General features: G+C 47.4%; 3 protein-coding genes and 1 long non-coding RNA gene across 9 annotated transcripts; 1 reads left to right on the top strand and 3 right to left on the bottom strand.

Annotated features, from left to right (window-relative positions):
* Nucleotides 1-5,560: 5,560 nt before the first annotated feature.
* Nucleotides 5,561-16,675, bottom strand: LOC143828845 (uncharacterized). The gene is made up of 3 exons (XR_013227932.1): nucleotides 16,520-16,675; nucleotides 15,856-16,000; nucleotides 5,561-5,786 (listed from the first exon to the last, which is right to left on the bottom strand). It is a non-coding gene; the product is annotated as an uncharacterized LOC143828845 (long non-coding RNA).
* Nucleotides 16,676-38,997: 22,322 nt separating this feature from the next.
* Nucleotides 38,998-86,739, bottom strand: TRMT61A (tRNA methyltransferase 61A). The gene is made up of 4 exons (XM_077323773.1): nucleotides 86,498-86,739; nucleotides 83,259-83,623; nucleotides 67,114-67,380; nucleotides 38,998-41,309 (listed from the first exon to the last, which is right to left on the bottom strand). The coding sequence occupies exons 2-4, from the start codon at nucleotides 83,587-83,589 to the stop codon at nucleotides 40,981-40,983; spliced, it is 927 nt and encodes a 308-aa protein (XP_077179888.1). The 5' UTR covers nucleotides 83,590-83,623; nucleotides 86,498-86,739; the 3' UTR covers nucleotides 38,998-40,980.
* Nucleotides 86,740-104,662: 17,923 nt separating this feature from the next.
* Nucleotides 104,663-126,517, top strand: CKB (creatine kinase B). 2 transcript variants are annotated; one of them, XM_077323767.1, is made up of 8 exons: nucleotides 104,663-104,817; nucleotides 106,838-107,025; nucleotides 110,472-110,626; nucleotides 113,545-113,677; nucleotides 114,708-114,879; nucleotides 118,258-118,381; nucleotides 120,355-120,544; nucleotides 126,081-126,517. In XM_077323767.1, exons 2-8 carry the CDS (start codon nucleotides 106,848-106,850, stop codon nucleotides 126,257-126,259), a joined length of 1,131 nt encoding a protein of 376 aa, XP_077179882.1. In that variant the 5' UTR covers nucleotides 104,663-104,817; nucleotides 106,838-106,847; the 3' UTR covers nucleotides 126,260-126,517. The 2 variants fall into 2 exon arrangements, with proteins under 2 accessions (XP_077179882.1, XP_077179881.1); XM_077323766.1 differs by lacking the exon at nucleotides 106,838-107,025 and adding an exon at nucleotides 106,106-106,323.
* A 21,554-nt stretch (nucleotides 126,518-148,071) lies between these two features.
* MARK3 (microtubule affinity regulating kinase 3) lies at nucleotides 148,072-245,808 on the bottom strand. Of its 5 annotated transcripts, XM_077323760.1 has the most exons (19): nucleotides 245,058-245,808; nucleotides 229,273-229,311; nucleotides 225,939-226,130; nucleotides 213,201-213,254; nucleotides 207,320-207,368; nucleotides 198,298-198,363; nucleotides 192,098-192,168; nucleotides 189,105-189,161; nucleotides 186,355-186,591; nucleotides 186,143-186,262; nucleotides 182,624-182,723; nucleotides 181,979-182,091; nucleotides 179,924-180,077; nucleotides 175,642-175,847; nucleotides 168,063-168,166; nucleotides 162,760-163,017; nucleotides 157,944-157,970; nucleotides 151,118-151,162; nucleotides 148,072-148,693 (listed from the first exon to the last, which is right to left on the bottom strand). In XM_077323760.1, the coding sequence occupies exons 1-19, from the start codon at nucleotides 245,112-245,114 to the stop codon at nucleotides 148,348-148,350; spliced, it is 2,295 nt and encodes a 764-aa protein (XP_077179875.1). In that variant the 5' UTR covers nucleotides 245,115-245,808; the 3' UTR covers nucleotides 148,072-148,347. The 5 variants fall into 5 exon arrangements, with proteins under 5 accessions (XP_077179875.1, XP_077179879.1, XP_077179877.1 ...); XM_077323764.1 differs by lacking the exon at nucleotides 151,118-151,162 and having other exon boundaries at nucleotides 245,058-245,807; XM_077323762.1 differs by lacking the exon at nucleotides 157,944-157,970 and having other exon boundaries at nucleotides 245,058-245,807.
* Between the last annotated feature and the right edge of the window lie 42,550 nt (nucleotides 245,809-288,358).

Below are 288,358 nucleotides of genomic sequence, written 5' to 3'. Positions count from 1 at the left end.
GATTCCTAGCCCGACTTTGTCCAGCTGCCTAGAGTTGTTATGTCTGATGCTAAAACTGGACCTTCATAAATCACAAATATTCAGGGGATGTGTATTCCGCTGTTTGGCCTAATGACAACCATCACCACGTAATTTAGGACTGGATTCAGAATCTGATAGACTGAGAATCCCAGGTTTCATTCTCCTGCCACCCTTTCAAGGGATGCCATCCTCCAGGTGGGCCCTGGGGATCCCCTGGAATTGCAGCTCATTTCCAGTTCTCCTGCAGGATGGATGCTACGGAGGATCAACTCTCTCTGACATTGTACCCCACTGAGGTCCCTGTCCTCCCCAGGCTTCGTCCCTAAATCCAGCAAGAAGGACCCACAGTAAGATCCCAATAGACCATTCCACATCTTCCTATGAGCTCCTGTTTATGATTTGAGGGATGGGGCTTGGATTTTGGTTCTTCCTGAGTGGGTCCACAGAAACCTGAGGTAGGGCCTTCTCTGTGTTGGCCCTCATCCTGTGGAACCAACTACAGTGTGAGAGAACGAGATGACAGAATCCTGATGCTTTGGCTTACTGGTGGGAATCACAATTTTTCAGTGTTCCCTCACAGGAAAACAAAATAACCCTGTGGCACAACGGTGTCCAGAGAGGCACAGGCACAGAGAGGCACAGGCACAAGGGGAAGGTGAGGTAGGCACTAGCAGGCCCATACCTACCAACTTTAAAACACTGATTTGAAAACGCTAAAAGTAGAATAAACTGTTTTTATTGAACAACCATTGTTGGTTCTTCTCTTGCCTCGCAACTTCCAGGTGGGGCCCACAGATCTCTTGATATTACGATCATCTCCAGATAACAGAGTCCAGTTCCCCTGGAGAAAAAGGCTGCTTTGCAGGGTGGACTTTAGGGCATTGTACCCTGCTGAGGTCCCTCCCCTCCCCAAACCCCAACCTTCTCAGTCTTCACTCCCAAAATCTGCACCCAAAGCTGGCAACCCTACCCGTAGCCTAGGTCTGGCCAGAAGGGCATTGCTTAGGCCAAGGCTGGAAGTTAGGTGCGGCAGCTGCCTTGTCAGGAGAGGATGGAGGACACATCAAGGAAGGCAAGACTCCCACAACTCCCAGGTGGTCAGCAGCTATTTGGGGTGGACTTAAAAATGGCCATGGTGAGGAGCTGGAGAGGGTTCTCTGGACACTGAAGAGAAGAGGGGAGCAGACAATCCTGAAAGGCTCACGGGAAGGTAAGGGAAACTAGGCCACTGGGCTCTGAGGAGTGAGGAGATTAGCCTGTGTGGGATTGTGCCTGTGAGTTGGATAGAACAATAAAGTGTTTGCCCCCTGGGCTGATTATTACTGAGGGAGTGGGGGTGGGAGAGAGCTGTGAATTATCTATCTGCATTGTGCAGATTTCAAAAGAATTTCAAAAGAAATTCTGTCTAAACAGAATTTTTAGAAGTTCCTGACAATTACAGTGGTTCCTTAGTGGAATAGGCTTCCTCGGGAGGTGGTGGGTTCTCCATCTTTGGAAATTTTTAAACAGAGGCTGGATACCCATCTGACGGAGAGGCTGTATATCTGTATCTATATCTGTATGTCAGTGACTGTTATTCTGTAAGAAAGAATAGTTTCCACACGTTTCTTCTTTGAGATATAACTAACAATGTTTCCCCAACATCCCTATGATGACTGTTCTATTCCATGACAGATGACCTGGTTGTGAGAAATATTTTTCCTATTGTATCTTTTACCCAACACGCTTCAATTTTCCATAATCAGCGTCTACTTCTGCATCCTTATTATCTTTATTTGTGCCTGTCTGGCTTGAAAAACATCTCCCAGGTTTCTACTTTTTGCCCCCTCCCTGCAACATTTAACTTTGGCCCATGTGAATTGGCAATTTTAGCAACATTGCTTGCATGAAATCCTTGCCATGTTGAAATGGATTGTTCGAGCTCAGTGGTTCTCAACCTGGGAGTCAGGACCCCTTTGGGGGTCGAACGACCCTTTCACAAGAGTCCCGGCAGGGCAAGCAGCTTGGCTGGGGGGGGGGAAAGTTGCCATCCACACAACAGCCTTGTGGGGTAGATAAAGATGGAGCATTCGTCTGTCTGGAGAAGTGGAAAAGAGCGAGATCGGCATGGTGGGACAAGAGGCAGAATGGAACTGAGAAACCCCGGGGAAAAAACAATTTATATACAATCATGAACAATGGATCTTCACGCCATTGGTCAGTTTTGGTTTAATTTCTGTGAAAGAACCCTTGCATAATTTTATGGTTGGGGGTCACCACAACATGAGGAACTGTATTAAAGGGTCGCGGCATTAGGAAGGCTGAGAACCACTGTTCTAGCTGAACGAGTATTTTTAGTCCAGGGGCAACTTTAATACCTTTTTTCGAGGTATAAACTTTTGTGTGCAATAGAACCTAATGATCATTAGGGCATGGAACAAGGGTGTCCAAACTGTGGCTCATGGAATTTGCACACCATGGACATCTGAAGAGCCACGGTTTGCCCACCTCTGGCATGGAGTAACTTGTCAGCTATGCTGGAGCTGTCCAGGGTCCTGTTTCCAAATGACTTGAGCAACAGGAGCTAAAATTCATTTTATTCTCATTTTAGTACTGGCTTCTGTGATGTGGGCCTTGAGCACACAATAAAAAGTTAGCGGAGAGACTCTATAAATAACTTACAAGAATCTGCCCCTTCTGCCTCTCCCCCCTCTCTCTGAGCCTGTCCCACAACCATCTGTTACCTGCCCTTGCTACTAACATCTGGTCGCTGTCAAATGCCATCTGGAGCCTCTCTTTATCCTCCCAGGGGATTCCATACAATGGAAGGATCTCATTAGGTCTCTGCGGAGCTCAGCAAGTGACAAGGGGACACTGGAATCTTGTTCTGAGTAGGTCCTCTGTAGAAAATTTCTTGGAAACTTCAGCTGGTTCAAAATGTCACAGCCCCTTAGTAGCCAAGGCTCCCTACAAAGAAAATGTTATATGTTTGAAAGGCCTATCTTGGATTCCAGTTAATTTCCAAGTGCAATTCAGTGTATTGGCTTTAATCTTTAACGTCCTAATAAAGACTCTGGCTCCGAAATCTCTTAGGGACTGCTTATTCCATATGTTCTTCAGAGAGCCCTCCAATGCTTTGTCCGCGGCATCTGTTTACCCTCTCCTTAGGGAGAAGATATTTTAGGAATAGCAGAGATCCGTACCAATAAACTGGAGGGGGGAAAGAAAGAAAGATGCTGTATACTGGAGACACAAGTTGTGTTTTTATTTAAAGGTTTCTTTAAAGGTCAGGCCTATCAAGCTGTCTTTTGCGAACACGGCTAGACATATCAGCAGCCACATCCACAAAGGTGCTGCTTCACAAAGGTTAGGGACAGGAGAAAATCTCACACACGTGCTAAATACTATAAGAAATCTGATAGCCAAGCTGATTCAGAAGAGGATGTTAAAAACTAGGTGTGGATTTTACTATTGTGCAAATGAGTAGCGTGGTGTAATGGTTAAGAGCGGCAGCTTCTAATCTGGCGAACTGGGTTTGATTCCACACTCCTCCACATACAGCCATCTGGGTGACTCTGGGCTCCTCAGAGCCCTGCTAGAGCTGTTCTCACAGAGCAGTCCTGCCAGAACTCTCTCAGCCTCACCTCCCTCACAGGGTGTCTGTTGTGGGGAGAGGAAAGGGAAGGCGAATGTAAGCTGCTTTGAGACTCCTTTGGGTAGAGAAAAGCAGCATATAAGAACCAACTCTTCTTCTTCTTCAGTAATATCAGGGCTCTCTCAGCCTCACCCACTCCACAGGGTGTCTGTTGTGGGGAGAGGAAAGGGAAGGCGAATGTAAGCCGCTTTGAGACTCCTCCTGGTAGAGAAAAGCGGCATGTAGTAACCAACTCTTCTTCTTCTTCAGTAATATCAGGGCTCTCTCAGCCTCACCTCCCTCACAGGGTGTCTGTTGTGGGGAGAGGAAAGGGAAAGTGATGGTAAGCCGCTTTGAGACTCCTTCAGGCAGTGAAAAGCAGAATATAAATTGAACTTTCTTCCTCCTCCTCCTCCTCCTCCTCCTCCTCCTCCTCTTTTGTCCCCGTCTCCCATGCACCATTTTCAAGGTATCAGGGTGGGTTTGATGACATAGCCGACAACCCAGACTCTTCTATCCTGAGGGAAGGGGTGGATGGAATATTAGGGAATTCAGAGTTGGCTGATGGTAACCTACAGAAGCAATCCTTAAGAGCCATTGTGGTTTAGTAGTGGGTTGAGTACTGGTTTAGAATCTGGGATACCCAAGTTCAAATCCCCCCCCTGCCAAGAAGAAGAACAGCTGGTTTTTGAACCCCACTATTCATTACCCAGAGGAAACCCAAAACCTTTCCCACCATCTCCCTTTGAGGTAGTTGAGGCTCGAAGAGAACTGCTCTGCAAAAACAGTCCTAAGAGAACTGTGACTAGACCAAGGTCACCCAGTTGGCCGCATGTGGAGGAGGAGGGTATCCCACCCAGATGTCCAGCTTAGAAGCCTCCACTCTTTAACCATTCCACCACACTGGCTCTCCTGAAGCTTGTGGGGGTGACCTTGGGCCCGTCCCTTTCTCTCAGTCTCACCTCACAGGGTAGTTGTGAGAATAAAATGAGAAAACTGGAAATTTGCATGCCTCCCCAAACCATCAAAATATGAAAGGATTTTCTGCCTTCAGTTAAAGAAGCTCAAGCCGGCTGCTCTTCCCCACCCCGAGACCTTTCTTTGACTTTGGTCAGGCACTCTGTCTTGACCCTCCTGGCCCAAGCAAGACTGAAACTATGGAAAAGGGCACCAGGAAGTATTTGAGTTCCCCCAAAGCAGAGCCTTCGGGCTGCAAAACGCTTGTGAAGGTTCACAAGGGACCTTGCTTACAGTACACAGGCCTGCTCTGGGCAAACTGGCTCTTTTGATAAAGGAAGGGCATCCCTCCAAGTATGGAGGTCGCCCAGGCTGATGCAGAAGAAGAAGAAGAGTTGGTTCTTATATACCGCTTTTCTCTACCTGAAGGAGGCTCAAAGCAGCTTACATTCGCCTTCCTTTTCCTCTCCCCACCACAGACACCCTGGGAGGGAGGTGAGGCTGAGAGAGCCCTGATATTACTGAAGAAGAAGAAGAGTTGGTTCTTATATGCCACTTTTCCCTACCCGAAGGAGTCTCAAAGCGGCTTACAGTCGCCTTCCCTTTCCTCTCCCCACAACAGACACCCTGTGGGGTGGGTGAGGCTGAGGGAGCCCTGATATCACTGCTCGGTCAGAACACTTTTATCAGTGCTGTGCCCAGCTGGCTGCATGTGGGGGAGTGGGGAATCACACTCTCCTAACCACTGCATCAAGCTGGCTATTCCAGCTGCTTCTTTAGAACTCCTCTGCCCCACAGGGTACATTTCTTCGCGCCTTTCTTGTCGGGGCTCCTTGCTATTGATTTGTTACGATGACAGTAATAGCACCGCCGTGGCAGCACAGGGCTCTGTGGTTGATTCATATTCCCTCCCTCCCCCCCCCCCCAGTTATGAGTGAGGAAGAAAATAGGAGAAATGAAACAGTAAATCTTCTGCCCCTGCCGGGGAGTTGTAAAGTACGTGCCGATGAATCAGTTTCGGGCAGGGGGGAACATGCTGCAGCAGAACAGGCGTCATTTATTAGATTGGTTTTTTTCCAATTCAAGGAGGCCTTTCCGTTTGCCTGCTTTCTTGCTGCCGGAATCAAATCCCTGGATGTACCGATTTATTTGCTCAGAGGAGTGGTCCTGCAGGATCTCAGCGTGTGTACAGGCCCTTTAAAACAGATTGTAAAAGATTGGCATCTAAAAACACCGACGGAGGCATAAATTGACGATTCCTTTCTCCTGTCTTTCTCCATCCCCTTTTGAATCTGTCTCATTTATACGGCGCAGGGTTTGGTGTCTCCTTGAGCCTTGCAAAGCATTTTGTGTATTGATTGTCGATGCTTTGAGGAATCATAAAAGGAGCAGCAGCCGCAAATCACAGGGAATGGTGAGGGAGAATTATGCCTTTATTTCCATGCAGGACGCTTGCACAAGAAGCAGGTCCAGCATAACTCCAGAACAGACAAAAAAAATGTTGTTGTTAGTTCACACACACACACAGTACCTTTATTGGCATAAAGTTGTTGTTAGTTGTGAAGTAATGTCCGACCCATCGCGACCCCATAGACAATGATCCTCCAGGCCTTCCTGTCCTCTACCATTCCCCGGAGTCCATTTAAGCTTGCACCTACTGCTTCAGTTACTCCATCCAGCCACCTCATTCTCTGTCGTCCCCTTCTTCTTTTGCCCTCGATCGCTCCCAGCATTAGGCTCTTCTCCAGGGAGTCCTTCCTTCTCATGAGGTGGCCAAAGTATTTGAGTTTCATCCTCAGGATCTGGCCTTCTCAGGAGCAGTCAGGGCTGATCTCCTCTAGGACTGACCGGTTTGTTCGCCTTGCAGTCCAAGGGACTCGCAAGAGTCTTCTCCAGCACCAGAGTTCAAAAGCCTCAATTCTTTGACGCTCGGCCTTCCTTATGGTCCAACTTTCACAGCCATACATTACAACTGGGAAGACCATAGCCTTGACTAGTACTAACCAGGGTTGGCCCTAAAGAAGAGCTGCTCTTTGTACCCTGCCTTTCACTACCCACAGGAGTCTCAGAGTGGCTTACAATTGCCTTCCCATCCTCTCCCCACAACAGGCACCTCATGAGATAGCTGGGGCTGAGAGAGCTCTGAGAGAACTGATCTGCAAGAACGGCTCTAACAACACTGTGACTGGCCCAAGGTCTCCCAGCTGGCTGCATGTGGAGGAGTGGGGGATGAAACCTGGTTTGCCAGATTCGTGGCCACCACTCAACTGCTACACCAAGCTGGCTTTCTTACTTATTAGCGTCTAAGACCTGATGAGGCAGAAGAAGCCAGGCCCATTCAGGTCAGTATAGTCACAAGTCTAGTGGGCTTCAAAAGGGTGATGAACAAATCTATGGATTCCTTGATAGCTATCAATCATGATGGCTAAATGGAACCTCAGGGTTCGGAAGTGGGGTGCCTCTGTATATTGGTTCCTTGGGAAGCAGCAACAGGAGACGCCTCATGGAGTTTTCCACAACACCCTCACTCCCCCATTTCCGTGGGGTTTGCGCACCAAAAGGCATTCCCACGGAAAGGCAGTGTTACCTGAGCTGCAAAGTGAAACCATTCTTCAAATGTCTTAGCACCCTGTCCGAAGAGCCAGGCAAGGTCGTTTGCATTCCTTACAACACTAAAAATTACCATTCGTGAAAGATAATAGGAGCAACATTAGAGGGCAGAAAGAACAAGGGATGGGGAAGGGAGGCTGGGAGATCTCCACTGGGAACACAGACCCCCTCAACTGAAGACATGTACCCCAGCTGTGGGTACATGACAGCTATCTGTACCTGAAGAAGTGAGCAGTGACTCACAAAAGTTCCCAAATTTTGTTAGCCTTCAATGTGCCATTGGACTCTGGCTCTTTTCTACACCTTGAGTTGTAAATGCGTCAAATGCAATGTGAGAATTACTCATTGCATGTGTAAAGAAAAATCAAGTATACACTGTACACAGATTGTACATGTGTTTATTGTGAACAGGTTGAAACAGGCCACTGGTCTATTAGTGCAGCTCTCCAGGACCATGGCCTGAGGTCTTACAGATGACCTCCTACCTAGTCCTTTTAGGTGGAGATGATGGGGGTTGAACCTGGGCACATTTTAAAAACATGATTTGTCTATCATGGGTCATAATTGTCTATCATGGGTCAATATTTCTGCTTTTGACTGGCAGCTGCTCTCCAGATCACAGTTGGAGATCTTTTGCATCATCTGCTAATACAGTGGTTCTCAACCTTCCTAATGCCACGACCCTTTAATACAGTTCCTCATGTTATGTTGACCCCCCAACCATAAAACTATGCAAGTGTTCTTTCACAGAAATTAAACCAAAACTGACCAATGCCGTGAAGATCCATTGTTCATGACTGTGTATAAATTGATTTCCCCCCGGAGTTTCTCAGTTCTGCCTCTTGTCCCACCATGCCAATCTCGCTCTTTTCCGCTGCTCCAGACAGGCAAACGCTCTATCTTGATCTACCCCACAAGGCTGTTGTGTGGATGGCACCCTCCCCGGCCAAGCTGCTTGCCCTACCACAACCCCTGTGAAAGGGTCATTCGATCTCCAAAGGGGTCCTGACCCCCAGGTTGAGAACCACTGTGCTAATAGATCCTTTTAGCTGTTGGGCATTGAACCTGGGACCTTCAGGATGTAATGCACACCTTCTACCACTGACCCAGTAGGGTTGCCTGCTCTGGGTTGGGAAATACCTGGAAATTTCTGGGGGTGGAGTCTGAGGAGGGTGGGATTTGGGGAGTGGAGGGGCTTCAATGGAACACGATCCATACAGTTCACCTTCCAAAGTGGCCATTTTCTCCAGGTGAACTGATCTCTGTCTCCTGGAGATAATTCCAGGAGATCTCCAGGCACCACCTGGAAGCTAGCTGAAGAAAAGGAACGAAGAACTGGGGTCCCCATCTTAGCTCAGCTCCAAGAGGTTGATTATTTCAAAGAATTTGACTGGTTAAACATTTACTCTTTGATGATGATGTCGTCCATTCAGTTGTGTCGGACCCTCTGCAATTCTATAGGAAAGCCTTCGCCACACGTCTCTGTCAATGACCGCCTCTTTTAGTTGGTTCATGGTCATCCCTGTGTCGGCTTTGATCGTGTCGAGCCAGCGGATCCTTTGGCGACCATGTTTCCTTTTGCTGCTGACCATGCCGAGCATTAACGCTTTTTCTAGCGAGTCTGATTGCATGATGTGTCCAAAATAAGTGAGGATTTATTGCACGGCCAGCCCTTAGGTTTTCTGACTTCATAGGATCAACTGGTCTTCGTTTTTGGACCCCCTGGAAGCTGGCAGCCCTGCTGACCTATGGCCCCTCAAAAATTTGCTCGTGCTACCAACCAGTTGTTATGCAAATGGCAGCAGCAAAGAATTGGGAGTAGGCATACACTAAATTCCTCCTGGAGAGTGTCATAGAATCATAGAATCATAGAGTTGGAAGGGACCTCCAGGGTCATTATTATTATTATTGTTGTTGTTGTTGTTGTTGTTGTTGTTGTTATTATTATTATTATTATTATTTAATTTTTAGACCGCCCTTCTCCCAATAGGTCTCAGGGCGGTTTACAACATAAATAGTTAAAAAGACAATAAAATCCCCATAAAAACCCCAATTAACATCAGCAAAAGTTACATATAACATATAGCGACGGTGGTCACAATTCTGATCTTAGTTAAGCCTGGTGGAGAGAATAATATTCAGAAGAGGGTGGCACCAATACAATAGATCTAACAATGATCTCGATGTTAGAGATCTCAATATTGGGTCTAGTCCAACCCCCTGCAGAATGCAGGAAATCCACAACTACCTGCCCACACAGTGACCCCAATTCCATGCCCAAATAACAAAAGCCAGAATCCCTGGCCAGTTTTTAAGATTTGATGGGATGCGGGAAATAACAACCAAAGAGCTCAGCTTTTTCATTGACCCATTTCCAGCCCCACGCCTGCACAGGGAAAGCCATGCTGGCCAGGCATTGTAATATATTTCATGAATGAATCAACTAAGGATGCTTAAATATCATCATCTGACAAAACATTCCCCAAATAGATGGGAAGCTGCCAAGCTGGGACGCTTGTTAAGGGTACCTCTAAATGTGCATCAGCTGGATCAAAGAGCTGCAATTCTGGCACCTCCTGAGCTTGGCCCGTGTACCCCGGATCTGCAGCAAGGACACTTCAAGACATTCAGCATGGAAAAGGCCATTCTTTCAAGGATTAGGAGTAGACAAGAAAAAGTAGTTTTCATGCTGGCAATGGCAAAAAGCTTTATTCCAGCAATATAAACTGTTATAAGCAGAAAGAGTTCCTAGGTACAACAGCCTCGTTTTCGTTTGAACTTCATCACTGAACTTTTTCAATACAATGTAGTATTTCTTTAAATTGGTTTTTACTAACGTTATCTTGAGTCTACTAATATCCAAGGTCCAACAAGGTAACAATCCTCTAGGGAATCTTATAAGTGGTTTATAAGATTCCTTAGAGGAGGGTTACCTGGTTGGACCTTGGATAATAGCAGACCCAAGATATATGTCTTAAAATATAAGGTTGCGTGTTGTAGACTAACTTCGCGAGTATCATTGTAAAAACCAATTTAAAGAAATACTACACTATATTGATAAGTTCACCGATGAAGTTCAAACGAAAACAAGGCTGTTGTCCGTAGGAACTTGTCCATAGGAACAATTTATATCAGGGGTAGTCAAACTGCGGCCCTCCAGATGTCCATGGACTACAATTCCCAGGAGCCCCCTGCCAGCAAACGCTGGCAGGGGGCTCCTGGGAATTGTAGTCCATGGACATCTGGAGGGCCACAGTTTGACTACCCCTGGTTTATATTGTTCAAATGATGTTTTTGCCATCGCCTGCTTGGAAACTACCTTTTCTTGTCTACTCATCTTCGGCTGACCGGTCGTCTCTGCTTCAAGGATTAGGAGGTAGAGGCAAGTTCCCTTTAAAATCCAAAGCATATGCCCAGCCAGAGCTTTGCATTTTTTCCCCATGAGGATTAGACTTTCCACTCTGGACAGGCTGTTCCCACATGCCTGGCATTTTTTGCCCTTTTTCTGATACTGCATTTCGCGTTTTCCATAGATCTAACTTGGAAGCAGCAACAAACTATTCCTCTGGTAGTGCAAACTCCCTGGCCACGATCCAGGCAAAGTCAAGTGCCTTCCAGCCTAGTTAATTTTGGTGAGAAAGTTATGCCTGGCGCTTCAGTCTTTCACATTGAAATCAACGTGCTTAATCATGTTGCTCTCCCCAGAGTGCTTTCAAACAAAATAACATCACACTGTTCTTGCTCAAAGACATAAACATGTTCAAAAGCATGCAGAGCATACCCCATCCTGCAGCAACGAAACGTTCTTAGTAAACAGCAGCCCAATCCTGTGAGATCTTGGAAGCTGAGCAGGGTCATAGAATCATAGAAACATAGAATCAGAGAATCATAGAGTTGGAAGGGACCTCCTGGGTCATCTAGTCCAACCCCCTGCACTATGCAGGACACTCACAACCCCATCGCTCATCCACTGTCACCTGCCACCCCCTTGAGCCTTCACAGAATCAGCCTCTCTGTCAGATGGTTCTCCAGCCTCGGTTTAAAAATCTCCAAAGATGGAGAAATTACCACCACCCAAGGAAGCCTGTTCCACTGATAAAGCCGCTCTATCTGTCAGGATTCTTCTGGATGTTTAGTTGGAATTTAGAATCATAGAATCCTAGAGTTGGAAGGGACCTCCTGGGTCATCTAGTCCAACCCCCTGCACTAGGCAGGCCACTCACAACCCTCTCGCTCATCCACTGTCACCTGCCACCCCCTTGAGCCTTCACAGAATCAGCCTCTCCATCAGATGGCTCTCCAGCCTCTGCTTAAACATCTCCAAAGACCGTAAGCTCATTCCTTTGTTGGTCTTATAGGTGCCGCTAAGGTCAACCCATGTGTTACTGATCCACCACCTAGCCAGCACGGGGATACAGAGCACAGCCTTGCGCTGGATATGCTCCTTTCTCCAGAACCGGACCCAAAGGGTTGCAGTGGGGAGGAGTTCGCGCGACCCTATAGACTCCCTTGTGGGGTCCCTCAGGATGCGGTCCTCTCCCCCACATTGTTCAACATCTTCATGCGCTCTCTGGCCCAACTGGTACGGAGCTTTGGGCTGGGTTGTCACCAGTATGCTGATGACACCCAGCTCTATCTCCTTATGGACAGCCACCCGGACTCTCCCCTGGATCCATTTGCCAGATGTTTGGAAGCGGTGACTGAATGGTTTGAGCAGACTCCCCTGAAACTCAACCCCTCCAAGACGGAGATCCTGTGGCTGGGAGGAAGGGGGTGGGAACAGGAAGCATGTTTACCCACCCTGGCAGGGGAGCATCTTACCATCGCGTCCCAGGCCAAAAACTTGGGTGTGACCATTGATGCCTCCCTGACTACGGAGGCGCAGGTCAGGAAAGTAGCCGGCCAGGTGTTTTTCCATCTCCGCCAGGCCCGACTACTAGCACCCTACCTGTCCCCTGATCACTTGGCCATGGTGATCCATGCGACAGTCACCTCCAGAATAGATGTCTGTAATTTGCTCTACGCGGGCCGACCCTTGTCCTTGATCCGGAAACTTCAGCTAGTACAAGATGCAGCTGCTAGGGTCCTCACTAACACACCTTGGAGGGCCCATATCCAGCCTGTGCTGAGGCAGCTGCATTGGTTGCCAATTGCTGCTTGGATCCGATTCAAGGTTTTGGTTTTAACCTTTAAGGCCTTACGCAAGTTGGGACCCACATACCTGAGGGACCGCCTGTCGCCCTATGTCCCCCACAGGGCCTTATGCTCTGCGGGTGAGAACTTACTGGTCGTTCCCGGCCCTAAGGAAGCGCGTCTAGCCTCAACCAGGGCTAGGGCCTTTTCGGTGGAATAAGCTCCTGGGTGAGCTGCGGGCCCTGCGGGATTTGTCAGCTTTCCGCAGGGCCTGTAAAATGAAGCTCTTCCGCCAAGCTTTCGGTTGAGGCTGGGGTCAGCGTATGAGAGCCATCGCCCCTGCCCTGGGACTAGAAGTTACACCACTCCATCCTTTCTTCCTGCTGCTCTGATAGTGGGGGTTGGGAATAAGAATGTTTTTCCACCTTGTTGTGATTTTTTAGGTCTTTTAATGGGTATTTTAACTGGGTTAAGACTATTGTTACCCGCCACGAGCCTACAGGAAGTGGCCGGGAATATGATGATGACGATGATGATGATGATGATGATGATGATGGTGATGATGATAATAATGATAATAATGATAATAATGATAATAATGATAATAATGATAATAATGATAATAATAATAATAATGATAATAATAATAATAATAATAATAATAATAATAATAATAATAATAATAATAATAATAATAATAATAATAATAATAATTGGATGGGAGACCAGCAAGGAAGTCCGGGGTCATGGCACAGAGGCAGGCATTGGCAAGCCTCCTCTGAACTTCTCTTGCTTTGAAAATCCCACAGGATCACCGTAAATCAGGTGGGACGTTCCATCACGAATACTTTCTTAATGAGTAAGTACATAGAGAGATGGAGGGTGGGAGTGGGCAATCTCATAGGTTGCCCCCTGGTTGCTTAGATCCAATGATTCTTACTTTCTTTCGGAGCATAAAAGGACAATGCAGAACCTGAGCTGCTTTATCCCAGAACAGGTCCTTGCAAGACCACAGCCATTGTTCAGTGAAATAAGCACGTGCTCTTCGATGCACGAGTTGCTGAGATCTATCACCTTGTACGCAGACCTTGCTGCCGAAACTTTTTCCTCAAAGGTATAGCTTGAAGGCAGGGATCCCCAACCTGATGCCAATCAGTAGCTGTCTGGTGCCTGTCCAGCATTTTAAGAAAGAAGATGGGCGCAGCTGGAGCTTTTCCCCAGCAAGGCGTCTGACTGGCCATTGGAGATTTGACTGAGTGTGCTGATTATTAAAAACCTTGCTTTGAACCAACTGCCAGCGCAACACAAGGATCTTTACTGGGTGACTGAAGGCAAGCTACAGCAGCCATTTTGTGGCTAGCTCCCCCTCCTGTGCCAGCCATTTTGTGGCTCTGCCTATCACACATTAGTTAGCGTTCCAAAAGTGCCTCCAGGCTCAAAGAGGTTGGGCTACCCTTGCTTTAAGTCATAAAGTACAGCTTCCTTCCTTCCTTCCTTCCTTCCTTCCTTCCTTCCTTCCTTCCTTCCTTCCTTCCTTCCTTCCTGTCCAGTCACTGTGTAACTTGTGACTTGCCTCTTGGATTTATTTCCCCCTGTGAGGCTGCTGTCTCCAGTTCTCTCTCTCTCTCCCCATCTCGTTCAAGAAAAGAAAGAGACTCCTGCTGCATTTGGCTCCCTTCCCCACTCTAAGCTTCCCCAATCAAGTGTAGAATGCTTTCTGTTTCAATTGGGGGGAGGATAGAGGAAGACCCGAGTTCAAATTGATCTGAATTCAGCAGGATCCACAACGGAAAAACAAAGTATGGGCAGAATCAGCCCAGATTTGATGGATCTAACTAACTCTACTTAGCATAAAGAGTAATGAGTCCATGAAGCTGCCTTATAGCAAATCAAGCCACTGGTCTGTGAAGTACTCCCTGTTCTGGCTGTAGCTCTCCAGGGTCTCAAACGGAAGTCATTCACATCACCTACTAGCAGATCCTTTAAGCTGGGATGGCACAGACTGAGCTGGGCACCTTCTGCAGACAAAGCAGATGCTCTGCAACTGGGCCACAATCCCTCCCTTTTGACGTCTCCCTTTTGATGTCTGGATGCTTGTGGCTGATCCTGCATTAAGCAGGGGGCTGGACTAGATGGCCTGTGTGGCCCCTTCCAACTCTATGGTTCCAGGATTCTATGATTCCCTTTGGACTTCACCGACCTTGGGAATGGCAAACATTGTAAGTTTTCAACCTCTGCTGGTGTAGCTTACATCATTATGATTTGCCAAAAATGGCCAAAGATGGGTGATTGAATGTGACGGATGAACAAGAATGAAAGCAAATGCTTTCCCCCATGACATGGTTGTTTTTCAATGTTTTCTACTGAGTATGAAATTGTATGTCTGCTTGGAGACGTAAGTGGATATCTGTTTGGAGACTCTTTGGCTCCCATCCATAATTTGTCATCAAAATGAGTGACGTGCATGGAGATGCTGCTGGTGGGCAAAAATTGAACAGTTCTGGAGGGGCTTCCGCTCTTCCTAAAGGTGCAGGTTTATAGCTTGGGGAGGGGGAAGTGCTGGACTACAATCTCCTGCTGGAAAAGCAAGTGGTTTCAGTGGCCAGGGGTCCCTTTGAGCAGCTTGGACCAGTGAGCCAGCTGCAGGCTTTCTTGGCCAAAACAGATCTTGCTACTGTGGTGCATGTCCTGGTAACAATTAGATTAGAATATTGCAATGCGGTTTATGTGGGGCTGCCCTTGGAGACTGTCCAGCTGTTCTGACCGAGCAGTAATATAAGGGCTCTCTCAGCCTTACCTCCTTCACCTGGTGTCTGTTGGGGGGAGAGGAAACGGAAGGAGACCATTTTGAGACTCCTTCTGATAGTGAAAAGCGGCATAAAAGAACCAACTCTTCTTCTCCTTCAGTAATATCAGGGCTCTCTCAGCCTCACCTCCCTCACAGGGTGCCTGTTGTGGGGAGAGGAAAGGGGAAGGCGATTGTAAGCCACTTTGAGACTCCTTCAGGTAGAAAAAAGCAGCATATAAGAAGAAACTCTTCTTCTTTTTTATTGTTCTTTGCCCTTGGGGATTGTAAACTGGGCAGAAAGGCAGCATAAAAATCTTTTCCAATAAATATATAATAGGGACTCTTGGGAACTGGAGTGTAAGGAGATGATGGAGGACAGGAAGGGCGTCCAGCTCAATTAAAGAACAACCAGGTTCTCTTCTTGCCGATGGAGCCATCTGGTTTGTGTCAAGGTCATCGCTGGGGCAGAAGTGCCTGAACCTTTTCTGCAGAAGTTTCTGCAATGGGTGGAATGTTTCGATAAGGACTGGGGTGGGGCTGCGACCAAGAGGGAACCAGACAGCCAATAAAGGGGGAGGCGGGAATCTGTGGGTCAGGCCAGCCATCAAAAGACCTTTTCAAATCACTGTTTGCTATCGAGGAGCTTAACAGCTTGGAGCTCCTCGTGTTTAATCTCCCAAATGCCCCTTTAGATTATGGAGTTTCCCGTGTGTATTATTTAAAATTCTCTTACCAGATGCACAGGCACAACTCTGGGATGCTGGAAGGGATCTGGCTTAGCAGGAGCTGCGTGGAGCTTTCCTCAATCCCACTGAATATCACTGTGCCCCATAAAAACCGCCTAGGGAGGAAGGGGCATCAGGGTACTCCAGGAACAGCTGGGGAATGAATTGGTGGTCTGCAGTCAGAAGGGGGAAATGACAGCAGTTCATCCTCAAAAGCATGCACATTTCTGCTAGTGGAAAACGTAGTTAGGACCCAGGCCGGTGAACTGTGGCAAGGGCCTCCAACTTGTCAAGGTGTTTTCTGTATGGACTAGCAACTTGGAAATGACTCATGAAAATTTGCACAAAGCAACTGAAGACTGGAAGACAGATTTTGAACTGTGGCATGCATCAGACTTAAAATGTCTGCCTGTCTGTCCCCTTTCTCTTTCTTTCTTTCTTTCTTTCTTTCTTTCTTTCTTTCTTTCTTTCTTTCTTTCTTTCTTTCTTTCTTTCTTTCTTTCTTTCTTTCTTTCTTTCCATTCACGGTGTAACCATGGCTACAGTCCAGAGAAGGCCATCCTGGGAGTAAGCGCTATTGAACAAAATGAGATTGACTTCTTTCTAGACCAGCTAAGATTTGCTTCCTGCGAAACCCATATTGATCTGAACGCTAATTTACATTCCACGCACCTCTCCTGAAGCCTCAAGAAGACAAAAGTAATGACCGCTGGGGAACTGCACAACTTTAAGGCTGATGATGATGGAATTGAAATTGTTCAAGATTTTCTGTTCCTCGGCTCCATCATCAACCAAAAGGCAGGCTGCAAAGAAGAAATCAGAAGATTCACGTAGGTTGCCATGTTGGTCTGAAGCAGTAGAACAAAACTGAAGTCCAGCACCACCTTTAAGACCAATAAAGTTTTATTTAAGGTACTAGGGGCCAAGCCCGTTGCATTCAGGAATACAGAGGGCTCTGGGGTAGGAGAACTCTGTGGAGGGCCTCCCCCTCCCCCAGGACCTGGAAAGGCTGCAGGCAGCTGTTAGGGAAATCGCCAGCAGGGGCAGCTCTCATGGGGCAGGATGTGCAGCCTCCAAGCCTCAGAGGGAAGTGGAAGGAGGAGGGGTTGGAGGACGGAAGGTGATTGGCTGGCGAGCTGGTTGGAGGAGGTGGCACTCAAGGGTGGGACAGTGGGTGTTAAGTGTTGAGTGGCACTTAAGCCATGAGACACACTCATCCTTCAAAGGCCTTACCAGAAATATATCATGTGTAACAGATGGGCTTTTGTGTGCAAGCACACTTCTTCAGATATAATGAAACAGAATTTCTTCAACCATACATATAGGTAGAAAGGGGGGAGGTTTAATTGCCAGGAAGTTTTAGCTAGACTTCAGATGCAGAATTAATTGGGAGGATTGAGGCTGCTGCATTTGCCCGGTTAATTATGCACCTGATCTCTAGCTAAACCTTCCTGGCCAATTCACCCTTTCTCTCCCTGCTGAGGAAACTGTTTCATTATATCTCTGTTTGCACACGAAAGCTTATGCCTCGAATAAAACTTTGTGGGGTCTTAACAGGGCCACTGGACTCAAACTCTGTTCTCAAGAAATCAGAAGGAGATTGAGACTGGGCAGGACAGCCATGAAGGAGCTAGTAAACATCCTTAAGTGTAGGGCTATGTCAGGGGCTCATGGGTATTGTAGTCCATGGACATCTGGAGAGCCAGAGTTTGGCTACCCAGCCCTAGAATCTGAAATGGCTAAGCTGAGGCTATTGAACTTTGGTCACATTATGAAAAGACAGATCTCATTGGAGGGAAAAAACAATGCCAGGAAAATTTGAAGGCCGCAGGAAAAGAGGAAGACCCAAATGAGATGGAAGGAAGCCACGCCCCTCACTTGGCCCGACCCAATTAAAGCTGTTAACAATAGAGTGTTTGGGAGGAAATTAATTCCGAGATTTGCCATCACTTGGAAGAGACTGAACGGCAGGCACCGAATGCCCAACCTGCAAAACAGACCTCCTCCCCCACCCCCAAATCCAAAGCCACACATGCAATCTGTTCTCGCTCCTCACTGCCGTATCAAGACGCCATGAATCAGGTTCTGAATCAATACTTCCCACTCGAGTCAGGAGGAAAGAAATTCAATTTGGCCCAACGGGGAGTCCTGAGTCATGCAGTGATGCAGGTCTTCTTCCATCTCTAGGAGGGAAGAACTGAATTAACGGGAAAGCAAGCCTGTCAGATGCTATCGGGTGCCCCGGCAAGAGAAATAGGGATGGTTCTCCTCGTCGTGCATCAATTTCCCATAGCTCCAGTACAGATGAAGCAAAACCTATGCATGTCTTTTGCAAATTTCCAGCTCCTGCTGGATATCTATTTGTTTGGAAATGTTTAGGCCAAAGGAGCAGAACCTGCAAAAGATCCCAGGCCCCAAGGATATCAAACTGGCCTTGGTCCTCGGTCTGGTGGAACATTGAACTTTGGTCACATTATGAAAAGACAGATCTCATTGGAGGGAAAAAACAATGCCAGGAAAATTTGAAGGCCGCAGGAAAAGAGGAAGACCCAAATGAGATGGAAGGAAGCCACGCCCCTCACTTGGCCCGACCCAATTAAAGAGATCAGGGCCCTGTGGGACCTGGGACAGTTCCGCTGGGCCTGGGAAACAGAGCTGTTCCGCCAGGCTTATGGTTGAGGTCAGAAATGACACCAAAATTTGGGCCGGCCCCCCCCAAAACTTCAGCCAAACTCTCACTATAGATACCTGCACCACACCACTGGGAAATTAAGGCGGTTTTAATTTAATCCAATTATAGAAGAAGAGTTGGTTCTGATAACCTGCTTTTCACTCCCTGAAGGAGTCTCAAAGTGGCTTACAATCGCCTCCCCTTCCTCTCCCCACAGCAGGCACCCTGTGAGGGAGGTGGGGCTGAGAGAGCTCTGAGAGAACAGTGTAAGCCCCAGTTGGCTGGAATGGGGAATCAACCCTGGTTCATGAGATTAGAGGCCACCACTCATAACCGCCTCAAGCCTTTTTGAGAGGGGTAGTATAAAAATTGAAAATAAAATAAAATAAAAAACCACAACACCAAACTGGCTTTTTTGTTGCTCTCAAAAGAGCCCTCCTGGATCACAGCAGTAGTCTATCCAGCCCTGTCTCACACTGTGGTCAACCAGCAGAAAAGAGCAAGAGTCCAGTAGCACCTTGAAGACTTAACAAAATTTGTGGCAATGTGAGCATCCATGAGTCACTGCTCATTTCTTCAGATACTCACTTCTGAAGATGTGTGAGGTTACTCACTTGGTAGTGACTCACTGGGAAATTTCCCTGTAAGCTAAATGGCTAATCTGCTCCTCTTAACTGCTTTTAACTGGAGATGGTGGGGATTGAACCCGGGACCTTCCTCATGCAAAGCAGATGCTCTCCCATCGAAGTATAGTCCTGCTCTCCTCCTTCTCTATCATGATACGGGTCACACAGGGCATGATAATAATGGCTGGACGTCTCCAATGAATGATTCACTCCGTCTTCTGTAGGATAGTTGGCCATTGATGGAATCAGAGGAAGAAGGGTTGTGAGAGTCGGCCGTAAATATCCCTCCATCCATCCATCCATCCATCCATCCATCCATCCATCCATCCATCCATCCATCCATCCATCCATCCATCCATCCATCCATCCATTAATCCAGTCCAGGGGTAGTCAAACTGCAGGCCTCCAGATGTCCATGGACTACAATTCCCATGAGTCCCATGTAGTCCCATGGACTACAATTCCCTGCCAGTGAATGATGGCAGGGGCTCATGGGAATTGTAGTCCATGGACATCTGGAGGGCCGCAGTTTGACTACCCCTGATCTAGTCCAACATCCTGTCTGACACAATGGCCAACCAGGGCATAGACCTTCATATGGACATTGGTGCATGTCCAGAGGAGGGCAACAAAGATGGTGAGGGGTTTGGAGACCAAGTCACATGAGGAAAGGTCAAGGGAGCTTGGTCTGTTTAGCCTGGAGAGAAGGCAACTAAGAGGTGATATGATAACCACCTTCAAATTATTGAAGGGCGGTCATAGAGGAGATGGAGCAGAGTTGTTTCCTGTTGCCCCAGAGGTTTGGACCAGAACCAATGGTTTTAAATTAATTCAGAAGAATTTTCAGCTAAACATTCAGAAGTTTCTGACAGAGCAGTTCCTTAGTGGAACAAGGCTTCCTCGGGAGGTTCTCCTACTTTGGAAGTTTTTAAGCAGAGGATAGATAATCATCTGACAGAAATGCTGATCTTATGAACTTAGGCAGATTGTGAGTGGGTGGGCAGGAACGGATGGGCCAGTGTTTGTCTCTTGTGGTCCTTCCTTGCATACCCAGGGAATGGCTGATCACTGCTGTGGGATGGTAGATGAATTTTCTCCAGGCCAGGCTGGACTCTGGAGATTTTTGGTGGGGGGAGCACTGGGACATGAAATTGGGATCACCGTGGGTGGCCAGGTAATTGTGAGTTCCTGCATTGTGTAGATGGTTGGACTAGAAGACCCCGGAGGTCTCTTCCAACTCTATGATTCTATAAACATAACCAGAGCCCTGCTGGGTCAGACCAGGGTCCATCTAGTCCTGCCTCCTGTCTCACACAGTGGCCAACCAGTTCCTCTTGAGGATCAGCCGCAAGGCCTAGGTCTTCCCTTGTTGTTGCCTCCTGACTGTCTCTGATTGTGGAAGTTCTCCTTGGTCACCATGGCTAGCAGTCATTGATGGACTTATCTTCCAGGGATCTGCCTAATCTTCTTGGAAAGCTGTTTATTCCTGTGGTCATCATTCTAGTAGTGAACTCTACATTTTAATCACGCCCTCTGTAAATCTGTAAATCGCTCTCTCTCTCTCTCTTGTTTATTCTAAACCTATCAGCTTCATTGGATGCCCTCGAGTTCTCGAATTTTGTCAGAGGGAGAAAAAAGTTCTCTTTGTCAGCTCTCTCCACCCCATGCTTAATTTCCTAAACTGTTATTACGCCCTCCCTTCCAGTCATCTCTATTCTAAACCGAAAAGTCCCTGACTCTTTAGCCATTCCTCCTACGGAATTGACTCCATTTTTCCTGCTTCAGCCTCTCCTAGCTCCTTCCTCATTTTCCTTGGAAAATTAACACCCTTTATCTTAACAGTTTATCTCCGAGATTCTCCACCAAACTCCAAAGATTGACTTCCTCTCCCACTCTTTGTGCAAAGATCTGAATTGCCAGAGGAGGTAATTTGCGGTTGGCTGTTGTCATTGGAAAAAAGACTCCATCCCAGAATGTGCCAAGAGAGATAATTTCATTCTGGAGTTCCCCCCTTAACGTTATGAAATAAGAATGGCGACTGGGTTTCAGAGGATTAGACACAAACCCCATCTGCATCCTATTAGCCCGGCTAGAAATGACAATGGTTATTGATCCGCAGGCTTCTGGGGGAAATAGATCCCTCTCGCCAGCTGGAGCCAGGAAAGCCATCCGACTTGCCAGAGACATGACACGACACAATTTTTACATACTCCTGGGAACGAAAATCTTCCTTGGGCGCATCTGCTGGTGAGATGATGCCCAGGCTGTGCGATGCACCATTGAGCCACCCGAAAAGACAAATTACAGAGCATTCAGGTCGCAGCTGCAGGTACCATCTGGTTTGGCCTTCCGGTGAAAACTCAGGTCTGCTGCAACCAACGGGAATGGGCAGACTTCATGCGTGAAGGATTAGCATGTGGGGGGGGGGAGAAGAAAGCTGATTCTGTGAAGGCAAAGGAGTGGCAGGTGACAGTAGATGAGCAATTGGGATGTGAGTGTCCTGCATAGTGCAGTGGGTTGGACTAGATGACCCAGGAGATCCCTTCCAACTCTATTATTCTATGATTCTAAGTCTTTTTCGTTCCCAGCACTGAACTGCTGGCTCTAACTCAAACCAGGGCTCACCAGACTAGCATAGAATCATAGAGCTGGAAGGGGTCATAGGGACCACCTAGTCCATCCTCCCTGCTCAGTGTACCCCAAGTACCACAAGATCTCATTCACACACACCCTGCTGCCCAGAAGTGTATCTCCCTTCCAGTCTGCATGATTCTCATTTTTGTGACCCAGATGTAGAACTCTGCACTTCTCCTTATTGAATTGCATCTTTCCCAGCCTGGCCTGGAGAATCCAGAATCCAGCCTGGCCTGGAGGAAATTCACCCACCATCCCACAGTGGCGATCAGCCATTCCCTGGGTATGCAAGGAAGGGCCCCAAGAGACAAACACTGGCACATCCCTTCCTGCCCACCCACTTACAATCTGCCTAAATTCACAAGGTTGTTACATGGGTAAAGGGGGAGAGCAACATATGCTACTGTAAGTTCTTGCAGGAAGAGCCGAATAATTATATAGCAGATCAATAGTTTCCTGTTTCAAACCTGTCTCCGACACATCATTTCCACTCACTTCCACTCACTGGTAAGTTTTTGTGGGAGAAAAATTTGCTGCAGCTGCCAGGGGAATTGTGGAGCTATTCCATCTGATTCCAGATTAAGATGCCATCTATCAGCCCAGTGTGGATGGGGAACTCTTTGATTTACGTTTATTCACGGTGTGCCCAGACTTAATTTTCGCGTGTTAAAATTTCATGAAGCAGAAATACCAAATCCATTTAGGAGATGAAGGAAAGGAGAGAGAGAAATCACATCAATTAATGGCTTGCCAACAGCGTCTTATTTTGTGTTCAGCCATTCATATGGGATATAGACAAACAGGGATCAGTCTTTGCCTCTGCTTGAAATTAAATCAGATTATAGGGTTGCCAACTCTTGGTTGGGATGTTTCTGGAGATTTGAGAGTGGCTCCTGGAGAAGATAGAGTTTGGGAAGGGACCTCGCTGGGATATAATGCTGTAGAATCCACCCTCCAAAGCAGGGGTAGCCAAACTGCGGCCCTCCAGATGTCCATGGACTACAATTCCCATGAGCCCCTGCCAGCAAATGCTCCAAAGCAGCCATTTTCCTCACAGATCTTCCTCACCTATCCCAATAGTCTGGCATTCCAAGAGATCTCTAGACCCTACCTGGCAACCCTAGTTCAGAAGCAGCTTATGGGAAGTCATTCATTTCATTCATTCATCATTATATTATTAATAGTATGAATTACATTTATAGTCCACCCTTCCCTGACTCAAGGTGCAAAAAGTTAGGGAGCCTCAGGGAATTCTGCCCCACAATGCTTTGCAACGAAGTGGAAGCTGATGCCGTATATTACAAAATGGAAGCCTGTTGGACCACAAACGTTTGCCATCTCTTGGAAGGCACGAATCGCCCACAGGGCGGGAACATAAGGGTGGAACCTAGAAGTGATGGTGGTCACTCTGGAAATCACCAGAGACTCTATGGTTTTTCCAAGGGGGCTAGGCAGGCCTTGCCGGAAACCACTCCTCATATAGTTAAAGGTAAAGGTATCCCCTGTGCAAGCACCGAGTCATGTCTGACCTTTGGGGTGACGCCCTCTAGCGTTTTCATGGCAGACTCAATACGGGGTGGTTTGCCATTCCCTTCCCCAGTCATTACCGTTTACCCCCCAGCAGCAAGCTGGGTACTCATTTTACCAACCTCGGAAGGATGGAAGGCTGAGTCAACCTTGAGCCGGCTGCTGGGATTGAACTCCCAGCCTCATGGGCAGACAGCTTCAGACTGCATTTCTGCTGCCTTACCACCCTGTGCCACAAGAGGCTCTCCTCATATAGTTACTGGGAGAAAAAAACTAGGCCAAGGGCAATGGGAGATAGAGAGGCTGGGAGAAAGCAAAGCGGCAGCAAGGCTGAAGATCTATGTCCTTCACTATCCAAATAACTTGCATGCATTCAGATGAGATCAGAAGAAACTCTCTGATCTCACCCAAAGTCATCCGCCTTGTTCCTATCACGGGGGACGCAATAAATAATAAATAAATCATGACTTGAAACCTGTTCCTTTAATGATGAGGAATAAATAAATAAAACCTGCATCTAGAAGCCAGTCGGATGGGGAAATATCTGGTCATGCTGGTGAGGAACTGTTAACCCTGTACGGCATGATTGCCAAGGCCTGGACTTGCAATCTCCCAACATCACCTATCTGGCTGGCAGACACAGAGGGATGAAACCACTGGAGCAGCCAGACCAGCAAAGCACCGTGGCTGATTGCACTTAAAGCTGTGGAGAAATCCAGGGGAATCAAGAAGATTCCTGTTCCTGTTTTGTGCAGGGGGTTGGAGTAGATGACCTTGAAGATCCCTTCCAACTCTATGATTCTATGATCCTCCACTTTTCCCTGCCTGAAGGAGTCTCAGAGCAGCTTACAATCGCCTTCCCTTCCTCTACCCACAACAGACACCCTGTGAGACAGGTGGGGCTGAGAGATCCCTGATGTGTGAGAGCAGCACTATCAGGGCTATGACTGGCTCAAGGTCACCCAGCTGGCTGCATGTGGGGGAGTGCAGAATCAAACCCAGCTTGCCAGATTAGAAGCTGCCGCTCTTTGAGACTCCTTTGGGCGGTGAAAAGCAGGGTATAAAACCCAACTTCTTCTATTATTTGGGACTGCATATGATTGGTTTTGTTTTTAATTTAATTTATTATCAGTCCTGATTGTAATTTTTAAATTGCATGCTTTTGTAATTGTGTGCTTTTATAATTGTTGTCTTGTTTATATTGGGGTTTTTTATAACTTCCGTGAGCTGCAAGGGAGGGCAGTATTTAAATGTAATAAAATAAAAAAATATAAATAACATGGTTTTGAACTGCCTTCCATTTTGCAAGGGTGAAAGGTGACTAATGAATGTTTTAGACAGACAGACAGACAGACAGACAGACAGACAGACAGACAGACAGAAGACTGATTGATTAGTGCTATGGATTACTAACATCCTTTCCATTAAATGGAATGACACTTATTTCTTAATTGCAGTGATCGGAGAGAATCTGATCCCTCAATAATACCTGGGGATGTGTGCCTTTTGTTGCTTTGATCCCCTGGTTGCCATAGTTACCTTAATTCCACAGCAGTTTGGCTGAAGGGTTATGGCAGAGGAAAACTCTCCCCTATAAATGGAACCCCTGAGGCAAACCGACTGAGCGCGCTCACTTGCTAACGCCTGTGCCTTGTTCTACAATCTCTACAGGAAAACGTCCTCAGGGGATCACCTTGCGGAAGGATGGCAGCCGCTTGCATCCTCAGATTGTGTTCCTTGGATTCCCTGCAGGGCAAAATGGTGGAAGAAGACGTGTCTTCGGGGCTGACAGACCTGTTAGCAGCAGATATATTAGAACACAATAGTGGGGCTTCCAGCTTCAGCCTGATGACAATAGCAGAGTATGACAGAAGGGGGTGGGCATGCAGAGTAATCAGAATACAAGCCCAGAGGAGTCCAAAAGGGTCAACGGTTCTGTTTCCAAGAGGCGATCTGAAATGAAACTTAAAAAAACAGAAAAGCATACAATCTAAGAAAACCTCCGTGTATCCGTACATTTATTGACCCTGTTTATTTTCTGCAAAAAATCTCCTTAATGCAATAGTGTGCAATACATATTTTTATTTAGGCGAGCAAGAAATGAGCCCTGTTTCTGTTAGCTGAGGTTGCCAACATCCAGGTGAGGTCTGGAGATCTCTCCGCATCACCAGTGATCTTTGGACTAAAGACCAGTTCCTGGGGTGGGGGGATGGCTGCCTTGGAGGGTTGGCTGTATAAAGCTTTATATCCCACTTTGATCCCTTCCCCACTTCAATCCCGCTCTCCCCAGGTTGACCCCACAAATCTCTAGGCATTTTGCTGTGGTGAACTGCCTCTTTGAGAGGTATTCCTGTAGACCAGCCTTCCTCAACTTTTTTACCACTGAGAAACCCTGAAACATTCTTCAGACTTTGAGAAATTAATTGACTCCTATCCATTCAGGAAATAATAATAATAATAATAATAATAATAATAATAATAATAATAATAATAATAATAATAATAATAATAAGAAGAAGAAGAAGAAGAAGAAGAAGAAGAAGAAGAAGAAGAAGAAGAAGAAGAATTTTTCTTACCCACCACTCTCGTAAAACGTCTCGCGACGGGTTACAGAAATAAAACTCCACATCAATTAAGACATTTAAAACATTAACATGAAATATAAACAACAAGCTCTGTCAGTGAATAAATCAATTATTTTGGCCTTCCAGGGCCATCAAGAAACCCTGGAGTTTCACAAAATCCTGGTGGAGAAAGCCTGGTTTAATGGTATTTGGATAAAGGGCTGATTCGGCTAACAGAACTCAAATCTCCCTGCAGAGAACCCTTGAGTTACCCAGGAGAGGCTTAATTCTATTTCATTGGCTCTTGGAGAATATGAAATGTCACAATTTGACTTGCCTGCACTGTGAAAACAGCTTTATTCCGATTTAGGTAATTTATTGTCCCAATTAGGCTTGAGATTTACAATCCATCCCTTTTGAGATTGTGATCATGGCCTTACTCCCCCCCCCCTTCTTAAATTTCCATCATGGTTGGGTAGACTGTTTCCAGCTCAGGGCCACAATGGAAATTTATCATGACCTACAAAGGTCCTGCAGAAAAGGTTGCATTCATATTAATGTAACTGACAAGCGTGACTATTAGCATTTCGGGAACTGTGACAAATCCATCTTAGAACTTTGACACACACACCCGCCTCCAGATAGCTGGAAAGATCACCAGTCATGGTACCCGAAATGTTGAGATTTCCATTATTTCGTCTTCATTCAGGGCTACAAGAAGACATCGACGACATAGCAGCAGTTAAGTTGACAGTTAGCGGTTCGCCTGGTTTTGATTTTGATACTGATATTGGTATTGATAGTAACAGTTTTATTAAGGGGAATTATGGGGTTTTATTGTATTTTATCTTTTAATCTTGTAAACCGCCGTGAGCCCAGTCGAGAACAGCGGTATATAAGTGTAATAATAAATAAAATAAATAAATTAGCATGATTTCCCCACACCCCACACAGAAACATCAATAGTACAATCCCCCCCCCCATCCAAATCTATACCTCTCACACAGCTAAGGGGGGGTAACTTATGGCTAAACTAACTGAGGTGCCATCACCATCATTTATCAACATGCCCCCACCGGATTTATTTCAGGTCATTAAAAAACAATGCCTAAAGTATGTACCACTGAATAGGGCTGCCAGCTCTTGGGTGGGAGAGTTGGGAGAGTTTTTGGAGATTAGGGGGGTGGGGCTTGGAGAGGGCTTGGAGAGGGCCTGGCTGGTGGGGGACCTTAGTATTGTACAATGGCACAGAGCAGGGATGGCCAAACTGTGGTTCTTCAGATGTCTGTGTCCAGATGTCAATGGAGAACAGTAGAGGCTCATGGGAATTGTAGTCTTTCTGTATTTTTCATCCGACCATCCCTCATCTGTGCTTCATTGAAGAAGAAGAGTTGGTTCTTATATGTCCGAGGCAGGACTGGAGCAGGCAATGTAATTGACCAATGTGTAGCTAGGTCCCTTCTGAGGATCCAGTCAGTTTCAACTGAAATTGACCAATAACGTATCTTGGCGGGAAGATCCTTTGTTTGCTATTGCCTATAAGTTGGGTTTTTCAGGGGCTTCTCAGTTCAGTTCTGCCTCTTGTAACATCATGCTGACTGAACTCCCAGTGGCCCATAGCACCCAATAAATGATTAATAAAATTTAAAAATCTATTAAAAATTAATTAACTCCCACCTGTACGGGAAACCCTTCCAGGGCCGTCGAGAAACCTCCCGGTTTCACGAACCCTGTTTGAGGAAGCCTACAGTGATCACAACAGACTTCTAGAGGTGGAGGTCATGTCAGCGCCTAGCTCTTACCTGCAGAACTCATATCTTGGGCAAATAAGGGGTCAAGCCAGTGAGCCCAGGGCTTTGCCAGCTGGAATCTTTTCCACTTCCTTTCCTTCCTGCCTGGGCTAGGCATGCAGCAGGTGACACCATGCCATTGTACCACGGGGCTGATAAGATCTGCTGCAAAGTCCACTTTGCTTCTATGGTAACATTATCCAGGTGAGCTCTTTTATTTGCATGCGCTCCTTTGTACAGTGTTTTGCATCGAAAACAAATAAATTGACCTTCAGTCGTCCGCTGAGGGTATATCCCAGCCGTGGCAAGACAAACGCACCACTCTTAAATGCCCTTCTTGTATTTACCTTGGAATACAACACCCTTGAAGCTGTAACCTTCAAGTGCTTGCTCCTATGGTCTTTTCTGTCTTTTTTTGGATGCCTGATTCCTTGGGTTTTCTGGAGGGAAGCGCTGTCAAGTTGCAAGTGACCCCATAGGGCTTTCAAGGAAAGAGAGGAACAGAGGTGGTTTCTCAGAGCCAACGTGTTGTAGTGGTTAAGGGCAGTGGCATCTATCCTGGGCTTAGTCTGCACACAATAGATAATGCACTTTCAATGCTCTTTAGAAGTAGCTTTTCCTGTTCCGCACAGGAAAATTCAGCTGCCGAAGCACATTGAAAGTGCATTATCCTATGTGTGCGGAATGGGCCCTGGTAAGCTGGATTTGATTCCTGGCCCCTCCACATGCAGTCAGCTGGGTGACCTTGGGATCCTTACAGCCCTGATAGAGCTGTTCTGACTGAGCAGTCCTGTCAGAGCTCTCTCATCCTCATCTCCCTCCCAGGGTGTCTGTTGTGGGGAAAGGAAGGGGAAAGTGATTGTAAGCTGCTTTGAGACTTCTTAGGGCAGTGAAAAGCGGGGTATAAAAACCAGTTCTTCTTCTACTTCTGCGCAGCAATCCTGGCCTTCCTTAGTAGTCACCCCTGGAAGTATTAACTGGGCCCTGCTCTGCTTAGCTTTTGAGATATGATGAATTCACACTAGCCTGGAGCATTTCGTTCTGGGTTTTCTGACCTGGCTTATTTTACCCTGGCACTCTTCAGCAAGTTGTAGTACTTCTGAGATGAGTAGAAGCAGAGTTGGGCAGCCTGGGGTTTACCTTTAAAAAGAAATTGCCAAAATATTTGTTTCCCATCCTTGTCATTACATTTAGTATTCAATCCTATTTCCCAGTCCTTCTTAATGGCCTGCAGTCGATCCCTGATTTAATAATATCCTGTATATTTCAGTAATTAATTTCCCGTCCTCCTTATCTATATTTTGAAGTGGTTCTTCAAATTCAGTTGATGTTCTGTTGGTTTTATCTTTCATTTCCTTCTTTCGACGGAAACTTAAAATTTGACATTCCACTTTACAATGGCACCAGTCACCACGGATCGGGCCCAAGGTTGTCATCATGGCTCCGTCCCTGAATTCATGGCTATCAGAAGCTCCTGCAGCAATAGCTGATGATGCACTGCATGAAGAAGAACAACTTCCAGTTGGCTGTCTTGAAATAGAAACATAGATTGCTGTCTAATTATCTGAAAGGTTGCCACTTGGAGGAGGGCAGGGAGAGGTTCCTGTTGGCAGCACAGGAGAGGACCTGCAGGAATGGCTTTAAACTATGTGGAGAACAGCACCAGCAAGATATCAGGAAAAACAATTTTACAGCAGTTCAGCAGTGGAAGGGGCTGCCTAAGGAGGTGGTGAGCTCCCTCTCACTGGCAGTCTTCAAGCAGCGGCTGGACAGATCCTTCTCCTGGATGCCTGAGGCTGATCCTGCATTGAGAAGGGGGTGGGACTAGATGTACCAACAAGTAATAACAAGGGATACAAAAACCCAACCTGAAATACAGGCGAGAACCAAAAAGTTTAGGGATAAATTCAATTTTAGAAAAATATATACTGGTCGTTATAGGAGCTCAAATGTTTAAAAACCATAAAAGAATGTCTGTTGGGTACACAGAAAACATCTAAGTGCATACACCAATAATGTCTAATAATTTTTGACCTTAACGCATTTTGATCAAGTAGGTCATTATTAGAGGTTATTGTACAAATGCACATGAAAAATTATTTGGCATTATTGGTGTATGCACTTAGATGTTTTATGCCAAATAGACATTCTTTTATGGTTTTTAAACATTTGAGCTCCCAGAATAAACAGTATATATTTTTCTAAAATTGGACTAGATGGCCCAGATTGATCCTTCCAACTCTATGATTCTATACTTTGCTGTAGGCAAACCTTTCATTTTAGATGTGCAGCAAAACATGCTCTATCTGTACCTCAGGGCCCTGCACATAAGTTATAATGATTTTTTTCAGATATTGAGATCCAGCTTTCTCCCCGCACTGACTTCCAACATTGTTCTCTGCCATTTTATCCCCACAACAACCCTGTGAGGTAGGTTAAGGCTGGAAGAGAGCAACCAACCCTGAGTCATCCTATGGCAGAATGGTGATTTGAACTCTGGTTTCCTGGACACTTGGGAGCAAAGCCTAGGGAACCTGAGGTTTGGGAACCTGAGCAGGGTATAATGCCATATGGGAACTGATCTCTGTAATCTGGAGGTACACCACAATTCTGGGAGATTTCCAGGCTCCATCTAGAGATTGACAGCCCAATAATTGAACCTGGATCTCCTAGATCTTAGTCCAGCGCTCTAATGAATACTTCATACTGGGTCTCATGAATGTCTTGTAGAATCAACCCTTGTTTGACAAGGAGTTAAATCTCTCTGCCCAATGTGACTTTGCTCTGGGTTTCCATGACGTTGTGTAGCCGCTATCCTGCACATTCAACAAAGGCCAAAGGTGCCAGCTTGACTCTGATAGAAATCTTTCAGAAATGACTTCATACCGTCCGACAGAGTGGTTACCTACTTCCAGGTGAGAAGGGAAGAAGGACTGGGGTTTTTGTACCCCGTTTTTCACTGCCGGAAGGAGTCTGAAAGCGGCTTACAATCACCTTTCCTCTCCCCACAACAGACACCCCGTGAGGGAGGTGAGGCTGAGAGAACCCTGATATTACTGAAGAAGAAGAGTTGGTTCTTATATGCCGCTTTTCTCTAACAGAAGGAGTCTGAAAGCGGCTTACAATCACCTTCCCTTCCTCTCCCCACAACAGACACCCTGTGAGGGAGGCTAGTCATTGGAAGGGGTTCATTCCAATAAATTCATTCCATGTGGGCAAAGAAGAGGGGGGGAAAAGATGTGAAGCAGGCCTTAATTTGGGCAGGAAACACTAGCAAAATGACTTGATGGTTCCTCATTTTCGAGCTGGCTTCGTGTAGTGGTTAGGAATGTGGATTTCTAATCTGGAGAGCCGGGTTTGATTCTGTGCTTCCCCACATGCAACCAGCTGGGTGACCTTGGGCCCGCCACAGCACTGATAAAGCTGTTCTGACCAAGCAGGAATATCAGGACTCTTTCAGCCTCACCTACCTCACAAGGGTGTCCATTGTGTGAAGAGGAAAGGGAAGGCGATAAGCCCCTTTAAGACTCCTTGTGGTAGAGAAAAGTGGCATATAAGAACCAACTCTTCTTCTTCAGTAATCTCAGGGCTCTCTCAGCCTTCCCAACCTCACAGGGTGTCTATGTGGGGAGAGGAAAGGGAAGGCGAATGTAAGCCGCTTTAAGACTCCTTTGAGTAGAGAAAAGCGGCATATAAGAACCAACTCTTCTTCTTCTTCACTAATATCAGGGATCTCTCAGCCTCACCTCCCTCACAGGGTGTCTGTTGTGGGGAGAGGAAAGATACTTTGAGCCTCCTTCAGGTAGAGAAAAGTGGCATATAAGAACCAACTCCTCTTCCTCCTCCTCCTCCTCCTCCTCCTTCTCCTCCTCCTCCTCCTCCTCCTCCTCCTCCTCCTTCTTCTTCTTCTTCTTCTTCTTCTTCTTCTTCTTCTTCTTCTTCTTCTTCTCCTTCTCCTTCTTCTTCACATAATATTAAACTAGACCACAGATTTGGAACAAGACAGGTCAGCAATGAAGCATTATTTGCCCACATTCCAGTTGCTGGAGTCTGAAGGGCATTCCTGCATATCGCACTGACATTCCCTCCCTCTTAAAAAGTCCAAGCAAGAAATGGCTTTCACAGGCCAACTTGCACAAGTCTAGACCTGCTGGGCTGGCTGAGGTAAGATGGCCATCACTCATCCTCAGCATTCGCTGTCTGACCTGCGCCACAGAGACGGGTTCAACAGTCACTTAGCAAATGCCAGCTTCTTTCCAGAAGCGCTGAGGGAGACTTTGCCGGGCGTGTTGGAGCTTGTATGTCAAAGGACAGCCCGGCTTGGATAGCAATAAAAGGAAGAAAAGAGCCAGAAAAGCTGGGAAATAGACTGGATTGCAGCCTTGACTGTGAAACCAAGAGCTATAAAACAGTCTAATTATTGTTTCCATGTTGGTTTAGCATTAGCATCTACCCACCTGCAGGTAGATTCGTCTCCACACAAAAGATAATCTCCCCTGGAGAGAATGGCAGCTTTAGAAGCAGGACTCTATGGGGTTACAACTTTGTGGAGGTCTCTCGCTAAACTCCACCCTCCGAAATCATGCCTCTAGGCCAGTGGTTTTCAGCTTGGGGGTCGGGACCCCTTTGGGGACCGAATGACCCTTTCTTAGGAATTAAGGCAGGGCAGGCTGCTTGGCTGGGGGGGATGTGCCATCCACACAACAGCCTTGCGGGGTAGATCAAGATAGAGCGTTCGTCTGTCTGGAGCAGCGGAAAAGAGCGAGATCGGCATGGTGGGACAAGAGGCAGAGCTGAACTGAGAAACCCCGGAAGAAAACCAATTTATATACAATCATGAACAATGGATCTTCACACCCTTGGTCAATTTTGGTTTAATTTCTGTGAAGGAACACCTGCACAATTTTATGGCGGGGGGACACCACAACATGAGGAACTGTATTAAAGAGTTGCAGCAAAGCGTGAGAGTAAATTAACATACAGCGTAAGGAAAATGGTTAACAGGTTCCAGAGGGAAATGGGAAAAACCAGGAATCTGGGACCTTCAGCTAATTGCTGCCAGCCATTGATTAAACATTTTCTCATTACTCTCCTATGTAGACACCTTTATCGAACCCAAGATGTTTCCCATGCAATTCACTCTCAGGCGAATACAAACCAATCTGATTTTTTGGGTTCTTCCTGTTTATTTGAATAAAACCTTGTTGGCCTTAAAGGTGGCCCTGGACCCCAACTTTGTTCTGCTGCTTCAAACCAACATGGCGACTCACTTGGGAAGAATTCTCACGTTGCAGTCAATTTATGGGCAGATGAACATATGACTGAAGCCCCCTGTTTAGCTAGAGAGGATTCCTGGTTGCATTTGCAAAATGAATATGGGTTGGCTTTTTAAAAAAGTGACAGGTATCCAAGCCGGATGTATGTGCATTGGGTGAGACTTATGAACAGGGCTCATGAAAAGGACCTCCAAGGTCACTTTTGATTTTGGCATCGATCCACGCCTTCTTTATCAGCCCTAGGTGCAAGTGGATCACCCAGGTAAGCCTGGGCTCACGAGATCTCGGAAGCTAAACCGGGTTGACCTGGATTAGTTTTTGGATGGGAGACCACCAAAGAAGTCTAGGATTATGAAGCAGAAGAAAGCAATGGCAAACTAACTTTCTTTCTTTCTTTCTTTCTTTCTTTCTTTCTTTCTTTCTTTCTTTCTTTCTTTCTTTCTTTCTTTCTTTCTTTCTTTCTTTCTTTCTTTCTTTCTTTCTTTCTTTCTTTCTTTCTTTCTTTCTTTCCCTCCCTCCCTCCCTCCCTCCCTCCCTCCCTTCTTTCTCTCTCCCTCCCTTCTTTCTCTCTCTCTCCCTCCCTCCCTCCCTCCCTCCTTCCTTCCTTCCTTCCTTCCTTCCTTCCTTCCTTCCTTCCTTCCTTCCTTCCTTCCTTCCTTCCTTCCTTCCTTGATTTTTAGCCTGTCCTTCCCAGGGGGCTCGAGGCAGGTTACAATAGAAATAATCTACATCTTGAATAAATCTTGGTTGGTCTTAGACGTGCCCCTGGACTCAAACTTTGTCCTGATGCTTCAGGCCAGCAACGGCGACCCTCCTGAATCTGTGTTCGATGTGTTGAATCTCAAGTTGCACATAAGTGACATGATTCTTTTGTGGCCAGTTTCTTTTGGCTACGTCGAAAGGCTGTTGTCAGATTGGCTCTTTGGGGATGGCTAGAATTCACTCGGCACATGGACTTTGCGGGACCAATTCCAATCTAAATCTAAATCTTACTTCCAGGGGAGCGACTTCCATGAAGAAATACAGGTGGAAAAACATGATCTCAGATATGAAACTGTAGCTGGGTTTTCCCCACAGGGACTTGTGCAAAGGCAAGCAGGGGGCTTAATTGGAATGGATTTACAGAAGATCATTTAGAAAACAGTCCAAGATCATTAGAGGGGGGGGGGGGGGAGAGGTTCAAGTTGAATTTGGAACAGCAAATAAACACAAACAGAGGAGACCTATGATGACTTTTCTCATCAGTCTGCTGGGGGTCTGAGTGTGCCAAACAGGGAAGAGTTACTTAGGCAGCAATCCGTAGCAATCACTGTTGCCACATTTAGACGTTTATCAATTAAATTAAGAAAAATAATTGTTGAGGGAAATGTTGAGGGAATTTAAAACAGAACATTTGTTGTTATTGTATTTTTATATATATTGAATTTTTATGGTTTGGACTTTTATGGGTTTTGTATTTATTGCGTGTATTTATAATTTTGTACATTCTTTATGAAGTTTATTGTTGTGATCTTCATCCATCCATCCATCCTTCCATCCATCCATCCATCCATCCATCCATCCATCCATCCATCCATCCATCCATCCATCCATCCATCCATCCATCCATCCATCCATTCATATACTGCCCTCCCTGAAGGCTCAGGGCGGTTTATATCGAACAGGAACATTACAAATAACTCAGTTTATAATAGTACAATAACAACAACAACATTATGAACAATAGAACATTGGGGAGAACAATAAGTGAACGCTTACCGATGACCCAGTGGGGTGGGTGAGTCTGCAATGATAGTTATAGGAGGGAGGCTGGACTAGATGGACCACTGGGTCTGATCCATCAGGGCTCTTCTGATGTTCTAATGAAGACCTCGGCCTCTACGCCCTGTTGCTGATCCTCCAGATGAACTGGTTGGCCATTGTGTGAGACAGGATGCTGGACTAGATATACCACTGGTCTGATCCAACAGAGCTCTTCTGATGTTCTCAACTAAAGCATTGTTTGATGCTGGTGCACCACATGGAGGGCTGCATTGTGCATAATGGTCTGTTTTGCACTCTCTACATGAAGCACCTACATCACACATGCCTTTGGTGGGGAAGGAAGAGATGGAGGCTGGACTAGCATCATGAGTCCTTGGGAGGACCCACCACCAACTACGGTTGCCAACACTGGGTTGGGAAATACCTAGTGATTTGGGAAGGAGAGGGACTTCAGTGGAGTATAATGAGCAATAGCCTTAGAACACATAAATGGAAGTCCTTGACCCAAAGAGCAATTGACCCTTGGAATACCCTGCTACAGGAAATGGCGGCTGCTACAAACACAGTCAGCTTCAGGAGGGGACTGGATTACCGTATGGAGCACAGGTCCATCAACGGCTATTAGCCACGTTATAGATAAATAAAACAATCTTTATTTTTATAACCTGCCCTTCCTGCATAGCTCAGGGCAGGTGACAACATGGTTACACAAGTTTGAGATAAAATCATAAAACAGTTAATAATTTCAGTTACCCCCAGATAATTTTGACAGGGGGTTGTTCTCATAGCATGTCTCCCCTGCGTTTTGAGCACTTCTTGATGGTCTCTCAGGGCCCTGAGTGTAGGCCTCGCAGAAAAGCTCTGTCTTGGAGACCCTACGGAGTGGCTTAAGGTCTTTTGGCCAAGTGTTCCACTAAGCCAGGATGAAGGCTGAAAAGTCCCTTGCCTTGGATGAGGTAAATCTCACCCACCCCCAGTGTTTTTATAGTGGTTGAGACAGACGGCTTAATAATCTGGCAAGGTGGGTTTGATTCCCCTCTCCTCCCCATGCAGCCAGCTGGGTGACCTTGGGCTCACCACAGCCCTGACAGTGCTGTTCTCACAGGTCAGAGCTCTCTCAGCCCCCCCCCCCCCCACCTCACAGGATGTCTATTGTGGGGAGAGGAAAGCGATTGTAAGCCACTTTGGACTCCTTTGGGCAGTGAAAAGTGGGTATAAAAGCCAACTCTTCTTCTTTTGAGACGGGGATCCTGAGCAGATTTTGGTCTGATAATCGTTAATGTTCTTTGGAGATGTTTGGGAAGAGGCAGTCCGATAGATACGCATCACTGCCGCAGACATTATGCATGGGACAGTGATGCTCTGTCTTCTTGGCGTATGTGTGTGTGGGGGGGGCGGCGGCGCAGTGGGAGGGCTTCTGGCGTTCTAGCCCCATTGGTGGACCTCCTGATGGCACCTGGGTTTGGGTCATTGTGTGACACAGAGTGCTGGACTGGATGGGCCATTGGCCTGATTCAACATGGCTTCCTTTATGTCTTTATGCCAGTTCTCAGTCCTCCTGCTCCTCTTTTACATCCCCCACTAGCTCAGAAAGCTCCCCCTGCTGGTGCTCACAGCCGCCTGCATCTCAAGATGGCCGCCATGAGAATGGCACTGAATCACAAACTTCTACATCAGTCATCCTCCCTTGAGAGGCAGCTTTTGATGAATGGGTGTTGCCAGGGACACAAAAGTGATTTCTCCTGGGTTTCCCGGAAGCCCCTTGTGGTGTAGAAGTGAAGAAAAGCCAGGACCGGCTCTTTACTTTGGGGAAGGAGCAGGCACCATCAAGACATCAGGAAATGGGGGACCACAGTCCCCACACATGCTGTAGAGATCTCACTTCACGCCTTTTCCCTCCTACGAACTGAGGAAGAAGAGGTGGGTTTCTTGTACCCCACTCTGTACTACCCAAAGGAGCTTCAAATCCACTTATAATCGCCTTCCCTTCCTCTCCCCACAACACATACCCTGTGAGGTGAGTGAGCCTGAGAGAGCTCTGAGAGGACTGTGAGTGTCCCAGTCATCCAGCTATCTGCATGTGGAGAAGAGCTGGTTTTTATATCCTGCTTTTCACTTCCCGAAGGAGTGGCTCACAATCGCCTTCACTTCCTCTCCCTACAGCAGACACCCTGTGGGGTAGGTGAGGCTGAGAAAGCCCTGACAAGACAGCTCTGTGAGAACAGTATTATCAGGACTGTGATGAGCCCAAGGTTACACAGCCGGCTGCTTGTGGAGAAGCAGGGAATCAGACTTGCCAGGTTAGAAGCTGCCACTCTTCACCACTGCACCAAGCTGCTTTGGGCAATATCCTGAGCTTTTGGGATCTCTTTCTTTGTCAAAGCAGCCGCCATTCCACCAATCCGCACCCTCCCCTCAGCTCTAGTTGCACGTCTGTCAACCAACACACTTTAGATCAAGGAACGGAGGGCTGCCAATGTTCACAGGCCTGGGACTAGACAAAAGCAGAGACCTGAGCCATCTCCTGGGCTGCTGCATGCACCAGCACGTGTCCATTCAACTACGAGCAGCCGCGGCCCCTCCCTTTCCGGGCTGCAGATGTGATCTAAAGCAGTGGTCCCCAACCCGCGGGCCACGAAGGCTATGGCGCCGGGCCGCGGCTTCCTCTCCCCGCCACCCCCCGCAGTAAAAAACTTCCCAGGCTGCAAGCTTGCGGCCCGGGAAGCTTGTTAATGTGGGAGGGGGGGAGAGGGAATCAGGGCCGGGCTGCACATGCGCCATGCGTGGCCGAAATTGAGCATGTGCGATTTCGGCCGCGCATGGCGCGTGTGCGCATTTGCGGCCCAGCGCGTATGCACAATGCGCATGCACGGCATGCGCGGGCAGGCAGTTGCCCTGCCTCAAAAATGTTGGGGACCACTGATCTAAAGCATCTGGTTCCACGTCCCAGTTTGCACTGTGCGCCAAACTCTTCTAGCACTTCTCCCAGCGTGTCAGATGCAGCGCAAGGTGCCTTAAGGACAGCCAGGTGGCATTCTCTCAGCATTTCCTCACCCTTCGCAGGTCGGAGCCAGCTTCTCCTGCCAACCTCTAATTCAGCAGATCTCTTATTTGCATATGGACAGGCTCTCTCCTCCCTCCCCGGCATGCACTTGATTCGTAATGCAGCGGCCGCTGTCCGACTTTCCCTTACAGGGCGCTTCCCAGCGGTGGTTAAAGGAGGCCTTTTGCATCCTTCCCAGGAGGAACAACACCGCAGCCTGGCCAATGTCTTATGCAACAGAGTCCGCTCAACCAATTTGTTCCCGTTTATTAATCTGCTTAGCCGGCCGGCCTTTGCCATCTCCTGTTCTTTTGGCCAAACTTTGATAGATTAAACGCTCAGACGGCAACCCGCTGAAAGCGTGGTCAAGCGAAGGGTGAGATCGGGTGTGCAGTTCCACGATGTACGAAACTACCTGTGTCCCGGAGTGGGTAAAAGTAGGATCTCGTGGGCTGCGTTTTATCCAAGCGCAGGGCAGATAAGAGAGCCAAGTGCCCCGTGGAGAAATACCGGAGAGAATTGATTCCTTAGAAATATTTACAGCATTTGATATCTCTAGGCACAAGTTCAGTCTCACTTGTAAGAAAGAACAAGGAAACCTGTTTTATTGGAAAGGACTTTGCACAGTTAGCCAGAAAAAAAAAAGGGGGGGGGAACCTGCTTGGCTTCTTTTCTTCCTTTAACAGAAGTTTATTGTGCAGAGAGTTGAAAAGCAATCGCCTGCTTGTTTATTGCAGTTGGAACTGCCAGGGAGAGAGAAGGGGGCACGAGTCCAGGGGTGGCCAAACTGTGGCTCTCCGGATGTCCGTGGACTACAATTACCATGAGTCCCTGCCGGCAGCCCCCTCAACCTGACCTTAAATGAAGACTGTGTTGGAAGGGAAGAGACGACAAAGAAACACACAACCTGGGATTTGTTTCTTACAGCTGTCAGCTAATTGGAATTTGTCACACCCAGTAAAAGGTAAAGGTAAAGGTATCCCCTGTGCAAACACCGGGTCGTGTCTGACCCTTGGGGTGACAACCTCTAGCGTTTTCATGGCAGACACAATACGGGGTGGTTTGCCAGTGCCTTCCCCAGTCATTACCGCTTACCCCCCAGCAAGCTGGGCACTCATTTTACCGACCTTGAGCCGGTTTCTGGGATCGAACCCCCAGCCTCATGGGCAGAGCTTTCAGACTGCATGTCTGCTGCCTTACCACTCTGTGCCACAAGAGGCTCAACTACGGTTTAATGCAAAATACCCAACTACGGTTTAATGCAAAACACGGTTTATTTGTTGGGATGTTTAGATGCTTGGGGGAGGAGTTTTTGTTTTGCTTTCTCAATAGATACAGGAAAGTTATTATTAAAGGTCCATTCGGTCACAGTCTTACACTTAAAGCTTCAAGTCAAACTGTCCATCAACTATTTTGAGTTGGTTTGTTGGGTCCCCCTAAAAACAGAGAAAATCCCAGCTGCTGTGGTCCTCAGATGCCCTGCTCAAAACATTAACTCTGCCGATTTTGGTTTGGCTGTTCAAAATCTGTGAAGACACGGGGTGATGAATTCCAATCTTCACATCAATTTACTTTGGAACAAGTGCCAGGAAATCAGTGAGATTACTCAGGACTGTGTAGCTGGAGAGTCGCCACCTAAGGACACAGCGCTCAGAACGACTTGACTCTGAGGATAAATGGACAGGAATGGGCTTCCTCTGAGAACTGCAGACAGATTACTCAATGCAGTGAACGCTCACAGACGCAGGGACCCAATCCAGGCACATTATAAGCACTCCTCCATCTATTCCAATGAAGGGAACCAAAATGCAAGCACAACAAGGGGTGGCGCGCAACAATCAGGCCTCTCCAATTAAACAAGCAGGGAGCTCTGCATCTACAAGAAATTCTGCAGACACCGGAATGTAATAGAATGAACCCTAAATCCCATTTGGGGGAGGGCACTGAGAAATCCCCCATGATTTTAATGGCACCTGAAGTTGTCCACTATGCAGCACACTGCACTCTCGAGGGACGCACCTCTTTGAGAAAAATACTTTATTGATCAGCCACGGTTGGTTCGGCTTCCGCTCTTTCCCACGGGGGAGCAGAGGCACGCGAGGGAGGGCATGAACGCGGCCCATTTGGGCTGGCTGCGTCTCGCTTTATGGGGAACCGGAAAAACCAAACCGGTCCGGGAATCTGGTGCGAGGAAGTGAAATAAAAACAGGTCTGGCCTGGACACTCAAGGGCCTTCCTGCTGAGTCATTGCTCAGCCAAGCGAGCCACCTTGGCGTCAGAGCTGTGCCTTCACAAGAATCCAGTCTGAATCCAGCCGTTAGGAGGATAGTTTTAGGATGGGCAGTCGCATTGGTCTGCAGTAGACGAGCAAGATTCGAATCCAGTAACACCTTAAAGACTAGAGAGAGCGAGAGAGAACAAGATTCCCTGTGTATGCAGGCTTTTATGAGTCAAACCTTCGTCTACTCTATGCTGATCTATAATAGGCATTGGGCTTTTGCATCTTTCACAACACCCCTCCCATCTTCTGACTAGGGATGGCTCTCCAGGTGTCCGGGGACTACAATCCCCATCAGCCCCTGCTGTCACCATTCTGGCAGGGGATCATGGGAATTGTAGTCCATGGACATCTGGAGAGCCATAGTTTGGCCACCCCTGGACTCAGAGATCTCCAATCCTCTTTCGAGTGTGACAAAGGGAGCTCGGGTTCTCAAAAGCTTCTACCTGGGAACTTGTGCGGGAATTAAGGTACTGCTGGATTCGAATCTTGTCTGATACAACCACGGTCACTCCTCAGATCTTCTTTCCAAAGGCACATGTGAAATAAACGCCTATTAAAAATGCAGACACACACACACACCACTCAGAGGGAAAGAACCCAAACAGGGTTCCAGAAAGCTAAGGAAACCCACAGGCATCACATTAAAAAAAAAAAAGGCCACCTTGCCCAGTGGCCTGTTCATCTTCAGCTGCATCCCAACTCCTATTAGCTGGTAATCCATCTGCCTCGCTGGCAGCCAGCCAAGGCTGCTCCAAAATCTCCTGCCAAGGCCGATATGGTTAGGGCTCCCGTGTGCGCTATTTAAACAGAGCATAATCTTTACTCAATCTGACTATATATGGAATTGCCTGCCGTCTGGAGAGCTTGGATGCGGGATGGACCGGAGGGGAGGGGAGGGGAAGGGAGGGGGTGGCGAAGGGAGGGAAGGCTGCGGAGGCCCTTTCTCCACGCCTGTAACTAAAATAGGCTTTTGGTGGCAAAGGTTAAGTATCCCGTGTGAGCCACCATTTCGCGGGGAGGGACGCCGCTTTTAAACTGCGCAGTCCCCGGTTGGAGATTAGCGTGGGAGGCATCTGGGTCCGGCCGGTCGCCTCCGTCCCAGTCTGCGCCGGGGTTATCCCCGGCGGCTTGGCCAAGGTCGGGGATTTGCAAGCTAATTGTCCTGACGCTGTACACTCTGAGCAGGATCTCCAAAGTATTAATTTCAGTAAAGTCATGTTCTTCCAGAGCCACGCAGGTCCTTTGAACTTGTTCGATGCAAGGAGAAAAGGAACAGATGCGTCCACCTAAAAAGAGAGGGAGAAAAGGGGAATGAGAATCGGGCAGCCTGCACAATCTCAGCCAAGCTCAGTTCCCTATCACTGAAAAGGTTTTTATTCTCCCAAGTTGTCGATTCTCCTACCCCAACTTCTTTAGTTCACTTGGAGTGGGATGTAGACAAACCGGAGCATGTCCAGAGGAGGGCAGCAAAGGTGATGAGGGGTTTGGAGACCAAGACGTATGAGGAAAGGTTGAGGGAACTTGGTCTGTTCAGTCGTCAGAGGAGACGACTAAGAGGTGGTAATGATAGCCATCTTTCAAATATTTGAGGGGCTGTCATTATAGAAGATGCAGTAGACTTGTTTTCTGTTGTCCCTGAGGTTCGGGACCAGAACCGGCGGGATGAAATTAATTCAAAAGAATTTTCGGCTAAACATCCGGAAGAAGTTCCTGGCAGTTAGAGTGGTTCCTCAGTGGAACAGGCTTCCTCGGGAGGTGGTGGGTTCTCCTTCTTTGGAAATTTTTAAGCAGGGGCTAGTCAGTCATCTGATAGAAATACTGATTCTGTGAACTTAGGCAGATTGTGAGTGGGTGGGCAGAAGGGACTGTGTCCATGCTTGGCTCTTGTGGACCTTTCTTGCATGCCCAGAGAAATGCCAATCGCCGATTTGGGATCAGAAGGCAAATTTCTTCCAGGTCAGATTGGACAAGGATTTTTTTTGGGGGGGGGGCATCACCTGAGCATAGAATTAGGGTCAATGTGGGTGGGCAGGTAGTTGTGAATTTCCTGCATTCTGCAGGAGGTTGGACAAGATGACCCCAGAGGTTCCTTCCAACTTTATGATTCTATGATGATTCCAAGTTCGATTTCAATCCCCTGCCTCCTTCTATTTTATTGCTGTTGGCTTTGTGATAAACCATGCCAATAAAATGGATGGTTTTATAGACGGAGAGCTTAGGGACAGGTATACAAAGTGTGCGGGGACAGAAGGCTTATATATTTTAAATAAAAAATGGCTATACTGCCATTCGATTTCCGTGAATCAACTTTGCTGCAGTCAAAGGGGCGGCTACTTTAAAAGTAAATTTCTGTATTTTCGTTTTAATGCCTGGCTTATGCAAGGGGGGGGGGGGGCAGGAGGGAGACTGATCCAACACATGATTCACAAGATTTTTTAAAAAACCAACTTTCAGCTACTAGTCCCAAAGCAGTATACAATAAATCACATAAAGCGTTATTTAAAAAGACACACAGACATGCTAAAAATATCCAAAATAAAAAGACTATAAACACACTAATGGGATAATTTCCGAAAGCAGGGCAAAGCAGAGCTGTCTTTCATGAAGGCAAAGAATACATATGGGGATATCTCTGCTCCATTATTCCAAGTGTGCAGAATTCTGTGCAGGACCTCAACCATGCATAATGCCAATAGGAAACTTCACATTCTCCATTCATGTACTTTGAACATGCTGCATTTTATTATTTCTCTAAATCATTTCTCTGCCGCCTTTCCACCTCAAGCAGCCCCCCCCCCAGATGTGGCAAACATCAAAACAGTTAAATACCGAATCAGTATTTAAAATAATACATAAAATAACTCAGTGGAAAGATACACCTACAAGACCACAACTAAGGAGGGCCAACAACAGTTCTTGAGGGTTCAAGTGTGTAGCCATATTGGGCCTGAAGTAGCAGAACAAAATTTGAGTCCAATGACACTTTTAAGACTAACCATGTTTTTGTCTAGGTGTGAGCTTTTGTGTGCACACTTCCTCAGACAATGAAACAGGATTCATCAGAGTGCAAATAAAAGAAGAGCGTAAATTAGTAGTAAATTATTAAACAGCCTCACGAAGTTCTTCAGGGTGTATGCCAAACAGTAACACAGAATTCTTCGCCAACTGGTAGAAAACACACACACACACACACACACACACACACAGATATATATATATATATATATATATATATATATATATATATATATATATATATATATATATATATATATATATATATATATATATATATATATATATATATATATATTGATTGATTGATTGATTGATTGATTGATTGATTACTGGGGAGGAAGGATCAATGTTCTGGTGCCACAACCAAAAGGGCCCTTCCTCAGGCAGGCTGCCCCACCGATGGCAGGGTCACCTGGAGCAGGGACTCCAAAGATGACTGGAGTGGATGGGTATGTGGTCCTTAAGGTAGAAGAAGAGAAGAAGAAGAGTTGGTTCTTATATGCCGCTTTCCCTACCCGAAGGAGGCTCAAAGCGGCTTACAGTCGCCTTCACATTCCTCTCCTGCTAGATCTAAGCCATACAAAGCTTTCAACCTCAATCTCAGCACACTGAATTATGCCTGGAAGCAAACTGAGAGCCAGTGTAGATGGAACAGAGATGCAGCTGGAAGAAGGAACAGATGTGATGGTGCGTACCTATACCTATGTACCTATCACAGACGGCTTCCAGTTAATACCCCACTTCTTAATTCCTTCATGGAAAAGTCAGTGCCTTGAGAATCAGGTCCTCACTTTCCCACAATGCTCTTCACTGTTTTTCCGGGCAAACCTAGCTCTTAATGTGAGGTTTGAGCAAACAGTGACTAATATTTTAACAAAGATTCAGGTGGGTAACTGTGTTGGTCTGAAGCAGCAGAACAAAGATTGAGTCCAGAGTCACCTTTAAAGTCAACAAAGTTTTATTCAGCAATTTAACAATATTCTTTTGATGTCCACCTTCCTGCCAAAGGAAAACATGGGAGTTTTCTTTGTACAGCACCCAGGAATCTCCCTTCTTCCAGGCAATTTCCCACAGTTCTGAAAGAAGAAGAGGAGGAGCTATTTTTTGTACCCTACTTTTTACTTCCTGAAGGAGTCTCAAAGCTGCTTACAATCACCTTCTGTAGCAGTCAACAGATTAGAAGCTGCCACTCTTAACCAGTACAGAGAGAGACAGCTAAGCAGTAGTGGTTAAGAGTGGGTTTGATTCCCCGCTCCTCCACATGCAGCCAGCTGGGTGACCATGGGCTTGTCACAGTCCTGATAGTGCTGCTCTCCAAAAGCTCTCTCAGCTTCACCTACCTCACAGGGTATCTGTTGTGTGGAGAGGAAGGGAAGGAGATTGTAAGCTGCTTTGAGATTCCTTTGGGCAGTGAAAAGCGGGGTATAAAAAATCTCTTCTTCATCTACACCAAGCTGGCTCTCAATAGCTCTCCCCATTTTAAAAGCCAAATCTGAAACCAAAAATTCCTGTGTAGGGAAAAAACTTAAATGCACAAGCTGTCCAACTTTGCACAGGGCCACCAATTCTATCGGCATAGTGTCATAGCTCAAGCGCTGGACTAGATCTGGAAAACCCAACTCTGAATCCCCACTCTGTCCTGATAGTTGCTGGTTGACCTGGGGCCAGTCACATGCCCTCAGCCTATCCTACCTCACAGGACTGTTGTGTGGGCAAAACAAAGGAAAGAACAAAGCAAGCTTCTTTGGTTCCCCATTAGGGAGTCAGGTAGGACAGGGGTAGTCAACCTGTGGTCCTCCAGATGTCCATGGACTACACTTCCCATGAGCCCCTGCCAGCATTTGCCAGCATTTGCCGGCAGGGGCTCATGGGAATTGTAGTCCATGGACATCTGGAGGACCACAGGTTGACTACCCCAGAAGTAGGATATAAATAAAGCAATTTTATCAGGTGGATGCCTCAAAGTGGGCTTCTCTTCACGTCTGGGGCTGCTTGTCTTCATTATCAAACTCAAACAAGAGCCCACAATCCCAAGGGAAGGAAGCACATTTTTATAAGAAGTCTAAAAATATTGTTTCTTAGGCAACAAGGACCAAACGGAAACACGGGAGGGGGGGTTGCCTTGCGGACTGCAGAGATATCACAGCTTCCGCCGCTGTTTAATTTTCATACCATACACTGTTTTCACCCCGGGTCCACACATGCAGACAGACTCAGGGCATTCGTGTGTCCCTTCTGGCCAGCATGAAGCCGGGACTGTGCATGACTGGCTCTCCCTCTTTGTGTACAAAATCCCATTTAGGAATGACCTCCAGTTATCCACAAGACACGGATGCCGATTAATCGGAGTTCACGGGGGGGGGGGAGGTACCCGACGAAGTTGATCTGCAGTGGATTCAGGACTGGTAAAAGGAAACACGTCTTTACCCAGTGAATAATTAAATTTTAGATGTGGCGGCCAGTAGACATGTGATAGCATAGGAGGGGGGGGGGGGTTAAGCAGACTTAAGGAAAATAGAGCATCAATTCCACTAGGTTGAGGACAGAGGATTTAGCCCCTCCTCCGGTGTCTCCGACCGGTAATATCATCATCCCTAGAGATCTGGCAGATTGGGGAAAGTAGGGTGGTGGAGGGGGGGGGGGGGTTGGTTTATGGCTAGCTTGCTGGGGTTGAGGAATTGTGTGTGCTTTTTGGTATTTTACTTGTGTCGCCGGATCGGAAACAATTCCGCAGGGCCTGCAAAATGGAGCTCTTCCACCAGGCTTTCGGTCAAGGCCAACGAACCGGCCGCCAACCAGAGCCCGAGGCCCCTCCTACCCTCTAGCGCAGGGGTAGTCAAACTGCGGCCTTCCAGATGTCCATGGACTGCAATTCCCAGGAATTCCCAGGGGCTCATGGGAATTGCAGTCCATGGACATCTGGAGGGCCGCAGTTTGACCACCCCTGCTCTAGCGTCACCCTCCGAAGAAGGACCAAACCCACAATGCAGCAAAACCGGATCAAGTATTCAACGTGGAATGCCAAACTAGAGTAGCGATATTGAGATCCTATATGACACCGTGTTACGAGTTCTTACCGTTAACTGTTCTTACCATAAACAAAATGTTCTGTATTCAAATCAGATCTCTATAACGTACCACATTGTGATAGTTTCAATGCAAACCCCTTGAGCCACAAGGGAGGGCGGTATATAAACATAACTAAAATAAAATAAATTTGTTGTTAGCTACTGTGAGCTGGCAATGCTAGGAGTGGCGGGCCGAAAGTATAATTAATACATTAAAAATAATCGATGAATAAATCAATGCCGTTACCTGCAGTCAACCATGGTGAATAAAGAGAGCCTCCATATACAAAGGCAGCAAACCTCTGAATCCGAGAGCCAGGAGGCAACATCAAGGGAAGGCCTTGTTCTGCGTGTTCCATTGCTGGCCCTCCGGGGCAACTGTGTGAACCAGGATGCTGGACTAAATGGTTCACTGTGTGAACCAGGATGCTGGACCACTGTCTGACCCAGAAAGGCCCTTCTTACCTGAGCGGTCTGACTTCGTCTAAAGCAGCTTCATGTTTTTGGCCTGCAGAAGGTCCCAGGTTCAGTCCTCATCATCTTGCTTAGGGCTGATCCTGCGTTGAGCAGGGGGTTGGACTAGATGGCCTGGATGGCCCCTTCCAACTCTAGGATTCTATGATCTCCAGAAAAGTATGATAAGGAAAGCTTCTGCCATGATCATTCCGTTCTCCCAAGGAATTCTGGGAACTGTAGTTTGGAAGAAGGGGCTACAGATCGCTTGCACCTTGCCCAATTCTCGGCACCCTGCCCAAACTACCGCCCCCAGGATTCTTTTGGACAGTCCCATTCAAACTGAAAAAGCGTAAAGTGCGGAATTTTGACCATGCACCAAAAAAAAACCCCAAACCTTGCTGGGCTGCAGTCTGGCTGCAGGCTTCCAGGTCTGAGCTGCCGGCATTGAATGCACAGAGAGAGAGAGAGAAAGAACGGGCCGTATTTATTTAAAAGGGATGGTATGTGTACACAGAACAATTCTTCAGCCCCTAAATGGAGAGCTCTGAAGACTTCATCCTTGGAGCCAAGAAGGCTTCACGTCTCCTGAATGCATCAACTTGACAGGAGAGACAGGGAGAGGAAAATCACCCGAAGGGGAACTGATTAGTCTAACAAAACTGTTCCAACGGTGCAGACACCAAAAACTGTTGAGACGACGAAGGTTAAACTCTCTCCTTCACACCGCTAAAAAAACAGCTCATGGCATTTCAGAGAGCCACCCGGCATCTTTCAGGGTGTCTCCGGCATCTTACGGGGTGTCTCGTCTCTCCGTCTGTTACGGCGGCACTTGTCCTGCCGGGGACTGAAGAAGGGTTCAGAGAGACGCAGCCGAAATTGAGCAATGGATTTTTTTTAAAAAAAGAAAAGGACATTGCCCGACTGCTAGAAATCCAGGGATCATGTGGTCAAGGATATGATGTAATGTCCCCCACAAAGGATGCTTGCCAGGCACAAACATGGGTTCGAAGGGGTGGGAAATGGGTACCAAGGCCACAGTTTTTGCAGCGTGAGTTATCTGGAGAGGACGAAAACATTTCTGCTGATCTGATCCAGATTTTAAGAAAATGTTTTGCCTCTCTCTCTCTCTCTCCAGCGTGTTGCTGAGGCTACAAAAGGCTCTTACGTAAGCCGTGCGACTGACAATGAGGCAACCTGCCTGCCAAAGGCAGAAAAGCAACGGGGACAACGGAGAGGCTAATTTCATGCCCAATCCCATTAAGACAAAATGATTTTTGTTAGGCTCTGTATCCAAGGAAAGTGGAGTGTCCAGCTTGATGTGGAAGAAGCCCTGACTTGGATGGCCCGCTCTTATTAGTTTTCGGAAGATAAGCAGGGTCAGCCCTGGTTAGTCCTTGGAAGAGACCAGCAAGGAAATCTGGGGTTGATATGCAGAGGCCAACTGCCTTGGTAGCCAAACTGTGGCTCTCCAGACGTCCATGGACTACATGTCCCATGAGCTCCTGCCAATACAGCCAATTGGCAAGGGCTTGTGGGAATTGTAGTCCATGGAGAGCCACAGTTTTGCAATAAGGTCAATGCTGTAGGTTACCTGCAGCTTGACGGCACTTTTTACCATACAGAAGAAAGAACCTCACATTTTCCACAGGTGATCTCCCCCATAAAAACAATCTGCACGTAGAATAGGAGAACCACATCCAACTTTTCACATGAGAATTGTATAATGCCTAGGTCTGTGGTAATTGGGAGATGAATGACAGCAGGCGAATGAAAGGAATTTCAAAGGGAGATGAGAGAGACTGCTGAATTGCAACTGATAAAATAGCTCAAGACAATGCATCCTCCTGGAATGAATCAAGACCTAGGTTTCCTGTCTCATTACCAATGCGGATTTCTCCACGTCTATTGCTCCTCTCAATGTCACAATCCAATCACACCTGCTACTATTATCCAGCATCTGAAATCATACCATTTTCCAAAATATAAGGAGAGTTGGACTCACATTCTAGTTGTATCTGAAGAAGGGACACACGAAAGCTCCTACACCACTGCAAATTTTATTAGTCTCTAAGTTGCTACTGGACTCTTGCTCTTTTCTGCTGCTACAGATAGACTAACACAGCTGCCCAAAGCTGCCCATCCTGATCTATCTCCATAGGAGTGGCTAAATTTGCATTCTAAAAAACAGAATTGCCCTATAATACAGTTCAAAATGAATCTCAGCAGGTATAGCATGCAAAAGAATAGGCAGTTCTACACACTGTATTTCGCTGTCCTTGTACACACATATACATGCATGTGTCAAGGTACCAACAGCCCTCCAACGATCAGAAATTAATTTATAGGAACTTGCAATGCTATTTTGAAAAAGGTAACCTACAAAGATAAGAACCACACTGTGGATTAGGACAACCTGGGTTCGGATCCCTACGTAACCAAGAAAACTGTTGATGGGGCAGTCTCTATCTTTATCTTCACATAACCTACCATATAGGGTTGTTGTGAGTGGAAAATGTGGAGGGAGATCTACATATGCTGCCCCAAGCATTTTGGAAGAAGGGCAGGATTAGGGTCAGGGAACAGGCAGAAATAGTGATTTGCTAGGGGGGCAGGTGCCAGAAGATGGTTGTGGAATGGTTTGCTACAGCCCAATCTCATCAGAACTCGGAATCTTAGCAGGGTCACTACTTTGATGGGAGACCACCAAGGAAGACTCTGCAGAGGAAGGTGATAGCAAATCACCGCTCACTTGTCTTGAAAACCCCACTTGACCACAAATACACCACATAGAGGGGCCAGAAAAAAGAATTGGTTATTATACCCTGCTTTTCACTACCCAAAGGAGTCTCAAAGTGGCTTTCCCTTCCTCTCCCTATAACAACAACCTGTGAGGTAGGTGGCACTGAGAGAGCTCTGTGAGAACAGCTCTAACAGGACTGTGACTAGCGCAAGGTCACCCAGTGGGGAATCAAACCAGATTCTGCAGATTAGAGGCCGCCCCTCTTAACCCCTGGAACATACCATCACCAAATAATTAATCCCACGTCTGCTAATCCTGTTACAAGACAGTTTTCCAGGCCGGAGCCTTAGCGCAACCCGAAAAATCACAGCGGCTTTGGTCCTGAGCAGCCTTTCTCTGAAATCAAAGATGCCTTTTTCTACAAGCATTTTTCCCCAACAGAGGACAGAAACTCGTCACCCGCAATTCCTGCTCTGATACTCTGCATGAAGCCACTGCTTAAAATCCAAACATCCAGGGAGCAAGAGACAGTCACCAGAATCACTGGACATCTGGACCAGAGATTTCTCCCCCAACCTCAAACTGTTTGCGTTTCTGCCGTGCCAAGTACATTTTGCAAAAAAAAAAAAAAAAAATGGCACAGAAGGAAAACCTGGAGGGCAAACGAATTAGTAAATCACAGCTAACACGAAAGTCCAGAACTGTGCCATGAATGGGAGGGCTTTAAAAAATAAAGGGGCGGGGGGAGGGGAGGAGGAGGCCAGAGGCTGTTACAAAAAGAGCGGAGACATTTTAATTCCAAGTGTTCAGGGAGGAAATCGCATCTCGTCCCAGGGAAAGGTCACCTCACAATAATTGCTTTGTGTTTGGAGGGAGGCCGAGGGAGACTGAGAGCGGCTTGCCTTTTGAGAGGCTGGGTCTGACAGGTTTCTAGGCCGGGGATGGTAAAAAGGAAGGAGCAGCGTGGTGCTGACAGTAAACAGGGATAAAAATGAGGGTCTGGAGACATGAAAACAAAGGCCCAAGGTGGCCGAAATGACGTCCTCGCGAACACGGAACAAAACCGCCAGGGACTGCTGAGGGACTCGCCCAAGGCTGGTTCTGGCAGTCAGTCCTCAAGAACCCTGCGGTTTTGTACCTGTTCGGGCATAAATCAATGCTAGGGACCGAAAAAGGTTTTGTTATGAAGATGTAAGATAGCAGTTAGATATGGATCTGGGAGAGCTACATTCGAATCCGCGCTCCCTCATGGACATTGGCAGGGGTGACCTTGGGCCGGCCATGCCTGTTTTCAAGTCTAACTCATGTTCACTAAGTAGCCCAGGGAACTTGCTGTGAGGGCAGGGGAAGGGGCTGCCTCAGGAGGTGGGGAGCTCCCTCTCACTGGCGGTCTTCAAGCAGCAGCTGGACAGATCCTTCTCCTGGATGCTTGAGGCTGATCCTGCACTGAGCAGGGGGTGGGACTAGATGGCCTGGATGGCCCCTTCCCACTCTAGGATTCTAGGAGTCTAGTTCAGCAGTGGAAGGGGCTGCCTAAGGAGGTGGGGAGCTCCCCCTCACTGGCCGTCTTCAAGCAGCGGCTGGACAGATCCTTCTCCTGGATGCTTGAGGCTGATCCTGCTTTGAGCAGGGGGTGGGACTAGATGGCCTGGATGGCCCCTTCCCACTCTAGGATTCTAGGAGTCTAGTTCAGCAGTGGGAGGGGCTGCCTAAGGAGGTGGGGAGCTCCCCCTCACTGGCGGTCTTCAAGCAGCGGCTGGACAGATCCTTCTCCTGGGTGCTTGAGGCTGATCCTGCACTGAGCAGGGGGTGGACTAGATGGCCTGGATGGCCCCTTCCCACTCTAGGATGCTATGAGTCTAGTGCAGCAGTGGGAGGGGCTGCCTAAGGAGGTGGGGAGCTCCCCCTCACTGGCCGTCTTCAAGCAGCGGCTGGACAGATCCTTCTCCTGGATGCTTGAGGCTGATCCTGCCCTGAGCAGGGGGCTGGACTAGATGGCCTGTATGGCCCCTTCCCACTCTAGGATGCTATGAGTCTAGTGCAGCAGTGGGAGGGGCTGCCTAAGGAGGTGGGGAGCTCCCCCTCACTGGCCGTCTTCAAGCAGCGGCTGGACAGATCCTTCTCCTGGATGCTTGAGGCTGATCCTGCCCTGAGCAGGGGGCTGGACTAGATGGCCTGGATGGCCCCTTCCCACTCTAGGATGCTATGAGTCTAGTTCAGCAGTGGGAGGGGCTGCCTAAGGAGGTGGGGAGCTCCCCCTCACTGGCCGTCTTCAAGCAGCGGCTGGACAGATCCTTCTCCTGGATGCTTGAGGCTGATCCTGCCCTGAGCAGGGGGCTGGACTAGATGGCCTGGATGGCCCCTTCCCACTCTAGGATGCTATGAGTCTAGTGCAGCAGTGGGAGGGGCTGCCTAAGGAGGTGGGGAGCTCCCCCTCACTGGCGGTCATCAAGCAGCGGCTGGACAGATCCTTCTCCTGGGTGCTTGAGGCTGATCCTGCACTGAGCAGGGGGTGGGACTAGATGGCCTGGATGGCCCCTTCATACTTACAGTCGCCTTCCCTTTCTTCTCCCCACAACAGACACCCTGTGGGGTGGGTGAGGCTGAGAGAGCTCTGATATTACTGCCCGGTCAGAGCAGTTTTATCAGTGCCGTGGCGAGCCCAAGGTCACCCAGCTGGTTGCATGTGGGGGAGCGCAGAATCGAACCTGGCATGCCAGATTAGAAGTTTGCACTCCTAACCACTACACCAAAGAGCAGAGCTGGGTGACCTTCGGCTAGTCCTGGTCCCGTCAGAGCTCTCTCAGCCCCACCTACCTCAGAGGGTGTCTGCTGTGGGGAGAGGATCGCAAGTTGCTTTGAGACTCCTTCAGGTAGTGAAAAACAGGGTATAAAAACCAGCTCTTCTTCTTCTTGTCCAGCGCAGGGGCTCAAAGCCACAGTCAGCCAGATGGACCGGTAGCTGATAAGTTATTTGTATTGCCTACCTTACAGGGGTGTTGTAAGGATAGTGCCAAACAAGCTCTGTAAACCCCAAGCGTTCTTCTCGGCTTCCTGGAACATCCAATTTCCATCAAAGTATTTCTCCCAAGAGAATCCCAGCACAGGAACAATGTCTCTCCCCACTTTGAGAAAGGTTTGTCTGAAACAGCCCCCCTCTCTGTGCACCCCGGGTGGCTCCTTCCAAGTGCTTTCACCAAAAAGCTACAGCAGTGCAATTTGTTTAATGAGAGCTGTGTGCTGCTCAGAAGCTGATACAGTAATTATCCCAGATTAATCTTGCTCACGCCGGGGAAGCCGAGCGAGCTTTTTTTGATCAGGGAAGCTGTCTCAAAAAATTAGTGCATGCATGTATAATTCATCTGAAACGGTGGAGGAGGAGGAGGAGGAGGGCGATGACGGCGACGAAGGGCAGGAGAACAAAGACGGGGGTCTGTAGGAACTCGCCTACCCTTCCAGCCATTCAAGGCAGGGGGCAAGTGGGTTTGTCATAACCAAAGATGTCAGCTCTTCCTGCTCTGTAGGAGGTGGCGGGGGGGGGGTAGTTTGGCTGGATCTGCTCTTGCAGCCAGTGGATCAAGAGTTTATTCGGGTCAGAGCACAGGCGGAGGTAGATTTTTTAAAAAAGTGAAATGTGGGGGGGGAGAGGGGGGTTGGAGAGGGAAAGGAGCAAGAGAAAGAACAAAAAATGCAGAACTTTGTAGACTTTCAGGTTTTTTTGCAGTTGAGGCTCACTGTACGGTGAAATCTCTCAAGAGCCAAAAGGAGCACAGTTCAGCTGCAGATTCCTGAGATGTTAATGTTGCTTTTGCAAACATGAATGCCGGCATCGTAGCTCCTTAGGCCCATCTATCCTTATTCCACTCCCAAAATAGGCAGCATCCGGTGGGCACAGCAGGCCAGTCTGCTTGGCACCCATGGCCAGCGTGGTGTGGTGGTTAAGAACGGAGGCCTCTAATCTGGAGAAACGGGTTTGATTCCCCACTCCTTCCCATGCAGTCAGCTGGGTGACCTTGGGCCAGTCACAGTTCAGTTAGAGCTGTTCTTGCAGAGCAGTTCTGTCAGGGATCTCTCTACCTCACCTACTTCACAGGGTGTCTGTTGTGGGGAGGGGAAGGGAAGGCAATGGAAAGCTGCTTTGAGACTCCTTTGGGTAGCAAAAAGCTGGATATAAAAACCAACTCTTCTTCAATGAATTGAGCCATTGGCCACACGTTTCTGTCACGTTTCTTCTCAACCTTCTTCCAAGGAGTTGGGGGTAGTAAACACGGTTTCCCCTCCCTGCACTTCAGTCTCCCGCCAACCACGGCGAGATTGGACTGCAGGCATCTCAAAAGCTTCATGGCCAAGGGAAGATCTGAACCCAGGTCTCTACAGACCAGACCAGCATCGTGCTTCATCGTGTTGCCACAAACACCACCGGATGATGAGCATTACTTCCTGATTCTCAATATAGTCTACAGTACACCACAAATGCTCGGAGTTCCTTAGAGGATGCAAAGGTTAAAAATATGATAGGTTCTGAAGTTACTTACCTGAAAGCATCAGAATTATGCATTGGGACGTGGACGATTCTTGCCATTTAGAAATCACAAGAGCTGAAGGACATAAAGACTTTAGCCTCTTTTTTTGTGCATGGCTTTATTGCTGACCTTGATTTCCTCCTGGCCTGCCTTGTCCAACCTTGGAAGCTAAGCAGGGTCAGATCTGATTAGTATTTTGGATGGGAGACCACCAAGGAAGTCTGAGACAGGCAACAGCAAATCACCCCATCTCTTGGCTTAAAAACCCTATAGCGGGGGTAGTCAACCTGTGGTCCTCCAGATGTCCCTGGACTACAATTCCCATGAGCCCAGCAAATTCTGGCAGGGGCTCATGGGAATTGTAGTCCGTGGACATCTGGAGGGCTGCAGTTTGACTACCCCTGGTCTAGATGGACATACCCTCTCATTCCAAATGGGCCTTTCGTGAAACCATCTTATTAATCCTTCACAGCTTTGTGGGGTAGGGGCTGGGGCTCAGCAACAGAGCACTTGCTCTACACGCAGAAGGTCCCAGGTTCAATCCCCGGCTACCCCAAACCAAGGATCTCAGAGAGCAGCTGGTGGGAAAGACTTTTCCCTCCCTCTGACAGAGTAAATGAAATAAAGAGCTAATGGACCAATTTTCAGATTTGGTATGAAGCAACTACTATGAGTTTCCCCACAAGAATTGAGTGCAAGGAACCAGACCTAAATTTCAGAAGCAAAGAATTCTATATGACTTTATATATTGCTAGAGGGTTGTTTGTGTGTTGTGCGTTGGTACAACTCTTTGGGAAGACACATGTGAAGTTGCCCGATACCGAACTACACCGTTGGCCCATCAATATTTCTGGGTTTCAGCCCTTCACATCACCTACTGACAGATTCTTTAACTGGAAATGCCAGGGATTGAACCTGGGACCTTCTGCAATCCAAGCGGATGCTCAGCCAGCCAGCCGCGGCCCCCTCCCTCCATGCTCTGCCACGGCAGCATTTCAACAGAGGCAGTAAATTACCGGGATCTTGACTGGGGAGGCACACCCCTGATTTGTGGGGGCGAGGCAGCCACATCCCGGAACAGCATCTTCCCTGGCATTTACTCTTTGCTTAATTCGCTCGCTAAAAATATTGCCGGTGGAAAGGGACAAGGGAGACACAGAATGCCCTTCAAGCCTAGGAGCACGTGGGCATGCTGTCATTTTGCTGACAAGGAAAACGGGGGGGGGGAGGGGGGAGGAGGTTGGCTCTCGGAGGAAGCCAGGAAAAAAAAATATAAAGGCTCTTGGTTCATTGCCAGCAGGTTACAGTGACAGACAATTTCTCATGCTGTACCACCGCAGAGAGCAGAGAGCTTGCTGTTCCTTTTTCACAGAAGGGTGCCTGGGTCGGAAGGAAAGAACGCAGCATTCCATGCAAGTCGGTCGCGGAACCTGATGGGCACAGAATCTGCCTTTCCGATAACGGCAACCTGGAGAATCCGGTGTGGCGCAGTGGTTAGAATTAGACTGGAATCTCCACCACGGAGGCTTGCTGGGTGACTGTGGGGCCAGTGACGTGTCGTCCGCCTAACCTACCTCGCAGAGTTGTCGTGAGGAGCAAAATGGAGGAAGGGAGAATGATGTAAGGTGCTTTTGAGTCCCCCGTCCCCAGGAAGAAAGGTGGGGCGGTTTGGTGTAGTGGTTAGGAATGCGGACTTGTAATCTGGTGAACCAGGTTTGATTCCCCATTCCTCCCCTACATGCAGCCAGCTGGGTGACCTTGGGCTCGCCACGGCACTGATAAAGCTGTTCTGACTGAGCAGGAATATCAGGGCTCTCTCAGCCTCACCTCCCTCACAGGGTGTCTGCTGTGGGGAGAGGAAGGGAAGGCAAATGTAAGCCACTTTGAGACTCCTTGGGGTAGAGAAAAGAGGCATATAAGAACCAACTCTTCTTCTTCTTCTTCTTCTTCTTCTTCTTCTTCATTGAAGTCAATAAATCAATAAGATACCCAGTAGAAGGTGGGTATCATTGGCACCCAGCTCATTTCTTCCAACTGTTACCCCTACAGTCAATTATTGCTGTCCTTTTTCCGCACATGGACATATGAAGCTGCCTCATACTGAATCCAGCGACAGGGCCTTCAAAGTCAGCACTGTCCTCTAAGACCGGCAGTGGTCACCCAGATTCTCAGACAGAGGTCTTCCCATCACATCATCCTTTAAACTCGAGATGCCGGGGATCGAACCGGGGACCTTCTACATCCAAAGCATTGGCTCTACCCCTGAACCACGGAGGCCCCGTCCAATGTTCCGACTGTTCTGACAAGCTATATAAACCTCCTTAAGGCCCCGTGAGACTATAAATGCAGGGAATAAAATAAATGAAGCAAAAATCATGGAAGTGGCTTTGGAACCTCCAGCATGCTGTCGGAAGTCCCCCATGCATTTTATTATATTAGATTATCTGTGTTATTACCTGCCCGGAGCCTTTTGAGAAGAGTGAGTCATAAATAAACATCACCATCATCATTATTAATAACGATAACAACAATATATATCCCAAGTTCAAAGCACCAGGCTATTTAGCCTTGCTGAAGTTTTTCCTCCTCCCCTCCCCAGGCTTTGGACCGCAGTCTTCCCCCTTCCCCCCCCCCCCGTTTGCTCCCTACCTTAACCACCCTGCAAAGCTATTCCTAATTATTCATGAGTCTAAAGACTGCAGTCTGCCTGTTATGCAAATTAAAGTTTGCATAATTCATTCCCGGCATAGCAGCTGGGCTTCTCCGGCACTGAATTTAAGGGGGAATTGTATGAGGTGCCTGATGTTCACAACTTTTCTTTTCTTTAAAGGAACCTCTCTGCAAAACTCGGTCGGCTTCCTGGCCTAAGGAGGCTCATTATGAAAGTGGGGGGGGGGGGGGGGAGTTCTGTGGTCTTCACAGCAGCAGAAGCTGGTTTACCGCTGGTGAGAAAATCTCAAGGTGGTGGAAGGGATTAGCAAAGCCTGCCTGCGACGTAGCAGGAGAGACAGATGGCTTCCAACATGCACAACTGTGGAGAGTTCGGTAAGAACCAACGTGCAAAATTGCCCAGTGGACTCTGTTTAGTTATTTATTTATTTATAGTTATTTATTTATTGGATTTGCTACCCACCGCTCCCAGACACGCTGGCTCGCGGCAGGTTACAGAGTAAAATCCCCCAATAAAACCCCAATTTAAAAGCAATTAATTTACAGTCATAAAACCAGCCCTAGGCAGCAAAAAAAGTACCATACAGCTATGCCTCTGAAGTCAATATTGTTGTCAAGCGACTGACAGGCCTCCTGGAAGAGGGATTCTACCTTCTTGCCAAAGTTGCAAAACAGAGTTATTTTGGAAGAGTTCGAGACTCCTTTTTTTTTTTTAAGGTCTAAGTTATTCACCTGCTTTTGTTCTATAAGTGATTTTTCTTTAAAGGTAACGTGATACTTATTTAATATATATATATACTGTTGTTGGCTGTCCCTCATCTTGGATGCACTTCCAAAGGGGGTTAGACAAGATGCACCGGGAGAGGTCCATCAGTGGCTGTTAGCCACGGTGACTAAAGAGCACCTCCATCCCTAAAAGCAACAGGCCTGTGAATACCAGTTCAAGGAGGAATCACTGGGGAGAGGCATTGGCCTCTCTAACCCTGTTTGCCAGCCTTCCAGGCCAACTGGGTGGCTGCTGTGTGAAGCAGGGGGTCAGCTTATTGGCATGATCCGGCAGGGACTTCTTATTTTTATTCCCCGAGAAGCCCATGCAATGTTCAGCAGATGGGCAGAGGTTCCCCAGTAGGGAAATACATGTGGGAAGTGGTAGAAGAAGAAGAAAGAAGAAAGAAAAAGAAGGAAGGAAGGAAGGAAGGAGGGAAGGAAGGAAGGAAGGAAGGAAGGAAGGAAGGAAGGAAGGAAGGAAGGAAGGAAGGAAGGAAGGAAGGAAGGAAGGAAGGAAGGAAGGAAGGAAGGAGTGAGTGAGTGAGTGAGTGAGTGAGTGAGGGAGGGAGGGAGGGAGGGAGGGAGGGAGGGAAGGAAGGAAGGAAGGAAGGAAGGAAGGAAGGAAGGAAGGAAGGAAGGAAGGAAGGAAGGAAGGAAGGAAGGAAGGAAGGAAGGAAGGAAGGAAGGAAGGAAGGAAGGAAGGAAGGAAGGAGAAGAGGAAGAGTTGGTTATTATATGCCACTTTTCTCTACCCGAAGGAGTCTCAAAGCAGCTTCCATTCGCCTTCCCTTTCCTCTCCCCACAACAGACACCCTGTGAGGTGGGTGAGGCTGAGAGAGCCCTGATGTTACTGAAGAAGAAGAGTCGGTTCTTATATGCCACTTTTCTCTACCCGAAGGAGTCTCAAAGCAGCTTCCATTCACCTTCCCTTTCCTCTCCCCACAACAGACACCCTGTGAGGGGAGTGAGGCTAAGAGAGCCCTGATCTCACTGCCCGATAAGAACAGCTCCATCAGTGCCGTGGCGAGCCCAAGGTCACCCAGCTGGCTGCATGTGGGGGAGTGCAGAATCGAACCCGGCTCGCCAGATTAGAAGTCCGCACTCCTAACCACGACACCAAACTGGCTCTCTTCCAGGGTACCCTGGAAGGAAGGCTTGGAACCACGGGCTCAATGACAGAAGTGCTTGTTCTCTTCTAGCTGGAAGAGCCTTAAAAGAAGGCCGAGGGGGAAGCAGGTCGCTTCTGCCATCAGGGACTCCCACGGCTTCCTGCTCTGAGCAGCGGTGAGGCCTGATTCATAATGCAAGAAGCCTAAATGGGGGGAGTCATCGCTCCCATCAATTTCCTCGCCTCCCATCATGAAAATTTAAAACCTTTCACAAATGCAATTATAAGCAGCATGGCTCAGCCTAGCATTGAGGACACTGACCGCAAAGGGAGAATGTGGATGAGTTGAACACCCGAAATCTGCCCCAAAAGGGGCACTCCGTTTGTTTGAAAACAGTCCGCCAATTATCCACTCACCCAACACCCACCCCAAGTCTGCATCGACCAGTGTAGACCTCCCAACCAAAACTGCAGTCCGTAAAAGCACTCAGAATAGCCCTCTCCCCATCTAATTCAGATTGCAGCAATATAGGAACATTCTCCCACTCTCCCTGCAATAGAAACTTAGCATTTCAGGGTACAGACTGAGCTACAAACCCTGACATACTAGCTTTCACAGATAAGAGAGGGCGTTTTTCTGGAAGGGGGCAAGGGAAACACTCAATCATGCATCCTCCCCTTCCCTGAAGGCATCTCGCCCTTTGACAAAGGTCATCCACGTTCTAGCCAATGGAATTCCAAAGGGGATAATAGTGCTGATCTACTCTGGTGGACTGTTGTGAACGTTACCAGAGGAAATGTACACAAAGGGCTATAACCAAAATAGCTCCGTTGAGGTTCAAGCAGAACAGAACACATGCATGGACCCAAAGTTTACACTGCTCACGATACAAAATCACAGGGTGATCTTACTGTGGAATGCCTAGGGGTTTTCAGCTCTGGATGGGGAAATGCCTGGAGATTTGGGATAGACTTCAACCCATCCTGCAAAGCAACCATTTTCTCCAGGGGAACTGATCTCTGCTGTCTGATCAGTTGTCAATCAGGGAGGTCTCTAGGTCCCATGAGGAGCTTGGCAACCTCAGAAATGCCATTTATGGTCACACAAAGATGCCAAGGCAAACCTCAGTTTGTATGAGAGGGACATGAACCTTCCCCCACCCGCTGCTCACTCCATGCACTTAGTGCAACCAAAGGGTTCCTAATTTCTGAAACCATAAATCAAATTCTCACATGCTGTCGTGTGGCCAGGCAGACATCCGAGCAATTTGGAATGGGTTTTGAACCCACTTTGGAATCCTGATTTGCAAGGAGCAAACCCAACTCTGAAAATGCCAGTTTCTTTATTTCCTTTCTTCATTTATACCTTCAACCTAATTCCGCAACGGGGCCCCCAAAGTGGCTTGTGACATTCTCCCCTTCTTCATTCGATCACAGTCATTGCATCCTCGGTGCCCGCACACTGCACTGTGGGAAACAGGATCCCGACGGAACGGGGAGCATTCCCTTGCACCCCATGCGCAAGAGGAGAGACACAGGGGGTGTTTGCGAGCACTGAGGTCCTATTCTTGCCCGCCAGGGATCAAGAGTTCATTGCGACCTCAGTATTCGTCATGGACTTTCAGTTTCATGCAATTTTGGGGAGGGAGGAAAGGGGAGATAAATTAAATTCAGACAGCTGTCTCCCCGGGCCTGATGGAACAGACCCCGCAGCCAGAAAAACAGCAACACGCAATTTGTGTTTCCATCCTTTTAAAAAAGCATATACAGCCGAGCCCAACCACAGGGAGAAATCGCTCTCCGTCTCTTTAAAAAACGCAGCCTAAAGGACTCGAATAAGATATCCAGTCAAATAAACAACCGCCCCCCAAGGTCAGACGCTGGGGTATAGCAACCTCTGCATCAAAATGTATTTATCAGCAGATGCTGGGAAGAGAAGAAGGGAGGGGGGCAGGAGGATGGGGAGTCAGTGCAGGTTTAGGAGATGGACCAAGCTCTGCACTGCAGTAGACCTTCCACGGGCAAGCAAGGTCTGTGGCTGCCAGAGCAGGCAATGATGTTAGCAGAGAAGCCCAGCTGCCCTCCAAAGGTACCCGGCCAGCAATACCTCCCCCCCCCCACATGCCAAGAGCAACAAAACAAGCCTGTCCACTCCAGCTGCAAACTCTAAAGCCCTCCGGTTTTCCTTACCAAATTTTCGCAGCTCTCTGCGGGACCTGACAGGTCATCAGAAAGAAGGGGGGGGGGTCAAAGAAATCTGGGGCTGGACAGCGCAATGGATGTAGGTGTAACAGATCATTAACCTTCTGCCTGTTAAAATAATGAACAGCAGCTATTCTGAGTGCATTGGGGGGGGGGAGAACCCTCTCTGGTCTTGTTAAGGATTTATGGAATGTGCAAATTAGAAATTAACACCCACTTTCAAATAATTGCACTGCCATCTCTTGGGGGAGGGGGTGGTGACAGATTGAGGAGGAGGAGATGTGCAGCCGGAGATGAGATGGTACCTTAAGTCTACTGGGAGGAGCACCGTTACTAATCTTCCCCCGCTGACGGCTCACCTAGGCCAGGATTCCAAACAGGAGCTTTCATAGCATTGCCTGATACATCCTTTTTGGCCCTTCTGTCTCCCTTTCAGAGTGGCCAGCCTCCAGATGATGGCTGGTTAAAGGTAAAGGTATCCCCTGTGCAAGCACCGGGTCATGTCTGACCCTTGGGGTGACGCCCTCTAGCGTTTTCTTGGCAGACTCAATACGGGGTGGTTTGCCAGTGCCTTCCCCAGTCATTACCATTTACCTCCCAGCAAGCTGGGTACTCATATTACAGACCTCGGAAGGAGGGAAGGCTGAGTCAACCTTGAGCCGGCTGCTGGGATCGAACTCCCAGCCTCATGGGCAGAGCTTTCAGACTGCATGTCTGCTGCCTTACCACCCTGTGCCACAAGAGGCTCTTAGAGATTATTTTTAGAGGACATTAATTCACAGGAACAGAGTGGCATCTTTAAGAGTCCAGTGGCATCTTTGACCCACCACGTTTTATTCCAGGTATAAGCATTTGTGTGCATGTATGCTTCTTCAGATACACTGAAACCGAAAAAGCATGCATGCATACAAAGGCTTATAACTAGAATAAAACTTGGTGGGTCTTAAAGATGCCACTGGGCTCCAACTTTCTTCCATTGCTTCAGAACGACACAGCTACTCACCTGAATTCATTCATAGGGTTGCCGTAAAAGTCAGATGTTATCTGACAGCACCAGGCACACAAGATTGCATGATGGTTAATATTTAGTCTGGTCTCTCCACATAGGAAGTACCACCACGGCAGTTGCTTGCCACCTTCTCCAGGTGAGAGTTTTTACCACGGTTCAAGTGGAGGAGAAGGGGTATTAATCAGCCTGTTGCTGAAATGAAACAGCCGTGTGTTTGTGCGCGTAAGAAAGGAAGGAAGAAGGGAACAGGTGGGCGTGCCAAAGTTCTAATATATGTTCCTAGCGTATTTCAGCTACCAATAACGACGTACAACAATCCTAGATCAAAATACAGATACGAGAGAGAACATCTAGTGATTTCTTTACAGGTACGGCTAAGCCATGCAAAGCTGGAACATTTGAGATGGGCGGGGAGGGGTATGCTCTGCGAATCAAAGCCATAAAGCTGACGTCTGCAACTGATTTTTTTCTGCTAGGGATGCAATGCGCAGTCATGTCTCTAGTTATTCTGAGCAAACCTGGTACCTCGCAAGGAGCCATTAAAGCAGACCCTAACCTGGCTGGCCAGGCTGGCCTGAACTTGTCGGATCCTGGAAACTAAGCAGGGTCAGCTCCGGTTACTATTTGGGTGAGAGACTACTAAGGAGGTCGAGGCAGGTGCTACATATAGGCAGGCAATGACATGCCATCTGTATTTTTGAACTCGAAAAACATCTATGGTTGGGCCCCCCCATGTCAAGCAGTGTCAAGCTTTGCATCATCTGTGCTCCCGCTTCCCACTTCCTCTTTCAGATGTTATTGGGGGGGTTAGGAGGCTGAATTTACTCCCGTGTTTCTTGGGATATTTTATTCTTGCTGTATGGTTTCATGTCCTAGTATGTTTTATTGTGGACAAATTGTACTCTGCCATGAGCCAGTCCTGGTAGTGGCGGGAAATAAGTCATAGTAGTAGTAATAATAGTAATAATAGTAATAATAATACATAGTAGTAGTAGTAGTAATAATAATAATAATAATCTATTATTTACTTACTTTATTTCTATCCTGCCTTCCTCCCCAATGGGGACTCAAAGCATCTTACATCATTTCATTCTTCTTTCCTACATTTTATCCTCACGGTTGCTCTGTAAGGAAGGGTAGGCTGAGAGGACATGACTGGCCCAGGTCACTCAGCAAGCTTCCATGACAGAGTGGAGATTTGAACACAAATCTTACTCTGACACTTTAACCACTACACCAGGTCATTCTCAACCATGGTTATTAGTAACCTCAGGAAAACACAATGCTTTCTGCTCATATGTCTGGTCTGTGGTAGCCTTGTTGAATTCACGCACAATGGAAAAGAAGCAGGAGGGAGATCTCCCAAAGTTAGTGGTGATCTCCAAATCACTCAGATAATTTCCCCGGAGGAGAATTGCTCCTTTGCATGCTGGGCTTTATGATAGCTGGGATGAATGCTTCCTTGTTTTGCTCAGGCAAAGTACTGTACACTCAAAAATGAAACTAACTTCTTATTTAACACAAGCATTTCATTTTATTAGTGATCCCATGCACACTGTAAACATGTGACTTCTGGGGGCGTGGCCTGGAGGTGTGGTCAGCTGGCATGACTTCTGAGATTATTCAAAGCATTTCAGGGGTTACTCCATGGTCCAAAGGCTGAGAAAGGCTGTTCTATACCATGCTGGAACGTCATTTGCCTTGAAAACCTTACAACATAAATTGGTGGAGACTTAACAGTGCTGTCCGACAATTAAATCGGGCTGTTCAAGCCACGGAAGCCATCTGCCTTCACACTAGGTCAAGTGGAGAGCACAGGGGCTATTCTACTTGGAATGTGGGGATCCAGGCAGAAGCTTCTCAAGCAGATTCAGAATTTTCACGATTCAGAATAAAAACACAGAAGAATAAGCACGGAACGTTCACCAACAGCAACTCTGGCATCTTACGTGATTAAAAAGAAAACACAAGACAGTATGCATATTATGTGAATTAAATATGTGAAACCTCCTGCCTTCTAGCCCAGGATGTAGTTGCCGTTCAGTCCTCCTGGCTGAACACACTGCCGATGGCCATGCTGTGTGTCGCAAGGACCCTAAACGACAGGGTTTTTTCAAGAGAAGCAGCAGATGCGTCCTGTCATGGAAATGTTCCGCTAGACCTGCTAAATTATTCAGCCCCTAATAATTAAACACAGCGCAGGGAAGTCACAAGAGCATTATGCCTATCAGGCTGGAGCATATGAATAAGGGAAGGGTGCGACACCACGTGAATTAGTGGTTTGCGCAGGCTGCACGAGGAAAGAGACGGCACACAAAGCCACCGGGACATTCTTTGCATTTGCTCCCTGCGGCATTGATGTTATGTCCACAATGCATGATGGCTTATGCGGAGGGGGAGAGCATTGCTCAGTGGTAGTGCAGCTACTTTGCATATATTAGGTCTCAGGTTCAATTCCTGGCAATTCTGGTTGTAAGGGCCAGAAAGGAGGTGAAGTGAAATGCCTCCCACCAGAGCAGCCAGAGTAGAGAAGAAGAAGAGTTGGTTTTTATACCCCGCTTTTCACTGCCTGAAGGAGTCTCAAAGCGGCTTACAACTGGATGCCCTCCCTCTCCCCACAACAGACACCCTGCGAGGTAGGTGGGCCTCAGAGAGCTCTGACAGGACTGCTCTGTGAGAACAGCACTATCAGGGCTGTGACTGGCCCAAGGTCACCCAGCTGGCCACAAGTAGAGGAGCGGGGAATTAAACCCAGCTTGCTAGATTAGAAGCCGCCACCACTCTTAACTACGATACCACTGAGGTTTACAGACCAATGGTCTGACTGGGAGACAGCAAGGCTCTCCAAACTTTTGGAGCCTACCTGCACATAACATGGCAGGTGCAGCTACAAAATGATTGCTTCAGGAGGCGGAGCAAGCCACAAAATGACCCCCCCAGTTTAACTTCAATAACACAGTGTAGATTTTTGTGCTGGGTTAGCAGCTGCTGCCAAGGCAACATTTTTTTTAAAAACCTGTGCAGCCAATCAAATCTCCCAACGGCCAATCAGTAGCCTTGCCGGACAAAAGCCCTACTTGGCCCACCCACTTTCTAAAAGGGGTCATATAGGCCTCTAGACCAGTATGCTACTGGCAAGGACTCATGGGAATTGTAGTCCGTGGACCACCCCTGATCTAGTCCAACCCCCTGCTCAATGCAGGATCAGCCTGGAGCATCCATGGTGTGTCCAGCCGCTGCTTGAAGACTGCCCCTGATTCGCAGAAGATGAAAAATTCTACGTATCTTGTCATGGCCACTTTTCTTATAGGAAACCCATCCATCGGACAAGTGCCTGGTGCGTTTGTGGCTCTGCCCACTGGACAATTCCCCTGTGAATTAAACGGCCAATCCGCTCCTGATGGCGCAACTCCGGCCCCAAACATTTATCCTGCAGAGACCGAGGTCCCTATGGCTGAGTAACCGTTTATCTAGCATGCCGCTCCAGCTCCAGCCATTAGCACGAAAGATTTCTCAAAATTGCAACTCTCCACACAACCATCCTCTCTTGACAAAAATGTCAGAGAGTGCGCATTCTCCTCCCTCCCCCAGCCGGTTATGTTACTATGCCTTCCCCCACACTCAGCTATAATATGCTTGACAGAAAGTTCACAAAGCTGTTTTTATATTCTGCACATGCCAACAACGGCGGCCATCAAAGGAGAAACCTGTGGGAGAAAGATGTTTTTTCTGCTTGCAGATCTCTCCCTCTCTCTCCTGCCTTTCTTTTACTGGAATCCTGAAGCTATTCTCCCCCCCCCCCCAGCTGCCTTTTTTAAAACCCTTAAGGGATCTTAGCAACAACAGGCATTGCGTTTTAGTACGAGAATGACGTGACTCAAAAAGATAAGAACCCAGTACAAGTCACAGCAGTACTGCATACAAAGGAAACTAGCAGGTTTGAAATTTATTTGCTTTAACTTCTCCACTGTCTGCCCTATGCACAATCTGACAATATTTTCTTTTTTCTATGATTGTAACTGCAGCTTTTGTTTATCCCAAGAAAAACTGCACTATTGTTAAGGCATGAACGAAACAGGTCACTTTGCATCGCCCCACGGCTGCTCCACATGCAGCCAGCTGGGTGACCATGGGTCAGTTCTCCGAGAGCTCACAGCGCAGTTCCCTGAGAGCTCTCTCAGCCCTCTCTACCTCACAAGCTGTCTGCTGTGGAGAGAGGAAGGAAATGGTGATTATAAGCCACTTTGGGACTCTTCTGGGCAGTGAAAAGCAGGGTGCAAATAACAGCTCTTTGTCTTCTCTCTCAATTACCTGATCTTTTAACCGGGAGTTGCTGGGGATTAAACCCGAGACTTTCTGCATACCCAGTTCTCTATCAGTGAGCCACAGCCCCCTTGGTTCAGTCCTGCTTGCTAATCCGTACGCAGCATCTCCGAAAACAATGCAAATATATGTGACGCACAAGAATGCCAACATGGGTAGAAACACAAGAGAACCAAGTATGCCCACACACAAAGGAAGGCATTTGCTCTCGTGTACACACAGACACAAGAATGGAGCAAGACAGGCTCCAGTCTCTCTCCCCACCCCCAGCCAGAAAAGAACAGCATTTAAAATGAGACGGAGAGCTTCCATTCTGTTTTCTCCACTGGAAAGTTCCAATCAGTAAAGCTTCCGCTAGTTACTGTAGGCTGCTACGTATTCCACAGAAATGCGCGTGTGCTCCTAATGTGGAATTTACTATGTCACGGAAAATTCATAAAAATTGGAATGAAGGGAATTATCATTTTAGAAGGAAAAGTCAAGATGCTAGTCCTCAAGACGGCAAGCAAACATGGACAGTGATAATTGAAATCTTAGCAGACTGTGTCTACTTCCAGCAGCCGGGAGATGGAATTTCACTGCCTTGCACAGACCCTCCCTCTTCTCTGTTAAGTGGAATTATGCAAATATTCATAATCTGCATGGTTTATGCCAGGGGTAGTCAAACTGCGGCCATCCAGATGTCCATGGACTACAATTCCCAGAAGCCCCTGCCAGCATTCGCTGGCAGGGGCTTCTGGGAATTGTAGTCCATGGACATCTGGAGGGCCGCAGTTTGACTACCCCTGTTAACACATTCTGCTTTTAACATTGCAATGTGTGTGTGTGTGTGTGTGTGTGCCAGGCGGCAACATTATTATGTCATTTCAGTGCCAGAGTCCACACACACCCTTTTACAAGAAGCAGCTTCTTTCTCACACACTTTTCAAAACTGTTTTGACAACTGACCTCTAACTATGCACATTTTAACAAATTAGCATCTCATATTTCCACCGCACAGTCTGGGTTTCCCAGTGGAAGAATACCCAGGGTTTACTTGATGCCACGGTCTCTCCCGCTTGGCCTAAAGCGTTACCTGTACTATTCCGTACTAAATGTTACCTGTACTATTTCGTTGTTTTATGGAAACCGCCCTGAGCCTTCGGGGAGGGCGGTATGTAAATACAACAAACAAACAAACAAATAAACAAAAACGCGACAAATACCTTCCTGTTTGAGAGCCGATTTGGCGTGCCCGATCGCTTCCCACGGCGACGGAATATCCAGAAACACTGCATCGGCAACGTCGGAGACTCCAAACCCCATTTTGCACACATCTTGGTTCTTCACCGTCACCAAGTGGTCCACCCGATGTTCCCGAAACTCCTCGAGGGCTTTCTCCGCTCTCTGCTGATGAAACTCCACGGTGTACAGGTGGCCCGTCGGAGAGATGGTCCGGATTATCGCGTGAGAGAGGGAACCACTTCCAGTACCTGAAAAGAAGAATGCGAGCTTCTTAAAAGAAAAAGGGGCAAGCAGAAGGGTGATATTTGCAGGAAGCAACAGACTCACCGTCTTCTCTCATATGTTCCTGCCCGGGGGGGAGAGGCCCTCTCAACCCTCCCATGACCCAAAGAAGCTTAGCTGCTGGATACACAAAGGGGAGGGTCTTTTCAGGGTCATCCCCACAATTTTGGAACATCCTCCACAGGTGTGCCCAGCCCCCTCACTCTTGGGTTTATTAATTATGCTGTTGATTTAGCTGCCTGCCTACCAGTGTGGTGATGTGGTGAAGTAGGGCAGATTCTAAGCTGGTGAGCCGGGTTTGATTCCCCACTCCTCCACATGCAGCCAGCTGGCTGACCTTTGGGTAGTCACAGTCCTGTTTTCACAGAACAGTCCTGTTAGAGCTCTCTCAGCCCCACCCACCTCCCAGGGTGTCTGTCGTGGGAAGAGGAAGGGAAGGCGATTGTAAGCTGCTTCGAGGCTCCTTCGGGCAGTGAAAAGCAGGATATAAAAAACAACTCTTCTTCTAGCAGTTTTAAATTATTGATTTTGACTTGGGTTTTTAAAATGCATTTTATTATGACTTGCATTGTAAGCTGCCCTGGGCTCCGTTAAGTAACAAGGCAGCTAATAAATGATTCTAAAGAAAGAAAAACAAGCACAGGTTGTATCTTGGCCATCCTATGGCACAACTGCTGCCACGATTTCCGATCTTGCACTGTTTCTTCTAGTTATGTAATGTCCTGACCGGTGTCAGATCACGTTTTGATCACATCTAACCACCACATATTTATGTTGGCCTGTTTTCTTTTTCCCTACTGATCAATTGCTTTCTCCAGTTAGTTGGTTATCGCACGATGTGGCCAAAGCAAGTGAACTGGAGTTTCACAATTTTATTATTTGTTATTATTTATTATTTAAATTTAAATTTAAAACAATAAAAACCATAAAAATCCATAATTACAATTACTAAAGGCGGCAAGGGGCAAGCGAAGAAAATCACCCTCTCGGCCAGCCAAGGCCAGCCTTCTGACTGTCTTACCAAATTTTGCCCACCAATGATATATCAGATTTTATGTGCTGTCGCATTATTTCCTTGTTTGTGACTTTTGCTGTCCACGGAACCTGCAGAAGCATCCTCCAACACTAGAGTTCAAACGAATCGATTATTTTCCTGTCTGATTTTTTCATCATCCAACTTTCATAGCCATAAGTAACTACTGGAAATACGACAGATCGAACCAATTTACATTTGATAGTCAGGCTTACAACCTTGCTTGATCTCGTCATCGCTGGGTGACCCAGAGCGATCCATTATTTCATTTCCATACTGCAATCCTCAGTCTCATCAATTTGTGATCCAAGAAAAATGAATTACTGAACGTATTCGATCTCTTCACCATCAATTGTTATTGTGACGTGTCTCGTTTTTTTGGAGTGGTCGTTATTTTTGTCTTTTTAGGGTTTAAGATATATAGATATACACGCACACCATCTAAAACAATTAAACAAATATGCGCAGCTCCTTTGCGTGCTCTGTTCATACCAGATACGTGAAACCACTTGTGCGGCTGTCTGAAAGTTAAGTCCCCAAAGGAAGTCAAACTAGGATATGAAACTTTGTTGTTGTTGTTAGGTGCGAAGTCATGTCTGACCCATCGCGACCCCATGGACCATGATCCTCCAGGCCTTCCTGTCCTCTACCATATGAATCATAGAATCAAAGAGTTGGAAGGAGCCATACAGGCCATCTAGTCCAACCCCCTGCTCAACGCAGGATCAGCTCTAAGCATCCTAAAGCATCCAAGAAAAGTGTGTATCCAGCCTTTGCTTGAAGACTGCCCGTGAGGGGGAGCTCACCACCTCCTTAGGCAGCCTATTCCACTGCTGAACTACTCTGACTGTGAAAAAGTTTTTCCTGATATCTAGCCTATATCGTTTTACTTGAAGTTTAAACCCATTACTGCGTGTCCTCTCCTCTGCAGCCAACAGAAACAGCATCCTGCCCTCCTCCAAGTGACAACCTTTCAAATACTTAAAGAGGGCTATCATGTCCCCTCTGAACCTCCTTTTCTCCAGGCTGAACATTCCCAAGTCCCTCAACCTATCTTCATAGGGCTTGGTCCCTTGGCCCCAGATCATCCTCGTCGCTCTCCTCTGTACCCTTTCAATTTTATCTACGTCCTTCTTGAAGTGAGGCCTCCAGAAATGCACACAGTACTCCAGGTTGCACACAGTACTCCAGGTTACACACAGTATTCCATGAAACTACAGTCTGGTTTATTAGCCCCAGTGAGTGAAGTTCCGCTGCGGGTGTGTGTCCGTGTACAGTGCTGTCACTTCTTAGCTAACTTCTGGCAAAGAAGAAGAGTTGGCTTTTATACCCCACTTTTCACTGCCCGAAGGAGTCTCAAGGAGGCTTCCAAGCGCCTTTCCTTCCTCTCCCCACAACAGACACCCTGCGAGGTGGGTGGGGCTGAGAGAGCTCTGACAGGACTGCTCGGTAAGAAGAACACCATCAGGTCTGTGAGTAGCCCAAGATCACCCAACTGGCTGCATGTGGAGGAGCGGGTAATCAAACGCAGGCCTCCAGATTAGAGGCCACCCCTCTCCACCAATATACCATGCTGATGAGCATGGCCCCTTCAGGAGTTGAAGGCAGCTACAAAAGGGGTGACGTATCTCCCCTTCATTAACTCAGGGAAGATCCTTGTGCTGTGGGGATGTTTGTAAAAATCTGCACAGCCAATCAAATCTCACCCGGCCCTTAAAAACACTTGGCGGGTACCGGAAAAAGGATCCAAGCAACATGGTGTGCATAGGTATCACACTGGATACCCGAGCTCATGAGCATTATTGTAGGGTCTTCTAGGCAAGAGACGAGCAAAGGTGGTTTTCCATTGCCTGCCTCTGCAATGCAGCCCTAGACTCACTTGGTGGTCTCCCATCCAACTCAGTCATTATTATGGCCCATGCGCCATAGAGAAGCAGGAAAAAAGACCACACTGTTATTGACTTAATTACCCACATAAACTCTCTGTGTACCTCATTCATCCTGGTCTGTCTAACAGTTTAAAGGTTAGAATTTGAGTAAATTAAACACAGGATGTAATCTCGGCTGGTATTTTCATTTCAGAGGACAAAATCGTATAGAAGCCCTGCCAATAAAACTGGCCACTAAAACCCCATTCAAGTACTAACCCGGGCCAACCCTACATAGCTTCTGAACTCTGAGAAGATCTGGCTAGCCTGGGCCATCCAGGGCAGGACGCTGATGTAGGTTGCCAAATTTAACCCTGTTTAGTTCCCCCCTCCCCATTTCCGGAGGCTCCCTCATTCAACCTATGCAGGATGGATGGCCCCAAGGAACGTGATGAAGCCACCATCTGCTGAGTCACCAGTGCCGGATTAGAGCAAGTGGAAACACGGGGTCCAGCTCAGTGACAAACCGGCACAGCAAAACCAAACCGGCACTTTATGTACCGCTCGAGCCAGAAAGTACGAGAGGGAGCCACCATCTTGACTTAGCAGGGCAACCGATGAAGAGGTTCATTGTCCAGCTTTCCCACCCATCCATAGTAATGGGGAATACTCTGGAATGAATTGCCAGTCTTGATCACTGGACATATCCTTACACTTAAGGATCTTTTCTTGCTCCGTTATGACTGCCCTGTCTAATGTCACATTCTTACATAAAATTTTTATTTATTTTCAACGACACACTTTATGCAGGTAAAATGTCGTCGTAAAAAGCAGTGTAATTTATTCCGAGGAGAAAATCTGCTACACACACACACACACACACCAGGGCTCCATGTCCCCCATCCCCAGGAGTCCACCCACTGGGAGGGGCTGTGGCTCAGTGGAAGAGTCTTTGCTTGAAGTGCAGAGGTTTCCAGGTTCGATTCCCGGCACCTCCATATAAAGGACCAAGGGGTTTCTTGATGGCCCTGGGTTCCCTGAATGGGTGGGAGTTCATTTATTGTTATAAATTTCTTGAATTTGTTAAACATTCATCGGGCGAAACGACCATGTATGGCCATGTTGACCCACCTCCCCCCCAAAATGGCCAATGCTGGGCCTGGAGGGGGAGGAACCCCAGGTGGGTCTCTGTACACAGCTCTGCTTCCCAACCATATTCTGCAAGATGGCACCACTTCTGGGGTTTCCCAAAGCCCGAAGAATGTTTCAGGGTTTTCTCAATGGTAAAAGGTTCAGAAAGGCTGTAGTAGGTCATGTGAAAGACCTCTGAGACCCTGGAGAGCTGCTGGCAGTCTAAGTAGACAATACTCGCCTTGAAGGACCAAGAGTCTGATTTTATAAGGCAGCTCAGTGTGACAATACCGTTGGGGACACAGAATTCACACGCACGTAAATTCTCACCTTTTCCTCCCAGCTCCCCTGACGTAACAATGAGGCCTCTGTACTTCCGCTGCCACACTGCCCCCTCGTCCCTATTGACCGCCATCCAGGCCAACACCAGCACGGTGCCAGCAGCTCACAGGTCAAGCAGAATGCGCTAAAAAGTCCCTCTCCAGCAAGCAGAATCTCATGGCTGGGGACTTCCACCGTCCCGGAGAGCGTCATGGTTTTGCTTCCCGGAGGGGTTAGCGTTACTTTAGGTGGCTTCCCATCTATCCCCAGCAGCAGACAGAAGGGATGTCAAAACAGCAGGAGCGGAGAGAAAAACTAAAGGCAACAGCCTGACGGAGGGATCTCGTTTCCCACTCGATATTCTTGTACATATTTAATCGTCTTCCTTTTGAAAACCTGCTCCTAAGCCACCAGGGAAGATACTGTTCTCCTTCCCTTTCGAGGAACCCCCCCGTGGAGATAGGCTTTGGCTCCCTGCCCGGCTCTGGGAATTAATCAAAATGGCTGTGGATGCCAAGTCCAGAATCGAGTGTTAGGGACTGGGTTTTTTTGTTCCAATGGCAGGCACTTGCAGTTCTTTGGAACAGGACAATTCCCTTTGGCAGCAGAAGGCAACTGGCTAAATCACCCCTACAAACAAAAGATCCTTTTCTGAAAAATAAACTAAAAAATGGGAAGACTTTTGCCAGAGAGCCGTCTGCCCTTTGTGGTCTATTGCAGCCATTCCCAAACCTTTTTCAAGCCTGCAGACACCTTTCGAATTCCGACACAGGGTGGTTGATGCAGCTACAAAATGGCTGCCGCAGGAAGTGGAACCGACCACAAAATGTCGGAGAGTGAGGCCATGGATAACTTCAGCATTTCAGGCAGAAGCTTATGGCTCTCAAATTGAACACACAGTGGCATAGCGAAGATCCTGGTGTTGTGGCGGGAGCCATCGCTGAGTTGACACAATCAGATTTTCTCAGTTGAAGTCCCAGGAGATCTCAAGGAGATCTCACCTGAAGACCGGCAACCACAGAAAACCACTTTTGTTTGCCTCTTGCCTTGAAATGACCATGGGCTTACCATGAGCCAGTTGTGATGTCACCGCATTTTCTACCACCTGCGGAAAATCTCAAGATTCACGTGGAGTGGAAGGAACTGGTGAGCATCCTTCTGGCCCAGATTTCCTACCTGGAGGTACTATGTGTAGAGTATAGACCTTTTGAGTGTGGAGGAGCACCTGAAATAATTTTTCAGGTTTCGAGGTGCCCCAAAGTGATGTCAGCTGGCCAAGCCTCCCTGCCATGCCCCGGAAGTGACATCACCACCCACATTAACAGGCAGGCTTGAGGACGACTGGAGGAGGGAGAGAGAAGAGGAGGTTTAAGGAGGGAGTAGGCATGCAGGTTCCACCTCCTCCCAGAAGCAGAATCCACGAGATAACTCACAGTCGGGGAAATGCCGCAGACACCATCTGGAGCTCCTGCAAACCCCGGGGGATCTGTGGACCCCTGGTTGGCAATCCCTTTTGTAGAGAGAATACCCTGCAGGAGTTCTGCCTCGATCATTAACATACTTTTCTTTTGACAGACATCTCCTTCATGTGCTGCCACTGCTCTTGCTAATGTTCCCGTTGATATGAAAACAAAACGTTTGAACTACACAACCTCGTAGGAATTAGTGGTCTCCCAGGACTCTGGAGATAACGGGAGAGTGCCTAAGTGCTTACAGCAGGCCTCCCTTTAACTGACACACACACAAGCACATACCCAGAGGCTATCAGCAAACCATATTTTTTTCTGCGTATGCGACTGAAGTAGGGTGCTTTATGCAATTCCGTTGGCTCGCGATCCATCATCTTGTTTGGACCTAATTCGTTTACATCAGGGGTAGTGAAACTGCGGCCCTCCAGATGTCCATGGACTACAATTCCCAGGAGCCCCTGCCAGCGAATGCTGGCATTCGCTGGGAATTGTAGTCCATGGACATCTGGAGGGCCGCAGTTTCACTACCCCTGGTTTACATGCTCAGGGTCCAAGACAGAGGCTAGAAAGGGGTTGAAAGAGTTAAGGGGGACAATAATCTTAAAATTGCCCGCGGCGCCGCGGGCGCCATGGACTAAATAATGCGGTAAGGGCTAAGGGGGAGGAGTTGGGGCGGGCTCTGTCCGTGATGAGGAAGGGTGCTGATTGGCCCCTTCCTCCGGACTGACAATCGTAGGGCCCAATCGGCAGGCGCGAACCGCGAGCTGCGTTGCTCCCTTGTAGGCGGCCTGGCGCCTCAGGCCGCCGCCACGCCAGCCATTGCAAGCCACACGCAGCATGGCTCTCCGTCGCTCCCTGGCCGCCGCCCTGCCTGCTCGGGGGCCACGCACTGCCCCGCTAGCGCCCGCTGTATTGCAGCTACAGCGGGCTTAATTACTAGTATTATAATAAATTATTTTATTATATATCCTACTACTGTGTGTTCTGTTTATTTGTCTGGATCGACTTAACAATGGCAGGAACGTTACTTCATACATGCAGGAATCACAGCCAGCAAGGCCTACAACACTTTATCTGTGCAAACAGGGGGATGATCTGGGGAGAAGGGAACCTCTGGATTCTGGATTGCATAAACAAGTCTTCCATCAAGCAACCAGCATGGTCATAAGAACATAAGAGAAGCCATGTTGGTTCAGACCAATGGCCCACCCAGTCCAACAAACACGCAGTGGCCCAAACCCAGATGCCATCAGGAGGTCCATTAGTGGGGCCAGGATGCCAGAAGCCCTCCCATTCTTGCCCCCCAAGCTACAAGAAGACAGAACATCACTGCCTCAGACAGAGTATTCCCTCTATACCTTTTGGCTAACTAGCCACAGATGCCCCTCTGTTCCTTCTACTTTCATCTGGTCAAGGCTGAAGGAAATGTTCATTAGAAAACCCCAATTCTATGATTACAGCTCATCAACAGAAAGTACATTGCTCTGCATTTGGAGAGTAAAAAGGACCCAAATTTGAGACCCCCCCCCATCAAGGAGAAGGGCAACACACACCGCATAAACCGAGCAAAACAATGCAGTGCCTCAACTCCGTCCCATGACCTCTTGTTTTATAATCCCAGATATCCCCGGGACATGCAAATCCACCCAACGCGAAAATAAAAAGGCAGAGGGTGAGATGCTGCTAATTTGGTGCAAGCCAGCCGCCAAAACCGAGTTCCTTCTCTCTCTTTTAAGGAGTTTCTAGGACGAGCGAGAAGAGAATCCAGCGGCTTGGCTTGGTTTTAAAATCTCAAAAAGTAAACCTGCTCGGCAGCTTAACTGGAACACATTAATCATGGATGTGTTCCTTGCGCCGAACAAGAACAAAAAACTAGGTTACTTTACACTGTTATTATTAAGGCGCATCCCTGGCTGCCTCCCCTGTGACTCCGAGAGTCGGCTACGCATACAAGCGCCATCTGTGAACTGCACCGCCTCAAAGCCTAAAAGCAGCCTTCCTTGTTAACAAGCCACTGCCTCCGAGGGAAGCGGGATAACGCGTCCTCCCCCTTTGCGAAGCAGTTTGGTACATGAAGCTTAGTGCATTCCCGTGTCTAAAGGCCAGAGCTGGCTCTGGAGCTCCTGCATCCAGTCAGATCCACCCACGCAGCCCTGCTTTAGAGATGTTCTACCTTTCACAGCTCAAAAATATCTCCCCAAAGCCAGGGGTTTTGTTGCTTCCGTTTCTTTTCTGCCTTCTAGTGCCATCCCTCATTAGCACAACATTTCTATCCCATCTGTTTGCGTTGTGCTCGTTCAGTTGGGTGAACGTATTCCCCCTCCTATATATTTATATACATTCTTTAAAATATAATTGGGTTTTTTCCATCTCCTGCCTTCCTTTTGCTTTCTAGTTCGTTCTAATTCTATTACTGGCAACTGGGAATATTCCCCTCTGTGCTGGATTCTGCAGTTCTCCTTCCACATCTCAACCCCCCCCCCCCAGCCCTCTGCACTGCTAGCTTCTCTTGGTTAGCTTTTAGGGCAGGGTTTCTCAACCATGGTTTCATGGAACCCTGGGGTTTCTTGATCCCCCTAGGTGGATTTCCCAAATGGGTGGGTTAATGAATCTATACTGTTGTTGTGGTTAGGTGCAAAGTTGTGTCCGACCCATTGTGGCCCCATGCACCATGATCCTCCAGGCCTTCCTGTCCTCTACCATTCCCCGGAGTCCATTTAAGTTTGCACCGACTGTTTCAGTGACTCCATCCAGCCACCTAATTCTCTGTCGTCCCCTTCTTCTTTTGCCCTCGATCGCTCCCGGCATTAGGCTCTTCTTCAGGGAGTCCTTCCTTCTCATGAGGTGGCCAAAGTACTTGAGTTTCATCTTCAGGATCTGGCCTTCTAAGGAGCAGTCAGGGCTGATCTCCTCTAGGACTGACCGGTTTGTTCGCCTTGCAGTCCAAGGGACTCGCAAGAGTCTTCTCCAGCATCAGAGTTCAAAAGCCTCAATTCTATATATATAGTAAACATTTATCTGGTGATATGACCATATATGGTTGTGTTGAAATTAACTCCCACCCCACACAAAATGGGCCTGGAGGGGGTGGGAAGGGGCCCTGGGGGAGCATGTATTCGTAGCAGCCACATTCTGCACCATTGGGCCACTATTGGGATTTCTGGAAGTCTGAAGAATGTTTCAGGGGTTTATCCATGGTAAAGAAGTTGAGAAAGGAGGTCTTAGGGTGTGGCTCAGCGGCAGAGCTTCCACTTTGCATGCTGAAGTCCCCAGGTTCAATCCTCAGCATTTCCAGTTACAAGGATCAGATAGTAGGTGATTGGAAAAACAAGACCCTGAGCAGACAAGACTGACCTTGATAGCCAGCTAGGTATATTGATAAGAGCAGCCCTTTTCCACCTTTTGACCTTTCAGGCTTTGAGGAATCCCTGGTTCAGAGAAGTGGACACGGATGTAAGATGTGGGAGTCAGCCAATCAATTAATCAATCCATCATTTTTTCCATTGTTGAAGAGGAGGAGGAGAAGGAAGAAGAGGAAGAGGAGAGGAAGAACAAGAAGAAGAGTAAGAAGAAGAGTTGGTTCTTATATGCCTCTTTTCTGTGCCTGAAGGAGGCTCAAAGTAGCTTACATTCATCTTCCCTTTCCTCTCCCCACAACAGACACCCTGTGAGGTGGGTGAGGCTGCTCGGTCAGAACAGCTTTATCAGTGCTGTGGCAAGCCCAAGTTCATCTGACTGGCTGCATGTGGGGAAGTGCAGAATCAAACCCAGCTCACCAGATTAGAAGTCTACACTCATAACCACTACACCAAGCTGGGGGCACTACACCCATCAGTAGAGCAGGGGTAGTCAACCTGTGGTCCCCCAGATGTTCATGGACTACAATTCCCATGAGCCCCTGCCAGCATTTGCTGGCAGGGGCTCATGGGAATTGTAGTTCATGGACATCTGGAGGACCACAGGTTGACTACCCCTGCTGTAGAGCAACGAGAAGGGGGCTCCAGTAACGTCTGGTGATGTCAATGGTCATCCGAACTTCTGGAAAAGGCCACGTAATCACTGGGGAGACACCCCCAGTCTGATTGGTCCCCAGATTCTCTCATCTCATTGAGATGAGAGGGGCTTTTTTGTTCAGAAGGATCCCTCAATATCCTCTTGTGGAGGATAATATTGGACTGCTCGGGTAACGGGACAGTGGGGGAAATCTCCCTGCGCTCTCGATCCCTAGGAGCTGGCTTCATGTGGAAAACATTTAAAAGAACTCTGTAAGTAAGATTTAGGGCAGGGAGAATATAAACAAAGCTGTCTCTGGCAGCCTTCAAGAAGCGGCTGAACGCACAACTGTCAGGGATGCTTGAGGCTGATCCTACATTGAGCAGGGGATTGGACTAGGTGGCCTGTGTGGCCCCTTCCAACTCTATGGTTCTATACCCGGCCAAAGATACAGGTCTTTTAGAACACGGAGAACAGAGGAAGGATGTAGTTAACCTTGTGGTAACACTGCCAGAGATTAATTTTAGCTGACGCACAAGGCCCAGATTAGAAGCACACGACTTTTGCTACCTTTTCAAGATTCTGGGGGTGGGGGGAGAGGGGCTGACTTAAAATCCCGGTGCTTCAGGAGTTGTTGATTTCTGCTGGCATGGCCTAAGAGCAGCCCGTCCATCGGTCATGCCTTGCCGTGTGCCACACATGCAAAATAAAATGCTATGCTCATTACACGACGGCCTACTGAAAATGTGCAAATGAGCTCTTTTCCACTGGGCATGTGTGTATTCCCGATGTGGTTCTTTTCACTGAGCAAGCTGACGGCCTCCGCTTGACAATATGTACCTCGGAGTGATTTGAAACATAAAAGCAGACACGTAACCTTGTTGGAGCAACACGTTCGGATCGATTGCCAGTAAAACCAAACCCCAAAGGAAAAACGAAGGCTGTCATGGCTCAGTAGCAAAAGATTAGAAGAAGTCCTGGCCATTCTGTCGGTAACGCGATATGGGATTTTCCAGGAATGAGCGTTCGGCCAAATGCAGTGTCCTCATTCCCTACCACAAGAACACAATAATTCATTTAAAGTATTGATTAATTCCACCCGACAAAACGTCGTTTCCTTGCCATTGGTTGCACACCCAGTAATTGATTTTTTTTTTGTCTGGAGGCTTCAGGGTAGTTAGGCAAGGTCCCAACCTCCATTTCCAAAAACTGCCAAGCACAACGATATAGGCTAGATATTAAGAAAAAAAAATCACAGTCAGAGTAGTTCAGCAGTGGAGTAGGCTGCCTAAGGAGGTGGTGAGCTCCCCCTCACTGGCAGTCTTCAAGCAAAGGTTGGATACACACTTTTCTTGGATGCTTTAGGATGCTTAGGGCTGATCCTGCGTTGAGCAGGGGGTTGGACTAGATGGCCTGTATGGCCCCTTCCAACTCTATGATTCTATGGTTCTCTGTGCTCCTGCAGCAAACGCCTCCTTCCGTCCATTCACATCATGCCATCCCTCCAAGGAGTTCAGGGCTGTAAACACAGCCTATACACACCCACACGCATGTATACATACAGAAACCCTGTAAGGTAGATGAGGCTGATGAACTGGCCCAATGGCCTCCAGTAAACAGTTAAAAGCCTAGCTGCAAAGAAATGCTTTGACCTGGCACCTAGAAAAAAGTAAGGCAGGCAATCGGTGGGCCTTGGGAGGGAGTTTTCCCAAAGGAGAGGTGCCACCGCTGAAAAAGTCCTGCCTCTGGCCATCACCCACCTTTCTGCGGAAAATAGGAGCAAATTTTCTCCAGTTCTTCTTCAGGACGTTCAGTTTTGCTCCCTCCTTGCTGGCATCTTCTCCCATTCTTGTTCTCTTCAAGAGCATTACTCGTTATGAAGCTGTTGGTTTTAGGAACTGTGCTAAAAATCCTTTACTGTGATGGCCTGAGCATCTTGTAGTAACTTGAACGCAGACACACTAGGCTGTCTTATCCCGAGGCAGATGGTTGATCTGTCAAGGTCAGTTTTATCTACTTCAGGGATCCCCAAACTCTTTGAGCCTGTGGGCCCATCTGGAACTCTCACACAGAGTGGTGGACGCAGTCATAAAACAGTCACCACAAAATGGCTGCCGAAGCAGGCGAAGCCAGCCACAAAATGGCTGCCACAGCTTAATTTCACATTGTGAAGACCCTTCTGCTGTGGTGGCAGCTGCTGCCAAAGCCACATATTAAAGAATCTACACAGCCAATTAACTCTCCAATGGCCAATTAGAAGGTCTTTTACCACTAGGGTTACCAGCTCAGGGTTGGGAAAAACATGGGAGATTTTGAGGGTGGAGCCTGAAGAAGGCGGGGTTTGAGAGGGGAGGGCCTTCCATGGCATATACAGCCCAACTTCTAAGCAGCCATTTTCTCCTGGGGAACTGATCCCCGTTGCCTGGAGATGAGCTGTAATTCCAGGGGATCCACAGCTCCCACCTGGAGGCTGGCATCCCTATTCACAACATCTATTACCCGATCCTCTTTAACTGGAGATGCAAGAGGCTGAACAGGACACTTTCTGCAAGGGCAAAGCAGACGCTCTGCCCTTGAGCCACAGCTGCCGTTTTGTGTGCTCTCACTGTACATCAAGTTTTTTTTATAACACAGCCAAGTTACTGTAACCCGCCTTAGAGGGGATGCGGTTTTTGATGGGGGAGGTCTGCTCCAAAAGCTTATAACGAACAAAATAGGGAGAAACGCCCCTCCTCCCCTCCCCTGGGGCATTTAGCCCCTCTACCAGCAGTGCAAATTTTCCCAGACTCACAGGAAAACACTTCTGATCTGCGAATAAGGAAACAGGATGACAGATGGCACTTGAGCAGTCCAAGAAAGACACGGTCACGCTCCTGAAGCCTGCCAAGACTTACACAAAACAGATTGGGAGGAAAGGAATCAAAACAACGGCACTTTGCTTGAGAACATGAACTCAGGAATGTAGGAAGCTCGGCTCCCGTGGAATCAGATCGTATCGCCTGGGTTGTATCCCTCCAGTTATGTTTCTTGGCCCCAAAACACAGGATCCTTTCGGTAAAATCCACCCCTCTACAGTAAGCCAAGATGTTTGACATACACCGCCCTGAGCCAGTTTTGGGAGGGCGGTATAGAAATTTAATAATTTATAATAAATAAATATGTGCTTAAGACAGGGTACCAGCACACCAAATCCCATAGGTGTGGAGAGGGATGGCTGCTCCTCCTTATGAAACTAACACTACTTGTAGGCATCTTTTGGGATTGCTCCAAGCAGGGTTACCAACCTCCAGTTGTTTGGCTTGAGATGTCGCGCGACAGAGATCAGCTTCCCTGGAGAAAATGGCTGCTTTGGGAGATGGACTTTATTGTGTTATATCCCACAGAAGCCCCGCCCCTCCCCAAACTCCGCCTTTTCTAGGCTCCACCCCTGAAATCTCTAAGTATTTCCCACGTCGGACTCTAGTTATAAGACTCATCGATCTGGCCCGGCTTTTGGAACTAGGCATTAACGGAGGTACTGAGGGTGAAAGTTGAAGCAAATGTGATTTAAATTTTACAGTCTTTGGGTGTGCAAGCACCACAAGCCTCCAACATGAAGCAAGTGATAAAACTACACCAATAGCCAGCCAAAGGGGGCTACTTACTCCACAAATCAATCTTGTGACCTTGTCCCCCACACACTTATTTAATAGGCGTAGAAACGTACTCCCCTCCTTTTCCATTTCAGCACATCCAGTCCTCGGACTTGAGCTTGAATCCCCACTAGGTGCCAGACTTATTGAATTTTAGGGCGCATGCGAAAAGATCATTATTTCCCGAAATGTCTGGCTCATCACTGTAATCGTGCTGTGTTGCTGAGCATCTTTTATCAAAAATCTGAGATATATTGCTGCCAGAGATCAGTTCCCCTGAGCAAAACATTGCTGCTCTGGGAGGTAGGACTCTATGGTCCCCTCCTCAAATCCCACCCTCCTCCAGCTCCACCCCCAAATATAATGGGGTTTTAATGGGATTTTATGGGGATATATTATTGTTGTATGATTTATATGACGATATTGTAAACCACTGCGAGCCTGTTCTTGGGAGCGGCAGTAATATAAATGAATGAATGAATGAATGAATGAATGAATGAATGAAGGAAGGAAGGAAGGAAGGAAGGAAGGAAGGAAGGAAGGAAGAAAGAAAGAAAGAAAGAAAGAAAGAAAGAAAGAAAGAAAGAAAGAAAGAAAGAAAGAAAGAAAGAAAGAAAGAAAATCTCCAGGTATCCTCACCCCCACCTGGCAACCCTTCCTTTTAGTGACTATTTCTTCTTTCTAGAACTTTGGGTTGTTTTTTTATTCCTTTAGTCTTGGATCCGGCATGAGATGAGCTCTGCTGAATAAGCCGTGCCCTTCAGGCCACCCTCCCAGTTGTCTATCCCCCCCCCCCAATTATTCTCCCTGTGGGTCATCAGGAAATTACCAAAAGTGAAGAAGAAGATGACAGTGAGAGGCAGGAATCAGTTAAAAAAATTACCCTTCCAATTTTGGTGTGTTGAAAGACAACTCAGGATCCAAGGTTCTTTATTTCATACCTGCTGCAGGCCACCTTGGAGGTCTTCAAAAGAGACCATGACATGAAGATTACCAGCAAGGGGGGGGGGGGGTTATAGGGGTTGGACAGGGAGACTATTCATTCCTATAGGACACATCCCACAGTTGCAGCTATGTACCACGACACTGAATCAGGGGTGAGAGAATGCAGGAAATTCAGAACTACCTGCCCACCCACAGTGACTCCAATTCCATGCCCAGATGATGCCCCCCCAAACCACCCCCCCCCCAGAACACCTGGCCAGTCCGGCCTGGAGGAAATTTGTCTCCCGACCCCAAAATGGCGAATGGCATTTCCAGGGCATGCAAGAAAGGTCCACAAGAGCCAAGCATGGACACAATCCCTTCTGCCCACCCACTCACAATCTGCCTAAGTTCACAGAATCAGCATTTCTGTTAAATGGCTAACTAACCTCTGCTTTAAAACCTCGAAAGGAGAACCCGCCACCTCCCGAGGAAGCCTGTTCCACTGAGGAACTACACTAACTGCCAGAAATATCTTCCGGAAGTTTAGCTGAAAATTGTTTTGAATTCATTTCAACCCACTGGTTCTAGTCCGGCCCTCTGGGACAACAGAAAACTACTCTGCTCCATCCTCTCTATGACAGCCCTTCAAGTATTTGAAGATGGTTATCATATCACCTCTTAGTCAGTCAGTCAGTAACCTTTTATTGGCATAAAATATGTATAATATAAAAATAGGGTTTAAAATTTCAACAAAATAATAAAATAGGCCATGAGGTTACATAACCAAACAGATCTTAAAATGATTAAATAAACTATACAAGATAAAATGCAAGGTAGGCAGCATATTATAAAAGCATCTTAGTTAAAACTCTGGCAACTAAAATGGTTACCTCTGGGTCTTTGTCAGAGAGCAGAAATTGCAAGGTCATAGATTTACTTACAGAAGGCTTGTTTCCCAGCAAAGCAACCTCTTAGTCACTTTCTCTCCAGGCTAAACGGACCAAGCTCCCTCAACCTTTCCACATACGTCTTAGTCTCCAAACTCCTCACACACCTTCACACTTTTTTATAAAGCTGTTGCTGTATAAACATAAAAGGCTAAGGGGTAAGTGGGCGGAGTGGACGGCTTCCGATTGGCCCCTCACCAGGACAGACAACAGTTCTAGCCAGTCGGGTGAGGGCCCAATTGGAAGGTGCAAGCTCTATCCAGAAGCCACGCTGACCTGAGCACCGTGAGTAAACGGTCACTCCGCCAGGTGGGCTTCCCTGTGGCCGCCCAGCAGACCTGACGCCTTGATGGGCCGCCGTGGAGAGGGGGGCCTTTCAAAGCCCTTTCTAACGAACGGGCTTTGAATCTAGTTAAGGCATATGACGCCAACTATTAGAAGCATGAATGAAACCAGCTTGTGCATGGCTCCCAGCCGTACTTTATCTCACGATGCAGCTCCCCAGTAAGACAAGGAATGTTACCTGATTCACACACCACCGATCCGGGCTTCAGCTCCAGCATCATGGTGATTAAAGAGATGTCGGTCGAATACAGGATCTGAGTTCGGTGGGGGAGGTTCAGAGTCCACAGCTCCGGGGTTGGATGAAGAATATACACCCAGCCTCCTTTGCTACAGGTCACCTTGGAGCCATACCGTTTCCCGATCAGGTCGGTGGAGTGTCTGATCACGCCATATTTGGTCTGAGTTTTACCACCGTGTTGCACCTTCACCGGGAACATCGACTCGTGGCCCAGGAAGACAATGGCCGTGTCCCCTTCTTTGATGGTTTCGCCATATTCAGTAAAGCTCATGGTGGCAATCTTCCAACTGGCCAGGTAATTAGGGCTAAGGAAGAAGGAAGTGCATTTGAGAACCCTTTTTATTTCCCTTTATGCCTCTGACTCCTTCCAAGGATATTTCGCTTCTTCGTTTACGTCGTTTACATCCCATCGTTGTCCCCAGTGGGAACCCCAAAGCAGCTTATGTTTTTCATTCCTCCATTTTATCCTCACAACGACCCTGTGAGGTAGGTGAGGCTGAGAGTGGGCAATTCGTCCAAAATCACCCAGCAATTTCCCATGGCAGGGTGGGGATTGGAACTGGGCCCTCTTGGCAGCAGAGAGGACTCACAATAATGGGCTTAAATTATGGGTAGAAAGATACTGGCTAGAATGGACAATTCTTTTTAAAGTAAGAATAGTTCAGCACTGGAATTGACTGCCTAAGGAGGTGGTGAGCTCCTCCTCACTGATGGTCTTCAAGCAGCGGCTGGGCAGATACTTATCCTGGATGCTTGAGGCTGATCCTGCACTGAGCTGGGGATGGGGGGTTGGACAAGATGACCTGTTTGGCCCCTTCCCACTCTATCATTCTGTGATTCTTATCCTGGATGCTTGAGGCTGATCCTGCATTGAGCATCCAGGATGGGTCTACATGGCCTGTTTGGCCCCTTCCCACTCTATCATTCCGTGATTCTTATCCTGGATGCTTGAGGCTGATCCTGTATTGAGCATCCAGGATGGGTCTACATGGCCTGTTTGGCCCCTTCCCACTCTATCATTCCGTGATTCTTATCCTGGATGCTTGAGGCTGATCCTGTATTGAGCATCCAGGATGGGTCTACATGGCCTGTTTGGCCCCTTCCCACTCTATCATTCCGTGATTCTTATCCTGGATGCTTGAGGCCCAGAAACAATACAGTGGCTCTACAAACCAAATGAGCCCAAGGATCCAACCAGACAACATAAAGCCAATCATTGCTTCAGAAGCCCCTAAAGCTCCCTAGAATGTCCAACACATGCTCTATTAGAGAGCAATTAAGAGCCAAGCACAGTTAATTTCTGTGCAGCTAATAACCGTTGTGAGCATTCAGTTCAAATTAATTAACTTCCATTATCTGTTTACAGCGCAATAGGAATTAAAGAACAAATGACAGGGGAGGCAGGAAAATACAAATGAACCAAAAGAGGAGTTCAGCTTGTCACTACCCAAAGGAGTCTCAAAGTCGCTTACAGTCGCCTTCCCTCTCTCTCCCCACAACACTCATCCTGTGAGGTAGGTGGGGCTGAGAGAGCTCTGAGAGAACTGCATTGGTGATGCATCTTCTTTTCAAGGAGAATGTGCCATTACATCATAACCAACCCACAGGGACCCCAACTAGGGGGCATTCCAGGCCTCTGCCTTCTTCACCAGGGCCTTCTTGAGGGTCTCCCATTCCAGTATTAAGCAGGGTTGACCTGACTTGGGGGGGGGGGGTTGCCTCTAGAGCAGGTGTGGCCAAAGTCTCCGGACTACAATTCCCATGAGCCCCTTGCAATTCCCATGAGCCCCTGCTCTGAAGAATAAGGAAGACAGGTTCAGAGCCTATAGGGCTAGCAGAGTGCAGTGGTTCAAAACAGCCTGGACAGAATCATTTCACAAAGGAAGCCATGTTAGCAAAAATCAGATGGACTAATAACATTTATTCAAGCATCAACTTCAGCGCTCATTTAATCAGTTGCATGAAATGTACATCTTTTTCTTTTGTCCATTAAGCCACAGCTGACTTACGGCAACTCCACATGCTGGATGACTGTAGGCTAGTCACAGTCCTGACAGAGCTGTTCTCACACAGTTGCCCTGGCAGAACTCTCTCAGCCCCACCCCCCATCTCACAGGGTGTTGTGGGGAGAGGAAGCTGTCTTGAGACTCCTTCAGGAAGCAAAAAGTGGGGTATAAAAACCAGAGAGGGATGAATATTCCATATAGTGAAATCGAACAGAATTTTAGTGCTGGGGGAGGGAGACCCCTGCTTTAAGGCGACACTAAACATCTGTTTAGCTTCAAAGCAAGGGCCTTTCAGATCAGGGCATATATTTTATTGAATTTTAATAATTATTATTGTCAGCTACCCAGATGCTGCTGCCAGAGGGGCAGCCTAAAATATAATAATAATAATAATAATAATAATAATAATAATAATAATAATAATAATAATAATAATAATAATAGCTGTTGTTGTTGTGGTGGTGGTGGTTATAAGGGCAGCAGCACCCTAGAGACCAATAATATTGCGGGGGGAGGATAAGGTTTTGGGAATCAAAGCTGCTTTCACCACTGATGAGAGCTCTGACCCATGCCCCCAAATCCTTCTTGGTCTCTACCGGCGTCCAAGACAGATCTTCTTCCGCAGAGCAACAGGGCTACCCTCCTCTTGAAACTACCTTCACAGAGGAGAGGCCAAGATCCCTGGCAGAGCGGCAGAGCCCCTGCTTGCCAAGCGCAGAAGGTCGCAGGTTCAGCCCCAGGCATCCCCAGTCAGCAGGATCAGGCCCACAGGTGGGTTGCCACTAGCTCTGAGTGAGGAAACACCTAGAAATGTTGGGGGGGGGGTGAAGCCTGGGGAGGGAGGGGCTCGGAGAGAGACCCTAACCATGTCCCAAACCACAGAGATCACCCTCCAAAGTAGGAATTACAGGCCAGGAATTACAGGCCAGGAGACAGGGATGCAGGAAATGGCTGCTCTGGAGGGCGGCCTCCGTGGAGGTCCCACCCCGCCCACTCCTGGCCCCACCCCCAAAGTCTCCAGGTGGGTCCCGACCCAGATCTGGCAACCGTGTCCCAAAGCGGCCATTTCCTCCCGGGGGGCTGGCCTGTGTCGCCTGGGAGGCGGCGAGGGGCTTCCCTCCCTCCCTGCCTCGAGCCTGCAGAGCCGCGGCGGGGTCCCCGGGCCGCCCTTACCTGTGGCCGCGGCCGCGGCTGCTCGGGGGAAGCGCTCCGGGCCGGGTTCCCACGTGCTGTGTGGCCGTCGCAGGCTGCTGACGCTCCGCTTGGACTCCCCGCCCAACTCCCGGCTCGGAGCCGGCGTCAGTGCGGAGCTTCCCCCCTCCCTCGCTCGCTCGCTCAGAGGCACGGCCGGCTCCCTCGGAAGCGTGGATCGTTTCAGACGACCCGGGCGGACCCGCGTCGCCTTCTTGACCCCAGGCTCGGATTCTGCCTCTTTGCAGCCTGGCGAACCCGCTCCCCCCAAACGGATCGGCGCTGTGGCTGCACGCCGCAAGGGTGCCCGCGATGCAGAGGGATTCAGATGTGCAGTTCGCTGCCCGAGGAGGAGGGGGTGGCCGCGGGGATAAGCCGCTTTCGAAGGGGATTAGGGGTAGACGACCTGTGGTCCTCCAGATGTTCATGGACTACAATTCCCATGAGCCCCTGCCAGCAAATGCTGGCAGGGGACTCATGGGAATTGTAGTCCATGAACATCTGGAGGACCACAGGTTGACTACCCCTGGATTAGAGGGATTCCTGGAAGATCAGCGCCTAGCCCAGGGAGGGAGGGAGGAGGGATGGGGACCTCCACATTTAGGGCCCTGGGACATCTTTTGAGACCAGCCAAGTTGGATTCAAGGTATGAGCTTTCGTGTGCAGGTACCCTTCCTCAGATACAGTGTCAGTGTTGAATCAAACGTGGCTGGTCTTCAAGGTGCCCCTGGACTCTCAGTTTGTTCAGACCAGCACTGGGACCTTCTGGAATCCATCCACAGGGCCAGTCAAGCTCTGAATCCTAAAGCATTGCTTTAGGATGCTTTGGTCTGATCCTGCATTGAGCAGGAGGTTGGACTAGATGGCCTGTATGACCCCTTCCAACTCTAGGATTCTATGAATCTCAGAGCCAGGAGGCAACGTCAGGGGAAGATCTCAGCCTCTATGCCCTGCTGTTGGCCCTCCAGAGGGTTGGCCACTGTGTGAAGCAGGGTGCTGGACTAGATGGACCACTGGTCTGATCCAGCCGGATTCTTCTGATGTTCTAATGAAGGCCTCAGCCTCTCTGCTCTGCTATTGGCCCTCCAGAAGAACTGGTTGGCTAGATGGACCACAGGTCTGATCCAACAGGTTTCTTACATTGTTAAGCCCATTTCATTTAGGGAATATCTATAGGAGTGAAGGCAGGTCCTGTCAAATTTGATAACACTTGTTTTTATTTTTGAGTCCAGTAGCATGTTAGAAACCAAGAAGAGTTCCAGAGTAGAGCTTTTGGGAGCCAGTGCTTCTGATGAAGGGAGCTTTGACTGTAGGGTTGCCAGCTCTGGGTTGGGAAATACCTGGTGGAACCAGGAATGGGTAGGATTTGGGGAGGAAGGACCTCAGTGGAGTATAAAACTATGGAGTCCACTCTACAAAGCAGCCATTTTCTCCTGGGGAACTGATCTCTTTAGTCTGGAATTGCAGATCATCTCCATATTGAAGAGATCAGTTCCCCTGGAGAAAACTGGAATCCCTTTTTGTCAAGATTTATACTTGGAAATGACTCTAATCTAGCTGCTCTATTGTAAACCAGCACGGCTCCCCTCTGAAGTTTTTGTTTACAGCTTTTATATCCCATCTTTCTGCCCTTAACAAGGACCACCAAGGCAGTCTCCAATTTAAAACATGCGTGATAAAATAACATTATCACTTCCAAGTAAATATTAAGATATGGGCACACTAAATTAATGTTTAATGTGCAAAGTAAAAAAACAAAGATGATATTTGTACTACATTTGTCATCCATTTATGACTATTTCTCTTCTAATCTATGTTTAGGGCTAAGAAAGAAATCAACCAAGCATGTTCCTGGAGGAAAGGAAAGGGGGGGGGGTGTTCCTGACTAGAAAGCCATATGTTATCTGCTAGCACGTTTTTATTAGACAGTTTTAAAGTCTGCAAGAAAGCCAGCTGAAAGTAACTTTAGCAATGTTCTCAAATCTGCACTTATGAAAATTAAGTAGGAAAAAAATCCTTTTAAGAGCAGCCTAAAGATGTGAATAACTGTCTCGCAATGAAACTCTGCATAATTTTATACCTGGCATATTCATTCAACTGTTTTAGCAGATTCACTTATTGAGAAGAGAGTAAATGTCCCTCCCCCACCCAGAGTGGCCAGGTCCACCCGGGCCACTGGTGTGTGTGAGGGGGGGAGTGTTGCCATCATCAGACTGGAAAACTGGAGGTTTGGGAGTGGAGCCTGAGGAGAACAGGGACCTCACTGAGGCACAATAGAGTCCACCCTTCAAAGCAGCCCTTTTCTCCAGGGGAACTGATCCCTGTAGCTTGGAGATCAGTTCTAATTCCAGGGGTTCCCTAGATCCCACCTGTGGGCTGGCATCCTTATCCCCCCACCCAGAGAATTCAGTACTTAGCAACAAACCAACAGGTTGAGAAACTTAACCGAGAGACCATGAAGTGTCTAAGGGTTAAGGATGTGATAAGTGGGTCGGAGGACAGGTTTGCGGATCCTGTGGACCACCAAAAAGACAAACCGTGGGTTCAAATCAAGCCTGGTCACTTTATAGAAGCTACAAAATGACAAGGCTGAGGTTATCATACGTTGGTCACATCATGAGAAGACAAAACTCGCTAGAAAAGACCGTAATGATAGGAAGAGTTGAAGGCAGCAGGAAAAGGGGAAGAGTCACCTTGAGACGGATTGACTCGCTCAAGGATGCTCCGACCTTTGGTTTGCAAGACCTGAGCAAAGCTTTTAACAGTACAACATTCTGGAGAACGTTAATTCACAGGGTGGTCATAGATCGGAAGCGACTTGACTTCCCCTGAGCCTCCGAGAAAGGGTGGGATATAAATAGGGGGGAAAAAAGAAAGAAAGAACATAAATAAACAGCACTTAGCACAATAAGTAGCTTGTCTTTTTTCCTCTTCTGGCCGTACAGTGACTTAAACACAATCGACAGCAATGATCATCTCCATACTCTCAGCTGTCCCATTTCATTGATTGTAAAGCGGAGGCCACATATTACTTGCAATTTTGTTTGACGTCCCAAAAGCATAGAGCAAGCAGTGACTCTATATATTTTTCCACATTCTATGTCTTTAATGCTGGGAGCGATCGAGGGCAAAAGAAGAAGGGGACGACAGAGAATGAGGTGGCTGGATGGAGTCACTGAAGCAGTCAGTGCGAACTTGAATGGACTCCGGGGAATGGTAGAGTACAGGAAGGCCTGGAGGATCATTGTCCATGGGGTCGTGATGGATCGGACACGACTTCGCAACTAACAACAACAAAAACAATGTCTTTAACATGGTTAGGCTGAGAAAGACCATTTAACTCAGGCTTCCTCAACCAGGGTTTCATGAAACCCTGGGGTTTCTTGACAACCCTGGAAGGGTGGGAGTTAATTAATTTTCTATATATTTTTTAAAAATGTTAAACATTTATCAGGTGATATGACCATATATGGTCATGCTGAATCACACACACACACACACACACCCCTCCCCAAATGTCCAATGATGGGCCTAGAGAAGGTGGGAAGGGGAGGGGTCCCAGATGGGCATGTAGGGTTGGACATCTCAACCAGGTTCTGCACCATCAAACCATTTCTGGGGTTTCTTGAAGCCTGAAGTATATTTCGGGGGTTTCTCAATGGTAAAACAGTTGAGAAAGGCTGATCTAGCTCAAAGCTTTTCAGCAAGCGTTGGAGGAGAACACAAATCTAAACTGGACTCTCACCTGCTCAAAACACAACATGTTCTCCCAACCACTGTTGTAGCACTGGGAACACTGACTTCAGATCCTTTCTCCCTTCCTTTTCTTCTAGGAGTTTAAAGAAAAACCAGTGAGGGAGCCCACCAGAGCAGGGGTAGTCAACCTGTGGTCCTCCAGATGTCCATGGACTACAGTTCCCATGAGCCCCTGCCAGCAAATGCTGGCAGGGGCTCATGGGAATTGTAGTCCATGGACATCTGGAGGACCACAGGTTGACTACCCCTGGACTAGATGACCCATGAGGTCCAACTCTATGAAACTCTGCCTTCACTCCAGGGATTTTAGAGGGGAGGGCCTAATTGGGGCCCTCCCTTGAGAAGGACACCTACATTGTGGAATCATGGGAATTGTAGTCCATGAACATCTGGAGGACCACAGGTTGACTACCCCTGCACCAGACTATGGGCTTTCCTGCAATCTGCCTCAGTATCCCCAGACATGCAGCGTTCGTGTCCAGTCTGGTGACAAAGCAAAAATACAAGGGCCTGCCCTCAAGCTGGTGGCCTAGATTCTCCTGTAGAGGCGATTAGGTTTCTCCGAGTCCAGCCTGATAAATAACTCTTCCGTGTAACTTGAAATCCTCCGGTAGGGCCAGCGGGCAGAGGACTCTGACTTTAGAGGCCTCAAATCACCTGCCTCTGGTACGTTTTGGGCAGAACAAAGGTGGGCGTTCTTTCTCAGGTAGAGCTACTGGGTCCATCAAAGAAACAGCTGTTGAAATAAAAATTCAGAGGCCCCTTAAGTAGATTGGTGGCCATGCTCCCAGTATGTGCGTTCAAGGATGTCACAGCCCAGTTCATCAGATAGGGTTGCCAGCTCAAGTTGGGAAATACCTGGAGATTTTGGGGGAGAAGCCTGAAGACAGTGAGATTTAGGCAGGAGTTTAATGTCATAGAGTTCTACTTTCCAGTGCGACCATTTTCTCCAGGGAAACTGTTCTCTGTCAACCTAAAATCAGTTGCAATAGTGAGAGATCTCCATAGGATTGCCAACCTCCAGGGGATCCCCAGGTCGCACCTGGGGACTAGCAGTTCTACTTTGGAGGGTGGTCTCTATGGGTTTGGATACTGTTACGGTCCCTCCTCTCCCCACAACAGACACCCTGTGAGAGAGGACATTGATTCATAGGGTCACCTTGACAGCATGCAATACGGGAACACAAGGGGGAAATAAAGGTATTGATGCAAAAAAGTAGGCATGAGTCCTGTCATAAGGCCACAAAACTAGTTGTCTGGCGACCTGAAGGCACAGAAGTTCTATCAGGCAAGAAAGTAGCAGCTTGGCTCAGAGGTCAACTTCGTGCTGGTTTGGGGTGATGAGCCCAGCTTGGACGGCCCAGCCTACTCCTCTCTTGTCCCCTCTTGGAAGCCAAGCAGGGTCCGTCCTGGTTGGTACTGAGATGGGAGGCCACCAATGAAACAAGGGTTGCTGCACAGAGACAGGCAATGGCAACCCTCCCCTGTCTGACTCCTGCCATGAAAACCTGACTTCACAGCACTTCCCACCGCCACTGTGGGTTGCCAACTTCTCCCGCCGGCCCCTGCAGACGCTAAGCAAGCAGCGGCCTGGACCTCTGAGGCTAGAGAAAAGGCTGCAGATCTCTGCAGGGCAAAACAACCACCCTTCATTAGCCGTTTTTAGCAGCGAGCAGCTCACTGTATACAAATTCATCCGGCGAAGCTTTTCGTTCCAGGCCCAGCCCTGGCAGAGCTCCAGCAGCTCCATTTCCCTCCAAGGGGATGCTTGAGAACGGTGCTGCTTTGGCAGCCCAGCCTGGGTCATGCCTCGGAAGACACGCTAATCCCACTGGAGGTGCACAAGGATGCTTAGAGAGCCCCTTGCCGTTTTTTGTGTAGTGGTTAGGAGTGCAGACTTCTAATCTGGCAAGCCGGGTTCGATTCTGCACTTCCCCACATGCAGCCAGCTGGGTGACCTTGGGCTCGCCACGGCACTGATAAAACTGTTCTGACCGAGCAGGAATATCAGGGCTCTCTCAGCCTCACCTCCCTCACAGGGTGTCTGTTGTGGGGAGAGGAAAGGGAAGGCGACTGTAAGCCGCTTTGAGACTCCATTGCGTAGAGAAAAGCAGCATATAAGAACCAACTCTTGTTCTTCAGTAATATCAGGGCTCTCTCAGCCTCACCCACCTCACAGGGTGTCTGTTGTGGAGAGAGGAAAGGGAAGGTGACTGTAAGCCCCTTTGAGACTCCTTCAGGTAGAGAAAGGCGGCATATAAGAACCAACTCTTCTTCTTCATAATATCAAGTTTCTTTCAGCCTCACAGGGTGAGAGGCTTTGAGACTCCTTCGGGTAGAGAAAAGCAGCATATAAGAACCAACTCTTCTTCTTCTTCTTCAGTAATATCAGGGCTCTCTCAGCCTCACCCCCCTCACAGGGTGTCTGTTGTGGGGAGAGGAAAGGGAAGGTGACTGTAATCCACTTTGAGACTCCTTCGGGTAGAAAAAAGCAGCATATAAGAACCAACTCTTCTTCTTTAGAATAAGGCAACGCTAAAATGCAAGCCAGTGATTTCTCCCCTGGTGCAGGCTCCGATGCCGCCTTTTCCAACCCCCCACCCCACCCTGCACAGCGTAAATCCATCGACTCAGAAGCGTCAGTCCCCTCCTGCCAACCTCCCATCACCTCCGCGCCAAGAGAAGCGTCTGTCCCACTCAGATGTAAGCAGGATCCTCTCCATTAGGAAACGCAGGCAGCCGAGTGGCCTGTCATTGATTTTATTTTTTAAAGCTCAGATTGTTCTAGAAATCACCACCTTCAGGAAGGCAAACATTTGTGCCTCCCCCCCCCCCCTGCATGTAAGTGGCGGGCAAATGCTTGTCTGAAAGGATTTGGGCTGTAAGGGTCAGGGAAAGGACACGTTGGGGGGAGGGAGGAGAATTAGGGCAGACATCCCGAGGCTTGCTCAAGCGTTCCACGCTCTAAATATTGTGGGCTTCTAAACCCTGCAATAATCCGTGACTTCCTTTAGTAGAGTGTGTAAGCAACAAAGCTGGGAGCTGTATCCAGGCACGGGGCTCTCCCTTGAGGGAAGGGCTGCGGCTCAGGGGTTGTGGTTAAGTGCGGTTTACGTGGTGAGCCAGGTTTGATTCCCTGCTCCTCCTCATGCAGCCAGCTGGGTGACCTTGGGCTAGTCACAGCCCTGATAGTGCTGTTCTCACAGAGCAGTCCTGTCAGAGCTCCCTCAGCCTCACCTCCCTCACAGGGGAGAGGGAAGGGAAGGTGAATGGAAGCTGCATTGAGACTCCTTCTGGTAGAGAAAAGCTGCATATAAGTCTTCTTCATATGCACTTATGTCTGGCTAGCATTAATTTACAAAAGGAGTCCTAGAAATCAGGGTGTTTTTACGCAGTAATTCTCAAAACTTGTTTGAAGAAGAAGAAGAGTTGGTTCTTATATGCTGCTTTTCTCTACCCAAAGGAGTCTCAAAGTGGCTTACAATCACCTTCCCTTTCCTCTCCCAATGACAGACACCCTGTGAGGTGGGTGAGGCTGAGAGAGCCCTGATATCACTGCTCGGTCAGAACAGCTTTATCAGTGCTGTGGTGAGCCCAAGGTCACCCAGCTGGCTGCATGGAGGGGGGGGGGAGCAGGGAATCAAACCCAGCTCACCAGATTAGAAGTCTGCACTCCTAACCACTATACCAAAGCTCAGAACACAGTCAAATTCTGATTTTTTTCCCTCACTGCCTTCTCAGGGGAAACCAGGGATTCCTTATTGCTCAGTTTTAAAACTGTATGTGATTATACACATCTGCCGTTCATCAGTGCTACAAAACAAACAATCTCAAACGTGAAAGAGTCCCATGTATGATTTTCTCATGGGATTCCATTCTGGTTCAAAGACATCCTCCAGTAATCACCACTCTTGCCTCAAATGAGAGCTCAGACTAGCCAAATCTTCCCCATCTCAGAAGCTGAACAGAGTTGGCCCAGTTTAGATTGGGATGGGAAACCAGCAAGAAAGCCCAGGGGGGGTCACCCTACATTCAGGGCCAGTTTATCCAGGATCACATGGAGCTGTGCTTTGGGCCCTGTGCTTCCAGGGGCCCAGTGTGGTACGTTCTCCCCAAGGATCAGTGCCGTAGTCTCTCCTCCCCTTTCCCTTCTTTAAGAAAACTCGGAGTAACATCCCTTTCTACTGTGGGGGGCTCCTCTGCCCCCAATCTGGCTACTCCTGTTGCAATTGTACTCTGCTAGGGCCCCATGAATCCTTAAACTGGCTCTGGTGCTATACCCCCTGTAAATCTTCAAACCACTCCATTCCGCACACACTGGATAATGCACTTCCAGTGTGCTTTTGCAGCTGGATTTTCCTGTGCAGAACAGGAAAATCTACTTCTAAAGTGCATTGAAAGTGCATTATCCAACGTGTGCAAAATGGGTTGGCTGTGAGTGGGGTGGTACGAGCACCTAAGAGGACTGTACCATGTCTGTCCTCAGTGTGTCTGAATAAATCCTAATTTGGGGATAAGTCGAGTCCATTGTTTTCTTTTGTGGAAGAATACTCTTGAGGAGGGGGTGTACCTATGGAAATAGTAGGAAGCTATCTACTTCTGTTCACAGATACTTCAGTCCAAATTGATTTGCCTGCTGAAAACATGGATCTACCTTTTACCAAGGCATCCTGCCGTCAATGTCAGGTCAATATCAGCTACTCTGACTTTCCGTAGCTCTCCAGAGTTTCAGGAAAAGACCTTTCATATGATCTGATCCTTTAAACGGGAGATGCCGGGAATTGAACCTGGGACCTCATGGATGTGAAGCACATGCTCTGCCACTGAGACATGCTCCCTCCCCTAAACTGTTCAGCCAATCTTCCAGCCAACTCAGGCCTGATACTTCTTTTACTTATAAGCAGTATTGTGAACAAAAATGTGCAATACAGGATATCAATTTGGTAGATCTTAGAGCTGCTAAAACGTCTTGGGAGGCTGGCCTAGGTGGTTGACAGGACAATAAACATTCCACTTTACTGTAGAAGGAGAGTTGGTTTTTATAACCCGCTTTTTTCTCCCAGAAGGAGTCTCAAAGCGGCTTACAATCACCTTCCCTTTCCTCTCCCCACAACAGACATCCTGCGAGGCAGGGGAGGCTGAGAGAGCCCTGATATTACTGCTCAGTGAGAACAGTGCTACCAGGGCTGTGACTGGCCCAAGGTCACCCAAATGGCTGCATGTGGGGAGCTGGAAATCAAATCCAGCTCGCCAGATTAGAAGCTGATGCTCTTAACCACTACACCATGCTGCCTCTGCTAGCCCCAACTCCTTTGCAGATTCCATGAAAATTAGGCATGCACAAATCCATTAAGTACAGTAGGCTTGGAAGGCTGCAAACAGGACAGGAAAGAAAATAAGTCTCGTTATTTTTAAGTGCCAGCGTGCCTTAATGGTTTGCATGTCAGAAGATGACCTGGGAAACCCAAGTTCAAATCCCCACCCTACACAGAAACTTGCTGGTTGACCTTGGGCCAGCCATGGAATCACAACTTAGCCTACCTCACAGGGTTATAGTTGAGATCTCTAACATCGAGATCATTGTTAGATCTATTGCATTGGTGCCACCCTCTTCTGAATATTATTCTCCCCACCAGGCTGGACTTGGGGGGAAGTCGGGTAAATACAATCAGAATTGTGACCACTGCCGCTTATATGTTATATGTGACTTGTTGTTTGGCGTAATTTGGGGGTTTTATGGGGATTTTATTGTGTTTTATGTTGTAAACTGCCCTGAGACCTATTTGGAGAAGGGCGATCTAAAAATTAAATAATAATAATAATAATAATAATAAATAATTACTAATAATAATAATAATAATATAATAATAATAGTGAGGATAAAATGGAGGGGAAGAGAACAATATAAGCCCCTTTGGATTTCCACAGGGGAGAAAAGTGGGGGCATGAATGGAATGTGTATAAATAACAGGAGTTTAATATGCAGAAAAGGGCAGTTAAAGTTTTTCATGGCATGGAGCGGCATAGCATCACCCAAAGATTCCTGCAGATCTAACATATTAGATATTAGATTGTAAGTGGGTGGGCAGGAAGGGAGGTGCCTGGGTTTGTCTCTCCTGTCCCTTCCTTGAACACCCAAGGAATTGCTGATCTCCACTGTGGGATGGTTGGTGAATTTCCTCCAGTCCAAGCTGCATTCTGGAGATTTTTGGTGGGGGCATCAGTTGGGCATGAAATTGGGGTCATTGTGCATGGGCAGGTAGTTGTGAGTTCCTGCATTGTGCAGGGGGTTGGACTAGATGACCCTGGAGGTCCCTTCCAACCCTATGATTCCAAAGGAGCAGTTTGAGGGCCCAATTTCTAAGCCAACAAACCCCAGCTTGGAGGCATCTAATTCTGCACAGGAGAAAGCAGTGAGATTCTCTGACACCATTTCAAAGACACCAGCAACACCTCTTTACCTGTAGCATTGCATAACATTTATAATTAAGCCACTTGGGAAGTTAATTGCCTAGCCCAGGAGTAACTTCTATGGTTTCTCTCCTCCTACGGCTCAGCGTTAGAAATCTTTGGAGCAATTACCCAAAGACTCCGTATTTGGTTGCAAACTAGCGTTCTGCTCTATAATTCAGCCCCATCTGCTCTATAATTCAACAAGACAGCCAGCCAAGGCAATCTAATGCCACCTCCGAGCAGCAGCTCGCTACTTGTAGCAATCTGAAAAAAGCAGCATCTCATCTCAGCAGAGGCCCCAGACAAAACAGTTGAACTATCACGGCCCTTGATATACAGGGACTCTAATGCACAACAATTATAATTAAACCACAGGGGAGACTCATGGCTGATGCAAGAGAAGGCAGGTGGGCTGTGGGCACTGCAGGGGTTTGAGGGAGTTTGTAAGGTTGCTGGCGGGTAGAGCTTTTATACCTTTTATTATACAGGGACAGCTAAGTATTCGAGCCATAAAACTGCCGTCTTTAAGGGATTTATGCTCGGAGATTAATTGCTAACGTTGTACGTGGTTATGGTTTCTGAGTGAATCCAAATGAAATCCTCTCTTTAGCATTGTGCCTCTGATCACTCACATCATGAAACAATCATTCCTAGATATCTTTGGAAATATCTGTTGCAAGCTTGTTTTGTACTGCTCACAACCATGCAAGGCAACAAGGAGAGAAAGCAGTGGCAGGGAAGTCTTCCAACCAAATCAATCCGCAGTTGTTCCCACCAAACAGGTGGGATGTAGTTAGTCTTCAAGGTGCCCCTGGGCATCTATTTTATTTTCTCCTACCCATTCAGGAAAACCCTTCCAGGATTGTCAAGAAAACTCAGCCCTGGTTGAGAAAGCATGAACTTACACAAAACAAAGTTTGACTCCAGTGGCACTTTTAAGGCCAACAAAGTTTAATTCTGGGTAGAAGCTTTGGTGTGCATGCACGCTTCTTCAGATACAAGGCACACCAAAGCTTCTACCCAGAATTAAACTTTGGTGACCTACAAGGTTCCCCTGGACTCAAACCTTGCTCTGCTGCTACATGCCAACATGGCTCCCCACCCAAATCCAGAACAAAACAGCTTTAATATTTCTTTTAAGAAAATGAAACCACGTTTTACAAAATTTAAAACTGTCCACATGTGTATCAATAAACGAATAATTATTTTAATTGCAGGGGGTTAGCTGTGTTAGCCTGTTGCAGCAAGGTAAAAACAGAAATCTAGCAGCACCATAAGGACTAACCAGAAGAGCTGCTAGGTAGATTTGTGCACAGGACTGTGTGTGTTACAATACATGCCACAACCTTCATGAAACTTCTTAATTAGCTCTGTCTCGTTTTTTCTTTACTTTTAAAACTTTTAATATTATTTTTCTGTCTTGTTAATAGGTTTTCATTGATTCAATGAATAATTTTTTGTATTATTTCTTTTATTTAATCTTTGGATGGGAGGGGAGTTGAACCCCTTCACTCCCCTTTTACACAGCCTTGATGCTAGATTTTTGTTTTAACACTGCTAGACCCCCCTTTGCAGCAAAGCAGAACAGTTGTCCAGTGGCTTCTTAACAGCTTGCAATATTTATGCCACCATCAACTTTCAGGACTCCAAAGTACATTGGATGCATTAGGATACAGATGTCTGTCTCTACTGTGGACGTCCACGTCAATTCATCTGATGAAGTGAGCTCTGACTCAAGAAAGTAGTTGTGAATGTCCTGCATTCTGCAGGGGGTTGGACTCAAATTGTGAATTTCCTGTATTCTGCAGGACCCTAGTTGTGAATTTCCTACATTCTGCAGGGGGTTGGACTCTAGTTCTGAATTCCCTGCGTTCTGCAGAGGGTTGGGCTAGATGACCTTGGAGTATTCCAACTTTCTGCTTCTGCGATTCTAAGCTGATGCTTGAATCAATGGCATCAGTCTTCAAGGTTGCCCTGGACTCCTGTTTTCATTGTCCATGGATCACCACGTCTGCTGGGCAAAACCTCTCTATGGCCGTTTATGCACTGGGAACTTCACTGCCCCAGCTCCCGGGCAGGAGCACAAATTGGGGGCAGATGAGGGGTACTGGGTCAAATGCTCCCCCGGGTGGGTGCAGGGAGAGGTGGGGCAACCTGACATGACTAAAACTCCAGCCTGCAGTCTGGCATGAAACCTCCAGTGCATAAATGGTCTATGGCAGTTCTTAAAATGGCAGAAGGACCTGTGGAGGCCAAGCCCGATAGCCTTTGAGATACAGGAATCAAACTAGAGGCCTTGTCACACTGTCTCTGGAGAAATGTGGCAGGCTGCTGGCCTGATTCTGAAGGTACTTTTTATCCACCATCCCATCAGTCTTGGGTTTCTCTGTAACTTTAGATGCAACTAGATCTGATTCAGTGGAGCAGCTGACAAAAACAGCATTGTTATGTTCCTGTCTAAATGTCAGAGGACCGCTCAGTCCTGCAAACACCTACAGGTGTACTTCCTTATTGCTGCTGTTCAAAGCTGGTTAAAGTCTTCATGCCATGTTGTTCTGCAGGGGTGGGTTAATCACACACCTGTTGACAAGGCAGCACACGAGGGTTATATTTTGGGAGGGTTAACCCCTCGAAAAAAGATTAAATAAAAGAAATAATACAAAAAGCGACTCATTGAATCAACAAAAACCTATTAACAAGACAAGAAATTGATAGAAGAGATTGAAAATTAAAGAAAAGGTGAGAAGGAACGAATTAAGGAGCTTCATGAAGGTTCATGAGGTGGCTGGATGGAGTCACTGAAGCAGTAGGTGCAAGCTTAAATGGACTCCGGGGAATGGTAGAGGACAGGAAGGCCTGGAGGATCATTGTCCATGGGGTCGCGATGGGTCGGACACGACTTCGCACCTAACAACAACAACGTGAAGGTTCTGGAATGACTAGCCCCAAGCATCTAGGATAAGGATCTGTCTAGCTGCTGCTTGAAGACTGCCAGTGAGGGGGAGCTCACCACCTCCTGAGGCAGCCCCTTCCACTGCTGAACTACTCAGACTGTGAAATTTCCTCTCCTGATATCCAGCCAGTACTGCTCTATACATAGTTTGAAGCCATTTCTGCAGGTCCTCTCCTCTGCTGCCAACAGGAACCTCTCCCTGACCTCCTCCAAGTGACAACCTTACATATCCTTCAGGAGAGCCCTCCTGTCCCCTCTCCACCTCCTCTTCTCCAGGCAGAACATTCCCAAGTCCACCAGCCTTTTCTCCTAGGGCTTGGTCTGTTATCAACCATCCCTAGCTACTCTTTCAGACTGTCAAGAAAGACACATGTGTAGGGTTACCAAAAATCTTGAGAAGAACAGAACAGCAGGGGTTAAAATACAACGCCCCACCCCCTCCCCAATAGAGACATCACAGATCCAAACTAGGGTTGCTATTTGCCAGGTGATCTACCTGTAGGCCAGGAAAAGCTTCACCTGCTATATCTATGCCTTAACCCTCCATGGACGGGACAGGACATTCCACCCCCTCCAGCTCCCGTGAAGCTGACTTGTACTGAATCGAAGCTTTGAGCTATCAAGGTCTACTCAGACAGGAAGCTGCTGACTGGAATCTCAGATTGAGGTCTTTCATGTCTTCTCAGAGCCTCTTGTGGCGCAGAGTGGTAAGGCAGCCGTCTGAAAGCTCTGCCCATGAGGCTGGGAGTTCGATCCCAGCAGCCGGCTCAAGGTTGACTCAGCCTTCCATCCTTCCGAGGTGGGTAAAATGAGTACCCAGCTTGCTGCTGGGGGGTAAACGGTAATGACTGGGGAAGGCACTGGCAAACCACCCCGTATTGAGTCTGCCATGAAAACGCTAGAGGGCGTCACCCCAAGGGTCAGACATGACTCGGTGCTTGCACAGGGGATACCTATACCTATATACCTATATATGTCTTCTCCGGTGGGAGATTACTGGCAGTCTTGCACTGCATAATCTTCTAATTCCATACCCTAAGCATGTTTAAGATGGATTTTGGAAGGGACCTCCAGGGTCATCTAGCCCAACCCCCTGCAGTATGCAGGAAGCTCACAGCTACCTGCCCACACATAGTGACCCCAGTTTCATGCCCAGGTGATGCCCCCTCCCTCCACACACACCCAAAGCCAGAATTCCTGGCCAGTCCAGCCTGGAGGAAATTCACCTCCCACCACAGAAGTGGAGATTGGCATTTCCCTGGGCATGCAAGAAAGGGCCACAAGAGACAAACACGGGCATATCCCTTCCTGCCCTCCCACTCACAATCTGCCTAAGTTCACAGAATCAGCATTTCTGTCAGATGGCTATTCTAGCCTCTGCTTCAAAACTTCCAAGGAACGAGAACCCACCACCTCCCGAGGAAGCCTGTTCCACTGAGGAACCACTCTAACTGCCAGGAACTTCTTCCGGATGTTTAGCCTAAAATTATTTTGAATTATTTTCAACTCATTGGTTCTGGTCTGACATCCCACTGGGGCAACAATAAAAAGACCATTCCCAGTGCAGGACCCAGAGGGAGTTCCTGTTGCACCAAGGGGGGACTTTTGCTAGGCATGAGGGGAAAATACGCACCAAGGGGACTTCAGCGCCAGAGGCTATTATGACGACCATAAACAGAAATGGAACTGAAGCTATACTGCAGTCATCAAATTCCATCAGGGGCTCCTAGAGATGGTGACAGATGGGAACTTGCAGCTTAGAAGGAAGTGAACCTTTGAATACCAGCTTGAGGAATGGTTGGCCACTGTGTGAAACCTGGTGCTGGACTAGACTGGCCACTAGTTGGAGGCTGGAGGGGTCTCCTTACACTCTTCTTCCAAACCCAAAGGGGCGGGGCTCCTGTCCCTTTCACAGCTACAGGCACATAGAATAATAGAGTTGGAAGGGGCCATCCAGGCCATCTAGTCCAACCCCCTGCTCAACGCAGGATCAGCCCTAAGCATCCTAAAGCATCCAAGAAAAGTGTGTATCCAGCCTTTGCTTGAAGACTGCCAGTGAGGGGGAGCTCACCACCTCCTTAGACAGCCTATTCCACTGCTGAACTACTCTGACTGTGAAATTTCCCCCCCTGATATCTAGCCTATATCGTTGTATTTGTAGTTTAAACCCATTACTGCGTGTCCTCTCCTCTGCGGCCAACAGAAACAGCATCCTGCCCTCCTCCAAGTGACAACCTTTCAAATACTTAAAGAGGGCTATCATGCCCCCTCCCGCATCTGGCAAGATTCTCTGTTCTCGACTCTTAAGGGCGTAAGGACTGTATCTGACCATTCTGCTTTCTGAAAAGGGGGCCAGGTGGTATCCTGGGCATTAGAAGTCTAGTAAACTTGCCAGTTTTTGAACCACCCTCTGTGGCTAACAGTGGGCAGTAATGAGGAGTGGGGCAGAGCTCAGAAATGCAACCATCTGCCTGTAGCAGGGCCCACTGCCAGGGTCTCATGGTAACTGTAGCCCACAGACATCTGTAGAGCCATCCCTGCTGTAGCCGAACCCCCACTTTCCCTTTGCTCTCCACCAGAGACCCAGATCCTAAGGACTCTTAGCCACTTTCCCCAGAGATGCACACAGGGCTCCAGTTGGGTGTAGTGGTTAGGACAGAGTGTGGACTTCTAATCTGGGCACTCCCCCACAGGCAGCCAGCTGGATGGCCTTGGCCTGGCCACGGCTGTAAGCCGCTTTGAGCCCCCTTTGGGTAGAGAAAAGTGGCATATAAGAACCAACTCTTCTTCTTCTTCAGTAATATCAGGGCTCTCTCAGCCTCACCTCCCTCACAGGGTGTCTGTTGTGGGGAGAGGAAAGGGAAAGCGATTGTAAGCCGCTTTGACACTCATGCAGGTAGAGAAAAGTGGCATATAAGAACCAACTCTTCTTCTTCTTCAGTGATATCAGGGCTCTCTCAGCCTCTCCTCCCTCACAGGGTGTCTGTTGTGGGGAGAGGAAAGGCGAATATAAGCCGCTTTGAGCCTCCTTCGGGTAGAGAAAAGCGGCATATAAAAACCAACTCTTCTTCTTATCTCTCATCTCTTCCATTCTCTTCCCTCCCCAATTTTTTTTTTGGGGGGGGGGTGGAATTATTTATGATGTTGCTTTCAGAACACAAACCAAGGAGGGTTTTTTTTTTTACTCCCCCTTACAAACAGCAGATGCCTGCATAATGCTGCGGGGTTAGACTAGACGACCCTGGAGGTCCCTTCCAACTCTACGATTCTGTGACAAGAAGCCTTCGGGGGAAACCTCGCCTGCTTTTCTGCTCGCCGTGGAAGGAGTTAAAAGCTCTGCCGGCTGCGAAAAAGGAGTTGCTGACCCGATCTCGGCTGCACCTGCTGAAATGCCTTCGCCCAGTTAAAATGCAGAAGGATACCTTGGCTTTCCCTTGCGCGTTCTCGGCGGCCCTAAAAGAGCCAGGGAGCGTTTCAAGCAGCCCCAAGACCCGCTTCGAGCTCCGCCGCCGCTCCTGCAGGGCGGAAAGCTTTCATGGGGGGAGATCTTAAAACCCCAAGACAAAGCCAGCCAGGCAGCCGGCTCCCTTCTCTGCGGGTGGAAGCGGGCAGTCGACGGGGACGTTGGGAGTAAGCACTGACCGGTGCCGGCCGCTGGATCGGAGCCCAAAATGCCCCACGATGACGTCCGGAGATCGACACGGAGGAAGTTCAGCGCTCCCATGACGGTCGAGGCAGACCGGCTCCAGGCCCTTAAAGGTCGCTCGCATTTCGGCTCTTTTCAGGAAAGGCGCTGCTCAACTGGTCACGCACGTCGGGGAAGGAGGAAACCCCCGGGGGCTAGTTGAAATGAGCCCCCCCCCCAAAAGAAACATACACACACCCCATGGAGACAAACAGCCACGATTGTGACCTTTCGCATTTATCGTCTATTTTAATGGACGGTTTTGTTGCTATTATATGCCTTTTGGACGCATTGGTAAATCTTATGCAGGGATGGTCTCTAGCTGGAACAGTCCAGTGTCATCCGCCCTGGGAGCCCAGAGAGAGGACGGACTACAAAGCCCTGAATGAGTGGTTCTCGACCTTCCTAATTGTGGTGACCCCCCAACCATGAAATCATGCAAGGGGTCTTTCACAGAAATGAATCCGGAACTGACCAAGGGCGTGAAGATCCATTATTCATGATGGGAGAAATTGCTTCTGCTTCCCCCCCCCCCCCGGGCTTTCTCAGTTCACTTCTGCTTCTTGTCCCACCATGCCGATCTCGCTCTTTTCCGCTGCTCCAGACAGGCTGCTCTATCTCGATCTACCCTGCAAGGCTGTTGTGTGGATGCCCCCCCCCCCCCAAGCTGCTTGCCCTGCCCGACCCTTGTGAAAGGGTCATTCGACTCCCAAAGGGGTCCCGACCGCCAGGTTGAGAACCACTGCCCTAAATGAATGTGAGCACGTGAATAAATAGATGTGGAGGCCTGGCGGTCTTCATGCGTGGCGTTTGTCCTCTCTGCTACAGGCATATGCAAAGGGGGCATTCATGCAGCCGTTGCAGCGAATTCTAGACTGCAAGTAAATTTGCAACGCGCAACTGGGGCTTTCTAACACCCCCCCCCCCAAATAAAAAATTGTGCAATCTGATCTCACAACCCGGTGGCCGAGCCTCCGCCTCCCCCACCCGGCGGGCCTGGATCCCGCGCCGCCCTACTCCGGAGTCAGCCCCCGCTGCACCTCCCGAGGAAGCATGCTTCGGATTGCAGAGCGCTCCTCTCCTCCGAGGTGGGCTTCGGGGCTCCATCGCACCCCCCTCTTTCCCCCTTCCTCTAAGCATCTGACCGGGAGCCCGGACAGCAAAACTGGGGGGAAGAAACACATCAAAAGGGGCAAGAACAAACGGGAGAGACCCCCCCCGCGCGCTGCCGCTGCCTTGCGAGCGGCGCTCCAATGGAATGAATGGAATATAAATAGCAGCCAATGGGAAGCGGGCCTCGGCTGCGCATAAAAGGGCCGCGAGGGCGGGGGGAGCGGTTCCACTCCGGGCAGGTCTTCGAAGGAGCGGCGGGGCTGCCAGAGGCGAAGGCGGACAAGGAGGAAAGCGGCAAAACGCGCGTCCAGGGCTAGGCTTGCGGATTCTCCGACGCTCCCGGTAAGTGCCCAGCTGTGGGCGGCCGGGGGGCGGGCGGAGGGTCTGCCGGGGGGCTTCGGGGGAGAGCCGCTGGGCGCCTGCCCCTATAAGAAAACGAGCCCGGGAGGGGAGAGGAGAGCGCTGCCTCCCGCGTTTGCAAAGCCCCCCCCCCACTTTTTTTTTTGCAGGGGGGGGGATGCTGGGGCTGAAGCTCATCCACCCCCCCCTTTTTTTTTGCAGCGGAGATGGGGAGACCCACCCAGGCTGGGGGGCGAAGGGGGCAGCCGGGGGTCTCGCCTCTCCCTTTCCCCTCCCCGGTGATAGATCTTTTTGGCCGCGGTGATCTGGTCCGCGTGAGCCGGGCCGCCTAAATCCAGATTAGCAGGTATTTAGCAGGGTATTTGCAAGGACGGCTCCCGGGCCAGGGCTTTAAACCAGCCGAGGAATGCGTTATATAAGGGAGGCGGCGGGGAGGGGGGGGTCCTCTCTCTCTCCCCCCCAATTTTTTTCCCTTTAATTTTTTTTTACGCAACGGGGACCGGCGGGTCTCCTCGGAGGAGGGCTGGAGAGGAGGGGCTGCGGGCATCGGGTCCCCGGCACATGCCAAGGCGGCGAGGGCTCCCTGCGGCTGGGCGCGCCAGGTGCGAAGGGCCAGCGCCCCTGCTCCGATGCAGCCGCGCTCACCTGCAGCCGCGCCCGGCAGCGACGCGCCTCCGGCCCCTCTGCAGAGGCACGAGCGACGCGGCGTCTCTGGGCGCTCCGGAGCTCGCCTCGAGTCTCCTGCGGACCCGCCTCGCCTGCCGCTTGCTCGCCGCCGGCAAAGCGGCCTTGCCTTCGCTTGAAGGTGACCCTGGCGACGAGGGCGGAGGGAGGGAGTGGCGGGGAGGCGCCTTCCGCCCCAAGCGCTGCCACCGCTGGAGGCTTTACCCTTGGCCGAGCCATTTAACCTTTGGGCTTCTGCCTGGGTGTGTGTGTGTGTCGGTGTGTGGCACAACCTGGGCTGGAAAAGCCCTGTTGGCACACCTGCCCGTCCCTGCAGCCTGTAGGTTCTCAGTGTGGACAGAGGCAAGGTGACCTTGCCTCATAGAATCATAGAGTTGGAAAAGGGACCTCTTAGGTCATCTAGACCAACCCCTTGCACTAGGCAGGACACTCACAACCCTGTCGCTCATCCACTGTCACCTGCCACCCCGTTGAGCCTTCAAAGAATCAGCCTCTCTGTCAGACGGCTCTCCAGCCTCTGTTTAAAAGTCTCCAAAGATGGAGAATCCACCACAAGGTGACCTCTCTCCCCTTTCTCCTGCCCCAGCTCCCCTCGCTGCCAGGTGCCCGCCATGCCATTCTCAAACAGCCACAACCTCCTGAAGATGAAATATTCGGACGAGGACGAGTACCCGGACCTGAGCGCCCACAACAATCACATGGCCAAAATCCTGACCTTGGAACTCTACCGCAAGTTGAGGGGCAGGCAGACTCCCTGCGGATTTACCCTGGATGACGTTATTCAGACTGGGGTGGACAACCCAGGTAAAAAAACGAGGGACACGACGACCGGTCTGTTCTCTCCCCCTCTGTGGTTTGGCGAGGAAGTGCTGCTTTGAAAATGGCATTGGGGATAAAAGAGCTCCATGAGGCCTCTATCTAAAGAGAATATATTTTTTCCAAGCCTCCTAGCTGGTTTAAATCCTTGGCACAAAGGTTGTTGCCGTGGTTTGCAAAAAAAGAAAACCCAAATGGATGGACCATCCGGGCATTGCTTCAGTGTCCACCAAATTCCGCAAGGACTCTGCTAAATCTCTGTAAGGCTGGACAATTGACACTTTTTTTTTTTTTGCTTAAAAAAAAAAAGAAAGCCGAGTTTGGGAGATGGGGAAGTTGCTTTCAAATTTCCTGCCAGCTGTAATTTTGCTTCGTTTTGGTGTCTTTTTTCAGTGGCACTTCTTTGGTAAACTGAGCCGGGAGGGGGGACAGATAACGTGCATGAAGCTTTGTGGCTTGTCTTTAATGCTTGCAGTGTTTGTGTCTTTCTCTGTTACTCTAGCGATCTCAAAATGGCCCCATTTAATAACCAGAAACTGCCTCCGGATGAGGAGTACCCAGACCTCAGCGCCCACAACAATCACATGGCTAAGGTCTTGACCCCGGAGTTGTACAAGAAACTGAGAGGCAGAAAGACTCCCAGTGGTTTCACCGTGGATGATGTCATTCAGACGGGGGTTGACAATCCTGGTAAAAAAACCCAAAGCAACCCCTCGGGTGTGGGGGGGGGTCCCATCAACATACCTCGTCAACTCGGTGTAGTGGTTAAGAGCGGCAGCCTCTATTCTGTAGAGTCAAATTTGATTTTTCCTCCGCATGTACCCAGCTGCGTGATCTTGGGCTAGTCACAGTCCTGTTAGAGCTGTTCTCCCAGAGCCGTTCCGTCAGAGCTCCCTCGGCTCCACCTAGAGAAAGGAAGGGAAGGCAGTTGTAAGCGGCCTTGGGACCCTTTTGTGTCATGATAAGCAGGGTATAAAAACCAACTCTTCCCATGGCTTCTTTAGGCTGACCTTGGCTGTGTGAAGGTCTCGCCGCTGCCTATCAAAATGCAGAATGGCTGGAGGAAGAACCTAGCCTGGAAAGCATGAATGGAGCTTTAGAGGGGGGGCATTTATTTATTATTCCCCACCCATGCACAGTCATAAGCCACCCCTCCCTGTGGCCCAAGAGACGCAGAGCTGGGCGCCAGCTAAATCTCCAGGCTGCTGCTTGACAGGAGAACAAGGCAGAACCTCTCTTTCAGAGGCAGCATAACACTGAATGCCACATGCTTAAAGAGAACAGTGCTCTGTCCTGGATGGGCCAGGCTAGCTTAGAAGCAGTTGCATTACTAGCATCCCTATGCTGCAGAGCCAAAGGCCGGGGTATACTTTAAACCAGGGGTAGTCAACCTGTGGTCCTCCAGATGTCCATGGACTACAATTCCCATGAGCCCCTGCCAGAGTTTGCTGGCAGGGGCTCATGGGAATTGTAGTCCATGAACATCTGGAGGACCACTGCTTGACTTACCCCTGCTTTAAACAATTTCATTTCATAGAGGAACAACCACTGAGGAAAATTGACCTGCAATAAAGCCATACAGAAAAGGAGAGACCTTTTATTTTATTTTCTTCTGTATAGAGTTTGCAAACATTGCTAGTAGCCTTGGGGTAGGTTTTCCTTTCTTTTTGGTTGTATAGCTTAGAAGCTAAGCAGGGGTTCGCCCGGGTTAGTCCTCGAATGGGAGACAGCTGAGGAAGTCCAGGCTCATGGTGCAGATGGCCAGCCACCTCTGAACATGGGCTGCCCTCCATCGGTTTTGATGACGGCAATTCCCGCTGCTCCCAAACTGCAGAAGAAGAGCTGTTTTTGGTACCCTGCTTTTGACTGCCCAAAGGAGCCTTAAAGGGGCTTACAATTGCCTATCCTTCCTCTCCCCGCAACAGACATCCTGTGAGAGAACTGGGTGACAGAGCTCTGTGACTAGCCCAAGGTCAGCCAGCCAGCTGCACACGAAGAAGCAGGGAGTCAAAGCTGGCTCTCCAGATTAGAGGCTGCAACTCTTAACCATGACACCAGGCTGAAAAAGCTGACACCATGGGTATTGGGAAGGAGATGGGGAGTTAAAGGGGCCCTGTCTACTTTCCCTTCATTGGAAAATGTGAACGAAGGGGTGGGGGGAGAAGCATCCAGGTCAGGGCACTTCATCCTTTCGTCCGATTGCTGCCGTGCCAAAATTCTGGCTAGAGTCTCTGAACTGGCTTGAGTCTCCTGCTAGAGTCTGTGAACTGGCTAGAGTCTCCTGCTTCTTGTAGGCTTCTTGCCGTCCTGCTTGTAAAAGAGATCTGTGTAAATCAGACCTTGCGCATTCCCAACAGAAGCACATCTCTCAAGAGCCTGGCATTCCCAGAGCAGAGCTTTAAGGGACACGGCAATTCTGTGCAAGTGCAGAAAACCTTATGTGGTGTGCAGTAGACAGTGGAATGCCGACAAACTTGGCCAGTTTGCTTCTGACCTGGGTAGCTCGAGTCAGCTTAGCCTTGCCGGATCTCAGAAGCTATCCAGGGCTGGTGATGGTAGACCGCTAAGGGAGTCCAGGGTCATTGTGCAGAGTAAGCCAAGGGCAAACCACCTCTGGACATCTCTCGCTTTGAAAGCCCTGTGGGGTCACTAGAAGTCAGCTATGTCTTGATGGCAAAACAAGAGAGTAAAGTTTCTAGTCCGTATCATATCACCATATCTGCTGAAATTTCAGAAGGCTTTTTGTGTCTGGCGTAGCTCCCTGTTCGTGTTTTTTTTGCCATATTGACTATTTTGCAAAAAAACCCACAACTGTGTCAAGAGTTTTTGAAAGGTTCCTGTTGGCAGTGGAGGAGAGGACCTGCGCTAATGGGCTTAAACTGCAAGGAGAACAGTACCAGCTAGATATCAGGAAAACAATGCTCACAGTCCAAGTAGTTCATCAGTGGAATAGGCTGCCTAAGGAAGTGGTCAGCTCCCCCTCACTGGCCGTCTTCAAGCAGCGGCTGGACAGATCCTTCTCCTGGATGCTTGAGGCTGATCCTGCATTGAGCAGGGGGTGGGACTAGATGGCCTGGATGGCCCCTTCCCACTCTGGGATTCTCTGAGTCTAGTCCAGAAGTGGAAGGGGCTGCCCCAGGAGGTGGTGAGCCCCCCCCCCCCCCCGGCAGTCTTCAAGCAGCGGCTGGACAGATCCTTCTCCTGGATGCTTGAGGCTGATCCTGCATTGAGCAGGGGGCGGGACTGGATGGCCCCATCCAGCTCTAGGATTCCATTTTAAAAGTTGGTCTACTTGCATTAATATATAGGGAACTTGGATTGTCCAGGGCAAAACTGTATTGTTGGAAGAGAGCATCTATCAGGCAAAGGCTTTAGAGGAGGAAATGCAAAAACAAGCCTTTATGGGAGTTTTGGAAGCCAGGCAATCTTTCCAAGTCATCATCTCTTGTGTGGATGGATTATTCAGATCACCTGCTCCAATGCAAAAGGACCTTCTTACATGAAGACGCTGGTATAGCCGTTAAAGTAGCCCTCTTTAAAATTACGTAGTCTGAACGTTACTCAGTAGAGCTATCTAGATCCTTCTGCCAGTGGTGACTTTAAGCAATTTTAATGTCTTTCATTTAAAAAAAAATGTTTTTCAAGAATCTCAGTTCTGAATGGGTTTTCGAACTACAAAGTCCTATCAGACTGGGCTTTCATTTAAACAAATTGTGGCTTATTTGCCCTTCCTAAGGCTTCTAATGTAAAAATTGTAAGTGGTATAAATTGTAGCCTGCCGCCTGGTGGTGTCCTTAGGGAACGGAGCATTCCCTGTTCTCCAGTTTGGTGTAGTGGTTAGGAGTGCGGACTTCTAATCTGGAATGCCGGGTTCAATTCTGCACTCCCCCACATGCAGCCAGCTGGGTGACCTTGGGCTAGTCACAGCACTGATAAAACTGTTCTGACTGGGCAGTGATATCAGGGCTCTCCCAGCCTCACCCACCCCACAGGGTGTCTGTTGTGGGGAGAGGAATGTGAAGGCGACTGTAAGCCGCTTTGAGACTCCTAGAGAAAAGTGGCATATAAGAACCAACTCTTTTTCTTCTCCTGAGCACCCACCTAAATCTTTCTCTCCTGCGTCGTTCTTCCTAAAGGCCATCCTTTCATTATGACCGTCGGGTGTGTGGCCGGTGACGAAGAGTGCTACGAGGTCTTTCGGGAACTCTTTGACCCCATTATTGAGGACCGCCATGGGGGATACAAGCCTTCGGACCAGCACAAGACAGACTTGAATCCGGACCACCTGCAGGTACAGAGGCCTCTTTTAAAAGCTGTGACTGTTTTACCCAAAGGAAAACAGCATGCACAGGACAAATCTCGGCTCATCCTGCACCTGTCTCCAGTCTCTAGCAACAAGGCTAACTTTTGCCTTACCCCTGTGGTGCAAACATCTGGGCTTTTCTCTTTGGCAGTAGCTTAGGAAAGGCGGCCTTGGTGCTTGGTGGGTCGCCGTGTTGTTCTGAAGGAGCAAAGCTAAGTCTGAGCCCAGCAGCCCCTTCGAGACCAACAAAGGTTTTATTCAGGGTGTGAGCTTTTGTGCGCGTGTGTCTGGCGAAGTGGGCATGCACATGAAAGCTTATACGCAGACCACAATTCAGTTGGTTTTAAGGGGGCCCCTGGGTTTGGACTTTATTCTGGCCCTTAGAGAACCAGCTTGAGCCAGCTTGATAGAATCCTAGAATCATAGAGTTGGAAGGGGGTCATACAGGCCATCTAGTCCAACCCCCTGCTCTACGCAGGATCAGCCCTAAGCATCCTAAAGCAATGATGTCGAGAGCCAGCTTGGTGTAGTGGTTAGGAGTGCAGACTTCTAATCTGGCATGCTGGGTTTGATTCTGCATTCCCCCACATGCAGCCAGCTGGGTGACCTTGGGCTCCCCACAGCACTGAGAAAGCTGTTCTGACCGAGCAGTAATATCAGGGCTCTCTCAGCCTCACCCACCTCACAGGGTGTCTGTTGTGGGGAGAGGAAAGGGAAGGCGACTGTAAACTGCTTTGAGCCTCCTTCGGGGAGAGAAAAACGGCATAGAAGAACCAACTCTTCTTCTTCTAGTTTTGTACTGTGTGGCTTGGACCTGCTGGGGCAGGTTCTGCAGCTGCTGGCAGGGGGCAGCTCTTTCTCCAGAGCGGCATTTGAGGGCATCTGGGGCTGTGATTGGAGGGGGGCAGAAAACCTTCCATCTGTAGTGATGCTCCAGTGCATCCCTGTCGATGTCTAGCTGATTTCAGCAGCAACCAGCTTATCCAAAAGTGTGTGTGTGTGTGTGTGTGTGGGGGGGGGGGAGAGATCTACAGCCGTAGCCCATCAGCATAGCTGTGCTCTCACCTCTGAGTCTGCCCCCAGGTGTATCAATCCAGGACTAGAGTGGTGGAATGCCGCAAGAAGAAATCCCTGGCCTGAGTCAAAAGACACGGCTTGGTGCAAATACAAGGGCTTTGTGTTATCTGTGGCCCAGATGCTCAGGCAGGAGCTGTTGGTAACTGTCTTCCTCGAATAGCTCTTCTGCCTGTGGAATGAGAGGGGTGCCAATGCAGCCTCCTTGTGCACACCGAGTCTGTTACATAACAGTCTGATGCAACATGAGCCGTCTTCTTGCAGTTGGCTTGCAAGGGAGAGCACTGCTGGAGGGCTGTAGCCGTCCCGGATGCCCTTGTTTGCGCAGAAAAGGCAGGCCTAGAAGAAACAGGGGAGCGATTTGCCTGCTGGCAGGAAGGGCTGATAGGCCCTGGCCGGCTGTCCTTGGGGGAGGGGGGCTCAAAGCAAAGAGGAGCCCTGTTGTGGTCCCCAGCTGTTTTGGGGGAGGCTATTTCCCCCAGTAATATGAACGTTTTCAAGATGAAAGATGCCAAGAACTGAAGACAGAGCAAAAAGGAAAGATCGGTATATAAGAAATTGAAGCAGAAGGATATCAGTTGCGTTTTGTGTTTTTCAACCACCTCTGCTTCCAGATAGTGATCGACTTGGTCCCTGGTTGCTTATTCTTAAATTCTTAAACAGATTATCAATTATTATGGATGTATGATAAGTTCCTTTAAGCTCATTCGGCACACCCACAATGTCTTGACTCCTTTTCATTTTTCTGCAAAATGTCAGCAAAGGGTTTCCAGTTTACAATAAAAGAGGTTATGTTCTTTTCCCTGATCAAAGAAGCTCCGCCATTGTCCAGTCCTCTACTGTAGGTATCTCTGAGGTTTCCCAGTTTTGCGCAGATAATAGCCTCACTGTCATTATCATGTGTGTAAACAAAGTTCCACTTGGTTGTCCATTTTATCTATCAAGCCCAAGAGAAATGCCCCTGGCTTCATCTGTATCTGAATTTTCAGAACCTTCTGCATTAAAGAGCATATTTGTATCCATTATTTGGGAGGCTTTTTTACAAGTCCACCACTTGTGGTAAAAGGTCCCTTTGTGCTGCTGGCTCTTAATGGCAAATTGCATGAGAAAGATTGCTCATATTATAGTGAGTAAGTATATGCAGTGTTTATTTTTTGGGGGGGAAGAATTGTGTATGCATGTAGCTGTAACTGACCCCCTGTTGTTATCAGGTCTGAGTTGGCTGGGCTAAAAGTGCCCTTTAAGATGCATGTCCTGAGCCTGCCCCACTACAATGTCCTTTGCCCCTTGCAGCATTCAACAGGATAGAAGAAGAGTTGGCTCTTATATGCCACTTTTCTCTACCCAAAGGAGTCTCAAAGCGCCTTCCAGTCGCCTTCCCTTTCCTCTCCCCACACCAGACACCCTGTGAGGGAGGTGAGGCTGAGAGAGCCCTGATATTCCAGCTTTCTCAGTGCTGTGGCAAGCCCAAGGTCACCCAGTTGGCTGCATGTTGGTGGAACAGGGAATCAAACCCGGCTCGCCAGATTAGAAGTCCGTGCTTCTAAGCACTACACCAAACTGGCTCTCTTCTGTAGGAATATAAACAAAGGCTTAGCCAGAGTTGTTCTGGACTTCAGAACAATCCTTGGTTACAAGATGGCCTAGTTTAAAGGCCCTGGAGGGGAAGGGTTGCCTTCCCACAACGTGGTGGGAATCTTCACTCAGCTTGACTTTGGGCTGAATCCTCCTCAGCTCGTTGACCAAATTCTTCCCAGAGGAAGCTTCAAGGCTGCGGCTGTGAATTTGCGGACGGGGCTGCTTCAAGCATTTCCCCCCTTTCTCTCTTGCAGGGGGGCGATGACCTGGACCCCAACTACGTCCTCAGTTCCCGAGTCCGGACTGGCCGGAGCATCCGTGGCTACTGTCTCCCCCCTCACTGCAGCAGAGGAGAGAGGCGTGCCATCGAGAAACTTTGTGTGGAAGGTAAGGGCCCGGTTGCTTGCTCTTTGGGGCCAGTGTGGCTCTGGCCTGGGGGGTTGGGGTGTCCCTGGATGCTGAAGGTCTGCATGGAGAGGGAGTAAGAAATGCCTTTTGGATAGCCCAGGCTAGTCTCATCAGGGCTCAGAAGCTAAGGAGGGTCAGCTGTGGTTAGTGTTTGGGTGGGAGACCACCACGGAAGTCAAGGGTGGCTAAGCAGTGGCAAGCAATGGCAGACCACCTCTGTTAGCCTCTTGTCTTGACCTGAATGGCCCAGGCTAGCCCAGTCTCCTCAGCTCTAGGAAGCCAAGCAGGGCTGGCCCTTCTTAGGACTTGGATGGGAGATGGCCAAGGATGGCTAGGGTTGCTATGCAGAGGCAAGCCCAGTCTCCTCAGATCTAGGAAGCCAATCAGGGTTGGCCCTTCTTAGGACTTGGATGGGAGATGGCCAGGGTTGCTATGCAGAGGCAGGCAATGGCAAATGACCTTTGAACATCTGACCTGACTTGATGGACCAGATTAGCCTGAATTTACCACATCTAAGAAGCCAAGAAGGGTAATAATAACATTGCCAATATTACCAGCATGGCACAGGGGTTGCAGGCAGGGCAAGAAGCTTGGCTGGGGGTGCGCCATCCACACAACAGCCTTGTGGGGTAGATCGAGATAGAGCATCCATCTGTCTGTAGCAGTGGAAAAGAGCGAGATCGGCGTGGTGGGACAAGAGGCAGAACTGAGCTGAGAACCCCCAGGGGAAAAAACGATTTCTATACAATCAATGAGCAATGGGTCTTCATGCCATTGGTCAGTTTTGGTTTAATTTCTGTGAAAGAACACTGGCCTTATTATATGGTTGGGGGTCACCACAACATGAGGGACTGTATTAAAGGGTCACGGCATTAGGAAGGTTGAGAGCCACTGATTTAGGCTGATCCTGCGTTGAGCAGGGGGTGGGACTAGATGGCCTGGATGGCCCCTTCCCACTCTGTGATTCAGACTATTGAAAACCAACTGGCCTCGATCTCTGTCCCTTCAGCTCTGGGTAGCCTGGAAGGAGATCTCAACGGGAAGTATTACGCTCTGAAGAACATGACGGACGCCGAACAGCAGCAGCTCATTGATGACCACTTCCTGTTTGACAAGCCCGTTTCCCCTCTGCTCTTGGCCTCCGGGATGGCACGGGACTGGCCTGATGCCCGGGGCATCTGGTGAGTAACATTTCCTCCCTACGGGAAGTGGGTCTATCTATCTGCAGGAGGGGGCCCTGAATTCAATTCTGAGTAGGGCTGGGTCTTTGGGGTAGTTAAAATAGAGTCCACCGTCAAAGCATCCTACGGAGTTTGAAGTCTTGCCTGTGTGGAAATCTTCCAAATGGGATTCCCTGTAGCCAGTCTGGTGTGCTGATCCCTCCTTAAGAACAGCAGACTCTGGAAAACCAGGTTTTGAATCTCCACTCGTCCACATACAGCCTGCTGGGTGGCCTTGGACTAGCCACAGTTCTTTTAGAGCTGTTCTCACACAGCAGTTCTATCAACCTTTCCTTCCTCTCCCCCACCCCAACAGACACACCTGTGAGGCGGGGTGAAGCTGAGAGAGCTCTAAGAGAACGGCACAATGAGAAGAGCTCTAAAAGAACTGCAACTAGCCCAAGGTCACCCAGCTGGGTGCATGTGGAGGAGCAGGGAAGGAGGAGCCTGCCACTCTTAATCACTTTATCACACTGGCTATGCCAAGATTCTTTCTTGCCTTCTCCTCATAACAACCCTGCCAAGGAATTCAGGCTGAGGAAATGCCTGGGTTAAGAAAATGCATGGATTTCCATGGGTGGCTGGAGATCTGAACCCAGGGCCTCTTATTCAGTCTGCCCCTCATGCAAACAAAACATGAATAAGCCAGCTTCCAAGAGTCGTGGTGAGAGGGGTTGGATTAGGACCTGGGAGACCTAGGTTCGAATCCCCGTTTGGCCACGGAGGTTTGCTGGGTGATCTTGGTCCAGTCATTCGTTGGGAGGATAAAAGGAAGATAGAGTGTTGCAAGCCCCCTGGGGTTCCCATTGGGGTGGGAAATGGGGTACAAATGAAGTCAATAGTTGGAGTGACAGCTCTGATGGTTTCCTCTAATGGAAGCAGAAGAGACAATTTTTGCATAACGGTTTTGGCAGGTCATAGAATAGAATCATAGAGTTGGAAGGGACCTCCTGGGTCATCTAGTCCACCCCCCTGCACTATGCAGGACACTCACAACCCTATCGCTCATCCACTGTAACCGGCCACCCCCTTGAGCCTTCACAGAATCAGCCTCTCTGTCAGATGGCTCTCCAGCCTCTGCTTAAAAATATCCAAAGATGGAATTCTAGTTAAGTGCACAACCAGTAATGCTGGTTCGGGGCTCAAGGGAATTTGACCCAGTAAGAACGCCAGCAATACTGGTTCTAAGATCCAGGATAGAGGCTGAAATTGTCCCTTGGCAATGGCATGTGAATATTGGAAGGTAAGATTACGAAACAGAGAAGGGTGCTGGGACTTGGGTTGGCGTCCAAAGGATCACTCCTTTCCAGCTCCCCTGCTGGCTCTTGTCCTAACTAACTAAAGGTGTTTCAGGCTGCCTGCTATCTGGAGCAGTGGATTCCCTAGCCATACAGGCCTTAAAAAAGAATTCTGGGGAAGCCAAGGATCTAGACCAGGGGTAGTCAAACTGCGGCCCTCCAGAGGTCCATGGACTACAATTCCCAGAAGCCCCTGCCAGCGAATGCTGGCAGGGGCTTCTGGGAATTGTAGTCTATGGACCTCTGGAGGGCCGCAGTTTGACTACCCCTGATCTAGACTCAGACTTAGTCTCTAACTTTGCAACCCTTCTCTATGAGATCTTTAGCTGGCAAGCTCTCCTGTCTTGGGTGTAACTTTTCCAGCGTGCTCCTTGGTAACTTTATCTCTCCCGTACCAAGTGAATGTGCTGGCAGTGCTGTCCATGGTAGCTGGGACGACAGTAGCGTTTGAGGAAAGGACAGGGGAGTTTCGAGATCCACTGCTGGGGTTTTTGAGCACGGATAGGCGTGCTGGGAGGACTTGCAGGCTGCCTAATCAAAGGCACAAGGGGTGGTCTGAGGCACTGGCAGGAGGCTGAGAACTTTCTGAATTCAGGTTCCCACCCACAGTGGTGCTAAAATATGTGAACCTTCCTTGCTTACTCATCCTTAGCTTAAGGCTCAGTTGAGCGAGAAGCACCATGTTGGATAATGTAGGAAACCCCCTGGGCTGTCTCAGGTTTTTGGAGAGATTCTGGGGAACCGATCTTACTACATCAAGAGCCAGTGAGGTCGTATGGGGTACTGGTTGACAGTGGTGGACTCTAATCTGGATAACTGGGTTTGATCCCCCACTCCCCTACCTGCAGCCAGCTGGGTGACCTTGGGCTAGAACTATAGAACTATAGGGTTGGAAGGGGGCATTTAGTCCAGCCCCTGGCTCAATGCAGGATCAGCCTCAAGCATCCAGGATAAGTAGCTGTCCAGCTGCTGCTTGAAGACTGCCAGTGAGGGGGAGCTCCCCATCTCCTTAGGCAGCCCCTTCCACTGTTGAACTAGAGAGTCCTGTTACTGCGGGTCCTGTCCTCTGCTGCCAACAGGCACCATTTCTTGCCCTCCTCCAAGTGACAACCTTTAAAATCCTTCAAGAGAGCCATTCTGTCCCCTCTCAGCCTCCTCTTCTCAAGGCTGAACATTCCCAAGCCCCTCTGCCTTTCCTCATGCTGATTTTCTCAGATCAACAAATTGGCCTTCAGATGTTTGCAGAGTGCCCCCTATAAAATCTGCTCCAGTTCTCACAGAGTGGTTCCCTTAGAGCTCTCTCAGCCCCAGCTACCTCACAGGGTGTCCGCTGTGGGGAACGGAAGGGTAGGTGATCGTAAGCCGCTTTGAGCCTCCTTTAAATAGTAAAAAGCGAAGTACTAAACACCAACTCTTCTTCTTTAGTGCTTAAGAGCAGCCGATTCTAATCTGGAGAACCAGGTTTGATTCCCTGCTCCTCCACATGCACCCAGCTGGGTGACCTTAGGCCAGGCAAGTTCTCTTAGGGCTGTTCTTACAGCAGTTCTCTTCAAGCTCTCCCATCTTCACCTACCTCCCAGGGTGTCTGTTGTGGGGAGAGGAAGGGAAAGGTGTCTGTAAGCTGCCTTGAGACTCTTCAAGTAGTAAGAACAAGGTACAAAACCCAAGCTCTTCTATGTGCTGGATGATGTGCTTTCAATGCATGTTAAGAACTGCTTGTGACTCAGTTTTCCTGTGTGAAACAGGGAAATCCACATGCAGATTATTCCTAGTGTGTGTTGAAAGTACGTTATCTGCATGGGTTATCTGGTCCAAATGGGCCGAGTGCTAAAAACCTATTGATAGCCGAACATTGAAAAATGTGGCCAGCACAAGGAAGACCGCTCTGCAGGGCTGCTGTCACTGCAAAGAAAGAATGCCAGCCCTCGACACAGAAGCTGTTTCAAAACAGGAAGCTCGTTCGATACGGATATTAAAATGCTTGGATAAAAGCTCCCTGGGGAAAAGATCTGCAGCTGTCTAAGTTTCTCTCTCCCTCCAGGCACAATGACAACAAGACCTTCCTTGTGTGGATCAACGAGGAGGACCACCTGAGGGTTATTTCCATGCAGAAAGGGGGGAACATGAAGGAAGTCTTCAACCGTTTCTGCACTGGGCTAACGCAGGTGAGCGGAGCGGGGGCTGAGGAGGGAGTCCAAGGCACAATTCCGCACTGCAGAGCAGCCTGCAGCGGCCTCGAAAATGCTGACTTGTTGTTGAAGCCGCTGTGTTTTTCGGATGGAGCTTTTGGTGCAGTGCGCTTGTACGAGCAAAGGGAGAATTTTTTTCCCCTGGTCAACAAACAGCTTTGCTGTTAGGCCTGGGAGTTCTCTCCCATTTGTACTGGGAGGAGCTACGATGGAAGAATACCGACCGTGTGTCTTCTCTGCCGGTATAAATTGGGAGACGCAGGGATCGAAGGCCGCTGACCTCGTGCCCTGCCTTCCTGTTTTAAAAATAAGAATCCTGCCTTGAATTCCCTATTTGGATTTTGCAAACAGCCCACTTGCAGGTTTTATGTCCGGAGTTGCATGCATGTCTGTAAAAACAGAACTGCAAGGGAAGCTAGGAGTCATCTAGTCCAGCCCCCCCTGCACAGTGCTCTCTCCCTCTCCTGTGACCCCTTCTGTGTAGACCCAGTCAGTGCTTGGAAGGAGTTGTGTCATAGCACACGCACACAAGGGATAACTGATTTGATTGCTGTAGTGGTTAAGACCGGCAGCTTCTAGATTGGGGAACCAGGTTCGATTTTCCACTCCTCCACTTGCAGCCAGCTGGGTGACCTTGGGCCAGTCACAGTTCTGTTAGAGCTGTCCTGACGGAGCAGTAATATCAGGGCTCTCTCAGCCTCGCCTACTTCACAGGGTGTCTGTTGTGGGGAGAGGAAAGGGAAGGTGAATGTAAGCCGCTTTGAGACTCCTTCTGGCAGTGAAAAGTGGGGTAAAAAAACTTCTTCTAGTTATGTCCCCGCCTCTGCTCACGTAAGGGGACCCAAAGAGTCTTACATGGTTCTCCTCTCTGCCATTGTTATCTTCACAACAACCCTGCAAGTTCTGGAAAGCTAAGCGTGTGTGACTGGCCCCGGGTTACCCAGCAAGCTTCCCACAGTTGAGTGAGACTCTCAGCTCGTAGCCTGGTGTTCTTAACTCCTAAGGCACACTGGCATGTTTGACCCATGTTGCAAGTCATCGCTTCAATAGGCTATTGCTCTGGATGTCACAGATTGGGGTCCATCATGGGTTTGCTAAACTATAATCTCCCCCCACCCCGCACTGGTAGCGTCATCAGGAAGGTGTAAGAAGTAGGGATGTGTGCCTCAGCTCGGTTTGGCCAAGGCGCACATCCCTAGTAAGAAGTTGCACAGGCCGATACCCTTCCAAGTTTCCAGTTTTGCAGTTCTGCCTGAGTGGCCCCTGGACTGTGAGGGTACTGGATCAATCTGCAGGCTTTTTATTCTATCTTGGCTCACACGCCATCCGCTGAATAAATGTCCCCACAGTATTTTTAAGTGGGAACGCAGAACTACAACCATACAGCAGGGGAAACAAGTGGAGTCCGAAGCTGCTTGGGGAGAAATGTGTCACGGGGTCTTGATTCCACAATGTAGGTAGCCTTCTCCTCAAGGGAGGGCCCCAATTAGGCCCTCCCCTCTAAAATCTCTGGAGTCCAGGCAGAGTTTTATAGAGTTGGAAGGGACCTCATGGGTCATCTAGTCCAGAGGTAGTCAACCTGTGGTCCTCCAGATGTTCCTGGACTACAGTTCCCATGAGCCCCTGCCAGCGGTTGCTGGCAGGGGCTCATGGGAATTGTAGTCCATGAACATCTGGAGGACCACAGGTTGAGCACCCCTGATCTAGTCCAGCCCCCTGCATTACGCAGGACACTCACATCCCTCTCGCTCATCCACTGTCACCTGCCACCCCCTTGAGCCTTCACAGAATCAGCCTCTCCATCAGATGGTTCTCCAGACTCTGTTTAAGAATTAAAAAAAAGGTTTTAAATTGCCGTAAAAGCAAACGAGGAGGATCTCTGGGTCACGGTCTTTGGGGAAATCCGCTGTTTCTTCACACTCCTCTCTCTCTCTCCGTCTTGGGCCTAGATCGAAACGCTCTTCAAGTCCAAAAACTACGAGTTCATGTGGAACTCCCACCTTGGCTACGTCTTGACCTGCCCTTCCAACCTTGGGACCGGCCTCCGCGCCGGAGTCCACATCAAGTTGCCCAACCTCGGGAAGCACGAGAAGTTTGGCGAAATCCTCAAGCGGCTGAGGCTGCAGAAACGGGGCACAGGTGAGCCGGGGGAGTCCGGTGGGTTCTGCCCGCTTTGGGTTGCCTTTCAGGGCGAAAAGAACAAGGGGGCTTTGAGTTAAAGCAGCGTGGATGCCAATCCTTGCCGCTGGGTGACCTGATGTCCAGAGAGACCGCTGTGTTTACTGTTTCTCAAGGGGAGGGGATCCATTCATATTTACGTCAGTGATCTAGTGCAAAGACTTATCGGGCCCAGGATTCATACCCCCTTCTGTTGGTCAGCAAAAGGTTTCTGTTCTGCTTTATGGTTTCCCGTACAAGAGTTAGTCTGGGAAGGCTACGTAACAACTTGGATACTTATTGTAAGGAAGTGTCCCTTTCCATCAACTACACAAAAACAAGAGTTATGTTTTTTAGGAAAAGACCTAACAAATTTCTTTGGAGTATACACAATATTCCTATAGAACACTGTAGTACATTTTAATATCTTGGAATCACCTACAGTGGGATCCTAAACTGGAATACCCACCTTGCAACTATAAAGGCATCCAGTCTAAAAATCATTGGAGCCATTCTGAGATTTTATTACACCAGGGAAGGGTTGATCCAGCTCTAACGCTCTTCGCAGCCAAGGTCATTCCTCCCCTACTATATGGCATCATTTTGCAAGGGACACTCTCATTTGGAGACTTCGGTTAAGATGCTTCTTGCACCATAGTTCTGGTGACAAACTTTCTCTTGGACGGGATCCTCAGTGCGGTGGCTGCGGGTGTCATAGTGCTATCATGGTGTAGTGGTTAAGAGCAGTAGCTTCTAATCTGGGCAGCCATCTTTGATCCCCACTCTTCCACGTGCAGCCAGCTGGGTGACCATGGGCCTTTCCCAGTCCTGATAGAGCTGTCCTCAGAGCAGTTCTGTCAGAGCTCTTAGCCTCGCCTACCTCACAGGCTGTCTATGGTAAGCCGCCTCGAGATTCCCTCAGGTATTGAAGAGTGGGGTCTAAAAACCCTCTTCACCCACCCCTCCTAGCACTCTTCAAGTGTCTTTAGAAAGTGGGCCAGTGTGGATGGGGCTGCTGCCCAGCAAGGCCCCTGATTGGGCATTGGAGAGTTGATGGCCATGCAGATTTTTTTAAATGCTGATTTAAAAAATCACAGGCCAAGGATCTTCACGGTGTAGCCGGAGGTCACCTGTGGCCGCCATTTTGTGACTCTGCCCATCAGACTAGGCCAAAATTCTGAGGGTTCCCTCAGGCTCCAAAGGGCTGGGAGGCCTCCTCTTGGATGTTGTTTCGCCGTCTGTAAAATGGCTAAAGGTTACCTTTTTGCTTTCACGTTGACGGTCTCACCTGCAGTGGTTCTCAACCTTCCTAATGCCGTGACCCTTTAACACAGTTCCTCATGTTGGGGTGACCCCCAACCATAAAATGATGCCAGTGTTCTTTCACTGAAATTAAACCCAAACTGACCAATGGCGTGAAGATCCATTGTTCATGATTGGTTGGTTATAAATCGTTGGGCACCTTCAGGAGGAGCGGCAACATGGCAGCACCCCTGCCCTAGCTGCTCGCCCTGCCGTGACCCCTGTGAAAGGGTCGTTTGACACCCAAAGGGTTCCCGGCCCCCAGGCTGAGAACCACTGATCTAGAGTTACCCTTTTCAGACAGCCTTTGGAGAAGAGAAGCCTTCTATCAGGCATTTGGGAAATGCTGTGGCGTCGTTTCACTCCTCGAAGTGGAGCCCAGAGATGTAAAATTCATCAGGACGCTGCTAATCTTAATAAGGGAGCTAAATGCGGAACGTAAGAGCTTTTTGCAAGGACATCACATAAACAGAGGGCGAATTCCTACAGCCTAGTGTAGTAGATTACCATGGAGATCGTTTATTTTGGGCTTTGGTTGATTCAGTGCTGGAGATTCTTAAAAGGCCTGGATGGATTTTTTTGTCTCTGGGTGGCTTCCCATGCTTCTGGTGTGTGTGTTTTGCAACTATAAAATGGGGGGTATGCATGTGTCTCTTCTCACATACAGTAGAAGCAAATTGTTTATAGGCAACGATTGCTCTTATGCCACTAATGTTGCTGTATGAACTGCCCATCTGGAGGTGCCTTTTGGCTGCATGGAGCAGAGACTCGTAAAGAGACACAACAGGCAGCAGCTTCCAGAATCTGGGCTTGGTTCATTTGGTTCTGTGCAGGGGTAGTCAAACTGCAGCCCTCCAAATGTCCATGGACTACAATTCCCATGAGCCCCTGCCAGCAAAGGTACCTTTTGGCTGCATGGAGCAGAGACTCGTAAAGAGACACAACAGGAAGCAGCTTCCAGAGTCTGGGCTTGGTTCATTTGGTTCTGTGGAGGGGTAGTCAAACTGTGGCCCTCCAGATGTCCATGGACTACAATTCCCATAGGCCCCTGCCAGCCTTTGCTGGCAGGGGCCTATGGGAATTGTAGTCCATGGACATCTGGAGGGCCACAGTTTGACTACCCCTGTGTTAGGGTGTGACTGGTTCTAAATACAGAGACATAGCAAACCAGCCTTCTCTCCACAGGGACTAAGGAGGCAGAGCTAGCCCAGAACTGTAAAGGAGGTTGCCTCTAAAGTTTCCCATCTTGTGCTCTCTTCCTGATGGCTTTGGTAGCACATTGGCTTCTTTTCCCCTTAGACTGGTCCTGCATTGAGCAGGGGGTTGGGCTAGATGGCCAGTATGGCCCCTTCCAACTCTATGGTTCTATGATTCTCAACCAGGTCCCAAAGCATCTAGTAATGGATACTATAAAAAGGCACTGTGAACCAATTATGTTTGGCCCAGTCCAGAATCTGGTGGGCTAGTTGTTCAAGGCCACAGACCAAAAGCATTTCGGCTTGCACCACCTGGCCACGCCCAGCATACTTGCAGTGCAAAAATTGAAAGGGTATCTGAGAGGTGGCAGGGGTGTGTGGTGGGTGCACAGTTTGGAAAATTTGGTGGCTGCTGTTAAGTGGCAGCAGGCCTATGGTGACCTGGTAGGTGTTTTGAAGGCAAGGGATATTCAGAGATGGTTTGTTTCTACTTAGCGACCTTAATGTTTTGTGGTGTCCCATACAAAACCTAACCAGGTCTGACCCTTCTTAGCTTCCAGAATCTGACAAAGGTTGGGCAAGCCTGAGCAATTCAGGTCAGGCCAGCCCAGAAAATAAAGAGTTATTCCTTCTTAGAATTGACACAGAAATAATCCTTTACAAAGTCTAGTTTAATTAAACTCTCGGGCTCCACATCGCCAGGGTGAGAGAAAAATATGGTAATGAAGGCGCTGTAGTGAGACAAAAGCAGGTGAAATGCCACTTGTCTTCCAACAAAAGTCTCTTTGGAGACAATTAAATATTTTGAGATGAGCCTTTAATGCTCCATGTTGGTGTCGCCCTTATCCTCGCTGCACGGAACTTCAACCAATGCTGACCAAAACAGTAAGATGAAGAGCTTTTGTCCTGCTTCCATGCAGCATCTGGGCGCGTCGTTCGTCTGCCATCTTAGCACCACGTCTAAACTTCTCTTTCGGTTGGGGACCTCATGCTGCACGTGGTACCTGGGCCAGAGACTAAAAGAGTTGTGCTGCTCTCTTTGCAAGTCGGACTGGAGTGTCCTACTAGGCTCAGAACTGGTTTACAACTGGGGTAAGCCCCTGTCTAAACTTCGGCTTCGCCATGAACTTGCTTGGGCAGCAGGGCTGAGCCATCAGCTTGAAGGCATCCTGTCAATAAATCCCATTAGGAGCTCTTCTGTATGTTTCCCGGATAGAAAAGGGGGGTATTGTTGACTGTGCTTGAGCAGACCGGAGGATGTGTGTGTTTTCTTGCCAATTAATGATCTGCGAAAAGCTCTTAATTACCTGGGGGATGTATTAAAAGCTACTGTACTGCTTCCTCTGAGCAATAGGATGATGGGCTCCATCAATGAATGGCTCCCTCAATGGCTACTAGCCACGTTGATTAATATCCGTCCTTGGAGGCAACGGCTGGGTGTTAAGCCTTGGTGTCTATGCCCCGTTTGGCTCGCCAAGGCTTCTGGTTGGCTGCTGAGCTAGAGGGACTGCTCAATGTCCTTAAGAGCTTTGGCCTGAACTCCTGGAAATCTGGCTGCCATTTCTTTTCAGGATGGTCCTTTCCAATTCCTTGAGGAATATTGACCCTAGCTTTTGTGGTTGCTGCAGCGTTTCCCAGACTTACAGAACACGCGTGGTCCTTGTAAATGCAAAACAGTGCAGCCATGAAATTCAGTTTGGCCCTGCAGAAAAAGTAGCAAAATCTCACAACAAAAGGATATTTTCACGTGGCATGTAGATGTTTTGTGGAACTCTCTGCAACAGGATATGGTCGTGGCTGCCCACTTGGAAAGCTGTAAAAAGAGAAGTGGACAAATTCATGGAGGACCGGCCAATCAGTGGCCACTAATCAGAGTGGACATCTATTCCCTCCAGTAGCAGAGGTTGTAGTATACTGCCTCAAAATGTTGCTGGGGAAGCACAGGGAGAGGGTGATGCTCTTGCAGCCTTTCTGTTTATGTGCCTCCTGGAGACACATCGATGGCCACTGTGTGAACAGAATGCTGGGCTGAAGACAACTTGTTTTTTATATGCCGCTTTGCACTGCTGAAGGCGTCTCAAAGCAGCTGACAATCGCCTTCCCTTCCTCTCCCCAAAACAGACACCCTGTGAGGGAGGTGAGGCTAAGAGCTCTGGTGGAACTGCTCTGAAAACAGCTCTAACAGGACTCTGACTGGCCCAAGGTCACGCAGCTGGCTGCATGTGGAGGAGGAGCAGGGAATCAAAGCTGGTTCAATTCGAGGCTGCTGCTCTTAACCACTGCACCACACTGGGCCTCTAACATGGTTCTTTGTATGTTCCTGACATATTTCAACATAACCCAAAGCTAATTTCAAGTAATGAATAGATTCTGAAGATAAGCCTTAGGCCTGTGGAAAGATCTTTTCCATCCGCCATCTCCTGCCTCTCAAATCTGTCTCGTTAGGGGAAAAAAAATACTTTCAAGCAAGATGTGTCCAAATCTCATCCCGGAGATTTTGCTAATCTTGCCAAAACTCTTTTGACTTGGAATGTTCGATCTAAAATTTGACTGCATGTTTCTCCCCCCTCCTCCTTGCAAATTATCGCAGAGTCCCTTAAATCAGGGGTAGTCAACCTGTGGAAGGGTACCTGCACACGAAGGCTCTCATACCTTGAATCCAACTTGGCTGGTCTCAAAAGATGTCCCGGGGCCCTAAATGTGGAGGCCCCCATCCCTCCTCCCTCCCTCCCTGGGCTAGGCGCTGATCTTCCAGGAATCTCTCAAGGGTAGTCAACCTGCGGTCCTCCAGATGTTCGTGGACTACAATTCTTATGAGCCCCTGCCAGCAAATGCTGGCATGGGCTCATGGGAATTGTAGTCCACGGACATCTGGAGGATCACAGGTTGACTACCCCTGCCTTAAGTAGACTTCCGGAGTAAGTAGACTTAAAGAGTAAGTAGACTTAAGTAGACTTCTGTAACAACTCCGCCTGCCAACTTGATGTGTGTTCTTGCTTGCTTGCTTTTTTCATTCTTAGGTGGTGTGGACACAGCTGCTGTCGGAGGGGTCTTCGACGTCTCGAATGCTGACCGCCTCGGGTTTTCCGAGGTGGAGCTGGTACAGATGGTGGTGGACGGGGTGAAGCTGCTGACCCAAATGGAGAAGTGCCTGGAGAAGGGGCAGCCCATCGACGACCTCATCCCCAGTCAGAAATGAGCAAAGCACTTTAACCCTTCTGCCCCGCCCCCCTCCGCCCACGCTTCTTCCTAACTTATTGGATGAATAATCAAAAGAAGAGAAACACTCCAATAAACAAACGAAAAAAAACCCCACCCTTGTTGGAGTCCAAAAGAAGAAAATTTCCACTTAGTAACACTCGTAGAGAAGTCTTCCATCCATATGCGTTAGAGTTTATTTTTTTGATGGCTGAGGTGTCACTGACAAAACTGAAATAAAAACCATTGTTTGGCCTGACCAAGTCGCTGTGGGTTCTTAAAAGAGGGTGTGTGTTTTGCGTGTGTGTGTGTAAAAAATGGAATTCTGGGGCATCACAAAATCAATGAGTTGGAAGGGACCTCCAGGCTTATCTAGTCCAAGTACCTGCAGAATGCTGGAAATTCACTACTGCTTGCTCCTCCCTGCAAAAGCCAGAATCCGCATCTGGTCTGGCCTGGAAGAAATTTGCCTCCTGACCCCAAAGTATGGCATTTCCCTGGACATGCAAGAAAGGGCCACAAGAGCCAACACAATCCCTTCTGTCCACCCACTCACAATCTGCCTAAGTTCACAGAATCAGCATTTCTGTCAGATGGCTATCTAGCCTCTGCTTAAAAGCTTCCAAGGAATGAGAACCCATCAACTCCCGAGGAAGCCTGTTTTTACTGAGGAAGCATTCTAGTGGTCAGGAACTTCTTCCGGGTATCCAGCTGGAAACACTCTTAGCTGAAAATGACTCAGCAGCAGATCTTCCTAGTGCTTTAATAAGCCTACATACAGCCACACACAGTCCTGGTTTGGCCTGGGGCCCTGTGTGGGAGGAAAGAGGTCCAAACATGGCTCTGGTCCACTGCTTGTATTACATGGATGCTTCCTCTGCCCCTCAGCCCACCAAGTCCAGTGTTGCCCCATTCAGAGTTGCAGTGGCTTTCCAGGGTCTCAGATAGGCCTTCCATATCCTGTCAAAAGCAGCCAGCTTGGTGTAGCGGTTAGGAGTGCCGACTTCTAATCTGGCAAGCTGGGTTTGATTCCCCACTCCTCCTCCACATGCAGCCAGCTGGGTGACCTTGGGCTCGCCACAGCACTGATAAAACTATCTGTTGGGGGGGGGGAGGGAGGAAAGGGAAGGCAACTGTAAGCTGCTTTGAGACTCCTTCAGGTAGAAAAAAACAGCATATAAGAACCAACTCTTCCTCCAGAAACCCCACGTTTTCAGTAAGCCCTGGCTGAGGAAGCCTGATCTACAGTCTGGAACTGTGGGCCACGTGGGGCAGGGCCTCTTGTGGACATACCTTTATTGAGCTGGCCACGTATGGCAAGAATCCATGTCTTGGACACTTGTGAGGACAGGCTAGATTGCCTCTAGGTACCCCACACTGTGACACTAACTCACTTGCCTTCCTTAAACACTCTACAAATATCGTTTGACACAAAACAATAGCTGCTTTGGATTCTTCTGGCCATCTAGATGGCTACGTACTGTTACTGTAGCCTGTTGGATAAGGTATATACTTGATTTGGTACAAAACAGTATTCTCTGGAAAGGTGCATAACAGCTGGGGCATGTGAGTGAGCTGGAGTCTGTTCCAATACCAGGAGAAATAAGATGAACCTGTCCATTAGACTGTGTCAAAGGTCATTAACAGGTACAACTTCTGGGATTTTTCTTTCTACACACTGCTAGATTATGGGTTTTGTTTTTGGGATGCTATAGATTCCTAGTAGCAGGATCTTCAGGTTACTGAGACAATTAACAGCTGAGCAGCTTAATAGTTCACTGAAGGGTTCTGGCGAACTCGAGAACTTGCATCTTGAATTCATGCTCCCTTGGCTTCTATATTTGGATTTTGCTGTGAATGATCATAGCTGCCTGTTAATTTCAACCGACAAATCCATAGGCTAATACCTTGTCTATTCCCTAAGCTTGGGATGAGTTGGGGACCACTAATTCTAGATGTTTGCTTACACTCCACCCACCCACTCCAGCTACTTTTACGGGCCTAGCAGTATAGGCTTAGAGCATAAGCAATTGTAAGCCGCTTTCTTTCTAGTAGTGAAAAGTGGGGTATAAAATTCAACTCGCATTTATACTTCCATTTGTGTACTGCCTTTTTCTGACTGACTGTCTCAGTCTTTTAGTTAAAAAGCAGCTGTCAGCAGTGATTCTGAATGGGTAAGCCTATTGAGGCACAAATGAAGAAGTGACCCCTTAACTGAAGAGCTATTGCCAATGTGAAATGCTTTACCTTTATATCTGAAATTAATTGAGGTGATGTTCAGTCTTTATATTAAGACCATAATTGCAACCAGTGAAGAAGAAACAGAAAGCGGGATTATATACCTGGGACCCCGTTCTTGTTGCAAAAACATTTAAATAACCTAGGACTGCATTTAATACATTTCAAAAAGATACCACTTTTTACCTATTGGTTTTGTTTGCTTTGGGGCCCTGTGGATCTTAGCAAGTTCCGTAAGTGCCCTGGTCTCTCCTGGAAACTTGTCCCACTAGTCAGGAACCAGGGTCAAGTGTGGCCTGGGATCTTCAGCTGGTTGGTGTTGTTTGACCGAGATGATCTCTGGGGGACGTATTCAGAAAAGCGGTCCATCAGACACGCAGGGTCCAGACCGCATAAGGCCTTAAAGGTTAATACCAAAACCTTGAACCAGATCCAGAACTCAACGGGGAGCCGATGCAGCTATGGCAAGACAGGTCTTACGTGTGCTCTCTATGGTGTTTATGTGAGGATCTGGGCAGCTGCATTTTGGCCCAGCTGTAATTTCAAGAGCAGGGTCAAGGGTAGGCCTGCATAGGGCGAGTTACAATAGTAGAGTCTAGAGGTGACATTGAATGGATCACGGTGGCTAAGTGTTCCGGGATGCTAGCAGCTTGGCTTGACTTGATAGAATAATGCCAGCTGTGCTACCTTCATGACTTGAGCCTTTATAGGTAAAGAGGCATCAAAAATCACTCCCAGGTTCCTGGCCGGTTGCACTACTGACTCCCTGTCCAGCCTGGGGAGTGCGCTTCTTGGCCGGGTCCCTTCTTCCCCAGCCAGAGGACCTCCACCTCGGAAGGGTTCAGTTTAAGGTTGCTTGCTCTGTCATTTCATCACCACTTCCAGGCACTGGACCAATGCACTCGGAGGGGCATCTGGCTGGCCATCCATCAGAAGATAGAGCAGGGGGTCATCAGCATACGGGTGGCACCCAAGCCCAAAACTCTGAACTTGTTGGGTGAGAGGGTGCATGAAGATGTTAAATCACATAGGGGAGAGAATCACTCTCTGTGGAACTCCACAAGGAAGTTTGATCCTCCCTGTTTGAGACCCTCTGACCTCAACCACAGAGAAAGGAGGTAACCCACTGAAGTGCAGTCCCCGTATTGACAAGGCAGTGAGCGAGAACCTTGTGGTCTACCGTGTCAAATACTGCTGTGAGATCGAGCAACACCAGTGGAGCTGACTTGTCTCCTTCCACCTGTCACCAGAGAAAATCCATCAGGGCAACCAGTGCTGTCTCAACCTCATTGCTAGGGCAGAAACCCAACTGGAATGGATCCAGAACCAATGCTTCCTTCAGGAATGCTAGCAGTTGGTCCATGGCGGCCTTTTTGGTCGCCTTCCCCAGAAATGCTAGATGTGATTTGGTTGGTAAGTGGCTGGGTCCCAGGAATTGATTGATGGTTTCTTCAATGGAGGAGGAACCACTGCCTCTTTCAGAGCATCCGGGAAAGTCCTTGTGGACTGGGATAGGTTTATTATCCCGGAGCCAGTTTGGTGTAGTGGTTAGGAGTGCGGACTTCTAATCTGGCATGCCGGGTTCGATTCTGCACTCCCCCACATGCAGCCAGCTGGGTGACCTTGGGCTCACCACAGCACTGATAAAACTGTTCTGACCGAGCAGTAATATCAAGGCTCTCTCAGCCTCACCCACCTCACAGGGTGTCTGTTGTCGGGAGAGGAAAGGGAAGGCGACTGTAAGCCGCTTTGAGCCTCCTTCTGGTAGGGAAAAGCGGCATATAAGAACCAACTCTTCTTCTTATTATTATCTCCTGGAGGGGTCCTCCTACCTCCTTGTTGCTTGTTTTTAGGAGTCTGGAGGACCAGCGGTCGGCTTCATTGAAGCCAACAGCCTATCAGCATCAGCCTGTGCAGGACATCTAAAACTAGTCTCCAATAATGGGAAGCAGGCTTCCCCTGAAACAAAGGCTCGTTGATAAGTATTGATCTTGCACAATGAAAAGTTGTCAGTTTTCGCCGTGGGAAACGTCAGGCTGAAAGAGTACAGAGGGCTCCTTTGTCCTCTACGAGGAGCCTTGGCCAGCTGTTCACACCTCGGAGTCCTGAAAGCAATATCATTTCTTTATTTGTTATTTGGATGTCTATGACTGTCCCTCCCAACAAGCCAGCTCGGGGCAGTTAATGGGACACAGTCATTAAAAGTAACAGGGGAAAAATAACATTGATTAAAATGGTTAAAACGAGGTATTTAATAGCTATAGCACTCACAAGTTTCCCACCCCTCTGGGAAGCAAAGCCTCCTTGCCAATGGGTAGAAAGCTGATAGATGACCGGGTTATGGTACGGCCAGATTGCCCCAAAGCCGGTCGCCTGCACAAGCTCAGCCTGCCAGCCCATCTTCCCACACTGTTAAGTGACCACTTGGGGGGGAAAAGATCCTTGATAATCCTCCAGGAAAAGCTCAGGGTTCATTTTAAGATTTTCTCCCTAACTCTGCATCCTCCCTAACTGCATCCTATGCTTAACACACACACAGAGATTGCAGGAATGTCTTTATTGTTAGTTATTGTCAATTGGCAGAGACAGGAGGAGAGGAGGAGGGGAGGAGAGGAGGAGCGCCCCCCCCATCCTTCAGTGAGAAGTGGGCTTTGGAGAGAAACGGGTTCAATCACAGCACCTTTGGCTGTCCAGATCCTGAAGGAGGAAAGGATGCTGCACTGCAAGGGCACTGTAGCAGAGTGAACTTAAAAGTGCATTCCCAATGCAGGGTCTCATAAGGATTTGCCAGTTGCAGCTGGGAACAATATTCTGCAACTGGGATGCCACCACCAAGAAGGCTCTTTTCCCTGATCCACAAATGCCTGATTTCTGAATCATAGAATCATAGAGTTGGAAGGGACCTCATGGGTCATGTAGTCCAACCTCCTGCTCAACGCAAGATCAGCCCAAAGCATCCAAGAAAAATGTGTATCCAACCTTTGCTTGAAGACTGCCAGTGAGGGAGAGCTCACCACCTCCTTAGGCAGCCTATTCCACTGCTGAACTACTCTGGCTGTGAAATTTTTTTTCCTGATATCTAGCCTATATCGTTGGACTTGAAGTTTAAACCCATTACTGCGTGTCCTCTCCTCTGCAGCCAACAGGAACAGCATCCTGCCCTCCTCCAAGTGACAACCTTTCAAATACTTAAAGAGGGTTATCATGTCCCCTCTCAACCTCCTTTTCTCCAGGCTGAACATTCCCAAGTCCCTCAACCTATCTTCATAGGGCTTGGTCCCTTGGCCCCAGATCATCTTTGTCGCTCTCCTCTGTACCCTTTCAATTTTATCTACGTCCTTCTTGAAGTGAGGCCTCCAGAACTGCACACAGTACTCCAGGTGTGGTCTGACCAGTGCCGTATACAATGGGACTATGACATCTTGTGATTTTGATGTGATGCCTCTGTTGATACAGCCCAAAATGGCATTTGCCTTTTTTACCGCTGCATCACACTGCCTGCTCATGTTTAGTTTACAATCCACAAGTACCCCAAGGTCTCGTTCACACACAGTGCTACCTAGAAGTGTATCCCCCATCCAGTAGGCATGCTTTTCATTTTTCTGACCCAGATGCAGAACTTTACACTTATCTTATATCAACACTATGAACTATGCTTAGAAATAAACCAATTGCTGCTTTTAAGAGGGGCAGAGTGGCTAAGATCTGGCTTCTGATCTGGCGAGCTGGGTTTGATTCCCTACTCCTCCATCCAGCTAGTCACAGTCCTGTTAGAGCTGTTCGCACTGAGCCCTGTCCGCGCTCTCTCAGCCTCACCCAGCTCACAGACTGGATTATTATGGTACAATAAGGCAGTGGTCCCCAACCCTCGGGCCACAGCCCGGTGCCAGGCCATGAAGGCCTCGGTGCCGGGCCGTGGCTCCCTCTCCCCCCCCCCCACAGCGAGAAGCTCGTCAGGCCGCGAGCAAATAGGCCGCCAAACCTTCTTGCTTTGGAAGGGGGGGGAGAAGAGAAGCTTGCCGGGCTGCAAGCTAATCGGCCACTTTGTCGGTCAATTTCCTTGTGGCCTGGAGGGGCGGGGAGAGGGAGCCGCAGCCGCTGGCATGCCGCCGGTGCAAACGTGCATGCACGGACTTGCATGCGCGTTTGTGTCCAGAGGGGGTGCAAACGCGCATATGTGGCAAGCCTGCTCATGCGCGTTTGCGCCGGGGCTGCCGCATGTGCGCGGGGCCCCGGGTCGCCCTCTCCCCACACCCCAGCGCAGCGGTCCGCAGCCTGCAAAAGATTGTGGACCGCAGCAATAAGGCATTTCAATGTAGTTTATTAGGCATGACAAATGAGAAGCTGAGGAATTGTATTTGACATGACTTGTATTTTGTATGCCCGTTCCTTCTACTGCATTTACCCCTGCTTCTCGCTGTTTCTAATTTCTCTTCATTACTTTTGTTCTTTTTTATGTAACCAAAATCTTGCAATAAAAATATATATTTTTTAAAAAGGATATGGTGATAGCTGACAACATGTGATTGTTCTCTCACAACATCCAGAACCATCAGAAAGCTGATGTGATGATAAATCACGCTCGCAAACAGACAAAAGGCTAACGTCTGGCTCTCTCTGTATACTCCCATTTCTTTTTATTCCCTTCCTGTTTGGCCTACCTTTCTCTCAGGGAGCTCTGGAGAGAACACAAGGGCCCTTGAACCTTTATCCTAACAACCGTATGAGGCGAGTTATGTTAAAAAAAAAAGTGACAGGCCCAAGATTACATCTTCCTCTTCTCTTCTTCCCCAGCAAGGGCCACTGACTTGACGGTCAAAGCTGGTCAATCAGTCAGATAGTAGGTAGGTAGGTGGGTAGGTAGAACTAGGTAGTTACCTTGCCTCCTCTATTCCAGTTGCTCTGCTTCTTGAAAAGAAATTGGGGGAAATTGTGAGCTTCACTGCTGGAGAGGTAGGAGAGTTTTGTCTAGGTGTCAAAGGTCAAGAACAAGATTTACACAATGGTGCAGTCTTGTTGGCATTTGGCCACTCCTTTTTCACCCCTTTTAGAAGAAGAAGAAGAAGAAGAAGAAGAAGAAGAAGAAGAAGAAGAAGAAGAAGAAGAAGAAGAAGAAGAAGAAGAAGAAGAAGAAGAAGAAGAAGAAGAAGAAGAAGAAGAAGAAGAAGAAGAAGAAGAAGAGTTGGTTCTTATATGCTGCTTTTCCCTACCCGAAGGAGGCTCAAAATCATTGATAGGCTTAATAAAAAAGCTTATCAAGGAAACACATCTGGATTTCAAGTAACCAAATAAAAAATAAGGATATATTTGATGCATAGGGGGGAAAAAAGCCTGGAAAGAGATAAGGGACAATGAGAAAGGAGGCTATTTTTGGCCGGCTGGAGAGACCTTTCCCTTTCGACACACATTGCTTCTTGTTACAGATGGAAGTGGCCTCTAGCACAGCTGAAAGCTTTTCTGGCTGGCTTTGCAGGGAAGTAGCCAAGGAGCGGTGAACTTGGCTTTTTACAAATACAGATCTTGGCATGCTCTTTCTCAGGATTTTATTTCTTGCCCCTTTTCCCCGTCGATTTTGGGCTGTATCAAAAGTAGCATGGTCTCCAGAATGCTTGAGGAGATGGCTCCTCTTTACTCTGATCTGGTTAGGCCTCCCTTGGAGAACTGTGCTCAGTTTTGGGCATCACAACTGAGGAAGGATGTAGACAAACTGGATCGTGTCCTCAGAGGGCAACGCAAACGCTGAGGGGTTTGGAGACCAAGACGTATGAGGAAAGGTCGAGGGAGCTTGGTCTGTTTAGCTGGAGAGAAGGTGACTAAGAGTACTTGAAGGGCTGATCATAGAGAAGATGGAGCAGAGTTGTTTTCTGTTGCCCTGAAAATTCAAAAGAATTTTTGGCTAAACACCTGGTGGGTTCTCTTTCTTTGGACGTTTTTAAGCAAAGCCTAGATCAGGGGTAGTCAAACTGCGGCCCTCCAGATGTCCATGGACTACAATTCCCATAACCCCCTGCCAGCATTCGCTGGCAGGGGCTCATGGGAATTGTAGTCCATGGACATCTGGAGGGCCGCAGTTTGACTACCCCTGGCCTAGATAGTCATCAAAGATAAAGAGCCTCTTGTGGCGCAGAGTGGTAAGGCAGCCGTCTGAAAGCTTTGCCCATGAGGCTGGGAGTTCAATCCCAGCAGCCAGCTCAAGGTTGACTCAGCCTTCCATCCTTCTGAGGTTGGTAAAATGAGTACCCAGCTTGCTGCTGGGGGGTAAACGGTAATGACTGGGGAAGGCACTGGCAAACCACCCCATATTGAGTCTGCCATGAAAACGCTAGAGGGCGTCACCCCAAGGGTCAGACATGACTCGGTGCTTGCACAGGGGATACCTTTACCTTTAGATAGTCATCTGACAGAAATTTTATGAACTTAGGCAGATGGTGAGTGGGTGAGCAGAAGGGACTGTGTCCATGCTTGGCTCTTGTGGCCCTTTCTTGCATGCCCATGGAAATGCCAATCACCACTTGGGGATCAGAAGGCGAATTTTTTTGGGGGGGGCACTATCTGGGCATGGAATTGGGGTCACTGTGGGTGGGCAGGTAGTTGTGAGTCTCCTGCATTCTGCAGGGGGTTGGACTAGATGACCCTGGAGGTCCCTTCCAACTCTATGCTTCTGTGACTCTATGAAGTGGAGGAAGTCTTCAGGTCACGTGTACAAGTAAATCAAGATGAAGTAACAGTAACAAGTCAGATGGTGACAAAAAGGATGCTGGGGGGAGGGGAAAGGAAACCCCAAGCTCCCGTGTTCCGCAGGTCTCAGTTCCATCCACCCCTATCTGGGTCACCTCTGTCCTTCCATCACCTCGCTTTCCCCCACTCACTATCGGTTCCTGTGCAGGACCTCTGCTGCCCAACCCAGCCTCGTCTGGGACTTCCATGAGCCACAGTTCTTTCCTTCTGCTGGCCATCAGGAGCCTTTTCATGCTATTGCGACCCCATGGACAACGATCCTCCAGGCCTTCCTGTCCTCTACCATTCCCCAGAGTCCATTTAAGTTTGCACCGACTGCTTCAGTGACTCCATTCATGCTATTAGTAATGCAAAAACGTCTGCACATGAATAGAGGCCATTTGTGTCTGTAGCCCTGCAGAGGACCAAGCTTGAAATTGACCAATACGCGGCTAGATTGCCAGAGGCAATCAGTTTAAGTGAATCTGATCAATAGCACACAGTGGCGGGAAGTTCTATTATGCGGCTTGCATATATAAGTTGGGGGGTTACTTGGTTCAGTTCAGTTCCGCTTGTACTATGCTGGGGTCTTAATAAAGACCTCAAATGACTCCCAGCGTCCATGTCCACCTCTGAACCTACGGATTTATCGCCACTCTTAACCTTTGGGGGTTATTCTTCAAACCATGGATTCCCCCCCCCCCTGATTTGCAGAGCCCTAAATCATATCTGTGACTGGCCTCCTTAGAGTGGATTTATTTAGAGCCAGCATGTGGTCGTAGGTAAGAGTGGCAGCCTCTAATCTGGAGAACCGGGTTTGATTCCCCACTCCTCCTTCACATGAAGCCTGCTAGGTGACCTTGGGCTAAACACTGTTCTCTTAGGGCTGTTCTTGCAGGGCAGTTCTCCTAGAGCTCTCTCATCCCCACCCACCCCAGAGAACCACAGTCAATCAGAGAAGGGTATATTGCGCTAGATGAACCAATAGCCAATCTTGGGCATCATGCGCAGGCTGCAATGTTGGTGGCCAAACGCTCCCGACTGAACAAGCTGGGGAAGGACAGCTGCAATAAACCCCATCAGAGATCCTCGGGGCTGCCCTCCCTCGGGGAATGCTACGCTCACCCTGGTGAGAGGCCTTAAGCCAGAGCTCGAATCTGCTGGCCGATGGCTTTTCTTTGGCACTCACAAGGGATGCCGGCCTGCAGGTGGAATTTCAGCTCATTCCAGGATCAGCTCCCTTGGTGAACATGGCTGCCTTGGAGGCTGGACTGTATGGTATTGTACCTCATCGAGGCCCCTGCCCTCCCCAATCTCCACCCCATATCACCAGGAGTTTCCCTACCTAGATCTGGCTGCTCTACCAGGACAGGGGGTGAGGTACATGTCAACACTACCATCAATAGGGATGCCAGCCCTCAGGTGGAATTAAAGCTCATCTCCTGGTGGCAGACAGAGAAAAGGGATGTTTTGGAGAGAGGACTCCATAGCCGCCGCCGCCTCCTCCTCCTCCTCCTCCTCCATCATCATCATCATCATCATCATCATCATCATCATCATTTTTATCCCGCCACTCCCATGAAGGTTGTGGCGGCTAACAATCAGCATAAAAACCCCAACAAAACAAAAGAATTTAAAACAGTTGGAACCCAACCAGTCAACCTTAAAACCTTCCGAAACTCAGCCGCAAGCAAGCCCAGTTCTAAGCGCTAATAGACCTTGGTGTGGACACCTGTGTGTGGCTCTTCAGGAAAGAACTCCTGAGCCTGGTTCTTCAACACACGCCCTGTGAGAGCACCAGGGACCTGAAGCTCCTGACGCCCCCCACCCCCCCGTCTGTGAATTGACGCGCACGTATTTTGCTCTGCAATGCCGCAGGGCCTCCTGTGGTGCAAACAAGAAGATATCGGAAACAAGGCAGCTGGGGAAAGACACCAGGGGACCAATTATTGGGTTCTCCTCCAGGAGTCCGAAGCGCTTTGTCGCCAGAGGGTTCTTGGTACGGGGACTGCTGATTGTGCTCCGATTTCTACTGAACCAAAACAAAAGGATAAAGGGGTCAGTCAAAATTGCTTCCATTGGGTGTGCTTTAGGTGAAGGATAAAGCTTGGCCTGTATTACATCGCAGAAATGTAGCGATATAGATTATATATGGAATCATAGAGTTGGAAAGGACATCGGCTCATCAAGTCCAGCCCCCTGCAGAAAGCAGGAACTCATAACTATCTGCCTACCCACAGTGCCCCCCAGTTTCATGCTCAAATGATCGCCTCACATTTCCAAAAATCTCCAGAATCCAGTCTGGTCTGGAGGAAATTCACCTACCATCCCACAGTGGTGATTAGCCACTGCAAGGAAAGGCCACAAGAGACAAACACTGGCCCATCCCTTCCTGCCCACCCACTCCCAATCATAAAATCAGCTTTTCTGTCAGATGACTATCTATCTGCTTAAAAACTTCCAAACAAGGAAAACCCATGACCTCCTGAGAAAGCCTGTTCCACTGAGGTACCGCTCTGTCAGGAACGTCTTCCGGATGCTTAGCCGAAAATTCTTCTGAATGAATTTCAAGTATTTGAAGATGGTTATAATATCACCTCTTAATCGTCTCCTCTCCAGGCTAAACAGACCAAGCTCCCTTACCCTTTCCTCATACAACTTGGTCTCCCTCACCATCTTCTTAGCCCTCCTCTGGACATGCTGGAGTTTCTAGAATCATAGAATCATAGAGTTGGAAGGGGCCACACAGGCCATCTAGTCCAACCCCCTGCTCAACGCAGGATCAGCCCAAAGCATCCTAAAGCATCCAAGAAAAGCGTGTATCCAACCTTTGCTTGAAGACTACCAGTTGTGGTGCCCACAACTGAATGTGCCAGTTTTTGTCTCTTGTGGCCCTTCCTTGCATGCCCAGGGAATCGCTGATTGCCACTGTGGGAGGATAGGTGAATTTCCTCCAGGCCAGGCTGGATTCTGGAGATTTTTGGCAGGGGGGGGAATCACTTGGGCATGAAATTGGGATCACTGCAGGTGGGCAGATAGTTGTGAGTTCCTGCATTGTGCAGGAGGTTGGACTAGATGACCCTGAATATCCCTTCCAACTGTATGATTCTATGGGTGATATGACCATATATAGTCATCTTGCCCAGGACCCCCCCTCCCAAAATGGCCAATGATGGGCCTGGAGGAGGTGGGAAAGGGATGAGCCCTGGGTGGGCATGTCCACAATTCTGCTTTCCAACCATATTCTGCACGATCGTGCCACTTATGGGGTTTCTCAAAGCCTGAAAAATTGTAGTCCATGGACATCTGGAGGGCCACAGTTTGACAACCCCTGGTCTTAAAGGTGCTACTGGACTCTGATTTTATTTTGCTGGTATAATGAGCTAAAGGTTAAGGTAAAGGTATCCCCTGTGCAAGCACCGAGTCATGTCTGACCCTTGGGGTCACGCCATCTAGTGTTTTCTTGGCAGACTCAGTACGGGGTGGTTTGCCAGTGCCTTCCCCATAATGAGTTACTCGTCATTAAATATCATGTGCATTTAACAGCAAGGTGTCAGAACATGAGCAGAACGTTAAGAAGAGCCCTACTGGATCAGACTAATGGTCCATCCACTCCAGCACCCTATTGCACCCCTTGGCCAGCTAGCTGCTAGAGCGCCAACAAGAAGGTGTAGAAGACAAGGTCTCCCCCTGACGTTACCTCCCAAGCATTCATCAAAAGCAGGAAACTCCAGTAAACTAATCTTGGCCTAATGACCAGGCATGGAAAGATACAACCCTTTTCTTGTCACAGCTCACTTTTAATGGGCCAGTGCAGCCTTGATTTCACATTCGTGGCCGGCTGCTTTCTCATAAGATCAGCCGTGCTACGCTTGTGTGCATGCGTGCGCGTGTACACACCCAGGCCTTCTAACTGTGATTGCCTGGTTGTGCGTTCCTTTCTCCCCCCACCATCACACCACTGCTGCTGAACACATTTGGAATGCCAGACTGATTTAGAATCATAAGAGTTGGAAGGGACCACCAGGGACATCTAGTCCAACCCCGTGCACAAGGCAGGAAATTCACAACCACCTGCCCACCCACAGTGACCCCAATTCCATGCCCAGATGATGCCCCCCCCAAAAAATTCCAGAATTCCTGGCCAGTCTAGCCTGGAGCAAATTTGCCTTCTGGTCCCAAAGTGGCGATTGACATTCCCCTGGGCATGAGTTTCCCATTTCTGTGCTAGCAGATACGTGTTAAAAACAAGTCAGCATCAAGAAACAGTGAAGCCAGAGGGCATGAGGCTTCTGTTTCCATGGGAACATGCCAAATAAGAGACCTTTCGGACAATGTTCTGTTTGTATGGGGGGACAATACTGGTGTCTCTCATTGGTGGCTTGGCCCTGATCCAGCTTCATAGAACAACAAGGGTCAAAGAGAGCTTCCCTGGAGGGGGGAGGTCGTGGCTCAGTGGTACAGCATAAATGCAAAACATGTCAAAAATCCCAGCCATCCCCCGAGGAGAGGTGCTGAGAGCAGCTGCCAATCAGAGTTGACCTTGCTAGGCAAGACAGGTGAATGCTGGGGAACCAAACCAGGAGGCCAAACGGTGCAAGTTGAAAAACAAGGGGGAAAAAAACATTGGAGGTTAGCAGGAGATCAAAATGTTGTTTAATATGGTCACTAATGTGAATCTTAAATCAAAGGGCTATGCTAAATTAAGGGAGTTTCTTTTGGAAAAGAGGGAAGTTACATTTTTCAGGGAGCGCTTCACTAGTTAGCAACATCTTTTTGATTCTTCCCGGGCACGTGGGTAATGTTCTTGCCCTACAAACACCCTCCACAAAAGCCCTTAAGTCCAAGTCAAGAGGAGAGGCCTAGCAGAAGCACCTTTCGTGGCCCGAACTGATTAATGGAGCTGTTTGCAAAAGTGAGCATCACAGACTGCAGGATCTCCTTTCTTGGTATGTTGTCCTTAACTAGCACTCTCATCAGCTTTCTGAGAGCAGTGAAAAGCCCATTCAAAAGCATCAGCTCCCTTCTTTGGGTTTCGGAACGTGAGGGACACCGTGTGGCCTACAAGCGTCGTTACACTTTTAAAAGTTTAACAAAACAAAATTAGAGACCAACAAAGATGCCACTGGACTCTGATTTTGTTTTGTTGTGCCGAATCTATCTTTTAAAAGTTTAGTTAGGGGTCTGCTGTCTGACAGCCTCTACTGCAAGGAATCTCAAGCAAAACTCAAATTGGGGTGTGGGGGTGGGGCAGGTGGCCGTGGAGGGGAAACTTAACCCAAATTGAATTAAGAACCTCAAGCAGGCTTTCTCAACCCAGGTTTTGTGAAAGCCTAGGGTTTCTTGATAACCCTGGGTTTCCTGAATGGATGGGAGTTAATTTTTAATATTTTAAAAAAATTCTTAAACATTTTAAGGAGATGACTGAGAGGGGATCTGATAACCATCTTCAAGTATTTTAAAGGCTGCCATATGGAGGATGGAGCAGAGTTGTTCTCTCTTACCCCAGAGGGACAGACCAGAACCAATGGGATGAAATTAATTTAAAAGAAATTCTGTCTAAACATCTGGAAGACGTTCCTGAGAGTTAGAGTGGTTTCTCAGTGGAACAGGCTTCCTCGGGAGGTGGTGGGTTCTCCGTCTTTGGAAATTTTAAAACAGAGGCTGGATGGCCATCTGACGGACAGGCTGATTCTGTGACGGCTCAAGGGGGTGGCAGGTTACAGTAGATGCGTTATTGGGATGTGATTGTCCTGCATAGTGCAGGGGGTTGGACTAGATGACCCATGAGGTCCCTTCCAACTCTATTATTCTATGATTCTATGATTTATTGGGTGATATGACTAATGGCAAAATGGCCAGTGATGGGTCTGGAGGGGGTGGGAAGGGGAGGGTGCCCCAGATGGGCATGTGCACAGCTATGTTCCCCAAACATATTCTGCATGATCGTACCTCTTTGGGAGTTTCTTGAAGCCTGGAGGATGTTTCAGGGGTTTCTCAACGGTAAAAAAGTGTCTCAGCAGTAAGACAGGACTAGAATAGGCTGCCTAAGGAGGTGGTGAGCTCCCCCTCACTGGCAGTCTTCAAGCAAAGGTTGGATACACACTTTTCTTGGATGCTTTAGGATGCTTAGGGCTGATCCTGCGTTGAGCAGGGGGTTGGACTAGATGGCCTGTGTGGCCCCTTCCAACTCTATGATTCTGTGATTCTGTTTTTCAACAGTAAAAAAAGTCGAGAAATGTTGTCCTAACGGTTAAGACGATCTGGATGAAGAGGCCTCTACATCTCGGATCTTCTTAGGCTTTAGGTTCTTAACTAATCTCCAAAGCAGCAACCCACAAACACAATACACAAGGCACAAAGTACTTACCATGTCTTTCAAAGATCACTGCCATCCTCTTTGCCGGCACACACGCAGCTTTCAACCACCTTGAAACCGTTCACCATTTCCTCTTCTCGATCTTAGCAAAGGCCACAATCTAATTTACTAACATCCCAGTTTTCTCCCAATTGGCCCCATTGGCTTCCATCATCTTTCTTCCCTCCTCCATTTTATGCTTTCAGTGGCCACCTGATGCTGTAGATACAGTCAACAGCAGAGTGGGGATCTGACCATGGGTCTCCCTGATACTAACGCTATCCACTACAGGGGTAGTCAACCTGTGGGCCTCCAGATGTCCATGGACTACAATTCCCATGAGCCCCTGCCAGCAAATGCTGGCAGGGGCTCATGGGAATTGTAGTCCATGGACATCCGGAGGACCACAGGTTGACTACCCCTGCACTACACCACACTGCCTTTCACTGCACTCTGAGCAAAAAAGCATCCCACCACGATAATCATTGTCATCATAGTAGCCCGCCCTTCCCAGTTGGCTATATCTAATAGTAAACCAGCCCAGACCTTGTGAGGGGAGCCAAAGGCAGGCATCTCTGCTTACATGGTAGAGTTACACGGCCACCAGCAGGGGATGGGAGGTAGGATTGCCAGATCCAGCTTGGGAAGGTCCTGGAGATATGGGCTGGAGCACGGGGAAGACAAAGAGATCAGGGGGGTACAATGCCATATAGTCCACCCACTTTCTCCATTCCAGGGGAATCCCCAGGACCCCTGGAGGCTGGCGCCCCCTACTGCATGGGTAGAGGTTGCTCACCTCTATGTGGGGCCTGAAGCTCCGCCGGAATCACAATGGAATTCTAGACCACACGGATCATCTCCGCAGGAAGAAATGGCAGCTTTGCTGTGCACCATAGAGCACAAACTTTACTGTGCGCCATAGATTTTAGGAGAAACAGAAGTCCTAGAGTGACATCACTTGTCCAGTGACCTCTTCCCCCTCCAACAAATCACAAGGAATTTTCCCAAGAGAGAATTGGCAACACTTTGGGGGCACTTCAGGTATGAAAAGGAAAAAAACAAACAAACCTCCAATGACTTTTAATGTTAACCAAAAGAAACCGTCTTTATTAAAATGTGGCCTGAGGACGGAGTATGATCCACCACTTCCCTCCCTCTTATATTTCTGGCCTCTGGAAGACTGCTTGGCAGCAGGGCACACATCTTTAATATTTTTAAAGGCGCTGGTGTTGCAGGACATGGAGAGATGATGCCAATGTTGCTGGCGTGACATTAGTGGATCAGTGTGACTAAAGTGCTTCCTGTCTTCTGAAAACACCATTTATTTGATTTATGGTACACCCTGTCGGCTTACAGGGCATTTCCCTCCACAGGTCCTTGATGGAAGTGCTTTCTACAACATTCTCCCCCTCAAAGCAGTATGCCGTGAATGACAGTAAAATACATGAGAGGTCACGGTTGTCAGTGCACTTCCCCGGTGAGATTCAACAATTCAGCGGCTGAATCGTATCATCCCAGTCATGTTTACCTACACTGGCTTCCAACTTGCTGCTAGGCTCAATTCATGGTGCCCACGTTGACCTTCAAAGCCCTAGACATCCTGGGACCAACATACCTTAGGGACCATATGGAGGATGGAGCAGAGTTGTTCTCTCTTGCCCCAGAGGGACAGACCGGAATGAATGGGATGAAATTAATTCAAAAGAAACTCCATCTAAACATCCGGAAGAAGTTCCTGACAGTTAGTGAAACAGGCTTCCTCGGGAGGTGGTGGGTTCTCCCATCTTTGGAGATTTTTAAACAGAGGCTGGATAGCCATCTGACGGAGAGGCTGATTCTGTGAAGGCTCAAGGGGATGGCAGGTGACAGTGGATGAGTGATAGGGTTGTGAGTGTCCTGCATAGTGCAGGGGGTTGAACTAGATGACCCAGGAGGTCCCTTCCAACTCTATTATTCTATGATTCTCCCATACAAACCTATCTGCTGACTCTGGTCATTCTGGGAGGGCCGGCCTCGTTTGCTCCTGTCAACTGAGGCTATACAGATGACAACCTGAGAAAGGGCCTTCTCTGTGGTGGCACCAAAGCTTTGGAAAGCATACATATGGGAGGTCAAGTATGTTTAGAAAGGTAAAAGAAATACTGCTTTTACATTAGCCTTTGTAGTTCAGAGGACCTCAAGCATGTAAAAGTCCCCTGGACATCAGAGTCACATGACAGGAAGAGGAACAGCCACTAATTTGATCTTACCAGGATCAAGGCTAGGAATGGAAGGATCAGAACAGGAGACCCAGGGAAATATCAAGCTGAGTCCCTAAAGATGCCAACAGCAATGAACAGAACCAGGGTTCAAAGCTGTTGGAAGAGCCTTTGCCACCACCAGCATGACCATACTCTGTGACCCCTCGATGTGAATGCAACAAACAAAATGCATAGTGCTCTTCATGCTTGTGCATTAGTAGTAGCAGGGTCTTTTGAAAGGTAGGGGAAAAGGCAGCTAATACAGGGACTTGCGACTCAACAGGTAGGACTACGTGACTGGGGTATGCATTTGGATCTACCCAACCCGAATTTTGCCATCTCAAAGCTATCCAGGTTTTCTCAGGAAAACTGGGCAAAAATCCCTGAGAAAATCCCAAATATATTCGGGAATTACCAGTAAGATTAAAAAAACAGTGGAGATTCTCAGTTGTTTATCAGGCTTCTGCTGCAGTCCTGCAGGGGTAGTCAAACTGCGGCCCTCCAGATGTCCATGAACTACAATTCCCAGAAGCCCCTGCCAGCAAATGCTGGCAGGGGCTTCTGGGAATTGTAGTTCATGGACATCTGGAGGGCCGCAGTTTGACTACCCCTGCTTTAAAGTATCAAGATGCTGAAGATATCCACAAGATCAGCTGTGTTGGCAGGGAGCAGACTTGCTATTTTGATTAAGATTACAACACGAAAAAAGGAAGGTTCACAATAGAATGCCAGCAGAAAAACAAGGAACCTCTCCAAGGCAATATTCTTGTTCTAATTATATAATATTATATTATATAATATTATATAATTATATAATATATAATTATATAATATATAATATTTATATAATATATAATTTCCGTTTTCAATATCTTTTCTTCAGTGGTTGAATCCTCCAATATAAGATTGTTGTAACAATAGTGAAAGTTAGTCAGTGTGGAAAAATCCCACAGCATTTCCTTATATTAGTGTTTTAATAATATCAATAGGCCATCGGCTCAAAGGTATCGGGGAATGTTAGTCAAAGACCATTCCCCAAAACTGTATTAAAATTGAATATTGTTAGAACAAGAATATTGCCTTGGAGAGGTTCCTTGTTTTTCTGTTGCTATTTTTATTAAAACACAGAGAGAGAGAGGAGGATGTTTGCATACTCACCAGAGATTTTAACTGTCCTAGAGAGCTATTTTTTTAGAAATCTTTTTAACGAAATGAAGCACAGCTATTCATGACTGTCAACATCCAACAATTCCTACAGTTAGCAGCCCTGTGCAGGTTTATTTGGAAGCCCCATAAGTTATGTTTTCCTCTATGGTTCACTTACCTGGTATATCACCAAGGAAACTTCAGCAACCAGTTAGAGCAGCAGTCCCCAACCCCTGGTTCGGGGACTGGTACCGGGCCATGTCTCCTCCTCGTCCTCCTCCCCAGCTGTTGCCTCGGGGGCTGCCCTGCCACTCTGCCTCCGGCTCACCTTTGGTGCTCTCCAGCGGCTGCCATGGCTGGGGCTCCCCCTCGGCGTGGCACTGCGCAGCTGCTGCTGGCAGCACCCCCCAGCAGGTGGTAGGAAGTCAGGGGGGCCGGCAGGAAAGCAAGTGGAGCAGGGGCTCAGGCGGTGGCGACGACGTCCCTCCGCAAAAGACTACCCCCCCTGGGGCCTCAGTAAAATTGTCAAGCATTGACCGGTCCCCGGTGATAAAAAGGTTGGGGACCACTGAGTTAGAGCAAAGGAAGAATTACAAATAAGTAACTTGGTTAAAAACAGTCAGCATCCCAGGTGAACTCTGATAACAGGTGCATCGAAAGAGACTGAACTGTGATGGAGACTCACTGCGGGTCTAAGAACAGTTTTCTCTTTAAAACAGAACGAAAACCCTTAATCCTGCTGATTCATTACCCTGTGTGGTCAGAAGTGAGAAATCAAAAAGGGTTTAAACAGGAAACATTTCAAGGAACTTAAAAAGTCATAATTGAATATCCAATCTAATTCACAGGAGGCACGCATACAATGGCTTGGAATTAAAGGGACTGCATACTACTGCAACTCGATTCAAGGAGAAGGTGTCCCAGAAAAGAGTGGTCTAGGGGCTGGTGGGAAAAGAAAGTGGTCACCTCAAAATCCCTAGAGAATGTATTGATGGCCACAGACAGACGGCTTTAATATAATAACAAAGAGGAGGGATTAGACAGATTTTGGGAGGATAGGTCCTCTCGGTGCCTACAAGCAATGGTGACATTCCGAGGCAGGAAACCTCTGAATCCCAACACCAAGAGGTAACGTCAGAGCCCCGTTGTTGTTGGCCCTCCAGAGGAACTGGTTGGACCCTGCATGAGAGAGGATGTAGGACCAGTTGGACCACTGGTCTGATCTAGGACGGCTCTTCTTCGGTTTTTAGAGCGTTGTGCATATATAGAATCTACATGTTGCAGACGTATGGCAAATTGCTGAGTAGACCCTCACAACGCAAGACATTGCCAATTTGGGTTTTCAGCCATCACTCGTTTCAGAGGAAGTTTGAAAAATATTTGGCAAAATACTGCAAAATGCTGTGGAACCAGAAATCCGGACCCAGCTTTTAATAGCTTAAGGATTGCACTCATCTACCAAACATGATTGTTATTGCTAAAATACTTTGAAAAGGTATTTGTTCCAACGTATCTACTGTTTCACACAACCCCCCCCCCCCCAAATTCTGCAAAACCCCATATAAATCTACACAACTTGCACAATTTCAATGGCAACCTCTGGGTTTCCTAGACAGAGAATACGGGATTTCTCTGAGAGTCCCTAGCCTAGATATCCATGAAACCCAGAACATCCCAATTACTTCTTTGTTCACAGGCAAGATGATCAAGATTTATTTCCATAATTAAGGAACAGAACTACCACACGAGACACACCAGCAGCAAATGATGATAGAAGATGGAATATAGAAAGTTTAGGTACTGACTGCTGCTTGACTATCTCAGACCACCGTTAGGTATGGTCTAGAACAGGTTTCTTGATGGCCCTGGGTTTCCAGAATGGGGGGAGTTAATTTTGAAATATATTTTTTAACATTTATCAGGTGAGATGACCATATATGACCAACCTGCCCCCCAATGGCCAATGATGGGCCTGGAGGGGGTGGGAAGGGGAGGGGCCCTGGGTGGGTATGTATGCAGCTATGCTTCCTAACCGTATTCTGCACAATCACACCACTTCAGGGGTTTCTCAACGGTAGAAAAGTTGAGAGAGGCTGGTCTAGAACATAAGCACTGATGTGGAAAGGTGGTGGGTTGTTCTCTGTTTTTTTTATTTTCACATGCTGCTCACCAAAAAGAGTTGGTCTAGTCTGCAGAAGAACATAATGGAATAAAATTTGTAAGATACCATTCAATCCTGTTTCTTGTTGCCGCAATAGACCAATGCAGTTGTGCACCTGAAAACAATTGTTAGGATTTTTTCTTGATTTTTAATATGCTGTAAATTGGCAGCACTTTCTACCGACTTCAACATCAGGTATTAAAAGATAACAGTGCAAGTTCAGTAGGCTACTAACCAAGGGCAGGGGTCTATCAAGTCCTGCTGTACAGAAGAGCAAGAATACAAGTCTTCAAAATAACTCCTAACAAAACCTGTGATTTCTAGTAGGCAAAAAAAAAAAAACCCTCAATGGCTCAATTTTTACTTAGTGAGAAAAGAAAAGAAAAAAACTTGGAAACATTTCCCCACAATTTTAATTTAGCACAAATTTGTAATATGAATTGGGTTCAGACTTAAATAATAATAAATAGGAGGGCGAAATAATGCAAGACTTTGGCGGGGGGAAAATCCCAACAACCAGGAGTTTTAAATTACCTCATGAGAGCAAAAAAACCTCCCCCCAAAACAAAATGAACCAGGAATAATTGTCCACAACCGTTAACGCAAAACCCTTCATACTAGTCTCAAACACAGCAGTGAATTGTAAAACCGGCATTTCCTGGTTAATTCAGGTATTTTAAAGCGTTTCCACCTTGGCGGCTTCAATTTTAGCACCAAAATCACACACCCCATCCCCCACCCCCCAAAAAAGGAAGTACTGGTACATCTTCGATGTTTCCCAATGACCCGTTTTAACATATAACACTTTTTAAAGCATAGTTATACACACGTCCTGTACATTCAACACATCCACACAGAGGGGAGGCCTAGCCCAACCTAGATAATTGTGGTGTTTTCAGAAGGGTTTACCCAGGAACTCAAGAGCAATGGAAAATAAAGCAGAAAAGGGAAAATATTTTACATAGGAGGCAACTTTAATGCTGTAGTGCACTTATATATATATATAAAAAAAGTCCAACTTTTCCCTCCCAGCGCAGCAGCTTGTTGGTTTGTTTTTTTAATATCATGATTCAGAAGATGCAGAAGTTATTGCCCTAAATATTATTCTATACATTTCCACTGGTGTTCTCAAAAAACAAAACGAAAAAAAAAACAAAAAACAAAACAACCCCACTTGAAATTGCTACCGATTCTCTTTAAATTTACAAACTCTGATGGCTCCCCTCTCATTACAGCTTTAACTCATTGGCAATTTTGGAAGCAATGTTTTTAAAAGCTATGGATGTTCCCGATATCCGTTTGAAGCGGACGCCGTTCAGGGACAGTCTGGGCAGCTTGCACACCTCCATCTCCCACTGCACGAGGTTCTCGGCGTGGCCGTCGCCGTGGACGCAGAAGAGCAAGAAGCGCTCCCGCTGCTCGTAGTCGCAGTTGTTGGCGTCCAGGACCTTGCGGATCTCCCTCATCATGTCGTTCGGGTCCATGGAGCTGGTGGTTTTCATACTCCAGGTGAAGCGCAGGGAGCGGGGCTTCGCCTCCTTGTTGTCGTCCTTCTGGTCGCCGGCCACGTTGCGGCTGGAAAGGAAAATCGGGCAGGGGGGGTTCAGTGTCCGCCGGGCGACTCCGCTTCCCTGCCGATTGTTAATGTTAGTCGAAGCCCCGCCCCTGCCCCCGCAGCATGCGTTATTACGAAGCGGGTTATCTTAAGCGGCTGCTACCGAGCCCCAGGGTGAGTCAAGAGCTGTTTTTTGCGAGGCGTTATCGGAGGGGGAAAGCGAAACGCTAAACGGCCGTTGCATGCAAATACGTATAATTGACCCAAGGGGGCTGATGGAAAGAAGCCCTAGGAGGGGGTGGGCATGGGGTCAAGCAGAGAAGCAGCAGCGCCGAGGAAGGGAAAATCCCAAAGCCTTCCATCCCCGCTTCTCTGCTCAGAACTGTCCTTCCAAGGTGCTTCTGCATCTTCCATAAGGGACCAAGTGTGTATGTTTGCCCTTGAAACGACATTCAGATTTTTACAAGTGTCTTCCAAGCAGATCCTGGGCTGCCTGTCTCCAGCAAGTCTGCTGTAACCACGTCCTAGGACTCGTGCTAAAAGAAAGGCAGGGCACCCTGGCCTCATCCTCCAAATGCAGGAACCGGCTGCAATGCTTGAGATTTTTTTGTGCAGATCCTATACTAAATGAATAAGGTTTGCTTGTTCTCCTGTCTTCTGTATGTATTTACTGCACTGATACCCTGCTTTTCTTCAGCCAGAGAGCTCAAGGGGGCTTTTGTAAGATTCCTGAGAGGTCTCCCACTCAAGCGGTGGCCAGGGAACAGGCAGTCTTCAGCAAGGCTGCTGTATTGTGTCATCTCTAACCCCAGAGGGTCCCCCAACCTTCTGGAGTGTTTTGGAATTCTGACACAGAATGGTGGAAGGAGACACAGCTGACCACAACATGGCTGCCATGGCTTACCTTCAGTTGCACAGTGACTTGTGCTGCAGTGGCAGCTGATGCCAAAGCAAAATTTGTTAAAAATCTGTACAGCCAATCAACTCTCCCGTGGCCTATCAGAAGCCTCTCTGGACCAACATTCTAAGAAATCTGGTGAGTACCAGAAAAGGTGTCCCTGGACACCATGTCTGGTACCCCCTGCTCTAATCTTGCTCCAGGAAATCCTAGGAGAAAAGTCTCTTAGGACATCTTTCTTTAAGACTATGAAACCCCAGGGAGAAAGCCTATGGCTTGGACAGACCTTCCGACTTCCCCACAAACTGAAAGCAGCTAAAAAATTTTTACTTCTTGTATCTTGTATGATCTGTGGAATAGTGGCTGCGTAAGTCTAGCTCCAAAGGGGATGCGAAATAGTTAGGATCATTTCCTTTTCTAGACACAATTGATCGAAGTTGAGATTGAACCGGGAATACATTGGTGACCAAAAGAATCTCTTTTCCATGACCGCTGTGAGAAAGAAAGCATGCAAAAACAGCAGCTGTGGTCCAGAGGGGGGGGGGCGTGTGCAGCTGTTCCCATAGCCTTGTGGGACAGTCTACCAAAACATGCTCTTACGGAGCATGATGTTCAGATGTGAGAAACAAAGGCTCCCATATTGCTGCCTTCCCACTTTCTATATCCCCCCACCCCTTTGGAAATGGCTGAGAGAAAATGAAAGTGTATGTATGGGGGGGCAGAAACAACAGGGGCAGTCAAACTGCGGCCCTCCAGATGTCCATGGACTACAATCCCCATGAGCCCCTGCCAGCGACCGCTGGCAGGGGCTCATGGGAATTGTAGTCCATGGACATCTGGAGGGCCGCAGTTTGACCACCCCTTCTTGGTGCAAGTGTTCTTTAGCCCAACAGATAACCTGAACTTTGGGTGTTAAGCTGGTCACCGCGCAAATTTAAAGCCACCTTGCAGACAATTATTGTGGAAGAGAAGAATTCAATTTAATAGTTCAGCTTTCATCGTGGTTTGAGGAAATGTGCCGATGAAATCCTAGAAGGCCTGCAAAAAGAGGGGCTCCCCGTTTAAAACCAAGGCCGTCTGACAGACATTTCTGTGATTAACTTACAGGTGCATGAAAGTCGGTTCCACGCTACACACTGATGTTTTCTCCCAAACTGGGGAGCGTCCAACGGTGTATATTAAGGTCTCTTTTGGGAAGTTCTTTTCAGCGACGGCCTCCGGCTTCGACGAGGAAGCCTACTGCTTTGTAATCTTTTTGGCTTTCTCGGCTGCGGTTTAATAGCCATTACAGCAATCTTGAGATATATGGCTTTCCCCGGGGAAATGTCAGAAATCCCGAGTTAGGCCTGTAAGTGATTTAATCACAGCTCTGCAGAGAGATGGCTTTCTTGGTTGTGGCACGTTCGTTAAAGCCCAGAGGGTCCCGCCACCTTAGCTCCGTTTCCTAAGCCACGTCACAAAAGAACTGGAGAAGAGGGTTCAAAAACTCACCTACGGGGGAACATTTTAACACAACAAGAACAACAACAACAACAGTTGCCCTCACCTTGAGCCCTCATATCTCCCGTTCCTCTCATATTCAGTTGGGAGCCTCAAGGAAAAGAATGCCGAAGCACAAAAGGAAGCGGGGGGGGGAAAAAGAAAGACAAATCTTACACTAGCAGGAACACTCACAAGTGACATCTCGCAATTGTTATAAAAGCCTGGGCGTCTAAGCAGAACAAAACGGATCGGTCGGCTTGGGACACCAAACGTGCCTTTGCCCAAATGAAATATATTTGGAAGCCACAAAATGCTACCTACTTATTACACACATGACAGTACTGGAACAGCGCTGGAAATTCAGTTCAGCTGATAGCGCACAAAAATTCCGTCTTCGTATTTTCAGCATCGATTTCCCAGCCTTTCCATTTTCCTTCGATATATAAACGGACTAACTCCACAATCACTGGATAATTGCTACCCATTTATTCTGCAATCAGTTGATAACTGCTACCCCCGTGTATTCTGCTCATCACGGTATATCCACTTCCACCTACTTAGCACCCGCTGCCTTCCCTACAGGTTTAATATTCTGGAAAGAACCGAAGACTGCAAAGATGGCCACATTTGCACTGCCGAGGGAGAGACAGTGTGCAAAAGCTTGAGGACAAGCCGAGCATGACCTTGCTAGAGCGCCTGCTGGAACGGTGGGCAATGAAGCTGCACCTCAGTGATCATCAGGAAACCTTGCCGTCTCCTTCACCAGTGCCTGATTGAAGCTGCCTTCCGCCTTGAGATAGATTAGCAGCCAAGGAACCTTTCCTCTGAGTCGACAATTCCGCCCAAACGCACAAAATTGGAACACGCTTTGGGAGGGAAAAGACCTCCTCAGTTTTAATCCATTTCAACATGACCCTTCTGGGAAACTTGGGCTGATGCAGAATTTCTGCCTGAGCTCATAATGCAGAGCTGGCATTAACACATATTTTTCGGCACAGGAACACATGCACGGCTGCGGACGCACACACTCCCTTCTCTTGCAATGCACTTGCAAGAGTGATGTCTGCAGCTAAACATCCGGAAGACGTTTCTGGCTCTTCCTCAGTGGAACAGGCTTCCTCAGGAGGTGGTGGGTTCTCCTTCTTTGGAAGTTTTGAAGCAGAGGCTGGAGAGCCATCCGACAAAAATGCTGATTCTGTGAACTTAGGCAGACTGTGAGTGTGTGGATTGTGCCTGAGCTTGGCTCTTGTGGACCTTTCTTGCATGCCCAGAGAAATGCCGATTGCCACTTTGGGGTAGGGAGGCGAATTTCCTCCAGGCCACATTGGCCAGGGACTCGGGGGGAGGGGAGGTTATTGGTGGGGGAATCATCTGAGCATGGAATTGGGGTCAGTGTGGGTGGGCAGGTAGTTGTCAATTTCCTGCATTCTGCATGGGTTGAACTAGATGACCCCTGGAGTTCTCTCCCAACTCTGATTCTATTATTGTTAGTAGGCTGGGGGGGAGATAAAGAGGAGTCCTCTGAGGTTTCAGGCAGTCCCTTCTCCCCACTTGCAGTGACTTCTGACAGCAAGGCAAGAAAGCTTTTACCCCACATCTAGTCCCACCTCCCTAAAAGCCCAGACCCCCCCACCCGCACCCAGCAAACAGGAACCCCAACTCACATTAAGGAACTGAGTAAATAAGGATCTCACTGAATGTAAGCCTGAAATGTACGGAATGCACATTCCGTAAACAGACCAACATAAATCAAGCAATCTTATCTAATGGTCTGTTTTTATATCCTCACATCAAAATCACAAGATGTAGTTCCATTGTATATCACATTGGTCAGACCCCACCTGCGGTGCTGTGTGCAGTTCTGGAGGCCTCACTTCAAGAAGGACGTGCAGAGGAGAGGGACAGAGATGAAGAAAGCCTGAGGGACTTGGGCATGTTCGGTGTGGAGAAGAGGAGGCTGAGAGGGGACAGGATCGCTCTCTTGAAGTATTTGACAGGTTGTCACTTAAGAGGGCAGGGAGCAGTTCCTGTTGATGGCAGATGAGAGGACCGGCAGTGGGATTAGATGGCCTGTGTGGCCCCTTCCCACTCTAGGATTCTAGGAGTCTAGTTCAGCCGTGGAAGGGGCTGCCTAAGGAGGTGGGGAACTCCCCCTCACTGGCGGTCTTCAAGCAGCGGCTGGACAGATGGACAGGCTTCTCCTGGATGCTTTAGGCTGATCCTGCAGGGGGTTGGACTAGATGGCCTGCATGGCTCCTTCCCACTCTATGATTCTACTTTTCAGGTTGTGACAGGTTAATATTAAATGGGGAATGCCAAGCACTTGGTGGGTAACAATGGATTAAGGGTTAACAACCCGCTGGTTTGGTCATCCCACAGCCTTATAGACACAACCTCTCTGCCTGTGTCCTTCCCCTCCATTTGAGACAGAAAAGGGGCCAGTTTCATCCTCCTCCAGCACTTTGGCTATAATTGTCAATGAATGTGAAGTTGAATGCTGCGGAGCAAAACAAAAATTTGACACTGCCACTCAGCAGGGCGATTTCACCATCTATTTAACACCGAAACAGCAATTGCTCAACTGCATAACAACACAGAGTGAATTTTAACATCCACACAGCTACTTCGTTACAGAGTCCGGCTACCAGTCTATCAAGGTCACTACGGTCTACTCTACTCTGGCCAGCAGTGGCTCTCCAAGGTCTGTTTCCAGAATCTTTTTCAACTGGAGATACCCGAGAACTGAATGTGGGTCCTTCTTCATACAAAGCACTTAACTCTACCATTGTGCTGTGCCCCCCTCTTCTTCTTCTTCCTCCATGCATTTTGACAGTGAGAGAGAGAGAGAGAGAGAACATTTTGTGTTATTTTTCAGATAGTCTGCATACAATCATCCTAGGACTTGTTTACAGAGCAACTCTTAGACCTTGAAGCATTGCTGGTCTGAGCTCAGATGCTCTCATGGACCCATTATGCACAGCGGCCATCCTGCCGTCCCCCATGAATGCACGGGGTGGGGCTCCCCCGCCGTATGCGGGCACCCCGGCGTAGCATGAACACATGTGCTGTGCGCTGGGGCTGGGAAGCCCGGGATGCTGCCCGGCAGTGGCTGTGGCAGTGGCTGGGGGGGGGGAGTGCTATGGCAGGGGTAGGGGGATGCCCCTGCCAGTTCCGCAGCTCCACCAGCGCGGGCATTCTGGCCCGTGCATAATGGGTCAAGGTTGGAAAACGGTTGAGACTGGATGTAACGTTACCCCAAGTTTGCTGTCGGTTTTAAAACCTTTTAACAGCAAAGGTGATAAGATAGCAACTCACAATCAATCCAGTAAAGAAAAGAATGGCTCAAACAAAGCCTGCCCTTAAAGAAACGCAAAACGGATGGCAAATAAATATTTGCAGCGAGGTCCCTGAAGGACACACAGTGCTAATGACTCTTGGGCCACAGCTGCCAACTGCAAGAGTAGAAAGGGCTTTGTTGTGGTTGTGTTGACGACGGCATGGATTTGCATTTCATTTAAGCTAACTGACTGGTGCAATGATTCAGTAATGGCTATCATCTTGTAAGCATTTGTAGACGATGATTGCAGTCTGAAATATGTTTTTGCGGCATTTCAGAAATCTATTAGCAGCTCTCAGGGAGATGATCTGGTATGAAGCATTTCACATTATTGCAGGATAGTGACATAAGAATACTGAAGCCAACCGCTGGTTTTAACATCTGTAAGTATACAGGTTAGTTTGAAAGCATTTTTGCTCAGACCAGCAGTGCTAAGAGCAGGCTTTCGTGAAATCCTAGGGCTTTTTCGAGGCCCAGCAAGGGTTTCCTGAAGGGTGGGAGTTAATTTTAAATATTTTCTTCAAAATCTGTTAAATTTATTGGATTATATGACCACATATGGCCATGTTGACCCTCCCAATGGCCAATGATAGGCCTGGAGAGGGAATAAGTGGAGGGTCCCTGGGTGGGCGTGTCCACAGCTCTGCTTTCCAATCACATTTTGAACCATTGCACCACTTCTGGGGTTTCTCGCAGCCTGAAGAACGTTTTAGGGGTTCCTCAGTGGTAAAAAAGTTGAAGAAAGGATGGCTTGGATATACAAGAGTGGTTCTACAAATGAGTTCTAAGACAGTATGAAGAATATCAGATGCAGGCCAGGTGATTTGAACAATATGAAGTAAAATGTACACAGTTGGCCAAAGACGTGCTGGGACTCAATATCACGCACCACAGGAACTGCTGCTGCAAATTCTGAGCATCCATTACAAGGGATGATGTGGAAGGGAAAATGCATACAAGTCACTATGGGTGAGTTGTGTCAGCTTAGCATATAAGCGATCACAGCCTGCAGGCCTGGTATTTTATCTGAGGTCTGGAATAAGGTCTGGACTTTACATGTAAGAACATACCACAGGGTTTTGGTTGAGGCTGGGGAGGAAGAGCTGTTCCGGGGAATAAATAATCTACGAAATGGAGGTCCCGCCTAGTAGAAGATCAATTTGGTTGTAGCAGAGAACGGATGCAGTTAGGATAGGTGGTCCACTGACTAGGGGAGGGGAGGAATGGGACTATGCCAACTGATGGAAATTTTAGATTGCCTTAGTATTTTACTGGGGATTAATTGGTTTTTATTGCAATCGTCGTATTCTTTTTTTTTAAATCTTGATGTAGGCTGCTCCGGGCCGACTATGTCGGGAGGGGCGGGGTATAAATAAATAAATATTTACTGCCATGTATTATATATTGTTGTATATTGTTTTAATGGGGATTTTACTGGCGCTTTATTGTACTTGGGGATCGATGCTGTAACCTGTCACGAGGCGCCTGTCCGGAGTGGCTGGAAATAAATGGGAGAAATAATAATAAATGGAGAAGAAATAATATTTGTGTATTTCTTCAGATGTCTGCCACAGATTCCACCCAGAATTTAAAAAAAAATATTCGTAAAGGTGCCGCTCGACTCAAACTTTGTCCCGCTGCTTCCGACCAACATGGCTACCCCACCTGAATCTGAGTGGTCATCTTGCATCTTAGTAAACTGCTGCTGTCTGTAAACTGGGGAAGCAGGCTTGTAATTTAACAAGGCCAACTGTTAAATCCAAAACACAGACGATCAACAGATTAACAGTTCTACAAGAAGCCACAACCAGGATTCTCCATTCCCAGGTACAGCATTTACTCTGACTTCCTGCAGTAAGCAAAGTACAAAATGTACTCCTTTCAATCTGCATCTATTCTAAGGGATGACATACTAAAGACCATATGCTTTTATAGCCTAAAGGTAAAGGTATCCCCTGTGCAAGCACCGAGTCATGTCTGACCCTTGGGGTGATGCCCTCTAGCGTTTTCATGGCAGACTCAATACGGGGTGGTTTGCCAGTGCCTTCCCCAGTCATTACCGTTTACCCCCCAGCAAGCTGGGTACTCATTTTACCGACCTCGGAAGGATGGAAGGCTGAGTCAACCTTGAGCCGGCTGCTGGGATCGAACTCCCAGCCTCATGGGCAAACAGCTTCAGACAGCATTACTGCTGCCTTAACACTCTGAGCCACAAAGTCAATACTCCGTGCATAAGCATAGAGGAGAACTCGCAAACTGAGCATTTTATACCAACTCCAACTCAGCGACCTAAATTAGACTATTGTGGGATCAAGCAATGATGCATCTCACCTCAGTCCTATTCTGTAAAACCACTGTGAGGAAACTGTGAATCGTCTGGCATTGGTTATGAAAAAAGCAGCATACACCGAATCTTTTAGAAATCACAATAACGCATAAAAGCTGGGTGGAGAGGGGGAACTAGTCTTTCCTGTAAGGCAAGAAGCTAAGAATTTACACACCAAAAGCTCATAACCTACCCATTTCTTGAACTTCAAAAGAAACTGAACCATTTGAACATGTGTCTGACCTTGCGTTTCAGCAGGTAGTATTCAGAGAGGAAAAATAACTTTCTACTGATTTTAGAAGAAGAAGAAGAGTTGGTTCTTATATGCCGCTTTTCCCTACCCGGAGGCTCAAAGCAGCTTACAGTCGCCTTCCCATTCCTCTCCCCACAACAGACACCCTCTGAGGTGGGTGAGGCTGAGAGAGCCCTGGTATAACTGCTCGGTCAGAACAGTTTCATCAGTGCCGTGGCGGGCCCAAGGTCACCCAGCTGGTTGCATGTGGGGGAGCGCAGAATCGAACCTGGCATGCCAGATTAGAAGTCTGCACTCCTAACCACTACACCAAACTTGCTCTCTTTAGATGCTGGTCTCCTTTTTCTGTACATGCCATGTAATATTATTTGCACTCCTCTCAATGAGCAGAGACGATTTATATCCACTGAATGAAAAGACTACAAAAAGATACTAAAAGGTTCGAAGATGACTCCTATTTCTGGGATATCGTTACATGAATTAAAAAAAAATCTCTTAAAATGTGGAGCAAGGTTCCAAATATATTATGACCAATGGAAAACAAAGCGCTGAATCTTAAATAAAGATCAATCAAATTAAGTACGATGGCACTTACCTGTGAATTATACTTTTCATCAACATTACTATGTCATTCTGTAGCCAAAAGCATGCTAGGTGTATTAGTATAAAGAACAAAATTATTTGGGGGCACTATCAAAGTAAGTAGCGTGCTCAAAGCATGCCTTGCATCTCATTATTCGGGTGCCAGAGATCCTTAAGGATTATCAGTAGTTAATTAATTTATTTTCACATCTGGGGTACGTGAAGAGTATTTAGTTTTCAGCAGAAAAGTTTAGTTTGGGGGGTTGTTTTTTGTTTTTCTTATGTTTTTTGAAAGACACCCCCTCCCCTCCCCTCCCACCCCCGGCTAGAAAAGCCAAATTCAATGTTAATTGCGTGAGCTGGTTCTTAAAAATAGATAAGTAAAATCCTACCTTTTGATAAACCTGAATGACATGTTTCTAAAAGAAATTAAGCCAAAATAATAATTAACAAAATGTGCCGGTATAATATAAACTGAAAATCCATTACAAAAAAAAAAGTGAGACACACAGTTACAAGAGACTGATGTACAAAAGGAAACCATAGTTTCAAAATTCATTCTGGGAAATAAAGAATGGTTATTGGAATGGATGGATCTTTGTGGCTCAAGAAATACGATTATCTAAGCCCTTCCCCATGCTCCTAATTTGAGGGGCAATAAAGTCCGTCCCCCCTGCAGTCCCCAGAGAGGGGTTTCCAGCATGGGACCCCCTCATTCTCCTGCTTTCTAAGCCTGATAGTGAAGCAAAGCCTAGACCACATTGTATGTTTGTGTGTGCATGAAGTATACGATATTTTGGATGAAGACATCTTGCAGATCTACAGCTTTTACATTTAAGCAAGAAAGCTTAAGGAAAATCGGCTGGATACTGTTGTTCTTGTCCTCCAATGGAAACTGTCCTGCCTTCTTGTGGAATGCTCCTTATTTAGTGTAAAGTGGCCCACTGGATCCAATCCAAGGTGAGAACGAAATTGGGCACTTCTTCCAGGAGCAGACGCTGGAGCTCATAAGAAGCACAGAGCTCTCTGGGCCCCTCCGTGATGCTGCGAATCCCTTTCCTAAAAAACCTGCTCCTTCCACTTCCTCATCTTCCAGGAAACTTAGCCCTGGGATTTAGAGCAGGGGTAGTCAACCTGTGGGTCCTCCAGACGTTCATGGACTACAATTCCCATGAGCCCCCCTGCCAGCGTTTGCTGATCCTTTTAAGTGGAGACGCCAGAGATTGAGCCTGGGATCTTCTGGATGCCAAGCAGATGCTCTACCACTGAGCCACAGGCAACAGTTACAGCCCCAATGTCATGTCCTTAGAGGCAAGGCACCAAAAAAGTTCAGGGCCTACACATTTCTGAATTGCAGGCATCACAGGGACGTAAATGTAACTACAACCTCTCGGAATGAAAGAACTCCCTCCTCAAATCAACTCCCTGGGTCGTTCAGGAAACCTGTGACTAAGCTAATCTTACAGGTGTGTCCACTAGACCAGGGGTAGTCAACCTGTGGTCCTCCAGATGTTCATGGACTACAATCCCCATGATTACAATTGCCAGCATTTGCTGGCAGGGGCTCAGGGGAATTGTAGTCCACGAACATCTGGAGGACCACAGGTTGACTACCCCTGCACTAGACCTTGTCTTGGTAAGGCTGGCCTGCCTCTCAGAAGCAAGGGATGCTTTGGCACAAGCTCCCCCTCCCAGTCGCAACACAAGACGCTGAACTTGCAAGAGAAGCGGAGTATGAACAACTACCAGCTTTGTGCTGTTATGTGAAACACACGAATGGGAGAACTGAAAAATAAAGTGTTCACATCCCCAGAAGGGCTCAGGTGAAGGACACCTGCAAGAACGGCTGCTCAAGATACCAAAAGTGTGGAGGTGGATTCTCAGAGGCGGATTTTTCAATGCACACAGTGTGATGACAAACACTGAAAGATGTCAAAGACAATCACGTCTACGCTGATGGACCGCTGCTCTCCGCAGGCCTCTCTCGGTTCCCAGGACTGCCATCCTGAGTCCCTGTTTCAGTTGCGGGGACCAAACTGTGCGTTCAGTGTGCAAGCTCTGCCACTGACCGCCCCTCGTTTCAATTAATCACAAGCTGGGCATATGAATCCTTTTAACGCGGGCCTCTCTGGCAGGCAGTTCCCCGTCACAAAAACAGTCCTAATAAGAAGATGAGCGTCTGTGGGAGCATATCGCTGAGACGCTGCAGGGAGCAGAGTTGGAGCTAAAGGGAAAGCGCAGAGGCCAGGGATGAATACGACCCGTTTGAAACCAGACAGGGCGCTTCTCAGTTCCTCTTTTTGAGAGTGTCACTCTCGGGACTGCACACCGGCATCTACGCTGCCTCTCTATGAAGCCCTGAAGCTGTGAATCCTGACAGACAGTTAGACAACGATATAGGCTACATATCAGGAAAAAAAATTTCACAGTAGTTCAGCAGTGGACTAGGCTGCCTAAGGAGGTGGTGAGCTCCCCCTCACTGGCAGTCTTCAAGCAAAGGTTGGATACACACTTTTCTTGGATGCTTTAGGATGCTTAGGGCTGATCCTGCGTTGAGCAGGGGGTTGGACTAGATGGCCTGTATGGCCCCTTCCAACTCTTTGATTCTATGATTCTCGTGATCACTGCTGGCAAGTCTAGAGGGAAAGCAACTACTTTTTTGGTGGAACACCTCCTATTCTCCTGGTAGACACCATGAATCTGGACCAGAAGCATAAGAAAGGCACTAAAGAGTGTCTTAGATGTCTAATGTTTTTGGATGTTGGGTAAGATCCCTTTGGTGGATCCTCTATGGAAAAATAGGTGCAAGAAAGGGGCCTGACTCTGCTGATAGGATTCCTGTTAGCTTAATCTCACCAGGTCTAAGAATGGTTAAGATTCAGTATCAGCAGCATTTGACACTTGGTATAGAAAACAGACCAAGGATTCCCAACCAGGGTTCAGTGGAAGTCTGGGGGTCCACTGCTTTTCCTCTCTTGCCTAAGTGGACTTGACCAGGAGTAGTCAAACAAATGACGCTGGCAGGGGCTCATGGGAATTGTAGTCCATTAACATCTAGAGGGCCGCAGTTTGACTACCCCTGGACTTGAACATAATGGTAGGGAACTGGCTGGCTCCACCCAGAGGGCTTGGTGGGAAGGCCGTGGGTGTAAAAATCAAAGGGGGGGGGGAGTCATTTGTGCCATGGTCCGGGCTGTCTTCTCAGCTCCTGACCTTCTTTCCGGCCTACATGAGGCAAGGCTGCCATAGTAGTAATAAAGGGGAGGGAGAGAAAGAAGGGCAAAGGATGTGGCTGGTTATGCTACTTTCGGGGAATGTGGCAGGGAGGCGTGGCCAGCTGACCTCACTTCTGGGGGTCCTCAAAGCCTGAGGTCCTCATTTCAGGGGCTCCTCCAGGATCAAAAGGTTTAAAAAGGCTGAAATAAATACTGGTAACTGTTGGAGAGGCCATGCTAATAGAGCAGACTTTAAGCGTATCTTTAGGATATGGCCTACAATTCAAGGTTTTGGGACTGATATTTTGGACGTTGTTGTTGTTGTTGTTGTTGTTAGGTGCGAAGTCGTGTCCGACCCATCGCGACCCCATGGACAATGATCCTCCAGGCCTTCCTGTCCTCTACCATTCCCCAGAGCCCATTTTGGACTAAGAATCTGGAATTACAAAGCTTGAGACTGTCAAGGAATACTACACTGTATTATTAATAATAATAATAATAATAATAATAATAATAATAATAATAATAATAATAATAATAATAATAATAATAATAATAAAGTCCAGTCAAGTCACAGCTGACATGTGGCGACCTCGTGAAATTCCACAGGGAGTTTTCAAGGCAAAAAGATGAGCTGAGGCCGGCTATAGTCCTTGGTGGCCTCCCACTGAAGCACAGGCCACGGACAATCCTGCTTAGCTTCAAAGCTGTGAGCAGAGACGACCCGTCAGCCGAAGATGAATAGACAGAAAGAAATTTCCAAGCCGGCGATGGCAAAAAGCTTTATTCAGGACGAGTTCCTAGGTATAAAACCTCGTTTTCGTATTTTACTTCCTCAGTAAACTCATTTCTGAATTGGCTTTTTTTCAGGGATACAAACAAAGTCTTCAACCCACTACCTAATTCTTCTATTTTATATACCTTATATTTTATATTTTAAGTCATATAATTTGGGTCTATTAGTATCAAAGGTCCATAAAGGTAACTATTTTATAAACCTGTGGCAAGCTCAGGCTAGTCTAGGCTATTGAGGCTGCTACAGCATTATTAGGCTATCTAAAAAAAACAAGTACCTGATGTAGATTTGGAAATGGTTATTATCTGCTGACTGCCGCAAAAGTTTGCATGAGGATAAAACAGGAAAAACGAAAAACACCAACAAGATCAAAAGGGTTGAATAAGATTGGGAAGATGACTTCAACGATCAGGGTAACACACCGTGGATATGCTCACAAACGTCCAATTTGGGGAGCGAGCACATTCTATGAATGGGGGGCTACAGGTTTAACATACCGGAACTCCCAAATTCCCAGATGGAACGGAGGACTTGCCACTATTTGTGAAAGGGATTTGGCTGGGAGAGCTTTCGTTAGCTATTTAATAAAATATATTTTAAAGAGTTCTAAATAAAAACAGCACGGGCTGGTTCTGCTGTTCGGCGTTACACAAGCCACTGTCAAAGGCCACATTCCTTGGCAGTTCTGGTATTTGTAAGACAGGCCAATTTTACTCGGCTTTTGCAACCCAATCCCGTTAATGGAACAGGCAGGCAGATTAACTGAACAAACTATCTTCTTTGCAGTATCTGAGCCCAAGACCAGAGTCCTTTGAAGGGAGGAAAAAAGGACTAGATCAGGGGTAGTCAAACTACAGCCCTCCAGATGTCCACAGACTACAATTCCCATGAGCCCCTGCCAGTGAATGCTGGCAGGGGCTCATGAGGATTGTAGTCCATGGACATCTGGAGGGCCGCAGCTTGACTACCTGTGGTCTAGATGGTCTAGTTCAGGGGTAGTCAACCTGTGGTCCTCCAGATGTCCATGGACTACAATTCCCATGAGCCCCTGCCAGCAAATGCAGGGCAGAGGCTCATGGGAATTGTAGTCCTTGGACATCTGGAGGACCACAGGTTGACTACCCCTGGTCTAGTTGGCCATTAAGAACTCCTGTGCTTAGCGAAAGACATTGCTATTAAAAACAAACCCCAACATACCTTCTGGTCAGCTTGGAAGTTAATTTGCTGAAGAGGTTTGTGGAGCCCCTGCTTCGTGTCTGCGACAGCGGCGTTGCTTCGTGGGACAGACTGGGAGACGCGGGAGGTCCATTGTACGTGGCGGTACGCCGTTCTCTGAGCTGACCGTGGAAAGTGCTACGACTCGCGGTTCCTCTTGGGAAACGGATCCGATCCGGCGTTGTTGCGCTGCTGATGCTGTGAGTTGAAGCCACCGGGGTTCTCTGATCAGGGACAGCGCTGGAACGAAGGAAGGAGAAAAAAAAATTCACCCGCTTCTGCAAAAACGCAAGTCTTTGTAAGCTTAACGGTGCAGGGTCTCAAAGGGCAGGATGTAAGTTCTGCAATATAGAACAACACGTTTCTCACAGATTTATTACTGAGTGAGTTACAGCAGAACATGAAATATCTGTATTTTCATTACACTTTAGAAACAAGCAGACGGATCAAAACTCTGAAGAGGGAAGGACTTTGTCTGTAAGGAAACCATAATTTTACTGATAAGGCTAAATCAAGGAAGGCGGGAAGGACCAAATGTGACTTCTTTTGAATGTAAGAATCATCTTTCCTTCCCTCTCCGTCTAACAGATATACCCCTGAGGACGTCTATGGGAAGAAAAAAGGAACGGAACTACTTGCACAGCTAGAAAATTGTAATATTGGGCTGGGTACAAGGGAGATTTCAGAACATTCCAAGATGTTCCTCAAGAAGGAACCACGCCACACACACAACCGTGACCACAAGACAAAGGGGAGCGAGGAAAATGGGTTTGGGGGGGGAGTCACACAGAACAGCACGGGCTATTGCTAAGAGTTCCACAGCACAGAGTTAAACAGCGGTGGACGTGTTAAGTTTCACAATGAGTTCAGGATCTCTTACGCCGGCCTGAAGTGATCTGTGCCATTGTTTACTGCGGGCAACACCATCTTCGCATGCACAGAGGCCGACATGGACATCGACTTCTGATGCCGCAGCCGAACACTGACGGAGGAGGTGGTACAGACTGTGGCAGGGCTGGCTGCGCAAGCGAACATTTCGGTCAGGCTGCGGGGAGGGGGTGGGGTTCAGGCAAAGGCAGAAAGAACAGCATGACGGACCGACAAACATGCAAGCGACGGTGTCGTTTTTAAAAAGCAAGAGCCTTTCCACCCTCAAATGTGTTGCGTTTCGGTCAAGTGATCTTAACTGCAGTCAGAACTTCTGGGCATGAAGGGGGTAAACTTGGCAGAGAATAGCCCTTTCCATATGGGGGGCAATCATAGGAAGCTACCTTATAACCAATCAGATCGTTCGGTCCCACTAACCTCTTATTCTGATTGGCAGTGGTTATGCAGGACCACGGGGCAGAGAGGATGCACAAACCAGCTACTCTAGAGCAGCAGATCCCACCCTTTTTGGTATGGTGATCTACAACCCCAATTTACTTGGTGTGGCAATCCACCCAGGGCTGGACCCAAGATTTTGGGGCATCCTAGGTGCACTATGACCCCTGCGCCCATCTAGTTCAGCATTTCATCTTCTGCAGTGACTAACCAGATGTTTTCGGGGAGGCCCACAAATGTTGCACAATGGGCCCAGCTGCTACTGCTATGAACCCCAAGCGAGTGGCATTCTAACTATATGTGAGTCACATTCCAGACTCTGACCACCCTCTCCTTCTCCAATACCCCCTCTAATCCTGCTTAAGAAACTCACTCCAATAACTACCAGGGCATGTGCTCCTTGATCAATATGTATATGCAGTGAAACAAACAAACAAACAACATATGTAAGACATGGAAGATCCTGCTGGCAGGATCGGATCTGGGGAAAGAAAGAAAGAAAGAAAGAGAAAGAAAGAAAGAAAGAAAGAAAGAAAGAAAGAAAGAAAGAAAGAAAGAAAGAAAGAAAGAAAGAAAGAAAGAAAGAAAGAAAATGGAAAGGGCAGGGCCAGCTGCTTCGAGGTGGCTTGCCGTTGCCTGCCTCTGCGTTGCGACCCTGGACTTACTCAGAGGTCTCCCATCCAAAAACTAACCCAGCTCCACTTCTGAGACCTGATGAGATCAGGCTGGCTTGGACTATCCAGATCAGGGCAGTTTAGACAATCCAACACTTTGTAGTTATCATGCTGGGTATCCTCCTTCCCACAGCCTGTTTGCTTTGGTGCCATCTTACACCACTCCCTTCTCCTTCCTAACAGTTGTGAGGGCTCTGGGCATGGTTCAGGAGCCACATTCTTCTTGAAACATGGCGGCACTATTTAGTTTGGCCACCCTGCTAAGCGATTGAAAGGGTACAGAGGAGAGCGACAAGGATGATCTGGGGCCAAGGGACCAAGCCCTATGAAGATAGGTTGAGGGACTTGGGAATGTTCAGCCTGGAGAAAAGGAGGTTGAGAGGGGACATGATAGCCCTCTTTAAGTATTTGAAAGGTTGTCACTTGGAGGAGGGCAGGATGCTGTTTCTGCTGGCTGCAGAGGAAAGGACACGCAGTAATGCGTTTAAACTTCAAGTACGACGATAGAGGCTAGATATCAGGAAAACATTTTTCACAGAGTAGTTCAGCAGTGGAATAGGCTGCCTAAGGAAGTGGTAAGCTCTCCCTCACTGGCAGTCTTCAAGCAAAGGTTGGATACACACTTTTCTTGGATGCTTTAGGATGCTTTGGGCTGATCCTGCGTTGAGCAGGGGGTTGGACTAGATGGCCTGTATGGCCCCTTCCAACTTTATGATTCTGTGATTCTATGATTACAAGACGCTACAGCAGGGGCAGCCAAAGAGAACCCCCTCAAGGACAAAGACCACACAAATCATTTTAGCTGGGGCCCACAGCTTAACATGTGTTCATCAGCAACAAGCTCTATCTGTAATACCAACTGAGGTGGGTTGTCACAAATACCAAGCAAGGTTATCATCATAATTAATTGGACACAAGGGAGGAAAAACCACATTTCCTCTTATAAGTACCCAATTCAGAAAAAGGATCATTCACGCAGAGTGCTAAAGATTTAAAAAATACTTAAGGTTTAACTCCTCTCGCAAAAAAATACGTTTTCAGGTATTAGGACCACACCTATTGTGAAATCTTGAGCCAGGCAATTCAAACAAAAACTGGTCACGTGTCATTCGGCCAGTCTGCCTCATTTTACAGAACTACAGGTCAGTCTTTTTCTGGGGTTAGAGCCTCAGCATCTTTACAAAAGAAGACTCATAACTGCAAGGTTTATGACTACTGAAATCCAGATTTCTTTTCTGCCTCGCAGGCCACAAAGCATGCTAGAGGTATATGTTTTTTATCTCCCCCCCCCCTTATTATCCTGCCGAATTCAAGGGCAGTATAACCTTTAGTATAGCATAAGCAGCTTAATGTGGATTACTCAGAGTCCCTTTGTCCTTATACATGCATGAAATCCACCAAGAAAGGAGTACATGAAAGTTAAGGTCTTTTCTAGGGAGCTCAAGTTCAGCTTCTCTCCCTGTGATGCCAGAACAAACTGACCATCCTGCTTCATCTCCACCCTCACCCTCTTTGCGCGAGGCCTGATAAGGGCAGGCTTTGTGACTGCCACTCAGACGAAGGAACAAGCAATTCTTCTCTCCTCTTTCATGTGTCAGCGCAAGATCTCTGTGGCTCCAAAACAAACTCCCCCACCCCAATGAAACTGCCTGGAAAGGAACAGCGAATGCCTAGATAGGCAGGCTGGGAGGGTGATTGCAACTGGGCATCCCCAGGAAGTTAATTGGCTTCCAAGGCGGCACATCATCAGTTTTACAAAGATTATTTGTTTGGGAAGGACAGGGATAGTGTTTAGAATCACAGAGTTGGAAGAGACCTCATGGGTCATCTAGTCTAACCCCCTGCACTATGCAGGACACTCACAACCCTATTGCTCCTCCACTGTAACCTGCCACCCACTTGAGCCTTCACAGAATCAGCCTCTCCGTCAGATAGCTATCCAGCCTCTGTTTCAAAATCTCCAAAGATGGAGAATGCACCACCTCCTGAGGAAGCCTGTTCCACTGAGAAACCGCTCTGTCAGGAATTTCTTCCGGATGTTTAGACGGAATTTAGAATCATAGAATCACAGAGTTGGAAGGGACCTGCTGGGTCATCTAGTCCAGCCCCCTGCACTATGCAGGACACTCACAACCCATCGCCCATCCACAGTAACCTGCCACACCCTTGAACCTTCGCAGAATCAGCCTCTCTGTCAGATGGCTCTCCAGACTCTACTTAAAAATTTCCAAAGATGGAGAACCCACCACCTCCTGAGGAAGCCTGTTCCACTGAGAAACTTCTCTGTCAGGAACTTCTTCTGGATATTTAGACGGAATTTAGAATAATAGAGTTGGAAGGGACCTCATGGGTCATCTAGTCCAACCCCCTGCACTATGCAGGACACTCACCACCCTATCGCTCCTCCACTGTAACCTGCCCACCCCCTTGAACCTTCACAGAATCAGCCTCTCCGTCAGCTATCCAGCCTCTGTTTCTACTAGGTAACTCATTTGCCTGTTTTAGGGAGTGCTCCTGACGGTGACACACACTGTATATGAAACACCTATCTTGCTGAAATTTTTAAAAGGCAACCTTCTATGGAAAACTTGTACCTTCTTCAGGCAAGCGGCAAGCAGCACAGTCTGGACAGAGACACACAGAGACGTGAACACACCATTTCCAAGTTATTTCAAATGTGAATGCAACTCTCCCCCTCCCCCATTGCATTTTTATTCCACCTGGTGAACCTGAACACTATAAAAAGGTTGACCATAAAGGTTACAGAAATGTCCAAGAATGGATCCCTTTATCCCACCTTGCACGGTAGAAGCAACTATTATGAGAATTAGATGAACAAGCTTTAGGTATAAATCAAACTAAATTACTGTTAAGTTCCACTTATTTTAACTGGAGAATGTTAAGCAACATTATACCTCCCCAGCGTAGGATCTAGAAGATAAAATCCTTCCAATGTTTAGGGTGTCAGGTTAGGATTTACAAAGGAAAAGTAACTGAAAAAAAAATCAATATCGGAGCTGATTGATAATACACCACAGCTTGTGTTCATGCTTACAATATTGAAAGGGGGGAGAGGCAGAATGTGTATACCAGGGATAGTCAAACTGCGGCCTTCCAGATGTCCATGGACTACAATTCCCAGGAGCCCCTGCCAGCGAATGCTGGCAGGGGCTTCTGGGAATTGTAGTCCATGGACATCTGGAGGGCCACAGTTTGACTACCCCTGGTGGATACATTCAATGGCACTGAGAAGAACACAACTGCTCTTTTTCCATAGGAGATTCCTACCTGCTTTCCTTCCCATTTTGAATGACCGAATGCCTGTCTGCAGTGGTTCGTTCACTACAAACGTAAGTATTTCGCCGGGTCATGGCTCCAGGTGCTGTGTTATTCTGCAAAAAGAGTACAAATTTATTAATTTTCTATAGGATGGATGCCCAAGGTCTTACAGGAAAATTGTCTGATTTACTGTATTTACTGAATTCAGATTACCTCAACCCGTTACAAATTTAGAAAATTGTATTATTTTTAGAGAGAGAGCTGGATTGGACCTCACTGAAGGAAATTCACAACTATCCCCCCCCCCCCCCCAATCCGCCTCCCTCTGTGACTCCTGGTCTATGCCCAGATGGAGACAAAAAATCTCTCCGGGATCCCTGAGCCAATCCAGTTCGGAGGGAATAATCCTTCCTGACTCCAAAGTGGTGATCAGCATTACCCAGGGGCATGTAAGAAAGGGCCACAAGAGCCAAGCACCACCTCCTTTCTTTCTGTCCCGCCTCTCACAATCTGCCTATATTCACAGAATCGTCTCTGCTGTCTGAACAAACTCTTCATCAACACACAAACGGGGAATACGATTTGTTATCAGTTTCTATTCTTAAATATCATATGGCTTTCCTTGAATAATGATATTCTTTCTGAAGCCAAACTTTAAGCGAGAATTATTACATTCAATGGGTTTTGACAAAAAACAAAACAAAAAACAAATCTGGACTACGAAGATAAAGTTAAAACAAAAGGGATTAAAAACAGAAAAAAGGATACTGCCGAAGAGCTAGGACAAGTCATTTCAAATACGTAGCCACAGAGGAAAAAAGAACTACGAATCCACTCAAAACAACATTTCATTCAGGGAAGGAGGAGAAAGAAAGGTAAAGAATTACTTTGCCTCTGTCTTTACAGAGAAAGAGTGTAGAGATAGGCCCAAGCCGCTGATCGGTTTTCCAAGAATGACAGAAGAACTAGTGGATAACAGAATGCATTAGATGCACTGAAAATAGACAAAGCATGTAGTCAAGGCAAGCGCACACTCCAGTGAGGCTTTACAGGGAACAGGGAAAGCGAGGAAGCCCTACACTCCCTCCATTATGAATACTATACCATCGGAAGTAGGACAAAACCCCGATGAGGACTCGAACAGAACCAAGCAGCTCCGTTATACTATCCCTTGTTCTCCCTCGGCTTCAGGGGACAATGCAAGGAGAGGGCCACAAGTCGAGCAATTCTGGCAAGGGAAATCTCGTAGGGACTGTTTACACTGAACTCTGAAAAGGTCATATGGTAAACATCCATAGGCTGATCAAGGGCTGCTAAGACGACGGGCAGAGGGACACGGCATGCTTAACAAACCTGCGGGAGTTCTTTGAAGATTAACTGCTGCAACAGACCAGGGGATTACAGCAGATATTTAACAAGGTTGGGGTCATAAGAACATCAGGAGAGCCCTGCTGGATCAGACTAGTGCTCCATCTAATCCAGCATCCTGTCTCACACAGTAGCTAACCTCATTCACCTGTGGGGGTCAATAACACAGCACAGAGGGCAAGGTCATTCCCTGATGCTTCCTCCTGGCTCTGGGATTCAGGGCCTTAGTGCGACTGAATGTGGAGGCTCCCCTAGCTCACAACAGCTAGTAGCTGATAAGACTTATCTTCCATGAAGCTATCTAATCCCCTTATAAAGCTGTTTATTCCTGTGGCCATCACTATATCCTCTGGCAGCTAAGTCCATATTTTAATCTCTCTCTGAGTAAAGTAATTGTGTAGCTGTAACTGGTGCATGCAAAATAAAGGGCCAGAAGAAAATGGATGGAAACAGAAACCGAACACTGCGATTTTAGGTTGGAGAATAAAACATTCTGATGGGGAAGGGTCAACATATTCTATTTTGCAGCGTTTTCAGATGACAGAGAAAGCACGCCGACTAAGAAATCTTTGTCACAAGACGGATATAAGATTAGGTGACAAGAGACACAGCAGTTTATCTTGTGCCAGTTTATGACACAGGACTTCACAGCAAAAGTTTAAGACTTTTTAATCTGCTCTTTAGTTGGCTTTTTAAAAAGCTATCTAAATTGACGTGGTTTTCTAACATCTTAAATTGCACTATTTGAACTCTGGTGGCTATTTAATGGATACACGCTTGTCACTTTTAGATTTGTTCAACCTGCTGATGAATTATATGTTGTTTTGTAGTTTAAAATGAACAGTAGCTTTAATATTAATTTTAATTAGGGATGGTCATGGACCGCATAACCACAAGCCTATAGAAATCAGAAGGTTGGTTTGCAAACCAAACTGTTTTGTATGGTATCACCCTTTCTGCTCCCCGTTGCTATTCACAGGGAGCAGAAAATGGGGATTGAAATAGTTTGGAGACAAATAGCTTTGACACTGCTCAGCTGTTTGGTTTAAATAACTTGAAGCTGAACCCAATAAAGCCCCCTTAAACACTTGAGCTGTGGGAGCAGGGTGCTGTTGTGGCTCAGCTGTTTTTGATCTAAACAGCTGAGCAGCCAGGAGCACCCTGCTCCCACCACTCAGCTGCTTGGGTGGCTTTCATGGGGGCTAAACAAGAGGTTCATGACCAAGCTGCAGTTTGCAAAAAACGAACTGGCCAAAAATAGTCACAAAGAAAAATTAATGAGCCGGTTCATGCCCATCCCTACCAGTAAACTGCTTGAAGAAAAGGATTTTGGAAAAGAAGGATATAAGTAATCTTAATAATTAACCTTTCCTACTGCTATGTACACTGCTCAACATGTAAACGTTAGCAAAGTGCTAGACTGGGCTGAAGACTTGACCAATCAGTACATTTCTTTCCTGTTTCTAAAAGCCTCAAATGTTACTACTTTAACTTGGAATATGTTCCCTATACTAAAATCTGTTGCAACTTGGAGTGCAGCTGTTATAGTGTGCTAATAAGAAAATCAAAACCTTGGCCAAACCTTCCTACTTCTGAGCTCACAATTATGCAAAATTTGCATACTAGATTTCTATAATTTCTAGTTGTAACTTTAATCTAATTTGCAGAATCGTAATGTAAGAACATAAGAAGAAGCTTGTTGGTCAGACTAATAGTCCATGTAGTCCAGCTTCCTGTTTCACAGAATGGCCAGATAGTTCTTCTAGAGTGGGGGGTCATCAACCCCCGGTCCGCGGCCCAGTACCAGGCCACGAAGGCCACGGTACTGGGCCGCCAGCAGCTGTGCCTGCCCCCCCCCCCCCACAGCGAGAAGCTCGCCAGTCCTGGCAAGCTTCTCACTGCGAGAGGGAAGGGAAGAGGCAGGTGCGGCCGATGGCACGCCGGTGACGCAAACGCTACAGGTCATAGGTTCTCCCTTCACTCCCGGAGGCGGTCCCTGACCTCAGAAAGGTCGGGGACCACTGTTCTAGAGGACAAAGAACAGGGCATAGAAACCAAGACCATTCCCTGATGCTGACTCTTGACTTTGGGATTCAGAGGATTGATGATGATGATGATGTTAGTTATTCCGTCAAGCCCGACCCTTGGCGATCATATGTCTCAACTGTCACCATGATTTTCAATCTTGCACGGCTTCTTTTAGTTGTGTAATGTTCCGGCCGGTGTACATTTTGATCATATCTAACCACTGTATTCTTTGTCAGAGGATTAGCAGGCCTGAATGTGGAGGTTCCCCACAGTCACCATAACTAGTAGCCATTGACAGATAACCTCTATGAATCTACCTAATCCCCATTTAAAGCTGATTATTCCTGTGGCCATCACTATATCCTCTGGCAGCAAATTCTACATTTCAATCCCTCTCTGTATAAAACAGTATTTTCAAGGCAAGGACTGCCAAGGCAGAAGGTGTGTTGAGAATAAGAACGGATCAAGGAAAAGAAGGATGTGGCATTGATCCTAGTCCAACTGGCCTGCCAGAGGTTCTACTGCTTGGACACAAACTGAAAACACTGAGGCCAGACATGTTTTGGAAATGGCAGTTCCTTATTCGGCAACGGAATCTGTGCCACACTCTTGACGTTCATACAGTGCTGAGAATTATCCCAGAACCTCTTGTTTTCCAGTTACAGAATTCCTCCAGGTTTAGGGGGGAAACAGAGTCCTGAATAACGGATTTCACACACAAAGCCCACTTAGCACAAAATGGCTTATGAATTCTATACACTTTAGACCCTGTTTTTTTAAATCTAGTTTACTGAACTATCACATTTAGCTACAGTCTACATCAGGGGTAGTCAAACTGCGGCCCTCCAGATGTCCATGGACTACAATTCCCAGGAGCCCCTGCCAGCAAACGCTGGCAGGGGCTCCTGGGAATTGTAGTCCATGGACATCTGGAGGACCGCAGTTTGACTACCCCTGGTCTACATTATTATTATTATTACCTGCTGCTATCAGAAGAGCCGTCTCATGGCAGTTTATTTAATAGTAAAACCCCCATTAAAATTATATTTCCCAGTGTCAAAAACCTGTCCTCCCACCCCCCAATCAACTAACTCCTACTCTGTGTGCCATGGGGATTGTCTATGGGTGCCGGCAGTCCACCACCAGGCGATGGTCTGGCCCAGTGATGGTCTAACCTGGAGGGGCCCATCTGATCTTCCCTGCCCTGGCCTCAACCAAAGACCTGGCAGAAGAGCTCCATCTTGCAGACCCCGCGAAATATAGGAAGCTCCCGCAGGGCCCTCAGTTCTTTCGGGAGCTCATTCCACCAGGATGTGGCCAGGAGCAAAAAGGCCCTGGCCCTCGTTGAGCCAGGCGAACTTCCTGGGGGCCAGGTACCACCACCAAGTTAATGCTCGTGGAACTTAAATCTCTGTGGGGGGCATAGGGTGACAGGTGGTCCCTTGGATATGTGGGTCCCAGACCACGAAGGGCCTTAAAGATCAGAACCAAAATCTTGAACCTGATCTGGGATACCACTGGCAACCAATACAGCTGCCTCAGCACAGGGTGGATGTGGGCCCTCCAAGATGTTTCTGTGAGGACCCTAGCAGCTGCATTCTGTACCAGCTGCAAGGCCAAGCCAGCGTAGAGTGAATTACAGAAATCAGTTCTGGAGCATTCTGGAATCCAGCTGGATCCATAAGTCTCTGCGGGTGGGCTAAAATGCACCCACTGTCCAAACAGGGAAGGGGAGTGGAATTTTGAGCCAGGCCTGCAGGGCATAGTGGTCTGACCATGGGATGCCAGACGCCACCATCAGATCCACCTCTATCCCAGCACTGAAGATCAAATCGAGGATGTGGCCGACCTGATGGATAGGACCGGTAACAAACTTTGAGAGCCCCAGTGTCACCATGGTCGATACCAAGCCATGACCAGGGGACGGTGCCATCCGTGTGGACACTGAAATCCCCCAGGACTATAAACCTGGGAAAGTGAAGCATCCAGGCCGCCACTGCCTCCAGCAGGTTCGACAGGGCATCTGGTGGGGCACTGGGAGGGCAGTCCACCAACCAGAGGGACAAGCCCTCGACTGTGTCCCATCCAATCCCCAAACAGGGTCATCAAGAAAGCTGACAGCTAAAATCTATATAAAAACATACTTTAGGAACAGAGTTCCACAATTTTAACTAAGGAGGCCTTCTCTCATACTGTTAGTCCATTTAACCACAGAAGGTGGGGACCCCAGCAGGGCCTGAGAAGATGACCATAGTGGTCAGGTAGGTTCATTAAGGGGGGTCCACTGGCTCCAGATGGTACAGTACTTTAAAGATCAACACCAGGATCTTGACCTGGGCCTGAAAACAAGTTCACATTATTAGCCCTTGAGAGGGGAAAACATAGGACAGAGGTAACCAAACTGTGCCTCTCCATATGTCCATGGACTACCATAAGTCCCTGCCAGCATGATGCTGGGAGGGGCTCATGGGAATTATAGTCCATGGACATCTGGAGAGCCACAATTTGGCCACTGTGGCATAGGAGAAAAGAGAGAGCGCCATCCAGCTAAATGGGGCAGGGGGTGATAGGCTGTCTCCTTGGAGTCTTATTTGGAAAGTTATCACAGTGTTGACATGATGGTGTTAATTCTAGCCAGGCTTTGATGTACCTTCAGATTAAAAAAACCCAACTTAAATAGGGTGGGTAGAGACGGACTACATAAATATACCCTGGCTCAAGATCAGTAACCATCCTCAGCTACTCAGGCACGCTTCTAAATGAAGCCGAAACCTGAAAGATGCTCTGATGCCAGACAAAGAAGGGGGAAAGTATCTTTTGGACAAAACTGCCACCAGCACTTCATAACGGATCCTTACTCAATGGCAAGCATGCAAGCAGCAAAGGAAGCCAAGGGGCTTAACAGACAAGCAGCAAAGGAAGCCAAGGGGCTTAACAGACAAGTTAGAGAAATATCAAAGCCATATGAGAACTCAAGAAGTCTGGCATCCTCCTACTCAAAGAGTTCCTAAAAGCTCATTTGACTATGAAGACAGACAAGTAGATGGTGAGGGGGAAAATGTGGATTAACTGAAGAATTTATAGCCAAGTTTACACCTACTGAAATGTCTCATGCTTCACTGGATGTGGTAATAATGAAAGGTTCTAGGAATTCCAACAGAGAGACAAGGAAAGAAAATTAATCAAGCCCGGAGACTTGCAGAGAGCTATTTTTACAAGAGAGCAGGATACTGTAGTTACATAAATCTCTCTCTCCTACAGGGCTAGCGTAAGTGTAAGTCTTAACTTTTGCTGTGATGGCTTTTTAAAATGTACTCAGGTACAAGTACATTTATAGGACTTGTTAAAAAAAAAGAATTCTCAATGAATGGAAAGCAGTTTTTAAAAAGCTGCATGATTCCTTAAACAGACGCTTTGTAAAAGGAAAAGATTTAGGCGTATACAAGATGGGATCAGCGTATGCTAACTTTAAATAGATGCAATAAAAACACAGCGACAGCACGAGCATTTGGGTACAACAAAAATCTATCAAAAGTATTTTCCTTTTGGAAGTTAAAAACAAAAGACTAAATAATGAACTGATAGATAATGAAATCTATTTATGCACTGGAGTTCAAATTGCTTAGGTTAACAGAAACCAAACTGAATCGAGTTCAGAATCAAGGGCTGTATCTATTGAAAACTAAGCCGAGAGCTTACTGGGCTATTAGTGTCATCTATTGAAAACATAGGCACGACACAAATGAATGAGAAGCAGAAGGAAGCAATCACCAGGAACTCTGCCAGATCTTCTTTAAATCACAGCTTGTCCTAAGGAGACCTTTTAATGCTTAATTTGCATATTTACACTGAAGTGGCACAGGCCAATCAACTGGCGGGTACTACCCGATGCCGAGAAATCTACAGGTTTAGACGGGAGTTATTCCGCACTAGGCTACACTGCAAGTAACTGGATAAACGGTTATAACGCAGAACATGAAAGTGCAAACTACCCCATGTTTGCTTTCGGTCCGGCAACTGACTGAAGGCATTCCAATAAAACCTGCTCCTGATGAGTAAAGTTGGCTGAAGAAAGTAAGACACATGTGCAAGTGCCATGGTAGATGGGAGGAAGACATTTTTCCACATTGATAATGATGATGATAATGATGAGGACTCCTCCTTTACAATTGAAAGCAAAGCTGCAACTTACATTAGGGACAGCCGAGCTCTTCTTCCGCTCAGGAATGTCAGCCTTATTGGGATTGCCGGCATTTCCAAGCATGGGGCTGGCGGGAGCAATTCCTCTTCCTCCAGCAGCACTGCCACTGGACTTCCTTTCTTCCTTGAGGTCACCGTCTGCAGTGCTGGTCTGGCTTCTTTTTGGATACGCCACCACTGGAGGAATAGATGGACCAGCTGGAAGAGAGAGATAATACATTAATTGATTAATTAATTATATTTATATACCGCCCTCCCTGGAGGCTCAGGGTGGCTTACATGGAACTGGAGAAAAACAGTACAAATAACAAGATAAGTTGAACAACAGCAATGCAGTCATAACAGTCAAACAATATAATAAAGGAACAAACATGGTAAGAGCATCCATTCAACTCTAACATATTGATGGCCCTGTGGGATGGACGTATCGGTGGTGCTACAGTACAAAGCCCCACTGAAAAAGCTAGGAGCCAAGGAATGTGGGATGAACCAATTAAAATCTAAGAATCACCATTTTTTTAAAATATGTAGTTGAATTTTAGAAACAGTTTTTTAAAAAATATATAAAAAATTACCTCCCATGCATTCGGGAAACCCTTCCTGGGCTGTCAAGAAGCCTCAGGGTTTCACAAAGGCCTGGCTGAGAAAGCCTGCTGCAGATAAACATTTTTTTTAAATGTATTTTATTTATTATTTGATTTATACACCACTGTTCCCCAATTGGGCTCACGGCGGTTTATATCATAAAACATTAAAACACAATAAAATCCCCAATAAAACATCCCCAACTTACATTATACAAACATGGCTATATTCTGAAACTGTTTTTTTTTCTTTAAAGACTAGTACATGATGAAAAGCAGAGGTTATTATTAGAGACAAAGGATTGAGTTAAATGTTCGTAAGAGAAGGGGAAGTAGTATTTTTGGTAACTCCTCCTTCCCATTGCAGCTCCCCCCCCCCACCTCCCATCTGGGCCCTCAGGCCATTCCTAAGGATCTCCTATCCCTCCCAGAAGTAGCACTTCAGGGAGATCAACAGGCTGCAACAGGAGGGGGAGAAGCAGGAAAAGTTCCGTTCTGCTGTAGGAACTGCCTTCCGTTAGTGGAAAACTTAAATCTTGATGCAACCCACTGGAGTGCAGACAAACCATTCCTCTTACAGAAGTTTTCTGCATCTCCCTCAACCCACCACATCTCTAAATATTGCATCTCTGGACCCAGAGGAACAGCACTGGCATGATGGAGGGAGCAACAGAAGAAACTGGAAATCAACAGCAGCAATCGACTAGAGGAAAAATTCACTTCTGCTGGTGGGAAACGATTTTTAGATCGATAACCTTAAACATGCCGTCATCCACCACCTCCCACATAAAATGTAATAACTTGAAGGGGGAGTTCAAGATTACTAGAAAAAATAATTATTGGAACATTAATCAAAGTTTAATTTTCCTCTCGGATTTCTGGAGGAATCAATAGCTTTTGCCATCTATGAAAAATGTCCAGTTTGAGAAATCCTTTTTTGCTTACAGTTCCTTGCAGTTTTGTGAAGAGCCCTGCTGGACCAGACCAGTGGTCACTGTAGTAAAGCACCCTGGCTCATTCAGTTGTCAACCAGGTCCTCTGGAGAGCCAACAAGACATAGAGGCAAAGGTCTCCCTGTGATGTTGCTTCCTAACACTGGTATTCAGAGGAGTAGTGCCACTGAATGTGGAGCTCCTCCTCAGCCACTGTAGCTAGTGGCCAGACTAAACCACTAATCCTTTGGCAGTGAATTCCACATTTTCATCACCCACTGTGTAAAGTAGTATTTCCTTTTGTCCACCCAGGTTCACTAGATGTCCTCAAGTTCTAGTACTTTGGGAGAGGGAGAAAAAAGTCCAGCGATGTTCTATCAACTTGGATGCTTTAGGATGCTTTGGGCTAATCCTGCATTGAGCAGAGGGTTGGACTAGATGGCCTGTATGGCCCCTTCCAACTTTGTGATTCTGTAACTCCTCTAAATGGAATCGTTCTCATGCACCAGCTCTGCTTCAGACTGCTTAAACTAACTGCAGCGTACACTATTTAATGAAGGCAGACGATATCAAATGTGTTGCATAAAGCATTTCTTTTTGTTCTTCGTTATGGGTGGGATCCAGCTGCCCTTTTTTGCTCAATCATGGAGAACTCTCATTACTTTTGTCTATGTAGGATCCAAGATGGGTTGTCAAGTGGGGAGCCCCACAGAATTTCAATTCCTACTTGCAACCATATAGAAAGAATCATCAAGATCATGTCAACTTGTGAGTAGCTCTGATGCGGAACTGAGCAAAACGGCACCAGGGTAGGACAACTTCCATCAATCAAGTGTCAGCGCTCCGTTCCTCTGAGAAAATTATTAGCTAAAGAATTTAGTTGAGGTTCTTCCCCGGGTTTGCGTTAAAAGAACTTAAGAGTTTCCAATTTCAATGAAATGGTTCTTACAATCACTAGTACAAGGAGAAGTCTGGGAAAGCAGGTCTTCCCAAACTTCTCTCAGAAGCACCCATGATGTCAAAAAAAAAAAAAAAAAAACCAACGGTGAGAGTTAGGAAACCCCTGCAGGCAACATGTCTTGTAAGGCTACAGTAAGAACAGGGAATCTGGCAAAATCGCCACTCAGTTCTTTTGGTATGCCAGGCCATCAAGGTAAGTTCCCTTTGTCAGCCTTTATCTATGCAGTAAAATTAAAATTTTACTGGCACCAGAGAAGCACGTCGGACCTCAACAAGGGCCAGAGCCTTCTCAGCCCTGGCCCCCACCTGGTGGAATGTTCTTCCTAACAAGATCAGGGCCCTGTCCGAACTCTCACAATTTCGCAGGGCCTGCAAAAGGAAGCTTCTCTACCAGGCATTTGCTTGATCCAACCTACCCAATGCTGTGTCAATGCTCCTGTTAAAATATTGTTCTGGTTGGCCTGTTATAACTGTTATACTTGTAATATTTGTTACAATGTTCTATGCAATTGCCCCATGATGTTCTATGTAAACCACCCAGAGCTGTATGGATGGGCGGTATAAAAATCTAAATAAAAAAATAAAATAAAATATGAGGCTTTAGCTCTTGTTTCCCTACTCTTAAACAAGTTAAATGAGCATGATCTTTACAGACCTACAGTTTCTGTTTGTGACAATTGTAAGAGACCTGCACAAGGAAAAAGTTGACTTCTGTTTGGGATAAAACTTTACAGTAAATTCAAGTTTCAGAAGAGGACTGCTTTTACTAGGTCATGGTAAAGAACAAAAACAAAACAAAACCCCTTTTATTTGCCACTCTGTATTCACGAAGCAGCCTTTTCGAAGGAGACGACAGCCCCTCAGGAGGGAGGAAATGCAAAGAAACACTGGTGAAAACACAGCTTCTCGAATTCTCTTAAATACAAGCTGACCCAATAGTGTCAAGAAGCAAACAAAAGCCACACACACACACTTGGTGAGACTCAGGTTGTGCTTTTCTTAACAGGCCTTGCAAGAGGCTTATTAATAAGTCTTCCCTAGGACAATCAGGCAAAGGAAGCACACATGATTTAAGGGGTCAAGGGAAACCCATCCAAACCTGCCGCTGAGTAAAACAAACAGTGGCGGTCACAAACAAATGCCCAACGATGAGAAAAACAAATGAAAAAAAAATGTAAAAGCAGGAGACATACTGACATTTAGGGTTCGCTACACCTCAATTTTTCACTGGCCAGATATACAAAATGTGGTACATTCTCTAACTGCAACCATTTTGGTCATTGGCAGATTGAGGTAACTGTCAGAAATTGACTTCCTCCACAAGATTTTTGTATTAACTACCAGGAGCCACACATGAAGGGTGGAGCTGAGAGTCCTCTATGGAAACACATCCCCTGCATGCATGACACACACAGAATTAGGTTCGAGACATGCTTGCTTTATTTTGCGAAAGCACCCTGGTGGCGAAAACGTGCATGTGTAGCAACTGTGCGCGCGCGTTTGCGCAGCACCCGGGCCGTCGGCTCTCCCCTCACCCCGGAGGCGGTCCCGGACCTGAGAAAGCTGGGGGACCGCTGTCTTACAGGATATGAAAGCTCTGCGTTCCAAACTCACGGCCCAAAGTTTAGAGGCTGAGCTACGGAGGGCAGCCCCGCTGATTTCCTAAACTCGTTTCCTGACAGAAATGTTCTGAAGGGTACATCAAACCCTTCACCCCCCGCCCTTTCCATGAAATAAATAAAATTATATTACAAAGAAAAAAGAAGCATTCTGAAGGAACGAGAGAGGGAGTGCTCACCGTGATCACTGTACCGTCGCTGCTTCTGGCTGGAAGAGATACTCCTCTGCACCTTGTGATGTGGAGATTGTCCAGTGCTGTTATTGAGATCGCTACTGGGCCTGACTTTGGCAAGCGAAAGGTTGCTGCTGGAGCTTGAATCACTGGCATCCAGCTACGGAGACATTTGCAGACGGGATAAAAGTTAGTCTATGGTCACAAGGGTTCAGGGCAGCACGGCCTTGACAGCTAATACTTTGTGGGCCACCTAAAACTACAGCTACGTATTATTTGTCATTTGGGGAAGGCTCGGTGGTAAAGCATATACTTGGCATGCAGAAGGTCTCAGGATCAGCCCCCCAAAATCTCCAGTTTGGTGTCTTTATCAAGCACAGGTAAGGGGAGGTGATGTGAAAAGACCTCTATCTAAGGTCCACTGGATAGACCAACTGATTTAGTACAAGGCAGGTTCATGAGTAAATTCCATATGATGGAATATATTGCATCCTTTGTACTGCATCTCAACCTTGTGGAATCAGTATCCTAGAAAATTACCTCACTGCACAAAAAGGAAGTCCTGAGCAAGTTAGATCGATGACAGATAGATGGTATCTCAGAGTTATGTTCCCAGTTAAAGAGTCTCGGGAGCACAGGTGGGAAAATACCTTCCCCGCCCTTTCAGACTCTGGATTAGCAGCATGGGCCATGTTGGCTACTGATTAAATGCAGCAGAAAGCACCTGCTTGCGAATATGCTGCTAGATCCAAAAGGAACGCTTCTGTGAGAGTGGAAGGGCTCCTTTGCAGCCAAGCCCAGGTCAGTCATATAATTCATATATTGCGGAATCATTCAGAAAAAATGTTCCAAGCCAAAACCGGAACAAAGCCAGCCAACATGGGGTGGTGGTTTTCAGCCCCGGCCCCGGCCTGGTGGAACGCTCTCCTGAATGAGCTCAGGGCCCTGCGGAACTCAAAACAGTTCTGCAGATCCTGCAAGGCAGAGCTGCTCCACAGGGCCAATGGCAGAAGCCTACAAAGGCAATCAGTAGCTGGCCTTCCTACGCAAACATAAACACCAACAATAACCATCTGGAAGCCCACTAAGTTTACTGACACATGAAGCACTCATCACCCTCTCCCTCCTATCGGAGAGTAGGTGGAAACTTCCTTCGAGCACTTTAAGTATAAATTTGGCTATAATGCGAAAATGTTTTAATCACTGTTTTTATGACGTATTATAAGACACCCAGAGCCTTCGGGGAAGGGTGGCATATACATTTGATAAAGAAATAAAAGTGCTGGACTAGGAACCAGGAATTCATGTTTGAAGCCTCACGTATGCTATGAAAGCTCACTGGATGACCTTGGGCCATTCACACACTTGCAGCCTAACCTACCTCACAGGGTTGTTGTCTGGAGAAAAGACAGAAAAGGAGAATAATGCAAACCACTTTGGGTCCCCCATGCTGGCAAGGGGGGGGGGAGGGAGAGGTAGGATATAAATAAATAAACCAAAATCCAACCCACGTCCTCACTACGTCAGTCTAAATTTTTGCTGTATTCTTCAACAAACTAGGCCAGCCTTTCTCAACTTTTATACCACTGAGAAACCCCTGAAACATTCTTCAGGCTTCAAGAAACCCCAGAAGTGGCATGATGGTGCAAAATATGGTTGGGAAGCAGAGCTGTGTACAGCCCCGCCTGGGGTCCTTCCCACCCCTCCAAGCACACCATTGGCCATTTTGGGAAGGGGTTGGATGGGTTGACCTGACCATATATGGTCATACCACCTGATAAATGTTGAACACATCCCATCCATTTGGGAAGCCCTTCCAGGGCTGTCAAAAAACTCCAGGGTTTTACGAAGCTTGAATTAGGCTTCAGTAAGTAAAACTAGGCTGGACAAGAATGACATATTGAAATTTCTATCAATAAGAAGGTTGATTGAAACAGAAGCTTTCACAGTTTGTATATTCACCAGTCTAAAAAATAACATCAATTCTGCAAAACAGAATCACAGAATTGGAAGGGACCATGGATCATTGACTCCGGCTCATTATGTTTGTATTTTACTCACCTCTGATGATTTCCTTCCCAGTAGTAAATACGTAGCAGTGATTTCATCATATTTCATTTTACTAAGGGATTCCTGTATCTCTTCTTGAGAGTATCCCATTCCAACCATAATATCTGAAAATAAATTGAAAGTTAGCTTCAAGCGACACTATATTGGGTATACTGTAGTCGAGAGTTTCATGGGAATGTACAAACTGCTTAGTAAGTGGCTAAAATTGACATCTTGCTACACCCAAGATTTTGCTTCCCTCTATTTAAATTTGCGATAAGCCTCTTGTGGCGCAGAGTGGTAAGCGGCAGAAATGCTGTCTGAAGCTGCCTGCCTATGAGGTTGGGAGTTCGATCCCAGCAGCCGGCTCAAGGTTGACTCAGCCTTCCATCCTTCCAAGGTCGGTAAAATGAGTACCCAGCTTGCTGGGGGGTAAACGGTAATGACTGGGGAAGGCACTGGCAAACCACCCCGCTTTGAGTCTGCCATGAAAACGCTGGAGGGCGTCACCCCAAGGGTCAGTCATGACTTGGTGCTTGCACAGGGGGATACCTTTACCTTTATTTAAATTTGCACATTAAATCAAGCAACAAGATCTGTCCCTGCTACTTATAAAACCATAAGATCACAAGCACATTGGTAATCTCCAGCGCTTACCTATTCGTTTCTGGTCCGAGATGTCTAGCTCTGGTTCAACAAAAGGTTTAAGTTCATCATCCTCATGCCCGGCGTTGATCCACCTGTCCTTCATAATTTGCTGCAAGATCAGGTTTCGGGTTAGTGTGACAGTAGTAAAAGACTCCCACAGAGGTCAATTGTTAATACGTTAAGATAAATTAACTAAAGGCAATGGCAACCAAGTAACCTAACTTTTCACTCTCGTGCGGCTTCCTCCCCACTATAAACAAAATAATTTACAGTGCCAAGATCAGTTCCTCCTGAACTTGTGCTCCTAATCTTCACATTTCCCACACAAGATAGTCCAGCAACAGACAAGACGAATACTAAATTCTAAGGGGGAGCGGAGCCAGTTATAACACAAAGGAAGAGGACAGAGACAAAAAATGTATTCAGGAAATTTGCTGATCCCTCCCCAAATTGGGAAGATCAAAAACACATGTAAGGCAACTCCAGGCACATATGCTGAATGTAGCAATAACCAAACAATTTTGCTCAGTACAGTGGCTGCCTTTCACCACTCCCAAAGCAGGGTTGTAGTCGGGCCAAGCAAGATGGCTTTCAACAGGGTGTGGGCTGCAGGCGTATCACTGCTCAAGGCATGGTGTATGTTCACTTGACATTGTATGTCTTTACATTTAGATCTGGAACTGAACTAACTTAGCCTTAACTAACAAGGGGAAAGTAGGGTATATTTTAATAAATGAACCCTATTCTCCTTGAGTCCGGCAGCACACAACCATCTTCACATTTTGTTCAGCACTCAGACTCAGAAAGGTAGCCTAGCCCTGGCTCGGAAGCATCAGGATGCAGCTGCAGGGACTCTTGCTGCGAAGTGATGTAAATAAGACCACATGGTTTTTCACATTACTTCTTCCATGAAGCTGCGTTCCCAGGGTACTCTGCAGAGGAATCAGCAAAACCCAAAGCAACATTCCTGCAGATTCCCACTCTTAACTATCTACTTGGGATGGGGTGGAGGTCTATATTAAGCCCGAGGGGAATTCCTTAGAAGTAAATGCTCTCTTTTGGGTGTGGGAACAGGAAGAAGAAAATGGGATCGTGGTAAGTGCACTACGTCAAGACAACACTCTTCTCCTGTATTTATGCTGCCTCCTTCCACATACCTGTGGATTACTCTGAGCTGTATGAGAAGCTTGATACATAAACAGCAGCTTCTGCCCTCATTATGTCACAAAGCGGAAAATGCGGAGAGCTCTAAACCACATTCGGGAATTGGAGACGGGGTGTGTGTGTGTGTGTGTGTGTGTGATCAGTTGGGACTGAGAACACTGGATGGGGGCTCAGCTGCACCAGTTTAGGAAGCTCTAGCCTGAGGGAGAACAATGCAACAAAAGCAGAATAGAATCATAGAGTTGGAAGGGACCTCCTGGGTCATCTAGTCCAACCCCCTGCACTATGCAGGACACTCACATCCCATTCGCTCATCCACTGTCACCTGCCACCCCCTTGAACCTTCACAGAATCAGCCTCTCCGTCAGATGGCTATTCAGCCTCTGTTTAAAAATCTCCAAAAATGGAGAACCCACCACCTCCCGAGGAAGCCTGTTCCACTGAGGAACAGCTCTAACTGTCAGGAACTTTTCCAGCTGTCTAGATGGAATTTAGAATCATAGAATCATAGAATCACAGAGCTGGAAGGAACCTCCTGGATCATCTAGTCCAACCCCCTGCACTATACAGGCCACTCCCAATCCTATCGCTCATCCAATGGCACCTGCCACCCCCTTGAACCCACCATCACTCGAGGAAGCCTGTTCCACTGAGAAACCACTCTGACTGTCAGGAACTTCTTACGGATGTTTAGTAAATGGACACGGCTGAAGCAACTGCTCGCTTAACGCTAGTTGCATGTCATCTACTAAGATGCACTCCCTGCCCCTCCAAATGAAATCGTTTGCAGCTTCGACAGTCTGGTTTTCATTCAACTGCTTGCTTCGAGAAACCGTTCCAAAGGGCTATCCGGAAAACGGGCAAACGCAGCAGCAAACATTTGCCCAAAGAGCTCCAAAGAATGTATTAACTCCAAAGGAAGCCCCACAATGTGCCACTATCAGAGTGGAGTTAGACTAAATTCAGATGAATCAAAAGAACACCCTCTAGGTGGAGCACATGTCCATAACATTCACGGCAGAATTGAGCGACAAGAATTGGGGGTCACGGGTCGGGAGGACGCACTGATCTCCATTCAGGTTCACGGCAGCGTGGCACGGCTGCTAAGTGCAACACAAGCTGATGTTTTCATGAACGCTCCTATTAGGCCAAGAAGAAGAAGAAAAGCTCCTCGAAGGAGACTCCAAGCAGCTTACAACCTGCAAAGTAGGTGAGGGTGAGAGAGCTCGGGGAGAACCGTGACTTGGGACAAGGAACATCCATGAGTGGGGAATCAAAGCCAGTTTTCCCGATAAGAGGGTGCCACTCTGAACCACTGCACCAAACTGGCTCCCAATAACAAGAGCAAATAAAGCTGTACCTTGTGTATGTGTATTAGAAGGACTGGTTGCATGACCACTGCAAAAGCCTAGATAACATGGATTAAAACATTCTTTAATAACGGTGGGTATTTTTTTTTTGGGGGGGGTTGCTATCCTCCAAATCTGCAGTCTCTTTCAGTTGCAAAAAAACAATTGGTGAGGTCAAGGATTAGGGGATGGAGGGAGACATATTTTAGGCTCAGTTTTTTCGTTGGCAGAAGGTAGCTTTCCTGCCCTTCCATCAGCCACTCCGGGACGCAAGTAAGGGGCGAGATATACATCGAATGATAAATCAAATCAAATAATAAAAATAAATAAATCATGCTAGTCCACTGATCTCTACAAAATAAACACACAATACTGCTTTATGCTGAATCGGACTCTCAGTCCATCAAGATCAGGATTCCTTCACAGGGGAGAGGAAAGGGAAGGCGACTGTACACCACTTTGAGACTCCTTCATGTAGAAAAAAGCGGCATGTAAGAACCAACTCTTCTTCTTCTCCTTCAGTGATATCAGGGCTCTCTCAGCCTCACCTCCCTCACAGGGTGTCTGTTGTGGGGAGAGGAAAGGGAAGGCAACTGTCAGCCGCTTTGAGACTCCTTGGGGTAGAGAAAAGCGGCATATAAGAACCAACTCTTCTTCTTCAGTAATATCAGGGCTCTCTCAGCCTCACCTCCCTCACAGGGTGTCCGTTGTGGGGAGAGGAAGGGAAAGCGAATGTAAGCCGCTTTGAGACTCCTTCAGGTAGAGAAAAGCGGCATATAAAAACCAACTCTTCTTCTTCAGTGATATCAGGACTCTCTCAGCCTCACCCCCCTCACAGGGTGTCTGTTGTGGGGAGAGGAAGGGAAAGCAAATGTAAGCCGCTTTGAGACTCCTTCAGGTAGAGAAAAGCGGCATATAAGAACCAATTTTCCTTCTAAATTCAGCACATGATTATCATTATGGTAAACTACTTAAAAGGAGGAGAAAAGAGTGAGGGGAGAACACAAACAGGTACCTCAAGAGTGCCTCTTTTGGTTGGGTTTAGCACCAGGAAACGTTTTAGCAGGTTTTCACAGTCTGTGGACATGTAGAAAGGAATCCTGTATTTCCCTCTTAGGACTCTCTCTCTCAATTCCTTGAAATACAAAAAAAAAAAAGGCAGAATCAAGTCAGAAAATGCTGTGGTCATGACCAAGCCTGGCAAGCTCCATCCCACGAGGCACGCACCTTTAGATTCTGACCGTCGAAAGGCAGAGACCCACTCACAAGAGTGTAAAGAATGACACCTAAGCTCCAAACGTCAACCTCGGGCCCGTCGTACTTCTTGCCTTGGAAGAGTTCAGGAGCCGCATACGGAGGACTGCCACAAAATGTGTCCAGTTTATTTCCCACTGTGAACTCGTTGCTAAAACCGAAATCAGCTATTTTAATGTTCATGTCGGCATCTAGCAATAGATTTTCAGCCTAGAAGGGGGGGAAAAGTAGAAAAAGCATTTTTTTTCCCCCCAAGAGAAACTGAACTGCCCATTTTCGAGGCTCTTCAAGGACTAATTTACATCATCAATCGAAACAACATGAAATGACAAAACTCATTGTGTGATGAAACTATATCAAACTATCAGATTATCTAAAATGTTGTGAAGTTTCTCAGCATGGATACTGCAGAAAACGCTGCCTTGTATGATACAAAGAGCCAGACCACTGGCCCATCAACATAAGAAGAGCCCTGCTGGATCAGATGAGTGGTCCATCTAGTCCAGCATCCTGTCTCACACAGCAGTCAACAGGATCCTGCGTAGAGCAGGGGGCTGGACTAGATGGCCTGTATGGCCCCTTCCAACTTCTATGATTCTATGATTCCTTTGGAGGGCCAACAACAGTATACAGAGGATGAGACCTTCCCCTGATGTTGCCTCCTGGCTTTGGGATTAAGAGTAATCCAGAACTGGTAGCCAAGTCAGCAATGTCTGCACTGACCAACAGTGGCATGGCCATTTGCACCACCTGCTAGCTGACACTTCTAACCAGAGAATGCTGTGCCCTGAAACTGGGAACTTCTGAATGCCAAGCAGATGTTCTACCACTGAGTCATAGCCCCAATATTAATGAACATGAATTGATTCAAAGAATCATACAGTTGGAAGGGACCTCCAGGGTCATCTAGTCCAATGAAATGAATAATGAATAGTTAAAGTTAACACATCTGTTTAGTTGTATTGTCAGATGTTTCCAAGTATTGCAGTATTTGGCATATACCCCTTCCTTCCTTCCTTCCTTCCTTCCTTCCTTCCTTCCTTCCTTCCTTCCTTCCTTCCTTCCTTCCTTCCTTCCTTCCTTCCTTCCTTCCTTCCTTCCTTCCTTCCTTCCTTCCTTCCTTCCCATCCATTGAAAGAAAGAAAGAAAGAAAGAAAGAAAGAAAGAAAGAAAGAAAGAAAGAAAGAAAGAATTGGACTTATATGACCACCACTCTCAGAGAACTGGCTTGTGGTGGTTTACATTTTCACAATACAAATCCATTATAACATTATAAACATTAACATCCCCCATTAAAACCCCAATTAAAACAATATTATAAAACTCTTTCACAATTGATGGCGATATATAATTTGGTAAAACGATGCATCCCAAACAGGCCCACTGGGTGGTTCAAGATGGGCAGATGAATAGTTGGGCTGCTGTCACAAGGGTAAATCATCTTGGAGATTCAAAGCCAGTCTAGTACTGTCCCTGGCTCTGAGAGGATGATTTAGTAGTGGCCCCAGTTGCCATGATATAGAAAGTGAAGGGCTGACTGATTTCCACAATTTTCAGCAACCTTCCCTGGTTGTGGGAACAGGGTTTCCAAGTTAATGAAGCAAGCACCTTTTGAAAGGTGGGGTGTGAAGTGCTGTCAAGTTGCAGCTGCCTTCGGGAGACCACACAGGACAAGGGCTCTCCAGATGTCCATGGACTACAATTCCCATGAGTCCCCTGCCAGTTGGTCATGCTGGCAGGGGATTATGGTAATTGCAGTCCATGGACATCTGGAGAGCTACAGTTTGACCACCACTGCCATAGGGTTTCCAAGACAAGATACATTCAGAGGTGGTTTGCAATTGCCTGCCCTGTATAGCTGGCTATTCTTGGTGGTTTCCCATCCACGTTCTAAACCAGGTCCAATCCTGCTTAGGCTCCCAGATCTGACAAGATCGGGCTAGCCTGAACCACCTAGATCAGGGCATGTGGGGAGGAGAAGAGAGCAAAGACTAGTAAGATAGTGGCCTTTGGCAGAGGAAGATTTCAATGACACCAGGAAAAGCTATTTTTGAATCAAGTCTTTTGAGACAGGAAGCAAGGAGCTATGAGCATTCCACTTGGTGTTGCAGAGGCTCTGAGAACTGGAGGAATGAGTCAAGGGGAACCAGGGGCCTGAGAAAGGAGATGGTGAAGAGAGAGACTGCAGGGGTTTTGCTGCTGTTGTAGCTTAAATCCGCACAATGGCCTGCACGCCGGAGACACCTGCTGTTCATGGGAAAAAAAGTGGCTGCTCCCAGGAATAGAAAGTTATGATTTAAACAGGAAGATGATTCTCTCTCATATTCTATCACCCACAAAGCTAAACAATAAGAAGTGAGCACTGCTCCTGATTTAGGCCTCAAGCCATCATCTTGTCCTAATGGGGGGGGGGGGGGAACACTGTGCAGGTGGCAACGAAGTTCATTAACTATCAGACAACATTACCACAGAGCCCTTGCACAGCCCAAATGGCATTACAAGCTCTGGCAATGGAAGCAGCAATTTCCCTCCCCCATAACGTACCAAGTATTCCAGTTTCTTAATTTCTTTTGCTTGAAAAACAATAAACAATAACCAGATATAAATCCAGGACACAATTTATTAAATGTTATCTTTTCCTAAAACGTTTATCGCCTGCCTTCCCCCGTGGCTCCAAGCCAGCGGTGATGCTCACATTCAAGCGCGTATGTTTCTTTACTTACCTTTAGATCTCTATGAACAATATGCTTCTGATGACAATACTGCACTGCAGACACTATCTAGATAGAAAACAGGTCCCATTATATAGAGCGATGCAGAGAAAGGAACCATTTGCAAGTCATAACGCTTTCAGGGGCTGTTGCTAAAACAGGGAAGCAATTATGAAATCCATAAAGCTCGTAGTCCTGAGTAATAAAATCGGCAAAAAGATCCACGCCTAAGCACACTCAATTGCAGGCAAGTCCCACTGAAATCAATTAGGTATTACTCAAATAAGTTCATTGAGGGGTAAGGGTCAAAGTGACAATTCAAGGCAGGCGTATTACTTCCCTAAGCCACTTCAAACCAATTTTTAGGGCTTCTCTGGATGGTACATAAGATGCAACAAAATATGTGATAAGAAGTCAAAATAAAGGGGAAGAAAGGCATCTCAGCCGTTCTGCTTCTGAGCATCCTCATGTTTTAACGTTTTCTGAGCATCCTCGTGTTTTAACGTTTTCAAGTACTTCTGTACCCCACAATAAATTACTCATCTACCAAATGAGACACAGACAAATGTGGCATTTCTAACTCCTTAATATATAGCTGATCAAATCTCTTTTCTTCCTGTACGCAGGAATGAGCTGCCTCGGCTGTGATTATGTCGACACCAATGAGAGCCCTGGTAACTATCAACGGCAATTCAAAGCAAGATTTCAGTCTGGACCAAGAGAGATCTATGCTTAGTGCTAACTAAGGTTACTGTGGGTGGGTTATATTGGTGGTGGGAATTTAATCTTCAGAGAGGGTGAATGAGATTCCATGGTTTGCTTCCACAGACAAGAGCGTTTCAACTACACAGGGCTCGGGGACCCATGTCTTTTCTTCAATTCTCAAGTCTAAGCATCTTCCACTCTGATGCAGAATTCTGAGAGTGTTTTACATTAATACTAATAAGTTAATTTTAAATATGGAAATTTAAATATGGATTTTTTACTAAAGGAGAAAAGTGGTGAAGCCCTGTATTTTCATGTGAAACTGGAAACTGCTCGTTTCCAATTCAGTGCCAAACTGCTACTCTAAAACCTTAAGTTATAACATCAGTTATTTTAGGAGCCAAGTGGGCAAGAGTGTAGTCGGCAAGAGTGGTGGCCTCTAATCTAGACAGCCTGGTTTGATTCTACACTCCCCGACATGCAACCAGCTGGGTGATCTTGGGCCAGTCGCAGTCCTGCTAGAGTGCAGAGTGAGCGCTCACAGCCCCACCTCCTTCACAGTTGTAGGGAGAGAAAGAGGAGGCGATTGTAAGCCACTCTGAGACTCCTTCGGGTAGTGAAAAACAAGGTATGATAACCAACTCTTCTTCTGAACTGAAGCACACCATCTAAGCACTTCCTAAACAACCAAGATTCTCGATCCTTCGCTTTCACGAAAGGAATCCGTTTATTTTAAAATGAGAGTAGACACCCCTTCCGCATCCAATTTTCTGGGAAAGAGATCAAAATGTTACTTTCCCTGCACAGTTTTGCAACAGTTTGTGGTCAACTGGTATATTGGTTGAACAGTGAAAAAAGTGGTACTCGACAGGGAAGAACTCAGAACAGTTTAAACGAAAGGAAAGCAAGGTTTTTTTAATTTGAAACAGGAAGAACTCAAAATCCAAGGACAAACTGTTCCACTTCCTCTGAGGTATTTCCAATTAATCTTCTTTGCATGACAGTCTTTTTATTTTTAAAGGAAATCTTTTGAAAAACCACCTTATAATTTAAATCAGGGCTCATTATCACATACTGCCATTTTTGCTGATCTAATCTAAATGAATCTAAAAGGGATCAGATGCTACATCATTTGCACACCTGAGAGGTCTGCAGTGAACCTTCCAACTTAGGAATTCTGAGGGCGTAGTTATAATAGTTTCAATTTTGATAATTTGTAAGGCATGCTTGGTCTTAAAGACAGTGAGGTACTCCAAACACCATAAAGACAGTGAGGTATTCCTGGTCTTAACGACAGCGAGGGACTTCAAATGTTAAACATGGCCAAACGGCAAGAAGAAAAAAACTAAAATCAACATGCCAGTCATAAAATGATAGGAAGCTTGGTTTCTAAATCATAGAACAGTTTCAGAAGGTAGCCATGCTGGTCTCCAGTATAACAGCTAGATGTGATCAGAGTCCAGAGACCAACAAAGATTTATTCAAGGCGTGAGCTTTCGAGTGCAAGCATCCTTCGTCAGACTATGATCTTCTGATATGACAGAGAATATATAGCAAAAATCAATTCTGTTACATGAGTAGACTGTGTCATAACCAAATACAGCCAATGATAATCCTTTGTCAAAACTGCCAATCAATCCCCTAGAATTCAGTATACTTTACAAAGAGAAACCAAAATGCTGCTATTAGAGATCAAAGGCTATCACCTCCCCACTAATAAAGAATATTTCTAGGAGCTAAATGGGAAGGGGAAGCAAGGAAGTCCTGCTCTGTGAGTTTCACTTGTGAATATTGTAGGATAAGCCCTAATCTTTAAGGATCTAGCCATCTCGAAGGCCTTTTAAGGCTGACGATAGGGTAGGTAACTTTAAAATAAAAGAACTCCTGTTGATTTCACTGGAGCTTACATTCCAAAACACTGCTTAAGACCACCATCACCACAATGAACTAAGTTAGAATAACGTCCATACCAGGGGTAGTCAAACTGCGGCCCTCCAGATGTCCATGGACTACAGTTCCCAGGAGCCCCCTGCCAGCAAACGCTGGCAGGGGGCTCCTGGGAATTGTAGTCCATGGACATCTGGAGGGCCGCAGTTTGACTACCACTGGTCCATACAATGCAATGGCAGGCAGCTAGAAAGACTGGGTGAACGGGATAGAGATATTGTGACCAAGCAGGTGGTGCAGACAGTACAGATCTTTTCCACTTTATTCATGCCCTATGGGAGAGGGTAGCAATTGGGTAGGCAAAGCATGATAAAGCTGAAATATTCCAGAAATTAAACAGAGATTGTACATACCTGTCTAAATTTAGCTCGTGCCTCCTTTTCCTTCATTCTTCCATGTGCAACTAGATAGTCAAATACCTCCCCTGTAATTGAGATATATGAAAGATGAAGCAGGATTTTGTAACCATTTTAGCTCGCTTTTTCTGACTGATAATGGCGCTGGCATAGTTCCTGACAGCACATGTAGAATTACAGGAGCCTTAAAGGAACCTTAAAATTAAAGACACAGGAACTTAAAATTTAGCTTGGTGTGAAAGATATTGAACAAAATAGTTTCATATCAGGAAGATAGCAAACATTAAAACAGATTGTAATGCCACAGGCAAAAAATATAATCTAAAGACAGACTAGCAAAAACCGAAGACCGTAAAATCAAAAACCCAGGAATGCCTTCGCAGTGTCCATTTTTGGAGAAATCTAATCATCCCTGTGATTGATCGTACATGAAATAATAGTGATCAAGTCATTGTTTAAGACGGGCCTTTTGAGTGTGCGATCCTAAGGAGAACTGGGCTCTTAAGGCTGTCGCTAGATTCAGAAGGGTCTCACTATGCTTATGATTTCATTGCAGGTCTTCTTTAAAAACTGTATCGGCAGGCAAGCTGATCTGGTTGCTGCCTTTCTTCCCTGCCTTCCTGCTGGGTCAGAACAGCTTTATCAGTGCTGTGACTAGCCCAAGGTCACCCAGCTGGCTGCATGTGGGGGAGCGCAGAATCGAACCTGGCATGCCAGATTAGAAGTCCGCACTCCTAACCACTACACCAAACGGACTCTACTAAAATAGCGTTATAGAAATAGGTGTGCCTTAAATAAAATAAACACATTTAACCTGATTTCTGTTCACAACTATGTTTATTCGTATTTAGAGTCTTATCCTCCTAACCAATCCTAAAGATTTCAATGAAAAAAAATTCTATATATACACACACACACACACATTTATATATACACATATATATGATGGAAAAATATCCAACTTTACCTAACATGATAACCTTATAGAATTACTCAGACACACATTAATTAAATTGTTATTTCTTTTATTGAAATATCTTGATGATGTGATTAGATATGCAGGAGTTAAACTTCATTCCTGCAAAAATGCTTTTTTCACTGAAAGTCTGCCCAATAAGGGAAGCACAATAGAAATAAAAATTGTTTGAAAAGACACAAAGATCTGTTCTTATTTACTAGCATTAGTAATCCACAGATGTGTTAAAAGCACTAGTATCTGTATGTTCTTACTGAGGGGGGGACGCTGCCTGATAGGTGGCACCTCTTACTGCCTGACCTCCAGGGACAAATGTTTAGAAAAATGACTGCTATCTAAACTGAGGCAGCAAAAGCCTTATTTTAATTATAGTACTCATTATATAGTGATTTCTAGGATTTCAGTAAACAAGGCAGGTCACAGGAACCACTTAAAAATTCATGCCGAAGATGCTGGTCACCGTGCTGCAGGAATTAAGTGATTCATTCCACCCGAGACAGGAAATTCTCAGCAGATGCAGTCAATAGTATTAGCAACCCTCCAACCTTTGGGCTTGTCTTTCACTTTAAGAGCATTTTACTTCCGATGAAACAGCAATGATGGGGCAGGATGTATACTAGCACGCTTCCACCACATAGACGCTCCAGGAGCATACAGAGCACATATCCCCATAATGACTGCATGTGCGTTTTTAGATGTAACATTGATTTTTTAAAAAGGGGTCTGGAGGAGATCCAGGAAATCACAGGCCCGTTAGGCTAACATCTGGCCTAGTTAATTGTGACTAAAGAGAGAATTATTAAGCACACAGAAAAACGAGGCCTGCTGCGGGAAAAGTCAGCAAGACTTCTGCAAAGGGAAGTTCCCTTTCTTAGGGGTAGTCAACCTGTGGTCCTCCAGATGTTCATGGACAACAATTCTGATGAGCCCCTGCCAGCATTTGCTGGCAGGGGCTCATCAGAATTGTAGTCCATGGGCATCTGGAGGACCACAGGTTGACTACCCCTGCCTTATCTCACATACTTTTCTGGCGTTCTCTGAAACATGTAGCAATCTGTCAAAGACTTTGGACTTGAGACTTCCAAAAAGCTTTCAATGAGACCCCTTAGCAAAGATTCATCAGTAAGCTTAGCAATTGGGAGTTAAAACAGTGCAGAGGAGAATGACGAGGAGGATCCAGGGCCTAGGGACCAAGCCCCATGAGGAAAGGCTGAGGATCTTGGGAATGTTCAGCCTGGAGAAGAGGAGGCTGAAAGGGGACAGGACTGCTCTCTTTACATATCTGAAAGGTTGTCACTTGGAGGAGGGCAGGGAAAGGTTCCTGTCGGCAGCAGAGGATAGGAACTGCAGTAATGGCTTTAAACTACGTGTAGAATGGTATCGACTAGATGCCAATAGATACTTATCATGGATGCTTTAGGCTGCACTGAGAAGGGGGTTGGACTAGATGGAATGCATGGCCAACTCTATGGTTCTGTGACAGGTTCTCTGCTAGATTAAAAACTGATAAAGCAGAAATAAACCTGGACATTAGTTGCAATTGAGGCAAGTAATTAGTGGCATCCCACTAGAACAGTGGTTCTCAACCTTCCTAATGTCACAACCCTTGAATACAGTTCCTCATGTTCTGGTGACCCCCAACCATAATTTATGCAAGTGTTCTTTCACAGAAATTAAACCAAAACTGACCAATGGCGTGAAGATCCATTGTTCATGATTGTATATAAATTCTTTTTTTTCTGGGGTTTCTCAGTTCAGATCTGCCTCTTGTCCCACCATGTTGATCTCGCTCTTTTCCGCTGCTCCAGACAGACAAACATTCTATCTCGATCTACCCTGTAAGGCTGTTGTGTGGATGGCACCCCACCCCCCTGCCAAGCTGCTTGCCCTGCCGCAATCCCTTGGAAAGGGTCTTCAACCCCCAGGTTGAGAACCACTGCACTAGGAGATGATACTCGGTCTGGTGTTAATTGCATTAACAAATGAAAAGGAATTTAAGGTTAGTGGCAAGGGTGGCCAAACTGTGGCATTCCAGATGTCTATGGACTACAATTCCCATGAGCCCCTGCCAACATGTTCAGACAGGGCTCGTGGAAATTGTAGTGCCACAGTTTGATCACTGCTGGTTAGTGGTATTGCAGTCCAGTTTACAGACGAATACTCAGGATGGCGAAGAGTTTTGTGAAGAGGATTCCCCCAAATCAAGCTAGGGGTCATTGTGGTCAATTAAAGTTAACGTCAATACAAGGAGCAAAATGAAAGTCTAACAAAATATATATTGATGAGGGTATAAACTGAACTTACGGTGACCAAGAAGGAAAGGGATCTGGGGGCTATAAGGACATGCCTTGACAAATTTTCTTTGGCTTTAGGGGCCAGCCCAAATCCTCAAGAGCCAGATTTATCAGAAACATAGTATTTTCATCACTATGTAAGCCACCTCAAGCAGGTCTCTGTAGAGCAGTGGTTCTCAACCTGGGGGTCGGAACCCCTCTGGGGTCAAATGACCCTTTCACAGGAGTCACAGCAGGGCCCAAAGTGCTTCTCAGGGCTTCTCTCCAAGGGGGTCCCAAAGTGGCTGGGCGAGGTAGATTGAAATAGCGTTCGTCTTTCTGGTAAAGGTAAAGGTATCCCCTGTGCAAGCACTGTATCATGTCTGACCCTTGGGGTGTCGCCCTCTAGCATTTTCATGGCAGACTCAATACAGGGTGGTTTGCCATTCCCTTCCGCAGTCATTACCATTTTACCCCCCAGCAAGCTGGGTACTCATTTTACCGACCTCGGAAGGATGGAAGGCTGAGTCAACCTTGAGCCGGCTGCTGGGATGGAACTCCCAGCCTCATGGTCAGAGCTTTAGACAGCATGTTGGCTGCCTTACCACCCTGCGCCACAAGAGGCTCTTTCAACTTTCTGGAGCAGCGGAAAATAGTGAGACTGCCATGGTGGCACAAGAGGCAGAACCAAACTGAGAAACCCTGGAAAAAAACCCAATTTATATACAATCATGATGAACGATGGATCTTCACGCCAGTGGTCAGTTTCGGTTTAATTTCTGTGAAAGAACACTTGCATTGTTTTATGGTTGGGGGTCCCCCCAATATGAGGAACTGTATTAAAGGGTTGCAGCATTAGGAAGGTTGAGAACCACTGCTGTAGAGGCATACGCATTTACTGGTAAGTGATTTAATGTGTAACACAGACTCATCCTGCCCGATAAGCTTCATGCTTCTCAGTTAGCTCAATCCCTCGCGTTCAGACTAGGCCCCTGCAGGAAAGCACTGATAAATCATCATTATTACACATCATACCTTCGCTTCAGAGTAATATTTCAACCAGTGTGGCACAGCAGACAGGACGTGCGACTTGGACTGGGGAGGCTTTAAGATCCTTTGGAGTCTAAGGGAGGCACAGCTCCTGGCTGACCTTGGGTCAGTCTAAAGCCTAACTTGACCTGCCAAGTTTATTGCAAGAATAGAGTGGGGATGACGAGATCCCGATACGCTATCCTGAGCTCCTTGGCTGAAACGTGGGGGGAAAACGCAGCAATGAAATTCTGTGTATTGTATACACATATTTGTATCTGTTTGTCTGCCGGCCTGCCCTGTGGAACGTGGAGGAGATTCTCATAAGAAGAATGCTTAAACACATAGGCATCCACGTTGCAAGCCTACTAGCGGGTCTCAACCCCTCCCTTGCCCACAGCACAGGAAATCCAGAATCTCCCTGTGCTCCTTTGCACCTAAGGAAGTGAGCTCTGACTCATGAAAGCTCCTGCTGAAATGCTCTTTAAGATGCTGCACTGGACTTCTGCTTTATTTTCCTTCTCTTCCACTTATTAATGCCCTTAGCCAGTGTTCCCACTTCTCTAACCGACCCAGTTTCCCTTGGAGCTGTGCATTGAGCTCCACACCAACCCAGGGTCTGCTTCACAGGGGGAAGAAACTCAATAACTTCTAAAGGAGAACTTGAACACTCGGCAGGTTACCAGGCAACCAGCTGCCTCCCCTTCCCTCCCACCAAAACTAGAGCAGCCAGGGAAGGGGAGGCAGCAGAGAGTGAGATGTGAGCGTAAGAGATGCAGCCCTGATGGTTGGAGATGAGCAGGAGTGTTTGCTGCAACAAGCCGCTCAGAAGCAGCTGGAGAAGTCTGCCAAGCTGAGTCTGCCAAGCTGAGACGGGTTGTTCTGGGGCAACGGGCCTGTGCTGGGGCAACAGGGAGTTTGTGGACTTAGTGCTGCTGGGGCTCTGCCGTCCCCTCTGTTGGCCTGCCCCCATTACATTGGCTACGACTCTCCTTATTCCTTCAACAGCAGCAAAGTATCCCTGGTACACAGCTCCGGTTGCTAATCTGTAGTCGCTTGTTGCAACTTGGGTCAGTCAGGGGCTGCGGGGCGGGGCAAGCTGGCGGAAAGTGCTGCCAAGTCACAGCTGACTTATGGCGCCCCTGTCGGGTTTTCAAGGCAAGAGACGTTCAGAGGTGTTTGCTGATGCCTGGCTCCACGTCATGCCTCTGAAGTCCCTTGGAGCAGGGGTAGTCAACCTGTGGTCCTCCAGATGTCCATGGACTACAATTCCCATGAGCCCCTGCCAGCGGTTGCTGGCAGGGCCTCATGGGAATTGTAATCCATGGACATCTGGAGGACCACAGGTTGACTACCCCTGCTCCTAGCCAAATACTAGACACGGCCAACCTTGCTTATCTTCCCAGGTCTGACAGGATAGGGCTAGCCTGGGCTATCCAGATCAGGACCACCAAAGCAAATAGCTCAATTCAAATATGACCGCTGTGGTTAAAAAAGTTCCAGCCCACAAATGATTAGGGAAGAGTTTAACATTAAGAGATCTTGAGTGTTACGATTATTCAGAAGGGTCGGTTTCAATGAGAATTGGGGGGGGGGGGGTTTGATGAAAGGGAGAATGGAGGGTATCAAGAGAACTAACTATGAAAAAGTTAAATAAGATCTCTTAGATGTGCTAAAACAACCAAACTATCAAAACAGTATGGGCGGTGCGGGGGGGGGGGCATGAAAGGCACACTCTGAATTATTTCACAAGATAACAATGCACACAGGGAAAAATGTACAATGTTCAACAGGCAAACTGGGGTTGATGACAAAAATCTCGAGCCACGATATTTCTAGAATGCCTTTGCATATACTTATTGCAACCTAATTTATGGATTGACAAACAAACAGTTTTGTCTGAAGAGTTCGGTACTTACCCCCACTTGCATATTCCATGATTAAGTAGAGTGTTTTTTCTGTTTCAATTACTTCAAATAATTTAACTAGAAAGGGAGCAAAAAAAAAATTAACGGATTATATCAAGATTACAAGAATTTTATCTATGTAGTCAGCACAACATTGGATTTCATCCTGCCATCTGATGTTCTTTAAAAATTAAGATAATGCCAGAACATGGACTCACCCAATGAAACAGGTCAACACTAGGAATCTGCCCTTGGACAGCCTTGGGGTTCTGTCGAGTTTTAGAGCCCCCTCCACCTGCCCTACCCGCTCCATTTCCCGCTACGAGAATTTTTTTTAATGGCGCGGTCCACGTTGATGCGGGACCGCAAAACTACTTTGTCAAAGACAGTGGTTCTCAACCTTGGAGTCCCGACCCCAAGTGGGGTCACCTGGCCCCTTCCACGGGTTGCCAGGAGGTGGCTGAACTATGGCACTGGCCACCTTCATGCCACCTCCAGATCGTTGTGCGCTTGCATGCGCACCCCCACACTACCGCAGCCACTGGGGTCGCGGCGTTACGGTGGTTGTGAACTGATGGTCAAAGTCCTCTGTAAAGTGTCCACAGTCTGATTGGGATCAGGCCAGCAAAACACAGACCCTTTTTTTTTCTGGTGGTGGGGAACGAATGCGGAAAGAGGGAAGGCAGGCACATGATGAAGAAGCCTCTCCTGATCATACAGGGCTCTGTTTAAACAAAATCACACTTCAGGGTCCAGTTACCATTTCCAGCATCTCACAAATCTACCCAGACATAAATAGAGTCCAAAACACCGTGAATCCCCCCCCCAAAAAAAGGGGGGGCATGCTGTACTGTTCTGGTGTTTCTCCATAGCAACGAGGAAGTGTTAATTTTTTATTTAAAATGCTTCTGTGTTGTTGCATTACTGTGTAGCAATGCCTTTTTAAAAAATTAATTTCGGGGCTCGGGGAGAAGAAAGTTTCAGTCCACAAGAAAACTGCTGTGCTGTGATTGGTGGCTCGCAAGGCACCCGCCAAGGCCTGTCCCAAGGCGGGGCACCCCCAGCGCCTGTTGCATATACAACAGGCTTTACTTCTAGTTATTTATAACCTTCATTACCAACTTCATATTGATAACCCTATACATGATCTCTTGCTGGTGGGAAGCCTTATCAAGTCTCAGCATCTTAAAGCAACATCTCAAAGGGTTTTCAAGGCTGGGAACAAACCTTGGTGGTAAGCTACTGCCTGCCTCTGCATAGCAACCTGAACTTCACTGATGGGCTCCCATTCTAGTACTAACCAGGGCTAACCCCTTTTCAATTTCCAACACCAGACAAGATGGGGCCAGCCATGTCTTACCTTGCTATTGTTTTGGCTGTCCTCTCTACAGTCTTATATTGGGTGCTACTCTGTCACCTGAAGCTTAGCCTTTCCAACAACTGGTGCCCAGGCCAAATTTAAACATGAAGCAGTTGTTCAGGTGGGGCAGGGGAGAGAATAAGAAGTAGCCATGTGGACAAATGTTACAAGGAGCTGCCATGTGCAGACACAGATCCTTGGTCTACCCAAGATCTTCTTATTGGATATCTTAGGGCCCCAGCCATTTGGTTATAGCCCCTTCCAACACTGAAGCCTTCAACCAAAAGCCTGGTAGCTGCAAGAATAGATCTGCAGTGCATGGTCTGACTATTTTAATACTCGTTGGAAGCTGGGGTGGAAAAACCTTTCAAAGGTCGTTTATAAAATGGCATGGATAGTTGAGAGTTCACAGAATTCTGGTACGGGAGTTCAGAGGTCACCAAAAAATGTCAGAAGCCTTCGTGCATATGAACCAAACAAGACCTCCCCAAACTGCAAATGCAGCTGTTGGTTATGCACTGGGTGATGCACAGGCTAATGCTGCAGTTCCGAAAGGCCTTGCAAAAAATCGATGAGGCAGCTCCTCTAAGTGGTTTCAGGAAGCATCAATTGATTATATTCTGGGGGAGGGGGGGATCTTTTATACCCCAGGAACACAAATCAATGCAGAAACAGACAAGAGAGACAGCCCTATTATTTCATATTGCAATCGGCGGGAGTTTTAACATACTCAACAAATTAAGTATTTGTTACAATTTATGGGGTTCATTATCTATTTATTACATTTATACGCTGCCCGCCTTCAAGGTAGCAGCCTGGCTAGTGTAAGCTCATCAGATTTTGAAGCTGAACAGGGTCAGCCCTGGTTAGTAATTGGGTAAGAGACCTCCAATGAAGTCCAGGGTTGCTAAGAAATGCAGGCAATGGCCAAACATCTCTATTCACCTTTTGCCTTGACAACACTATGAGGAGTTGCTGTTAAGTTGGCTGCAATTTGATGCCACTTTATTACAATTATTTTTGTCAACAAGAGAACGTACGAAGGGCCACCAAAGTACTTCTGTCACAAAGCAGACCCAAACCCTGCTTAGTTTCAGCAAGCCTCTCTTGGCCCAGAGAGATGAACCAGAACCAATGGGATGAAATTAATTCAAAAGAAATTCCGTCTAAACATCCAGAAGAAGTTCCTGACAGTTAGAGCCGTTTCTCAGTGGGACAGGCTTCCTTGGGAGGTGGTGGGTTCTCCATCTTGGGAGATTTTTAAACAGAGGCTGGATAGCCATCTGACGGAGAGGCTGATTCTGCAAAGGTTCAAGGGGGTGGCAGGTTACAGTGAATGAGTGATCGGGCTCTGAGTGTCCTGCATAGAGCAGGGGGTTGGACTAGATGACCCATGTGGTCCCTTCCAACTCTATGATTCTATGACTCTATGATTCTATAAGAACGTGAATAAAATTGAAAGGGTACAGAGGAGAGCAACGAGGATGATCTGGGGCCAAGGGACCAAGCCCTATGAAGATAGGTTGAGGGACTTGGGAATGTTCAGCCTGGAGAAAAGGAGGTTGAGAGGGGACATGATAGCCCTCTTTAAGTATTTGAAAGGTTGTCACTTGGAGGAGGGCAGGATGCTGTTTCTGTTGGCTGCAGAGGAGAGGACACACAGTAATGGGTTTAAACTTCAAGTACAACAATATAGGCTAAAAGGTAAAGGTAAAGGTATCCCCTGTGCAAGCACCGAGTCATGTCTGACCCTTGGGGTGACGCCCTCCAGCGTTTTCTTGGCAGACTCAATACGGGGTGGTTTGCCAGTGCCTTCCCCAGTCATGACCGTTTACCCCCCAGCAAGCTGGGTACTCATTTTACCGACCTCAGAAGGATGGAAGGCTGAGTCAACCTTGAGCCGGCTGCTGGGATCAAACTCCCAGCCTCATGGGCAAAGCTTTCAGACGGCTGCCTTACCACTCTGCACCACAATAAGGCTCTTAATATAGGCTAGATATCAGGAAAAGAATTTTCACAGAGTAGTTCAGCAGTGGAATAGGCTGCCTAAGGAGGTGGTGAGCTCCCCCTCACTGGCAGTCTTCAAGCAAAGGCTGGATACACACTTTTCTTGGATGCTTTAGGATGCTTTGGGCTGATCCTGCGTTGAGCAGGGGGTTGGACTAGATGGCCTGTGTGGCCCCCTCCAACTCTATGATTCTATGATTCTAAGCCGACTGTTATCGTGTGTCTTCTGCCCATATTCGGGGAAATGAATGTATTATTCAAATACTGCTATAAAGGTAGGATTATCTTGCTCCACGGAATCGCAAGTCACGGAATGAGCAAAGCAAAATGCCCGTTCCCAGCTGCGTATAACAAGTTCTCCCTGGTTGCTTATGTTGTATATGTTAAACAATACCCCGGCTGCTCTTTCGGGGGCTGTTCAAACTGTTTCATGTTTTAACGGCTGCAAGTTTTGGTCACAATCCAGCACTCAACTATGCTTAATCTCCACTGAAAGAAACAAGCCCACTTAAAGAGCAGCTGGGCTGCTCTTGGGGTTTGTTAAGACGGCAAAAGATCTCACGGTAGAGAAGAGTCATTTCATCTGCAGTGCAGGATACAACGAGGCTGTTTCGAAAATAAAAGGGATCCAAACTGCAGTAGCTTGGCAGCCAGTGGCCAGCTGTGAAAGAACTATGAAGAGACTTTTCAATAAAGGCCCACCTGGGTAAGAGACTTAAATAGCCATCTATCAATTCTTATTCAACAGATGTGCACTGGAATTTGAAGGGAGAGGAGAATGCAGAATGAAAAATGAATTTGGGGATTTGTACAGGCTTGCCAGTTTCATCCCCAACTGGGAAAAAGATAGCCCAGGTCATTAGCCGTATGTGGTTAAGTTTCCTAAGGAAATAAAGCCCTGCCATAAAGGATGAACATTTCACAACCTCCACTAATGCATTTCCCCCCCAAAAAAGAGATAACAACAATTAAGGAGGGAAGGCGATTTGCCTTGTATGTAGAAAAGGTCCAGGGACAATTCCTGGCATTTTAAAATAAAAGGAATAGAGAGAGAAGGTGTAGGAAAATTGTTTTGTCTGAGATCTGGAAGTGATACGGCACAGTCCTGGAAGGCTGTCTTGGGGTAAGGGAATCAGTAGCCCCAATGCAAGGCGGCTGCATACAGGCTGTGGTGGTACTGATGCCATAACTCAGAAGTGGCCAAACTGTGGCTCTCCAGATGTCCATGGCCTACAGCAGTGGTCCCCAACCTTTTTATCACCAGGGACCGGTCCACATTGACAATTTTACTGAGGCCCGGGAGGTAGTCTTTTGCCGAGGGACGTCACTGCCGCCTGAGCCCCTGCTCCACTTGCTTTCCCGCCGGCGCCCCTGACTTTCCGCCGCCTGCTGGGGGGCGCTGCCAGCAGCAGCTGCGCAGTGCCATGCCAAGGGGGAGCCCCAGCCATGACGGCCGCTGGAGAGCACCAAAGGTGAGCCGGCGGCAGAGTGGCAGGCCAGACCCCGAGGCAGCAACTGGAGAGGAGGACGAGGAGGAGCCGTGGCTTGGTACCGACTGATCCGCGGCCCGATACCGGTCTCCGAACCGGGGGTTGGGGACCACTGGCCTACAGTAATGGTGAGCCTGGCAAGGGCACCATGCTATGATCAATACCCAACTACTAAAGTCATTTTGGAGGCTCTGGTTCCGGTACTACCACCTTCAGAGATTAGGCAGGTGATAGCGTGAGAGACGGCTTTCTCAGCTGTGGCACCAAAACTTTGGAACTGTCCCCAGGGAGATCTTTCTGCCCCTTTTAGTGGGTGAACAGTTTTCTTCCCCCATCTGGCTTTCCCTCCATGATGTTTCCTTCCTGACCAATGTTTTAATTTTATGTCTTTCTATGTACTTGTTTTTGTTTTAATGATGTGTGTGTTTTTTTTTGGGGGGGGGGTTTAAGACATGATTTTATGATATATATTTTAATTCATTAGCCACCTTGGTGGTACCTGTAAGGGCAGAAGAGGAGTTGGTTTTTAATACCCCACTTTTAACTATCTAAAGTCCCAAAGTATTCTCCTTGGATGTTTGTGATATCCACTCCAAACGAAAGGGTCTACGGGAGGAAAATGGCCAGGGACTGCTTAGATTCATGATACATGCAAGCAATACCAACATTCAATTATTCATGCTAGAGTAATACTTCTGCTAAGAATGCTGAAAGGATATGTATTTATAGATTTCGTTGGATATAGACAGGACATATGGGAGCGCTACAAGATGTTTTACAGAAATAAATGGCACTTTCAACATTAGACCACAGACCTGGAGAGATCTGAGCTGGCTCACTGGGTGACCTTGCATCAAACCCTCTCGGTCTTAACTACCTTATATGGTTGTTGTGAGATTAAAATGTATATGCCTGTCTCTGTGTGAAACCCAAGCACGCTTACTGAGCTACGCAAAGGAAGAAGGGAATAATAAAATGTCATCTATAAAATAGTTTTGTGACATTTCTGTTAAGCTACGGAATTTAGCAGTAGTCAAATACTGGGAGCTGCTATTAAACTGCACGTCACACTGCAGAACTAGAAAGTCGGTTCTTTTGATTGTGTTCTTTTTTTTTAATTAGCTTTCTCTAGGTAAAGCAACCACTGCCAGCCTGTCCCAAGATATCTCAAACATACCTCTGGAGGAAATAAAAAAGGCAGCGCTATATGAAGGCAAGTCGATTTCAACGCTTTAAGAAATTAACATAAGATAAATCTTTAAAACCGTTTCAAAAAGTTAAAGAGTCCTAAAAACTACCAAGGGAAGCTTCCACTTTCAAAACGCTAAAATTAATGTAAGCTGTGTGGATGGCAGATTGAAATCCAGCACAATTTCCTGGCAGCGGAAGATGACTTACTCTTTGTTTTGTTCCACCCCCCCCCCCTCATAAAAATCCTACCAAGCAATAACAAGCTCGGTAGAATCTAAGCTATTTTAATAGGGAGAGTCGGTGGCTACTTTGGAATACTAGCTGCAGGAGGCTCAATAATCACCAATGAAAGAAAATACTTGCTTGGATTTTAAATCCAGTCTGTGCCACCTGCCCTGCTCATGCTAGCCCGATCTTGTTAGGTCTGGCAGGCTAAACAGGGTCAGCCCTGGTTAGCACTTGGGATGGGAAGCCATCCGGAAATCCAGGAGGTAGAGGCAGGCAATGGCAAACTGCCTCTGACTATCTCTTGCCTAAAAAACCCTAGAAGAGAAGAAGAAGAAGAAGAGTTGGTTCTTATATGCCGCTTTTCCCTACCCGAAGGAGGCTCAAAGCGGCTTACAGTCGCCTTCCCTTTCCTCTCCCCACAACAGACACCCTGTGGGGTGGGTGAGGCTGAGAGAGCCCTGATATCACTGCTCAGTCAGGACAGTTTTATCAGCGCGTGGCGAGCCCAAGGTCACCCAGCTGGTTGCATGTGGGGGAGCGCAGCATCGAACCTGGCATGCCAGATTAGAAGTCCGCACTCCTAACCACTACACCAAACTGGCTTTCCTACAGGAAAGCTGTACAGTTGTCTGTGACTCAATGGCAGCAGAAGTCATAACCTGCTATGGGATACTGCATTAAATCTTAGTGTCTCAGAAACCATTGCTATAGAATAGCAGTAACAATTACAACTTATTTCCTTTGTACCGGGTCAAATGGTGCGTTGACCTGGATATTTGCAAGCACAAGGCAGGTATTGAGGATCATAGAGGCCCGAAAAACGATGCTTGAGTTGAGCATGGATATCAAAGCAACAAGCCAAGGAAGTCAAGGAGAGACTGAACCTCTTAAGGAGATGTAAGATTTATATTTCATCCTTTGGAGAGAGAATGCCTTTCCCCCGGCTGCACCATTTTTCCCCGAGGAAAGGTAGCCTCAAGCATCAGAACATCAGACATCCAATTGAACTAGTTTACTTCTCAGTATTTGCCACAACTGCAGAGAATCATAGAATCATGGAGTTGGAAGGGGTCATACAGGCCATCTAGTCCAACCCCCTGCTCTACGCAGGGTCAGCCCTAAGCATCCTAAAGTATCCAAGAAAAGTGTGTATCCAACCTTTGCTTGAGAAACAGTAGATATTTTTGAAAAGCCTAAGGGGAAACTGGTAGACTGATTTTACATAGCTCGACCGCCATCCAAAGCCCCTCTTCTCATGAGCAGAAGGCCTCCTCAAGTTGTGTAAGGGGACATCCTGCGGTAAACTCCCCTGCCGCAACTACCATTTTTCCTAACCTCCCTTAGCTGTGGAGGTTTTTGGAGGAGGGGTGGGGGGAGTTGCAGCAAGAATGGGAAAGAAAAATATTCAACAAGAGAAACTCTACTGGTGGTCCCTGGGACCCAACTTCATAGGAATGAGCATTACAAAATTTTCAGGCAGGTCAAAACGACTTATGACTCTGGAGACTGCTGACTGCCCCTGCAAGAGGTTCCCCATGGTGCTCACCAACACTTTTCCCAGAAGGCTTCGGATTGGCCATCGGAGAGTTGACAAGCTGTACAGCTTTTTGGCAGCACTTGCCACTACAGTGCTAGGATCTTCGCCATGTGACCCACCGTGCGGCGCCAGAGTCCTAAAGGTGACTTTGGGCTCACAAAGGTTGGAGACTCCTGGCTCGACAACATACAACGTGACTCATCGATTGGAATATAGGCTGCATTTTTGCAGGATATAGGCTGCATAGAGGCTGGAGAAGAGCCTAATGCTGGGAGCAATCGAGGGCAAAAGAAGAAGGGGACGACAGGGAATGAGGTGGCTGGATGGAGCCACTGAAGCAGCAGGTGCAAACTTAAATGGACTCCGGGGAATGGTAAAGGACAGGAAGGCCTGGAGGATCATTGTCCATGGGGTCGCGATGGGTCGGACACGACTTCGCACCTAACAACAACATTAGGCTGCATAAAGGATATAGGCTGCATTTTTGTGCACCGGCAGAAGGGAGAGCCCAAGAACTTCAGCTGCAATCTCTTTCCTTTGCAAATACAGACAATCATGTGAGTAGTCTGCCTAGTAGAGTTTTGATTTTTAAAAACCCTGCAGCACGACAAGCTATTTATGGAGCTCTGGGGACAGGATGCAGTTTTATAAGACCCTTGAATATAGTGGGGAAAAGAAGAGTGGGAGCTGTCATAATACTGTCATAACTTTCTCTTAAGAGTACACAGAAATCTTGGGTTTGTTAAACCAATAGAAACACACACAATTTAAAGCAAAAAGTTCATCTAAATGCAACAAAAAGTTCATACACATTTAGAGCGACACTGCAGTGATCGACACGCATAGGTATGGAACTAAATGATAAGGAACAAAACACTGCACCTATTATTATTGTTGTTGTTGTTGTTGTTGTTATTTTATTGAATTTGTAGCCCGCCACTCCCGCAGAGGCTCGTGGCGGATAACAACAACCATAAAAAAACCCAATAAAATTCCCATAAAACAATTTAAAACCCAAGCACTAGTATGCCCACCCTATGCAATGTTGCAGTATAACACTTGCGGGGCCATTTATATTGCTTAAAACAAAATGTGAATCTAGCTGAGGAACCCAAATATCATGGGAAACTTTCATTTACAGACATATATGCATATCTTATTACAGGCATGGATGCATTGCACATTACATATACAAAGACAAACTTAAGACTGGTGCATTACCTATATTGGGATGATTTAAAATCTTCATTATCCTGACTTCCCTGAACAGCTAGAACAGAACAAACAAATACAAGAGTTAATGATAAAACGGACTGACTAAACAAGGTGGTTTCCTTCCTGTCTCTTTTTGGCTTTCTTTAATTGGGCTAGTAATCGCATTCCAGTAGCATGGAAACAAAAGAGCTACATCTGAAAAGAACTTAAAGAAGAGAAGCCCCCGCCCCAAGAAAGCCACAAACATCAGAGTAAAGGTTTCTAAAAGTGCATAAAAAGTTACTTCTGAGAAACAATCTAGGTCTCGCACAGCTATTAAAATCAGAAATACTTTTAGCCAGGGGACGAGCATTCCAGCAATAATTATGCAGTCTGATAGGTACCTGGAGCATATCCAGTTCTAGGCCAAAATCAAATGTTTATCTCAAAAGTTGCACAACAATCTTTGGGATCGGGCCAACCAGTAAGCTCCAATTTTAGTCAAGAGGGGGAGAGGAAGAAAATCTCGCTCTGTAATTCGTGAACACTGAAGAACTAAGTTGCTGATGCAGAAGAAGGAAAGTTTGCATGGCTGCACTGAAACAGCCAACACAATGCAACGCAAATGTCTTATACTGGTGAAAAATGCAAGGATCTAGGGCAAGGGTAGTCAAACTGCAGCCCTCCAGATGTCCATGGACTACATGGACTGCATTCGCTGGCAGGGGCTCTTGGGAATTGTAGTCCATGGACATCTGGAGGGCCGTAGTTTGACTACCCCTGATCTAGGACTAGATGCAAGCTTCTGCTTGCACCACAGCTGTTGTGCAGTGGAAGTGTGAGAAAATCACTGCAGCAACCACATTTGCTAAGTCAATCTTCGCAAGCTGAACTGCGTGAGGTAGATTTCTTTTTGCCATTTGGACCCAACCTTCAGAGTCGCCTTGTCTTTCTAATAAACACAATTTGGGTCAACGACTGACTTGCTTTCTCTCTTTGCACTTGAAGCGTGATTCCGTCTTCCACCTCCACTTAACTAATAATTTACACAGTGCAATCAAACGGTATGGGACACCGTGGATTTAACAATGCCGCTCAGGTTTTCGAACAATAAGCTGGTCTTCCACATCACAATGGAAACGAACCAACAGTGCTAAGGGGCAGCAGCCGACCCATTCAAGTAGCCAGCGGCACAGAAAAGGCCCAAAATGTACAAAGGTCACAAGAGGCTGTCTAAATAATTAAATGGACCTTGAGTTTGTGGTGGCATCTAAGGAAGAACAAAGCATTCCCTGGGAGGTTTATCTATTTAGCTATCTGCCACACCTGTTTGCAAGATCGGTGGTAGCCAGCCACTTAAGGAGCAAGGTGGCACACATCTCAAAAGATCCTGACATTTCTTTGGGGTTTCTTACAAAATACCATGAAGGAGCATGGAAAGGGGGCCTGCGTGTTCCACAACTGGTACATTTCCAGAGATGCCTATATAAGAAAGAAGTTGAATTATTCGGGGCTTTTGTTTCTTGAGGCACTCTGTTTGTGTTGGTTTCGGGCGGATTAACTCGGTCTTCAGGTTTTCTCGGAGGACGTTAGCAGAATGACAAGTACAATAAAAGCTGTTATCCAGCATTTGATTATGTAGAATTCTCCGTTAATCAGCACTGCCCAGAAGGCAAGCTGTTCACCCTTGGTCACCACACCCCGGCACCTTCAGGAGGTCACTTGCCTCGCCTCTGCCTCTCCAGCAGGCTGGCTTGATGTCTCCAGCCATTGCTGGGCTTCTGATTGCCGGATGACACCCTCCTCAGGTTCCTCCCTTCTCCATCCGTCTGCCTTGAGCTGTTGGGTGCCAGCTCCAAGAGGAAGCTTCTAGGCATCTGGCCACTGTTGTCTGCTGGGTTCTGGAGCTGCCGGGGTGGGGTGGGGGGGAGGTCCTATCAGGCATGGGTATTGTTGCCACGGTCTTTCCAGTGGGGTGGGGCTTGTTCACAGCAAATTGCTCTGTGCAGAGCAAAACTGCGTATCCAGTGCCACTGATGAACTGGTAGCCCTCATGCCCCACGAGTGCCAGAGAAACCTCTTACTGTAGTTTCTTAAGCATCTACAGAAGACGAGCACAGCTTCCTCCACAATTACAAAGAGGTAACACCTGTGACAGTATTAATGCTGGTCCTGCTGATCTAGTCTGAGCTTGATTTCACTGCTTTCAACTTTGGCATTTTTCAAATCTGCAGCTCCTGTTTTGTTTTTACTTAAGCAATACATCTTAGAAGCTGTACCAAGAAATGCATTCCCGACTTTAACAGATGTTGGTTCGTTCTAAAATAATCCGGCAATTCTCTTTGCGGGTTAAGTGTCACGGTTCAGCTTTATCCGGCTCCAATTTCTTAGAGCAGGGGTAGTCAACCTGTGGTCCTCCAGATGTTCATGGACTATAATTCCCATGAGCCCCTGCCAGCAAATGCTGGCAGGGGCTCATGGGAATTGTAGTCCATGGACATCTGGAGGACCACACGTTGACATTTTTACCTTGCAGAGCGTAACGGATTTGAGAAGCCTTCAGCTCAGCCACAACTTGTCAATACATTTTCGTTCAGACACTTCCAACAAACCAGGACTCTAAACCGTGCTTTAGAATCTCAGTCTGTGGGTAAGAAACCAACCCCAATTTGCTGAAGCACCTGAATGCAGACATCACAACAACTTGCAATTAAAGCCCTCCTGGCTCAGGGAAATGTCTATTAATCTTGGTCCCAATTTGGAGCCATTCCATAAAGGAGGAAAGAAGCCGGAAGCCGGAGAATAAACCAGGTTCATTCTCATCACGAACTAGAGCTTGCTTTTTGGGTTTAAAGTCTAGCTCACATGATTAATCAGAATGTAAGATTAAATGATGACTTTCTACTCTTCTGTGCAAAATGTGGAACTCTACAGCCCTGTGGGTTGGATCCCATGGCCATCTCTTCTTGAGAAAGACAAACCCCAAGGAAGTCACTGCAACCTGCACTATGTCACCTGGACTGCATCCCATTTTGACCAAAGTTTGAGTCCCGGCGCACCTTTAAGATCAGCAAAGTTTTGCTCAAGATGCAAGCTTTTGTGTGCACGCACAATTTCTCAGACACAATGAAATGGGAATTACCAATCCACACATATAGACAGAGGGAGAGTGATAGATTAGTATACAGCATGATGATGTTTAACAGATTCAAGGACCGTACAGGAATAACAAGTGACACTTACAGGTTATCATTTGTCTGGGTTCAACTCTGGGGGGGGAAACTTAGTGAAGGAAATAAACATGTGAAGATATCAGCTAGATATCAGGGGAAACAATTTCACAGTAGTTCAGCAGTGGAAGGGGCTGCCTAAGGAGGGGGTGAGCTCCCCCTCACTGGCGGTCTTCAAGCAGCAGCTGGACAGATGCTTGAGGCTGATTTTGCCTTGAGCAGGGGGTTGGACTAGAAGGCCTGGATGGCCTCTTCCAACTCTGTGATTCTATGACTGGGGACTAATGTACAGATGCATCCCCAACTGTGGAATGCTAAGAGTAACTGAGACACCCCATGTGTGGACTGGACATTCCCATTTAATTGTGTCTGAGGATATGTGCACACGAAAACTTACACGTTGAAAAAAAAATGTTGGTCTTAAGGGCGCTACTCAACTCAACTGCTGTTTCAGACCTGTACAGTTACCCACTTGAACCTGTATCCCTGCTTCTGCAAAACATTATGCAAGGCACACCTTGGCATCCTGTTCCCCAGAAAATAACCTCCTTCAATTAAATTACATCATATATCTAAACCGGACAGTAATGGCTGCATCAAATAGCCCTTCTGTGTACATCCAGGCAGCAATACTGACTGGCAATCAAAAATCAGCGCTTGGGTTATGCAGCAGCTCCTGGAAAAGTCTTGCACTAAACTATGTTACGTAAAATTTCTCTTCTGCTAATACAGCCTTTCTCAACTTTTTTGCCATCAAGAAACCCCTGAAGCATTCTTCAGGCTTCGAGAAACCCCAGAAGTGGCTCAATTGTGCAGTACATGGTTGGGAAACATGGCTGTGTATACTACCTGGGGCCCCTCCCCTTCCAGGCCCATCACTGGCCATTTTGAGAGGTGGGAGCGTATTGACATGACCATATAGGGTCGTATCGGCCAATAAATATGTTAAAAATTAATTAACTCCCACCCATTCAGGAAACCCCTCCAAAGCTGTCAGGAAACCCCAGGTTGAGAAAGCCTGGGCTAATGTATGAGATCCAGCCCTCCTTGGCCGCTAGATTGTATTTCCGGTATTCAATGCACACAGAATTGGCAAAGCTGAATCCCACCTTGAAATTTTTCTATAGTTCTTTGGTCATAAGCGAAGAAAAATCTTTCATTGCCAATGTCAATAAAATGAGGCGTGTGAAGTTCAAGGAGTATAGCTGAGACAGGGAGGGAGGGAGGGAGAGGGAGTAAGGCTAGATGCCTGGTCTTAAAAGGCTTTTCAAGAATACAAAGTCCCTGATTCCAAGGAAGTGCAGGACCTTGTAATCCTCTGCAAAGCTGCATTTTGCTCACATCCTTTCAAGTTATGCAGGACTCCAGATGGCTGGCCGTCTCAACTGTCCCCTTGATTATTTTATAAAAGCCGCTCTTAACAAGGGAGGAGACGCAGCAACTCTGATGTAAACACAGCTACACGGTCCTTGCAGATACAGTACTAAACTAGCTGAGCGTTGTTTCGACAGAAGGATAGAGAGGACCAGTCTACAGCAGAGGTCCTGAACGAAGCCCGGATGTCACAGCGCCTGCCGACACCTATTCTGGTGTCTGACAAGTGATTTTAGGAAGTGGGTAGGATTCGATTAGGTATTTTGCCCAGCAAGGTTGCTGACACTTTAAAATGTTGTTTTGGCAGCAGCTGCCACCACAGTACAAGGATCTGCGCTGTGTTACTGAAATTAGGCTGTGGCAAGCATTCTGGGGATCTCTTCTCCTCCTGCAGCAGCTATTCCAAAGGTGCCCACAGGCCCAACAAGCTTGGAGACCCTTGGTCTACAGATGTACTTGAAATGACATCTGCTCAATAAAGAATTTCAGAGTGGAGCTGCAAGTCTGGCAACACAAACCAGAGCCCTGCTGATCTGCGGATAAGCGGAGGGGGAGGACAAGCGATTCTCAGCGGTGGGCAAGATAGCAGAACCATTTCCTACCCTCTACTAAGCTTTTCTTCTTGCTGGGATTTCAAATGTTTATCTCCTGCATCTTAGAGGAAAGTAGCCAAAGGGAGAAGATTGCAAGGGAAAGCCCTGGAAGGGAAAAAGGTTAAGCTCTCGGATACTTTTCAGCTGTTTGGTTGCAATCAGAGTTCTCTAACCCAGGGGTAGTCAACCTGTGGTCCTCCAGATGTTCATGGACTACAATTCCCATGAGCCCCTGCCAGCGAATGCAAACAAGCAAACAGCGAATGCTGGCAGGGGCTCATGGGAATTGTAGTCCATGAACATCTGGAGGACCACAGGTTGACTGCTGCTAAGCTCCAGCCTAAGCCGGAGAATCTCAGTAGCTGTTATTTTTGTAGATTCTGCTCGCATGACAGAATACTGAAAGACACTGGGTATTCTGTTCAGTTTATGCAGCAGTTCCAAGTAATAAAAGAAGACTCACAAAATGTTGTGTTTCAGCCCTTTTGCACACGCCGCATTAGGTTTCTAGTTCAATTTTGGATTTTCCCTGATGACACTTCATGATTCTCACCCCAATACATCAATTAAGGAAGTGACCCTTATACAACATGTACTCTCCTCAATACGAAGCATCCACTGTTTCAGTTAACCAGGCCAGAATTGACAGAAGAGAAGGCCATCGGGCAAAACAAACTAGCAAACCTGGAAGAATGTTTGAAATGGACCTACCTTCTGTAGACTAGTTGGATTCAACTGAGTTTTGTCAATTATTTTTATTGCTACCTAGAGGGAGGGAAGAAGAAGTTTTCAATTCAAAACGAGTTTCTGGATATGGTTCAGTCAAGTTACAAACCAGAAGACATAGCAAACACTGAACAAAACACAACAGAATTAGGTATGACCTGCAGAATTATAATTATAACAATGCATGACAATTACATTTGGCATCCTTGGAAAATTCAAAGAACGCTTATTACCAGATCAAAAACAGCAATGGTCATGTGTACTGACATTTTAAATATATCTTTACAGTTTGGTCTGAAAGACTGTAAATAAATTTGTTGTTGTAAACAGTCATATTACCATCAGAACTGCTTATGGAAGTGTAATTCCCCAGCTATGAGAGTTATCACAAGAAAATTCTGTCCTAGCAAAGACTGTACTCCCTTCATGTGTCTCAAGCTAACCAGCAACTTAATATGCAGATGACCAGCAGCAGAGAAAACACAGATGTGGCTAATGAGCCAAATATCGGAATTAGCCACACAAAAGATGGACTACAGAGAGCCAGTTTGGTGTAGTGGTTAGGAGTGCGGACTTCTAATCTGGCATGCCGGGTTCGATTCTGCGTTCCCCCACATGCAGCCAGCTGGGTGACCTTGGGCTTGCCACGGCACTGATAAAACTGTTCTGGCTGAGTTCTCTCAGCCTCACCCACCTCACAGGGTGTCTGTTGTGGGGAGAGGAAAGGGAAGGTAATTGTAAGCCACTTTGAGCCTCCTTCGGGTAGAGAAAAGCGGCATATAAGAACCAACTCTTCTTCTTCTTCTTCTTCAACCCAAGGTCCGCCCCACTAATGAGATCTGAAATAGGTTCACACAAAGTTAGATGCAGAATTATGAAACATGTGGGAGAATTTCTGAGAAAAAGACTGCATGGCTTCTCCCAAGAGAAAGGAACATTGGTACATGCGGACATGGTTGATTTCCATCTGTCCATCAAGGAGGCAGGACAAAAATCCTCCAGACTTCTTGTTTCCTGAGTGGAGTCACCCACTTTCCTCAGTCTGGATATTCCCAAAGCAGGATCTTAACTAAAATACTAACCGTGCAATCCTAAGAATGTTTTCCTGGGAGTTAGCCTCATGTAATAGACCGGAGTAGGATTCTGAGTAGACCTACTTGTTTAGGGCCAGGATCTATGGGGCCCCATCTCAGGGTATGCATTAACATCGAACAATCCCGCCCCCCTGAAGAGGAGGGCTGTTGGGAATGGGGGGAGTTTTGGAGTTTGTTACTAATCTTGGGTTATGTTTTATATTGGTTTTAAGGGATAGGGGTTTTAATGGGTTTATAAGGATTGTAACCTGCCTGGACACTACGGAGAGTGGCGGGCCAAAAATATAAATAAATAAATATCTCTCGAAGTGAATCAAATTTATTGTGTATAGCCAAAGGCCATTGTAGATATACAAGCAAACAATCGATTATCACAGCAAAAATGCAGTTGCAAGATACAATATAAAATCACTATTAATATCAGTTAGAGCAGGGGTAGTCAAACTGCGGCCCTCCAGATGTCCATGGACTAAAATTGTAGTCCTTGGACATCTGGAGGGCCGTAGTTTGACTACCCCTGAGTTAGAGCCTCTTGTGGCGCAGAGTGGTAAGGCAGCAGTCATGCAGTCTGAAAGCTCTGCCCATGAGGCTGGAAGTTCAATCCCAGCAACTGGCTCAAGGTTGACTCAGCCTTCCATCCTTCCGAGGTCGGTAAAATGAGTACCCAGCTTGCTGGGGGGTAAACGGTAATGACTGGTGAAGGCACTGGCAAACCACCCTGTATTGAGTCTGCCATGAAAACGCTAGAGGGCGTCACTCCAAGGGTCAGACATGACCCGGTGCTTGCACAGGGGATACCTTTACCTTTACCTTTTAATATCAGTTATAAAGAATTTAAACAAATCTGATAAGATTAAATAAAATAAAATCTTGCAAATCCATTTCTAATCTTCACTGCAGCTAAAGCAAATGAACCTACAGTTTGAGTTATACAACAGTTCAAATCTGACAATTACAAACATAGTATCTCTGGCTCTGTGTATCTTCTGTTCTTAACAAGCTTTCCCAGAAATTTGAATCTCAGCTCCGAATAAAGGGGACAAAGGAGTACATAATGAATTATGTTTTCTACAACTGGTTCTCCACAAATGCAGGGCCTTCAACTGGCACCTGTGCATATCTATCTTCCAAGTAAGGTGTCGGCATAGTCTGGAAACGTAGGACCATAATAGTAAAATAAATCATTCAACACTTTAAATCACTCAACACTCATCTGGGTAAAGCAGTGGGTTATCCCCCCTCCCCATTTTGAGAAATGTCCTCCATTTCTCAAAGCAGAAGGAACCTTCATGGTAAGTGCTGATGTTTTTTTTCCTCACTCTGAGAAGGAGGACATCTTGACATGGGACATCCAAAAGCAGTTGTACCTCTTTCCCAGTGTATTTAAAAAATTACCCCTCTTCTCCCCTGCACTTAAGACTTCCTCTGTGCATGGCTAAGCCTCTTGCAGCTGCTGTCTTGTGTCAGAATTCCAAAGGTAAACATGTTCCCTATTCAGACGCAGTGTACCTCTAATCACCTCTAATACTGGGGGGGGGGGGGGAGGATGGTGACTAAAGCAGATTGGTTGCCTTGATTCTTCCCACAGACCTCTTGTTGGACCAGATCAGCAATAGGCAACCCCTCCGCATGCAGGCCTAGCAGTAGCACACCAGGCCATTTTGCTTGGCATCCAGAAGCTGGCAGTGCAGTCAACAGCAATGGCCAATGCCTGTCAATGCCCCTTAGACTCCCTGAACAAACAAAGGAGTCAAAGGTGAATCCTTGGGGTGATGGCAGCATTGCTGAGGCTCAGCTGACTTTGGGCACATCTGGCCATGTACAACCTTTGTCCACTGCCTCCCATCTTCCATTGTGTTAGTAAGCGCACCAACACCTTCATAGGTAGATGATGGACTTTTCCCCAATACTTGGGCCAAGAAAATGTTCAGCCCCAGAGTATGTGAACTCTTAGGGCCAGAGATGACCAGGGTTGCCAGTTCCAGGTTAGGAAATTCCTGGAGATGCTGTGGTTGAGGGCAGTGACCTCAGCTGAATATAATGCCATAGAATCCACCCTCCAAAGCAGTTATTTTCTCCAAGGGGACAGATATCTGTCATTTGGAGTTCAATTGTGATACAATGAAATCTTCAGGCTCTACTTAGAGGTTGGCTCTACTTAGAGGTTGGCATAAGAACGTAAAAGAAGTCATGTTGGATGAGGTCAATGGTCCATTTTCTAGTCCAACCCTCTGGGGAACACAGTGGCCAAATCCCAGGTGCCACCAACAGTGGGGCCAGCAACTATTGGGTGACTTGATACCACCTGATTTCCATAACTCAACTTGGCCTAGCTGCTTGCTACTGTTCAACAGTAGCCATCCTATGAAAACCGGTATGGCATAATGGTTAGAGCCTCAGAGATGGGCCAGGGAGAACCAGGTTTGAAACCCTATCTTGTTATGGAAGCTCACTGGCTGATTTGGGATCAGTCACATACTTTCTGCCTCACAGGGATCTTGTGTGGCTAAAACAGAGGATAACAGAATAATGTAAGCTGCTTTGGTCCCCATTGTATATAGTGGGCTATATATAAGTAAATAAAGAATAGCAATAGCTGAAGGTATGAAGTCGGTGAGGTGGAAAAGAAGGCCGGGATGGGATATGAGGATTGGCAAGAGGAGGGGGAAAAGGTTATGAAATTTCTAGAAATTTTTTCAGGGAAGCCTGGAGAAGGTGGGGTTTGAGAAGAGAAGGGAGGTATAATATCATAGATTCCACTCTCCAAAGCAGCAATTTCCTCCAGGGGAAATAGGGTTGCCAACATCCAAGTGTCGGCTGGAGACAGTCCAGAATTAATTATTCTCCAGATGACAGAGTTCAGTTCCTTTGGAGAACTGGAGAATATGGTGGCTTTGAAAGATGGGAGTCCATGGCATTATACCCTTCTGAGGTTCCTCTCTCCCTCAAACCTCACTCGCCCAAGGTTCAACGTCCAAATCTCCAGGGATTTCTCAACCTTTATGACAACCCTGATCTCTGTAGTGATTCCAAGAGACCGTCAGTCACCACCTAGAGGTTAGCAAACCTAGGAGGGAAAGAAGGAAGTGGAAACAGGAGAAAGACTATGGACAGGTTACAGTAAATGAGTGATTGGAATGTGAATGCCCTGCATAGTGCAGGGGGTTGGACTAGATGACCCATGACCCAACTCTACTATTCTATAATTCTATGACTTTCAAGAAAGGGAAAGAGTGAAGGAGAAAATAAGACGCCTCTTGCAAGTCCTTGTGGGTTCCCACTTGTCTTTCTATATTTGGACCTTGAAAGAGCCCTGACCCCTTATTTACTTTTACTGACAAAAATCCTGCCTAGAATCTTGTAGCTGCTTAGCAACTGCCACTGAAGACTTCCTTTTTTAAAGCGAAAGGCACTAGTTTTCAGATTTTTTAGAAGTTCCCCGGTGAACTTTTTTTTTTAGATTTAACATTTTTCTGCAAACCTGGGGCCCCTTTTCACGTTTGCAGAAAGATCTGTCTTACCCACGCTCAGCTTCAGTCATTGGGTTTAGGTATCCAAAGACTTCGCTATTAGAAAATAAGTGTTAAAATTGAGATTAAAAAAAAATAACTGGTTGCATTAATGTGCTGACTCAATAATTTTACATTGCTAAAACTCAAGAGGAAAGCCACAAGAGAAGATGGCTAAAACTTCTTAAATGCAAAGCATGCTGGGGAAATGTCTGTGAAAATGCTCACGAGCAGGGAAATTCTGATTAGCAAAGCGTCTCGTCATACATGTGCTCAATGATGATAGAGTGAAAAGTGGACATCTTCCCAGGCTAATAGCAAAAACAACCATAAAACAGCTGGTTTCCCTTTCCCCAAGCTGTAGCGCTCAGTGTTATTAAGAGTCTTGCTCCATAAAAATACAGCATGAAAGCATTTTCTACGAAATAGAATGCAAATGGTGGGCATGTTATGGCCACAGCCGCACATCTAGGCAATGAAACACAGCACTACTTGGTAGCAGTTGAAGTCATATATAGCAGGAATAGTCAACCTGTGGTCCTCCAGATGTTCATGGACTACAATTCCCATGAGCGTTTGCTGGCAGGGGCTCATGGGAATTGTAGTCCATGAACATCTGGAGAACCACAGGTTGACTACCCCTAATATACAAAAACAATCCATGCCAAGGATTCCCAACCAGGGATCTGCAGGAGCCTCAGAGGGGGTCCGTAGCCTTTTCCCTCCTGCCTTAATAGACCTGGCCACAAGCTAAGGAACTGGCCACCTCTGCCTGGAGGGCTCAGGGAGTAGACCATGAGGGGGCCCAGGCTGTCTTCTTAGCTCCTATCCTTCTTCCTGGCCTACATGCGGCAGAGCGACGGTGGTAGTAGTAAAGGCGGGGGGAGGGAACGAAAAGAGGGCAAAGGGTGTGGGTGGTTCTTTCACTTCTGGGGGCGTGGCAGGGAGATGTGACCAGCTGACATCAGGGGTCCTCAAAGCCTGAAAATGTATTTCAGGGGCTTCTCCACGGTCAAAAGGTTGAAAAAGGTTGGTCCACAATCTCAAAGGGCAGAAAGTATGTTTTTAAAATCTGGAGAGAGAGCCTGTCCAGCAAATGTACTGCCACTGTAGCAACCAATGACAACGGGTGTATTGGTAGCAATTGGAAAAGTCCTATTGCTGGTAAAAAGGTAAAGGTAAAGGTATCCCCTGTGCAAGCACCGAGTCATGTCTGACCCTTGGGGTGACGCCCTCTAGCGTTTTCTTGGCAGACTCAATACGGGGTGGTTTGCCAGTGCCTTCCCCAGTCATTACCGTTTACCCCCCAGCAAGCTGGGTACTCATTTTACCGAACTCGGAAGGATGGAAGGCTGAGTCAACCTTGAGCCGGCTGCTGGGATTGAACTCCCAGCCTCATGAGCAAAGCTGTCAGACGGCTGCCTTACCACTCTGCACCACAAGAGGCTCTATAAGAGGCACCACAAGAGGCTCTTTACCTATTGCTGGTAAAGTACGTCTAAATCTCAGCCTCTCTGATAAGGGTCTAAAATCTCAAAGGCACCCTTAAGATAATGTAAGCTTTGTGACAAACTTCTGTGCTAGCAATACTTACTGAATGCTACTCTGCTCAGCAGATTCTACCTAGCAGATGGTCCAAAGATTAGGTAAGCTGCCTGCAAGTGCCACAATTATTGGGGGGGGGGGGGCTGGTAAAAACATAAGAATCTTCCACAAATTGTACTTTCTACCAGCACATTATGATGAAGTTCCATTTCCCCCTGTTTCGTGCCTGGATCAGTACACCTCAAGCAATCGATTTTAACATAAGATACCCAACACCCTATGTTGAGCAATAAACCTCTTCCCCTTGATTCAACTTTCTGCCACGTTTTCAGCATAGGCTGCCTCTATGCAACAGCTCCAGCTCATCCTCGCAAAGACAGCATGAGACTACTAGCTCTAACCCTCCTTCTGTTACTCAGCAGATGCTCACTGATCCAGAGGCTTGATCACCTCCAGACCAGATTAACTGTGACACCCATACAGAGAGGGAAGGGGGGGGGAGAAGAAAAGACAACACAAAGGTGATGCAAAGCTACTCTGAAACATCCACTGGCAAAAAGCCCGTTGCTTGTTCACAAAGTGTTGACTTCCTCTTGTAAGCAACTTTAGCACATTTGCCTGCGCCTTTAATAAAATCCACTCTGCGCTGATTGTTAAAAATGCAGTCACTTTAATGCTAGGAATCCCCTCAGTCTAACCCTCAAAAACTAAGGCTGAATCATTTCCTGTATGGAACATGCTGCATGCATTGCTTTTCCTTGATCCCTTTGTGGAAAGAGAAGACAATTCTCAAGCATCAAAAGGTCTCAATCTTAAGGCTGTGTTCCACATAAGGCTGCTCTCTGCTGTGCAGTGTGCCTGCTGCTAAAACTTCTCTGTTTGCAGAGCTTTCAGGGGCTCTTGCACAAAATGGAATCTTCTGTAGAAGAGGAAGCTCCACAGCAAGGACAGTCTATCACAGGGGTAGTCAACCTGTGGTCCTCCAGATGTTCATGGACTGCAATTCCCATGAGCCCCTGCCAGCGTTTGCTGGCAGGGGCTCGTGGGAATTGTAGTCCATGAACATCTGGAGGACCACAGGTTGACTACCCCTGGTCTAGCACATGTAATGCCCTTTCACGGGATGGAAGCCGAAGTCACTCTTGGTCACCCTCCGTCTCTGCGGCATCTTTATGCACAAAGACTCTAAAAACTAAATTTTGAGTCCGACAGCACCTTTAAGACCGACAGAGATTTATTCTTCTTTGTTGGTCTTAAAGCTGCTATTGGATTCAAATTTGGTTGTGCCTACTTTAGACCAACACGACTGCCCACTTGAATCTAAGAGCTAAAGACATGGTCCTTACATAAATACTAGCAGTAAGCTTATGAGTCAACTATTCCCACTGCTCCACTGCTGAGCGTTACACACACTCCTTAAGATGCAGCTGAATTCTAAGAATAGCTTTAACATCCATCACATTCTTTTTTTTTAATGAATCTTTCCTCTAGTAGAGATCACAATGACCACAAGAGAAGTCTTAAGAATTTATAAGAAGTTAGGCAAGAAGTCATAACTTCAGATTTGTAAGGAATGTTTCTAACAGCAGTATTTTAAGAGAGTTCGTTCATTTTAAATCTTTGTTTACTGACTAGATTTGGGTGATCTAACAGTCCCATTTAATCCTCATAAAATCCTAAGAAATAGGTGAGCTTGAGATGCCTGACCAGTTTAAAATACTGCCTTAACCAGGATCTGTACATATCCCATCTCTGTACTCAATATACCAGGGGTCACTACATCACAATGAGGTGGCACACTAGCAAACGCAAATAGTCAATTGTGAATTTGGAAGAGACTGATTACAAGAAAAACATAACCTCTCATTCCCGTATTGTGCTGAAATACTTAGCTCTTTATAGAAGAAGGAGAAGAGTTGGTTCTTATATGCCGCTTTTCTCTACCCGAAGGAGTCCCTTTTCTCTCCCCACAACAGACCCCCTGTTAGATTGGTGGGACTGAGAGAGCCCTGACATTACTGAAGAAGAAGAGTTGGGTCTTATTATGACACTTTTGTCTACCCGAAGGAGTCTCAAAGTGGCTTAAAGTTGCCTTCCCTTTCCTCTCCCCACAACAGACACCCTGTAAGGTGAGTGAGGCTGAGAGAGCCCTGATATTACTGCTTGATCAGAACAGCTTTATCAGTGTTGTGGCGAGCCCAAGGTCACCCAGCTGTTTTGGCGTTTAGTTTTAGTGTTACCTTTTTAACATCACGATTACGTGGTGGATTTTACTGATGATTGTGTTACCAGCTCAGTGGGTTGTGGGCATACTGTGAGCAATAGATCTTCAGATCAGCAAAGCATTTGACAAATTCCCACATCGTATTTCAGCGAGCAAGCTGGTGAAGGGCCAGCTAGAACTCAGCAGAATCTGGAGGATTCACAGCTAGCAAGAGAACTGTTCTCCAAGATTGTGGATCAATCGTACTTAGTTGTTTTGGAGGGAGGTTTATCCTGAGTTCAGTAGCTTTCCTTTGTTCTCTCTTGCCCTCTCCCTCTCCCCGGAGGGACGGACTAGATCCAATGGGATGAAATTAATTCAAAAGAAATTCGGTCTAACCATCCGAAAAAAGTTCCGTACAGTTAGAGTGGTTACTCAGTGGAAGAGGCTTCCTTGGGAGGTGGTGGGTTCTCCATCTTTGGAGATTTTTAAACAGAGGCTGGATAGCCATCTGACGGAGAGGCTGATTCTGTGAAGGCTTAAGGAGGTGGCAGGTTACAGTGGATGAGTGATACAGTTGTGAGTGTCCTGCATAGTGCAGGGGGTTGGACTAGATGCTCCAGGAGTTCCCTTCCAACTCTATGATTCTATGAAAAAAAAAAGAATGAATTAGATCAAGCTTTCTCAATCAGGGTTGCATGAAATCCTAAGGTTTCTTGAAGGCATTGGAAGGGTTTCCTGAATGGATAGGAGTTAATTTTTATATTTTTTAAAATTTTATCGGGTGATATGGCCATTGATGGTCATGCCGACCCACCTCCTCCTACCAAAATGGCCAATGATGGGCCTGGAGGGGCCCCTAGGTGGGCAAGTACACCGCTATTCTTCCCAACCATATTCTGCACAAGTGTGCCATTTCTGGGTTTTTTCGAAGGCCAGAAACTGTTTCAGGGGTTTTTCAATGGTAGAGAGAAGATGAATTAGACGGAAGCCATCCGTATCAAATCTGCAGAACGCTATTCCTTGGAGCTTTGAGTTAACACCGTAGAGGACACCGATAAAAATTTAAAATAACCCCAATGTCTCAGAAAGCTGGGCTGAAGCTAATAGAATACATTCAATACAGTTGCACGCAAAATTCTACATTTAGGCAAACGGAATCAAATCATCAGGCAGAGTGACGTGGTGAAATACCTAGCTTGGCAGCAGCCCTTCTGAAAAAGATCTCGGGGTGCACTCCATCAAAATCTGAATGCAAATCAACAATGCAAAAAAGGACAAGGCAGTTTTACGCTGCATTCCCAACAAGCAGGATATCTAAGCAGAATAACTTCATCCCTTTCCCACACAATCATCCTACAGCTTGTGGCAGCTGGCTTTGGGTCACTGCGTTTTAGGAGGAATGTAGATAAACTGAAACTGGTGCAATGGAGGGGAATAAAGGTGGTCAGGGAAACAAGTCTTACCAGGAAAGGGTGCAGGAACTGGGTAAATTTAGCGCGGAAAAGGGAACCCTCAGGCCAGTGGTGGGGAAATACAAGGGCACTTCTCAGCTATGTGAAGGGCTGCTGCACTGATGCACTTCAGTGCGGGAAGTCATCAATACTCGCTAGGCCACGCCTCTGATCGCTCAAGTAGGGCCATGCAAATTTCAGGTGGCTTCTTCCTGCAGGCTGCCCCTCCAGTTTTGGATAGTCCTACTGCCTAGGTAGGAGGCTTGAGCTGTGTTCTCAGTCAATTTGGCCAAACAAATTCTGCTAGCATAGGAATTAGGAGGAAAGGCTGCTTTTAGAGCTAGGGAGACTCAAATTCTCTCAGAGCCTCTCTCTCAAAGAAGGGAAGAAGCCATGTTGCATATCTACAGTCCTACTGGCAAGGCCACTCTTAGAGCCACTAAAGTCAGCAGAAGTGAGATGCCTGTGGTGGAAAATGGCATTCCTAGTGGCGAGAACATCCACCAGGAGTGTCAGAATTGGCTGTACTATCCTCTGGGAAAGAACTGTGCATCTGCCAGAAGGAGCCATTCACCCTGAGAATGATGGTTTCTTCTCTTTGGTGGGGTGAAGTCATCCACTTCCCACCCACAGACTGAAATAAACAGAATGGGGCAAGAATGTCAAGCACCAGAGGCATCTGATAGACACATCAAACTCACAGCAGGGCTTGGAAATGAGTGGAGGGTCAAGTCTATGGTCACTTCAGGAAGAAGCCATTCAAAATGTACATAGCCCTACCTGAGCGAGCAGAGGTATGACCTAACCAGCTTGGATGACTTTGCCCCACTGAACAGAAGAAACCTTCAGGTAGGTTCCAATGTTTTGTTCTTTCTTGCATTGGTGACCACTCAGTGGGCTTAGGTTACATGAGGACAGATTCTAGTTCTGTGCTACGAGAAACAGTGGTACCAATCAGTGAAGGTGAGGTCCTTCTTGCTACAGATCGTGGAAAGAGGTGATCTGCAAGAGCATCTCTTTTGCATGTAGATAGTCCCAGAGTCAATACCTGGCATCCAGTTTAAAAGACCAGGCAGAAGTTGTGAAAAACCCAAGACCTTGGAGGGTCACCATGAGTCTGAGTAGATATACTGAACTTGGTGGACCGGTGGTCTGATTCACTGTAAAGCAGTTTCATGTGTGACCAAGGAGCATGTAGATGAATCAACATCAGGGCCTTCAAGCAGAGGCTGGAAAGGCATCTAACAGAGATGCTGCACCTTTGGATTTCCTGAAAGGATAAGAGGCTTGGATTTGATGGCCTCTTCCATGGTTCTAAGGTATACCCTTTACTTTGGTTCAAAAGAAAACTACATTCCACACATACCCAGGACACCTCACTACTGAAGCCTGATCTTAAACCCACTCATTTGGAATTAAGAAGAGTGACAAGTGGAGAAGAGTGACAAGTGGAATGCCCCAAGGATCTGTCCTGGGGCCTGTGAATTTCAACATATTTATAAATGATTTGGATGAGGGATTAAAGGGGGTACTTATTATACCTGCATATGATACCAAAACTGGGAGGGGTAGCAAAGACAACAGACGACAGAATCAAGATACAGGATGATGTTGATAGGCTCAAGAACTGGACATTTAGGCAGGAGAAGCCATATACACCAATATAGAATGGGGGAGACTTGTCTTAGCAGTAGTATGTGTGTAAAGGATCTAGGAGTCTTAGTAGACCATACATTGAATGCGAGTCAGCAGAATAACTTGGTGGCTAAAAAGGCAAATTGGATTTTGGGCTGTATCAAATGCAGCATTGTGTCCAGGTCACGGGAAGTGATGGTATTGATTTGCTCTGCTCTGGTTTGGCCTGACTTACTGTGTTCCGTTTTGGGCACCACAGTTGAAGAGGGATGTAGACAAACTGAAGCATGTCCAGAGGAGGGCAACAAAGATGGAGAGGGGTTTGGAGATCAAGACGTATGAGGAAAGGCTGGGGGAGCTTGGTCTGTTTAGCCTGGAAAGAAGATTGAGGGGGGATCTGATTCTGTGAAGGTTCAAGGGGGTGGCTGGTTACAGTGGATGAGCGATAGGGTTGTGAGTGTCCTGCATTGAGAGGGGGGGGTTAGATTAGATGACCCAGGCAGTCCCTTCCAACTCTATTATTCTATGAAGACAGATTATAACTAAATTGACTCTACAGTAAGTGTGGTCATAACTACAGCATGACTGTTTAGAAAACCCTGGCAAGAGTCAGATAAAGTTTATATAATGTAATGTGCTTTTCAATTTTTGTTTGTATAACATATTCATCATCTTAAGTCCTTTGTGGCATAGTCAGAGAGATAAGCACATTAATTCTCTATGATGATACTTTAGGTTAACAGATTAATTTCAGAATAATCACCAAAATCTAGGAGACAGGCACCATTTTTCTATTTACACATTAAAGCATACCTGGAATATTGCTATTTCCTTAACACAGTCTCACCTTAGAGGGGCAACACAGTCTAGATCTAAAATTAGCAGGCTTAATGAGGCAATACTAATCAACAAAACTGGCAATCAGAACCCTGGTCTACTTCCAATGACTTTCTGAAAATAAATATAAAGGCCAGGATTACCCTTTGCAGCAAACAAGAAAAATTATTCATATAAACGGCCATCGCAGAATGACTGAAAGCAAATTATGTACTAAAATTTCACTGGCAATTTGCCAGTTTTGATTTTCGGCTGTGAATCTTCTTCCTAGGGAATTTATAGCCGCTCTTGCAACGACAAAGCAGCAAGAATTTTGCTGAGTTTACACGAATGCTGGCTGACTTATGATTATTTCATTGGCAGAAACGGTAACCGTCCACAGCTCTTCTTATCCATACACACAATGCCATTTGATGGATGTCTCCAATCTTAACAGAAGCCTTTACCTCTCTGCCGGTGAGGATGTGCCTGGCCAGTTTCACTTTTGCAAAATTCCCCTTTCCAATTGTTTTAAGTAGTCGGTAATTCCCAATGTGGGGCTGCTCATCTGCGCAGGAAGCTATAGAATTCCTACAGCGGGCCCCAGAGCGGCTCGTCCGAGAGGAAACTTCCTGCCGGCCTTCACCATGAGAGGTGTGCTGTAACAAAGAAAGGCATGTTTAAGTAAGGACATAAGATATAGATGGACTAGATGTCAACAAAGGCACAGACTACAATAAACTAGAACCAAGGGTAGCCTAATAATACTCTTGAGCGGAAGATAATATTTATAAAGGCAACGGTTGAGCGTAAACAGTTCCCTACATCCTACTTCTAACAACTAAGCAATACGATGCAAATATAAAAACAATAATACACTGTAGATATCAACATTTGACACATTCAGTCCCGGTCACCATGTCGCCATTAAGAAAACCACAGACCAGTTAGCTCAGGGTTAGTCAAACTGCGGCCCTCCAGATGTCCATGGACTACAATTCCCAGAAGCCCCTGCCAGCAAATGCTGGCAGGGGCTTCTGGAAATTGTAGTCCATGGACATCTGGAGGGCCGCAGTTTGACTACCCCTGAGCTAGCTAATCCGACTACATTCAGAAGCACAGGGGGAGTCAAACTGCGGCCCTCCAGATGTCCATGGACTACAATAGCTTTTTTTCTAACGCACATGAGATACCCTCTCAACACAGAATTATACGATAGCGAAGAGTGGTGACCCTAGGCATATGCCGTAGGAGGTGGTCTCCAAAAAGTTAAAAATAAAATTACATATTGGTTGGAGCCATAATCTACAGATCCCACTCAGCTACACTTTATAATTAGTTCAGACTTTGTATATAAAGTGTATTGTTATAATTCTGACCACTGAAGAAGACCCAGTAGGGTCAAAACGTGTTTGGTCTTATGTGCAGTTAGTTCTGTATAGTTTTTATGTAGTTTTTAAATTGTGCACCACAATAAATAATTACTGTTTTTATAAAATTTTATTGTACAGCTCAACTTCTGAGTTTCCACTTGTAAAGGTTGGGTTGTGTTCCTTTTTTGGTTTTGGTTTTACATGGACTACAATTCCCATGAATTTGCTGGCAGGGGCTCATGGGAATTGTAGTCCATGGACATCTGGAGGGTCGCAGTCTGACTACCCCTGCGCTAAACCTTTGAATTGCAGTGCCAGAAGACAACATCAGGGGAAGGTCTTGGCCTCTCTGACCTGCTGAACTACCAGGCTGATCAGCAGAGTTCTTATGTTCTTTTGTACCAACATATGTTTTTTTGTATTCGCCACCGACGAGAAGCGCCGGTTTTTCATCCTCCCTTTTCTTTACCATAAGCAGTCTAAAAGCGGCTTACGACTGCCTTGTGAGGCAGATGGAGATGAGAGAGTTCTGAGAGAACCAGGGCTGGCCCAAGGTCACCTAGCAGGCTTCTTGTGGTGGAGAAGCAAGGAGTCAAACCTGGTTCTCCAGATTAGAACCTGCCTCTCTTAATCACTACAGCATACTGGCTCTCAACAACTTCATCCGATGAAAGGAATAAAATGACTAGGATGCACAAATTATATTGTGTGTGTATGTGTAGACATGCCGGGTGTGCTGCAGAGAGGATACCACTCCTCCCACAAAGAACGGGATTCCTTATATACCTTCATGACTTAAATTAGCAAGTCTAGCCACACGTCTTCAACTGCTAATACACTGTACTCAGAGAGGCCATAGCAGGTGACTGGCTCCATGCGAAGAATGGGTCTGATATGGAGACGGTATGCAGACAGATTATATTTTGACTCCGTATTAACGTCGTCTGAACGACTGTAATAAAGTTTGATTGATTGAAGAAGAAGAAGAAGAGTTGATTCTTATATGCCGCTTTTCCCTACCCGAAGGAGGCTCAAAGCGGCTTACAGTCGCCTGCCCATTCCTCTCCCCACAACAGACACCCTGTGGGGTGGGTGAGGCTGAGAGAGCCCTGATATCACTGCCCGGTCAGAACAGTTTTATCAGTACCGTGGCGAGCCCAAGGTCACCCAGCTGGTTGCATGTAGGGGAGCACAGAATCGAACCTGGCATGCCAGATTAGAAGTCTGCACTCCTAACCACTACACCAAACTGGCTCTCAATTGACTGATTATATTTTGTTCCTTATAACCATTTTTAGCACACTTTCCCTATGGGACCTGCATTTCCTATTTGTTTCTGAGTTTCACATTTTAGCAGTTCCTGGAAGGATCCCACATGGGTTTTGTTTCTCTCTCTCTCTCTCTCGATATTCCAACCATGACTCCGTATTCCAGTTGGCTCCATTTGCCCTCCCCATCATCATTTCATCCAATGTTTCCCAACCTCCAGCAACCTTATTCTTTCATCACACACAGAATTATTCTGCAAAATCACTGATAAGGAAGCGGTGGAGGATCTCAGCACAAATGGCGACCATTTAGTGCAGGGGTCGCCAAACTGTGGTTCTCCAGATGCCCATGGACTACAGTTACCATGAGCCTCTGCATGGACATCTGGAGAGCCAGTTTGGCCACCCCTGATCTGGTGTTAAATTACTACCATCTTCACCTCCAGACTCAACACTATACGGTAGAGCAGGGGTGGTCAAACTGTGGCCCTCCAGATGTCCATGGACTACAATTCCCATGAGCCCCTGCTAGCATCTGGAGGGCCACAGTTTGACCACCCCTGCAGTAGAGCTTTGGCCTCATCACAGCTAGTTCCATTAAATATTTTCAAGAAACAGATTTGAAGGGTGACCATTAAGGGGAGTGAAATGCCTTTAAAAAGTTTAGTATGGTATGTTACTAGTTGGGGGGGGGGGAGGAGATAAATGGCATTCAGATTTTCTTCTCTCACAGGTACCTAATTATTTTGGGCTCAAAACCAGAACATGAAAAGAGGGCCTGGCACTGAGCAAAGCACACAGGAAATGCCAAAGAAAGAATTCCATACCATCCCCTGAGGGAAATGGATCCAAATCTAACAGCAGGTAGGCGCTGAACAAGCAGCACGAATAACAGCTGACCTGTTCTTCTTGTAAAAAGCATTACTGAGAAAACACAGACTAGTTTTAAGATTTTGTCCTTGTAACAATCACTCTCTTTTCAGAAAGCTTAAATCTACAGAACAGAACTGGCAACTTCACCCTACCCACCCCGTCAACAGTCGAAGGCGATCTTATCTTCAGATATGACAGAAATAATGCCAGCATGCCAAAATTAAAATCACACTCACAGCAAAGATGACGAAATAAGTCTTCTTTTAGATCAAAATTTTAAAACCCACCTTTTCACAAAGGCTTTCCCCTACCGATGTTCCAGCATCCTTTCATTAAGCATGATGAAAGGGAGATAAAAAAGAAGGAAAAATAAAACATGCGGAAAGGAGCAGCAGAAAATTCTTTGGTAATAGCCTGCATTTTCTTTTGGATGGTACATACTGTTAGCATAGTAGACACCATTAACCAACCAACAAAAGTCAACATTAAATAGTATGCTAAAAAAATATTAGTAAATAGAAAATCTAAAAGATAAAGAGTTATACCACTTAAGGAATAGAAAATCTAAAAATAAAGATTTATACCACCTAAGGAATAGAAAATCTCTTATTATAAAAACAACTCTGCATGCAAGTTTGGATAATCCATTTTACTTAGTGGACTCCCACTCCCTTATCCAGTGTATAGAAGTCATTTGTGAAATACTATATAGAAACAGACCTATGCATTCAGTTAAGTATGACACACGATCTTATGTCTGGAGTACAGTGAAGGTCCCTTTATGATAATCCTTTGCACATACAGAACAGTCACTCACCTTCAGAATTCAAAACAGTTACTGCCCATGAGCTGTTAGGTTTAAATGGCTGGCAGCCAGCCATTTAAACTCCCCCCCCACTCCAATTTCCAAGCCATTTCAGCAAACAATTTGACTTCCCTTTAGAGGGGGGAAGGAGCAAAAATGTGAAGCTGACTGCTGACATGACTTGCAGCCGTTTCAGTGATCTATTTCACTTTCCCAGCTTTGGGAGTGGTGGTGGAACGGAGGGTTTAAATGGCTGGCAGCAATTTCAGCCATCAGTTTCACTCCCTCCCACTTCCAACTAGGGGGAAGTAAAATTTATCTCTGAAATGCCAGCCATTTCAGCAGTCCAAAAGTGGGGAAGTAAAACGGTTTTAATGGCTCGCAGCCATTTAAACCTAACAGGTAATAGGCGGACTGCACTGCTCAGTTGCTAGGTTTGAACCACTGAACTGGACAAAAGGTCTAAAAGGTTTTCTGCAGAGGGTGTGAACCTGCCAAATTTGTGACAAATTTAGGGTTGTGAATCAATTTGTGCCCATCCTTAATGCCTACCATGTTAATATCCATGTTTGCAGGACTCCCTGTGCTGACCTCACACACTGCCTAAAGGGCAGATCAGCACAACTGTACAGGCAAGAATCTGTACAGGCAAACCGACTTCTCCAACTGAGATGCTTAAAGGGAATCATGAAGCATCATGGCTAGAAGCATTTCACTAGGACTCAAGTAAGCAAAACTTTCAAACCCTGTTCCTCAGTTAAAAAAAATTCTACAGCCATGTCAAAATGTATTATTTCCATTTTTTACAGCTGCTATTTAGAACCTGCAGAACTACAAAGAAGTTATGCCTCAGTTTCACAAGATATACTAAGCATATTTTTTTCCAAATCCCTGCAGAATGGTCTTCTTAACCTACAAAAATTTAAAGCAGTTGAGAATACAAAAGCAGGGTTCTTTACTTTTGCTGTCTTAATGGGTTACAATACAGATAAGGGAAACATGCCTTTTGCTTATCACCCCTTGACGCATTGAAGGGTGAAAAAGTGATAAAGTGACATGTGCGCCTTTCAGATATTGTAACCAGCTGTAACTGATACCATGCAACACCCCTTACTCCCCACCTCCTAACAGCATATAGCCACTGAATACTTGCTGGGCTGCTTCCATATTGGGTTTTAGCCCCAAATAGACAACATGCCCCAACATTTTTTTCAGAGCTTCCGCTCAATGTCTTACCCCTCCTGAACATGAACCCCTGGGCAACTCCTGAGGATTCCCTTATTTAAATCAGATCAAAATGTCTTTTTGGGCTCCAGGGACCATGTTCACTGTCTCAGAAATCCACCCGGACAGAAATAAAGTGCAAAAGAAGTGCAATCCCAAAAGGGGAGGGGAATGCTGTATTGTTCTGTCATTTCTCCATAGCAATGTGGCAGTGACTTTTATAAAAAATGCATCTGTGTTGTACCATTACTGTATAGCAACACGTGCCTTTAAACAAAAAAAAAAAGGGGGGCTACGCTGTCATTGGTGGCTTGCTGTGATTGACAAGCCAAAGGGAGGGGGGAGTTTGTTTTGCTTTCCCTTGCAGGAGGCAAAAAGCCGGGATGGGGCAAAGGGAAAATGCAGGAGGGGTCTCCCCGTGAGGAAAACTGCAAATTGGAGATTTAACACCCCGCGTTTGCAAGCAGGAAGCCACTTGTGTTTAACTCCTCCGTGCGGAAATGGTCTTAATGCCTTCTATTATGCAGCATTTCACACATTCCAAAAGAAAAAAATATTTCCGTGGTTTTCTGTATTCCTCAAAACCTCATTTTCTTCCATTGGAAAATAGGGGGAGGGACTCATGGAGGGGAGCGACCCCTCATTTCCTAGCTTTATTGCAGGCCTTCACTTATCTAATCGAAAAGATAATACCCAATTCTGTAATATCACTGCATGAAGCTATGGTGTGGACTGACGTGGAAAATTGTGTGTAGTCCCAAATGACAACCAAGGTTAACCAAGGGATTAGGGCACCTTTTTGACACAAGGTGGGCACACAACAGATACTAATAGAGCTATGCTCAGAATGCGGAAAAGGGACAGAGGGAACTTTTACTCCCTTTCCTGTATGTCAGGGGGCACCCTCTGAATTGGATAGGCAAGAGACTCAGAATGGACAGGAGGAAATACTTCATTCATTGAGTAATTAAACTGTTGAACTCATTGGCAGTGAATGCTGTGATGACCACAAAAGCACAGATAGCTTTAAAGGGGGAAGGAGAAAGAATAGTGAAAGACAGATCCAGGATTACTAGCCAACTTGCAAACCACTCCGAATACCAAGGTTAGAAGGCAGCAAAAGAAAAGCAAGACTTTTTGGCTTCTATGTAAAACAGGATGCTTGACTAGAGGAACCACTAATGCAGCCTTTTTCAACTTTTTGACCATGGAGGAACCCCTGAAATATTTTTCAGGCTTCGAGGAACCCCGAAAGTGGTGACCTGCCCTTTCAGAGGAGTGGGCGTAGCAGTAAGATTAGGGAGCCAGTCAGTCAATCAACTGATCATTTATTATTTCCATTGTGGAGAAAGAGACTGGGGTGTAAACTGCACGGAGCTTTTATTCCAACCCCAGATCGATTCAGTCCCTGCCCTCTACACAGAATGCGATTTCCGTTTGGATTTGGGGTGATTTAAATTTTCCTTCTGCAGCAAGAAGGATTGATCCGGAGTGACCCTACCTTTATTGTGGGATATCTCAGACTGCTGCTAATCCTGAATATATTCAGAAAATCGCATTGTTTTGAATCTGGGCTCACCTCCGTGGTAGAGGACCCGTGATTGGCTACAGGTGGTCATGTGACAAGCCTGCCTCAAAGGAGAAGCCCATAATTTCTCTCAACTTGTCAGCCTTGGATTTTTTTTTGTGCCTTCTTCATCCCCCCCCGCCCTCCAAGAAAAGAAAGGATTTTTTCCTCCCTCCTCTGATTTCTTGGATCCTCTCCCCCCTTCAAGAAAACAGAGAAAGAGTCTCCATTTGCCTCCCCCTCTCCTCTTCTGAGCCTCCCTAACCACGTGCATTCCGTTTCAATGGGGAAGGGGGGGGAGAGGAAGACCAGAGTTCAAAGCAATCTGAATTCAACAGGATTGACAATGGAATAAAAAAAGTAAGTGCAGACTCCGCCGAGGCCTGCAGAGCAACAGAGAACGTGAGCTCCGGTGACGCCTAATGATGTCAGCGGACATCTGAACTACTGGGAAAGGCCGCGTAAACCCTGGGGAGCCCTCGTGTAACCCCAGAGCTCCCCAGCAGCCTGTTTAGGAATCCCTGCGCTTGTCTGATCCAGAAGGGCATACCTAATCTTCAGATTCTGTGGAATCACCAAGCTCCAATTTACTGAGATGCCTGCATGCAGAGACGGTGGTGAATGAAAGCCTCATCAATCCCACAGGCTTTGCATTCGAGCCTAGCACAAGAAGGGAGGTTGGGAGGAGTGAGGGACGGTGCATGAGCACATCAATAAAGCATGTTTGCGCCTAACTTTGCAGCTTAATTGCAGCCAGTTGTGAGGCCTAATTGCAGCCAAACTCTGACCCCAGAGACATGGATGGAAACAATGCTGGTATACAAACACATTCCCAGGAAGGAGGGATTCTCTCTTTACAACTGCAGATCTACAAAATTAGGGAGCCTGGCAGTCTACACCAGATAATGATAAAGTCTTTCCAGTGAAAAATCCCTGGAGACTGAGAATTACAACGAACAATTCTTACAAATGAGCAACACCAAGGAAGTCTCTGTCGGCCTGCAGTGGAACGCTAACACACACTGGAAGAACCATGAGAGAACCATCCTGCTTTAGGCTGATCCTGCGTTGAGCAGGGGGTTGGACTAGATGGCCTGTATGGCCCCTTCCAACTCTATGATTCTCCACAGCAGGCACCATTAATTTGTGAGCATAACCTAGAATTGGCCTGGCCAAAAAGCCAGCTATGTGCCCTCCAGACAGGAGCTTCTCTTGCCGAGCAGGGGAGGGAGCAGGGAATCTCTGGGGCTGGATGAATTCTCTTCAGCCTTAGGAGCAACCCCAAAACAACTGGAGCCAGAATTCTTTTATAGCCTTCAGGGATTTTCAGATTTAATGATTACACTTCATAATGACTGCTGCCATAAAGCCAAATCCTAACTCCTTACGGTAGCTTGCCTGCGAGAACAAAACTCCTGGCAGTATACAAATAAATATGGGGTAACCCCGGTCAGTGCTAGAGGAGATCAGCCCTGACTGCTCTTTAGATGGCCAGATCCTGAAGATGAAGCTCAAGTACTTTGGCCACCTCATGTGAAGGAAGGACTCCCTGGAGAAGAGCCTAATGCCGGGAGCGATCGAGGGCAAAAGAAGAAGGGGACGAAGGAGAATGAGGTGGCTGGAGGGAGTCACTGAAGCAGTAGGTGCAAACTTAAATGGACTCTGGGGAATGGTGGACAGGAAGGCCTGGAGGATCATGGTCCATGGGGTCGCGATGGGTGGGACACGGCTTCGCACCTAACAACCCCGGCTGCCATCGCAACAAAAAGCTAACTTCTGTCACCTGAATAAGCTGCGTTACTAAGAGGCACCTACAATAAATGACTGACAGAACAGGTGCTGCAATGAGATTTCCAGGTGCCACGAAGCCCATCAGCCCTGGGGTATGCCTCAGATTGATTCTTCCTGGACTGCCTTCAGCTGCTTCTGTCTGAAAGAGAGAGCTGGTATTTGTACCCTGCTTTCTACTACCCCGAGGAGTGTCAAAGTGGTTTACAATCACCTTCCCTTCCTCTTCCCACAACAGACATCCTGCCAGGTAGGTGAGGCTGAGGTCACCCAGCTGGCTGCAACATGAAGGCGTGGGGAATCAAACCTGGTCCTTCAGATTAGAGGACCAGGTTTTTAACCACTATACCACGCTGGCTCTGCGCCTGACCTTTTAAAAAGGATGGTTGGCTGTGCTGGGCTGGGCTTCTCAGAGGGCTGATGCTGCAACGTGCCAGGACAGGCCCCATCGCAGGCATCCTCTAAACCAGTGGTCCCCAACCCCCCGGTCTGGGGACCAGTACCGGGCCGTGGTTCCTCCTCATCCTCCTCCTCCTCCTCATCCGCCAGTTTGGTGTAGTGGTTAGGAGTGCGGACTTGTAATCTGGCATGCCAGGTTTGATTCTGCACTCCCCCACATGCAACCAGCTGGGTGACCTTGGGCTCAACACAGCACTGATAAAACTGTTCTGACCGAGCAGTGATATCAGGGCTCTCTCAGCCTCACCCACCCCACAGGGTGTCTGTTGTGGGGAGAGGAATGGGAAGGCGACTGTAAGCCGCTTTGAGCCTCCTTCGGGTAGGGAAAAGCGGCATATAAGAACCAACTCTTCTTCTTCTTCCCGGCTGCTGCCTCGGGGGCTGCTCTGCCACCGGCTCACCTTTGGTGCTCTCTGGCGGCTGCCACGGCTGGGGCTCCCCCTTGGCGTGGTACTGTGCAGCTGCTGCTACCAGCGCCCCCCAGCAGGCTGTGGGAAGTCAGGGGCACCGGTGGGAAAGCAAGCGGAGCCAGGGGCTCAGGCAGCAGTGGTGACATCCCTCGGCAAAAGACTACCCCCCCCCCGGGCCTCAGTAAAACCGTCAAGCGTTGACTGGTCCCCAGTGATAAAAAGGTTGGGGACCACTGCTCTAAATGGCGTGTTCCTATCTCACCTCCGTCACAGAGCGGGGTTTGCCATTTTGAGCATGAAGCAGAGCTTTCCAAAGCTGTTCTTCGGCTTCCTTTGGGTTCTCGGGGGGAATGAGCTGTTGGCTGCCTCCCATCCAGACACATCCAGCATGGTTTCACGATGATGTGTGGTTCATTGGCACAAGACCAGTCCTCTGAATCCAGGGAGCCAAAGCTGACCAGTCCACTGCAGTTCTGTGCTACGCCATTGTCTGGACTTGACCTGGGCTGGGCAATCCAGGCTACTTGTGTTGTCTGTCCAAACGGAGAGGGGCTCAGCGATGCATCAAGACCAGAAGCCCTTTGCTCAGGTCCTGCGGTGTGCCGTGGGCCTTCAGCCATCGGAATTCGGAGCACAGTACTTGGGATTAGCATTGTCACTTTAGCAGTAGACCAATTCCAGCACGCAACCTCCAAGTAAGGGCACTGAGGATGATGTTAGCCATTCAGTCAAGTCCGACTCTTGGAGACCCTATGGCAGGGGTAGTCAACCTGTGGCCCCCCAGATGTTCATGGACTACAATTCCCATGAGCCCCTGCCAGCAATTGCTGGCAGGGGCTCATGGGAATTGTAGTCCATGAACATCTGGGGGGCCACAGGTTGACTACCCCTGCCCTATGGCACAACTGCTGCCATGATTTCTGATCTTGCGCCGCTTCTTTTAGTTGTGTAATGTTCTGTCTGGTGTCCAACCACCACGTTCTTTGTCAGCCTGGCTTCCTTTCCCCACTGACCAATCCTAGCCCGATTGCCTTCTCTAATGAGTTGGTTATCGCATGATATGGCCAAAGTAAGTGAGGTGGAGTTTCATGCTTTTGCCTATCAGTGATATGTAGGGGCAGTACCCTGCTTTTATATGCTGCCCCACAGAGCAATCTGTCAACTCACTGCATGGATATTCTTTTGGCTATAGTGGATTTTTATTAGTACTGTGTGTGGATTATCCTTTTGGGAAGGTAGTCGTTCTGCAACATAATTATGGAGTTCTATCTACAATTATAATGTGCCTTCAGACCAATCCTTTGGGGAAAGGTGGAGTAAAAACATTTATTTAAAATAAATAAAACTGTTCCGCTGGCAGTGGAACTTTCCTCTGGCATAAGCAGAAAACGCTTCTTCCGCCTTGAACTGGAGGAATGGATTCACAGGAGCTCTTTAACTTTATTTTGAGCAAAACGCAATTGATGCACATTACAAAACCATATCAGTTGTTACTGTGAAACACTAGATTTCAAAGCTTCTGTGACATCACAGCAGCTCAGCGAATCCAGGTGTAAGAGGGAGAATTTAACTCACGGGCTTCAATTAAAACAACCAACTGAAATCTACCCAGCAAGATTTGCTGGTAAGTGGTCACATATGGCAGCAGTCCCCAACCCCCGGTCCAGGGACCGGTCCGGGGATCAGTCGGTACCAGGCCGCAGCTCCTAGTCCTCCTCCCCGGCTGCTGCCTCGGGGGCTCCCTGGCCACTCTGCCACCGGCTCACCTTTGGTGCTCTCCAGCGTCCGCCATGGCTGGGGCTGCCCCTTGGTGTGGCACTGCGCAGCTGCTGCTGGCAGCAACCCCCACTGGGCGGCAGGAAGTCAGGGGCGCCGGTGGGAAAGCAAGTGGCTCAGGCGGTGGCGGTGACGTCTCTCGGCAAAAGACTAGCCCCACCCCCCTCAGTAAAATTGTCAAGCATTGACCGGTCCCCAGTGATAAAAAAGTTGGGGACCAATGACATATGGAATAAAATTTCCTGACATGTTGTGCTAAGTCTATGTCTTATCCTTTCTAAGAGGGCTTCCATTCCAAGTGAATATGCAAAGCTTGGCTAGTTTTAATGGGTCAGCAGCATCTAATTATTAACTGGTAAGGAGGCCACCCCAATCGTCTTTTTTATGGAGGCGGAGTCATGCCCTCTGCAACCCCCACCTGCGCTTCAGGGCTGGGCACCTGGTAATGGATCATACAGAGCACTTTCCCACTGACCACTCCTTTGAGCCCCACCCCAAGTCTTCCTCCAGGCTACGCTTATAATTGGATCTTGGCTGGGAGCCAGTTTCAATATCCTCTCTTTACTCCACCCTACCCAGGCACTCTGAACAGTCAGCATTCTGATTCCCATTCTATGCTGGACTCACCTTGGAATTCTACGACTTTGGTTTCAATGGATTGAACAACATTCGTTGATGCAAAGCCTGACAGAATTTTGCCACCATTAAAAAAAACAACAACACCTTTTGTGGAGCACATTTTGTCCTTTTTGATATTTTTCTGATCTTTTGTGTTGGAGAGATTGATTTAAGCTCTGAAGCAAATCTGTGAAATCTGTGCATGCATACATACACGCATATGTACGCATGCTCTTTAAATCATAGAATCATAGAGTTGGAAGGGACCTCATGGGTCATCTAGTCCAACCCCCTGCCCTATGCAGGACACTCCCAACCCTATTGCTCATCCACTGTAACCTGCCACCCCCTTGAACCTTCACAGAATCAGCCTCTCTGTCAGATGGCTCTCCAGCCTCTGTTTAAAAATCTCCAAAGATGGAGAACCCACCACCTCCCGAGGAAGCCTGTTCTCAAGAGCAACGCGTCTTTCCCACCACAATAATGATCTCTGTGAACATGTTTACGAATTTCAGCTGTGCATATTCTTTGCCATTCTGCATATACGTTACTGCTTCCTTCTAAAAATCTCGTTATGTACACAGTCTCTCAAAGCAGAGTTGCGTCCTGAAGACGGGGACAAATTTTCTTTGTCAACAAAACAGCCTCTAAAAATAGTCAATGGAACATATTCCAGCCAGATGGAACACTTTGGGCACTTCACCTCAACGTGAAAAGAAAACAATTTGTTTAAGGACTAGATTACGATAGTGCCAGATAATCAGCCAGGTGCTCCTAACCAGAAGTCGTGCTGCAATCTCAATGGCGACAGCTGACAGAGTTTATTGTGCAAATACAATCCCGGTGTTCTTTCTCCTGACCAATTATATCGCTCCGAAGACGGTTAAAATGACTGGCCAATTTAACCAGGTCATACTCGCCAAACAATCATAAGTTTAAAAGATAACGGGCAGGGCAAACATAATCGTTGCTACAAATAGCTCGATCATTTTGCTACCTGCCCTAATTTCCCGTGTTTGCTGCCGCCGCCCTACGAATCAAACCTTCAAAGGCAAGGGGGCGGGGGAGAGAAACATCACAGCGCTACAAATAAAAGGACACAATTCGAGGGCAACAGTACGCTCAGCAGCTCTTTGAAAGTGAACAGTATTGATCCCGCCGAGGGCCAAGCATGGGATCCATTAGAATCATAGAGTTGGAAGGGGCCATACAGGCCATCTAGTCCAACCCCCTGCTCAACGCAGGATTAGCATCCTAAAGCATCCAAGAAAAGTGTGCATCCAACCTTTGTTTGAAGACTGCCAGTGAGGGGGAGCTCACCACCTCCTTAGGCAGCCTATTCCACTGCTGAACTACTCTGACTGTGAAATTTTTTTCCTGATATCTAGCCTATATCGTTGTACTTGACGTTTAAACCCATTACTGCGTGTCCTCTCCTCTGCAGCAAACAGAAACAGCATCCTGCCCTCCTCCAAGTGACAACCTTTCAAATACTTAAAGAGGGCTATCATGTCCCCTCTCAACCTCCTTTTCTCCAGGCTGAACATTCCCAAGTCCCTCAACCTATCTTCATAGGGCTTGGTCCCAGATCATCTTTGTCGCTCTCCTCTGTACCCTTTCCATTTTATCTACGTCCTTCTTGAAGTGAGGCCTCCAGAACTGCACACAGTACTCCAGGTGTGGTCTGACCAGTGCCGTATACAAGGGGACTATGACATCTTGTGAACGGTCGAGCGTGTGTGTTCAAGGGCTCTCGCCTTCCCGTAACGTTTTCGTGTGTCACTGCGACTGTATTCCTCGTGCAAGCCTAATCGTGTAGGTCAAAGACAAGCACACATCTTCCAAATATAGACTCCTTTCCGCAGCCAACCTGCAGACAGGGAAGAGTGACAAAGCTGGGCATCATCATGCCAAGGAGCCAGAAATGGGAACAGCTTGTTAAACCTTGGCAGCCAAAAGACGCTAAGCAGCCTTAAAGGGACAGCTATATTACGGTGCTGAAATTCATTAGTCCAACATGTACGGTCATCAGAAAACAGCAGTCCATGGCTTGGGTGGCAGCAAGACCGTAACGCTGCCGTGCCCTTTGGAGTAAGTATGAATTAGCTATTATTAGTCATTGGGCAGCGGGCTGCCACAGGAGTCCTGCTGCTCTAAAAACCCACAATGAGTATCTGGATGCTGAGGTGAGGAACGTGTCACTGAATAAAGGGCTAGGCCCCAGATTGTTTTGGGAGGGGGACCATCTCCAGAGCATGCAATTATCCAAAAAGACTCGATGATGCAGCCCTGCAACAAAAACATATATTGTAAAACAAGCGTATTGAGACACGATATGTTTCAAAGGAAATGGTGACCCTTTGTATCCTCAGTGCTACATCTTCCAAATCACACTGACTTAGCTCACGGGTCAGAACACATTTTTACTGACATCAGCACTGAAGTTTAAATATAGCCGATGAAGAACAAGCCATTGTCAAGCCTGAATCATCAATAAAAATGCCAGCTACGTCCAATTCTTATACAGACATTGTTGGCAATTCTGTTTGAAGCCAGGAGGAAACCCAGAGCTCAAAGGTTTGAGACAGAAGACCCCTGCTTAGATTTTAATCCCGCAAGTCAACTGGATGCTATTTTTGAGACGCTGGGGTTTTTTTGGTCCAAAAGTTCACTTAGGGATTTCATCTCCAGAGGCTGGCTAAAGCAGGGCATTTGGGAGTAAGGTAAAGGTAAAGGTATCCCCTGTGCAAGCACCAGGTCATGTCTGACCCTTGGGGTGACGCCCTCTAGCGTTTTCATGGCAGACTCAATGCGGGGTGGTTTGCCAGTGCCTTCCCCAGTCATTACCGTTTACCCCCGAGCAGCAAGGTGGGTACTCATTTTACCGACCTCGGAAGGATGGAAGGCTGAGTCAACCTTGAGCCGGCTGCTGGGATTGAACTCCCAGCCTCATGGGCAGAGCTTTCAGACTGCATGTCTGCTGCCTTACCACTTTGGGCCACAAGAGGCTCTTTTGGGAGTACAGTACTTCTAAAAAAAGGTTAAACTCTATGCTTAATGGCCTATACAACAGAATCTCAAATAACTATGGACATTCAAAACTAAGAACTGTGGAATGTACAGTCTCTTAAGGTATTTTGGGAGGAAGGCCTATGCTGACGCTGTGCTTTGAATGTTAGCATCTCTGCTGAATAAATTCCCTTGAAAAAGAGGCACTTGTGTGGCTATTCTCACATTACAAAACACATGCATTTCATGTGTAATTAGGCAACTTTGCACGAAAGTGGAAGGCAAAGAGCGACCTTGTTGTTTCAGGATTGTCAGCATAGAAACCAGTTGAACTGCATGGCAGTGTGGCAGGTAAATTATGGCTAGGGCCCTAAAGCACTGTCCTAATCCCTAGAGGGGGGAAATGAAGTCAACTTGCCTCAGACACAAAATGGTTCATATAAATTAGCTTCTTGGCAATGGCAGTGCAGTTTCTCTGATCAAGCAGCACAACAGCAGTATTTCACTACTAAGCCTGCAGGCCACTCAAGCAGGCTGTATTGCAAATGCACTGTATTAAATCCAGTGAACACACTCAAAAGGTGCTCTTTTTCTCGTGCGATAAAGCCAAAAACTCATCTCACCTGACTGGAGCGCAAAAATTGCGCTGCCCCAAATTTGGAGTGGCCAACGGAAGCTTTGACCGCTGATCTCTCTCATTTTGTGGAAGAAACATGGTTTACGAGCAAGTATGATGGCTTGCAGGTCCAGGAAGAAAAGACAGAAAACCTTATCTTAGATAGTTTCAGAAGGTAGGTGTGTTGGTCTGCCATACAGGCGATTTAAGTTAAGATTTGAGTCCAGTTGCATCTTAGAGATTAACAAGAGTCTCAGAGTATAAGCTTCTGAGAGTCTGATTGACAGAGAACTTTGACTCCCAAAAGTTTATGTACCCTGAAACTCTTGCTGACCTCCAAGGTGCTACTGGACCAAAATCTAACATTATCTTATATAGACAGCCTAAGCCGATACGACAGACCAAGGAACACCTGAATGGAAATAGTGATAACGTTTTTAATTTGTGAGAAGGAGGTTTATACCCCACTTTTCACTACTTAATAAGTGGTTTACAAGTGTCTTCCCTTCCTCTTCCTAGAACAGAAACCCTGTGAAGTAGGTAGGGTTGAGAGAGCTCTGTGAGAACAGCTCTAACAGGACTATGACTAGCCCAAGGTCACCGAGCTGGCTGCATGTGGAGGAGTGGGGAATCAAACCAAGCTCTCTGGATTAGAGGCCGCAATTCTTAACCACTATACCACACTGACTCTCCAGTTATAAATTACCATTTGAACTAGTTAAGCATAACGATTTGGGGTTTTTAAATCCTTTTTGCAATTAATGGAAAATCTCAACCACAAGAGGATTAAAAACACTTTAGAGCCAGTTTGGTGTAGTGGTTAGGAGTGCGAGCTTCTAATCTGGAAAGCCAGGTTTGATTCCGTGCTCCCCCACATGCAGCCAGCTGGGTGACCTTGGGCTCGCTATAGCACTGATAAAGTTGTTCTGACCAAGCAGTAATATCAGGGCTCTCACAGCCTCACCCACCTCACAGAGTGTCTGTTGTGGGGAGAGGAAACGGAAGGCGACTGTAAGCCTCCTTTGGGTAGAGAAAAGCAGTGCATAAGAACTCTTCTTCTTCTTCTGAAATCCATGTAAATACCTATCTTCCTACATATCTGGAGGCTGCTGCTTGTAGGAAAATCTATAACATGGAATGATTTTCAAGAGGGAGTCCTTTTTCTACAGCCTCTGATAAATGAGTTCAAATAAAAAAGTTGTTTGCACGCGTCCCAAGCAAGCACAGTCTCAGAGCAGATCGTATATAGTGCGAACAGAAAGGAATGGGTTAGGCTCACACAGGCAAACTGAGGCAGCTGTAAAATGCCAGAGGTCAAGAATCAGTTTCAGAGCCAGGAAGGGAGACACATTTGGCCTCAGTGCTTCAGACTGACTTTGATTATTCCCACTTTATAAACTTTAAATCATTGTACCTAATGATTTCAGAAAACAAACCCCAAAAAATGTTTCTGCATGGACTTGTAGGATTTGCCTCCAAAAATTCCTAAAACATACTGAAACTTCAGGCACAGACAAGAACAATGCTCAATCAGCAGCTTTCCAAGAAGCCAATATGAAACTGTAGCAAACGTTTTCTGTCTTCGCCAATAGATGTTACTCAGTATTAAGTCTGAACTCTTTGGCAATGGCTCAGCTACATCCCTTTCTATTGTCAGAAATGAATACTTTCCCCCTGGTGTAAACCACCAAAGGCAGCCCCGTGACACTTGAACCCAAACACAATTGAGTTATTGTCTGAATTGTGCATATTGTGTTAAAAAAAAAAATCACCAGCAAAACAAGGTCAATTCTTTGCCACCAAAACTATTATCACACTGTTATCGCATTTGTAGGCAAGGTTAGACCTTGAGAAATAAGGAAGCAAAAACTGAAGTTGTGGGTATGTCTATATACAAATTGATGTCATTGGGCAACATTAACGCATGCATTGTTCTTGCCCTGAAGATCCTTCTTCAGTGGTCAAAAGTAGGGCTCAACTGAAATGGCATTTCTAATGCATAGGTATCGCTACCCACATGCAAATTCCATGACCAACCAGCCCAGTTTTGCTTTGCTCACAAGCTCTGACAAGATCAAAGAGGCAACATGACCAGAAGCAAGATACTCAAACTCTGTGAATTTTATATTTTTTAGAACAAAACCAGGCATGTTTCTGAAAATGAACTTCGGCCTGACCACAAATATTACGCTTGCTTCCTTTTAACTTTTTTTTTTTTTTTGGGGGGGGGGGACACAACCAACAAACAATCAATTTGTTTCTTAATTCATGTACCTACAGAATAGCAAAGCCACAAAAAAGAAGCCACTGGATAGCTGCAGTTGGACAGTCGCCAGAAGACTTCTAAAGTTGATGAGTTTGCTAATATAGGTGATGCTATACATGTGAATGGACTAGCGAGCAAAAGAGTGGGTGGCCAAATTAGTGACACCAGGCCTAATGAGTATTCAAGCTGCCTTCAGGGCTGATACGGTGAACACAGAAGTTCCAATTTTCGAAACTTTTTGTCAAATGCAACTTTGGGGGCTTGGGCTGAAACCCATAAATATTCCATAATTAAGTTACTTAAATTGACTTTTGCCGAGTACGGACTTTAGTTTGCAGACTGTATTAAGAACAAAAACAAACAAAAGGATCGAGGAGGTGTTATCTACTATGTCAATAAATCCAGAGTTGGGACAATATAGTGATTGTTCTGTGGGGCATATTTTCCACTTCTGTATCTAGGCATGTTGGAAGCCTCTTCAGTCAATAGCAATGCAAGGATTATGCGAAGATATGCACCACAAAGATGTACGGTTAAGCTCCTTTGTTATACTCACAAATACAGAATTTCACCAGTTCTTGGAACATCTCAATGTTTACAGTGAAACTGGCAATCAAATCAGCAACATGAAAGAAGAGTTTCATCTTCAGTTGTATACAGGCACACATGTGTTTTCTACAGTTACACAGAAGAAAATCTCACAACAGTCCCTTTTGTTAGTTACAAGCAAATTTTGTGGCAACTTCAGCAAATACTATAGCTTTCCTCTCCAAGTTCCAGACTCTCTCAATTTCCACTTCCAGGTTAAACCAGCCACATAAACACATCACACTTTTAAAAATGAATAATGCTGTTTTGTTTAGCATCTAAACCAGGGGTAGTCAAACAAAGGCATATACTAAAATATAATTCCTGAAGAAGAAAGGTCTTTTTCATATCGCCAGCTAAGAGACTACCAGCAAAAAAGCTTCATTTTGTTACTATAAGAGAAAGAAATCTATTATTTGGCAGAACAACATTCCTGCCCTATGTTTTCGGAAGCTCTGTGTAGAGTCAAGAACACATTTCATGCCAATGAACATCTGCTGGAGGTTTAATTTGCATTCTGAAGATGTGTGACGAAAACACAAGGGCCTTAGCAGAAAAAGCAGCAGAGATCTCAATCCTGAAAGAACAGAAGCCAATAGGCGAGCGGTCTCAACAGTTTCCCTACTGCTAACGTTTTCCTAGCCACCTGCGAAACATCTGTTCCCAGATGTCCAGCAGTCCATTTTCACAACAGCGAGGGCCGAGGATATCCCATGCAATGTCAAGTTTCTATCCAAAGGGATTTTAATATGGAGACTGCGAACACACATCTTCTGTAGCAATACAAGTTTTCCTGATAAAACAAGATTTTCCACTTATAATTAAGCAAGCCGCATCACATCCATTTCTGATAACCAGTGTCAGTAGAAGCCACCAGGTTCAGCAGACAAAAGGCAGTTCCTGCAAAACTAATACCAACAAACAGACCATCCCGAAATACACTTACATTTTCAGTGTCACGTTCATTCACCGTGGGCAACGGCGTTCTAGTGGACATTTTCATTCACTTGTGCTGCGGCACCGTTTGTGATGGCAAAACCCAGCTATAGGCTATATAAAAATTGTTTTTAAAAAAATCCTAACACCCACCCTTTCCTTCCCCACCCCCCCCAAAAAAAACTATATATATTTACAAAAAAATGGGTAAATCTACTGCATGATAGTGGTTACAAAGGGCCACCATCAAGAAACCATGGAGTGCGAGGTCAGGAAATTTGGGCGATTTCCTCCACCTCCGGCCCCAGCGCTCTCATCTACATTCCAGTCTGGCAACGGGGCATTGTGTCCCCCTGGGAATCTTCAGGGATCATCCTACAGACAAGATTAAGAGCCTCAGAAGGTGGCGGTGGGGGGATTACGCAGAAAGGGGATTTCTCATGGAAGTGCCAAAAGAGACAGAGGGGGGAGGGTAACCACGCTGAAAAGAGGGGGGGGATTTGAGAAAAGGGAGGGGGGTGAGAACCAACGAGCAGGGCGGAGGGTCGGGGCTGCGGGCGAGGCGGGGTGCCGGCCGCCGCGGCGAGAGCGGCACAGCCCAACGGGGAGGCTCTATGGAGAACTGAGGCGGAGGAGGCTGTCTAAACGCCCCTCTCGCCCGCAGACCGGCACCAGGGGCCCCTCCCGGCGCGGTCCCGAGGAGGCTCCGCCGCCCCTCCGCTCAGCCGCGCTCCCCCCGGCCCCCGGCCCCGCTTCACCGGGCCGCGGCTCTCATAGCGGGCCCCCCACCCCTTGCGCCTCCCCACGGCGGCCCCCTTCGCCGGCCGCTCCGGGCAGCGGGGCAGGCCGCTCCTTCCCCCGCGCCCCCTCTCTTCTCTCTCTCTCTCTCCTCTCCTCAGCAGCCCCAGGCCTCGCTCCGTCTAGGCTCGCGGGAAGAGGACCTAAGCGGGCTTCCCCCTCAGCCAGCAGCAGCAGCAGCAGCAGCACCGCCGCCGCTCCCGGATGATCCAAGATGGCCGCCCGGCTTCCTCCGCTCGGACATGAACCGGAAGAGACCGCCCCTTTGGGTTGAGCGACAGGTGGAGTGTGTGTGTGTGAGAGAGAGAGAGAGAGAGAGAGAGAGACGGAGGGGGGGGGGGTGGCGGAGGGCGCAGGCGCAGCGGCGCGGTCGCCGCTCTTGTTGCTAAGGTCCCTCCGCAGGGGTGGGGGAAGGGCGGGGAGGCCGAGTTCGGGTCGAGGCGGCGGGAGGGGAGCGCTGAGGGGAAGAGGGGCGAGTGCCGCCGACGCCGCCCTGCCTTCCCCCGGCTCTTCCCCCTCGCCCTCGTCTCTCACCCGGGGCAGGTCCCTGCACGATGGGCCTGACACCGCAGCCCGAAAGGAAGCGTGAAATCACACCCGATTCCCAGAGGGAGCTAAATAATAAATAATAAAAACTTGAAGGGGGGATTGTAACGGGAGGGGGCTGCGCGGATTCACGAGTTCAGAACAATGGGCTCCCGGGGCTGAATAGGGATATTGGCTTTTTGGCTCATTACAGAGGCTCGTGTTTTGCCCCTTGGTATTTCCCCTCAACTCTGGGCAAGCTGACTAGAATATGCCTTGGTACCTTTGCCGCCCGAGTTGCTTCTTAGCGATGTCTTTCCCACCTTCGGACTGGGATAGAAAGGCTCAGGGACCTCCATTCCTGGTTGTATCTGAGGAAGGGAGCTTGGACTCTTGGAAAACGTATCCCTTGGGACACTTGTTGGTCCTTGACGAAAGGCCTAAGTCTTTTGTGAGGTCCCCAAACCAAAGGGAGCTCTTCCACCAGACATTTGGATGAGACGGAGCAACCAGCAACATCTACAGGGCCCCTGCTCCCTCCTTCTTGAAAAACCCACCCATGTGTTCTGCTCTGGACCTGTTCGTATTGTTATAGTTTGTACCTATGTTGCAGTTATGTTGTATGAACATTGTTATGAAAACTAAGTTCTATGTATTGTTTATACATACATACATACATACATACATACATATATATGCCCTGAGCCTCAGGGGAGGGTGGTATGTATAAATAAATAAATAAATAAATAAATAAATAAATAAATAAATAAATAAATAAATAAATAAATAAATAAATAAATAAATAAATAAAATACAGCAAAATTAAAAGACGTATATTTTGTGCAAAATTCTGAGGTGCCGCTGAACTCAAATTTGGCAATTCCAAGAGGGTTGCCATGTTAAAATGCCACCCTAAGTTGAAAGAGAAAAGAGCAGCAGTCCAGGAGCCTCTTAAGGACTAACAGAATTTGCTGCAGGATATGAGCTTTGGCCTCTTGTGGTGCAGAGTGGTAAGGCAGCAGACATGCAGTCTGAAAGCTCTGCCCATGAGGCTGGGAGTTCGATCCCAGCAGCTGGCTCAAGGTTGACTCAGCCTTCCATCCTTCCGAGGTCGGTAAAATGAGTACCCAGCTTGCTGGGGGGTAAACAGTAATGACTGGGGAAGGCACTAGCAAACCACCCCGTATTGAGTCTGCCATGAAAACGCTAGAGGGCGTCACCCCAAGGGTCAGACATGACTCCGTGTTTGCACAGGGGATACCTTTACCTTTACCTTATGATCTTTGGCAAGTTGCTACTCACTCCTTCAGGCTCTCTCAAAGCCAGCTGGATCTCTCTGGGGCCAGGGATCACCAAGAAATTGGTCATTGCTGAACACAATGTTCTTCAGGGAATGTATGTTCTGTCTTTTTAATGGAGACTTAATGGGATGTTATTTAGCTTCATGCCTTGTCTCATCTTCTTTCCCCTTGCCCTTCTTCAGCACTCATCTCACCCAGTGCAGTCTGAAGTGTGTTTTGCACATGTACATTTATGATCAGTTTAACACCATGGTCCAAATGAAAGAATGGAATCAACTGTTAATGACGCTCAAGACAATACTTCTACCTGGACTGAATCAAGACCTAGGTTTCCTGGTTCATTACTAGTGCTGATTTCTCCATGCTTACTACCTCTCTGCGTTATCACATCCAATCCAATCACACCTGCTATTGTCATTCACTTGCTATTGCCGTTCAGCATCTGCAATCACTCCACCTTCCAGTACAGAGGACAGAAGGACTCATGTTCTAACTGTAGCTGAAGAAATGAGCAGTGACTCAGGAAAATTCATATTTTGTTTGTCTTTAAGGTGCTATTAGACTTTTGCTTTTTCCTCCATGCCATGAAAAGGCACGAAAAGGTTTAAAAAATCCACTTTCTATTTTACAGTGTGCTGTAAAAACAGTTATTTGTGCATACAAATAGCACAAAAGAGATTGCATCCACAAGATGACGGTTTTCCATGTTCCTTTTGTTGCTGCAGCGAATGCAGAGGTATTTGTAGCGGTAACGGAGCATCCACACAGTACGTTCCCTTGCACTATTCTTCCCCTGTCTATTACCATGTCTTTAAATCCAAAAGAGACCATCCGATGCAGAGAGTGTGGTTACAGAATAATGTACAAGAAGAGAACAAAAGAAACCCTGGTTGTCTTTGATGCCTGATGAAGAAGAAGAAGGTGCTTATGATTTCTCCCATTGTATTCTTCATAGGCTAAATTTAATGTCATGCTTGTTCTGGGAAACCATAGGCTTTCATCTTGCTAGTGTAAATTATATAGTCGTCTTAAGGAAGTTTTATTCAAAATGAGAGCCTGCATGGTGTAGTGATTAAGAGTAGCAGACTCTAATCTGGAGAACCAGATCTTATCCCACCCCCCTCCACATGCAGCCAGCTGGGTGACCTTGGGCTAGTCACAGTTCTTTCAAGCTGTTTTCACTGAGCTGTTATCTTAGAGCTCTCTCAGCCCCACTTCCCTCACAGGGAGTCTGTTGTGTGGAGAGGAAGGCGTTTGTAACCTGCTTTGGGGTGAAAGTGAGATATAAAAAAACAGGTGTTCTTTTTCCTTTTGGGGGGTATTTCAGTGGGGGAAATGGCAGCAGTTGGGGTGGCCGTGGTTTCTACTGCAATCTTTCCCAAATGATCACAATCCCAACCAAATAGGCTTTAGGGAAGAACACAGCAAAGGAAGGAAAAACACTGAAAGCAGACCTCTAGAGCAGGGGTAGTCAACCTGTGGTCCTCCAGATGTCCATGGACTACAATTCCCATGACCCCCTGCCAGCAAATGCTGGCAGGGGGTCATGGGAATTGTAGTCCATGGACATCTGGAGGACCACAGGTTGACTACCCCTGATCTAGAGGAATGCTCCAGAACAAAAAACTCTTATGTCCCCCGGAGAGCATTCTGCTCTTCAAACGCCAATGGATTCGTGGCCCCAGGCCCGAGGGAAGTCTGCCTGGCCTTGACCAGACCATGGCCTTTTCAGTCCTGGCCGTTGCCAGGTGGAATGAGCTCCCAGAGGATCTCATGGAACTGACTCAGGGCCTGAAAGACAGAGCTCTTCCGTCAGGCGTTTGGTTGAGGCTGGGCCAATTCCTTCCACTACCACCCAAGAACATCCATCTCTTTGCGGACTGTTGTTTCTAATGCTGTTGATCTATGATTAATGTTGTTTTCATTATTATTGACACTGGTTTATGGTTTTAGGCTGTTTTATATTGTAATCTGAGCCTCTTGTGGCGCAGAGTGGTAAGGCAGCGATATGCTGTCTGAAGCTGTCTGCCCATGAGGTTGGGAGTTCAATCCCAGCAGCAGGCTCAAGGTTGACTCAGCCTTCCATCCTTCCGAGGTCGGTAAAATGAGTACCCGGCTTGCTGGGGGGTAAACGGTAATGACTGGGGAAGGGAATGGCAAACCACCCCGTATTGCGTCTGCCATGAAAACGCTGGAGGGCGTCACCCCAAGGGCCAGACATGACTCGGTGCTTGCACAGGGGATACCTTTACCTTTACCTTTATATTGTAATCTATATTTTAAGATATAAGCTGCCACGAGCCGGCATTTGCCAGGAGTGGCAGGTTAGAAATGAAGAAGAAGAGTTGGTTCTTATATGCCGCTTTTCTCTACCCAAAGGAGGCTCAAAGCAGCTTACATTCGCCTTCCCTTCCTCTCCCCACAACAGACACCCTGCAAGGCAGTTGAGGCTGAGAGAGCCCTGATATTCCTGCTTGGTCAGAACAGTTTTATCAGTGCTGTGGAGAGCCCAAGGTGGCTGCATGTGGGGGAGTGCAGAATTAAACTCCCCCACATGCAGCATGCCAGATCAGAATTCCGCACACCTAACCACTACACCAAATAAAAATCAAAAGTGGAACTTAGCCTCCATGAGTAGGGCTGTTCTTGGGTGGGGAATACCTGGCGATTTTGGGGGGTGGATTTCTAGGTGCGATTTTCTAGGTGCTACCTGGATACTTTTCTATCCATCTGGAAGTAGGCAGAGACCCAGCTCAACAGGGCTTCTACTGTCAGGAGATAGCTGCTTCTCTGAAAGAATTGAGAACTCTACACCCAAGAAGATGATTGCGTGGTATGTCTGGGCAGCATATAGCCGAGCAGCTTAGAGGGCTCGCCTATTAGGTGTGAGGGTTTGGGCCTGGTTCATTTCCATTTGTGTTTCTTCCCTCATCGTGAGAACCGAGAAGACAGACCGGTGCCACAATCCGATCACACAGCAAAACGAGATGGCAACGGGAAGGTGTGCAGGTTTTTCCAGATTTTTTTCCCCCTGCAACAAAATCCCTTTGCTCTACCTGTTTGTTATCTAGGCTGCCAGATGGTGCCGGGGGCAAATCTGTCTCTATCTGACAGATTTCCGTAGTCAGGAAAGAAATGCAAAGACATCACTCCGGAGACCCAGGTTCGAATGGCTGCTCTGCTATGGAAGCTTCCCGGGTCACCCTTTCTCTCAACCTGACCTAACTCGCAAAGTGACTGTGGTGAGAAGATGGAGGAAGGAAGAGCAATAGTTGCAACCTCTTTGAGGGACAGTGTGGTGTAACGATTAAGGGCAGCGGACTTAAAACTGGGGAACCCGGTTTGATTCCTCACTCCTCTTCATGAAGCCTGCTGGGTGACCTTGAGCCAGGCTCATTTCTTTCAGAACGCTCTCAGCCCCACACCAACTTCACAAAGTGCCTCTTGTGGGGAGAGGAAGGGAAGGAGATCTGCTTTGAGATAGGGCATAGGAAAGAAAAGTATAAAAATTACTGTTCTTCTTCCACATGAAGCTTGCTGAGTGACCTTGAGCCGGTTTTCTCAGAACTCGCTTAGCCCCACCTGCCTCACAAGGCACCTTAAGGGAAAGAAAAGTGGCGTAGAAAAACTTCTTTATCTTCATTGTCTTCTTACACTCGAATTACCCTCATTAGGGATGCCAGCTTCCAGTAAGGAAGGGTCTAAGGAGAAGGCGACCTGTCAGTGATGCGGATCCTTATACCCCAAATGACTGGATTCGAATGTTGATCTTTCTTGCTTTTTGAAAAATGTGGTCTGATCTCTTGACGAATAGTGTAGCATTTTTCTTTCACCTGTATTTAAGACTGATGAGTGTAAATTGTAAAGATCACCTGGAAAAACAAGCATTTGGAAGGTAGATCCGGTGACATTATATTCTACTGAAGTCTCTCCCCTCCCCGACCCTGCCTCTTTTGGGCTCCACCCCCAAAAGCTCCAGTTATTTCCCAACCTGGAGCTGGCAGCCCTTTCCTCATTTAGCCCTTCCTCATGCCTAAGGAGGTAGTGAGCTCCCCCTCACTGGCAGTCTTCAAGCAAAGGTTGGATACACACTTTTCTTGGATGCTTTAGGATGCTTAGGGCTGATCCTGCGTTGAGCAGGGGGTTGGACTAGATGGCCTGTATGGCCCCTTCCAACTCTATGGTTCTATGATTCTATGTAATACCTAGAGACTTGGGAGGTGGAGCCTGGGGAAGGTGAGAATTAGAGAGGGGAGAGACCTCAGCAGGGTACAATACTGTAGAGTTCACCCTCCAAAGCAGACTTTTTCTCCAGGGGAACCAACCTTGGTCCTCTGGAGATCCATTGCAATAGCAGGAGATCTCCAGGTGCCATCGGGAGATTGGCACCCCTAACTGCATGCTCTCTACCCCAGGATTCATTCTTAGCAATCGCTTCTCCTTCGCCAGGCAACTTCTAACCATCAAACTGTTGTTTTTCTACCACTAGCCAAGCAGGTTTGCAGTCTAGAACTAATCGTCCCCACAGGCATCAAAGAACTGCGGTCATTCCGGCAGCAGCTAGGGTTGCCACCTCCTGGCTGGGAAATTCCTGCAGATTTGGGGAAGAGTGTCTGGGGAGGGTAAGGCGATGCTGTTTGTTGAGATAGGGCAGAATAAAAACTCAAGCATAATAGACAGACAGACAGACAGACAGAATCTGCCCTCCAAAGTTCCCATTTCCTCCAGGAGAACTGACCCCTGTCATCTAGATCAGGAGTAGTCAACCTGTGGTCCTCCAGATGTCCATGGACTACAATTCCCATGAGCCCCTGCCAGCGTTTGCTGGCAGGGGCTCGTGGGAATTGTAGTCCATGGACATCTGGAGGACCACAGGTTGACTACCCCTGATCTAGAGATCAGTTGTAATTTCCTGTGATCTCCAGGCTCTTCCTGGAAACTGGCAACTCCAGCAGTGGCAGCAAGCCACCTCTTCAGAAATCCTTAAGAGAAGTTAATTTTGCAGCGGTTGCTTGCAAAAAAAAAAAGAAAAAAAAGACGTTCACACCCCGTCTTCATCAGAGTAATTGTTACTAAGTGATGCATGAAAGGGGGAAGTGAAAGAGCACAGGCGTATTCCTTGGGGCCCCATTAATTTGCTAATTTTTACCCAATTTTTTCACAATGCTAGAATCAGGCATACCTTTACTCAGCAACAAAATACAAGAGGATAAAATAGGTTTGGCGCAGAGATACATGGCTGTTTCCCTTTCCAAAACAATTCCTGCTGATTTTTTTTTTAAACTCAGCTTTTCTTTAAGGAGCGCACGGTGGTTGGCATGGTTCTCTCTTCCGCTACGTTTATCCTCACAACACTCTTGCAAAGTGGGCCAGATTGTGAAGGATCCAAAGAAGTCAAGCAGTTTGAATTTGGGTTGACTTATTCCTAAACTAACACTCTGTCTGCTCAGGGAATGTGCAAGAAAGAAATGTAGGGAAAGTATGTTAGCAAAGAAGAGCAGTTGGGTTTTTATACCCTGCTTTTCTGTACCCGAAAGAATCTGAAAGCAGTTTGCAATAGGGTTGTGCATAGGGTTGTGCGCCCGGGCACGCAGTACAATCGCCTTTCCTTTCCTCTCCCCACAACAGGCACCCTGTGAGGTAGGTGGGGCTGAGAGAGCACTGATGTCACTGCTCTGTAAGCATCCACCACTCTAGCCACTTCCCCGTATCACCTCACATGATCTCGACACTGTACTTATTTTAATACAGCCCCAAATCCCCCAGATCCTTTTCACACGTACTACTGTCAGGACAAGTCTCACCCATCCTATAGTGATGTATTTGATTTTTCCTACCTAAATGCAGAACTTTACATTTTTCGCTATTAAAATTAATTTTACTCCTTTTAGCCCAGTTTTCCAGCCTGTCAAGATCATCCTGTATCCTGATTCTCTCTTTGGGTGTGTTTGCTACCCCTCCCAGTTTAGTATCATCTGCAGATTTAATAAGCACCCCTCAATTCCTTCATCCAAATCATTTATGAGTATATTGAACAACACAGGGCCCTGGACAGATCCCTGAGGCACTCCACTCATCACTCTCCAAGAAGATGACAAACTATTTCCATGCACCCTTCGGGGACAATCTGTCAAACACTTCTTGATCCATCTAACAGTAATAGGATCCATACACAGCTCTTCTATTGAAGCAAACACCAACCGACACCAAAATACTGAACAAGGAACAAAGGAAAACCCACACTTATATACAACTTGGCCAGCCAGCCAAGAGCCCTGGATGGCCCTTAACAAAGCCCTTTGATTGGTCCCATCAGTTCTAGTCTATGATTGGTCAACTTCTCTAGCCCTGATTTGTATAGTGGTTTGCATTAGCTCTATCTATCTATCTACCTGTCTGTCTGTCTGTCTGTCTATCCATCTATCCATCCATCCATCTATCCATCCAACCATCCATCCATCCATCATGTGATTTATATCCCGCCACTCCCTTTCCAATGGCTCGTGGTGGATCACAAAGTCCTCAGTAAAACCCATTAACTCCCATTAAAGAACATTCCAACTGCAATAACACAATAAAAATAAACAGTCCCCTCATCCAGCACTCTAATAACCCACTATAGGGGAGGGAGCGCTGACAACAACCCAGGTGCAAGCACTATTCTGTCCACATACATAACAAATGGGTTTCCAGCTACTAGGGCTGTGTGATGGGATATATCTGGTCTGTGGACAGACAGACAGATGTACATAGAGAGAGACAGATAAGGATGGATGAGTGGGTGGATGGATGGAGACACACACACACACACACACACAGAGAGAGAGAGAGAGAAACAGAGATAGATACAGAGATAGTTACAGAGATATTGTTGTCATCCTTCCAAGTGCAAGCTTAATTTCCAAGATCTGATGGGATCAGGCTTGACTGGGCTATCCACGTTAGGCTCTAGAGCAGGGGTAGTCAAACTGCGGCCCTCCAGATGTCCATGGACTACAATTCCCAGAAGCCCCTGCCAGCGCTGGCAGGGGCTTCTGGGAATTGTAGTCCATGGACATCTGGAGGGCCGCAGTTTGACTACCCCTGCTCTAGACACTCCTTTGATCCCCTGGCTGGATTATGCCCATGCCCTACGACAAATAAAATCTGCAGCCCAAGCCCATTATGATGGGGTACAGGTACGGGAACCAGTGGGGCCAGGCAGGCTTCCAAATAAACATATTTAGGATTGGGCTTTCAGCCTAACATGCCTTTTGTTTAACATGCTACAAATCTGTGATTGTTCCTGGCTCACAAAGCTGCTGCTGTAAAGGTCAGCGGGTCAGACTTTCTGCCTTTGAAGCCCATGACAGGCGGCCAATAATTCATTTGGCCCAACATGTTCAAAACTAACAAGCTGGTTTTATGGAAGCCCTCTGTTCTGATGGCTGCCCGTCTCTCTTTGGAGATCCACCTCCAACATGTATCCTGTCGGATGACTCAGGCATGTAATTGTTCCACCTATGCTGAACTTCCTGTGTGGCTCACATTGCATCAAAGATTCCCATTCAAAACGATGGGAGGAAGGGGGGGAAAGGGATGATGCTCCAGCCCGGGTAGCATTTTCGAGTGCCAATTAATTATTGATGTGCCCGAACATTAGCAGGAAGGAGCTTCTTTTGTGGCCACGAGAGATGCAAGCTCAGCTCTTTTTTTTAATGGTATCAACCGTAGGACAGGGATCAAAAGAGAATAACGTGAAGGCTCTTGAAAAAATGTCAGAAAGGTGGGAAGACAATCCAAATTAGTCCTGTTCTTGTGTTGCCTATTTCCATGTCATCAGTGAACAGTGGTACCTTCCTTTAGAGCAGGGGTAGTCAAACTGCAGCCCTCCAGATGTCCATGCATTACAATTCCCATGAGCCCCTGCCAGCGATCGCTTGCAGGGGCTCATGGGAATTGTAGTCCATGAACATCTGGAGGACCACAGGTTGACTACCCCTGCTCTAGGGCACAGAGAGTTCCTCCAGCTCTGGAAAACTGAAGGGAAGTGCCAACATTAACTCAGTATACTGGTAGAACACGATCCATTTCTTCCACCAGTTTCAAATTTGCACAATACAAAGATCTACAAGAACAGGATTTCCCCCCTCTTCTCCCAGCATCTTAAGTAAGCATACCACACAGTGCTTGCCAACAGCTGCAATGCTCTCCCAAGTTTCAAAAGCAGCAAACCTGTAGCTCAGGAGAAGTGAAGAAAGGTGGGGGAGGGCAAAGGGCTATTGGGGGGGGGGGTCCTATTAAGAACATAAGAAGAGCCCTGGGGGATCAGATCAGTGGTCCATGTAGCCCAGCATTCTGTCTCACGCAGTGGCCAGCCAGTTCCTCTGGAGGGCCAATAATAGGACAGAAAGGCCAGGGCCTTCATTAGAACACTAGTAATCAAGCCCGCTGTACTTACAATACAGCGGGCGCTAGATCAGGGACTCGCGGCCGGTGAGTTGGCAGGCCACCGGCACGTGGGACATGGTAGCCTGACGCGTCGGAGGTGCTTTGTGCCTCTCGACGTGTCAGGCCGCCGGCAAGGGAGCAACTGCGATCTGCGCACAGCGCGGCTCGCAATTGCTCCCTTGGTGGCGGGGCGGCAATCGGAGAGGCCAATCAGCAGGCGCTTTGCGCCTGCCGATTGGCCCCGCCGATGGTCTGTCCGAAGGAAGGGGCCAATCAGCACCCTTCCTCATCCCGGACAGAGCCCGCCCTAACTCCTCCCCCCGCAGGCGGGGTTAAGATAAGAAGAGCCCTGCTGGATTAGACCAGTAGTCCATCTATTCCAGCTTCCAGTTTCACACAGTGGCCAATCAGTTCCTCTGGAGGGCCAGCAACAGGGCACAGAGGCTGAGGCTTCCATTAGAACATCAGAAGAGCCCAGCTGGATGTAGACCAGTTGTTCCTCGAGTCCAACATCTTGTCTCACACAGGGGCCAGCCAGTTCCTCTGGAGGGCCAACAACAGGGCAGAGAGGCTGCGGCTTTCCCCTGATGTTGCTTCTTGGCTCTGGAATTCAGAAGGATTCAGACCCATCCTCCATGAACCTATCTAGTTCCCTTTTATAGCTGTTTTTTCTGGAGCTAAAATACATACAGAAACCTAAAAGAAACCATTATAACATTGAACAAGGAAGGACTGAGGGGAATGACTTGGATCCAAAGCTCTTTTTCTGTGAACAAAAATTACTCCTGTCCTGTCTATTGGTCTTTATTGCAATCAACGTCATTCATATCGTCCCTACTTCTGTGCTGTGAGGCAGGACAGTTTTTCATAATTCCCCAGGAGCAGCTTTTCAGAGGATGTTTGGGCTACAACAGGAGAAGAGGCTAAAAGCATTGCTTTTTGCAGAGAGAAATAATTCATTGGGTACAGCCTTTGTCTCTCCTTCTTAGTCAGCTCTCATTGGTAGCCGACAAACCAGGATTTCCAGGCACTTTGGTTAGTTCTGATCATCTGCTGCACAAACCATGGTTAGCTCTATAAACCACATTTTAAGCTAACCTGACAGGCAATTGCAGCTGAAGTCACAGAAACTGGAAACTCATCAGACCAGCACTTTTTACTTAAAAAAAGAAAAGGATCAGGAAATATTAGCTGGAGGGTCTGCATTATACTGTGCATTGTCAGCTGTTTTGTGATGGCATTTGCATCTGGAAAGTTTTATGGGGCAGGGGGTCATAGAATCACAGAATCATAGAATTGGAAGGGACCTCATGGGTCACCTAGTCCAACCCCCTGCACTATGCAGGACACTCACCTCCCAGGGTCTAGGAGTAAAGAATCACTGCTTCCCCACAAGAGAGATTTCCACATTTATCAGAACAAGGGAAAACGGAAAATGATGCATAGAAGACAAAGGGAAATTAATAGAATGTTACGGGCTATTTATATCAGCCTCTCCAATGGAAGACGTTCTGTACCCAGTTGCTTGGAGAAGATGGGCAGCTAAAAGGAACACAGAATGGCTCGTGATGACAACATCCGTCCAATTACTTAGGCCAAGAAAAGACGCCACGGCTATTTTATTGTAATGTGCTGCCATGTTCTCAAATAAAAGTTCTATTTTGTTAATTCATTGCAATGTCTAGGAAGGGATATGGAACATCATGCGGCTAGCCCTGGCCCCTTAGTCTGCAAGGTGTGTTGCTTGCCAGGGGCAAAGATTAAAGATATTACCGACTGGATGCCCCAAATGATCAAACCTATGGATCGTTACCCGTTTGTGATGGGAACGAACGACATGCCATGAATACAATGCTTTATGCTGATCCTGCATAGAGCAGGGGGTTCGACTAGATGGCCTGTATGGCCCCTTCCAACTCTATGATTCTATGATTCTATGGCCTGTATGGCCCCTTCCAACTCTATGATTCTATGATTCTATGGCCTGTATGGCCCCTTCCAACTCTATGATTCTATGATTCTATGGCCTGTATGGCCCCTTCCAACTCTATGATTCTACAACAGTGTGTATTAAGGCTGACTATGAAGATCTTGGGAGGCAGCTGAAATGGGAGGTGCAGAAAAGGTGATGGTCATATCACCCAATAAAGGTTTAACAAATTTTAAAAAATATATTAAAAAATTTAATTAACTCTCACCCATTCAGGAAACCCTTCCAGGGCCACCAAGAAACCCCAGGGTTCCATGTAATCCTGATTGAGAAAGCCTGGGTTAGAGTATTGTACTAACCTCGCCTTAGCCTACCTCTCAGGGTTGTTGTAAAAGTAAAATGGAGATCGATGAATGCAGCATGGAGCTTCTTGGAGAAAGGGTGGGATAAAAGTGCATTAAACAAATAAATATGCGGAGGTTTCTGATCTTTCCCTTCACAAGCTTCCACAATCCTCAACTGACAGGTTTTGCAGTGGCAGCCAGGAATTCATACATCTGGGCTTGAAGAATGTAAACATCATTTAATATTCAGACATATGAAACTGCTGAAACCTAGTTTGCCTATGCATACTGGCAGCCTGCAACTGATCCAGACGCCTTTCCCAGATGCTGGGTCATCCATCTGCAGGCCTAGCCTCCTTTCCTCCATCCTGATCCATCTATACAATCCAGGGGTGTCTTCACTTGGTGGGTATCAGTGGTAGCCAGCCTTCCTGCCCCCTACCAGAGAGGACGATATACTCCATCTTGCCTAGGCTTGCCAGCCTCCAGGTTGGGCCTGGAGATCTCCCAGAATTCCCACTGATCTCCAAATCACTTCCCCTGGAGAAAATGGTTGCTTTACACTACAGAGTGGACTCCAGGGCATCATATCCTTACTGAGATTCCTTCCTTCCCCAGGTTCTGTTATTCCCTATCATCTCCACCTCCAAATCTCCAGGTATTTCCCAAGCAGGAGTGGGGATGCCATTCCCCAGGTGGGACCTGGGGAGCCCCCATGTTTACAGCTCATCTCCAGGTGACAGAGATCTATTCATTGGGAGAAAATGGCTGCTTTGAAGGATGGACTCCATAGCGTTGTACTCTAATGAGGCCCCTCCCCGTCCCAATTCCTGCCCACTCCCGGCTCCACCACCAGTGAGGGGGAGCTCACCCTCTCCTTAGGCAGCCTATTCCACTGCTGACCGTGAATTCCCACCCTCTGTCCCCAATATCTAGCTGATACCATTCTACACATAGCTTAAATCCATTACTGCAGGTCCTCCAATCTTCTTCTGCTAAAAGGAACCGTTCCCTGCCCTCCTCCAAGTGGCAACCTTTGAAATCCTGTCCCCTCTCAGCCTCCTCTTCTCCAGGCTGAACATTCCCAAGTCCCTCAGCCTTTGCTCATAGGGCTGGGTCCCCAGGTCATGTGCATGCCTACTTCTTCAGATACATCAGATCCATAAAGAATGAAGAAGTGGGCATGCACATGAAGACTTATACCTGGAATTAAATCTGGCTGGTCTTCAAGGTGCCACTGGATGCAAACTCAGTTCTGTTGTTCTGTTGCTTCAGACCAGCACAGCAATCCATATGAATCTGTGATTATTTTTTTTTTATTTATTTATTTATTTATTTATTTATTTATTTATTTATTTATTTATTTATTTATTTATTATTTGATTTGTGTAATTATTGATTTGTGTAATTTGATTTGTGATTATTGATTTGATTTGTGTAAAGCTGCTCCCAGCAAGCTGGCTCGCAGCAGTTCACAACATATATACAAAAAATAAAACAATTCACAACATATATCCTAACCATTAGTAACCATCCTAATATTTCTAAAGAGCCGCTATGGGTGAAGCGCTTGTCCGGGACACGTCTGGTGTCCGACCTGCACTTCAGCCTGCACAGGCCAATCCAGGCACGGCATTAGGCCGGCCCCTGGAGCAACCGCCTCCAGAAGCTGGACGCGAGGCGCTCATGCCAATGTCTGCGGCAGCCCGGCTGGCTGTGGGGTTATCGCCCCACCACACACAGGTATTGGCCACTCAGGCGCAGTGCAGCACAGTGACTGGCTCCGGGGCTGTTGGCCCTGCAGCCAGCAGGAGCACCAGGTAAGGTGGCGGCAGTGCCGTCATGGGGGGCCTGCTGCTAGTGCCTGTTGCATTCCTGGATGCAACGGGCTTTCAGTCTAGTGTGTGTGTATAGATATAGATATAGATATAGATATAGATATAGATATAGATATAGATATAGATATAGATATAGATATCAAGCACAAACACTCTTACCTAAAATTACCTAAAATACATCCTAAAATTCCTAAAAGAAGCAATCATATTTGCAAAGTAAGCTTGTGGGTTGGCGTATTAGGGGGGGGATGGGGGATGTGGATGTGTTATTGAACACATTACCAACTCTGTTTTGATCTTCTTGAAGGAACCAGAACTTTAAGGTTTAAGGTTACCAGCACCTAGTTGGCAATCTCCTGGAGATTTGAGGATTGAGCCTGGGGAGGACAGAGACCTCAGTGGGGTATAAGTCCACGGAGCCCATCCTCTAAGGCAGTGGTCCGCAACCTTTTGCGGGCTGCGGACCGCTGTGCCGGGGTGTGAAGAGAGGGTGACCCGGGGGCCCCGCGCACGAGCGGCAGCTCCGGCGCGTGCACGTTTGCGTCCCGCTGGATGCAAACGCGCATGCGCGGCAAGTCTGCTCATGCACATTTGTGCTGCCGGCATGCCGGCGGACACAGCTCCCTCCCCCCACCCCTCCAGGCCGCAAGGAAATCAGCCGCCAAAGCGGCCGATTAGCTTGCGGCCTGGCAAGCTTCTCGCTTCGGCGGCCGATTTGCTCGCGGCCTGGTGAGCTTCTCGCTGCGGGGGGGGGGCAGGAAGAGGGAGCTGCGGCCTGGGGGTTGGGAATCACTGCTCTAAGGTATCCATTTGCTCCAAGGAAATTGATCTCTGTAGCCTGGAGATGAGCTGTAATTCCAGGGGAACCCCAGGTCCCATCTGGATGGTGGCATTCCTATGAGCTACAGTGGGGTAGACATTGCAAAAGGAGGAAGTGATGTCACAGGGAAAGGGAAATGATGTCATAGGCTCTGCCCTCCAGAACTTCTATTTCCACCAAAGTACCCGAGCGTCATACTCTGCAGATCCACTGTTATTCTCCAGGCCCCAACTGGAGATTGGCAATGCTCTACCAGCCTCACTCCTGTGATCAGGAGCATGAAGGGCCAGGCTTAGGAAGAGGAGCTTGACAGATGGGCTAGATATTTCGACACATCAAAAATATTGCACAGCAATATTTCAAATTGTGTAGCTGATTCCATTTAAACTTGATGTGTTGGCCAAGGAACATGGCACCTGTTAAATCCGTGGGTTCAGAGGCGGACACAGACACCGGTACTGATTTGAGCTCTTTATTAGGACCCCAACATGGTTAAGAAGTACTGAATTGAGCAAAAACTCAACCAACAACCCCCTGAAAACCCCTGACTCTTTTTCTTCTACGAATCTGGTGAGCCGGGTTTGATTCCCCCCTCCTCCCCCACATGCAGCCAGCTGGGTGACCCTGGGCTCACCACAGCACTGATAAAGCTGTTCTGACCGAGCAGTAATATCAGGGCTCTCTCACTCACCTCCCTCACAGGGTGTCTGTTGTGGGGAGAGGAATGGGAAGGAGAATGTAAGCCACTTTGAGACTCCTTCAAGTAGAGAAAAGCAGCATATAAGAACCAACTCTTCTTCTTCAGTAATATCAGGGCTCTCTCGGCCTAACCTCCCTCACAGGGTGTCTGTTGTGGGGAGAGGAATGGGAAGGAGAATGTAAGCCGCTTTGAGACTCCTTCAAGTAGAGAAAAGCAGCATATAAGAACCAACTCTTCTTCTTCAGTAATATCAGGGCTCTCTCAGCCTCACCCACCTCACAGTGTTTCTGTTGTGGGGAGAGGAAAGGGAAGGCGAATGTAAGCCGCTTTGAGACTCCTTCAGGTAGAGAAAAGCGGCATATAAGAACCAACTCTTCTTCTTCTTCAGTAATATCAGGGCTCTCTCAGCCTCACCCACCTCACAGGGTGTCTGTTGTGGGGAGAGGAATGGGAAGGAGAATGTAAGCCGCTTTGAGACTCCTTCAAGTAGAGAAAAGCAGCATATAAGAACCAACTCTTCTTCTTCAGTAATATCAGGGCTCTCTCAGCCTCACCCACCTCACAGTGTTTCTGTTGTGGGGAGAGGAAAGGGAAGGCGAATGTAAGCCGCTTTGAGACTCCTTCAGGTAGAGAAAAGCGGCATATAAGAACCAACTCTTCTTCTTCTTCAGTAATATCAGGGCTCTCTCAGCCTCACCCACCTCACAGGGTGTCTGTTGTGGGGAGAGGAAAGGGAAGGCAAATGTAAGCCGCTTTGAGACTCCTTCGGGTAGAGAAAAGCGGCATATAAGAACCAATGCTTCTTCTTCTTCAGTGATATCAAGGCTCTCTTAGCCTCATCCCCCTCACAGGTTATCTGTTGGGGGAGAGGAAAATGGCATATAAGAACCAACTCTTCTTCGGAGTGCTTACTCTCCATACCATGATCCCTGGTTATAAAATTTAAAGAAAAATCCCCCCTGCCTCCTTTCATTGAAAATATGTGCCTTTAAGTGCCTCCATGGGATTGCAGTTCGGCATATTCCCTTCTGCGCAGTTATACAACTGCTGCAAAGAACAGCAGGCAGAAACAGGGCAGGTGAGTCACAAAGGTGAAGCATTCTTAGGTAATTAATATAATTATTTAGCATGCCTTTTAGCTGGCAGACAACAGGAGTCCCAAACAAGGGAAGCGGCCTCAAGTGAGTGGGCGGGTGGAAGCTGAAGTGGAGAAAATCCAGAACTTCTATTCATGTAGTAGAGGAAGGTCTCCCAGGGGTTCGGGAAACATCTGGGTCAAAGACTAATATTCGGGTTAGGAGGAGAGGGGGTAGCAGATGAGGCTGTGATTCATGGTTACATGACAGGAACCAGAAAGGCAAACCTGAAGAACCTGTACGGATCTGCCTTCCCACCCCTCCTCCATTGCAGCCTTCTGTTTTCCCAAAGAGTGCCTTTCTCTCCTCTTTGCTCTGCCATTAATAACAGCCCTGAAATCTCCAGCATCTCTCTCGGTCTTTTCTGTCTGCAAAACGTATCTGCTTAGCAATAAGAATTCTGTTCCAGTCTGAGAGCTGCCATGGGCGAGTTGATGGACTGCTGGCTTGGTGTGACATTTTCCACATTTCCTCCCTGGGTCCTCCCCAAGGGCTTTCAGTCAAACCTCAGCTGTGGGTTCACCTGTTGGGAAATCAATTCCAAAGTACCAGGGAGCCAGATTCGAATAGTCTCTGGTGGGAATGAGGGATTCCCCACCTTGAGGTCCCATTGCCCACTATAGCTAGGGATGCCAGACCCTATGTGGGACCTGGGGTGTCCCTGGTTTTACAGCTCACCTCCAGTCAACAGAGATCAGTTTCCCTGGAGAAAATAGCTTGTTTTGGAGGGTGAACTTCATAGCATTATACTCCGTTGAGGTCCCTCGCCTCCCCAACCGAAATCCCACCCACTCCCAGCTCCACCCCCAAAGGCTCCAGGTATTTCCCAACCCAGAGCTGGCAGCCCTAGCTGCAGCACCAAGGGACAATTGGGGAGGGACAAAGGATGGCAGCTTTGCAGGTAGGATTGCCAACTCTGGGTCCGGAAGTTCCTGGAGGAGTGAGGAGGGAGGCTGGAGACTGGATGAGTGGGATTTAGGGAAGGGAGGGTTCTCAGTAGAGTAGAACTTCATGCAGCCCACCTTCTATTTCTCTTGGAGAAATGCTTTAAAATGCTTTAGAATGAATGCATTAAAGGTAAAGGTAAAGGTAAAGGTAAAGGTAAAGGTAAAGGTAAAGGTAAAGGTAAAGGTAAAGGTAAAGGTAAAGGTAAAGGTAAAGGTAAAGGTATCCTCTGTGCAAGCACCGGGTCATGTCTGACCCTTGGGGTGACGCCCTCTAGCGTTTTCATGGCAGACTCAATACGGGGTGGTTTGCCAGTGCCTTCCCCAGTCATTAGTGTTTACCCCCCAGCAAGCTGGGTACTCATTTTACCAACCTCAGAAGGATGGAAGGCTGAACTCCCAACCTCATGGGCAGACAGCTTCAGACAGCATGTCACTGCCTTACCACTCTGCGCCACAAGAGACTCTTAATGAATGCATTAAAAGAACTAATTCATTAATAAGCCTGGACGTCAGTTGTAATTCCAGATCTGTAGCTCTAGGGTTGCCAGCCTCCAGGTGGGGCCAGGGGATCTACATACCCAACAACTGCAGGCCCTGGGAACAAAATCCAGGGAGGGACCTAATGGGCTGCCATGGGAAGGGGAAGCAGGGAATCTGCTGGTGTTTGGATCTATGATATGTGACTTGATGGTGCTGAATGCAATCCTTAACAGGCTGGGCCAGTCTTGTCAGATCTTGGGAGCTAAGCAGGGTTGGCTCTGGTTTATCTTTGCAGGAGAGACCACCAAAGAAGTTCAGGGTTGCTATGGAGAGGCAGGCAATGGCAAACTAGCTCTCAACATCTCTTGCTTTGCAAACCCTATGGGGTCTCCATAAATCAGTGGCACTTTCAACCACTGCTTTGAGATTGCAGGAAAATGTTGGGCTTTACATGAAACATGATACAGTCCTACCATACAGGATCACTGTAAAGATGTCAGATGTGCGAAAAACTCCGAAATAATTTATCCCAACTCTTTTACTCAAAGAGTGTGACGTCCTTTGGAATAATGCGTACAGTTCTGGTCATTGTATCTCACAAAGGATGTTGGAGAGCTGGGAAAAGTACAGGGGAAGGTGATCAAGATGGTTTTTGTTTATTTTTATAGAATCATAGAATCCTAGAGTTGGAAGGGACCTCATGGGTCATCTAGTCCAACCCCCTGCACTATGCAGGACACTCACAACCCTATCACTCATCCACTGTCACCTGCCACCCCCTTGAACCTTCACAGAATCAGCCTCTCCGTCAGATAGCTCTCCAGCCTCTGTTTAAAAATGTCCAAAGATGGAGAAATCACCACCACCCAAGGAAGCCTGTTCTGCTGAGAAAACGCTCTAACTGTCAGGAACTTCTTCCTTCTTTTGAATTAATTTCATCCCATTGGCTCTGGTCCCTCCCTCCAGGGCAAGAGAGAACAACCCTGCTCCATCCTCTCCATGGCAGCCTTTTAAATACTTGAAGATGGTTATCAAATCCCCTCTCAGTCATCTCCTCTCCAGGCTAAACAGACCAAGCTCCCCCAACCTTTCCTCGTACGTCTTAGTCTCCAAACCCCTCACCATCTTTTTGGCCCTTTTCTGGACATGTTCCAGTTTGTCTACATCCCTCTTCAACTGGGGTGCCCAAAAATGAACACAGTACTCCAAGTGAGGTCGAACAAGAGCAGACTACAGCAGTACCATCACCTCCCGTGATATGGACACGATACTCCGTTTGATACAGCCCATGGCTTCTGGACATGGTGACTAAAGGCAGTCATCCTCTGAATCCCAATGACAAGAGGCAATGTCAAGGGAAGGCCTCATCACCTATGTCCTGTTGTTGGACATCTAAGGAATGGGTTGGCCATTATGGGAAATAAGATGCTGGGTTAGATGGACCACTAGTCTGATCCAGCAGGGCTTTCCTTATGTTCTTAATCTATGGCAAATGTCTGTAGCACCCACTAGGGAAAGAAATAGAAAATACCCTTGGTCCAAAACAGTCAGTCAACTGAAAGCTTTGGCATTAACTTAGGGTCTGGAAAAGCCATTTTGACATCTGTAAACCTGTCTACACTTGAAATTGTTGGCTTGGAAAATAAACTAGTTTACGGTCTTGAAAACAGCAATTTTGATGTGTCCTCATGATTCAGCTACAAAGGGGGGGGGGAATCTAAATGGGTTAGAAAAGAATAACAATTTGACCACTTTCAACATATTTGGATCAATTGTCTTGTAGCCTGACCTTTCTTATTGAATCAGGCGGGTCTACGGGGTCACCATTTTTTCGGACATAAAGGTTCTTCATCCCCTCAGAACTCTGTGCAGTAGAATCTGATTCATATACCTCATTTCATCACTGTAGCTCCAATGCGTCTCCCTGGTTTTTTTAAATCAGATCTGGCAGCCTTCCCAACATTGACAGATGGGCTTGGAGAAGAAACCGTATGGCAGAAAGGAAGTGTGCTCGGGTGACAACCGAGCGTCACAATCCGTGAGACTGTGAATTAGTTAATATTCCAAATTATGCACAAGTATGTCACAGATTCATGTTTTAAAGAAACGAAGATAGTTTCTGGGCAGACAGGCTGTTTCTTACGCAGAGGGATTTCCTCCAACCCCATGGGAAAGATTTCCTACAGATCTCTTTTATCAGCAGTTTGAAGTGGTGCGATTCAGATACTGTGATCACGTGATGGGCAATTTGTCTAGACGGGGATCAGAAGCAGGCAAAACGATGTTGCTTTCGTAAGCGGGCCTAAATCGCCTCGCTGACAGATTCGGACCATTCCCGAACACCCCTTTCACTGCTGGGCATCTAATCTTAACGGAAGGCCTTGGAGCCAACAGGTGTGTTCAAGGAAAGAAGGACAAGGGGATGCTGAGGCAGCTGGGCGAGTATTTTTAGCCCTTATTTCTTTCAAAACAACAGCTTCTAGATTGCATCTCTGTGACTGTGTGTAACACAATCAGGGAAACCCCTTTTGCTCTTCTGGATTCATGGGATGTAGGATTTCCTGTGGAATCCTCCTGTGACCGCAAAGCAAAGTTAAAAATAAACCTTTGGGATTCCACCCCTCCCCACCCCCAATTTGATACTCACAGCGAAAGGCTGTGTTCACAGCAGTTTAAAGATGGGGGTACATCATACATGCTTAGAAAAAATTGCTGTGGAAAACACGGGCATAATGCCAGTGTTCAAATGCCGTAATTCAAAAGAAATTCCATCTAAACATCCGGAAGAAGTTCCTGACAGTTAGAGTGGTTTCTCAGTGGAACAGGCTTCCTCAGGAGGTGTTGGGTTCTCCATCTATGGAAATTTTTAAACAGAGGCTGGATAGCCATCTGACGGAGAGGCTGATTCTGTGAAGGTTCAAGGGAGTGGCAGGTCACAGTAGATGAGCGATAGGGTTGTGAGTGTCCTGCATAGTGCAGGGGGTTGGAGTACATGACCCAGGAGGTCCCTTCCAACTCTATGGGCCATTCCGCACGAGTTCAAAGCAGCAGGAGTGTGGCAAATTGTAATCGCTACTAATTTGCAGTTATGCACAACATCGCACACAGTCTGCCACACTCCTGCAAACGATCAGCTAAAAGTGCTTCGTTGTAGCGCTTAAAGGGAAATCCCAAAAAGTGGATTCACCCTCCGAAAAGCGCCCAACACAGTCCCAACACAGAGCTGCTTTAAAGCTCGCCTCAAGTCACCAAGCACAACACAGCCCCGTTTGCTAGTTCCCTTTAATTTCGGCTGAAAATCGCGCCCGTGCATGGGGAGGGGAGTTTTCACTTGGGGGAGCGTGGCAACGATGAATCGCCAGCTCAGACACCACCTGCCAGCTAGATGGGTCTCTCCATTGCAACGAATCAACGCAAATTCGTTGCAACGTGTTTTCTTTTTTTTTAAACCTGTTCTTAAAGGCAAAGGGGCTTTTTCGGAGCATGGTAACAACCGGCCATTGGCTGCTCGTTTGATTGACGGCCAGGAGCGGGACAAAGCATGGAAAAAATCGCTTCCTTTCTAGCGATTTTTGCCGAGACCGGAAACCTGTGGGAAACTATTGAAACGCAACGGGATTCCACTACAAGGCAGGTATGCATAACGACGAATTCCACTATTTAAAATAGCATTTTTTCTTTCAGTAATCAATTTGCCACATTGATCCCGGTGCAGAATGACCTATGATTCTATGATTCTAAGCATTCCAGTCTCCAGGTGGGCAAAGGGAAAAACAATGCTGATGAAAGGGCTACAAACTAATAATAATTCTTCTTTATTTCACAGAGGAAAGCCAAAACGAGATCCGATACAATGCTCATTTTCAAGGGAAATGCTCTTCTTCAGTGACTTTAACTTCTAATTAAATAAATTATATTATTGTTGTTGTTGTTGTTGTTGTTGTTGTTGTTGTTATTATTATTATTATTATTATTATTATTATTATTATTATTATTATATTTATTTCCCGCCACTCCCTACAGGCTCGTGACAGGTAACAATAGTCTCAAAATCCCTCATTAAACCCCCCGTTAAAAGACTATAAAAATACCCAACACAGTGGAAAATACCATTCTCCCCTACCCGAACAAAGGCATTGGGGGATTGAGGGTGATGATGACTACTTCAAAACCCCCAGGGTTACCAAATTGTTGATCCTTTCTGTACACCATCAAATATGATTGACTTGTAATTGTTTGCACAAATTTTTTAAAGAGTCCCAGACCTTATTTTCCAATCAGTGTAGCAATATTTTCTCTATCAGTCGTAACAATTTTCCAGCTGTATATACAAAAATGAATTGAACATTAATAAGGTACAATGAAGAACCAGTTGTCATCCAACGTCTAATGGATTCTGTGATCTTCATATAAAACATACCTATAGCATACCCAAAGGACCTCTGGGGCTCCCCTGGAATTGCAGCTGATCTTCAGACTACAGAGATCAGCTCCCCTGGAGACAAGAGATGCTTTGTGTGTGTGTGGGGGGGGGGGGTACACTTGGGCATTGCACCCCACTGAGGTTCTTGCTCTCCCTAGACTCCATCCCAAAAACTCCAGGAGTTTCCCAAACAGGAGTTGCCAGTCCCCATCCTCTGCCAATCGCCAGGAGGGACCTGGCTGCTGTACCAGTGACCCTGTGGAAGTTGTGTCCCCTGGGTGGACTTGTAGGTGGTGATGAATTTGCGGGTCTTTTGCACTTACCCACAATACTGGGTCCAGTCTGGGTCTGTTTCTAGCCAGCAGTTCAGTGTGTCAGTTTAGCCTAGGTAAGCAACAACTCTTTATTTTTGAGTTTCATCACTGGGGTGGGGGGATTGTTTGGCAGCTATGCACAGCTGTTCACAGCCCCAGAATAGTCTGGGGGTGAGTGGGGGGGGGGGTAAGCAGGTGTGCCCTCCCTAGTTGAAGCTGGATGGCCTATAGGTTACATAGCAGAAGCAGGCCTTCTGTCTTCATGGCTTTGTGGGGCTCCATATGAAATGAGTTCGAAGAAAGGTTCAGGGACGGCGACCTCTAATCTAGAAAGCCAGGGTTTTTATTGATTTTTTATTTTGAAATTTATACACCGACCCTGGCCCAGGGAAGTTTCCAACATTTTAAGATTCACATAGTACATAAACAATAACATGCAATTTGTCATAGTTAACTATAGGTAAAGGTAAAGGTATCCTCTGTGCAAGCACCAAGTCATGTCTGACCCTTGGGGTGATGCCCTCTAGCGTTTTCTTGGCAGACTCAATACGGGGTGGTTTGCCATTCCCTTCCCCAGTCATTACTGTTTACCCTCCAGCAAACTGGGTACTCATTTTACCAACCTCGGAAGGATGGAAGGCTGAGTCAACCTTGAACCGGCTGCTGGGATCGAACTCCCAGCCTCATGGTCAGAGCTACAGACAGCATGTCGGCTGCCTTACTACCCTGCGCCACAAGAGTTTAGTTAACTATACTCAATACATTAACCATTAAAGCATTAAAATCAGCCATACTAGTTGATTAGCCAGATATGGACTCATGCTGATGTATTTGGGTTTCGAGGAGGGGGAGGGGATTCTCATAGAGGGAGCCCAATCGAAGATTTATCCACTATCACCATGATGTTTATTAGCCCCAACCAAATGCCTGGAGGAAGAGCTCCATCTTACAGGTCCTACGGAACTGGCTCAGTTCCATCAGGGCCCTCAGCTCTTCTGGGAGCTCATTCCACTAAGTAAGGGCCTGGACTGAAAAGGCTCTGGCCCTGGTTAAGTCCAGATGTACCTCTTTGGGTGAGAGCTTAAGTGGACTCCGGGGAATGGTAGAGGACAGGAAGGCCTGGAGGATCATTGTCCATGGGGTCGCGATGGGTCGGATTCGACTTTGCAACTAACAACAACAACAACCTCTTTGGGGTCAGGGATCACCAACTTATTAGAGTTGGACAATCATCATGTCCTTTGGGGGTATAGTCAGTCAAGTGGTCCTTAAATATGCTGGGTCCAGGCCACTCATGGCCTCAAAGGTTAGCACCTTGATTCCCCGCTCCTCCATATGCAGCCAGCTGGGTGACCTTGCTCTAGTCACAATCCTGTTAGAGCTGTTCTCACAGGGTGTCTGTTGTGGGGAGAGGAAGAAGAAGAGGAGTTGGTTCTTATATGCTGCTTTTCTCTACCCGAAGGAGTCTCATAGCGGCTTCCCATCGCCTTCCCTTTCCTCTCCCCACAACAGACACCCTGTGAGGTGGGTGAGGCTGAGAGAGCCCTGATATCACTGCCCGGTCAGAACAGCTTTCTCAGTGCTGTGGCGAGCCCAAGGTTACCCACCTGGCTGCATGTGGAGGAGGAGCAGGGAATCAAACCGGGCTAGCCAGATTAGAAGAAGAGTTGGTTCTTCTATGCTGCTTTTCTCTACCATAAGGAGCCTCAAAGCAGCTTACATTCACCTTCCCTTTCCTCTTACAATTGTAAGTTGTTTTGAAGCTCCTTTGTGCAGTGAAAAGTGGAGTGTAAAAACCACCTTCTTCTTCTATGAAGGGAGCTCACCAGAAATAAAGCTCGTATAAACACATGGAGCTGCTTTATGCTCAATCAGGTCAAGTTCAGTATTGTCTATTCTGGCTGGCAGCAACTTTCTTGGGCTTCAGGCAGAGGTCTTTCACATCGCCTACTGACTGTTCCTTTTACCTGGCGATGCCAAGGATTGGACCTGAGACTTCCTTCATGCAAAGCAGATGTTCTACTACCGGACCAAGGCCTATCCGCCCTGAAAGACTGAATTCATGAAGGTACCTTGGTCCATCAAGGTTAGAATTGTCTACACCAGGGGTAGTCAAACTGCGGCCCTCCAGATGTCCATGGACTACAATTCCCAGGAGCCCCTGCCAGCATTTGCTGGCAGGAGCTTCTGGGAATTGTAGTCCATGGACATCTGGAGGGCCGCAGTTTGACTACCCCTGGTCTACACTCAAATAGACTTAGGTAGAGAGTTTTCCTCCCCATCTACTTTACAACCCCTTTAACTGATCCTGGGGATGGAATCTGCAGACCTTCTGCAAGGCAAGCAGATGTTCTGTACCGCTCAGCCATGGCACCTCCCTTGCGCTGGAGGCAGCTTTGGCATAATCAGCTCTTGCAAACATTAATCCAACTTAGATGCAAAAGCAAACATGTATATTTATGAGCGTAGAAGAGGGCACTGTTGGGCATGGGAGAGCTATGCTTACAAGGATGTCCTCATTTGCCCAGCTCTGGTCACCCCACCACGGTGCCAGTTTCTCATCCTGCTTGAAGAAGTTAGCAACACAGTTTGGGGGCATTGCCAAGAAGGCAGCTAAAAGGGAGATCATGAAATGTTTCCAGCACAACTCTGGATTACGTAAGGGGTGTCTATCTTTTCAACCAACCCATGATAACTGTACCTTTAGCACTCTCCAGTTGAAGTTCTGGGCTGGGAAATATTTTGAGATTTGGGGGTGGATCTTGGGAAGGGCAGGATTGGGGAGGGGAGGCATCTCAGTCATAGAGTCCACCCTCCAAAACAGCCGGTTTCTGCAGGGGAATTGATCTTATGAACATGAGAAGAGCCCTGCTGGATCAGACCAGTGGTCCATCTAGTCCAGCATCCTGGATCTCACAGTGGCCAACCAGTTACTGGGGAGGGGCGGGGGCAACAACACGGCACAGAAGCTGAGGCCTTGCCCTGATCAGAACTTAAGAAGAGGAGCCCTGCTGTATCGGACCAGTGCTCCATCTCGTCCAGCATCCTGTCTTACGCAGTGGCCAACCACTTCCTCTGGAGGGCCAACAACAGGGCATAGAAGCCCTTCCCCAGATGTTGCCTCCTGGCACTAGGATCCAGAGGTTCTGAACATGGCGTTCCCTTTAGTTCCCATGTCTGGTAGCTACTGATAGACCCATGACTCCTTTAAAGCTGTCAATGCCTGTGACCACTGCTACATCGTCTGGCAGCAAATTCCACATTTTGATCACTCATTGTGTAAAGAAGCATTTCCTTTGATCCATTCTGAATCTACTGCCCATCAGCTCATTGGATGCCCTCAAGCTGCTGGCCATCTGGAGATCGATCGTAATAACAGGACATCTCCAGGCGCTACCTGGAGATTGGCAGCCCTACAGGATCACAGTTCCCAGCTCTTCTGTGTTCCTTCTGGGGCTATTACATACTATTAGAACATATTCTGAGGAAGCATGCATAGTACGTTTGCCTACTCTGGGTTGAGGAATTCCAGAAAAATTGGGAGTGAAGTCTGGTGAAGGCAGGGAGGAATTTCAACCCTACCATAGAATCCATCCTCCATAAGAGCTGCCTTCCTCAGGGAGGCTGGTTCCTGTCATCTGGAGACCAGTTGTAATTCTGGGAGGTATCTAGGAGCCTGGAAATTAGTTGTCATTGTGGAGTCCCCCCCCCCTCCAAAACACCATTTTTCTCTGGGGAGCTGATCTCTATAGCCTGCAGATGACCTCCAATTCCAGGCTGCACCTGGAGATTGGTGACTCTTGTGTCAGGAATGTTCCTTGAGGTTTGGAGCCGGGGCCTCAAGAGTCCAAGGGTGGGCAGGAGCTTTGCCATGCAACCAGCCCCCAGGAAGGCCACAGGGCAGGTGTGCATCTGGGTGCATGGGGCTTTGCCTCTAGTGGGGTATAATGCTACACCCTCCACCCTCCAAAATAGCCCTATTCTCCAGGGGAACTGATCTCCGTCTCATTCCACACACATTGGAGAATGTACTTTCAGTGTGCTGTTGCAGCTGGATTTTCCTGTGGGGAACAGGACAATCTAATCCTAAAGTGCATTGAAAGTGCATTATCCAACGTGTGTGCATAATAGACCCCGGCGGTAATCCCAGGATATCTCCAGCCACTGCTTGAAGGTTGGCAACCGTAACAATATGCCTCTGTATTCTGTATTTAAAAGCAGCCAGGATTTCTCACCCCCCTTCCCGGGGCGGGCGGGGTAGGATCCTAGACACATCTTGGGACTGCACACGAGCCCCCCCCCCCCCATAGCTGGAGGGTTTGCCATTAGCCACTGGCCTGGTGCTTCTAGCAAGACAGGGCCTTTAATTAGCGCCCCAGGAGAGCAGCTCCAGAACGGTAAACAGTGTGTCCCACCAAGAAGGAGAGAGCTATTCCTGGCAGAGGGAGCTGAACCTTACAGTTTGAACGGTGTAATTATCTCAGGATCCTGCAAATGTCATGATGCGGAGGGGGAGAGGAGTGGAGGGGGCAGCCCTAGCTGAGTCGGCAGGGGAAAGAAGGAAGTGACTCTTAAATAACCTGTTAGCAATAATATGTATGCTAATTGGTTTCGTAGGCATTTGTTCCCTTTGCATATCTTATTGAGAACCTGGAACAATCAGGACATGGAGTTGCGAGGAGGGCGGAAAGAAGACGGGAATGGTCATCGCGGCCAACCTCCAGGTGCGGCCTGGAGTCCCTCCAGAATTAGAACAGATCTGCAGGCTGCAGAATCACAGAATCATAGAATCATAGAGTTGGAAGGGGCCATACAGGCCATCTAGTCCAACCCCCTGCTCAACGCAGGATCAGCCCTAAGCATCCTAAAGCATCCAAGAAAAGTGTGTATCCAACCTTTGCTTGAAGACTGCCAGTGAGTCTTCACCACCTCCTCCTTAGGCAGCCTATTCCAGTGCTGAACTACTCTGACTGTGAAATTTTTTTTCTTGATATCTAGCCTATATCGTTGTACTTGAGGTTTAAACCCATTACTGCGTGTCCACTCCTCTGCAGCCAACAGGAACAGCATCCTGCCCTCCTCCAAGTGACAACCTTTCAAATACTTAAAGGGATCAGTTCCCCTGGAAAAATGACACCTTTGGAGGGGGAGCTCTACAGAATCGCTTCTCAGCTGAGCTCCCCCCCCTCCCCAGACTCCAATCTCCCCAAAGCTCCAGGAATTTCCCATCCCAGAGTTGGCAACCCTGCCTGTAACATATATTTCACCTATCACCTTTGACCCCATGCCTGCAGAGTCTGCAGCTGCCTGTTGAAGATCCCATGATGCAAATGGTGTGTGCGGACTCTGTGTGTGGTTTTGTGCTTTGCATCAAGCCGTGGCATGACTCTGCAGGAACAGGAGCAGCTGCGGTGGGGATCTCCGGCTGGGTGTCAGCGCTTCAGTCCTTATGGCGGTGGCTGAGTCCTTGGGGCACCCATCCAAATTGCAAAACTGTAACTTGGCCATGCAGAGTAGCTCCATTGAAGAAGAAGAAGAAGAGCTGGGGGCGTTTTACCTCACTTTTCTCTACCAGAAGGAGTCTCAAGGCAGCTTATAATCACCTCCCCTCCCTCTCCCCACAACAGACACCCTGTGAGGGAGGTGGGGCTGAGAGCTCTGAGAGAGCTGTGACTGACCCAAGGTCACCCAGTGGCTGCATGTCAAGGAGTGGGAAATCAGACCCGATTCTCCAAATTATTGATTGATTATTATTATTTAAGAGCCATAGTTTGGCCACCGCTTGCTTTAGGTCAGGGGTAGTCAAACTGCGGCCCTCCAGATGTCCATGGACTACAATTCCCATGAGCCCCTGCCAGCAACTGCTGGCAGGGGCTCATGGGAATTGTAGTCCATGGACATCTGGAGGGCCGCAGTTTGACTACCCCTGCTTTAGGAGGTGGCTAGGGATCTACTTAAGAGCCTCTTGTGGCGCAGAGTGGTAAGGCAGCTGTCTGTAAGCTTTGCCCATGAGGCTGGGAGTTCAATCCCAGCAGCCGGCTCAAGGTTGACTCAGCCTTCCATCCTTCCGAGGTCGGTAAAATGAGTACCCAGCTTGCTGGGGGGTAAACGGTCATGACTGGGGAAGGCACTGGCAAACCACCCCGTATTGAGTCTGCCATGAAAACGCTGGAGGGCGTCACCCCAAGGGTCAGACATGACTCGGTGCTTGCACAGGGGATACCTTTACCTTTTACCTTTTAGGGATCTACTTTACAAGTATAACCAGGCAGAAGCGAACAGTTCACTAGGAGAAGATGACTGCTTTGAAAGGAGGACTCTGTGGCTATATTGAAGCCCCTCCCCACACTTGTCCCCCACTTCTCCAGGTATTTCCCAATCCAGAGCTGACTAACGTATCCTTTGGTGGATGAAGGAATTGTAGTCCATGGGCATCTGGAGGGCCGCAGTTTGACTACCCCTGATTTAAACCAACAATCACCATTATGGAAATAAATAAGCAGCAACAGTTAAATCAGCTAAAACAGTATTTTATTTTGTATGTGTATGTGAAGACAAATTTTAAAAATATGCATGTTTACCTATCATAGGATGATAGATGGACAGACAGACGGATAGACATTAGCAACAGCGCTAGGAAAGAACAAAGGCACTCAAAAAAGGCTGCAAAGATAAGTAGATTTTCATCGTGATGCTGGAAAGTCAATGAATGGAGCAGCAGGTCAGCATCTAAAATTCCTGTGCTGTGGTGCCATAACTACAAGAAACGACGAGAAAGACCATTCTGGAGCCCCCGGAGCATATGCAGGAAACATCAGCGTCTCTTGGATTGCCCGGAAGAGCTGCAGGCCTTTGGAGAGCTTTTGGCTTTCCGCAGGGCCTGCAAAACGGAACTCTTCCGCCAGGTCTACAGATGAGGCCAGCGCCGGAGGAAGATCATATGGGGCTCCCCCTAGGAAGATGTGATGCCACGCTGGCACTATCATTGGCGTGGCTAGTTGTCCTACTCTCTCACCACCCCGGCTGGTAGTCATGCTTAGGGCTGATCCTGCGTTGAGCAGGGGGTTGGACTTGATGGCCTGTATGGCCCCTTCCAACTCTATGATTCTATGATTCTACGATTCATTCCATTACAGGGAGGGCTTATATTTATTTTACTGCCATGCTGTACTGTATTTTTCTGTAAAGACGTTGGGATTTTTAATGGAGTTTTAATTGGGGGGGGGTTATTGTATTTGGATTGTCATGTAACGGTTAACCCACCATGAGCTGGCCTGCTGAGAGTGGCGGGTAACAAATCCAATCAATCACTCAATCTATCAGTCAATCAGTCAGTCAGCCAATCAGATGGGCCCTGAAGGCTCTTGGAATGATGGCTGGTTTCCAGACTACCGATTGGTTCCCCTGGAGAAAATGGCTGCTTTGTAGGGTGGACTCTGGGGTCTTATACCCCACTGGGGCCCTTCCCTTTCCTAAGCCCCTCCTCCTCCAGATCCCACCCTTACATTTCCAGAAATTTCCCAGCTCGGAGTTGGCAACCCTTGTCTGTTCCCACAATGCCTTGTGGCATCCACCTGGAGTTGAGCAGAGTCAAACAATCTCCTTCTAGCCAAATTTCCCAGTCCCTGTCATGGCAGCTCATTGACTCCCAACATGCAACGGTTCATGATTCAGCCTGCAGGCAACCTAGTGCCTCCCCCATCTTTCCCCCCTCTTTTTGTTGGCACAATAGTATTCAGTTTTGTAGGTGCCCATCTGCTTTCTGATGCCAAATACCTCGTATGGGTTTGCAGCAGTAATCCTTTCCCACTGAAGTCCTCGTGTGTGTCAAGGGCACAGTGGTGTTATCTTCATGCCTCGCTCTTAAACAATGTGTGGACATTTGTGTGGGCACAAACAGTAGCTCTCGCTGTGTCAGTCATAGCACTACTGGGTGGCATTCCTTCCCGACACGTCTCCTTCTCAAAGAGGCCAACTGAAGCAGGAAGGAGAGGGGAATGAGGCCATGGAGCCTCAGTGTGGGAGCAGCAGTGAGGTTGGCCAACTTCCAGGTAGTGACCGGAGATCTCCTGGGATTGCACTTGGTCTCCAGATGACAGAGGTCAGTTCACCAGGAGAAAATTGTCCCTTTGGAAGGTAGACTCCAGGACATTCTACCCCACTGAAGTCCCTCACCTCTCCAAACCACACTTTGCTCAGGCTCCACCCCCTAAATCTCCAGGTATTTCTCAACCTGGAGCTGGCTACCTTAGCTGCAGTTGAAAGATGTGGATTCACCAAAAAGATGGAGTCTTGTCTGTCTGCTGGCCACATTCTCATGTGGGAAGAAAGTGACGAGAAGGTGCCATATGTAGGGTGGCTACCATCATGTTAAAAATACCTGCTCACTCAGCAGATATAACGTGGGTATTTTTTAATCAGTCTGGGGGTGGAGTCTTGGATTTCTTTGTATATCAGGGTGATCACTTCCGTGGCCAAACCTGGTGGGAAAGGCTGGGGCAGGGACATCTGGCAATGACAAAGGTAGCTCTAGGAATTGCTGGAAACTCTATGGTTTTCATTAGGAGTTCCATATGGAAACTCTGACTGTTTCTGCACTGAGGGAACACATGTGGCCCCCTGTTTGCAAATGCAGGTTGGTAAACCTCGCATTTGCAGCCCTCCATATGGGAGACCTCTCCTGTATTTTTCCTCTGCCCCATTGTGGCTTTTTGCAGAGGGGGTTTGCCTCTACCTGCCTCTGCACAGCAACAGCCAGGGCTGCCCCACCTTGTCCTGAGTGTATTGTTCCCCTAGCTTCTTTGAGAACGTAACTGGGATTATCCTATGTTGGGACCAGTTAGCTCACAGCCACAGACACATCAAGCTAGGCTTGACTTGTAAAGGAAATGAAGGGAAAGGCTTAAAAACAACTCTGTGCCAATGAGGGTTTTAAGCCCAGAAAAACAACAAAGCAAACATCCTGAATACTGACGGTTCTTATAGCATCAATGTTAAGCTCTTGAAGCACTGACAGATTCAGTTCAAAGTTAAGCAGCATAACCCACAGCAGATGCCACGGTAAGGCAACCTACCGGAGGCATAAGACATTGTCGCTGAAGGAAAAGGTGGGAAGGGAGGGCTTAGCAGAATGGTCTACATTTATAGGAAAGTTAGGGCCAGCAGCCTGCTGACTTGCTACAACCAATCAGGACACTGTCCCAAAAGAACTTTCTAGAAGATGAAGAAAAGTCCCTCCTCCTGACCCTTATAGTTGCCAGTGCTGAACTCGGAAATACCTGGTCATTTGAGGATGGAGTCTGAGAGGTGGGCTTGGGGGAGCAGGCGGACAGGCTGGGGAGAGCGTCCTGACGGCTCCTGGCTGCCTCTTCTTGCTCCGCCCACCGGGATTTCCATCACCCCCCTTCCTCCCCTGGATGCCTCTGACCGCTGCCTCCTTCGCCCTACTGGGCTATACCAATTGAGCAGGGATGCAGTGTGGCAGGGAGGGTGGGTTGAGCACCAGCTCGGCAGGCAGTGCAGGCCAGGGGGGGTTGTCTAAGTAGCCCTCCGGGATTCCGCAGCCCCTCAACTAGGAGCCCAAGAGCAAGGAGGAGGAGGAGGAGGAAGGAGAACAGGCAGGGGCAGGGCAGGGCAGGCAAAGGGAATCTGCCAACCCTCAGTGGGCCGAGCAGAGCAGTGGCGACAGCTGAGCAGAGAGGTGGGAGGAGCCCAATCCTTCCCCAAACCAGGTGGCTGCCTGTCTCCCCCACCCCACCCCTCCTCTCCATGCCTTTTCTATGGCAGCCCCCCACCCCTACGCAAGGGCCAGCAGCAGCAATAGTGGCAACGGCAGTGGCGGCTTCCTTGGAAGCAACGGGCAGGAAATGGAGAGGTGATGGGGGGGTTGTGAGGGCAGGACTATGCTAAAGACACTATTGTGCATTTCCCCCTCCATGTGGTCTCACTACTTGCTCACTTTTTGCTTGCGGATGAGATATGTGATAAAGGTAAAGGTATCCCCTGTGCAAGCACCAGGTTATGTCTGACCTTTGGGGGGATGCCCTCTAGCGTTTTCATGGCAGACTCAATATGGGGTGGTTTGCCAGTGCCATCCCCAGTCATTACCGTTTACCCCCCAGCAGCAAGCTGGGTACTCATTTTACCCACCTCGGAAGGATGGAAGGCTGAGTCAACCTTGAGCCGGCTGCTGGGATTGAACTCCCAGCCTCATGGTCAGAACTTCTGACAGCATGTTGGCTGCATTAACATCCTGCACCACAAGAGGCTCTTGGGATATGTGATAGAGGGTGGTAAATCCACTTTCCTGGATTTACCATATCGCCGAATCTTGACCCATTTGCCGGGATGTTGGTGATGTCACGAGGAGCGGTCTCTAAAATCTGCCAACATTCGGAGGCTGTCCGGGAAAATATTCCTCATGTGGAAATGGCAATGGAGTTGGACATTCTTTACTGCACAGTTGTGCTGTTTGCTTTTGCTGTGAGCACAGCATACAGCAGGGGTAGTCAACCTGTGGTCCTCCAGATGTTCATGGACTACAATGCCCATGAGCCCCTGCCAGCAAATGCTTAACCTGCCAGCAAACTCTTAACTCTGTGCAGGGGCTAAGAGCTAACCAGCAAACTCTTAGCCCCTGCCAGCAAACTCTTAACTCCGTGTACTTGAGCTACCTTGGTTTGCTAAATGTGGCCTAAGGAAGTCCTGGAGATTTGGGTGTGGTTCATGTGGAGGGAGGAATTTTCCCTAGAACAGAGGTGGGCAAACTGTGGCTCTCCAGATGTCCATAGACTACAATTCCCATGAGCCCCTTTAGCAGAGGCTCATGGGAATTGTAGTCCATGGACATCTGGAGAGCCACAGTTTGGCCACGTCTGCTCTACAAGCTATGATACATCACAGAGTTTGCCCCTGAAGCTGCTGCTTCCCCCAGTGGCACTGATCTCTGTAATCTGGAGATTAGATATAATTCTTGCAGAACTCCAGACCCAGCCTAGAGCTTGACGACCCTCAAGCCAGCTAAGAAAGAACCATGCAACCTATTTCAAAGGCTACAGCACCATCAAAAGCCCATAATGAAGGGGTGTGTGATAATTAGTCTGGACTCTGAATGCTAAGCTTCTATCGAAAGGCAGAAATGAATCACAAAGTCATTGTTCCCTCAGGCGAAAATCCAAAAAGAATAGACAACAGTTTCCTTTTTTAATGAAAAGTTTCTTGGAATCGATTCAGAACGTCAGAATTTTCCAAGCTTGCAGTATTACATCCGTCTCCCACTTGAATGGCTCCCCTCCACCCATTTTCTGCAATGAAATTGGAAACCATCTGTGATTTAAGACCTGCTTCCTGGCTATATAAATCATCACTACATGTTTTGAATGGCCTGGGAACTTTCATTGCACCTGAAGGAAAATGGAATTTATTCCTGTCATGTCCGGAGGGGGCGGGGTGGGAGAGGAGGAAGAAAAGAAGAACCAGCTCTGGGTGAAACATGGTCATATATTTTGTGGTAAGTAAGAAGATAGTTCCTTCAGGAGACGATTGTCTCTGAAACTCCAGTCAGCAATTTTTTTTTCATTAGTATTTTTCAAAAATGTGCATGTGTAAAGGTCAGAGAGACCACATAAGTGAGCATAGGTACAGCATCAGTAGTACAGTACTACTTGTGCTACCAAATGTAGGGAGTGCTCCCCCTTGCTCTTCCCCCCCATCTGCCTATTTACCATCTACTTATATCTACCTAGATTCAAGTGGGTAGCCATGTTGGTCTGAAGTAGCACAACAAAAATAGAGTCCAATAGCACCTTTAAGACCAACAAAGATTTATTCAAGGTGTGAGCTTTCGAGTGCAGGTACTCTTCCTCAGATGACAGACAGACAGATAGATGATAGATAGACACACAGATAGATAGATCAGGTAGAGTTTCCTGGATTTCCCAAGCCGGCTCTTATGGTCATATATGGTCATTTTGACCCACAATCCCTCCCCAAATGGCCGATGGACCCGGAGGGGGTGGGGAGGGCTCGGCATGTCCACAGCTCTGCTTCCCAACCATATTCTGCATGATCACACCACTTCTGGAATTTCTCCAAGCCTGAAGAATGTTTCCAGCTTCCGGAGATGCCATTGCCATTTTTCCCCCCCTTAGACCGGCGAAAGCAACGAACAAGTGAGGCTTCTCCAGCTATTCTCCAACAGTTCATTGGCTATTCTGTTTGATTGACGGCCAGGGGCGGGAAGAAGCGTGGAAAAATATCACTTCCTTTGTTGCGATTCCAGCGAGACCGGAAACCTGTGAGGAATGAATATACCGCTACTGGGACTTCAATATTCCGCCAGAATTAAAGGTATGCGGAATGACGAAATTCCACTATTAAATATAGCGTTTTTGCATACTGAAAACATTTAGCAACATTGGTCCTTGTGCGGAAAGGCCCTGAATTACTGACCAATATCCCATCCATCCCCTATCTGTAAGATTCAGGCAATAGCTGTGTAAGAAAACGCACACTTATCTATACCCAGCTGGAAGTGAGGCCTGCTCCTGGCTAGAGTTGCTTCACATCTTTGTAACTAGCTGACCTAAACAGACAGCCCTCTCTCTCTCTCTGTGCTGACTCAGTTTTGAAACTGCCTCAATCCACAGAGCAACCTCTGAAATCACAGGGAAACACCCCCCCCCCCCCCACTTCAGTTGATCCAACGAAGAGGCAGCTCTATGTGCCCTCACTTCATTTTCATAGAAAGGAAAATAATCAGTTTAAATGCTGGATTTCTGAGGGGAGTGGTGTTTTCTGGAGGTGGTGTCAAGCTAGAATACCACTCACCAAGAGTGAAGAAGAAGAAGAAGAAGAAGAAGAAGAAGAAGAAGAGTTGGTCCTTATATGCTGCTTTTCTCTCCCTGAAGGAGTCTCAAAGCAGCTTACAGTCGACTTCCCTTTCCTCTCCCCACAACAGACACCCTGTGAGGTGGGTGAGGCTGAGAGAGCCCTGATATCACTGCTTGGTCAGAGCAGTTTTCTCAGTGCTGTGGTGAGCCCAAGGTCACCCAGTTGGCTGCACGTGGGGAGGAGCGGGGAATCAAACCCGGCTCACCAGATTAGAAGTCTGTGCTCCTAACCACTACACCAAACTGGCTGAAAGTGCTTCTGTACATAGAAGAAGAAGAAGAGTTGGTTATTATATGCCACTTTTCCATACCCAAAGGAGTCTCAAAGGGGCTTACAAACGCCTCCCCTTCCTGCCCCCCCAGCCCTCAAAGCAGACAATTTCTCCAGGGGAACTGATCTTTTCCGCGTAGAAATCAGTTGTTATTCTGGGAGATCTTGAGGTCCGCAACCCTAGGTTCAGGTGTGATACCATACTAGCGAGATACTACTACTACCACCACCACCACCACCACCACCACCACTACTACTACTACTACTATTATTATTATTATTATTATTATTATTATTATTATTATTATTATTATTATTATTGGGTTTGTTGTCTGCCGCTAACAGCCAAGCCGCCTCGTGGCGGGTCACACAATATAAAACCCCACATAAAAATACATAAACCCAGTAATCCCCTTATTAAAAACATGGTATCCCAGGGGCAAAAAGACCCCCTACCCTCCTCCCTCCCAAATCAGACAACTCCCTCGCTTTGCCTCAAAGGACAAGCTCTGGTTGAACAAGGTGGGATAGGATTGGGCTTAATTAGAAGAGGATCTGACCGCTTGCTGCCTGTATCGTAATTGGGTGGATTTTATAGGGTTTTATTGTATTTTAATGTTTTATTTCTGTGAACCGGCATGAGACCATTGGAGGAGCGGCGGTATACTAATCGAAAAATCAATGAATGAATGAATGAATGAATGAATGAATGAATGAATGAATGAATGAATGAATCAATCAATCAATCAATCAATCAATCAATCAATCAATCAATGGGTGTTGGCAATACGTTGCCGATGACGATCTGGGCTAGAGGGGCCCATCTGACCTCCGGAAATTAAAGGCCAAACAACATTTTACAGTATTTAAAGGGCTGGATCCAGGAGGCAAGGTTATGCAAAATCATGGAAAGATAGCCTCTTTCGGTTCCCTGCCTTTCACATGGTACAGTCCCCTCTAAACTGGAGATAGGACTAAGACAGTGTGTGGGGGGGGGAGAATGTGAATCGAGGAAAAGGCTAAAATGCAAGAGGAACAATAAGGTTGTGGGGGGTGTAGGGCCAGCAGATCATGACTGACAAGGGAAGAGGAAAGGACAAAACCCTAATGCAGGGGTAGTCAAACTGCGGCCCTCCAGATGTCCATGGACTACAATTCCCAGGAGCCCCTGCCAGCGAATGTCCATGGACATCTGGAGGGCCGCAGTTTGACTACCCCTGCCCTAATGGAACAAAAAAAGCACCCAAGACATGTCACTAGCCATCCACATGGGTGCAGTCCACAGGGAAATGGGAAGCACAGGACAGTAAACCAGAAGTCAAGTGAATGTGAAAACAGGACAGAGTTCCGGAGTTTTGCCAGAGAGCAGTAAACCGGCTCTGTTTCTCCTGGGTTTTCTTTCCAGTCTGCAGCCGACAGCCGGTTCTTCCAGAATTACCAATCCATAAAACCATCGGCTCAGACATAATGCTGGGTGGCCTCTGGGAGCCGTTAAGCGCTGAACGTGGAAATCGTCAAGGTATCACCTTCCCTGTTTCGCTTCTTTCTGAGTTCAGTTTTATGGAGCACAACTAACCTGCGCGAGCAGTCAGAGACCAAGTGCACTTTCATTCCGGGTGTGAAATCTGATAATATTTGCACTTCTTGCAACAGTCTTATAAATTGGATAGAATGTTGGGGGGCGAGACGGGATGTGGAGATGAGAACCGATTGTTTTGCTGCCCTAGTTCTGGAGGGGAACATGCTTGAGGTGTTTTGCCACTGGGGCGAGGTGGTGGGATATGGCTCAGTAGCAGAGAAGAAGACCCCGGGCATTGTCATAAGAACGTAAGGACACAAGAAGAGCCCTGCTGGATAGACTAGTGGTCCATCCAGCCAAGCATCCTGTCTCACACAGTGACCAACCAATTCTTCTAGAGGGCCAACAACAGGGCAGAGAGCAGTGGTTCTCAACCTGGGGGTCGGGACCCCTTTGAGGATCGAATGGCCCTTTCACAGGGGTCGCGGCAGGCTGGGGGGGGGCGCCACCAATGTTGCCACTCCTCCTGCAGACGCCCGTGCTTGGCTGCCAGCTGCTCGATCAGCGCCTCCAGCGCATTGCAGTCTCCCACCAGGCACTTCAGGTGGTGGCCCGAGATTGGCATGGTGGAACAAGAGGCAGAGCTGAACTGAGAAACCTCGGAAAAAAAACAATCCTTATCCATTGTTGTTCCTCTATATGTTTATGAAACAGCCTAGGGGGTGGGACGTGTCCGGCTGTCCAAGTTAGAATAGGGCCAATCAGGGTGCAGCCAGCTTTATCCTGATTGGCCCTGCCCCTGCAGCTCCCGCCCTCCATCCCTGGACTCTTTACTCTCAGACACCTAAGTGCCTGGAGCCAGCAGTAGGTAAGGGGAGAGGGCCCTGGGCAAAAGGTTCGTGGTGGAGGGCTTGCTCATGAGGGCCTCTTGTCCTGCTAGGCTGGCCTTGCTAACGAGGGCCTCCCGGCCTGCTGACTGCCTGCTAAGGAGCTCTGTCCCGGCCATGCTAACAATCTGCCCAGCCCCCAGCCACCCCACTTGATCCAGCTGTGAGCTGTGGCCCAAAGCCACCTTAAGCTACCTGACTGGGGGCCGGAGGAGAGGGCCCTTTCAAGGCCCGTTCTTAGGAACGGGCTTTGAAGCTAGTTTATATATAATCATGAACAATGGATCTTCACACCATTGGTCAGTTTTGGTTTAATTTATGTGAAAGAACACTTGCATAATTTTATGGTTGGGGTCACCAGAACATGAGGAACGGCATTAGGAAAGTTGAGAACCACTGGCATAGAGGCTGGGGGCCTTCTCTGAACGTGGAGGTTCCCTTTAATCACCATGGCTAGGAGTCAGTGAGAGACCTATCCTCCCTGAATCTAACTCCCTTTGATAGCTGTCTATGCCTGTGGCCATCGCAACATTCCCTGGTAAGGAATTCTACATTTTAATCACTCTCTGTGTAAAGATGTTTATCCTTTCTGTGCATCCTGACTATACTGCCCATCAGCTTCACTGGATGTCCTGCTTTTTGCCTGGGGGAGAATCTAGGCTGAGCTTTTCTGCTTTCCCAGCCCCACCCCCTTGCTAACTGCCTGTAAAATGAACAGGCAAACTTAAAAGCCGGTACTGTTTTGTTAATTAATAGCTGTGACGGATGTGTTAAGTTCCGCCTCTCACTAAGAGCAATCCATTGGAGCTAAAGGGATGTTAGTGAAGAGCAGGGGTAGTCAAACTGTGGCCCTCCAGATGTCCGTGGACTACAATTCCCATGAGCCCCTGCCAGCGAATGCTGGAAACATCTGGAGGGCCGCAGTTTGACTACCCCTGGTGAAGAGGATAGTCAGAAATAGAGGGAATGGAAGGGAGCAATGAGGAAGCTGAGAGGAAGTCTGTCTGAATCTGTGGAGAAATGCAGCTTAAAGCTGACTGAAAATAAACTTGAGTTCAAGTCCATATTATGTTTGCTGGGTGACTTTGGGCCAGTTGCATGCCACCAACTTATCCTGCTTCAGGTTGTGAGGTAAAACCAGATTTATTTACTCCATTTACACCCAGCCTTTCTCCCCAGTGGGAACTCAAAGTGGCGTACGGAGTTCCTTTTTCGTCCATTTTATCTTCATGGGGACTATGAGGAAGGTTAGAATGAGGTCCTGTGACTGGCTTACAGTCATTCCGAGAGCTTCCATGGTGGAATCATAGAATCATAGAGTTGGAAGGGGCCATACAGGCCATCTAGTCCCACCCCCTGCTCAACGCAGGATCAGCCCAAAGCATCCTAAAGTAGAGTGAAAATAATCTCCCAAATTCTAGTTCCACACCCTAACTCCTTCACCACAACAGTGGATAATATCCTAAGCTTCCCCTGGAGGAATAAACCGGATAAACAAATTAGGACAGAAGCTTTGGGACAGAAGCCGACCAATATGTTGTGGCTTTCCTATCCTGTGGTTGCTGCCACACACAAATAACATAAAGGTTCAGGACAACGTTAGAGACCAGAGGCACCTTTAAGACCAACAAAGATTTAATTTAAGGTATACACTTTGGTTTCGACGCACACATTCAGGGCCAGATTCAAGTCGGTAGCCGTGTTGGTCTGAAGTAGCACAACAAAATCAGTCCAGTAGCATCCTTAAGACCAACAAAGCTTTATTCAGAAGAAGAAGAAGAAGAGTTGGTTCTTATATGCCGCTTTTCCCTACCCGAAGGAGGCTCAAAGCGGCTTACAGTCGCCTTCCCATTCCTCTCCCACTAGCCACAAGACATGTGAGCTTCAAGGTGTGAGCTTGCACTCAAAAGCTCACGGCTTGAATAAAGCTTTGTTGGTCTTAAAGGTGCTACTGGATTCTGATTCAGGGCCAGTTTATTCATGTAGCACATGTGGCATGTGCTTCGGGCCCTGCACTTTCAGCTGCCCCATGTGGTACCTTCCTCCTGTGGGATCACTGCTGTAGTCTCTCTCCTCTTCCTTTTCCCCTCTTTAAGGACACTCAGAGTGATACCCCTTTCGACTGTGGAGGCTCCTCTGGCCCCAGTCTGGGTATTCCCATTGCAATTGTACTCTGCTAGGGCCCTGCAAATCCTTAAACTGGCCCTGATGCTACAGGCCTTGCAAATCCTTAAACCACTCCTGCGCACACTTCTTCAGATACAATGAAATGGAAGTTGCCAGTCCATACGTATTGGTAGAGGGTGAGCAGTAAAACAGCATACAGCAGGAAGTTTAACAGATTCAAGGACCAAACAGGAATAACAAGCTTAATGTATACGATTGCCATTTGTTTGGGTTCAGTTCTGGAGGACAACGTAATGAAGGAAATAAATATGTCAAAATTGGAGATTGATGGGCAGGTGTATCCTTAATTGTGGAATGCTGAGAGTAATTAACTGAGACCGTGCTCCATTCATCTCCTCTCAAGCAATGTTTTTTTTTGCTGTGGGGTGATTGGCTGTGAAGTTGTCTCCCCTGACCCCAGACCAGAGAAATACAATCCAATCCAATATATCATTCCAGTGACATTACATTCTACTATGCATTAAATTACATTTCAAGGCAAAGAAAAGCTGATTTTTTTCATGCCTGCTTTTCAGTATTCAAAGAAGTCCCAAAGTGGGTTACCCCTTTCCCTTTCCCTCCTCACAACAGAGAGAGCTCTAAGAGAACTTCTCTGTGCTTAGCAAATACAGTATCAGCGGTGGCATCCACTAATTGTTGCTGCTTTTACGCAGCAGCCTTTCTTCGAATGGGAATTGTTCTGTGGAGAAATCACCAGAAAATCTGTACATTTTTCTGCCTCGCCTCTCTGTTTCCCTAAAATGTGTAGCTATTTGTTTATATTTGTTAACTGCTTTTGTACCTTGCGGAACGAGAGGTGTCTCTCCTTTTCCCTCCAGTCTGCTCCTGGAAGTCATTTTATTCACTGCAGCACTGTATGTTGGTGCCAATATCAGTTAGGTGTGGTTTACTGCTGGTTTTTACCGCCGTCTGTGGATTTATGGTTTTTTGATAAATGTTGTTGTATGAATTGTAGATTGTAATGCTTTTATGGAATTTTTATGGGGTTTCATTGTTGGGAGCCGCCTTGAGATGACTTAGTCAAGGGAGGCGGGATAGAAATCAAATTATAAAATAAAATGTTATTGTTAATAATTTTAATATATTTTTAACTGTTGTATTGTGTATTTTTATTTGCTTATTGTTTATTAATTGGTCCTACATCGCCCCACGATGGCAAAGCCCGAGAAGGGCAGTATAAAAATCTCTACATCAACCAGCCAACCAATCAATCTTATGGCTTATAATTCATTTTTGTGGTGGATGTTGGTATACAGGGATTCCGCATCCACACTGGCTAAAACAGTATTCTTGGCGAGGTTGTTCAAAGATTGTATTTCCCTCAGAAAGTCTGTGGTGTCGCAAACACAACTAGGAGTGTTGTTGGCATAGGGTCCTTGAACAGAGTCCATGTATCCAGGTACCCCCATGGTGGCGATGCCTATGCCAGAGACCATGGGGCATCCTGGGTTACCAGGTTTGTATATTTTGCGTAAAAGATAAAAAAACACCTGGTCGAGGTTCCTGTAGTGCAGGGTTAGTCAAACTGCGGCCCTCCAGATGTCCATGGACTACAATTCCCAGGAGCCCCC

The sequence above is a fragment of the Paroedura picta genome, chromosome 2 (genome assembly GCF_049243985.1).
Source record: "Paroedura picta isolate Pp20150507F chromosome 2, Ppicta_v3.0, whole genome shotgun sequence".
NCBI classification, from domain to species: Eukaryota; Metazoa; Chordata; class Lepidosauria; order Squamata; family Gekkonidae; genus Paroedura; species Paroedura picta.
Note: the sequence above shows the minus strand (reverse complement) of the source record. Positions and strands in the feature narration are given on the sequence as shown.

What these genes read in the sequence shown, in the direction of transcription:
- TRMT61A (XM_077323773.1), bottom strand. Translation starts at nt 83,589, where the DNA reads ATGAGCTTTACTGAATATGGCGAAACCATCAAAGAAGGGGACACGGCC. An exon ending in ATCGGTGGTGTGTGAATCAG is followed by an intron (nt 67,381 to 83,258) that starts GTAACATTCCTT and finishes TCTTCTTTTCAG; the next exon opens with GTACTGGAAGTGGTTCCCTC. An exon ending in ATCGGCTCTCAAACAGGAAG is followed by an intron (nt 41,310 to 67,113) that starts GTATTTGTCGCG and finishes CTCTCTTTTTAG; the next exon opens with GTGGACGCATCTGTTCCTTT.
- CKB (XM_077323766.1), top strand. Translation starts at nt 106,131, where the DNA reads ATGCCATTCTCAAACAGCCACAACCTCCTGAAGATGAAATATTCGGAC. An exon ending in TGAATCCGGACCACCTGCAG is followed by an intron (nt 110,627 to 113,544) that starts GTACAGAGGCCT and finishes TCTCTCTTGCAG; the next exon opens with GGGGGCGATGACCTGGACCC. An exon ending in CGAGAAACTTTGTGTGGAAG is followed by an intron (nt 113,678 to 114,707) that starts GTAAGGGCCCGG and finishes CTGTCCCTTCAG; the next exon opens with CTCTGGGTAGCCTGGAAGGA.
- MARK3 (XM_077323760.1), bottom strand. Translation starts at nt 245,114, where the DNA reads ATGAAAATGTCCACTAGAACGCCGTTGCCCACGGTGAATGAACGTGAC. An exon ending in AGAGCTCGGCTGTCCCTAAT is followed by an intron (nt 168,167 to 175,641) that starts GTAAGTTGCAGC and finishes CTCTTTTTGCAG; the next exon opens with AATAACACAGCACCTGGAGC. An exon ending in GGGAGATATGAGGGCTCAAG is followed by an intron (nt 148,694 to 151,117) that starts GTGAGGGCAACT and finishes TTTCCTTTCCAG; the next exon opens with CCGCAACGTGGCCGGCGACC.